The 277,092-nt window shown below is 43.2% G+C and overlaps 7 protein-coding genes, 1 long non-coding RNA gene and 2 pseudogenes across 17 annotated transcripts; 3 read left to right on the forward strand and 7 right to left on the reverse strand.

Moving 5' to 3' along the window:
- Positions 1-719: 719 nt before the first annotated feature.
- LOC115110106 (membrane-spanning 4-domains subfamily A member 4A-like) lies at positions 720-12,336 on the reverse strand. Its single transcript, XM_029635472.2, has 7 exons — positions 12,061-12,336; positions 11,848-11,964; positions 11,360-11,416; positions 10,879-11,064; positions 10,442-10,564; positions 6,508-6,597; positions 720-1,202 (listed from the first exon to the last, which is right to left on the reverse strand). The coding sequence occupies exons 1-7, from the start codon at positions 12,334-12,336 to the stop codon at positions 1,107-1,109; spliced, it is 945 nt and encodes a 314-aa protein (XP_029491332.1). The 3' UTR covers positions 720-1,106.
- Positions 12,337-19,347: 7,011 nt separating this feature from the next.
- On the reverse strand, positions 19,348-30,866 carry LOC115110105 (membrane-spanning 4-domains subfamily A member 4A-like). 3 transcript variants are annotated; one of them, XM_029635470.1, is made up of 8 exons: positions 30,588-30,864; positions 30,368-30,484; positions 29,875-29,931; positions 29,400-29,579; positions 28,981-29,103; positions 27,943-27,999; positions 23,997-24,086; positions 19,348-19,830 (listed from the first exon to the last, which is right to left on the reverse strand). In XM_029635470.1, the coding sequence occupies exons 1-8, from the start codon at positions 30,756-30,758 to the stop codon at positions 19,735-19,737; spliced, it is 891 nt and encodes a 296-aa protein (XP_029491330.1). In that variant the 5' UTR covers positions 30,759-30,864; the 3' UTR covers positions 19,348-19,734. The 3 variants fall into 3 exon arrangements, with proteins under 3 accessions (XP_029491330.1, XP_064866094.1, XP_029491331.1); XM_065010022.1 differs by lacking the exon at positions 29,400-29,579 and having other exon boundaries at positions 30,588-30,866; XM_029635471.2 differs by lacking the exon at positions 27,943-27,999 and having other exon boundaries at positions 30,588-30,863.
- A 6,995-nt stretch (positions 30,867-37,861) lies between these two features.
- Positions 37,862-53,472, reverse strand: LOC115110108 (membrane-spanning 4-domains subfamily A member 4A-like; annotated as a pseudogene).
- On the forward strand, positions 53,168-96,265 carry LOC135564642 (uncharacterized). Of its 3 annotated transcripts, none has more exons than XR_010461175.1 (3): positions 53,168-53,474; positions 61,740-61,904; positions 94,827-96,265. It is a non-coding gene; the product is annotated as an uncharacterized LOC135564642 (long non-coding RNA). The 3 variants fall into 3 exon arrangements; XR_010461174.1 differs by lacking the exons at positions 53,168-53,474; positions 61,740-61,904 and adding exons at positions 92,692-93,458; positions 94,163-94,365; XR_010461173.1 differs by lacking the exons at positions 53,168-53,474; positions 61,740-61,904 and adding an exon at positions 92,692-94,365.
- On the reverse strand, positions 74,406-77,509 carry LOC115110109 (dynein axonemal light chain 4-like). Of its 2 annotated transcripts, none has more exons than XM_029635476.2 (4): positions 77,393-77,509; positions 76,749-76,832; positions 76,549-76,632; positions 74,406-75,955 (listed from the first exon to the last, which is right to left on the reverse strand). In XM_029635476.2, the coding sequence occupies exons 2-4, from the start codon at positions 76,818-76,820 to the stop codon at positions 75,791-75,793; spliced, it is 321 nt and encodes a 106-aa protein (XP_029491336.1). In that variant the 5' UTR covers positions 76,821-76,832; positions 77,393-77,509; the 3' UTR covers positions 74,406-75,790. The 2 variants fall into 2 exon arrangements, with proteins under 2 accessions (XP_029491336.1, XP_029491335.1); XM_029635475.2 differs by having other exon boundaries at positions 76,749-76,848.
- Positions 92,692-99,359, reverse strand: LOC115110107 (neuronal pentraxin-2-like; annotated as a pseudogene).
- An 11,473-nt stretch (positions 99,360-110,832) lies between these two features.
- LOC115110110 (brain-specific angiogenesis inhibitor 1-associated protein 2-like protein 2) lies at positions 110,833-129,399 on the forward strand. Of its 3 annotated transcripts, XM_029635477.2 has the most exons (14): positions 110,834-111,028; positions 111,340-111,415; positions 112,577-112,663; positions 119,361-119,422; positions 119,731-119,802; positions 120,494-120,574; positions 120,804-120,929; positions 121,400-121,589; positions 121,831-122,050; positions 122,329-122,394; positions 122,546-122,714; positions 123,260-123,303; positions 125,730-125,829; positions 128,322-129,399. In XM_029635477.2, the coding sequence occupies exons 1-13, from the start codon at positions 110,975-110,977 to the stop codon at positions 125,806-125,808; spliced, it is 1,326 nt and encodes a 441-aa protein (XP_029491337.1). In that variant the 5' UTR covers positions 110,834-110,974; the 3' UTR covers positions 125,809-125,829; positions 128,322-129,399. The 3 variants fall into 3 exon arrangements, with proteins under 3 accessions (XP_029491338.1, XP_029491337.1, XP_064866095.1); XM_029635478.2 differs by having other exon boundaries at positions 110,833-111,028; positions 122,549-122,714; positions 125,730-129,399; XM_065010023.1 differs by having other exon boundaries at positions 125,730-129,399.
- Positions 127,137-173,910, reverse strand: LOC115110856 (parvalbumin-7-like). 2 transcript variants are annotated; one of them, XM_065010025.1, is made up of 5 exons: positions 173,696-173,910; positions 134,191-134,259; positions 130,975-131,107; positions 130,630-130,739; positions 127,137-130,506 (listed from the first exon to the last, which is right to left on the reverse strand). In XM_065010025.1, the coding sequence occupies exons 2-5, from the start codon at positions 134,249-134,251 to the stop codon at positions 130,481-130,483; spliced, it is 330 nt and encodes a 109-aa protein (XP_064866097.1). In that variant the 5' UTR covers positions 134,252-134,259; positions 173,696-173,910; the 3' UTR covers positions 127,137-130,480. The 2 variants fall into 2 exon arrangements, with proteins under 2 accessions (XP_064866097.1, XP_064866096.1); XM_065010024.1 differs by lacking the exon at positions 173,696-173,910 and adding an exon at positions 140,862-140,969.
- Positions 173,911-193,139: 19,229 nt separating this feature from the next.
- On the forward strand, positions 193,140-203,144 carry LOC115110111 (cytokine receptor common subunit beta-like). Of its 2 annotated transcripts, XM_029635482.1 has the most exons (14): positions 193,140-193,241; positions 194,014-194,147; positions 194,428-194,557; positions 194,679-194,839; positions 195,038-195,192; positions 197,057-197,201; positions 197,538-197,673; positions 197,836-197,990; positions 198,386-198,519; positions 198,712-198,895; positions 199,706-199,802; positions 200,439-200,508; positions 201,180-201,289; positions 201,405-203,144. In XM_029635482.1, the coding sequence occupies exons 2-14, from the start codon at positions 194,045-194,047 to the stop codon at positions 202,198-202,200; spliced, it is 2,376 nt and encodes a 791-aa protein (XP_029491342.1). In that variant the 5' UTR covers positions 193,140-193,241; positions 194,014-194,044; the 3' UTR covers positions 202,201-203,144. The 2 variants fall into 2 exon arrangements, with proteins under 2 accessions (XP_029491342.1, XP_029491340.1); XM_029635480.2 differs by lacking the exon at positions 193,140-193,241 and having other exon boundaries at positions 193,868-194,147.
- Positions 203,145-233,141: 29,997 nt separating this feature from the next.
- LOC115110112 (trichohyalin-like) lies at positions 233,142-244,919 on the reverse strand. The gene is made up of 7 exons (XM_029635483.2): positions 243,879-244,919; positions 239,102-239,198; positions 238,229-238,306; positions 237,501-237,694; positions 236,270-237,317; positions 235,954-236,119; positions 233,142-235,661 (listed from the first exon to the last, which is right to left on the reverse strand). Exons 1-6 carry the CDS (start codon positions 243,951-243,953, stop codon positions 235,974-235,976), a joined length of 1,638 nt encoding a protein of 545 aa, XP_029491343.2. The 5' UTR covers positions 243,954-244,919; the 3' UTR covers positions 233,142-235,661; positions 235,954-235,973.
- Between the last annotated feature and the right edge of the window lie 32,173 nt (positions 244,920-277,092).

The raw sequence follows: 277,092 nt of genomic DNA on the forward strand, positions 1-277,092 counted from the left end.
AGTACCCTACCCTTCAAAAGTTTACCTACAAAAGCATCCCAGAGTCGCCTCGTCACTGTTGACATTGAGGCTGGTGTTTTGCGGCAACTATTTAATGAAGCTGCCAGTTGAGGACTTGTGAGACGTCCGTTTCTCAAACTAGACACGCTAATGTACTTGTCCTCTTGCTCAGTTGTGCACCCAGGCCTCCCACTCCTCTTTCTATTCTGGTTAGAACCAGTTTGCACTGTTCTGTGAAGGGAGTAGTACACAGCGTTGTCTATATTTTTTGGTATATATTTTTGGGGGTAAACTCAGATTCTCTTTATCTAATAGTTGACTTTGGTTGAAGATCTGATAACATTCGGTATAACAATATGCAAAAATAGTGAATATCAGAAAGGCAGCAAATGCTTTTTCACTGCACTGTTGAAGCAACAGTCATTTTTCATACTTTGGTTTCTTAAAAGATCATAACATTTCATGAAACACATGGTTTTGACTGTTCATGAACTTTAATGTTGCACACACTCAAGATAGAAAGAATATAGGCTAATGCCCAATGTAAACATCCACACACCACTCCCTCCTTATCAGGATGTTTTCAGACCCTTCAACCACTTCTCCAAAAATATACACATTTATTTAGGTGTAGCATAGTTTAAAGATCAATATTTACCCAAAATATGAATGTCATTAATTACATTGTATAGAAGATAAAAGTGACTTCAAACAAAAAACAAAATTCTGTCAGTTTTATTGTTTCAAGACATTAAGTTAAATATGCATTTGTGTGTTATTAAAAATGATGCAACATATTTTGTCATATAGCAGTGGTTGATTTTAGTTGATAAATCTATTATACTTTTACAAAATAAATTATGATTAAATTATATCAATTAAAAAAAGATAGAAATGACAAAAACATGAAGTTATAAAATCAACCATATAGTAACCTAAACATTATACTGAAACATTGCATTACTATACACTATCAATATTTAACTGTCAAATTATTCAGATCAGTAATGTGGTGCTAACCGTTGCCTGGCTTGAATCAGAAAAATAGGCCTAGAGAACACAATTTCAACAAAAAAAAGAACAATGTATTCACGGAGGCCCAAATCTCAAGGGATGACAGCAGTGTATTGAGGAGGCAGGGGATTCTGTTGAAACCCTGTACCCATACCGTCTCCCACAGGACCATTTGGGTAGTTCCCAGTCTGTAATGAAAACAACACAGGACATATATGACCTTAACTATAGTTAGGTCCCAAATGTCACCCTATTCCCAATATATAGTGCTTTATTTTTGATCAAAGCCTGCACCATATACCCTATATAGTATACTGGGCAAAAGCAGTGCACCATACAGGGATTAGGAAGCCATTTGGGTTGCATGCTATGATAGAAATTCTACAATAGAGAGATGTTAACAAAAAAGCTACAGTACACATGCTCAGTATCTATAACTTAAACTGATTACTTACTGGGTTGAGCCTGTAGAGTGTCAATATTGCATGATCATCACATCCTTGCAATGATATTATATCGCTAATGTTTATTTTGAATTTAGTTTCAGTTCATTTTCAGACCTTTATTGTTAGTTTTTATTTCGTTTAAGTTGTGTAAAAATATTTACATTTCATTTTCATAATATTATGGACAGAATCAAATCTAATTTGATTTGATACATGCTTCGTAAACAACAGATGTAGACTAACAGTGAAATGCTTATTTACGGGGTCTTCCCAACAATGCAGAGAGAAAAATAAATATTATTATTTTAAATAATAAAACGAGGAATGAGTAATGATGACATGGCTATATACACGGGGTACCAGTACCCTGCACAGTCGATGTTCAGCGGTGTGAGGTAATTGAGGTACATATGTGCATATAGGTAGGGGTAAAGTAACTAGGCAACACAATAGATAATAAGCAGTAGCAGAAGCGTATGTGATGAGTCAAAAGAGTTTGTGAAAAAGGGGGTCAATGCCGATAGTTCGGGTAGCTATTTGGTTAACTATTTAGCAGTCTTATGGCTTGGGGGTTGAAGCCGTTCAGGGTCCTGTTGGCTCCAGACATGGTGCATCTGTACGGCTTGCCATGTGGTAACAGAGAGAACAGTTTATGACCTGGGTGGCTGCAGTCTGAATATGTTTAAGGCCTTCTTCTACCACCGCCTGGTACAGAGGTCCTGCCAGGTCACTGCTATTCTCCTTATAGGCCGTTTCATCGTTGTCAGTTATCAGGCCTACCACCGTTGTGTCATCAGCAAACGTGATAATGGTGTTGGAGTTGTGTGTGGCCACTCAGTTGTGGGTGAACAGGGAGTACAGGAGTGGACTAAGCACACACCCCTGAGGGGCCCCCGTGTTTAGAGTAAGCATGGTGGATGTGTTGTTCACTACCCTCACCACCTGGGGCGGCCCGTCTGGAAGTCCAGGATCCAGTTGCAGAGGGAGGTGTTCAGTCCCAGGGACCGGAGATTGGAGTTCACTATGGTGTTGAATAGAGATTGCGGCATCTGTTGGGACGGTATACAAATTGGAGTCGGTCCAGGGTGTCTGGGATGATGGTGTTGATTTGAGACATGGCCCGCTTTTCAAAGCCTTTCACGGCTACAGATATGAGTGCTAAGGGGCAATAGTCATTTAGACAGGTTAGCTTGGCATTCTTGGGCACATGGACTATGGTGGTCTGCATCAAGGTATGTAGGTATTACTGACTGAGTCAGGGAGAGGTTGAAAATGTATTTGAAGACATTTGCCAGCTGGTCAGCACATGCTCTGAGTATGCACCCTGGTAATTCGTCTGTGAATCCGTCTTTGAATGTTAACCTGTTTAAAAAGGCCTTACACAGTAGTCCGGAATAGCCGGTGCTCTCATGCATGGCTCAGTGTTTCTTGCCTTGAAGCGAGCATAGAAAGCATTTAGCTAATCTGGTAGGCTTGCGTCACTGGGCAGCTTGCGGCTGGGTTTCCCTTTGTAGCCCATGATAGTTTGCAAGCCCTGCAGAGCGTAGTAAGATTCAATCTCTGTCCTGTATTGATGGTTTGCCTGTTTGATGACTTGAGGAGGTGGTAGCGGGATTTCTTAAAAGCGCCCGGATTAGTTTCCCGCTCCTTGAAAGTGGTAGCTCTAGCCTTTAGCTCAGTATGGATGTTGCCTGTAATCCATGGCTTCTGGTTGGTATATGTACGTACAGTCACTGTGGGGACAACCTTGTCAATGCACTTATTAATGAAGACTGATGTGATAAACTTATCAATGTTATCGATGAATTCCGGAACATATTCCAGTCTGTGCTAGCAAAATCGTCTTGTAGCTTAGCATCCGCTTCATCAAACCACTTTCATATCAAGCTTGTCACTGGTACTTCCTGTTTGAGTTTTAGCTTGTAAGCAGGAATCAGAAGGATAGAGTTATGGTCAGTCCCGGGGCCTGGTCTGGAGTAAGCAGAATGTCCAGAGCTGCCGACTTGTTGAAGAAGAAATTGCCATCCAATTCGAGGTTAGTGATCTCTGTACTGATGTCCAGAAGCTGTTTTCGGTCATAGGAAATGATGACGGAGACATTATGTACAGCAAAAGTTACCTTCAATGTAAAAAAATAAAACACACAAAATTGATCAGTAGCCCGTAAAATGCCTGCTATCCACTGCAGTGCCATCTGCTAGCCAGTTAGCATGACGTGGGAGGATAGGAGCCATTTGGGTTGTAAAATTTTTGGGTGCTTTTTGGGATGTCACTTCTTGCAAACGGGGGGAAGTAGGGGCACTGTGTCGCAGTGTTAGACTACAGACACCTTGCATCGAATCCAGCTGTATCACAACTGGCCGTGATTGGTAGTCCCATAGGGCGGCGCACAATTGGCCCAGCATCGTCTGGGTTTGGCCGGTGTAGACCATCATTGTAAATAAGAATTTGATCTTAACTGACTTGCCTAGTTAAATAAAGGTAAATGAATAAAATAATTATGTACATTGGAGTCATTCCATGTCCCTTTTGAATAGCTGAGGTGATTTTCTCAAGTGTAAAATGCTCTATCTACAAACAATTGATTCTCGTTTGCGATGCGGTTTTGGATACCGTGAACACTCAGCTTAATTATCATCCAAAAACAATGTAGAAATACAAAAGATACACTTAATTTTTTCTGTTTTACCGCAGATTTCCACTGAGGTTTTTTTGTGTAACACAAACTGTAAACCCCAATGTGCTCTCATTACAATTTTTTTTTAAAGAAACCTGTTGCACTTAATATGCTAGAGTACAGTTACTTGTTGATTTTGTTGTCTGTAGTGGATCCAGATTTGAGTTATATCAACTTGAAAATTCTGAGTAGCCCCACCACTAAGCCTTACCAGTGTGCCCTTTCAATTGAATTGTGGAGTGACCACCCATAACTGTATTTGTCAGTGACAAAGACGTGGTTGTTAAATTTAACATTTTCACTCCTGTGGCCTTCACCAAGTGAGTTGCTAGGCAAATGTTATCATTATATTTAAACCATGAAAATACATAAGGCCTTATTTTGAGGCCTAGCTTTACCCTATTTCAAATGCATGGTTTACAGGCCACATCAGGCCACTAAGTAATGTTGCAAATTTCCAGTAACATTCCCAAAATTCCCAGATTCCAACTGAGATTTCTGGAAAACCTGGGAAATTTACCAGATTTTTGCCACCCTACCTCCTAATCAGATTATGATGGCTTGCAATGCGATGTTACAGAGTTACAATATCCAACAGTTTAAAGTTTTAATCACCTGCAACCTGAATGAATAACTGCTGCTAGATTTAGGAGACAACCTAAGCCATTTAAAAAACTGGAACAACCATTTCAGTAATGGGGCAAAAAAACTAAATGATTGGATTAGATTAGAAAATGTATTATGTTATTTATCTTTGTGTAGCACAAGATGAATCAATCAATCAGTCAATGTACATGCAAAAACACAGATATTTAAAAAAAATCCTCCCCCACCATTCTACATGCAGTAGAGCATGCTGGGAAAATAAAACATAACTTTAAAAAATATAGTTGTGTGACTTCTCATTTAGTTTAGAGTCAGTACCACATAAATATTATTATTTTTTTTTTTACATTTATTTATCTGTTATTTTACCAGGTAAATTGACTGAGAACGCGTTCTCATTTGCAGCAATGACCTGGGGAATAGTTACAGGGGAGAGGAGGGGGATTAATGAGCCAATTGTAAACTGGGGATTATTAGGTGACCGTGATGGTTTGAGGGCCAGATTGGTAATTTAGCCAGGACACCAGGGTTAACACCCCTACTCTTACGATAAATGCCATGGGATCTTTAATGACCTCAGAGAGTCAGGACACCCATTTAACGTCCCATCCGAAAAACGGCACCCTACACAGGGCAGTGTCCTGGGGCATTGGGATAATAATGTAAGGACCGACGCTGGTGTCGAGAAGCAGGTACAGGGTGTCAAACATTTAATGAGGATCAGACAAGGAACAAGACAGGAACAGCGCCAGCAAACAGGTAACAAAACGACATACGAATATTAATGTGAAAACAGGAAACAGAGCTGGGGGACAGACAGATATAGGGAAGGAAAAAACACAGGTGAAAGGTTTCTTTGTTTCCTTACGAGTTTCCATTAGCTCAGGAAGTGAAATGCAAAACACCTCCGTGGGAATCTGTGTTAAAACGGCGCAGAGTAAATGTGTCTTTTGAATTTGTAAAATCATTTTGGGGTGATATGAAAGTAGAATTTTCCAAAACCGTATTTGCACGCATTGATTATTAAGAGTTAGACAGAGAATCTGGAAAGTTTAACACGTTGGCCCTGCTGTGGTCAATTGTTCAAATGAGATCCCTATGGCTCTATGGGCTTGGGTTCTCAAGAGCTAAAGTTAAGTTAGGTTAAAATTATAAAGTCACAAATGGCAAAAATCACCAGGGGCTAATCGCTCAGTTGAAAATTGTTGTGTTTTAGTAACTTTGATGGAAAGTGTTCTATCTAATGATGAATATAAACCCTGGATTGTAATTAGCCATTGAGAGCTTTGAAGTTTAGCACACACAATATAATGTGAAAGTATGCATTAAGGTGTCTGTAATAGAATAAACATGTCAAAAACGAATGTAGACATTAATAAATGCATTTCGATAGCTTACACAATTTGATTTACATTGGAGGAGTGCCAAGATACACAGCCATGGCTTGGCCGTGTCTTCAATAAAGCAACCCCTGTCAGTCATACATGGTTTATACACATTAGTTCTATCACGTGCAACTACCTCAACGATTTTAATTGGACGATACTTAAACTTCAACTGAAACGTTTTCTAATGTTCGCAAGTACGGACCCACAGAATTTCATACAGTGACCAATGTTTTGTTGATTACACAATTTGAAATGAAAGTTTTCCAGAAACCTAGTTACTAGGACACTGGTGAGATCTTTTTAATTCAAATTTTAGATAACGATCAGCCTATTTGATATGGTGACCCTGCAGTTCAACCTCCAAAAGATGTCATACCTCGTAGTTGATCTGAGGAGGGTAAGGTGCGTTGCTTGGAGTCACGCTGCCATGAGGTACCGGTATTTGATTCCCAATGATGAACACTTGCTAAAAGACAGACATGTCAATTTTAAGTCCATTTCTAGTAATTAATTATTGAATATACAGGTGTCATGACTGCTCAGTGCTCTTACAGTTGCCAGAACATACACTATATATGCAAAAGTATGTGGACACCCCTTCAAATGAGTGGATTCGGCTATTTCAGCCATACCCGTTGCTGTCAGGTGTATAAAATCGAGCACCCAGCCATTCAATCTCCATAGACAAACATTGGCAGTAAAATGGCCTCACTGAAGAGCTCAGTGACTTTCAACGTGGCACCCTCATAGGATGCCATCTTTTCAACAAGTCTGTTCATCAAATTTCTGCCGATCAACTGTAGGTGCTGCTATTGTGAAGAAGAAACGTCTATGAGCAACAACGGCTCAGCCACGAAGTGGTAGGCCATACCAGCCAAGTGCTGTCTTCGGTTGCAACACTAACCACGAGTTCCAAACTGGCTCTGGAAGAAATGTCAGTACAAGAACTGTTCGTCGCGAGCTTCATGAAATGGTTTCTATGGCTGAGCAGCCTCACACAAGCCTAAGATCACCATGCACAATGCTAAGGGTCGGTACCTTCCCGAATGCATTGTGCCCACTGTAAAGTTTGGTGGATGAGGAATAATGGTCTCGGGCTGTTTTTCATGGTTTGGGGCAGGCTAGGCCCCTTACTTCCAGTGAAGGGAAATCTTAACACTACAGCATACAATGACGTTCTAGACGATTCTTTGCTTCCGACTTTGTGGGAACAGTTTGGGCAAGGCCTTTTCTGTTTCAGCAAGACAAGCCCCCGTGCACAAAGCGAAGTCTATACAGAAATGGTTTGTCGAGATCGGTGTGGAAGAACTTGACTGGCCTGTACAGAGCCCTGACCTCAACCCCATCAAACACCTTTGGGATGAATTATGAATACTGAGCTATAATGTATGCTCAAAACAATGGAGAAATTATATTATTTTATACTAATACAATTGCAAAGTGAAAGAGATGATTTTTCTTTCAAAAAGATAGTGGTAAAAATGATTGACACCACTGTTTCCAATACCTGTCAATATCTCACCTTGTGAGGATAATGACACTGAGCCTTTTTCTAAAATGTCCTGGTACTGGTGTCATGACAATTTGCTTCGGAAAATCTAACATTTGTAAGGAGCCAATGTCACCAGGTGAGTGTTTGGTAGCAAATAGACATAGCTCTTTACGCGCCTCACACTTAGCAATAGTGGTTTCCTTGAATAAATGAATTTTGACTGTAGTAATCCTTTGTATCTTGTTTGGCATTCATTGCATTTTCTTGTATTAGTTTGTGTGGATTTTATTGCGGGAGAAACTGTAAGCTCTCTCACCATCCACACACATCATTAGTTCAAACACCTGTGTCTCCAAAGATCACCTGATGTGTGTTTACCACCAACATTTGTCTGCCCCTAGTGGTCGGGAGTGTAATTGCCCGAATAACACCATAAGCTACACCCAAATTGGCTCCAACACACCGGCCCCTAATGGTGAACAGCAATAACCCAATAAAGTGAAATGTGAGTGAATCCTCTTTCACTTCTTCTGTGGTTCAGAGTTCTTCCCAGGTTCCTCTGTACCCGCTTGGAGTAGCCAGAAGATCTTGGTAACAGGTCTGTCCAGTTCTCCTGTTCTGTTTTATGTCTCATAGACCAGACCTGACCCTTCTTGTCACGTTAGGTTTCCAACAACTTTCCCATCAGCCACGACCCTCTCGGTGACCAGCTTAATATACGACCCCTTATGCTTTCTATATCCGTTTACTCCAAAACTGTTGCTACAACAGCTGGGAAAACGACATACCCCAATCTCTTTCACAGCAATGGCAAGGATGGATGGCTTTGACTATTTTCTACATTGTAGAACAATCAAAACTATGAAATAACACAAATGGAATCATGTAGTAACCAAAAAAGTGTGAAACAAATCTATATTTGTTTTAGATTTTAGATTCTTCAAAGTAGCCACCATTTGCTTTGATGACAGCATTGCACACTCTTGGCATACTCTCAACCAGCTTCACCAGGAATGCTTTTCCAACAATCTTGAAGAGGTTCCCACATATGCTGAGCACTTGTTGGCTGCTTTTCCTTCATTCTGCAGATTAACTCCTCCCAAACCATCTCAATTGGGGTGAGGTCGGGTGACTGTGGAGGCCTGTCCTTTAGTAGTTGTTTCTTTGCAGCAATATGACCATGAAGACCTGATTCACGCAGTCTCCACTGAGCAGTTGATGTTGAGATGTGTCTGTTACCTGAACTCTGTGAAGCATTTATTTGGGCTGCAATTTCTGAGGCTGGTAACTTTCCTGTAGCGGTCCTCATAACAGCCAGTTTCATTATAGCGCTTGATTGTGACTGCACTTGAAGAAACTTTCAAAGTTCTTGACATTTTCCGCATTGACTGGCCTTCATGTCTTAAAGTAACAATGGACAGTCGTTTCTCTTTTCTTTTTTGAGCTGTTTTTGAACTGTTCTTGCCATAATATGGACTTGGTCTTTTATCTACCTTGTCACAACACAAATGATTGGCTCAAACGCATTAAGAAGGAAAGAAATTCCACAAATTAACTTTAAACAAGGCACACCTGTTAATTAAAATGCATTCCAGGTGACTACCTCATGAAGCTGGATGAGAGAATGCCACGGGCGTGCAAAGATGTCATCAAGGCAAAGGGTGGCTACTTTGAAGAATCTTAAATATAAAATATATTTAGATTTGTTTAACACTTTTTGGTTATTACATGATTCCATATGTGTTATTTAATACATTGTAGAAAATAGTAAAAATAGAGAAAAACCATGAAATGAGTCGGTGTTTCCAAACTTTTGACTGGCCCTGTGCATCTTCCGTTCATGCTGGGAAACGAGAGAGTTGCTCCCATGAATCAGAAAGCCTTCCTAGGCTTGAGCTCATGGCCGCTGTGGTGGCAAGAAATTATCTTAACAACAGCAAGAACCGTGAGCTCTCCCACCATCCACACACACGCCATATGTTCAAACACCTGTGTCTTTATAAATCACCTGGTGTGATTACCACCACCATTTGTCTTCCCCTAGTGGTCGGTAGTGTAATTGCTCAAATAATACCATTATATAAGATACACCCAAATTGGCTCTTACACTGGGTTCATGATGCATTTGACCTTAACAAGGAGCCCAGGACCAGTGGAAGAAAATTAGCCCCATAACATCAAAGATCCACCATCATATTTTACAGTATGTATGGTGTTATTTTCTGCTGTTGCATTCTCATTTCGATGCCAAACTCACCACTGGTGTGTGTGTTCAATGAGCTATTTAAATTTACTAAACAGCATTGGCACTTGGATTGAACACTGTGATTTGGTCAGATGACATGAACATAGAGCTCTTTCGCCACACACACCAGTGGTGGGTCTGGTGTTGAAATAAGAATACATTAAGCAGGAAACAACCACATGAAATAAGTGTAGACGAAGGATATCAATGATCTGGAAGGATTCTGTACGGATGAATGGTCTAAGATCCCTGCCAATGGGGTCTCCAAATCATAAAACATTTTAGAAAAAGTGTCAGTGCTGTTATCCTTGCACAGTGAGGTATTGAAAACAGCTGTGTCATTAATTTTGACCCATTCCTGTTTGAAAAATAAATATTACTAGTTAAGCAAAAACTTTCTCTGAGCAATTGTTTTAGTACACATTTTTGTGCGCATACGATGTATTTTAAACAGTCATTTTTGCTCATTTTTATCAAGGGTGTCAATCATTTCGGACCACATTGTATACGGAACTAGATTTCTGTCTATATGTTGTACAACATTTTGACAGAAATCTATGTCCAAAGACTCACCTCAGGGGTGGAACGGCAACACAGGCAGACAGCTCTGCAGGCGAATGACGAGACACAGATGGACACTATGAACTCCAGCAAGGAGAAAACAGCCAAAACACCTGATATTCCCTGGGACCTGACCTATAGACAGAGAGGAACAGGAAACAGCAGTTAACTAGGCTACACCGCCATTTTGGATGAATTATGTACAATTAAACTCTGACTCCCATTTCAGTGTGGGCTAACAAGAAGTATAATTTAACTCAATAGCATCTAATTCACTATTTCTTGCATGTTTGAGATGTCACATATATGTTAAATGGGGTATAATTTAAACTAATAAAAAACATTAAACAGTACGTACAATAGTCTAGTAATATGATTATAGATGATAAATTCCCCTTTACCAATTTACAAATATCTCCTGACCAAAGGAATAAGCATTTGGTATATACCCAATACTGTTGACAGACATAGGATCGAGGGTAGTTGATATAGGATGGAGTGTTGTATGAAGGATAGCCTGGATAGTCACAGTAGTAGCGGTTCAAGATGATCCCAGCACTGTCTAAAGAATGCAGAATGGTGCCAGTAACAGCAGTAACCGTGGCGACAACATTCATTCCAAGGGAGCCTTTTACCTAAGGGACAGAGCAGAAAGAGGACATAGGAATGAATGATTGGTTGTGAAGAATGAAATGCAATATAAAATACAGTGTGTTGACAATCATGATTGCAAGTCTTTATTAAAGGGGCAATTTGCAGTTGCTGAATCGCCAGTGCCCACCCCACTGCTTGTGTTGTGGGAGGAAAAATAACAGGTTGAATGAAAACATGAGGGCCGATATGTGAAGTAGATTCTATGTTTTGAAAAAGAGTGGAACTTTATAAATCAAAAGCCTAAACTTTATTGAGGCAAAAATAGTTGATACTGACCAGACATTTGTTCAGTTTGTTGTCAGCAGCAACAGTTAGAGAGCCTGCAACTACATACTGAGATGGAACAAGGAAGATATTATACAAGCCCACGTACCAAATGGCACCTTATTCTCTACATAGTACACTACAAAATTACTGTACTATATAGGGAGTAGGGTGGGACAAACATATCACTACAGTGTGACCAAAATTCAAATTCAAGTTTAATTCCTCCCACATAGAAGTCAACAGAAACTGAAATACATGAGCGTATAAACGGCACAGGCCTACTAGCCATGTACATATACATTGATAAAAGTCATTTGTTAAGTCATTCATTATACATTAAAGATTTAATAAAAAAATAAAAAAATGCACATACTATAATGTTTTTAATGCATTTCTTTTCAAAATATGACATGATTCAATTATTAGGATGTTTTGTTTGCATCACGACAGACAGGAAATGTAAAAAAAAATATTATTAGACAGAGCAGCTCACTCACAATGATAGATCCCCAGACAAATATTCCACTAAGTCCTCCAATATTGTCTTCTCGTGTTCCTGCAGTCATCACGATTCCTGTCAACAGCATTATCAAACCAATCATGATCTGTATGGTCTGTGAGAGAAAATCAAAGCAGGATTTTTTTTTCTTCCAATACATTCAACCAAAATGAAAAATAATTTTCAAATGATATAAAACATCAATTCTTACTCCCAGCGCTTTTGGATGCCCTGCCCGGAAACTTCCCAGCACTGAGGAGACCGTCTGTCCCAAACAGTGAGGAGCAGATGCGACCACTGCAACCCCCATCCCGTTCTCATAGGGGTAGACATGGTTGATGACCACAGCCCCATTAGTGGTGGTTGTTTGAGAGCTGGACATCTTCACAGAGGACAGGAGGATGTTTGTAGTACAGTAAGAGGTGATATGGCTGGTCAGCTGTGTATTGTTGAGCCTCATGCAAAGTATGTACTCTACCGGGGACATGCAAAATAGGTGCATCAGCCAATTATTAGACTTCAAACTAACCCCATTAAATATGGGTAGGTGATAGGCTCTGTGTGTCTGTGGTTGCTGTATCATCTGTCCATTTGAATAACTTCCTCATTGCTGAGCGACCCTTAGTTCCTTCTTGTCTTATCTTCCCATCTTGGGCTTGAAGTTTTTGTCTATCGAACACAGGCTATAAAAGAAACTCGTACATTTATTTTGTTATGTGATGTAGAGGCAACCATTTTCAAGGTGTCGTATAATAAAGTAATTAATTTAACCAAATACTTTGCCCCTCTGTGGGGAGACATCCTGAATTAAAGCAGAAGTAGGTGAAATAACCGGAAAAACTGTATATTAGTGAATGTTAAATTATTGGTTGAAAAGGCATTAGATACGCATGACAAACAGAACAAAGCTTTGTAAAGTGGAGTCTATATAAATGCTCCGATATCATGTGAACATAAGCTCTTCGTGTCTATTCCTGCACCCCTCTCTTCCTCTCATCTCCCCTCTCACTCTCATCTCCCTCTCCTCATCTCACTTCCTGTTCTCCCCTCTCATCCTCTTCTCCCCTCTCCTCCTGTCTCTTCCTCTCCTCTTTCTTCCAAGGTTTTTAGAGTTTTGTGTTTTAAAAGTTTTAGAAACATCTCAAGGATGATCAATGGAAACAGGATGCACCCGAGCTCAATTTCGAGCCTCATAGAAAAGGGTCTGAGTACTTAAGCATATATCTGTTTAATACTAAATTAGCAAAAGTTTTTTTTTAAACAGCTTTCACTACTGTTATTATGGGGTGAGCAAAACAAATATTTCGTCAATTTTAGAATAATGATGTAAAGTAACAAAATGTGTAAAAAGTGAAGTGAATACTTTCCAAATGCATTGTATCTGGTTTAAAAAGGAAGGAATATACAATCATGAGAATCCACGTTTGTAGACAATATACTGACGCACAGACAGTGCATTGCGCAAACAAAACATCCCACACAATATCAACTGGAATTACTTGGGGCTATTACAGAACTTTGTGTTGAAAACAAATATTTGATTGGGAAGAGACTGTCACTGGCAAACATTATATAGTATCTTCTCCTCATCAAGAAAAGCACATCATCAGCTCATTATAGTACACAAAGTAAGCAAAACAATGAAATGATTCCAACATTGCCTAAAACGATGAATAAGATATCAATGAGATAGACCTGTATAAGCAACATAACAATTGAGATATACAAACTATTGCATAAGGGAATGATGAGCGGATAAGAGGCAAGCTATAATTTCGTTTAAGACATTAATGAGTGAGTCGTCGATATACTGTAACTATTTGTTCAGCACTTTTTAAATGTACAACAGAATTCAGAACATGGGCTGTTCTTTCATTATTCTCCCTGTACACCAGGTCAGAAATGTAGGACAAATAACGGGGGCATATAAGCAGACAATGAAAGCTCTTACAATATTCAATAGGTGACATATCAACAACAAAAAAGCTATAGGTTAGATATGCACCACCTAGTCAGAACAGTAAGCTAAGTTCTAGCTAGATAACCAGTTATCTAACGTTAGTTTATTTTTTGGTTTATGGATACCTTTTTATCTGTTTGACAACTGCTAACCAAAATATACTTTTAACAGACTATAATAAGCTAGTATCCCTGTTTGTCAAGAAACATGTGCTTCATTTGTTTTAAGTGGTTGCTATGTTAGCTAGCTAATGTTAGCTGACCAGGCAGCCGGTTTCATCAAATTCTTTGGGTGAGACACATGGCCTACTAACAGCTTACTACACAACATACACTTTCTACTACTTTCTTAGCTACAGTATACAGTTGAAGTCATAAGTTTACATACACCTTAGCCAAATACATTTAAACTCAAAATTCCCTGTCTTAGGTCAGATAGGATCACCACTTTATTTTAAGAATGTGAAATGTCAGAATAACAGCAGAGAGAATGATTTATTTCAGCTTTTACTTCTTTCATCAGATTCCCAGTGGGTCAGAAGTTTACATACACTAAATTAGTATTTGGTAGCATTGCCTTTAAATTGTTTTACTTGGGTTAAATGTTTCGGGTAGCCTTCCACAAGCTTCCAAAAAATAAGTTGGGTGAATTTTGGCCCATTCCTCCTTACAGAGCTGGTGTAACTGAGTCAGGTTTGTAGGCCTCCTTGCTCACACACGCCTGTTCAGTTCTGCCCAAACATTTTCTATGGGATTGAGGTCAGGGCTTTGTGATGGTCACTCCAATACGTTGACTTTGTTGTCCTTAAGCCATTTTTCCACAACTTTGGAAGTATGCTTGGGGTCATTGTCCATTTGGAAGACCCATTTGCACCAGTCCCTCCTGCAGTAAAGCACCCCCACAACACGATGCTGCAACCCCCGTGCTTCACGGTTGGGATGGTGTTCTTCGGCTTGCAAGCCTCCCCCTTTTTCCTCCAAATATAACGATGGTCATAATGGCCAAAGAGTTCAATTTTTGTTTCATCAGACCAGAGGACATTTCTCCAAAAAGTATGGTCTTTGTCCCCATGTGCAGTTTATGTCGATATAGGACTCGTTTTACTGTGGATATAGATACTTTTGTACCTGTTTCCTCCAGCATCTTCACAAGGTCCTTTACTGTTGTTCTGGGATTGAGTTGCACTTTTCATACCAAAGTACGTTCATCTCAGAACGCTTCTCCTTCCTGAGTGGTATGACAGCTGCGTGATCCCATGGTGTTTAAACTTGTTGCTCCCAAGGATGAACCAGTCTTGTGGAGGTCTGCAATTGTTTTTCTGAGGTCTTGGGTCATTTCTTTTGATTTTCCTAATGATGTCAAGCAAAGAAGCAATGAGTTTGAAGGTAGGCCTTGAAATACATCCACAGGTACACCTCTAATTGACTCAAATTATGTCAATTAGCCTATCAGAAGCTTCTAAAGCCATGACATAATTTTCAGGAATTTTCCAAGCTGTTTGAAGGCACAGTCAATTTGGTGTATACAAAATTACTTGTGTCATGCACAATGTAGATGTCCTAACCAACTAACCAATTAACAAACTGTAGTTTGTAAACAGTTTGTTAACAAGAAATTTGTGGAGGTTTTGAAAAATGAGTTTTTATGACTCCAACCTAAGTGTATGTAAACCTGCGACTTCAACTGTACATTTCTACCCGGCATATTACAACTTATTACAATACATTTTTGGACTCATCTTGTTGTGCTGTGCTCACTTGAAAAGCAATGTGGCATGGAGGTCCTTCTTGCGGGCAAATTTTGTCATCAAAGTGTCATTCTCTGGATTTATGGTTCTTTCATGACAACTGGGAATTCTGGAAAAAAACAAGGTTGATTCATGATGACGTCAGTGATCTTCAGCTCATAGCTCTAGAAAAAGGCCCGAGTTACGGATTTACAATTCAAATGAAAAATAGAATCAAATCAAATGTATTGGTCACATACACATGGTTAGCAGATGTTATAACGAAATGCTTGTGCTTCTATATCCAACAGTGCAGCAATATCTAACAAGTAATATCTAACAATTCCACAACAAATACCTAAAACACACAAATCTAAGTAAAGTAGTGGGCTGAGAACGCACCCCTGTGGGGCCCTGGTGTTGAGCACGACTGACCACCTGGGGGCGGCCTGTCGGGAAGTCCAGGACCCAATTGCACAGGGCGGGGTTGAGACCCAGGGTCTCAAGCGTAATGATGATCTTGGAGGGTACTATGGTGTTGAATGCTGAGCTATAGTCAATGAACAGCATTCTTACATAGGTACATAGGAGCCCACAGTCCTTGTTTGCTGGACGTGTCGGTGGCGCTGTGTTATCTTCAAAGCGGGCAAAGAACATGTTTAGCTTGTCTGGCAGCAAGATGTCGGTGTCTGCGACATGTTTTTTTTTCCTTTTTGTAGTCCGTGATTGACTCTAAACACTGCCACATACGTCTCATGTCTGAGCCGTTGAATTGAGACTCCACTTTGTCTCGATATTGACGATTTACCTGTTTGGTTGCCTTGTGGAGGGAACAACTACTCTGTTTGTATTCTGCTATATTCCCAGTCACCTTGCCATGGTTAAATGTGGTACTTCGTGCTTTCAGTTTTGCGAGAATGCTGCCATCTATCCATGTTTTCTTGTTAGGGTAAGTTTTAATAGTCATCATGTGTACAACATCTCCTACACACTTCTTGATGAAATCAGTACACATCAATATTATTCTAGGAAGCTACCCGGAACATGTTCTAGTCAGCGTGATCGAAACAATCTTGAAGCTTGGATTCCGATTGGTCAGACCAGTTGAATAGTCCATAGCATGGGTGCTTCCTGTTTGAGTTCATGCCTATAGCAAGGGAGAAGCAAAATGGAGTTGTGGTCAGATTTGCCGAAAGGAGGGCGGGGGCTGGCCCTGTATGCATCCCAGAAGTTAGATTAGCAGTGGTCCAGTGCGAGAGCTACAGTCAATATGCTGTTTTTCCCCCGAGGTCCCAGTTTTCCTGAACCCACTGAAGTCAAGTTTTTGCAGTTCCGAGTTAACTGTTGTTTTGAGCAAGGCACACATCACGCTTCATTGACAGCATGGCCAATGTTGAATGCTTATTATTTTAAACTTGGAAAGAGACCCTTAATCCCAGATTTGGTTCCACACAGCCACTCCACTGAATAGCAGGCTAGAGATTGCTTTGCAATGCTTGCAGTTAGCCACTGACTCCTTCCAAGCTACTCATTGTTCAATTTGCAATTTCCAACTTGTTGTGTAATGTTTATATCCAATGGCCGAAGAGCACCGATAAATTTAAGCTATAATTTCTCTTCATATGACAAGGATTAAAAATATTTGCCAGTAGATTGTCGACTTGATTCATGATGATGACTGCTAGCTAAGATTTTGAAAGTATGATTTTGACATGATCAGACCAATGAAAGCTACTGTAGATATAACATAGTTTGACATCCTTTTATCAATGGCCAATGACCTTGAGCCTTCTTGGATGGGCACTTCTAGTGTAACTCTATGGCAGAACCCAAGGGGCTTGAATTTTCAAACTATACCCTTAGCCTTGGCAGTGACGTTGTGTCCCCATGAGTGACAGAACACTGAGCTAATCACGGCGCAACTGGAGAACATTACCAACACCTGAGCTCTGTATTTTTCCCGCTGGCTGCCTCACCACCACAGAAAGCATTGAGTTTAGGTGGCTGGAGTCTAACAATTTTCCAGGCCTTCCTGATTTGTGGATGGGGTCGTCCTACATGATTGTATTGAAGTGCTTTTGAAGTCTGAACAATTCTTCATTATAATGTCAGTTAGCTTGCTTAACATGTCAAAAACGTATTTGTTGTAATCTTTTGGTTGAAAGTGGGTAAAAGATCAGTGGAGAAACATCTCAACTCGGGGAAAAACAACATTTCATCATTTTATCAGAGTTTGCCACTTGTAATTCCGACTTGGAGGGTCATTCAAGTGGAATTTCTAGGAGCTTCCGATAACTCTGACGCAGCATAAGGCGATGGGTCAGGTCATAGGTTAGGTTTAAACGTAGATTCAGCGAGATGATGTAGATGCACAAAGTAAACAGTTATAGCACAGGAGGTTGGTGGCACCATAATTGGTGAGGAAGGGCTTGTGGTAATGTCTGGAGTGGAATAGGTGGAATGGTCTCTATGTTTTTGATGCCATTCCATTTGCTCCGTTCCGGGAAATTATTATGAGTCATCCTCCCCTCAGCAGCCTCCACTGAGTTGTATTGGGTACATTTCCGCAACAACCAGTAGCGTTGAAGGCGAGACTAAACTTCACCACTCTTTTGATCCAGAAGCTACCACTTTGAAGCAGCGTGAAGGACACCTGTGCACATGCTCGGATACTCTGTGTGACTGTGAGAACAACGTCTTGCGTCTCATCTCAACCTACGGTGCTGCAACATCACGAGTAGTCAAACTTGAAATTAGTGTGATCTGCCAGGTTCAGAAGCTTGAAAACTCCATTTGAAAAAAAAGCTTGAAAACCCCATTCGATTTTTACCCAAAATGTGGAGAGAAAAACCTAGAACTGAAGTCAATGATAATTGTTCCAGTATAGTTTCAGTATTTTAAATGGTTTGAATGATAGGGCAACATTTAGATTTCTGCCTAAATAGACATACCAAAACCTTATTATTTTTTCATGAGATGGCCATAAACAAACTGATAATGTTGCATAATTTTAGAAAGGTCTAGAACTCACCTTCCTGGTCATTTAAAAAAATTAATTGCTGAGGTGTATTCCCTTTTAAGGGTACAAGCTCAAGTACCCTACCCTTCAAAAGTTTACCTACAAAAGCATCCCAGAGTCGCCTCGTCACTGTTGACATTGAGGCTGGTGTTTTGCGGCAACTATTTAATGAAGCTGCCAGTTGAGGACTTGTGAGACGTCCGTTTCTCAAACTAGACACGCTAATGTACTTGTCCTCTTGCTCAGTTGTGCACCCAGGCCTCCCACTCCTCTTTCTATTCTGGTTAGAACCAGTTTGCACTGTTCTGTGAAGGGAGTAGTACACAGCGTTGTCTATATTTTTTGGTATATATTTTTGGGGGTAAACTCAGATTCTCTTTATCTAATAGTTGACTTTGGTTGAAGATCTGATAACATTCGGTATAACAATATGCAAAAATAGTGAATATCAGAAAGGCAGCAAATGCTTTTTCACTGCACTGTTGAAGCAACAGTCATTTTTCATACTTTGGTTTCTTAAAAGATCATAACATTTCATGAAACACATGGTTTTGACTGTTCATGAACTTTAATGTTGCACACACTCAAGATAGAAAGAATATAGGCTAATGCCCAATGTAAACATCCACACACCACTCCCTCCTTATCAGGATGTTTTCAGACCCTTCAACCACTTCTCCAAAAATATACACATTTATTTAGGTGTAGCATAGTTTAAAGATCAATATTTACCCAAAATATGAATGTCATTAATTACATTGTATAGAAGATAAAAGTGACTTCAAACAAAAAACAAAATTCTGTCAGTTTTATTGTTTCAAGACATTAAGTTAAATATGCATTTGTGTGTTATTAAAAATGATGCAACATATTTTGTCATATAGCAGTGGTTGATTTTAGTTGATAAATCTATTATACTTTTACAAAATAAATTATGATTAAATTATATCAATTAAAAAAAGATAGAAATGACAAAAACATGAAGTTATAAAATCAACCATATAGTAACCTAAACATTATACTGAAACATTGCATTACTATACACTATCAATATTTAACTGTCAAATTATTCAGATCAGTAATGTGGTGCTAACCGTTGCCTGGCTTGTATCAGAAAAATAGGCCTAGAGAACACAATTTCGACAAGAAAAATAACAATGTATTCACAGAAGCCCAATTCTCAAGGGATGACAGCAGTGTATTGAGGAGGCAGGTGGTTCTGTTGAAACCCTGTACCCATACCGTCTCCCTCCGGACCCTTTGTGTAGTTCCCAGTCTGTAGAAACAACACAGTACATAATAGGACATATATTACCTTAAAATGTTAAACTGTTGGATATTGTAACTCTGTAACATCACATTGCAAACCAGCATAATCTGATTAGCATCCTCCCACCCTTTCTGGGTACCAGATGGCACTGCAGTGGATAGAATACATTTTACGGGCTACTGACCAATTCTGCTATTTTGTGTGTTTTATTACTTTATGTTGATGGTATCTTTTGCTATACATAATGTCTCCGTCATCATTTCCTATGACCCGAAAACAGCTTCTGGACATCAGAACAGAGATCACTAACCTGGAATTGGATGGCAATTTCTACTTCAACAAGTCGGCAGCTCTGGACATTCTGCTTACTCCAGACTAGGCCCCGGGACTCAAAAGAGGAAGTGACGGCACAAGAGAAGCAAAACGAGCCGGCATCCTGACAAGACTATGTTGGCAAGCAATTAAACCGCCCTTAACCTCTGTTCTATATCTGACCATAACTCTATCCTTCTGATTCCTGCTTACAAGCAAGAACTCAAACAGGAAGTACCAGTGAAGAGCTTTATACAAAAGTGGTCCGATGATGCGGATGCTAAGCTACAAGAAGATTTTGCTAAAACAGACTGGAATATGTTCCGGAATTCATCGATAACATTGAGGAGTATATCACATCAGTTACCGGCTTCATTAATAAGTGCATTGACAACGTTGTCCCCACAGTGACTGTACATACATATACCAACCAGAAGCCATGGATTACAGGCAACATCCATACTGAGCTAAAGGCTAGAGCTACCGCTTTCAAGGAGTGGGACACTAATCTGGACACTTTTAAGAAATTCCGCTACCACCTCCTCAAGTCATCAAACAGGCAAACCATCAATACAGGACTGAGATTGAATCTTTTTACGCTCTGCAGGGTTTGTAAACTATCATGGACAACAAAGGGAAACCCAGCCACAAGCTGCCCAGTGACGCAAGCCTACAAGATTAGCTAAATGTCTTTTATGCTCGCTTCAAGTCAAGAAACACTGAGCCATGTATGAGAACACCAGCTATTCCGGACAACTGTAAGTAACCTGTTTAAAAGGTCTTAACATTCAAAGATGGATTCTCAGACGGATTGAAAGGGTGCATAGTCAGAGCATGTGTTGACCAGCTGGCAAGTGTCTTCAATTACATTTTCAACCTCTCCCTGACTCAGTCTGTAATACCTACATACCTTGAAGCAGACCACCATAGTCCCTGTGCCCAAGAACATCAAGATAACCTGTATAAATGAATATTGCCCCTTAGCACTCATATCTGTAACCATGAAATGCTTTGAAAAGCGGACCATGCCTCAAATTAACACCATCATCCCAGACACCCTGGACCCACTCCAATTTGTATACCATCCCAATAGATGACGCAATCTCTATTCAACACCATAGTGCACTACAATCTCAGGTCGCTGGGACTGAACACCTCCCTCTGCAACTTGATATTGGAATTCCAGACGGGCCGCCCCAGGTGGTGACAGTAGTGAACAACACATCCACCATGCTTACTCTCAACACGGGGCCCCTCAGGGGTGTGTACTTAGTCCCCTCCTGTACTCCCTGTTCACCCACAACTGCGTGGCCACGCACAACTCCGACACAACGGTGGTAGGCCTGATCAATGACAACGATGAAACAGCCAATAAGTAGAAGATCAGTGACCTGTAAGGATCTCTATACCAGGTGGTGGTAGAAGGCCTTAAATATATTCAGACTGCAGCCACCCAGGTCATAAACTGTTCTCTCTGTTACCACATGGCAAGCGGTACGGATGCACCATGTCTGGAACCAACAGGACCCTGAACGGCTTCAACCTCCAAGCCATAAGACTGCTAAATAGTTAACCAAATAGCTACCCGAACTATCTGCATTGACCCCCCTTTTCACAAACTCTTTTGACTTATCACATACGCTGCTGCTACTTCTTATTATCTATTGTGTTGCCTAGTTACTTTACCCCTACCTATATGCACATATGTACCTCAATTACCTCGTACCCCTGAATATCAACTCTTTGCAGGGTACTGGTACCCCGTGTATATAGCCATGTTATCATTACTCATTCTGTATTTATTCCTCATTTTATTATTTTTCTAAACTTTTTCTATTTTTCTCTCTGCATTGCTGGGAAGGACCCGTAAATAAGCATTTCACTGTTAGTCTACACCTGTTGTTTACGAAGCATGTATCAAATTAGATTTGATTCTGTCCCTAACACTAAAAATACAAAATGAATAATATAATATACATTTTTTTTATTCAACGTAAACTAAATTAAAATGAACAATATAGTTCTGAAAACTAACTGACACTAAATTCAAAATAAACATTGAAAACGAATAGACTTAATTTAAAACTTAAAAGCGATATAATATCATTGCAAGGATGTGATGATCATGCAATATTGACACTCTACAGGCTCAACCCAGTAAGTAATCAGTTTATATCATAGATACTGAGCATGTGTTCTGTTGCTTTTGTGTTAACATCTCTTTATTGTAGAATATGTATCAGAGTGCAACCCAAACGTATGCTAATAGCGCACGACCTTGGCCCAGTATACTATATAGGGTATATGTGTTCGGTCATAAGTAGAGCACTATATTTTGGGAATAGGGTGCCATTTGGGACATACCTATACAGTAGCTAACCACCTGCAACATGAATGAATAACTACTGCCTGGTTTAAGAGACAATTTAAGCCATTTAATAAACTAGAACAACCATTTCAGTAATGGGAAGAAAATTATCTAAATGATTGGATTAGATTAGAAAATGTGTTATGATATTCATCTTTGTGTAGCACAGGATGAATCAATCACTCAATGTACATGCAAAAACACAGATATAACCCCCCCCAAAATCCAAATGCAATAGAGCATGCTGAGAAAAAAAATCATAACTTTAAAAAAAATGGTTGTGTGTGAGAAGTGTGACTTCTCATTTAGTTTTGAGTCAGTACCACATAAATATTTTAACAATAATGTAAGGACTGACGCTGGAGTCGAGAAGCAGGTACGGGGTGTGGTGTCAAACATTTAATGAGGAACAGACAAGGAACAAGACAGGAACAGCGTCAGCACACAGGTAACAAAACAACATACAAACAATGTGAAAACAGGAAACAGAGCTGGGGGACAGACAGATATAGGGAAGGAAAAAACACAGGTGAAAGGTTTCTTTGTTTCCTTACGAGTTTCCATTAGCTCAGGAAGTGAAATGCAAAACACTTCCGTGGGAATCTGTGTTAAAACGGCGCAGAGTAAGTGTGTCTTTTGTATTTGTAAAATCATTTTGGGGTAATATGAAAGTAGAATTTCCAAAACCCTATTGCACGCAGTGATTATTAACGATAAGACAGAGAATCGGGAAAGTTTAACACGTTGGCCCTGCTGTGGTAAATTGTTCAAATGAGAACCCTATGGCAGTATGGGCTTGGGTTCTCAAGAGCTAAGGTTAAGTTTGGTTAAAATTATAAAGTCACAAATGGCAAAAATCACTAGGGGCAAATCGCTCAGTTGAAAATGGTTGTGTTTTAGTAACTTTGATTAGCAGATGGATCTGTGACTGTTTTTAAGGTGATGGAAAAGTGCTCTAATGATGTATATAAACCCTGGATTGTATTAGCCATTGAGAGCTTTGAAGTTTAGCACACACAATATAATGTGAAAGTATGCATTAAGGTGTCTGTAATAGAATAAACATGTCAAAAATGTAGACATTAATAAATGCATTTCGAGAGCTTACAAAATCTTATTTACATTGGAGGAGGAGTGCCAAGATGGCTGTGCGGGGGCTTCAATACAGCAACCCCTGTCAGGCATACAGGGTTTAAACACATTGGTTCTATCACGTGCAACTACCTCAATGATTTGAATTGGATGATGCTTAAACTTCAACTCAAACGTTTTCTAATGTTCGCAAGTACGGACCCACAGAATTTCATACAGTGACCAATGTTTTGGCGATTACACAATTTGAAATTAAAGTTTTCGCAGTGGAAATGTAAAAAATTACCCCAGAAACTATGTTACTATGACACTGGTGAGATCTTTTTAATTCAAATTTTAGATCATGAGCAGCCTATTTTAAATGGCGACCCTGCAGTTCAACCTCCAAAAGATGTCATACCTCGTAGTTGATCTGAGGAGGGTAAGGTGCGTTGCTTGGAGTCATGCTGCCATGAGGTCCCGATACTTGATTCCCAATGATGAACACTTGCTAAAAGACAGACATGTCAATTTTAAGTACATTTCTAGTAATTCATTATTGAATATACAGGTGTCATGACTGCTCAGTGCTCTTACAGTTGCCAGAACATACTTTTGTATATAGAGTGTATGTGGACACCCCTTCAAATGAGTGGATTCGGCTATTTCAGTGTATAAAATCGAGCACCCAGCCATGCAATCGCCATAGACAAACATTGGCAGTAAAATGGCCTTACTGAAGAGCTCAGTGACTTTCAACGTGGCACCCTCATAGGATGCCATCTTTTCAACAAGTCTGTTCATCAAATTTCTGCCCTCCAAGAGCTTCCCCGGTTAACTGTAGGTGCTGCTATTGTGAAGAGGAAACGTCTATGATCAACAACGGCTCAGCCACGAAGTGGTAGGCCATACAAGCCAAGTACTGTCATCGGTTGCATCATTAACCACGTGTTCCAAACTGCCTCTGGAAGAAATATCAGCACAAGAACTGTTCGTCGCGAGCTTCATGAAATGGTTTCTATGGCCGAGCAGCCTCACACAAGCCTAAAATCACCACGCGCAATGTTAAGGGTCGGTACCCGCCCGAATGCATTGCGCCAACTGTAAAGTTTGTTGGAGGAGGAATAATGGTCTTGGGCTGTTTACTATGGTTTGGGGCAGGCTAGGCCCCATACTTCCAGTGAAGGGAAATCTTAACGCTAGAGCATACAATGACATTCTAGAAGAGTCTGTGCTTCCGACTTGGTGGGAACAGTTTGGCCAAGGCCCTTTCCTGTTTCAGCAAGACAATGCCCCCATGCACAAAGCAAAATCCATACAGAAATGCCTTGTCGAGATCGGTGTGGAAGAACTTGACTGGCCTACACAGAGCCCTGACCTCATCCCCATCGAACACCTTTGGGATTAAATAGCACTCGGACTGTGAGCCAGGCATATTACCCCAACAGCAGTGCCCGACCTCACTAATGCTCGTGGCTGAATGGAAGCAAGTCCCCGCAGCAATGTTCCAGCATCTAGTGGAAAGCCTTCCAGGAATAGTGGAGGCTGTTATAGCAGCAAAGCAGGGGCCAACTTCTTATTAATGCCCATTATTTTGGAATGGGATGTTCAACTAGAAATTGTCCACATACTTTTTGTCGTGTGCACTTAACTTTGCTTTATTTTTATAATGTTTTCAATATAGTAAGACTTACAATGGGGTCTGAAATTATTGACACACTTGATATAGATGAGTAAAAATGACTGTATAAAAATACTGAGCTATAATGTATGCTCAAAACAATGGAGAAATTCTATTATTTATACTAATACAATTGCAAAGTGAAAGAGAGGATTTTTCTTTCAAAAAGATAGTGGTAAAAATGATTGACACCCCTGTTTCCAATACCTTTCAATATTTCACCTTGCGAGGATAATGACACTGAGCCTTTTTCTCAAATGTCCTGGTACTGGGTGTCATGACATTTTGCTTGGGAAAATCTAAGATTTCTAAGGAGCCAATGTCACCAGGTGAGTGAATGGTAGCAAATAGACTTATTCTTTACGCGCCTCAAACTTAGAAATGGTGGTTACCTTGAATGAATGAATGTTGACTGTAGTAGTCCTGTGTATCTTGTTTGGCATTCATTGCTTTTTCTTGCATTGATTTGATTGCGGTAGAAGCTGTAAGCTCTCTCGCCATCCACACACACCATACTTTCAAACACCTGTTTCTTTATAGATCACCTGATGTGTGTTTACCACCACCATTTGTCTGCCCCTAGTGGTCGGGAGTGTAATTGCCTGAATAACAACATAAGCTACACCCAAATTGGCTCCAACACACCGGCCCCTAATGGAGAACAACAATTACCCAATCAAGTGAAATGTGACTGAATCTTCCTTCACTTCTTCTGTGGATCAAAGTTCTTCACAGGTCCCTCTGTACCCTCTTGGAGTAGCAAGATATTGGTAACAGGTCTGTCCAGTTCTCCTGTTCTGGTTTTATGTCTCACAGACCAGACCTGACCCTTCTTGTCACATTAGGTTTCCAACACCTTTCCCATCAGCCACGACCCTCTCGGTGACCAGCTCAATATACGACCCCTTATGCTTTCTATTACGTTTATTCTATCTCCAAAACTGTTGCTACAACATCTGGGAAAACGACATACCCCAATCTCCCTCACAGCAATGGTAATTATGGATGGAGAATTTGGCAAAAGTGGCATAGCTCAAGGTGAAGAGGTGCATCAAGCCAGAAGACTTTGGAAAGTTAGAGCATGCAGAATTGCATCAGTTGACATTCAGTATGGTTATGGAACTGTATCTTACTAAATGTTTTTTTATAAAGAAACAAGTACAGTACCAGTCAAACGTTTGGACACACCTACTTAATCAAGGGTTTTTCTTTATTTTTACTATTTTCCACATTGTAGAATAATAGTGAAAACATCAAAACTATGAAATAACACATATGGAATCATGTGTTAAACAAATCAAAATATGTTTTAGATTTTAGTTTCTTCAAAGTTTCTTCAAAGTAGCCACCATTTGCTTCGATGACAGTATTGCACACTCTTGGCATACTCTCAACCAGCTTCACCTGGAATGCTTTTCAAACAGTCTTGAAGGAGTTCCCACAAGTGCTGAGCAATTGTAGGTTGCTTTTCCTTCACTCTGCAGTCCAACAACTCCCAAACCATCTCAATTGGGGTGAGGTCGGGTGACTGTGGGGGCCAGGTCATCTGATGCAGCACTCCATCACTCTCCTTCTTGGACTAATAGCCCTTACACAGCCTGGAGGTGTGTTGGATCATTTTCCTGTTGTAATCCAAATGATAGTCCCACTAAGCACAAACCAGATGGGATGCCGTATCGCTGCAGAATGCTGTGGTAGCCATGCTGGTTAAGTGTGCCTTGAATTCTAAGTAAATCACAGACAGTGTCACCAGAATAGCACCCCCACATCACACCACCTCATCTATGCTTCATGGTGGGAAAACACATACAGTGATCATCCATTCACCTACTCTACTCTGCGTCTCACAAAGACACAGCGGTTGCAACCAAAAATCGAATATTTGGACTCATCAGACCAAAGGACACATTTCCACCTGTCTAATGTCCTTTGCTCATGTTTCTTGGCCCAAGCAAGTCTCTTATTATTATTTGTGTCCTTTAGTAGTGGTTTCTTTGCGGCAATTTGACCATGAAGGCCTTATTCTCACAGTCTCCTCTAAGCAGTTTATGTTGAGATGTGTTTGTTACTTGAACTCTGAAGCATTTATTTTGGCTGCAATTTCTGAGGCTGGTAACTCTAATGAACTTATCCTCTGCAGCAGAGAGAACTCTGGGTCTTCCTTTCCTGTAGCGGTCTTCATGAGAGCCAGTTTCATCGTAGTGCTTGATGGTTTTTGTGACTGCACTTGAAGAAACTTTCAAAGTTCTAGAAATTTTCCGCATTGACTGGCCTTCATGTCTTAAAGTAATGATGGACTGTCGTTTCTCTTTGCGTATTTGAGCGGTTCTTGCCATGATATAGACTTGGTCTTTTACCAAATTGGGCTATCTTCTGTATACCAACCCTACCTTGTCACGACACAACAGATTGGCTCAAACACATTAAGAAGGAAAGAAATGCCACAAATGAACTTTTAACAAGGCACACCTGTTAATTGAAATGCATTTCAGGTGACTACCTCATGAAGCTGGCTGAGAGAATGCCAAGTGTGTGCAAAGCTGTCATCAAGGCAAAGGGTGGCTACTTCGAAGAATCTTAAATATAAAATATAATTAGATTTGTTTAACACTTTTTTTGGTTATTACATGATTCCAAATGTGTTATTTCATACAATGTAGAAAATAGTAAAAATAAAAGAAAAAACCTGAAATGGGTCGGTGTGTCCAAACTTTTGACTGGTACTGTGCATCTTCCGTTCATGCTGGCAAAAGAGAGAGATGCTCCTATGAATCAGAAAGCCTTCCTAGGCTTGAGCTCATGGCCGCTGTGTTGGCGGCAAATTGTCATAACAAAAGCAAGAACCGTGAGCTCTCTCACCATCCACACACACGCCATTTGTTCAAACACCTGTGTCTTTATAGATCACCTGGTGTGATTACCACCACCATTTGTCTTCCCCTAGTGGTCGGTAGTGTAATTGCTCAAAAAATACCATAATATAAGATACACCCAAATTGGCTCTTACACTGGGTAAAGTTCATGATGCATTTGACCTTAACAAGGGGCCCAGGACCAGTGGAAGAAAATTTGTCCCATAACATCAAAGATCCACCACCATATTTTACAGTATGTATGGTGTTGTTTTCTGCTCTTGCGTTCTCATTTCGATGCCAAACTCACCACTGTTGTGTGTGTTCAATGAGCTATGTAAACGCCTGGAGTTTACTAAACAGCATTGGCACTTGGATTGAACACTGTGATTTGGTCAGATGACATGAACATAGAGCTCTTTCGCCACACACACCAGTGGTGGGTCTGGTGTTGAAATAAGAATACATTAAGCAGGAAACAACCGCATAAAATAAGTGCAGACGAAGGATATCAATGATCTGGAAGGATTCTGTACGGATGAATGGTCTAAGATCCCTGCCAATGGGGTCTCCAAATCATAAAACATTTTAGAAAATGTGTCAGTGCTGTTATCCTTGCACAGTGAGGTATTGAAAACAGGGGTGTCATTAATATTGACCCATTCCTGTTTGAATTTTTTTATTTTATTGCTTGTTAAGCGTAAACTCTTTCTCTGAGAAATTGTATTAATACACATTTTTGGGCGCATATAATGTATCTCAGTATTGTATTATTTTATTTTAAACAGTCACTTTTGCTCTTTTTATCAAGGGTGTCAATAAGTTCGGACCACACTGTATACGTAACTAGAAATCTATGTCCACAGACTCACCTCAGGGGTGGAACGGCAACACAGGCAGACAGCTCTGCAGGCGAATGACGAGACACAGATGGACACTATGAACTCCAGCAAGGAGAAAACAGCCAAAACACCTGATATTCCCTGGGACCTGACCTATAGACAGAGAGGAACAGGAAACAGCAGTGAACTAGGCTACACCGCCATTTTGGAGCAATTATGTACAATTAATTAGTGTGGCCTAACAAGAAGAAAAATTAACTCAATAGCATCTAATTCACTATTTCTTGCATGTTCGAGATGTCACATATATGCTAAATGGGGTATAATTTAAACTAATAAAACATTAAACAGTACGTATAATAGTCTAGTAATACAATTATAGATGATAAATTCCCCTTTACCGATTTACAAATATCTCCTGACCAAAGGAATAAGCATTTGGTATATACCCAATACTGTTGACAGACATAGGATCGAGGGTAGTTGATATAGGATGTAGTGTTGTATGAAGGATAGCCTGGATAGTCACAGTAGTAGTTGTACATTACAGCACTGTCTAAAGAATGCAGAATGGTGCCAGTAACAGCAGTAACCGTGGCGACAACATTCATTCCAAGAGAGCCTTTTACCTAAGGGACAGAGCAGAAAGAGGACATAGGAATGAATGATTGGTTGTGAAGAATGAAATGCAATATAAAATACAGTGTGTTGACAATCATGATTGCAAGTCTTTATTAAAGGGGCAATTTGCAGTTGCTGAATCGCCAGAGCCCATCCCACTGCTTGTGTTGTGGGAGGAAAAATAACAGGTTGAATGAAAACATGAGGGCCGATATGTGAAGTAGATTCCATGTTTTGAAATAAAGTGGAACTTTATAAATCAAAAGCCTAAACTTTATTGAGGCAAAAATAGTTGATACTGACCAGACATTTGTTCAGTTTGTTGTCAGCAGCAACAGTTAGAGAGCCTGCAACTACATACTGAGGTGGAACAAGGAAGAGATTATACAAGTCTACGTACCAAATGGCACCCTATTCTCTACATAGTACACTACAAAAGTAGTGCACTATATAGGGAGTAGGGTACCATGTGGGACAAAAATATTTCTACAGTATGACCAAAGTTCAAAATCAAGTTTAATTCCTCCCACATAGAAGTCAACAGAAACTGAAATGCATGAGTGTATGAACGGCACAGGCCTACTAGCCATGTACATATACATTGATAAAAGTCATTTGTTAAGTCATTCATTATACATTAAAGATTAAATATATATTTTTTAAATTGCACATACGGTATTGTTTTTAATGCATTTCGTTTCAAAATATGACATGATTAAATTATTATGATGTTTTGTTTGTATCACGACAGACAGGAAATGCAATAAATTATTATTAGACAGAGCAGCTCACTCACAATGATAGATCCCCAGACAAATATTCCACTAAGTACTCCAATATTGTCTACTTGTGGTCCTGCAGTCATCACAATTCCTGTCAACAGCATTATCAAACCAATCATGATCTGTATGGTCTGTGAGAGAAAAACAAGGCAGGAAATACATTTTTCTCTTCTTCCAATACATTCAACCAAAATGAAAAATAATTTTCAAATTATATAAAACATCAATTCTTACTCCCAGCGCTTTTGGATGCCCTGCCCGGAAACTTCCCAGCACTGAGGAGACCGTCTGTCCCAGACAGTGAGGAGCAGATGCGACCCCCGCGACCCCCATCCCGTTCTCATAGGGGTAGACATGGGTGATGACCACCGCCCCATTAGTGGTGGTTGTTTGAGAGCTGGACATCTTCACAGAGGACAGAAGGATGTTTGTAGTACAGTAAGAGGTGATATGGCTGGTCAGCTGTGTATTGTTGAGCCTCCTACAAAGTTTGAACTCTACTTGGGACTTCCAGATAATCATTTACCTGGGAATGTAATGCATAATAGGTGTGTGCATCAGCCACTAATTAGACTTTGAACACTCGCCATTAAAAATGGGTAGGTGGTAGGCTGTGTGTGTCTGTGGTTGCTGCATCATCTGTTTATTTGAATTACTTCCTCATTGCTGAGCGACCTTTAGTTCCTTCTTTATTGTCATAACTTCCCATCTTGGGCTTGAAGCTCCTTGCCTATAGAACACGGGCTTTAAAAGAAACTCATACACTTCCATGAAAGTTGCATACGTTTCTTTTTCATGCGACATAGCATGGAAGTGTACACATTTATTTTGTTCTGTGCTTTATAAGTAACAATCTTCAAGGTGTAGTATAATATATGCCCCTCTGTGGGGAGACATCCTGAATTATAGAAGAACAACAACCGTAACAACTGTTTATTGGTGAATGTTGAATTGTTGGCGAATGGATGATAGATAAGCATGACAAACAAAAACAGAGCTTAGTAAAGTGGAGTGTATATAAATGCTGAGATATCATGTAAACATAAGCTCATGTCTATTCCTGCACCCCTCTCTTCCTCTTCTCCCCCTCTCTCTCATCTTCATCTCTCCCTCTCTTCGTCTTTCTTCCAATTCTCCCCTCTCATCCTCTTCTCCCCTCTCTTCCTCTCCTCCTGTCTCTTCCTCTTCTCTTTCTTCCAAGGTTTTTAGAGTTTTGTGTTTTAAATGTTGAAGAAACATCTCAAGGATGATCAATGGAAACAGGAGCAGAATGTGTCAAAAGTGAAGGAGTCTGAATACTTTCCAAATGCACTGTATCTGGTCTAAAAAGGAAGGAAAATACAGTCACGAGTATCAACTGCTGTAGACAATCTTTTTGGCCTTCTTGTGACATCGGGTGCTGTAGGTGTCCTGGAGGGCTGTTTGTGAGGGTTTTAATTGATAAGCCAAATTTCTTCATCCTCCTGAGTTTCCCTCTGCTGTTATTTTGTTGAGGTTATTTTCCTTACACAACACTCCTATAGACCTCACCTCCTCCCTGCAGGCTGTCTCGTCGTTGTTGGTCTGCAAACTTGACGATGACCACGCAGTTATGGGTGAACAGGGAGTACAGGAGTGGGCTGAGCACGCACCCTTGTGGGGCCCTGGTGTTGGGGACGACTGACAACCTGGGGTCGGCCCGTCGGGAAGTCCAGGACCCAATTGCCCAGGGAGGAGTTGAGACCCAGGGCCTCAAGCGTAATTATGAGCTTGGAGGGAACTATGGTGTTGAATGCTGAGCTATAGTCAATTAACAACATTCTTACATAGGTATTCCTCTTGTCCAGATGGGATAGGGCAGTGTGCAGTGTGATGGCGATTACATTGTCTGTGGACCTATTGAGGCAGTAAGCAAATTTAAGTGGGTCTAGGGTGACAGGTAAGGTGGAGGTGATATGATCCTTGACTAGTCTCTCAAAGAAGTGTGTGCTACGGGGTGAAAGTCAATTAGTTCAGTTACCATTGCATTCTTGGGTACAGGAACAATGGTGGCCATCTTGAAGCATGTGGGGACAGCAGACTGGGATAGGGAGAGATTGAATATGTCTGTAAACACACCAGCCAGCTGGTTTGCGAATGCTCTGAGGATGCAGCTAGGGATGCCACCTGGGCCTAGAGCCTTGAGAGGGTTAATACGTTTAAATGTCTTACGTCAGCCACGGAGAAGGAGAACCCACAGTCCTTGGTTGCTGGTCGCGTCGGTGGCGCTGTGTTATCTTCAAAGCGGGCAAAGAACATGTTTAGCTTGTCTGGCAGCAAGATGTCGGTGTCTGCGACATGTTTTTTTTCCTTTTGTAGTCCGACTGTAAACACTGCCACATATGTCTCATGTCTGAGCCATTTGGTTGCCTTGCGGAGGGAACAACTACTCTGTTTGTATTCTGCCATATTCCCTGTCACCTTGCCATGGTTAAGTGTGTTGCTTCGTGCTTTCAGTTTTGTGCAAATGCTGCCATCTATCAATGTTTTCTGGTTAGGGTAGGTTTTAATAGTCATAGTGGGAACAACATCTCCTATACACTTCTTGATGAAATCAGTAACCGTGTCAGTGAACACGTCAATATTATTCTAGGAATCTACCCGGAGAAAATCCCAGTCCTCGGGATCGAAACAATCTTGAAGTGTCGATTCCGATTGGTCAGATCAGCGTTGAATAGTCCTTAGCACGGGTGCTTCCTGTTTGAGTTCATGCCTATAGGAAGGGCGGAGCAAAATGGAGTAGTGGTCAGATTTTCCAAAAGGAGGGCGGGGGAAGGCCTTGTATGCATCCCGGAAGTTAGATTTATCAGTGGTCCAGGGGTCCAGAGTGCTACAGTCAATATACTGTTAGAATTGGCTTTGCTAAAATCCCCAGCTACAATAAATGCAGCCTCAGGATATATGGTTTCCAGTTTGCATAAAGTTCAGTGAAGTTCCTTGAGGGTCGTCGTGGTTTCGGCTTGAGGGGGGACATACACAACTGTGACAATAACCGAAGATAATTATTTTGGGAGATTATACGGTCGGCATTTGATTGTGAGGAATTCTAGGTCAGGTGAACAAAGGGACTTGAGTTCCTGTATGTTGTTACAATTACACCATGATTCGTTAATCATGAAACATACACCCCCGCCCTTCTTCTTCCCGGAGAGATGTTTATTCCTGTCGGCGCGATGCACTGAGAATCCAGGTGGCTGTACCGACTCCAACAAGATATCCCGATAGAGCCACGTTTCCGTGAAACAGAGTATGTTACAATCCCTGATGTCTCTCTGGAAAGCAACTCTTGCCCTGATCTTGTCAACTTTGTTATCTAAAGGCTGGATATTAGCAAGTAATATACTCGGAAGCGGTGGATGGTGTGTGCACCACCTAAGTCTGACTAGAAGACCGCTCCAGCTCCCTCTCCTCCGGCGGCGTTGTTTTGGGTCGGCCTCTGGAATCAGTTCAAATTCTGAGTTGGATGACCGTTCCAAACATATTTTACCAGCCGGAGCTCGTTTTTTCCCCTGGTTCCCAGTTGTCTTGAACTCACTGAAGTCAAGTTTTCGCAGTTCCGAGTTAACTGTTGTTTTGAGCGCAGCACAAATCATGCTTCATTGACAGCATGGCCAATGTTGAATGTTTATTATTTTAAACTTGGAAAAGAAACCCTTAATCCCAGATTTGGTTCCACAGAGCCACTCCACTGAATAACAGAGATTGCTTTGCAATGCTTGCAGATAGCCACTGATTCCTTCCAAACTACTCATTGTTCAATTTGCGATGACCAACTTGTTGTGTAATGTTTATATCCAATTGCAGATGAGCACCGATACGTTTTAGCTATAATTTCTCTTCATTATTTCTCTTTATATTACAAGGATGAAAAATATTTGCCAGTAGATTGTCGACTTGATTCATGATGATGACTGCTAGCTAAGATTTTGAAAGTATGATTTTGACATGATCAGTCCAATCAATGCTACTGTAGATATAACGTGATTTGACATCCTTTTATCTGTGGCCAATGACCTTGAGCCTTCTTGGATGGGCACTTCTAATGTAACTCCATGGCAGAATCCATGGGGCTTGAATTTTCAATCTCTACCCTTAGACTTGGCAGTGACATTGTGCCCCCATGAGTGACAGAACACTGAGCTAATCACGGCACAACTAGAGAACATTACCAACACCTACGCTCCGTATATTCCTGCTGGCTGCCTCACCACCACAGAAAGCACTGAGCTAGGTTGAAACACCTACATTTTGGGTGGCTGGAGTCTAACAATTTTCTGGGCCTTCCTGATTTGGGATGGGGTCATCCGACATGATTGTGTTCAAGTGCTTTTGAAGTCTGAACAATTCATATTCATATTAAATTTAGCTAACTTGCTTAACATTGACAGTATGGTCAGACTAGCTATATTATTGTCACTCCCTGACCTTAGTTATCTTTGTTTTCTTTATTATTATTTTTTTGTATTGTCTAGGGGGTTTTGTATTTTTTTGTATTTTTTGTATGTCTAGGGTTTTTGTATGTCTAGATGTTTATATGTCTATTGTTGCCTGGATTGGTTCTCAATCAGAGGCGGCTGTTTATCGTTGTCTCTGATTGGAGACCATATTTAGGTAGCCATATTCCTTGGGTAGTTTATGGGTTCTTATTCTATGTTTAGTTGCCTGTCTGCACTGGCAATATTACGTTTTGTATAGTTTGTTCAGTGTTCTTTCTTTCATTAAAGAAGTATGTACCACGCTGCGCCTTGGTCTCCTCCATACAACGACCGTGACCATTATCCATATTCATAAGTTTGGTCAATTTCAAAAACGGATTTGTTGTAATATTTTGGTTGAAAGTGGGTAAAAGGTCAGTGGAGAAACATCTCAACTTGGAAAAACCAACATTTTTATCATTTTATCAGCTTTTCCTTTTTTATTTTTATTTTTTACAGTTGGTTGCACCTTAATTGGTGAGGAAGGGCTTGTGGTAATGGCTGGAGTGGAATAGGTGGAATGGTCTCTATGTTTTTGATGCCATTCCATTTGCTCCGTTCCGGGAAATCATTATGAGTCATCCTCCCCTCAGCAGCCTCCACTGAGTTGTATTGGGTACATTTCCGCAACAACCAGTAGCGTTGAAGGTGAGACTAAACTTCGCCACTCGTGATTCGGTTGCTACCACGTTGTAGCAGCGTGAAGCGCACCTGTGCACATGCTCGGATACTCTGTGTGACTGTGGGAGGAACAACTTCATCTAAGTCTGCGGTGCTGCAAAATCATCACGCTTAGTCGACCTTTAAGTTAGTGTGACCCGCCAGTTTCAGAAGCTTAAACTCCATTAGAAAAAAAAGCTTGAAATCCCCATTTGATTTTTGGCCAAAATGTGGAGAAAAAAACTAAAACTGAACATAAATCATGACCTTTTCAGTATAGTTTCAGTATAGTTTCAGTATTTTAAATGGGTTTGAATGATAGGGCAACATTTCGATTTCCGCCTAAATAGACATACCAAAACCTTATTATTTTTCATGAGATGGCCATAAACAATAACGGGTAATTTTGCATAGTTTTAGAAAGGTCTGAAACTCATCTTTCTGGTCATTTAATTAAATAAATTGCTGTGGTTCCCTTTTACGGGCACAAGCTCAAGTACACTACCGTTCAAAAGTTTCCCAACAAAAGCATCCAGGAGTCGCCTCTTCACTGTTGACGTTGAGACTGGTGTTTTGCGGCAACTATTTAATGTCGCTGCCAGGACTTGCAAAGCAGTTTCTCAAACTAGACACTAACGTACTTGTCCTCTTTCTCAGTTATATATATATATTTCCTCCTAATATTGTACAATCTGTATGTCGCTTCATAGGTTTGGGCTATTGTTTGAATTCAACACCAGATTGAACTCAGATTGTCAGTCAAAAGTAGCCACTAATTTCAGGCATTTGTGTGGGGCGAAGCCTATAAAAAAACATATTTCACTAAGATAGTACTTTTTGGAGAAATATCCTCTGGTCTGATGAAACAAAAATATAACTATTTGGCCATAATGACCATCGTTATGTTTGGAGGAAAAAGGGGGAGGCTTGCAAGCTGAAGAACACCATCCCAACCGTGAAGCACGGGGGTGGCAGCATCATGTTGTGGGGGTGCTTTGCTGCAGGAGGGACTGGTGCACTTCAAAAAATAGATGGCATCACGAGGGAGAAGATTTACGTGGATATATTGAAGCAACATCTCAAGACATCAGTCAGGAAGTTAAAGCTTGGTCGCAAATGGGTCTTCCAAATGGACAATGACCCCAAGCATACTTCCAAAGTTGTTGCAAAATGGCTTAAGGACAACAAAGTCAAAGTATTGGAGTGGCCATCACAAAGCCCTGATCTCAATCCTATAGAAAATTTGTGTGCGAGCAAGGAGGCCTACAAACCGGACTCAGTTACACCAGCTCTGTCAGGAGGAATGGGCCAAATTCACCCAATTTATTGTGGGAGGCTACCTGAAACGTGTGACCCAAGTTAAACAATTTGAAGGCAATGCTACCAAATACTATTTGAGTGTATGTAAACTTCTGACCCACTGGGAATGTGATGAAATAAATAAAAGCTGAAATAAATCCTTCTCTCTACTATTATTCTGATATTTCACTATCTTAAAATAAAGTGGTGATCCTAACTGACCTAAAACAGGGAATGTTTACTGGGATTAAATGTCAGGAATTGTGAAAAACTGAGTTTAAATGTATTTGGCTCAGGTGTATGTAAACTTCCGACTTCAACAATATATATATATATATATATATATTTGTACAGTGTACTTTATTCCCATTTTAGTATACATTTATCAGCCAAAACATGACACCCACCCTGTATTCAAGAGTCTGATGTGCCTCAACTGATGTCGTGCACAACCCCAAAATCTTAGTTGATGTAAAATAGGGTCTAAGCCACAACAAACAGTATGTGAAAAAATTATCTGAGTTTATGCCATTTTAGATAATTGAGGATAACATTTTTCTTTTTTACATAATTGGGATTTTTTTTTTGTTGATAACCCCGTTAACAAGATTTTAAATTATATCAATCTCAAACATTTAACTTTTCCAGTGATGAAGACATGCATTTCTCATGGTATGGTGGGGAATGCAAAATGGATACACTTTGAGCACCTTTATCTCTTGACTGTATTGGCATTCAGGTCCAAAAAGTAACTTTCTGAGCACTTCTTACAATGTATGGAAACTTTCGTTCAAATAAAAAAGTGCTGTCAAAAGGTGATTGAATTTAAATGGATTTATCCAAAAGGCCTATTGCACTAGCTTCAACTCCAGGCTTAATATTGCACAAACTCAATACAGAAAGGATTTAATGCCCAATGCAAACATCCAACACTCCCTCCTTATCAAGATGTTTTCAGACCCTTCAACCACTCTTCTGAAAATATCAATTTATTACTTTGTCATTACTTACATTGTACCCTATAGAAGACAAAAGTGACTCCAAACTCGATTCTTTGTCATTTCTTCCCCATTTATTCAGTGATATGTATTTGTAATACATGTCATCATTATAGGTCCATGTCATTTACAAACATTGACAGATTATACACTGTGGTTGATTTGATTTGGTTGATAAATGAAGGCTACTATTTTTCTATAGACAATTATGAGACACAGAAAAAACATTAAAATATTAACCATATAGTAGGCAAAAGATCATATATAACATTACAATACAATAACAGTATTTAACTGTCAGATCAGTGATGTGGTGCTGCTAACCATTGCCTGGCTTGCATCAGAAACATAAGGTCTACATAAGAACATGATTTCAACAAGAAAAATAACAATGTATTCATGGAGGCCCAATTCTCAAGGGATGACCGCAGTGTATTGAGGCAGGGGATTCTGTTGAAACCCTGTACCCATACCGTCTCCCACAGGACCATTTGGGTAGTTCCCAGTCTGTAATGAAAACAACACAGGGACATCACATGACCTTGAGTATGGTTATGTCCCAAATTGCACCCCCTCCTCTATATAGTGCACTACTTTTGACCAGAGCCTGCACCCTATCCCCTATGCTGCACTGGTCAAAAATATAGTGCAGTATAGGGAATAGGATGCCATTTGAGATGATGGACATACTACACAGCAAATTGCCCAGTGTTGGCCAGTGTTGATTTTTCAGTGTAACATTTGTAGTGTTGACAATCACTCTGTAAGAGTGATATTAACACTCGGTGGTGTAAAATAACCCCCAGTGTTGGAGTTAATAACCAGAGTTATTGTTTTACACTGTGGAGAGTAAAATAGTTCCATCAAAATCACACCCATCATTATCATATTTCCAAGCATGCTCTACTGCAGGATGGGTTTTTTAGGATTCATTTTCATATGTGTTTTTGCATGTGCATTGATTGATTGATTGACTAGTCGTATGCTACACAAAGATAAATAACATCAATTTTTCTGAACTAATCCAATCAGTTAGTTAGATTTATTGGACCATTACTGAAATGGTTGTTCTGGTTTAATTTATTTAGGTAGTGTTTTTAAAAAATCAGGTTTCCTAATTCTGACAGTCATTCTGAATGTAGGTTGAGGGTGAATAAAAACTATAACTGTTGGATATCCTAACTCTGGCTGGATTCCAATAGGAATTACACATAATCAGTATAGTGCGACTTGCAGGCCTGATGTGGCCTTTAAACCAGGAGTTTCCTAACGCCACTGCGTTAGGGTAAATCTAGGCCACTTACTATGCCAATAATTAATAGTGATGGGAAATCAAGGATTTCTGAAGGCTTTGGAGTTTTCACCAAACTGTGCAGAAAAACGGTTCTTTACTCAGAGATTCGTTATCGCATTAGATGTCACATTAGTGACATCTGCTACTCAACAATAAATAGCCGCATTTGATTAACAGATGTTTTCCCCCCCACCATTTTCAGCACAACTCTGTGGCGCAGCAGTAAATGGTTGGCTTTAGTAGCTTACAAATCAGTTGGAAACCAGATTCGCATCATGCTTCCATTTTTTTGCCTACAAGTTGACAATAAAAAAAAAACGGAATCTATGGCATTATTTAGGATGCTTAAGAAAGAAGCTTATACTACTGTATACTAAATAAACACATTTTTTAACAAACATTTGCAAAAAGTGTGTTTTCACATAAAATAAAATAAAAAGTGTGCCTTTACCAGAATTCGACCTCATGCCCTCATGTCCCTGAAAGCTCTATAGTCCCCTACTCTACCTGCTAAGCTACCAGTCAGATGAAACTACCAGTACAACATCTGAACTATATTTGCAAGTACAATGTCCAGCAATGCTCCCTCAAATCGGCAATGACAAATTTCAGGTCTGCTGCATAGAACTTGTGTGCAACTTCTGGCGCATGTTTACTGTGAACACTGAGGCTGTACCTGCTCTAAGTTACAGTTCTAACAGTGGTCAAGTAGGCTAGTGTGGCTACTTGATCATAATGTAGGCCTACCAGAGTGGCCTAACATAAAAAAAACATTGGAGAATATGCCTCCCATAACATTTTACCATGGAAATAGCTGTTCTATCATTCAGCCTATAGTAGCAGCCAATGTGTGGTTTTCAGTGTAGGTCTACATTCCATAAGACCTTTGAAAAAAACATGCAGAGCTTGACATTAACCTGTTTATCCATTTGTCCTTCAGACAAGGAGGTGACTGAACATTTTGTTGTTGTTTGATGCAAGAAACCACTTTACAAAATACAATTATTTTTTTCCCCCATACCATTATTACAGAGAATCAGACAAAATATTATACTCCCTGCCTATTGTCTCCTTAACTTATTCAAGACTGTCTCTAAATACAACACTGCCCATTTAAGACTCACTTTTCAAAGATGGCTTGAAATGCACATGTTTTGATCTCTTCTAAGAAGCATTCACTTCCCCATTGCTGACTACAGTACAATATAACTGGGCTAATAATTCACTAACTAGCAAAGGATATGAACAAATGTGCACACGTGGCTACATGTAGCTCTCGCTTTGATGTCAAAACAGATGCAGCTACAGTCCAGTTCAAAGTGAATGGCACAGATCCATATATGGCAATGGTTTATTTGGTATAGCCCTATTGCAGCTCTGGTTGGTTATGTCACACTGGTGTAGAGTACAGGCCTGAGTTGTGCCTGTCAATAGAGTACCACAGTATGAGTCATAAAACCTAGAGGTCAAACAGGGAAATGGTTCCAATCGTTTTTACACCATTCATTTTTCCCATAGGGGATTTTAGAAACACTTCAAGTAAGGTCTGTTTGTCGTGTGGACTTACCATAGACGTGACATTTTGATAACTGTGTAAATCTCTCAAAGCCAAGGTGACTTTTGTAAATATATTCGGCTCTAATTAGTCCGATTCGGAAATGCTAATTAACCATCAAAGTAGACATCATGCAAAACAATCAACTGAAAGGTGCATACCACCTACTGTACTGGAGTGTGAGTACCACTATATTCTCTTAACTAACCTCAAATTTCTAATAAAATAATTCCCTACAGACCTCATTTACTCCCATCCCCCCACCCCAAAAATAAAACCCATTCCTGTCCAACCTCGCTGACCCTGTCAAACAACCTCTCACTTTCTACATCATCATCATCATTTCACAAAATAATAATCACCATACAGCCATTACACATTCCAGTACCATGTTTGCCTATCAATTTCAAAGAGGATTCAATCCCGAATGCCTGAATCTCATCCTACACCACATAAACTCCTCCCTTCTGTTCCCATTATATGACACTATCTCCCATACAGATTTCCTTGCTATAAAAATGTCTGCCCTTACTACTTTCATCCCACTGTCTCTGCAAGCAATCTAACCCAATGTTTTAATTTCCCTTCTACCCAACTGCACCTGTATATCCACACAATTATTTAACATTGCTTTTTCTGCTATTATATCTACTATATAATTTCTATAAACTCTGGCCACACCTGTATTTGGGGAGTTTCTCCCATTCTTTTCTGCAGATCCTCTCAAGCTCTGTCAGGTTGAATTGGTAGTGTCGCTGCACAGCTATTTTCAGGTCTCTCCAGAGATATTCGATTGGGTTCAAGTACTTCACTCCGTTCATCTTTCCCTTGATCCTGACTATTCTCCTAGTCCCTGAAGTTGAAAAACATCCCTACAGCATGATGCTGCCACCACCATGCTTCACCGTAGGGATGATGCCAGGTTTCTTCCAGATGTGATGCTTGGCATTCAGGCCAAAGAGTTCAATCTTGGTTTCATCAGACCAGAGAATCTTGTTTCTCATGGTCGGAGTCCTTTAGGTGCCTTTTGGCAAACTCCAAGCGGGCTGTCATGTGCCTTTTACTGAGGAGTAGCTTCCGTCTAGCCATAAAGGCCTGGTTGATGGCCTGCTGCAGAGATGGTTGTCCTTCTGGAAAGTTCTCCCATCTCCACAGAGGAACTCTGGAGCTCTGTCAGAGTGACCATCAGGTTTTTGGTCACCTCCCGAACCAAGGCCCTTCTCCCCCGATTACTCAGTTTGGCCAGGCGGTCAGCTCTAGAAAGAGTGATTGGTGATTCCAAACTTCTTCCATTTAAGAATGATGAAGGACACTGTGTTCATGGGGACCTTCAATGCTGCAGGAATTTTTTGGTACCCTTCTCCAGATCTGTGCCTTGACATAATCCTGTCTTGGAGCTCTACTGACAATTCCTTCCACCTCATGGCTTGGTTTCTGCTCTGACAAACACTGTCAACTGTGGGACAGGTGTGTGCCTTTCCAAATCATGTCCAATCAATTGAATTTACCACAAGTGGACTCCAATCAAGTTGTAGAAACCTATCAAGGACTTATCAATGGATACAGGATGCATCTGAATACTTTTTTAAAATAAATTTGAAAACAATTCTAAAAACCTGTTTTTGCTTTGTTATGATGGGGTATTGTGTGTAGATCGATGAGGAAATAAATGTATGCAATCCATTTTATGATAAGGCTTTAACGTAACAATGTGGAAAAAGGGAAGGAGTTGGAATACTTTCCGAATGCAGTGTGTGTGTGTGTGTGTGTGTGTGTTCTTCTATGCTGCAGGAATGTCACTGTCACTAACAAATACATTTTACTCAAAGGAAAGGGCCCCCTGGAAAATATGAAAATTAAGCATAACACCATATAGTGCTAAAACAACACCCCAAAATAATTGACTGTAACATTACAGGTGTTAATTTCTTGATCTGAGAAAGTGTAACAGCTTCAGCAATAAGGAAATTGAGTCCAGTTTACTCTAAATCAAGGGCTCGAGGGGGAATATGCATGGTTCAGTGGGACTCATATGTTGACTGAAATTAGTGTACATTTTACACTTTCAGACTTTCAAAGTTAAATGTATACCATTGATTTTGCTGTGTACAATAAAGCTACATTATACATGCTACAGTATCTACAATTTAAACTGATTACTGGGTTTAGCCTACAGGTTGAGTCAAAATTGTAGTACATAATATTTAATCATTGCAGAATCTCTTTCGTGGCATCCCAAATGATACCCGATTCACTACATAGGCCCTGGTCAAAAGGAGTGCACTATATCAGGAATAGGGTGCCACTTGGGACACACAGTGGATGTTTTAAATGACTCAAGAAACTCAGTTACTAGGACACCGGTGAGATCTTATTTTTATATTTAAAAAAATATATATTCATGTCGACCCACCTATTTCACATGGCAACCCTGAAATTCAACCGGCCAAGATGTCATACCTCGTAGTTGTTCTGAGGAGGGTAAGGTGCGTTGCTTGGAGTCATGCTGCCATGAGGTACCGGTATTTGATACCCAATGGAGGACACTTGCTAAAAGACAGACATGTCCATTTTAAGTCCATTTCAAGTCTTTGCTTAAACAAAAATACAGTGTATTCATGTAAACATGATAGTAACAGTTTCATTCAGCTTGATTGTTCACCTCCTGCTATTTGAGATGCCATGGACGCTCAGTGCTCTTACAGTTGCCAGAACATACTTGACTTAGTTTAATATTCATGTTTTACAGTATAGTAAGACTTACATGTATATGTAGATCTGTTTCAATGACTTATTCTGTGAGATTTTGTTCTGAAAGTCTCAAAACTTTACCCTGTATAAAAGTGATACTCTCCCACTCACTGTCCATGTTCGCTTCCTCATTGAAGAGCTCTACTCGACTGGTTCTTGATTTTCTCCACATGACCAAAGTGTTTCCTTGCACATGGACGAGTGCGCGTTCTTTTGTTTATCTCCGGTAAAGACAATAACGATTCTCCGTCTTAAATTTGATTGTTTATTTGCGTAATAGGATACCTAAGGTTTGATTATAAACGTTGTTTGACTTGTTTGGAATAGTTTATTAGTAACGTTTGGGATTCATTATGAATGCATCTTGACGGAGGGTAACTGGGTGGATTATTGACTGAAGCATGCCAGCTAAACTGAGTTTATATGGATATAAAGACAGACATTATCGAACAAAAGGATAATTTGTGATGTAACTGGGACATTTTGGAGTGCCAATAGAAGAAGATCATCAAAGATAAGGCATTTTTTATAGCGCTATTTCTGAGTTTCGTGTCGCACCTCCCTGGATGAAAATGACTTGTTATGCATTTGTATGATGGGGCGCTGTCCTCAGATATTCGCACGGTTTGCTTTCGCCGTAAAGCCTTTTTGAAATCTGACATGGCGGCTGGATTAACAGCAAGTTAAGCTTTAATTTGATTTATTGCACTTGTGATTCATGAAAGTCTAATATTTATAGTAATTTCATTTGAATTTGGCGCTCTGCCATTTCACCGGATGTTGTCGAGGAGTTCCGCTACCGGAACGTCTAGCCCTAACAGGTGCTGTCAACCCACATGTTCTAGTAAAGGGATTCTAAATCCTAACTCCCCTTTATACAGGATAAGGTTTATAGGGTTGTTGGGGAATAATCAGAATTGGTTGGTAACATAGGTCAGATGTTTTATATTCATCATATGTTTGTAAGTTACTTCTCATCAGAATGTTATTTTTGTATAATACTGTGGCGGGGTTGCAGTATCTGTTCTATGTCAAGACTAAGTTTCTTGGACCGGAGAGAGGGGAGAGGTCAAGCGTGTATCTCTTGGCTCCACAATGTCTGTGTGCCAGTCAGTGTGTCTCTGTGATCTTGTCAAGATAGGATGGATTTGATATATGCCTGTTGATATGGAGGATTGTTTATGGTTCTGAGTTTGAGTAAAGAACATAGTTTAGGAGACAAAGCTGAACGATGAATTATGCCGATGCTGTCTTATCCTGTGTGTCTTTGCTATAAAGGATCTCAGTTGAAATGTGGAAGGGAATCTCAGAGAATTCATTGATAGACACTGAATTGATCTGAGAGTCACAGGGTTGTGATAGAGCTCATATAATTAACCTCTTGCCTCTACTTGGGACGCTTGCGTCCCAACTAGAGCTCTGGAAATGCAAATGTGCTACGCTAAATGCTAATAGTATTAGTTAAAACTCAAAAGTTCATTAAAATACACATGCAGGGTATCAAATTAAAGCTACACTCGTTGTGAATCCAGGCAACAAGTCAGATTTTTAAAATGCTTTTCGGCGACAGCATGAGAAGCTATTATCTGATAGCATACACTACAACAGAAAAGCACAGCAGGGGACGTAAACAAAATAATTAGCATTTCGGCGTTACACAAACCGCACAATAAAATAGAAAACAGTCATTACCTTTCACCATCTTCTTTGTTGGCACTCCTAGATGTCCCATAAACACTATTGGGTCTTTATTTTGATTAAATCGGGCCATATAAAGCCAAGATATCGTTATATGTAGACTGTGTGATAAACGAAAAAAACAGCGATTTCACAACGTAACGTCATTTTTTAAAATTCAAAAAGTAGACGATAAACTTTCACAAAACACTTCGAAATACGTTTGTAATGCTACTTTAGGTATTAGTAAACGTTAATAAGCGATAAAAATCATCCGTAGGCGATGTAAATATCATTAGCTGTCGTCTTGGAAAAAATTTCAGGAGAGAGCTCTTCCGGAATGATCTGGGCGGAGACCGGAGGTAAGTCGTGCCCCTCTTTCGGTTCAACCAAGAATCAATGATGATTCAATTCACAAGACTCTAGACAACATGGGGATGCTGTGGGAGTTGAATGCTCGGTCTTATCTAATTCGGCTCACTGTTAACAATTGCTTGAAGTGGCGCAAGGATATTTATTTCCATTTTCTGTGATCAGGTTTTCCTGCGCTTTCCGATGTAACGCACGTTATGTAATAGCCACAGTCGTGATTTAACCAGTTTTAAAAACGTCCGAGGGTTTCCTATCCACACATTCTAACCATATGAACGTACTATATTCCTGGCATGAGTAGCAGGGCGATGAAATGTTCCGCGATTTTTAACAAAATGTTCAAAAAAGTAGAGGGTCGACTGAAGAGGTTAAAGATGGACTTTGATAACTAACTCTGACTTGTGTGTGGTTTGCTCTCATGATTTGGTAAATAGAGGACATTTCCACGACAGGGTTCACAGCGAATGCCCCTTAGCCCTTTCTGGCTTTGGGCGGCCATCACTCCACATAGTGTAGTTTCCTTAGCTCGTTTCGGAGAACTAGGGAACATCCTCTCGGAGCTTCAGGTATAGCCATTACAGCACACCATACTCTACACAGAGCAGGAACAAGACATACCTGTCTCATAGCTGTCCTATTGGCAGTGGATTAAGAAGTCTGGCTCTCAGTTTCTACATGAGCCTTTCGCAACACTGCCTGACGCTCTACGTCACACTTTCGACGCCGCTCTTATGCACGGTAGCCCCACAGGCTGGAATGGCTAGTGACCCCAAAGTGAGACTTTTGGAATGAAATTCCACTTGTGAAATACGTACTTAACTCATAATATCAGAGAACTTGGGTAATGTAAATAACCTTGAGATTTACAACATTTTGTAAAAAAAAAAAAAATGGACAGAAATCTAAGTCTATAGACTCACCTCAGGGGTGGAACGGCAACACAGGCAGACAGCTCTGCAGGCAAATGACGAGACACAGATGGACACTATGAACTCCAGCAAGGAGAAAACAGCCAAAACACCTGATATTCCCTGGGACCTGATCTATAGACAGAGAAGAACAGGAAACAGCAGTGAACTAGGCTACACCGCCATTTTGGAGCAATTATGAGCACTTTGTGAACTTTCAGTTTCAATGTGGACTAAAATTACCTGTAAACTTTACTGCATTTATCTACCTTACTATTGCTTTCATGTTGCTAATGTCACATGTAGGCATAATTTAAATTGGCCTAATAAAACATATTCAACAGTACAATATAAATTTACAAATATCTCCTGACCAATGAAAGTAAAACAATGAATAAGCATTTGGTATATACCCAGTACTGTTGACATATATGGTTTGTACTGTTACAGTAGTACAACATGATCCCAGCACTGTCTAAAGAATGGAGGATGATGCCAGTCAGAGCAGTAACCGAGGCGACAACATTCATTCCCAGGGAGCCATTCACCTAAGGGACAGAGCAGAAAGAGGACAGAGACATGGCTGGTTGTGGAAGGAAATTTCTGAAGAATTAAACGCAATACCGAATTCAGTATGTTGTTATTCCTTATCATTGTCATTATGATTTCTTTAAGCGGGCAATCCACAGTTAATGCCAGTGGCACTGCTTGCGTTTTGGGAGGAAAACAAACAGATGAATGAAAACATGAGGGTCTATCGTACAGTAGATTCTATGTCTTCAAATGGAGTGGAACGTTATAAATCAAAAGCCTAAACTTTATCGGGGGAAAAAATATTGATACTGACCAGACATTTGTCCAGTTTGTTGTCAGCGGCAACAGTGAGAGAGCCTGCAACTACATACTGAGAAGGAACAAGAAAGAGATTATTCAAGGCGGCATCCTAAATGGCTCCCTATTCCCTACATTGTTGATCCAAGATGGCGTAGCAGTCGGACGTGTGTTTTGTCTTGTCCCGTCCTGTATAGTGTAAATATAGTTTTTTTTTTTTTTTTTTTTTTTTTTCCTCTTTTTTTCCGTATATATTTCGTACATATTTTAATCTCACTTCCCAACCATAGGCTGAATATACTCTCCTGCAACCCGCATCACCCAATGTGGTACGGATCTGCTTTTTCTATGCTTTAGAATCGGAACCCTCATCAGAAGCTAGCCGCTAACTAGCTAGCCACTGCTAGCGGTCTTCAACGCTAACTAGGACACCAGCGCGACATCTACCCAAAGCATATCAGACTGCTTTTTCTCTACCCCATCTCCGGATTCCTACCGCAAGCTCTGAAGCTTTATACCGGATCATCGTAAATAGCGAGGTCCAAAAATACCTAATTTGCCAATTGGCCTGGACCCTCGACTGACCCTCTACTGCCGACACGGAGCCCCGCCGATCCATCACGACTGGTCCGCCGACATAATCGTCCGAGGGGGTTTCAACAGGCTTCTCCGCTGCGACATCGCCAAAGATCCATCTGCTGGCCAAGGCCCGCGAGCTTTCTGAATCGCTGTATCTCCAGCTCACCGCATGAAGAGGAATAAATAAACAGACTCACCCCATCGCGACGTCCCCCAAAGGTTAACTCTCTAGCCCTCGCTATCTCCCTGCTTGCTAATTCGGCCTGCTAACGGCTAGCTTGTCAAGCTCCGGTCCGCTAACTGCTACCTTGTCTAGCTCGGGCCTAAACTGTTAGCTTGTTAGCACAGGCCTGCTAACCGTCTGTACCACCGCGTCCCAATCACTCTCTGACCCCATTTACTTTCTATCTCTTTTTGATTTTTAATTTGTTTATACCTTCCGGAAACCTGCCTCACCCAATGTGATACGGAATCGCTATTACTTTTACTCTTATTTTTATTTTTATGACACTCAAGAACCTCCAGACGCTAACCAGCTAACTAGCTACAAGCTAGTTAGTCATTGTTAGTTAAAAAAAAAAAAAAAAAAAAAAAAAAAAAACCTGAATCACTCGCCAGCCCCCCTGCCCATCCACCGCTGCCCCCTGGACACTGATCTCTTGGCTACATAGCTGACGCACGCTGGACTGTCCATTAATCACGGTACTCCTTTCTGCTTGTTTGTCTTACCTGTCGGCCCCGTTGCCTAGTCAACGCCATTTTACCTGCTGTTTGTTGTGCTAGCGGATTAGCCTCGCCTACTGTTTTTAGCCAGCTTTCCAAATTCAACACCTGTGATTACTGTATGCCTCGCTGTATGTCTCTCTCAGATGTCAATATGCCTTGTATACTGTTGTTCAGGTTAGTTATAATTGTTTTAGTTCACAATGGAGCCCCTAGACCCACTCTGCATACCCCTGTTACCTCCTTTGTCCCACCTCCCACACATGCGGTGACCTCACCCATTACAACCAGCATGTCCAGAGATACAACCTGTCTCATCATCACCCAGTGCCTGGGCTTACCTCCGCTGTACCCGCACCCCACCATACCCCTGTCTGTGCATTATGCCCTGAATATATTCTACCATGCCCAGAAACCTGCTCCTCTTATCCTCTGCCCCCAACGCTCTAGGCGACCAGTTTTGATAGCCTTTAGCCGCACCCTCATACTACTCCTTCTCTGTTCCGCGGGTGATGTGGAGGTAAACCCAGGCCCTGCATGTCCCCAGGTACCCTCATTTGTTGACTTCTGTGATCAAAAAAGCCTTGGTTTTATGCATGTCAACATCAGAAGCCTCCTCCTAAGTTTGTTTTACTCACTGCTTTAGCACACTCTGCTAACCCTGATGTCCTTGCCGTGTCTGAATCCTGGCTCAGGAAGGCCACCAAAAATTCAGAGATTTCCATACCCAACTATAACATCTTCCGTCAAGATAGAACTACCAAAGGGGCGAGTTGCAGTCTACTGCAGAATAGCCTGCAAAGTAATGTCATACTTTCCAGGTCCATACCCAACAGTTCGAACTACTAATTTTGAAAATTACCCTCTCCAGAAATAAGTCTCTCACTGTTGCCGCCTGCTATTCAGCTCCCAGCTGTGCCCTGGACACCATTTGTGAATTGATCGCCCCCATCTAGCTTCAGAGTTTGTTCTGTTAGGTGACCTAAACTGGGATATGCTTAACACCCCGGCAGTCCTACAATGTAAGCTAGATGCCCTCAATCTCACTCAAATCATCAAGGAACCCACCAGGTACAACCCTAACTCTGTAAACAAGGGCACCCTCATAGACGTCATCCTGACCAACTGGCCCTCCAAATACACCTCCGCTGTCTTCAACCAGGATCTCAGCGATCATTGCCTCATTGCCTGTATCCGCCACGGAGCCGCAGTCAAACGACCACCCCTCATCACTGTCAAACGCTCCCTAAAACACTTCTGTGAGCAGGCCTTTCTAATCGACCTGGCCCGGGTATCCTGGAAGGACATTGACCTCATCCCCGTCAGTTGAGGATGCCTGGTCATTCTTTAAAAGTAACTTCCTCACCATTTTAGATAAGCATGCTCCGTTCAAAAAATGCAGAACCAAGAACAGATACAGCCCTTGGTTCACTCAGACCTGACTGCCCTCGACCAGCACAAAAACATCCTGTGGCGGACTGCAATAGCATCGAATAGCCCCGTGATATGCAACTGTTCAGGGAAGTCAGGAACCAATACACGAGTCAGTCAGGAAAGCTAAGGCCAGCTTCTTCAGGCAGAAGTTTGCATCCTGTAGCTCCAACTCCAAAAAGTTCTGGGACACTGTGAAGTCCATGGAGAACAAGAGTACCTCCTCCCAGCTGCCCACTGCACTGAGGCTAGGTAACACGGTCTCCACCGATAAATCCACGATTATCGAAAGCTTCAATAAGCACTTCTCAACGGCTGGCCATGCCTTCCGCCTGGCTACTCCAACCTCGGCCAACAGCTCCGCCCCCCGCAGCTCCTCGCCCAAGCCTCTCCAGGTTCTCCTTTACCCAAATCCAGATAGCAGATGTTCTGAAAGAGCTGCAAAACCTAGACCCGTACAAATCAGCTGGGCTTGACAATCTGGACCCTCTATTTCTGAAACTATCTGCCGCCATTGTGCAACCCCTATTACCAGCCTGTTCAACCTCTCTTTCATATCGTCTGAGATCCCCAAGGATTGGAAAGCTGCAGTCATCCCCCTCTTCAAAGGGAGACACCCTGGACCCAAACTGCTATAGACCTATATCCATCCTGCCCTGCCTATCTAAGGTCTTCGAAAGCCAAGTCAACAAACAGGTCACTGACCATCTCGAATCCCACCGTACCTTCTCCGCTGTGCAATCTGGTTTCCGAGCCGGTCACGGGTGCACCTCAGCCACGCTCAAGGTACTAAACGATATCATAACCGCCATCGATAAAAGACAGTACTGTGCAGCCGTCTTCATCGACCTCGCCAAGGCTTTCGACTCTGTCAATCACCATATTCTTATCGGCAGACTCAATAGCCTCGGTTTCTCGGATGACTGCCTTGCCTGGTTCACCAATTACTTTGCAGACAGAGTTCAGTGTGTCAAATCGGAGGGCATGCTGTCCGGTCCTCTGGCAGTCTCTATGGGGGTGCCACAGGGTTCAATTCTCGGGCCGACTCTTTTCTCTGTATATATCAATGATGTTGCTCTTGCTGCGGGCGATTCCCTGATCCACCTCTACGCAGACGACACCATTCTATATACTTTCGGCCCGTCATTGGACACTGTGCTATCTAACCTCCAAACGAGCTTCAATGCCATACAGCACTCCTTCCGTGGCCTCCAACTGCTCTTAAACGTAAAACCAAATGCATGCTTTTCAACCGATCGCTGCCTGCACCCGCATGCCCGACTAGCATCACCACCCTGGATGGTTCCGACCTTGAATATGTGGACATCTATAAGTACCTAGGTGTCTGGCTAGACTGCAAACTCTCCTTCCAGACTCACATCAAACATCTCCAATCGAAAATCAAATCAAGAGTCGGCTTTCTATTCCGCAACAAAGCCTCCTTCACTCACGCCGCCAAGCTTACCCTAGTAAAACTGACTATCCTACCGATCCTCGATTTCATGATGTCATCTACAAAATGGCTTCCAACACTCTACTCAGCAAACTGGATGCAGTCTATCATAGTGCCATCCGTTTTGTCACCAAAGCACCTTATACCACCCACCACTGCGACTTGTATGCTCTAGTCGGCTGGCCCTCACTACATATTCGTCGCCAGACCCACTGGCTCCAGGTCATCTACAAGTCCATGCTAGGTAAAGCTCCGCCTTATCTCAGTTCACTGGTCACGATGGCAACACCCATCCGTAGCACACGCTCCAGCAGGTGTATCTCACTGATCATCCCTAAAGCCAACACCTCATTTGGCCGCCTCTCGTTCCAGTACTCTGCTGCCTGTGACTGGAATGAACTGCAAAAATCGCTGAAGTTGGAGACTTTTATCTCCCTCACCAACTTCAAACATCAGCTATCCGAGCAGCTAACCGATCGCTGCAGCTGTACATAGTCTATTGGTAAATAGCCCACCCATTTTCACCTACCTCATCCCCATACTGTTTTTATACTGTTTTTTATTTTATTTATTTATTTACCTTTCTGCTCTTTTGCACACCAATATCTCTACCTGTACATGACCATCTGATCATTTATCACCCCAGTGTTAATCTGCAAAATTGTATTATTCGCCTACCTCATGCCTTTTGCACACATTGTATATAGACTGCCCATTTTTTTTTTTTCTACTGTGTTATTGACTTGTTAATTGCTTACTCCATGTGTAACTCTGTGTTGTCTGTTCACACTGCTATGCTTTATCTTGGCCAGGTCGCAGTTGCAAATGAGAACTTGTTCTCAACTAGCCTACCTGGTTAAATAAAGGTGAAATAAAAAATAAATAAAAAATTGTGCACCATATGAATACTGTATCCCTATTTCCTACATAGTGCATTATATAGGGAATAGTGTGCCATTTGGGACACACATACTGTATTTCTACAGTATGACCAAAGTTCAAATTCAAGTTTAATTACTCCCACATAGAAGTCAATACAAAATTAAATGCATGAGGGAATACATGGCATAGGCCTAGCCAAATTCATATATGTTGAGAAAGGTCATTGGTTAAGACAAATTGTTAGTTAATAAGACAAGTCACTATTTATAAAGCATTACTTCAAATTAAATACATTTATTTTTAAAGTGACACGATTTAACTATGAGGACGTTTTGTTTCAGGCAGACAGGAAAATGTAAGGGAGGATTGTTAGAAAGAGCAGCTCAAGCAGCTCACTCACAATGATAGATCCCCAGACAAATATTCCACTAAGTACTCCAATATTGTCTACTTGTGGTCCTGCAGTCATCACAATTCCTGTCAACAGCATCATCAAACCAATCATGATCTGTACGGTCTGTGAGAGAAAAACAAAGCGCAATGCAGGAAATAGATTTTTTTCTGTTCTTCCATTACATTCAACCAAAATTGTCATTTTAATTTGAAAATTCTTACCCCAAGCGCTTTTGGATGCCCTGCCCGGAAACTTCCCAGCACTGAGGAGACCGTCTGTCCCAGACAGTGAGGGGTAGAAGCGACCCCGCGACCCCCATCCCGTTCCCATAGGGGTAGACATGGGTGATGACCACCGCCCCATTAGTGGTGGTTGTTTGAGAGCTGGACATCTTCACAGAGGAGGGAAGGATAATTGTGTAAGATAGAATCTGACTGGTTGTTGTGTGTCATGCTTTATACTTTACCTGGGACTTCCTGATAAGAAATGACATGTGACTGTTATGAATAGCAAGTGTGTAAGCCAGTCATGAAACTTGGAACTCTCTCCATTGAATATAGGCTGTGTGTGTGTGTGTGTGTGTGTGTGTGTGTGTGTACCTGCGTGTGTGTGTGTCATAATGACATGCGGCACTTTGGGGTGAGAGAAGACTAGAAATAGATAAGATGTTGGCGTACACTGTTGGATTACTTCATGGAGCAAAAATGTTTTTATTTTAATAACGGAGCATTTTCTAAATTCAAACACATCCCCTGCAACTGGACAGAGAACTTTTCAGACTCCTGTTTCCACCAATTGAGGACGAAGACGGCATCGCTAAGGTTGGTCGAACGTGCTCTGTGCTATACCAAATAGTACCTATTCTGCAACTCCCAATATTGGATACCGAAATTCTTTGGTTAAATCACATTATCTCTAGTAACAATGCGTAGCTACCAAGTTCTCTGCCTTTTACTACACCCGAGACACATTGAACTGTATGTTACTTTTACCATATACCATTCTTGTTGAATACCCAGTTCTCCTTTTTAGTTAGCATCATATATTGTACACGCCCTTGTATTTTAGATTTTGACAAATAAACATTATTTGGATATATCTGAATGTCTAACGTCTGTTTGATGCTACAGACCCCTGTACAGCTTATATCAATATTGTGGCAGACGGCAGGGAGGGGTGAGGGGAGTGGTAATGTAGGCTAACCCCATTCCATACAAATGTGTGCAACTGTGACATTCAAACGAGGCTGCAAAGAAAACAATGGGACTGTAGTGACTGTGTTGACCCCAAAATCTGGGGTGTGAACTATGTTTCTATTCAAGCGTTGATTGACATGGTAATGGCTCTATAGTATTGGAGAAAAGTTTTTAAACTGACCCCTCTGACGCTGTACGTTACATCGTGACGTGTCAAGGCGTAACGTACTGCACTCAGAAAGCAACTAATTCTTACAGCCTCTCTCCACCAGGTATCCACCACTTATCTCACCGTTTAAAAACAAGAAAGGGACAGTGATGGGGGGTAAGGGGGAGATACCTAGTCATTTTTTGCGTCATCACTGCACGCGATCATGACTCTCAAAAGCCACTGTTTACTTCTGAAGATCACTTTAGCACCTCCCAAAAAAAAACATTCAAATTCGACACAAACCTTCAAATAGGTATGTAATGACACATTATATAAGCTCTTTATAGTGTTTTATTTACATTTGAGAGGCGATAAGGAGATAAGTTGGACAGATCGAGTGACAAAAGCAGTTTCCCCACACGACATCTCTCCTTCTCACTATCACGCAATAGGTTTAGCTTCCCGACCCGCCATTCTTAAAAAAGACCCTACGGAGCTCATTGCCTTCTTGAATTATGCAGAGATGGGCAGCATGAAGGTCTCGTCATTGATTTTGTTGGAAAGGGGAGAAATTGTGCTTTACATTGGTATTGATATTACAGTTGATCTGGAAGTATTACGTTTTTTACGGACCAGCGCGATGTATAAAACTGAGTGAGTTTACGTTAATTTAGGAGAGATCTTGCAGGTAGCTGGCTCCAACCCCATGCGTTATATGGACTTCCTACCCCAACGAGGAAAGGCTGTGGTCGTTAACCACCAACTGTTTGGACCTCTTGTAGAGAATTTGCTGGTACTTCACGTCTCCTGGAAAGCCATGGTTGTGGTGTAACTATTTTACACTTTTTTGTGGAAGGGATGTAGGGCAAGATGCCTTTTTTTGTTAAAGGTGTCAACCGTTTGGGACCTAAGTGTTTAGAGACAGACTAGTGTATTGTTTAGGGAGGATGAGGGACATTGGGAGCTGCTTTTAAGAGGAAAGATCAGTTGACAAAGTGAATGGACTGGAGGGCTAAAGAAGGTATGAAAAGTCTTAGGAAAAATGATTGTGTATGGGAAATTAAGGAGAAATGGTACCTCTCAATCACAACAATACATTTACTGTCTCAAAGCACAACCAAACCCCCTTCCTCATCTCAAAGATCTGTCTGTAAACCTCCCCCAGCCCATTGACTTTGACAGATCGTTCTTGTAAATAGTAGTAGGGGATTTTTGTAGACGTGTCTTTGTATTGTGTTTTGAGAAATCTGCAGAGAGAAGAATGAGGTGGGTGTCCAGAGCGTAGGCGTTGTTGATCTGCTCTGGTGGCGAGTGATTGGCTCAGAGTGATGTCACTCACAACACCGCAGCATCTACTGGGAGTGCTCACTGATGACCAGGCAGCTTCTGCCCCTTGGGTGATGCCATAGAGTTAAATTGGCAGTGCCCGTCTAAGAAGGCTCAAGGTCATTGGCCACAGAGAAGTCAAAGTCTTTTCTCCAGTGATTGGGACTGATGTGCGTTAACTTCATTGTTTACCACATCTTCTAGCCAGCCGAAAAGTTATTATGAATCATGTTGACTATCTCCGAGCAAATCATTTTCAAACTATGAAGAAAATGGAGAGATAAAATGTCTCGGTGTTCATCAGCCACTATAAACATTGAAATAAGACCACCCATTAAAAATAAAGCAAGCTAGAAAAGAAGATTAGACTGTGGTTGGTGGTGGATGGAAGCAGCGGCTAACATCTGTTCTGAGGTAGTTATACGACGCGCTTGTTAAAACTTGTTGACGCTACACATTCCCCAAGGGCACCCCCCCTCCCCCCCACGCTCAACTCAAAAGATGGCCCACAGAATGCAAAAATATTCTTAGAAATATTTAACCTCCACACATTAACAAGTCCAATAGCTCAAATGAAAGATAAACACCTTGTTCATCTACCCAGCGAGTCAGATTTCTAAAATGTTTTACGGTGAAAACATAGCACATATGTATGTCAAACCACCACAAAGACACAGACAATATGTAGCCATTTTGTCGAACAAAAGATGCAATCACAATCGCAGGATTAAAAGAAAAATAATTCACTAACCTTTTGAAAATCTACATCAGATGACAGTAATAGGACATGTTACACAGTACATTTATGTTTTTTCAATAATATGCCATTTATATCCATAAATCTCCGTTTACATTGACGCCATGTTCAGAAAATGCTAAAAGAATGTCAGGAGAAATTATAGATAGCTCCGCCAGATAACGACAGATAACAGCAATACACATCATAAACTTTGACTAAATATACATGTTCTACATATAGTTAGAAAGATACACTGCTTCTTAATGCAGTCGCTTTGTCACATTTCTTTTTAACGTTACAGAAATCGTTCACTATTCAATAATCTGAGACGGCGCTCAGACATAAGCAATATTTCTCCGCTATGTTGGAGTCAACAGAAACACAAAATTACAACATAAATATTCCCTTACCTTTGATGGTCTTCGATCAGAATGTAGTGGAAGGAGTCATACTTACCCAAAACATCGTTTGGTTTCAAGTCGTGTGTCTTTGTATTAGCATATGCTTCAAGTTCCAGCTGAAATGCATCCAAAATTACTTCTGCTCCCGAACAGTTGCGCATCAAAACTTCAAAATTACATATTATATGTCGACTAAACTGGTCAAACTAAGTGCAGAATCAAGCTTTAGGATGTTCTAAACGTACAAAACAATTATCTAATCTATCGCACATTCTTGCTTCCTCTCAGGCATTCTGGAACAAAGGAACGTCTCTCCAAAATGCGTGCTCTTGTGACCTTGTATTTTCTCGCGACACTCAGTCTTTTGCCTCCCAAAGGGTCAAATTTCGCGGGATTTGCACGATTAAACGCTGTACTAAATGAGGACATCTAGTGGAAGACATAGAAAGTGTCTCCAGATCCATAGCTTGTTGGGAAGGGTGAGTGCGATGACGTCAAAGTTGCCCCAAGTTTCAGGCTCCCAAAAATAGTTTGGGAGATTGCCTGCCCTGTGAGTTCTGCTATACTTACAGACATAATTCAAACGGTTTTAGAAGCTTTAGAGTGTTTTCTATCCTATTATTATTATTATATGCATATATTAGCAATTTTGGACAGATTTTCTTTCAGTTTACTATGGGCACGCAATTCATCCAAAGGGGGCAGTATTCTGCCTAGCCTTAACAGTTTGATGCCACTGTTATACCCATGGAACTGTAACTATGCAATAGATGAAGCGAGGGAGTAACTTTATAAACTTTGTTACTTTATTCTTAAACAGAGCGTCTTAGTAAAAGGCAGGCAGATGCACTCAGAATGGTATTTTTGCTGGGCTCCAATACTTGAATAATGTAGCAATATTGTAGACCCAATATTGTAGACCCATGCTGAATTTTGACTATGGGAAGTAAACGGATCATAACCAAATGTTATAATGATTGTGTCCGTGGTGGTTTCGATCCATATGAGCTTTTTTGTTTGCACAATCAATATTTGAATGTTAAAATTGCCACAGAACATACAGTATGTGTCACATTATAAAGTATAGATGGAAGGTATGGTACTCACGTCCTCCCGTTGACTTGGTGCAGCAGGAAAGTGTCATTCCCAAACTTCTCAAAAGTCTCGTAGTGATGTCTGTCCATATTACCTTTAGTAGGAATTAAAGCAATATAATCCTTTATTGCTTTCTGTCTATTCAAAACCTGTTCCACATCGTCAATGGATTTAAACCTTGGCACATTTCTAATATGGTTGTGTGGGGAAATATTTTGTCATTCTTATGGTATGTATTGCTTCAGTGAATGTTTTTTTTATTTTTATTTTTTTAAAGAGAAAAATCAAGATAGTGTGTTGAATTGTTACTGATTCAAGAATACAGGAATTACTGAAGTAGTAATAGTAGTCGAAGCTCAAAATCAAATCCAATCAAATCAAATGTTATGTGGTTAGCAGATGTTAATGCGAGCGTAGCGAAATGCTTGTGCTTCTAGTTCCGACAATGCAGTAATAACCAACGAGTAATCTAACCGAATAATTTCACAACAGCTACCTTATACACACAAGTGTAAAGGGATGAACAATATGTACATAAAGATATATAAATGAGTGATGGTACAGAATGGCATAGGCAAGCTGCAGTAGATGGTATCGAGTACAGTGTATACATATGAGATGAGTAATGTAGGGTATGTAAACATTATTAAGTGGCATTGTTTAAAGTGGCTAGTGATACATTTTTTACATGTATGGCAGCAGCCACTCAATGTCAGTGGTGGCTGTTTAACAGTCTGATGGCCTTGAGATAGAAGCTGTTTTTCAGTCTCTTGGTCCCTGCTTTGATGCACCTGTACTGACCTCGCCTTCTGAATGATAGAGGGGTGAACAGGCAGTGGCTCGGGTGGTTGTTGTCCTTGATGATCTTTATGGCCTTCCTGTGACATCGGGTGGTGTAGCTGTCCTGGAGGGCAGGTAGTTTGCCCCCGGTGATGCGTTGTGCAGACCTCACTACCCTTTGGAGAGCCTTACGGTTGTGGGGGGAGCAGTTGCCATACCAGGCGGTGATTCAGCCCGACAGGATGCTCTCGATTGTGCATCAGTAAAAGTTTGTGAGTGCTTTTGGTGACTAGCCGAATTTCTTCAGCCTTCTGAGGTTGAAGATGCGCTGCTGCGCCTTCTTCACCACGCTGTCTGTGTGGGTGAACCAATTCAGTTTGTCCGTGATGTGTACGCCGAGGAATTTAAACTTTTACCTTCTCCACTACTGTCCCGTCGATGTGGATAGGGGGGTGCTCCCTCTGCTGTTTCCTGAAGTCCACGATCATCTCCTTTGTTTTGTTGATGTTGAGTGTGAGGTTATTTTCCTGACACCACACTCCGAGGGCCCTCACCTCCTCCCTGTAGGCCATCTTGTCGTTGTTGGTAATCAAGCCTACCACTGTAGTGTCGTCTGCAAACTTGATGATTGAGTTGGAGGCGTGCATGGCCACGCAGTCGTGGGTGAACAGGGAGTACAGGAGAGGGCTCAGAATGCACCCTTGTGGGTCCCCAGTGTTGAGGACCAGCGGGGTGGAAATGTTGTTACCTACCATCACCACCTTGGGGCAGCCCGTCAGGAAGTCCAGTACCCAGTTGCACAGCGCGGGGTCGAGACCCAGAGTTTGGAGGGTACTATGGCGTTAAATGCTGATCTGTAGTCGATGAACAGCATTCTCACATAGGTATTCCTCTTGTCCAGATGGGTTAGGGCAGTGTGCAGTGTGATGGCGATTACATTGTCTGTGGACCTATTGGGGCGGTAAGCAAATTGGAGTGGGTCTAGGGCGTCAGGTAGGGTGGAGGTGATATGGTCCTTGACTAGTCTCTCAATTCACTTCATGATGACGGAAGTGAGTGCTACGGGGCTGTGGTCGTTTAGCTCAGTTATCTTAGCTTTCTTGGGAACAGGAACAATGGTGGCCCTCTTGAAGCATGTGGGAACAGCAGACTGGGATAAGGATGGATTGAATATGTCCGTAAACACACCAGCCAGCTGGTCTGCGCATGCCCTGAGGACGCGGCTGAAAGAGACAAGGGGTTGACAAGGAGTCAATAGTACAGTAAACTGAATAAAATGCAAGTAATATGCCTAGAGTGGACAGTTGTTGCCAAACATCTGGGGTCGTAACCCATCTCAAAGCATTTGGAGCTTTTTCTTGTGACCAGTCATAAACCCAGAATGAAACGTAACGTAAACTGTAGCCCACCAGTGCAACCCAACCAACCATTTAGGAAACGTTGGACTAGCACATAGTGCATGCCACTATCCACACACAAGCATAATAAGGAGGGACATTTAGTTGCTATCTGTGCTGATTGGACACACCAGAGAGAGTTAGATTTAATTATGAAAGCTGATTGGACCAACCGCCACACACCAGGCGAGGTGAAGAAGGTTCTGGAGAGTTTGTGGTGATATCTCTGATCTCCATGGTTACGTTGATGAGTCTACCTACCACTGGAGGGATTCGAAAGAAACCCAGAGAGAAGACACACACACAAACACAGAGATAAAGAAAGAGAGAGAGAAATCAGTGGGAAGCCTTTAATAATAGTTATTTCCTTCTCTTTCTTTTGACACACAGGTCTATATTTGATTGTTTTCACCTGTCAAGCTGGAAGGCAGCCATTGTAGCGTCTGCTTCCAACTCACACTCTGAAACACATAGATCCCCTAAACGCAGCTCACTCTCCAGATCCCAATCACCTGAATCCTTATCATCTGTTCACACACCCGTATGTCATTATCACACACTATTTAGTTCAGTTCTTTGCACCCCATCATTGTGAGGTATTGTTTGTTTTGGGACACACTTCTATTCGAAGTGCTGGGTTTCCTGTAATGTAATCCTCCCGTCTATGATCGTTTTTGACTGCCTTACTAACGACGCCTTTTGTCTATTCCCTGCCTGTACTTCAGCCTATCGGATTTCCTGTTATCAAACTATTGCCTGATCTCCCGAATGACATTACTAGCCTTTTCTCTGCCTGTACTGTTGACCTTTTGGACCCCCAGTGCATGACCTTCTGCCTGCCCCTGGACCCAGCTACCAGCCTCCTCCTGTGGTCCTTTCCATTTTAACACCTGCTGTGCCCTGCGCTTGAAACCAGCACTCTGTCTCCCATCGTGTTCATTACAGCAATCTCTGCATTGTGTCTCTCAAAGTGAGAGAAGTAGAACAGGTCGAAGTCTGTCTCTGCATCTCCCTCCTGCCTGCATAGAACAAACACAGGACAATGTGATTTTGTCTCCCCTCCAAAATAAGATTACTGTGACTGACACAATAAACTTGTATTGTTGTATAGTATCATATCGCATTGAAAATCATATCATACCATAGTATATCGTATTGTATATCATATTGTATTGTATATGATAATGTTATTTTATGAACTGCAATGTGCCATTACTATTGTCCAGGTCGCCCTTAAATGCTGATAAGACAGTTGATGGTTTTCACGAAATCTAAGATGAAACTCTTAAAGCCAATTTATGCTTGATCCAAAATGTAGTTGGAGGCACCGTATGGAGGGCATGATGCAATTGCGGAGCCTCCGGAGACATGCAGAGGCCAAATTGAGCTCCTTATGGCATCTCCATGCCCACATTTTCTAACAAAGCGGAGGGCTAAATATAGCTCCGCATTAACATGATTGGTTGATGGTAGGTGGGGGTGGGAGGTCCAGTATAAACACAAACTCACTTCCTTGACAACTGCCTTGACAACAGCTCAACGAAGCGCAAGAAGTACAAATGCCTTCACTTCTGCAGAGGCCGTATCGCAGTAAATGCTGTATGGTCACTGCAGATGTCGGATTGACCATGCGTAGCCTGTTAGACTCTTCCATGTATAGTCACTATACAGGCACAAGCAAATAGAAAGGGTATCAACTTACAAGTACTTGTTTCTTGTGAGATGAGTGTCTCACATTTAAACCCCAACACAGAGGGTCTTGTGAAAAAGCTCAAGCTCAAGTTGGGGTTTCATTTTCAAAATAAGTCATGTTCTGAAGCGAGAAAGAGGCTTGTTTCCGCCACGTTCTTGCCTGTGATCGACTATGGTGATACCGTGTACATGTTTGCCCCTGTGGCGTCATTACGTATGCTGGACACTGCGGAGGTTTGTTGACGAACTTCCTCAAATCCCTCACTCATCCCTGAAATGTTGAACTTTTTTGTTGTTGTCATTTCTCAGACACTCTTGTCCAGAGCGACTTGCAGTAATCAGTGAGTGCATACCTTTTCATACTAGTCTGGCGTGGGAATTGAATCCACAACCCCGGGCGATGCAAGCGCCATCGTCTACCAACAGAGCTACACGGGCTGCACCGTCCTCAGCTCTTCAGGGACTAAGTCATTGGTAAGTTTTTTTTTTTTTTTTACAAGGCCATGCTAAGATAGCACCCATTTAACCTGTGTACCTAAATTGTCCAACAGATGAATGACAATTATCGCCTATGCTCACAGGACAGTATCTCCTTGACGGTGCCTATTGCCTGTTAGAGAGCTACAGTAGGTATAAAAACAGTCCAGGACTCTGCCCCCTCTACTTGGAATGAGCTACAGAACGACGTGAAACTACAGGAGCTCGTCTCCTTAAGCGATTTTAAAGCTAGGGGGGAAAACGATGGCGGAAAATGATTTAGGGGGATGTCAACATTTTGACCCCTAGTTGAAACACTCCTCCTAAAACCAATGTGCCTGTTAAATGTGATGACGTTTTTTAAACTGTAGTGCTTTGTGTTTTATGTTGTAAATGTGGAGACTTTGTGTGCTGCTTTTTACGGCCAGGTCTCTCTTGCAAAATAGATGTTTAATCTCAATGAGACTCACCTGGTCAAATAAATACATCTCATATATTGTATCATATATCATATGGATTTTCGTGGATTTTTACCTCATGGCCTGTCCGTAGGTGGGGAATGACATGATCAGCTTGAGCTGGGGGCCCCCACTCTGCACTGAAACACACATAAGAGACAACGCACCAACATCACCATAATAATCACACACCAGCATGCAGACCCTTAGAACACACAGACATAACACATATTTTAAAACACAGGAAGGTCACAGGGTCTCCACAATGTTCAAAGGAAAATACACCATATTTGTCATTGACTGCACTGATGGTGTTATTTTGGTAATAGTGGAGTATTTCCAGTATATTTTAAATAAATGCAGCTACCCCAGTTCTCCACAGGGGGTCACCATTGTGTAAAGTACAGAATGTGGCTGAACATCAAAAACTGTCTGGTATCAGTGGTGGTGATTCTAGAATCTCGGTGACTTTAGATAGGAGGAGTAAGAGGAAGATGAGGAGGAGTATATGAAACGTGGCTATGGGCCAGCCCACACACAAGCTGATTATTGCGTAAACTTTTATGCTCAACACAATCTCCATATAGTATTCAAAGTGTGTGTGTGTGTGTATGCGTGTGTGTATGCGTGTGTGTGTGTGTGTGTTTGTGTGCGTGTGTGTGTGCGTGTGTGTGTGTGTGCGTGTGTGTGTGTGTGTGTGTGTGTATATGCGTGGGTGTGTGAGTGGGATTTTTTATGATCAGTGCAGGATTATATTGACTGACCTCAGAACAAAAGATCAGAGGAGCTGGAGATTTATTTATGACGTTCGATTATCTGGCTTTCAAGTTTCTACTCAGATTGTTTCTTCCCTCTCATTCATTTTCTGGCATTCTGGTTTGGTATAATCACTTTGTGTATTTTAAAGTTTATGACTTAGAATCTTTTTCAGTGGTTTTAGATTTGATCCTAACAGTCTATGGTTGAATGGTTAGTGTTTAAGAATTGCTTTTGGCTTTTGTTTGTTTCTTCAGATTGTGTGTTTAATTATTATACACCCCGAGAGTAGACACACACACACACACACACACACACGGTGGGTTATTTTGACCCTGTTGGGGTGGGTTGTGTGAATATGGATTATACAAACGTGGGTTTATTTTACCATCAATTGTTTTGTTTTTTTTACCATTAGTTGGAATGACATAGCAGTTCCATAGGTTATTTTCAGGAGTAGTGGCCTACTAGAGACGTGGGTTTCAGACAATTATTTTTGGCCACCTGTAACAGTAAATGTATCTGAAAGCCATGCCCCTGCTAAGCCACGCCTCTAGTCTTCTGAGCTCACCTACTGAGTCATATCTCGATAACTCAACATCAATAACTCATCACCCAGCATCAATACCCCAGCAGTTTTTAAAGAAAACAACCCAACTAAGTGACCCAACGCCTTCAACACAGCACTTAGTTCAACCAAACAACCTAGCATTTTTTAGAGTGCATGCTACTTCCCTGTTTACATGTGAAAGATAAACAAATAGATCCCAACTAAGGCTTCTGAACATTCTCATAACAGACAGGATTTGAGGGCCATCAGAAAATGTTTTACAGCCTCCCAGGGTAATCTCTTCATTCACTGTAATGCCAACTCTTTTGTGTATCTTTGTGTATCTCTGTGTGTGTGTGTGTGTGTGTGTGTGTGTGTGTGTGTGTGTGTGTGTGTGTATGTGTGTGTGTGTGTGTGCGTGAGACGTCTCGCTAGTGCGCCTCATGGAAGTTAGCACTCCTGAAGGAAGTTAGAGGTAGTTTCGCGAGCCAATGCTAACTAGTGTTAGGGTTGAATGGGTCCGCGGACACGAAGCTGGGTTTAGGATTGGTGTTATGGCTAGGCTTAGGGTTGAGCCGGGGTGTGGACATGAAGCTATGGTTAGGGTTATGGTTAGTGGTCTGTATAATTCAGGGACTGCAATGTACATTGAACAAAAATATAAATGCAACATGTGAAGTGTTGGTCCCATGTTTCATGAGCTGAAATAAAAGATCCCAGAAATGTTACATACACAAAAAAAAGCTTATTTAGCTCAAATGTTACGCACAAATTTGTTTACATCCCTGTGTACATCCCTGTGGCAGATGTGGCATATCAAGAAGCTGATTAAACAACATGATCATTACACAGCTGCACCTTGTGCTGGGGACAATATAAGGCCATTCAGTTCGGCGTCGTAACCAACTTAATTGGGCAAATGGTGACCCTCAATGGCCACTGGCACGCTGGACAAGTGTGCTCTTCACAGATTAATCCCGGTTTCAAATGTACCGGACAAGATGGTATTGTATGGCGTTGTGTGGGTGAGCAGTTTGCTGATGTTATCATGGTGAACAGAGTGCCCTACGGTGGTGGTGGGGTTATGGTATGGGCAGGCATACGCTATGGACAACAGAAACAACAGCATTTTATTGATGGCAATTCGAATGCACAGACATACCGTGACGAGATCCTGTGGCCCATTGTCGTGCCATTCATCCGCCACCATCACCTCATGTTTCAGCATGATAATGCACCATGTCAGAAGGATATGTACACAATTCCTGGAAGTTGAAAATGTCACAGTTCTTCCATGGCCTGCATTCTCACCATTGAGCATGTTTGGGGATGCTTTGGATCGACATGTACGACAGCGTGTTCCAGTTCCAGCCCAATATCCAGCAACTTCGCACAGCCATTGAAGAGGAGTGGGGCAACATTCCACAAGCCACAATCAGCAGCCTGATTAACTCTATCCGAAGGAGATGTGTCACGCTGCATGAGGCAAGTGGTGGTCACATCAGATACTGTCTGGTTTTCTGATCCAAGCCCCTACCTTTTTTTAACAGACGCATATCTGTACTCCCAGTCAAGTGAAATCCATAGATTAGGGCCAAATGTATTTATTTAAAGGGACTGATTTCCTTATATGAACTGTAACTCGGTAAAATCTTTGTTTAAAAACAAGCTACAGTGGTGCCACAGGCTACTGTACTGCAGACAGTCATGTTTGAATTACAATATTTGTGACTTAGTTTACGCAAAAAAAGCAGTATAAACAAAAGGGCTACTTCAGGATTTTGGTAATGAGGCCCTTTATGTACTTTCCCAGAGGCAGGTGAACTCCTGGATACCATTTTTAAGTCTCTGTGTCCAAATGAACAAAGTTAGAGGTAATTTTATGAGCTAATACTAACTCGCTTGCTAGTATCCTAGCAGATACCCATAGACTTCCAGTCATTGCGCTAACGCTAGCCTCACCCAGCACAGCCCTAACCCTAGCTTCCTGTCCACACCCCAGCTCAACATTAAGCCCTAGCCATAACCCGAACCCTAACCTTCGCTTCACCATGTCCACACCCTAACTTTAGTCTTAATCCTAATCTTAGCTACATGTTCACGCCCCTGCTCAACCCTTTCACCTGCGCTGAGGATGCGTTGTGTGGCCATCTGTTGAGTCACCTCGGCAACACAAGGGTGATTCCTGTCATACGGCTCCCAGCGAGAGATCCCAAGGTGGTACCTTAGCCAGGCGGGTTGGGTCTACGCACTTCACGTCCAATTAGCTCGGTCATAGCCATCCTCCTCCCTGTCACTCTGTCTATCAGGAAAGAGCAGGGGAAGATGGATGGGAAAACTGGCCAATTAAGCAATGAGTATCACAACTGTATGAGAAAAGTCATATGTCATGACAGGATTATATACTTTGTTGTTATCAGTGGTTTTCCACTCCTCTTTCTCTTCACTACTTTTGTCACTGTCATCCTCCTCATCTTCCTCCTCACTGTCCTCCCCCTTATTCTTTGGCTTCAACTTCAGCAGCCAATCGTCTTCCAGCAGATGTGGGTGTGGCAGGTTGTACAACGGGTGGCTGAAGAGGGCCTCGAGCTTGGGGCGACTGTGGACCTGTTGGCTCACTTTGATGGCCATTTTGGTTCCAATCAGCTTTTTGTCCTTCTTCTTCTCCTTGACCATGTTGAATGAGGCCTCCGCCTTGTGGTCTATGTGGGCGGCCATTTTGGTAAAGAATCTCTGAAGAAGGCAGTTGTTGAGTCAAGAGTCATGACAGATTAACAGGCATAAAGGAAACCAGGGGAAATATAACAGAGACATAGCCTGGCAAGCAGGTGGACAGACGGACAGAAAAGACAGCCAACCAGCCAGCTATCAAGACAGCCAGCCAGTATTCCTGGTGCTTCAGAAAGAGGCAGACAAGGCCTCCTGGGTGGCGCAGTGGTCTAAGGCACTGCATCGCAGTGCTAGCTGTGCCACCAGAGATTCTGGGTTCGGGCCCAGGCTCTGTCGCAGCCGTCCGTGACCAGCAGGCCCATGGGGTGACGCACAATTGGCTCCGCGTCATTAGGGAGGGTTTGGCTGGCAGGGATATCCTTGTCTCATCGCGCACTAGTGACTCCTGTGGCGGGCCGGGCACAATGCTCGCTGACCAGGTCGCCAGGTGTACGGTGTTTCCTCTGACACATTGGTGTGGCTGGCTCCCGAGTCCGTGCGGGAGTTGCAGCGATGAGACAAGACTGTAACTACAACCAATTGGGGAGAAAAAAGGGGTAAAAAAAAAAGAGACAGACAAGTATGCAGCAGACCAGCCAGACAGAAACAGCCAGACAGTATTCTTGGTGCTTCAGAAAGAGACAGACAGCCAGTGACCTGGCACCATCCAGCTATCCAGCCACAATGATTCCTGGTGCTCCAAAAACACCTCTAATAATCTCTTCTCTCCATCAAAGCACCGCTAAAGATAATCAATGTTTTATTCAAGGCCCACCGCTCCAACATTCACAGTATGAAGCAGCAGCTGGCTAATGCATTACTAACTTTGTTTTTTCACAATGTGCCAAGAAGTTGTAAGACTCTCTTCCTCTCTCTCTGGCTCCTCAAAATGACATTTGTAGTATATTTTCATTTTGTCCATTTTTCCCTTTCTCTCCCTGACAGACTGCTGATATTGATCCTGTTATCTGTGTGGTCACGCTAGTTCTGTCACGCCCTGACCTTAGCTATCTTTGTTTTCTTTATTATTTTGGTTAGGTCAGGGTGTGATGTGTGTTTTTGGCTTGTCTAGGGTTTTTTGTATATCTATGGGGTTTTGGTTTGTCTAGGTAAATGTAAGTCTATGGTAGCCTGAATTGGTTCCCAATCAGAGGCAGCTTTTTATCGTTGTCTCAGATTGGGGATCCTATTTAGGTTGTCATTTTCCATTTTGGTTTTGTGGGTTATTGTCTATGTGTAGTTGCATGTCAGCACTCGTGTTTATAGCTTCACGGTCATTTTGTTAGTTTGTTCAGTGTTCTTCATTTAAATAAAGAAGAACGTATTCATCTCACGCTGCGCCTTGGTCTACTCGTTACGACGGACGTGACGAGTTCAAACATAACAAGAGGAAGGAGCCAGGATAGAGTGCCCTGGATGGATGTTACAGTGAGGAAGGGACATTCATACACTTTACCCCTTTTTTTTTAGAACACCAGACACTTGCAATAGAAATACATATTTTAATGTGCAATTGGATTGAATTGTAGATGATTTATTACACATGACACACACACGCGCGCACACACACACACACACTCTCACCCACTGGCTCTCATTCTCTATTGACTGGCTCCCATTCTCTATTTGCAGCCTCATTAGTCTACAGCCCCCAGCCCTCTGTCTACTTAGTGTGCATGCCGAGTGGCACCCTATTCCCTATTTAGTGCACTCCTTTTGACCACCATTGCCCTCCCTCCAGACACAGGCACGCGCACATAGTGTAGTGGTACGTCTCTTCTGACTTTACAAAGCACCCATGAGCACAGACCAGATCAAATATTTGTACTCCCCCTCTCCTCTCAGCTTCATCCATCTCTCCTCAATTTTCACACTCCCCATTTCCTTTTACCCTCCCTCCAGCACTCTTACCTGCTGATAAATGCATTCTTTATCTACATCTATCCCTTTAATTCCTTCCCTCCGTCCCTGATTATTTCCTGGTGGGTCCAATTTATTCCCTAGTATGCTGTATAAAGTCATTGATAGTGAAACACCATAGCTATGAGAGAAATGACATGAATAATGCATATCATGGTACTTATAGGCTGCTCCCTATAGATGTTCATAGATTATTTGTAACCTTGTACGGAAAGTGTTGAAACAAAAAGAGCCAGCATAAATGTGTTGCTTTATTGTTTATTTATTGGTGCACTTGTAAAATGCACTTATAATGATGATATGTTAAAATAACGTTGTCTGTATTCTCTGTGTGTCTCTCTCTCTCTCTCTCTCTGTGTGCTCTCTCTCTCTCTCTCTCTCTCTCTCTCTCTGACACACATGCAAAAACGTGCGCGCATACACACACGCACTCACTCACATGCACGCACACACACACACACACACGCACACACACACACACACACACACAGAGAAAGACAGACACACAGAGAGAAAGACAGACACACAGATCAAAGCTTCAAAGCCCGTCCTGTTTCCCTCAGAGCAGTTAAAGCTTAATGTAGGTTGCTTGGAAACGATCCAGAACTCTCACCATAATTGGAGAGTCTGTTACTTCAAACCAACCAGAAGATTAATCTGTAAGGTGTAGATTTGGACTAGAAAGAAAGGCATGGTACAAGAACAACGTTGACCTGATCTACTAATGTGTTGTACCTCAGAGACTAGGCAGACTTACTTATACAGTGTTGAGACAGAGAGAGGAAGAGAGACAGGAGAGAGAGGAAGAGTGTTTCATGTTACAGATGGTGGGTGAAGTGATGGCGGGGCCAGCAGAGAGATGAGGGTAGAGCTCTTTGATGGCAGTCACTGTGGGTTGCGCTGGTGGTTCAGTCACTCACTGGCTACCAATGAATATTTAATAGAGAGAGAGAGTGAGTGAGTGAGTGAGTGAGTGAGTGAGTGAGTGAGTGAGTGAGTGAGTGAGTGAGTGAGTGAGTGAGTGAGTGAGTGAGTGAGTGAGTGAGTGAGTGAGTGAGAGAATGGTTGGAGGGGAGAAATATGGAATAGATGGAGGGGAAATATCATGCATGGGAAATGAACAGCAAGAGGGGACATGTGGAATACCAAGACATAGTGCTGGAAACGAGTTCATTTGTATTGATATGACGGATTCAGAGATTCCACACACATAGCCACACAGTTAAATAATCCTTGTGTAATCCTGCATAACGGCATTCCAAAAGGACTGTCATCCTTATCCCACCCTCATAATTCCTTTTTTCTTTAACTCCCTGACTCGTTTTCTCTACAAATCCATCCCTCTCTCCCTTTCTGTTCCAAGGCAACAGCTTGTGGGATAGTGCTCATCCCCCCTGTCTCCCACTGGGACAATCTGTCACTGGCTATAGAGAAAGAGAGAGAGTGTGTGTGTCAGTGTGTCAGACTGTGTGTGTGTTGGTGGTGAGAGAGAGAGCATGGAGGAAGTAGAGGGAAAATAGGAGGGGGAGGCCCCAACATGAAAAAAAACTACAGTTTATTATATAATACTACAGTACTTACAGTATAATTATATACAGTTGAAGTCGGAAGTTTACATACACCATAGCCAAATACATTTAAACTCAGTTATTTACAATTCCTGAATTTTAATCCTAGTAAAAATTCCCTGTCAGTTAGGATCACCAATTTATTTTAAGAAAGTGAAATATCATAATAATAGTAGAGAGAATGATTTATTTCAGTTTATATTTATTTCATGACATTCCCAGTGGATCAGAAGTTAACATACAGTCAATTAGTATTTGGTGGTATTGCCTTCAAATTGTTTAACTTGGGTCAAACATTTAAGGTAGCCCCCCCACAAGCTTCCCACAATAAGTTGGGTGAATTTTGGCCCTGACAGAGCTGGTGTAACTGAGTCAGGTTTGTAGACCTCCTTGCTCGCACACACTTTTTCAGTTCTGCCCACAAATTCTCTATAAGATTGAGGTCAGGGCTTTATGATGGCCACTCCAATACCTTGACTTTTTGTCCTTAAGCCATTTTGCCACAACTTTGGAAGTATGCTTGGGGGTTATTGTCCATTTGGAAGACCCATTTGCGACCAAGCTTTAACTTCCTGACTGATGTCTTGAGATATTGCTTCAATACATCTGCATAACTTTTCTCCCTCATGAAGCCATCCATTTTGTGAAGTGCACCAGTCCCTCCTGCAGCAAAGCATCCCCACAACATGATGCTGCCACCCCTGTGCTTCAGGGTTGGGATGGTGTTCTTTGGCTTGCAAGCAACCCCCTTTTTCCTCCAAATATAATGATGGCCATTATGGCCAAACAGTTCTATTTTTGTTTCATCAGACCACAGGACATTTCTCCAAAAAGTACAATCTTTGTCCCCATGTGCAGTTGCAAACCGTAGTCTTTCTTATGGCGGTTTTGGAACAGTGGCATCTTCCTTGCTGAGCGGCCTTTCAGTTTATGTCGATATAGGACTTGTTTTACTGTGGATATAGATACTTTTGTACCGGTTTCCTCCAGCATCTTCACAAGGTCCTTTGCTGTTGTTTTGGGATTGATTTGCACTTTTTGCACCAAAGTATGTTCATCTCTAGGAGACAGAACGCGTCTCCTTCCTGAGCAGTATGACAGCTGCGTAGTCCCATGGTGTTTATACTTGCGTACTGTTGTTTGTACAGATGAACTTGGTACCTTCAGCCGTTTGGAAATTGCTCCCATGGATGAACCAGACTTGTGGAGGTCTACAATTTTTTCTGAGGTCTTGGCTGATTTCATTTGATTTTCCCATGATGTCAAGCAAAGAGGCACTGAGTTTGAAGGTAGGCCTTGAAATACATCCACAGGTACACCCCCAATTGACTCAAATGATGTCAATTAGCCTAACAGAAGTTTCTAAAGCCATGATGTCATTTTCTGAAATTTTCCAAGCTGTTTAAAGGCACAGTCAATTTAGTGTATGAAAACTTCTGTGACCCACTGGAATTGTGAGTCAATAATCTGTGAAATAATCTGTCTGCAAACAATTGTTGTAAAATTACTTGTCATGCACACAGTAGACGTCCTAACCGACTTGACAAAACTATAGTTTGTTAACAATACATTTGTGGAGTGGTTTAAAAACAAGTTTTAATGACTCCAACCTAAGGGTATGTATACTTCCGACTTCAACTGTATACTGAACAAAAATATAAACGCAACATGCAACAACTTCAAATATGTTACTGAGTTACAGTTCATATAAGGAGATAAGTCAATTGAAATAAATCCATTAGGCCCTAATCTATGGATTTCACATGACTGAGCAGTTGTGAAGTCATTGGTGGGCCTGGGAGGGCAATAGGCCCACCCACTTGGTAGCCAGGCCCACCCACTGGGGACCAGGCCCAGCCAATCAAAATGAGTTTTTCCACACAAAAAGGTTTTATTACAGACATAAATACTCCTCAGCACCCCCCACACCCCCCTTCAGACGATCCCGCAGGTCAAGAAGCCGGATGTGGAGGTCCTGGACAGGCGTGGTTACACGTGGTCTTCAGTTGTGAGGCCAGTTGGACGTACTTGCCAAAATCTCTAAAACAACGTTGAAGGCAGCTTATGGTAGAGAAACTAACATTACATTCTCTGGCAACAGCTCTGGTGGACATTCCTGCAGTCAGCATGCCAATTGTAAAACTTAAGACATCTGTGGCATTGCGTTGTGTGACAAAACTGCACATTTTAAAGTTGCCTTTATTGTCCCCAGCACAAGGTGCACCTGTGTAATGATCATGCTGTTTAATCAGCTTCTTGATATACCACACCTGTCAGGTGGATGGAATATCTTGGCAAATGATACATGTTTACTAATAGGGATGTAAACAAATTTGTTCACAAAATTCAAGAGAAATACGTTTTTGTGCATATGGAACATTTCTGGAATCTTTTATTTCAGCTCATGAAACGGGACCAACATTTTATATTTTGCAGTTATATTTTTGTTCAGTGTAGTAAACTGTATACTTTAGAATACTATATACAAAATGTAGTATCCCTCAATCATGTATAGTACTTACTATAGAATTCTGTAGTATACTATAGTTCTGCAGATAATACTATAAATATAACAATATTATCTGCAAAAAAACACTGTAGTAAATACTACAGTAATGTCCACAAAAACACTATAGTGAATACTGTAATATTTATGCCATAGTATACTATGGTATTTTTTTTCATGTGGGGGGATAGAGATGGAGAGAGGCAAGGGAGCAAATTAGAGGAAGCAGAGAGAAGACCTCAACAGAAAAGAGAGAAGGAGAAGGAAAAGCAATATTATTTTGCTCCAGCTGAATAAACGGAGAGAGAAATGAGACTAAGGCAGACAGAGCAACAAATAAAAAGGAATACATAAGGGAAAAGGATGACTCAGGGAGAGGGAGAGACTAGAGGGTTCTGGGAATTTGGGATGATTTAGAAGAGGAAAAGAAAGCTAAGATTTAAAACCACTCTTACTGCTTGCACTCAATAACAGTGTGAGGCGGAATATGGAGCAGTATATCATTCATTCTCTAGTCTTGGAGATAGGACGCTCTTAGGTTCACTCACCCCCAGGGAGATAGGACGCTCTTAGATTCACTCACCCCCTGGGAGATAGGACGCTCTTAGGTTCACTCACCGCCAGAGAGATAGGACGCTCTTAGGTTCACTCACCCCAGGGAGATAGGACGCTCTTAGGTTCACTCACCCCCAGGGAGATAGGACGCTCTTAGGTTCACTCACCCCCAGGGAGATAGGACGCTCTTAGGTTCACTCACCCCCAGGGAGATAGGACGCTCTTAGGTTCAATCACACCCAGGGAGATAGGACGCTCTTAGGTTCACTCACCCCCTGGGAGATAGGACGCTCTTAGGTTCACTCACCCCCAGTGAGATAGGACGCTCTTAGGTTCACTCACACCCAGGGAGATAGGACGCTCTTAGGTTCACTCACACCCAAGGAGATAGGACGCTCTTAGGTTCACTCACCCCCAAGGAGATAGGACGCTCTTAGGTTCACTCACACCCAGGGAGATAGGACGCTCTTAGGTTCACTCACCCCCAAGGAGATAGGACGCTCTTAGGTTCACTCACACCCAGGGAGATAGGACGCTCTTAGGTTCACTCACACCCAAGGAGATAGGACGCTCTTAGGTTCACTCACACCCAGGGAGATAGGACGCTCTTAGGTTCACTCACACCCAAGGAGATAGGACGCTCTTAGGTTCACTCACCCCCAAGGAGATAGGACGCTCTTTTTTTGTGTTTTTTGTTGTTGAATTTGACCCCTTTTTCTCCCCAATTTCGTGGTATCCAATTGTTTTAGTAGCTACTATCTTGTCTCGTCGTTACAACTCCCGTATGGGCTCGGGAGAGACGAAGGTTGAAAGTCATGCGTCCTCCGATACACAACCCAACCAAGCCGCACTGCTTCTTAACACAGCGCGCATCCAACCCGGAAGCCAGGACCCTCTTAGGTTCACTCACCCCCAGGGAGATAGGACGCTCTTAGGTTCACTCACACTAAGGGAGTCATTTAGCAGATGCTTTTATCCAGAGGGACTTACAGGAGCAATTAGGGTTAAGTGCCTTGCTATATAGATGCATTTACTTTAGAGCTTGTCCTATAGATAAAGAAGGACCACCAAGGACCTAGCAGCAAATTGACTTCTCTAATATGAAACTACTACATCAAAGGGCAGATTACTCTGTTGGTTGTTGCATTTTAAAGGGGGGTTGCCCCTTGGTCATAGTGTTAGCATGGTGGCTAATTACAAGGGAGCTCTGCAGGGTTTTTGCCTTTCCTAGACTTCCTGCTGCCTCCCTTTTCCCTAGTCCACAAAGGGGTGTATTCAACAGCGCATAGCATAACCAAACGTTTTGCAACGGAAAAACAAAACAAGTGTTTCATACTGGACAAATTCAGTTAGGTCCCTCCCCATTTCGTCCCATTTGCTTTATAGTGAATAGACACTAGAGACATACTGTATATATAAATCCCCGGTCCACATACTGTCATTCACTTTCAACAAACAACACCCAAAATCGGAAGATTTGAAAAAACTCTATTTTTTTAATCACTTTCAGGAATAATTTCATGTTCAATGAATTTATGCAAACACACAGTGTTGAAGTGAAAACAACAATACAACGCATCAGTGTTATGGTACCTGGTGACATCCACAGTTGGCAACATAAAGGTTTCTATGTGGCAATGAGACTGCATGCCTAGGTTGATATTCATTGAAATGCAATGCCTAGGCCTAGAGAGGCAGAATAGCTCATGTAATATCATCAGTTGTGATACAAATTCAGAACAACGACACCTATCCATGACATTCTTATAACAGTGGTGTGACAGAAAATAACTATTTCAACAATAAGTTCTTTCATAAAAAGCCCATGACGATCCTATACAAAATCAGATTCCATCTTCACATTCAAATTCAAGTATTTACTGTACATTGAGAGGATATAAAAGTCCCTGTGCTATCTTATCAGTTATAGGAGGAGTAGAGACACAGACAAGGGTGGCTTATGGGACTCATGTCTGAAAGGTGAAGACTAAAGCTATATTACTAAAGACGGAGATAAAATATATAATATATCTAGAGAGGATTGGAGAACAGAGATTGTGTGAATTGAGAGCAACGAGAATCTAGAGAGAGGATTGGAGAACAGAGAGTGTGTGAATTGAGAGCAACAAGAATCTAGAGAGAGGATTAGAGAAACAGAGTGTGTGAATTGAGAGCAATAAGAGCGACTGAGAGGGTGTGTGCTTGTGTAAGGATGTTTTTCAGCAGATGGCATGGCAGCCCACCGAGACGACAGTGTGCCAACGTACAGGCGGTGTGGAGGAAAGACATGGAGCTGGATGCATTTTTTTTTTTTTCTCCAAAGGTGAGCATGAGGAGATGATGAGAACACGCATGCTGCCTCGAGTTAAAGAAGTAGAGCAGAAAGTAATAGGGAAAGAGAGTGCAAGTGTTTCAGCCCCACTGAATCCCATCAGTAGGATAGTAGGAGAGACACCAGACTCCTTCATGCAGTGAACTCACTGTTCTGTAGAAACTATCACATCTGTATACAGATAAGACTTGGTCATTTTCATACTGTATGTGCACACACAAGTCAAGAGTGTGACATGCTGATATTGAATACAATATATCAAGAGTGACTTGGCCTAATCAATCAATGACGTAAGGGACATCACACACGCTCGCAAACACGTGTACACACACACACACACACCCTCCATTACCACCACACATACACGATCAGTAAATGACAAAAAAAAGACTGCATAGCTCAGAGATGGGTGAATCATCCAGGATGTGTATATAAATATATACACACACTCGTTAGGTAGAGACAGACTGGATGGGAGGGGTGTGTGTGTGTAGCCTGTGTGTGTTTTGTGTGAGCGCCTGTGTGTGTGCTAAGCGCACTTCCACACACACACGGCCAGGCTGCCTCCAAAGAACATGTAGAGCAGGTTCTTCACCTCGTGTGTCACCTCAAAGCCAAAGCCCTCCCCGATCACCACGTGCCACGAGCTGCCAAACTTTTTATCCATCGACTCCTTGATCATCTTCGCCGCATTCTGAAACGGCGAGAGCGAGAGAGAGGTTAGAGAACATGCAGAAACCAAATCTGAAGCTGTAAATGTACATTTTCATGCAAATCTACAATTTTTCATCAATTCACGATGTTAGCGAAAATTCAGAGTTAAACGCACAGATGTTTAAAGTTATGGGATCCAGCCAATAATAACTGGACCGTCTGGTCCGATTCCAAACCAAATCCCTGGCTCCTATCCCTAAGCCCTTGTCAACACCCCCTTGTGAATTTGAGAGTAAATGAAAGGAGTTAGCAATATGGCTGAAACTCCATCCAGCCCACTGGGGGTAGAACACTTATCCATAACAAGCACCTGAGGACAGGGACGAGGGATCCGTTTGGAATCGGGCCTTTGAGGGAGGAGAGGAAGTGATGGAGGGGGTCAAATACAGAGGGGAGGAGGAGAGAGAGACAACCAGTGTCCAGATGGACACACAGGGTTGCTGGCATGAGTGGTGAGGCAGGCTGACACAATGCCTGACTGGCTGAGTGGGTGGATTAAAGCAATAGTGAGTGTGCTGTAATAATCTTGTTGAACAGTGTGTGTACAGACAGACAGACAGACCGAGTCCTGACCTCATTGTTGGTGGCAAACTTCTCACAGGCTGTGACACACAGTTCCATCGTTTCCACTCTCATCTCCTCTGGCATGTCTGTGTGCTGTGAAGAAATCAGAACAATACATTACAACACTCACCATTTACTCCACGAAACCCAGTCACAAAGCCTGTACTTGTGAACCACATATGTGTCACAGCAGCAAGACTCGGCCTCACCCTGATGAGTGGGAAGCTGTGGAGCCTCTTGTAATCAGCCTCCTCCTTCTTGCTCTCTGTTGTCTCTGCCATTCCCCTCTCCTTCTACAGAGAAAACACACTCACATTTGAATGGAAGCATTAGTCTTCGGGCCACAATGTTTGTCAAGTACTAGCTATGAGAAAAGGCTGAACTTAAGAGACACTCCTAGTCCTCCTCACTTCGTCTTCTTCTATCCATGACAACACACGCAGGGAATGTAGTGACTGCAGGGTAGGTCACTATGGCCAGGAAAGTGACGTGCATGACATTGTCAAGCATATTTAGGCATTTGTCAAAAATGGGTGAAAGGTGTCCACAGGGTTGACTAGCTAACGTTAGCTAGCTAGCTAGTAACGGTAGTCTTTATACGTGTAACGTTAGCTATGACAGCCAACTTTAACAGGTAGCTACCTAACTAGACATCTTACTAAAGTATCTGCCTAACTAGCAAACTGTAACGTTAGCTAGTTATCTTGTGTGGGTTGTTGTCTTGCCCTCTCACTAACGTTCTCTTAGTTGCAACCATTGCACGCCGTTATGAGCCATTCTTCTTTGAAATGTACTTGATTATGCCTAGCAAGTTAACTAAATAGCTAGCTAGATAACCTAGCTAGCTACTTACCTCTGGCTAGTTTAACAGGAGAAGCTTGGTCCATTTATTGTTGACATGGAAACATGTCGGCCATAGCAACCGCTTCTTTCGTCCCGCTCTCCTTCTTCTCCTTGTGCGTTTCCGGCAGACTAGACTCTGTCTTGCGTATTGCTACCATTCTCAGGTCGGAGTGCGAATTACATATTCAAATATGTAATAGCCTCACACCCGTAGCAGGCCGGTGGAATGGAGAAACGACAGAAGCTTCCTTGCTATTTCGCTCTACCTCTCATTTGAGCCCAAAATCGTTACAAGCGAAAATGTGTTTATAACTCAGCCAACTAACAGAGAAAAAGTGATCCTATCCTCAGCATACCTCCTGCAACAGGACATGCTTCACTGTCTCTACCTCCCTAGAACTCACACTTCCAATCTGGGGGTTTACCCACTAACAATGACCCAAACTTAGCCTTGTCAACAGAACCCCATCCCTCCTTTCACTCCCCAGGTATACCTATGACCCTCCTCACAGAATTCTGGATAGAGAAAAAATACCTTCCCTGCTGCTCTCTCAACTCATGTTGCCACTCCTGGGTCAACCCCTCCACTATGATGCTCCTACATTCCACCCCCCCCCCCCTAACAGGACCACCACATCTACCTCCTCCTTCTTCAGAGCTGCCTTCGTTACCTTATTTGCAACAAGGCTCAGTGTAACATGGCAGTGTTGTCATTGGTTACAAACGTTTTTCTTTGTAATGTCGAAATAGACATGTCTTCAACACCCATATCACTCACAAACTGTAAATATATGTGCTTATGTTGTACTAGCAATTGGTGAGAGAGAGCCTCAAATATCACATTCAAATTGTACATATTCACTGTATACATGAATCGCAGCAAAGTTGGTTCCTGTTTCAATCACATCTTTGGTCATGTTCTCGTGGGTCAAACAAAAACACCCTAATGATTGGTTGACAATAGAGCTTCGCCCAATGCATGCGATGGCTGCAGGATGAAGTTGGTGAAGAGCAACTGAAGACATTTGCAGTCGACTGCAGTCATAACTTCATGACCTTTGGTCACATGCTTTTGTAAAGTTCATGCAGTTGTTGCGTAAGTCTCACAATTTCTATCCCCATAATGCAAGGTTTGACAAAAGTGATCTGCTCGAATGCACTCACTCTTTTCAAAACACTTTGATACAGCGACGACTAAAAGTGATTTTCATAGCAGTTTAGGAGAACATTTTCGCTGAACCCTAACTCTTTTCCTAACCTTAACCTAATTATCCTACTCTGTTGAAGAAATTCTCCGGACCTGCTCCATAAGTTCTCCTAACCTGCTATGAAAAAGTAACTTCCGGTCGTAGCTGTATCGAAATGGCATGGAAAGAGTGGCCGTGTTTGAGCAGACCACATTTGTCAAGTCGGTTACCATCATTGCATTATGGGGTTATAATAGTTGTCGACTGCATGAACATGACAAAAATCACTTGATTAACAGCAACTTCATCCTGCAGCCATCACCTGCATTGTGGGAGGCTCTATTGTCAACCAATCATTAGGGTGTTTTTGTTTGACACACACGAACGTGACCGAAGATGTGACTGAAACCGAAACCAACTTTGCCACAAATCATGTATACAGTCGATTATGTACAAATTAATGTGATATGAGTCTCTATCTGTCACCAATTGATTGTACAATGTACGTACACACATACAGTTGAAGTCGGAAGTTTACATACACCTTAGCCAAATACATTTAAACTCGGTTTTTCACAATTCCTGACTACTAATCGTAGTAAAAATTCCCTGTCTAAGGTCAGTTAGGATCACCACTTTATTTAAGAATGTGAAATGTCAGAATAATAGTAGAGAGAATGATTTATTTCAGCTTAAATTTCTTTCATCACATTCCCAGTGGATCAGAAGTTTACATACACTCAATTAGTATTTGGTAGCATTGCCTTTAAATTGTTTACCTTGGGTCAAATGTTTTGGGTAGCCTTCCACAAGCTTCCCACAATAAGTTGGGTGAATTTTGGCCCATTCCTCCTGACAGAGCTGGTGTAACTGAGTCAGGTTTGTAGACCTCCTTGCTCGCACACGCTTTTTCAGTTCTGCCCACAAATTGTCTATAGGATTGAGGTCAGGGCTTTGTGATGGCCACTCCAATACTTTGACTTTGTTGTCCTTAAGCCATTTTGCCACAACTTTGGAAGTATGCTTGGGGTCATTGTTCATTTGGAAGACCCATTTGCGACCAAGCTTTAACTTCCTGAGATGTTGCTTCAATATATCCACATAATTTTCCTACCTCAAGATGCCATCTATTTTGTGAAGTGCACCAGTCCCTCCTGCAGCAAAGAACACCCACAACATGATGCTGCAACCCCTGTGCTTCACGGTTGGGATGGTGTTCTTCGGCTTGCAAGCCTCCCCCTTTTTCCTCCAAACATAACGATGGCCAAACAGTTCTATTTTTGTTTCACCAGACCAGAGGACATTTCTCCAAAAAGTACGATCTTTGTCCCCATGTGCAGTTGCAAACTGTAGTCTGGCTTTTTTTATGGCGGTTTTGGAGCAGTGGCCTCATCCTTGCTGAGCGGCCTTTCAGGTTATGTCGATATAGGACTCGTTTTTACTGTGGATATAGATACTTTTGTACCTGTTCTGCCTCCTTTGCTGTTGTTTCGGGATTGATTTGCACTTTTTGCACCAAAGTACGTTTAGCTCTAGGAGGCAGAACACATCTCCTTCCTGAGCAGTATGACGGCTGCGTGGTCCCATGGTGTTTATACTTGTGTACTATTGTTTGTACAGATGAATGTGGTACCTTCCGGCATTTGGAAATTGCTCCCAAGGATGAACCAGACTTGTGGAGGTCTACAATTTTTTTCTGAGGTCTTGGCTGATTTCATTTGATTTTCCCATGATGTCAAGCAAAGAGGCACTGAGTTTGAAGGTAGGCCTTGAAATACATCCACAGGTACACCCCCAATTGACTCAAATTATGTCATCAATGATGTCAACTTCAGAACTTTCTAAAGCCATGACATCATTTTCTGGAATTTTCCAAGCTGTTTAAAGGCACAGTCAACTTAGTGTATGTAAACAATTGTTGACAAATTACTTGTGTCATGCACAAAGTAGATGTCCTAACCGACTTGTCAAAACAATAGTTTGTTAACAAGAAATTAGTGGAGTGGTTGAAAAACAAGTTTTAATGACTCCAACCTAAGTGTATGTAAACTTCCGACTTCAACTGTCTCTATTTTCAAGTTTGTGATATGGGGGTTGGAGAAATGTTTATTATAATAAACAATGGCAACATTGACTTGTTGCACTGAGCTTTGCTGTTGGAAAACCACATCAGTACCCGACTGTCGGCTGCCGCAGATTAACCTCCCCCTACTTCACTCGACTTACAGTTGGTTGCTTGCACCTTACCGATCAAACTAGACCAGTGTTTCTCTTTCATTCCATAGAGGAACGAGCAAGTGAGGGTATAACTTCCGGAAATAACTTCCATGAAATCCACAACTAAATGTATTCACTGTAGTCTCTAGTCAACAATGAAAACAGTTGTTAATGTCCAAAAAATTAACAACCATTGAATTTATATGTTTTGACCAAGACAGTTTATAATCTAAGGTAACACCAAGTCATTTGGTCTGCTCAATTTGTTCAACAGCCACACCATTTATTACCAGATTCAGCTGTGGTCTAGAACTTAGGGAATGATTTGCACCAAATACAATGCTCTTAGTTTTAGAGATGTTCAGGAACAGTTTATTACTAAAACAGACTGCAACTCTTTGTTAAAGGTTTAAGAGATTACATTAGCTGTGGTTGCTGATTTGTATATGGTTGAATCATCAGCATACATGGACACACATGATTTGTTTAATGCCAGTGGCAGGCCATTGGTAAAAATAGAAAAGAGTAGAAGGCCTAGAGAGCTGCCCTACGGTACACCACACTTTTGAATTATGTTTGAATTAGAAAAGCTTCCTTAAAAAAAAATCTCTGAGTTCTATTAGATAGATAGCTACAGTGGGGCAAAAAAGTATTTAGTCAGCCACCAATTGTGCAAGTTCTCCCACTTAAAAATATGAGAGAGGCCTGTAATTTCCATCATAGGTACAGTTCAACTATGACAGACAAAATTAGAAAAAAAAATCCAGAAAATCACATTGTAGGATTTTTTATGAATTTATTTGCCAATTATGGTGTAAAATAAGTATTTGGTCACCTACAAACAAGCAAGATTTCTGGCTCTCACAGACCTGTAACTTCTTCTTTAAGAGGCTCCTCTGTCCTCCACTCGTTACCTGTATTAATGGCACCTGTTTGAACTTGTTATCAGTATAAAAGACACCTGTCCACAACCTCAAACAATCACACTCCAAACTCCACTACGGCCAAGACCAAAGAGCTGTCAAAGGACACCAGAAACAAAATTGTAGACCTGCACCAGGCTGGGAAGACTGGATCTGCAATAGGTAAGCAGCTTGGTTTGAAGAAATCAACTGTGGGAGCAGTTATTAGGAAATGGAAGACATACAAGACCACTGATAATCTCCCTCGATCTGGGGCTCCACGCAAGATCTCACCCCGTGGGGTCAAAATGATCACAAGAACGGTGAGCAAAAATCCCAGAACCACAAGGGGGGACCTAATGAATGACCTGTAGAGAGCTGGGACCAAAGTAACAAAGCCTACCATCAGTAACACACTACGCCGCCAGGGACTCAAATCCTGCAGTGCCAGACGTGTCCCCCTGCTTAAGCCAGTTCATGTCCAGGCCCGTCTGAAGTTTGCTAGAGAGCATTTTGATGATCCAGAAGACGATTGGGAGAATGTCATATGGTTAGATGAAACCAAAATATAACTTTTTGGTAAAAACTCAACTCGTCGTGTTTGGAGGACAAAGAATGCTGAGTTGCATCCAAAGAACACCATGCCTACTGTGAAGCATGGGGGTGGAAACATCATGCTTTGGGGCTGTTTTTCTGCAAAGGGACCAGGACAACTGATCCGTGTAAAGGAAAGAATGAATGGGGCCATGTATCGTGAGATTTTGAGTGAAAACCTCCTTCCATCAGCAAGGGCATTGAAGATGAAACGTGGCTGGGTCTTTCAGCATGACAATGATCCCAAACACACCGCCCGGGCAACGAAGGAGTGGCTTCGTAAGAAGCATTTCAAGGTCCTGGAGTGGCCTAGCCAGTCTCCAGATCTCAACCCCATAGAAAATCTTTGGAGTTGAAAGTCCGTGTTGCATAGCAACAGCCCCAAAACATCACTGCTCTAGAGGAGATCTGCATGGAGGAATGGGCCAAAATACCAGCAACAGTGTGTGAAAACCTTGTGAAGAGTTACAGAAAATGTTTGACCTCTGTCATTGCCAACAAAGGGTATATAACAAAGTATTGAGATAAACTTTTGATATTGACCAAATACTTATTTTCCACCATAATTTGCAAATAAATTCTTTAAAAATCCTACAATGTGATTTTCTGGACTTGTTTTTCTCATTTTGTCTGTCATAGTTGAAGTGTACCTATGATGAAAATTACAGGCCTCTCTCATCTTTTTAAGTGGGAGAACTTGCACAATTGGTGGCTGACTAAATACTTTTTTGCCCCACTGTATGAATCCACAATATGGCTGAGGTTGAAAAGCCATAACACATTAAAAATATATATATCAAAGGCTGCACTGAAGTCTAACTAGACAGCTCCCACAATCTTCTTATTATCAATTTCTTTCAACCAATCCTCAGTCATTTGTGTCAGTGCAGTACATGTTGAGTGCCCTTCTCATTAAGCATGCTGAAAGTCTGTTGTTGTTTTTCTTTACAGAGAAATACCATTGTATTTGGTCAAGACAATTTCTTTTGGGGGGGGGGGGGTATCGTCGGACGAGGCCACAGTGTCCCCCGAACCAACCCCTGTCTGTCTCCAGTATCTATGCTGCAATAGTCTATGTGCTGGGGGGCTAGGGTCAGTCTGTTATATCTAACGTAATTATCTTGTCTTATCTGGTGTCCTGTGTGATTTTTAGTATAGTATGCTCCAGTTTCAACTGTTCTGCCTGTGGCTAGGGAACCCTGACCTGTTCACCGGATGTGCTTACCTTATCCCGGACCTGCTGTTTTCAAATCTCTCTCTGCCACACCTGCTGTCTCGACCTCTGAATGCTCAGCTATGAAAAGCCAACTGCAATTTACTCCTGAGATACAGACCTGTTGCACCCTCTAAAACCACAGACTATTATTTGATCCTGCTGGTCATCTATGAATGTTTGAACATCTTGAAGAACAATCTGGCCTTAAATGGCCATGTACTCCTAAAGTCTCCATCCGACACAGCCAGAAGAGGACTGGCAACCCCTCGGGGCCTGGTTCCTCTCTAGGCTTCTTCCTAGGTTCCTGCCTTTTTAGGGAGTTTTTCCTAGCCCCCGTGCTTCTACATCTGCCTTGCTTGCTGTTTGGGGTTTTAGGCTGGGTTTCTGTATAGCACTTTGTGTCATCTGCTGATGTTAAAAGGTCTTTATAAATACATTTGATTGATTGATAGTGTATGTAAGCAATGTCCCCATGTGCTCTGGCAGCTTTCATGGCTGGGATCAGTTCATCCCTCTTCTGGCACACAGCTTCAGGATAGTCATTGTTGATAAAGACGTACTGTATGTTCCTCTCAAGTTCTTGGCTGTTTCCATAGCAGCTACCTTGTCGTTGAACCTCAGGAACTTGGCCACTATCGGCCTGGGCCTGTCACCTGGGCCGGTGGTGGGTTTTCCAGTCCTGTGGGGGCACTCCACCTCAATCATCCTGTGGTCCATATTCAGTTTTTCCGAGATAATTTCCCTCACTTTGTCCTCAGACTCCATCCAGGTCTCATGTGGAGATTCTGCAATTCCGTGTTGTTCCGCCTTGATTGTCCCTCAAGATAATCAGATTTCTCTGTCATTGTTATCATGGATTCACATACAGAATTGATGTCCTCTCTCAATGACTTTGCTGTCATATTGCCGTTCTCCTGTTTAAACTCATCGAGCTGACCCTGGGAGAACTGCAAACTGTTCTTCAGGTCCTGGAACTCTCTGTCAGGTCATCCATTATTTTATTAGTTGACTCCCAGTATTTGGGCATAGCTATTTTCTCTTTTTGTTCATTTAAAATATCCTTCATTTAGGTTACGTTGTTACTCCTCGCAGTTCCAGACAGGGCAGGTCACAGGGAAGATTGGAAATAACAACAACAAATAGCAGAGATCTAGACAGCCACAAGCCCGGGTCAATCCGTAGTCCCAGCCACAATGGCTAACCGCATTGCGGGCTGCGTTTTAGCCCTCAAGAAAACCCAGCTAGCTTGATGGGCAACTAGCTAGCAGCTAGGCTAGCTGCTACACCAAGCAGCTCCCCAGACCCTGCCTTGGTCAGCAGGATAACTGGACAGATAGTAGCTGTCCCAGCAACTGATGCCAACAGCGTGACAGGAAGCTAGCTAGTAACCAAACTTTAAAACATTTCCATTATGCTTAATTCTATGGAAAAAAACATGTTTATTTTTCTGCATATTTAAGCATATCTTTGGAGGTGTCTGTATCCTCCTGACTGGTGGTTATTTATTTCAAGAAACTAAATATGCTTAGCTGCATCTCTGCCAAAATCTTGGTAAAATACTGAAGGCATGTAAATCTTATTCAGTAGATTTAGTAATTTCTTACTTTTCTAAAGTCAACTAACCTTTCCAGCAGGCATGCCAGCTAAAATAGTTAGTCAAGCTAGCTACTCTAATTTGATTGATAGCCTAAAAATGGCTTCTTGGTAGCTAGTTATGAGGTTGGGAGATTGAGAACCTATCTGGGCTAGCTAAAGCCAACTTCATAAAATTGCTAGGTGGCTAGTAGTATTACAAGTCTTCATGCTCTCTTGAGAACCTTGATGATCTAGTAATGGAGTCAGTTGGCAGTGGTGAGCGCTCTGAAGTTGAGCCAGTTCAGGATGTAGTGGGTCTACCTGCAGCAACAGGTGTGTTAAAGACTTCCAGCGTTTGCCCTGAGAGTCTTACCAAAGTTGATTTTGGATTCCTACTTTTTGTCCGACTCGTATGTTGTGTCAAGTTGGGTAAAAGACAAACTGGAAACGGTTACATCTGTGAAAGTTTTAGAAGTGGAATTGTTGAGATTTTTGTGTATCTGCCTCCCAGTGGAAGTGGGTGCTTCGAGTCACACAGCTCGAGGCTCAAACTGTGGCCTGCTTTGCTCTCCGGAGCAGCTCCAGAGCAGGGTGCCGCTAAACAGGGTGCTCAGTGGGGCAATGTGGAGTGTAGAGGTGGATCAAGTGAAAAGGAATATTCCTAGTGTTTGTGACACCCACCTTTAAATGTGATGTAGACCCGGTGGTAATGATGAGACTAAGAATACCCTGTCTTCCTTGTTGAGCTATGACACAGAGTTTCTACCTGATAAGTTCAGGTTAGGTTATATTTGCTATTCTGTGAGGAGCTATGTTCCGAACCCGTTACTGTGCTTTAGGTGCCAAGGATTCGGACATGTTGCAGTAGCGTGCAGATCTGTGAGATCTCACGCTGTGAGAAATGTGCATGAGAGCATAGTCAGAGGGAGTGTACATTTGGTGGTAGAGACTGCACTGCGTGTCAACTGTGGGGGTCCGAATTGCCCTGTGAGAGAGAGACAGGTTGAGATTGTTAGAATTTGAGTGGGGAAGAAAGTTTTCTATGCTGAAGCAGTGAGGGTGAGTGAGTCGACTGGTAGCCCCCAAGTGAGTGGGACTGAAGAGAGAACGCCAGAGAAGATTAATTATAGTGAGGTTGGATTTTTTGAATTTATAGCCATGATGATCAACTGCACTGATGGAGCGGAAATCACAGAAGATAGATGTGGTAGTTGCAGCAGCAGAGAAATATTATGGCTGACAATCTGGTGTAGGATCGTTTAGGGCCAAAGTAGTGGGATGGGGTGCTGGGGTTTTGGTATTCTGTATAGGTGCAGGGTTACATGGTAGTGGGATGGGGTGGTAGGTTAGTGGTATGGTGTATAGGTGCAGGGTTACATGGTAGTGGGTTGGGGTGGTAGGGTGTTGGTATGGTGTATATGTGCAGGGTTACATGGTTGTGGGATGGGGTGGTAGTTTAGTGGTCTAGTGTATAGGTACAGGGTTACATGGTAGTGGGATGGGGTGGTAGTTTAGTGGTATGGTGTATACTGTAGGTGCAGGGTTACATGGTAGTGGGATGGGGTGGTAGGTTAGTGGTATGATGTATACTGTAGGTGCAGGGTTACATGGTAGTGGGATGGGGTGGTAGGTTAGTGGTATGATGTATACTGTAGGTGCAGGGTTACATGGTAGTGGGATGGGGTGGTAGTTTAGTGGTATGGTGTATACTGTAGGTGCAGGGTTACATGGTAGTGGGATGGGGTGGTAGTTTAGTGGTATGGTGTATACTGTAGGTGCAGGGTTACATGGTAGTGGGATGGGGTGGTAGGTTAGTGGTATGGTGTATACTGTAGGTGCAGGGTTACATGGTAGTGGGATGGGGTAGTAGGTTAGTGGTATGGTGTATAGGTACAAGGTTACATGGTAGTGGAATGGGGTGGTAGGTTAGTGTTATGGTGTATACTGTAGGTGCAGGGTTAGATGTTCGTGGGATGGGGTGGTAGGTTAGTGGTATGTTGTATGGATGCAGGTTTACATGGTAGTGGGATTTAAGTTGTCCCATTCCCCTTTTCCTTTTTTTGTCGTGTGGCTGTGTGGAGTTGGAGACAGGTATGCTATTTATTGTTTACACAGTTGTGCATTGCTCCTTGCCTGATATGTATTGCACTTACCAAACTACAGCCATATTCATAAACGTATACATTGATTCTTTGTAGTAAAATCTATATATATTTTTTTCATCCTGTATTGTGTTTTTCCATATCCTGTACCCATCTCAAGTTTCCATTGACCCTGCCTTATTCAAGCACCCGTGGCTTGAAGAAAGGTCTTCAATGATGCTGTGTGTGTGTGTGTGTGTGTGTGTGTGTGTGTGTGTGTGTGTGTGTGTGTGTGTGTGTGTGTGTGTTTACAATTCAGTGTGTTTAGAGCAGTGATGTGACTGGCAGCAGTGTGAGGGTTTGTGTGTCAGTGAGTAACAGGATGGTCACTAAGTAGCCTAACACACACATAGTAGCTAATCTGCACACAAAGTCCAAATACATGCAAACACATGTAGAACATGCACAGTGAAAATCATTTCATATCATTTCCTATTCATGTGTTATAGCCACCATCTAAGGCTGACATTATGATCAATAATTTTGAAACTGGGGGAGATGTAGAAGGTTATTATTTGACACAGAGATGAAAAGAAAGGAAATACACAGTACTCACATTCGAAATAGACTTTACTTTTGGCCAGTTGAGCTTTTCGGCCTGTGCATTTCAAAACCAGTGAAGACAAGGACATAATCACACATAGAGTATACCAACTTTGACAGGAAAAGAGAGGAAAAAGACAAAGTTTGCCTAAACATCGACCTACACATGAAGTAAAAACCTGTTAAAAAATACAGGTAATTCAAAGAGTAATTTTCCAAACACCGGCTATAAGACAGTGTTTGGTTAATCAAGATCTGTCTTATTAATTTTCTAAGCTGTACAGTTTGCCACAACATCACATAGACCATAGAAGTGCAGACATAAGCCGAACAAACCAGAGGCAGGCAAAACACTGATCAGACTGCAAAATGATGTTGGAATCAAAACTTCAGCAGAGAAATGAATAGACATTATTTTAATATGGGTAAAGATACCTGGACAGGCACTTGGCACTAAGTCATAACCAGGGACAGCGACAGTGACGTGCGGTCAGGGTAGGCAGGGTAGGCAGTGTGAAGATGAATTTAAAAAATAACTAATGAAAAATAAATACATATAAATGTTATCAATAATTTAAACAATTCTGCATGATCAAATAGATGTCAGTACTAGTACTGCTACTTCCCAAATTTGCAGTGGTCTGGTACAAAATGTACAAGGAGGCCAGGGGAAAGGCAACCTCGCCGTGTACCTTTCTCCAACACTTCAAACACCAAACTCAATGAAAGGCATTGGCATGATTTGCACATTCGTGTTTCTACCTTATACTGCCAGCTAACGGATGCCGAAAGGCAGGTAGAGAGCTTTGCAAGAGGATGGTCAGAGCTCGCCCCTGCCTACGGATGTCACACACATTATCTGCTGCCTTTTGGTGGTTATATTAATTTGACTTCTAGCTAAAGTCAGCTGATTAGGATGGCTAACGCATTGCATCTGAAATAGTTTTCGAGCGAAACGGTGTGAAGACCAACACCTGAGTTTAGGGACCGACATCTAAAGAAGGGACAGAAAGTAACACGCTCATTTCAATCTGAGTGGTATCAACAGAAAGACTGGCTCTGTGGCTGCAATGCTAGCAGCCAGCTCTACTGCTTCCCCTGCCTGCTACTCTCCACCAGCGACAGTTTGTGGACAAGAGTCGGTTACTGCGACTTGCACAATTTGTCTACGAGAAACCTGTCTCACCTCCAAAGCCAGATAGCTCTTAAGACATTTGGCAGCTGGCGGATAGATCTGGCATTGAATGAACAACGGAGATTGAACATCAGCATGCACAATGCAAAGGTCAAAGAGAACCGTGAGATTTTGAAAGCCCTAGCTAATTGATGTTACAGCATGCTACCTAAGGTAAACAGAAGTTGGCATTTTGCGGCAACGATGACAGTGCCAGCACATCAAACAGGCCTAGGTGCCACTATGTGGAACTATTCCATTCCTTTATTGAATGTTTTTTTTTACAGTATGGTGGAAATGACAAGATTATGTTATAATGCTGTTTTTGCATCAAATGGTTGTTTTATGCAACATAATAAGGGGTTGTTAGAATGCTCATCTGTGTGTTCTACTGAGGATGGGCCTCTGGAAGATTTGCAATGTCTTTGGGGATACCGCATTCCAGAGCATGAGTTAATGTTTCTGTTCTATAAGGAACCAGGGAGACATGGCTCCAGTATGGAGCCATTGTGTAGAGACACTGGTCTCTACACAATGAGTTCTCATGATTTTACGGCAGATACTGTCTGCTGTGGATTATAAGTGTCTTTCATACAAATCTTAACCTTGTGACACATTCCATACACCTGTTGTGTGTCATGCAGACTGAAGGAGAATGGATTTTGCTATAAAATGCCGTGGCTCAAACCAGCTTGTTGAGTTCTCAGTGATCACCTCCAGGGGTGATTACCGACCAGCTCCATTACTGCACTAATTAAATAATAAAGTTTGATTGTTTTGAAGAAATCTTAAAAGTCTCTCCTTTTGATTACAATAATTCCAGCACAACAGTTAGCAACCCATCTAGAGACCGCCACCGTGTTTCCTTTTTGCTCATGACCTATGATGGAATTCTCAAGGATACGGATGCGCTCTCCTGTATTCCGCAGAACAAATTGATGGATATGGGTCTCTGCCATACCCAGATCAGTGACACAATGAATGCACTGGGACGGCAGTGACACGACTTTGATCGTTTCAATGAGCGATTCGAGCAGAAATGCAATTATCTGGGCCTGGCGCGAAACTCGTAGTAAAACAGCCGATCAGAGTAGAGAGGGGAAAAATCTACAACAACATACTGGACAATGTCAATGTTCAGATGAGAGCCAGGTTTGACCACTTTGGTGAACTTCATTTCCTTGGCTTAGTGGACTGCAAAAAGTGTGAAACAATGTCACAAAAAAATGGACACCAGCAAACAAGAGCCTGTCTAAATATGCCAAGTGCTTTTGTTAGACTTAAGGCTGATCTTGTCAGATTGTACAGCTCACAAATGGTACCAGACAAATCACCTGGACAGCTCCTCAGCTTTTTTGTTCCAGCGTGACCTGACACAGACTGTCACAAGGCAACAAAGTCACTGCAGCTGGTCCTCACCACACCAGCCACAGCAGCATCCATTGAGAAGTCATTTTCTGCACTGATACAGATAAAGACATACAGTCGAAAGCCAGAGCGATCAAGGACGACTCTCACCCCTTGCCATCATCTCCATCACATTGAGACCAAGAGACTTTGAAAACTGAGGGCCTACAGGGAGGAGCTTTACAGTTCAGTCACTGACGTCTTTACCCAGAAGGATAGACAAATGTACTTTGTTTACAGGTAAACAGTAGCGCTGTCTACTGTTATGACATTATATGTCTAATGACATTACATGACATTACATGTCTATCACATAGCCCAGAGAAGTGAAAGTATACATCTCAGTCAGTAGTGCTGACTACTAGGCATTTTGTGTGTGTCGCGCTGTCTACAAGTAGACCTACTTGCTAGCATTTGGGTCGCTGTCTGTGGTGCTGAAAGTTGCCTGTTCGCGCAGGGCTGTTGCGTGGGGCACAAGCGATGACAGCCTGTGAAAGCGTGTCTAATGATTGCGCCGCCTATCTGCTGCTGTTTGACGGTTGGTCGTGGTTGTTTGGTGGTTATCTTTGTGATCGTGTCATACCGATAAACACAGCTTTTATTTAAATGTGCCTACCCGGCCTCAGACCTCACCGCACGTCACCAGGTGTCGAAGATCAAGGGGGATTCCATACATTGAATTATATATGGGTGTGCAATGATACATAACGACGCATTTAAACCCATTGTTATTTCTATGACTTTTTACATTGAATATAAAGGCATTATATAAATAACACAGTTTATACATTTCGGTACAACTTGGTACCAATACCTATTCTGGTGGTCTAGAAAGTATCAAACCTTGTGCTATACCATATTGTGCAACAAAGTTAGCCAATAAGCTTGAGTAATACCACTGACAAAGTCTAAGACATATTTTCTGGATCAATTCAAGCCACACATTCACATTACTGGGTACAGTTATTGAATTTAAATTAGGTCATATCTATATATCTGTAGTTCTTATTAGTCGTAGGGAATGATTAGCCGTGCCGTACTACTAAGATACAGACGATTTATACAAATGTTAACGAGAAGGAATATGAAAAGAGAGACCGTAAGAATGCTGTTTTGAAGCGAGTTGATACCAAAAAATGTTTTTAACAAACCAATGCAATACAGACACGGTTGTGTATTCTTAATGTCTGCATATAAAATGCTGTATAAAATCATAATGTACACTTGAGTTATCCCCTTCCGTTAGACACAAGTCAGAGGATAGAGAAAGCTATAGATACCCAATTTGTTTAGCTCCTATTGAGAAGACAAAATGGGCTCCTAGGGCCTAGTGCCTGGCCACAGACCAAGTCCAAAGCAGCAGTTCAAATGTAGACGTAGGTATGGCTAGCCTACCCACTCTCTGTCCTGTAGCTCTGAATAAACTTCACCAACAATAGATGTAAAACATAGATAAATAAAACATGCAAAGCAAAACAACATTTCCCCTTGAGGGATAAATAGTCTTTATGAGTAGTTACGAAACCAGTGTTACTCCCACTTCTAACAATGTGCTTCATTCCCCTATTCCCTGACTCCCTTTCACCCGAGCTCCACCCGCCAATTTACTTCACAAATTCACAAATGCACAATATACTGAACGTTGCAGATAGAAATGTGATGAATAGAGCTCACATGATTCCTTAATCGACACGTCAGTTAGGCATTCCTGCTGTTCTACATAACAAGTCGTTCAGATAGAAATATGTTACCTCCGCAGTGTTTTCGCCCTACTGAACACAGCTCAGGGCTCTCAGTCTCAAAGCAGAAATGCTGATGAAAGATCAGCTTTGCCTATTAGATCATAATAAATAAGATTACATGTATAATATGACATGTACAGTTCTACTTATGGCTGGGAATTGCCAGGGATCTCACGACTGTTATCACGATACTTAGGTGACAATACGATATGTATTGTGATTCTCACAATTCTACATGTATTTTGATTCGATACTGAGATTTTATTGCAATTTGATGGTCCAAAGATATTGCTCTCAAAATGTCTGCTGCAGAGAGACAAGAGAGCATGAGAAATTAGTTTTGACCAGTCATGGAAATAAAAGCATTGAAAACATGTTGCCTCACTATTTAAAAAGAAGATGGAGAGCAACAAAAAAAACTGATTTTTGGCGCAGGCATAGCTGACTAGCTCTAGGTAAAGCTACCTAGCAACAATAACACAAAGTATTGCTATAATATCGTCCAAAGTAGTATTGCGATATGTAACTGTATGTAACTGTAAAATCCCTATTGATTTTTCCTCTATCACTAATCCTACTCTGAGACGCTTTGTGAATAAGGTCCCTGGCTCCCTTCCCCTCACAGTGAGGTGTTGATGCGTTTAGCAGCGCAGGGCTCCCTGGGCACCTTGATGGCTCCTCCGAACACCTCTACTTCCCGGTTGGTCCAGGGGGCCACATTGCCCTTTGCCTGGGGGCCGTGCTGGCTGCAGTGGGCCAGGCTGGACACCTCGCTGGGGGTCAGGACCCGCTCCCATAAGTTCCACTGGGATAGCTCCCCCACCAGGGCCTGGGACGAGTCGAAACGTCCGCCCAGAGTGTCCTACAGGCAGGAGGAGGTGGAGGAGTGAAAGGGGTGAAAAGAAGAAGGGATGTTTCAGAGTTTGGTCTGGTGGTATCTCCGGACTTGGCATTGCCCTCAGAGACTGGGGTTTGATCTTCAAGTCCCCCACTTCAACTCTGCATGTTCCTCTCATCTGCCCCCTTTCATTTCAACCCTGGGTCTATATCTCAATGAACAATAAAATATGTTCTCCTTTAAAAACAACAACCCCCGATAGGTCTATGCTGTTACTGTCTCTTCCACCAATCACTGCTGACCTCACCAAAATACCAACTCCTCCAAGTCTTACCTGTTCCTGCCCCAGGATGAGGACTCCCCCAGGCCTGATGTGGTGCCAGGCTGCCAGGCCCTGCCCCTCTCCTCTCAGCTTGCCCCCCTGGTAGGCCTGCCACGCCCCGCCTCTCTGGCTCCAGCTTACACAGATGTGGTGCCAGCTGCCCCGGGACAGGTTCAGAGGTAACTCTGCCGCCTAGGGGTGGGAGGACAACAGTGCGGGTTAGTATGAGTGTTAGTGCTATACTGCAGGTAATGCAGTGATACCGCATACTATATCAGCGTGCAAATGAAGTATTTCAAATAGCAACAACAGCAAATCAATGGACAATCAATCATACGATGAAGTGGTTCTTAGTACTGACCCTTAGCCATGTGTTGTACAGAGTATCCTAGACTAAAACTCAATATTATGTTAGATAAAATAGAGTGCTTTTAAAGTGCTGATATCTTGATGCTTAACACACTGTGTGGAGACATTAAACAAATGTCCTCCTGGAATACATTAAGGCAGTCATTTTATTACAGTAACATTTGGGGACTGCAGCATTACTTTCTCAAAGGCACGGACTGCACTTCCTCAAGGGCACAGCCAGCTAGGTAGCTCTCTATGCCTTCCAGGCATTGTATTACCATAGTGACATCATGCTAATCTACACTATACTCCCAGCTCTAGCCTAAACGGTGCTTTGTCTCTGTCCCAAATGGCATCCTATTCCCTATGTAGTGCACTACTTTTGACCATGCCTCCGGTCAAAAGTAGTGCACTGCATAGGGAATAGAGTGCCATTTTGGTCGTAGACATCATTCCACAGTAGGCTCCCAGGTACTGTTATAGCTACAGCTTAAATTGTGCTGTGTCTAACTCAGCGTGCCCTAAAATACTGCTACTCTGTTTCCTCCATTACCTTGTCGTTAATGAGCAGCTCCACAGGGGTGTGCATGCCCTGCAGCAGAACTAGCTCATTGGGCTGCTCCGCCACAGCGTAGGAGAAAGGGGTGCCGATGCCCCCTCGGCGGGTCTCAGCCAGAGGCACACGGTGAAGGCACGCAGCTCAGGGATGGGGTGCTGTACCACCGCGTACATATAGTTGGTACGTGTTGGGAAGGACAGCTTGTAGCCCTCGGGGTAGGTGTACTCTGAGAGTCCTGGGGTAAGGAGGTATGGGTGGAGAAATAGAGAGGGAGGGAAAGAGTATTTGAGTAATGAGGTAATTCGGTAGGGGGAATGTTGAATAGACTTCTCTTATTAGGACTTTGTACTGTCTTTTGGGGGTTTATGCAATGGCTACATCACACATTTGACTTCCTTCCTGCCCCCAGGATATCTCATCTCTGTTCTATGATACTTCCACTTTGATTTTTTTTTATGGTCATGTTCTTTTTTCTTATTCTGTGTCATAATGTGTTGAAGTCATCTTCATAGATTGATAATAAGTTACCTTTCTGGTAGATCATTTATGGTTCATTGTCCCCGACTCGTAACCTCCCCCACCATATCAGTTAATATCATTCAGGTATGAGTATCACTCATAACCATTGATCTTCTCTTACATCTAACCCTCTGCCCCCTCTCTCACCCTCCTCCAGGCCAGCAATGCGGTGGTGTAGGGAGTTGATCCCCTGGTCAATCTCCTGCCTGTGTCTCTGGGATTCCTTTCGCAAGGCCTTCCTCTCCTTCTCCAGGAGTTCCAGCTTCCTCTCAAGCTCTCCCTCAAGATCCTCCATCCGTGGCCACTGCTCTGGTCCATCCCCTGTCCGGGCCTGCCCTACTAGCCCTGCCTCACCCCAACGATCAGGGGCCTCAGAGAGCCCACCACCACCTGCCCTTCTTGAAGTCACCGCAGTTGCTGCATCCGTGTGGTTGTGAGAGAGCGCCAGCGGTCCGATATCTGACTTCATGGGAGGGAGTGTGGGAGAGAGGGAGTGTGGGAGAGAGGGAGTGTGGGAGGGAAGGAGTGTGGGAGGGAGGGATACCAGTGCAGTGGAGGTATACAATTGATCAATTATGTCATACAATGGTAAAATCATGCAAAATGTAGCCTACACAATTGCAAAGCAGGTGAAATATATTTACATGCGCGCCGCACACACAGTCTTGTTTCAGAGGAATATCATCTGCAGGCAGCAGGAGTGTGCAGCTGTCAACTGGTTTTATCATGGAGCAGCTCACAGAAGAATGACATCGGTAGCCGGTAGGGTAGGACAGACGTTTCAACATATCTACTAGTAAATGCTAACTAAGGCAACAATGGGTAGGCAAACCAGGTATTGAAAAAGTTTGGCACGAAGTCTTGGTTTTGTAGATTATTTGTGATGTGCAATGCAGTCATCATGAGCTGTTTGCATCGGGGGCATAGGCATGAGTGGGCCTGGGTGGACACAGGCCCATCCCACCCAATCAGATTGAGCAAAAACAGAAAAATAATACATTATTACACAGTTCCACTCACCAGATGATGATCATTTGAAAGAACCCTTTCCTGCAGTCAATGACCAAAAGCACCCTCTTTGGCCTCATGGGTGGAATGCTATTAATATTTGTCCTAATTTCATAATCAATGATTTTTTTTTTTTACTACAATCCGGTGTTTCTATGTCAAACAGCTTTGTTATATTTCAGTCTTCTGTGGTGTACATACAGTAAAGTGTAATATCAGGATGCAAACTAAACATTTTATACATTTCAACTCTATTTCTGACATGGTACAGGTTTTTTATTTCATTTGTATGTTTTGACAATGTGTATAGGTGTATACTTTTGTTTCAAAGTAGATTTGTTTGACTACCAAGAATCCCTCTGTGTGACCCTGATTAAGCCCACTGCAGTAATAGGCTAACTTCTTGTTGAAAGTTATTCTTGAAAAGGGAGAATCTCCTGTGTGGCGCATCGGTCAAAGGTACTGCATCTCAGTGCTAGAGGTGTCACTACAGACCTTAGTTCGATTCCAGGCTCTATCACAACTGGACATGATTCTTATTATGGTGGCAATTTGATGAAATAAATTAAATCATGGTCTTGAATTGGACTCAAATTCTTCTGGTCTCGGTCTTGACTCAGTGTCCGCCAGTTTTCTCCAGTCTTTCTCCGGTCTCGAACGCGACACTCACTAGAAGCCAGTTCGGTTTTCAGAGCTGCACTAACACTGTTTAATGTGCTGTGATTAATGTGGGCCTTCGTGTTAGATAAGCACTCTAATCTCTGGAGTTTGTTTTATTTTTTATTATGCATAATCAACTATGTGCAGCGAAAAACAGAAAAAAAAAGTGCTGGGAAAACAAGTAATTCAAAGTCCGCTCAGTCATTAGTCAGCCGAGAAAAAACACTACAACTGCAGCAAAACGAAGTGCAGTCAAATAGACACACAGACAATGCCACGTCTTATTTAGAGTGAGGCACATGCTGTAAGTTACACACAGAGCAGTGGTTCTCAACATGAGGTACTAGTACCCGTGGAGGTACCTCACCTTTCCACATGTAGTAAATGTGTTATTCTTTGTTAAGATCAGTTCCAACGTGACTGGAGGTTGAGTGACCAAAGATGGTTGGGAACCACTGATACAGAGGTACACCACTGATACAGTATAACAGTAGTGTGCTAGGCAGAAGCTGCAAAAAATAATATGATGGTCTCTGCTCTTGACAAATATAGGTAACTGGTCGGATGAATATTTTATGATATTTTCTCCAGAAGAAATGGTGTTGTACATCACATGTTGCTTGGCAGGCAGCTATAAAGCAGCTTCGTATTACTCTATCCTCCCCTCCCTCCTCCACCCCTCCTCTTCTCCTCCCCTGGGTTAGTCATAGTGGGAAGCAGAGGTGGCTGGAACAACACATTCTTCTGTGTCTGTAGATTAGGGCTAATAAATTATCCTACAACGTTCTTGTTTTGGGGTTTCCATTAATCAAACTGGCTAAATTTAACTTGAGTTGTGAAGCAGGTTGAGAAGACATTGTAATGGTGCAATAGCAACAAATGATACCAAAATATGTTAATAGATTTTGGTGAAGTAACTGATTGGTTCCTCAACATTGTTTTGAACTCTAATAAGCTATTGCTAAGATGGATATAATGCATCTAATCAATTTTCAGGGACAATAAATTAAAGACATTGATATACAGGTAACTGCCAAAATAAAGGAAACACTTGAGAAAATGAGGGATATAAAGAATATTGAATGCAGGTGATTCCACACAGGTGTGGATCCTGAGTTAATTAAGCAATTAACATCCCATGCTTAGGGTCATGCATAAAAATGCCCAGTTGCCCATTATTTGAAGTCCTTGCTATCTGGGATCCTTGGGACTTTGACATTAACCCCTTGAAGTTGACATTTAAAATGGTTTAGGTCAGGGTTAAATTCAGGGTTAGGTAAGGGTTATGGTAAAGTTAGGGCTATGTTAAGATTAGGGATTAAGGTTAGGGTTTAGGATAGGGATGTCCCAAGGATCCCGGATAGTACTAACCATTATTTTAACCATGTCTACAAAAATAGATCTCAGTGACTTTGAAAGATGGAGGCTCAAAGGAGCATACAAAGTTTAAAGTGTGTGTGTGTGTGTGTGTGTGTGTGTGTGTGTGTGTGTGTGTGTGTGTGTGTGTGTGTGTGTGTCATCAGATGTCAACCCTTTGGAACACTTATGGGAGATTCTGGAGCAATGCCTATGACAGCGTTATCAACAAAACACAAAATGAATTTATTGTGGAAGAATGGTGTCGCATCCGTCCAACAGAGTTCTAGGCACTTGTATAATCTATGCCAAGACTCATTGGCGCTGTTCTGGCAGCTTGCGGTGGTCCAACGCTTTATGGTGGTGTTTCCTTTATTTTGGCAGTTACCTGTAGGTGGTCATCTAACCTGATCTAATCCTGTTCCTGATTTCTATTAACTGGAAATGGTCTCAATTAAACAGTAAAACCACGTAGCCACACCCACACGGACATACTGCCATCAGAGACGTGAGTAGAAATTCAGAGTGAGTGCAATCGAGGTCTGCCAAGCAGGTCAACTGACTCACGAGACGTCAAAATTAGCCTATTCACTGCTTTATTTACAGATACAATAACAGTTCGTTTAAAATAAAGATATGTGATAGTGGAATTCAACACCAACATACATGACACATGTTTCTCCCATTCCCCCTTACCTCCAGTTTCTCTATGCGGTCTTTCATCTGAACGATAGCCTGTTCCAGCTCGCCTACAGCCTGGGCGGTGAGCAGCTGTGCCACAGACGACGACGGAGCACTGTCCCGGACCATGAGCCGGCCCTCATCTACCCTCTTACCTCCCCAGAGCCCCGCGCTACTCTCCGGTACTCTACGCCCCTCTATTCCGCTCTCACACTCCGAAAGCTTGCCTGACAGATCCCTAATGGTCCGCTGGTCGGTGATAATCTGGTCCTTCTGCTGGAGAACTGTCTGTTTGAGTTCCTCTGCCGTGGTGCGGAGGTATCCCCAGTCCTCACCCGCGAACAGCGACGGGTCGTCGGCTTGTTGCTGAAAGTTTTTGGGGTTGCATTCTCCGGCGGGGACTGGGGTGCAGATAAGTCTGCTAACCTGCCTAGTTCCACCAATGCCGTCTGAGCCGCTGGGGACGTGGAAGAAAGTGGGCGCTTCTCCGTCCTGCGTTTCAGAACCATGGAGAGCGCCCAGTGGACCCGCTCGCGCCACGGAGCCCCCGGGGAAAGTCTGCTGCACTCCAGCGTCCGGAGACTGCGACTGGTTGTCTGCCACAGGCTGCTGCTGAGATTCGGCAGCGGAGCCGGTATGGACCGCGGCGATGATGCAGATGACTGCTCCAACGAAGGCCACCATCCCGGCGGCCAAGATGATAACGATGAACTTCAGGTTGGCGGCGTCAGAAATCAATAGTTATGAGGAAAAAAACATAGGATTTGTCTATCTAGTTCAACAACACTGAAAAAGCGCAGAGTTTAAAAAAAAAATTGGCAGATCAAAAGATCCGTGAAGATATCACGAAAGACGCATCTTATGGCGTTGCTAGGCTATTAGTCAATACATAGGCAATGTTCCACTTCATTTAATAATTCGGCTATAATGAGTACAGCTACTTGCTCCAACCGTTTCTATCTCATCCCTCTGTTCTTTGGCTTCAGTGTTGTTCGGCTTCTTTATCTCGTTATCACAAGGACAACCAGAGAGAAAGGGAGAGAGTGTGAGAGGGAGAGAGAGAGAAAGAGAGAGAGAGACAACCAGAAAGAGAGAGCGAGAGAGAAAGAGCGCAACAGCATGCAAGTCTATATCAAGAGACGGGAACGGGAGATGGTAAGAATGATATGAGACGGTGTCTCGTGTCAAACAAAATGTAGATCGAGATTACAATAATTCAGCAGTTTGTGGTTTAATAACAATATAGTGATGAACATTCGATGTGTTTGTTCTTTTCATATGCTGTGATCGCTTGATGGTATGTATTTATGGCGAGGAATGCATAACCTAAATAACTAAACAGGACAACCCGTGGTACTGTAGTATCCTAGGGAATCACGCTCGTACAGCGGGTTCTCATCGTTCTCGTCAGGGACGATAGCACACAATCTAGCGTGCGCCCCTATTAGTCAAATACAAGGTTCACGGGAGAAAGGAAGACTGATGTTGTTTGTGTTGTAAGCGTTGGTGCAGGATAACGAGAAAGCGTGATAAACCCTATCAACCCGATCATAACCATGAGATCATTCCTAGCACGACCGGGTCATTTTTAGAAAAGGCAATCTCAGCTAAACACAGCACATAGGTGCAGAGTGGGTGTGTGTGTGTGTGTGTGAGCTCGCTCTCTCACATAAGTGACTGCAAAGGGAGATTGTGGTGAGAGAAGAGTAATAAGCCTAGGTATGTTTATGGAAAGCTTTTCCTCTGCGAGGGAATAGGTTCTGTGCTCTAAAATATGTTTCAGAGAGAAGAAAATGGCCTAGACTCGAAGTGCGCCAACACTAGGCTCTGGGTTCGCATAATAGAAGAATAGTCAAATAGGCTGACGTTGGCTCTTTCTCAGAGATCGAGGTTGAAGGTGAATTCAGATTAAAAAGAGTCAGAAAGGGAGATAAATTCAATGGATGACAGCCCAACAGTAACGGGGCATGAATCCGTTTTACATTTGATCATTTCCATTAATAGATCTCAAATATGAAGTATTTTAGGCTACAGATTATCCATAAACAAATACATATTTTGCCTGAATCCAGTCCAGGTGCTTAGCAGGACAGGAAAATCCAAATATTTTTGGGAGAAATGTCCTCTGGTCTGATGAAAAAAGAAAGAAAAAGTTTGGCCATAATGATCATCGTTATGTTTGGAGGAAAAAGGGGGAGGTTTGCAACCTTCTGGGCAGTCTTCGACCACCCGCCCGAGGGTAGAGCAGCAGCCATCGCGAGGATATCCGTTGGGAGTTGGCCTGCAGGGATACCATTCTTACCTTCGACCAGCTGGTGGACATGTCCATTCGGCTGGATAACCTGCTGGTCACCCGCGGACGTCCAGAGAGGGCTCTGTCGATTCCCTCTCCCAGCACCACCATTCCGGTGCCTATGGAGCTGGGAGGTGCTGCGCACAGGAAGACCGGAGGTGGCGCTTTCACGTGTACTATCTGTGGCCACAGAGGTCACACTGCTGGTCGGTGCCGTGTTGGCTCCTCTAGGGTTCGAGGCAGCAGGCAGGGCACTCTGGCGTTACCCTAGGTGAGAAGGCACCATTCTCACGCAGAGCCCTCTTTTGCACACATATTTTTGTTTGTTACTTTTCCTGAGTTTTCCCCGCATTCCCAGCAAAAGGCGCTCGTCAATTCAGTTTAGGGATTCCCATCGTTCCCGTGGATGTGCCCTTCCCCGTTCACGCCTTAGATAGTCGACTATTAGGGTCAGGGTTGATTAGGGAGGTCACCGCTCCTTTGCGCATGGTGACGCATGGAGGTCATACGGAGAGAATTAGTCTCTTTATTGTTGACTCTCCTGCAATTCCCATGATGCTGGGCCTACCCTGGTTAACTTGTCATAACCCCACTGTTTCTTAGTCACAGAGGGCTCTCACAGGGTCGTCGCGAGAATGCTCAGGTAAGTGTTTAGGGGTTTCCATTTGTGCCACTACGGTGGAGAGTCCATACCAGGTCTCCACTGTGTGCATTCCCCCTGAATATGCTGATTTGGCTCTCGCCTTCTCTAAAAAGAAAGCGACTCAATTACCACATCATCGACGGGGTGATTGTTCGATAGATCTCCTGGTAGGCGCTGCACTTCCCAGGAGTCACGTGTATCCCCTCTCACAGGCGGAGGTGGAGGCTATGGAAACATATGTCTCCGAATCCCTGCGTCAGGGGTACATTCGGTCCTCCACTTCACCCACCTCCTTGAGTTTCTTTTTTGTGAAGAAGAAGAAGGGGAGTCTGCACCCGTGCATTGACTAATGGGGTCTGAATCAGGTCACTGTGAGGTATAGTTACCTGCTACTGCTCATAGCCACAGTGATAGAGTCAATGCATGGGGCGCGCTTCTTCACCAAACTAGATCTCAGGAGCGCTTATAATCTGGTGCATGAGTGGGAGATGAGTGGAAGATTGCTTTCAGCAACACCTCTGGGCACTATGAGTACCTCGTCATGCCGTACGGGTTGATGAATGTTCCATCAGTCTTCCAAGCCTTTGTAGACAAGATTTTCAGGGACCTGCACGGGCAAATTGTAGTGGTGTATATTGATGACATTCTGACATTCTGACATAGGGTATCGCATTTCCACCTCAAGGGTGGAGATGGAGAGTGACCGCATTGCAGCCATGCGTTTATCCGAGGTTTTGGTCAGGTAGCGGCTCCCATTACCTCACTGCTTTAGAGGGCCCGGTGCGCTTGCAGTGGACAGCTGAGGCGGACAGGGCTTTAGGTCACCTGAGGGCTCTGTTTGCCTCAGGCTCCCGTGCTGGCTCATCCGGATCCCTCCTTGGCATTCATAGTGGAGGTGGACTCGTCTGAGGCTAGGATAGGAGCTGTGCTCTCTCAGCGCTCGGGCAGACCACCGAAGCTCTGTCCCTGTGCTTTCTTCACGAGGAAGCTCAGCCCCGCGGAGCGAAACTATGACGTGGGGGACCGGGAGTTGTTGGCTGTTGTCAAGGCTTTGAAGGTGTGGAGACATTGGCTTGAGGGGGCTAATCAACCTTTTCTCATCTGGACTGACCACCGCAATCTGGAGTACATCTGGGCGGTGAGGAGACTGAACCCTCGCCAGGCAAGGTGGACCATGTTTTTCACCCATTTTGTTTTCACCCTTTCTTACAGACTAGGTTCCCAGAACGTGAAAGCAGGCGCACTGTCCCGGCTGTATGACACAGAGGAGCGGCCAATGGATCCCACTCCCATACTCCCGGCCTCCTGCCTGGTGGCGCCGGTAGTGTGGGAGCTGGACGCGGACATTGAGTGGGCGTTGCGTACAGAGCCCACTCCCTTCCAGTGTCCTGCTGGGCGTCTGTACGTTCCTGGGCGTCTGCTGTCCGTGACCGGCTGATCTATTGGGCCATCACGTCACCCTCCTCTGGTCATCCAGGCATCGGTCGGACGGTGCGCTGTCTGAGCGGGAAGTACTGGTGGCCCACTTTGGCTAAGGACGTGAGGGTTTATGTTTCTTCCTGTTCAGTGTTCGCCCAGTGTAAGGCCCCTAGGCACCTGCCCAGAGGTAAGTTACACCCCTTACCCGTTCCACAGCGGCCATGGTCACATATGTCGATCAATTTCCTGACCGATCTTCCCCCATCACAGGGAAACACCACGATCCTGGTCGTTGTGGATCGTTTCTCTAAGTCCCGCCGTCTCCTCCCTCTGCCCGGTCTCCCTACGACCCTACAGACTGCGGAGGCCTTGTTTACGCACATCTTCCAGCACTATGGGGTGCCTGAGGATATAGTGCCTGATCGAGGCCCCCAGTTCACTTCAAGGGTCTGGAAGGCGTTCATGGAACGTCTGGGGGTCTCGGTCAGCCTTGCCTCAGGTTTTCACCCCGAGAGTAATGGGCAGGTGGAGAGAGTAAACCAGGATGTGGGTAGGTGTCTGAGGTCCTATTGCCAGGACCGGCCGGGGGAGTGGGTAGCGTTCGTGCCCTGGGCAGAGATGGCCCAGACCTCGCTCCGCCACTCCTCCACTAACCTCTCCCCCTTTCAGTGTGTATTGGGGTATCAGCCGGTTCTGGCTCCTTGGCATCAGAGTCAGACCGAAGCTCCTGCGGCGGACAACTGGTTCCGGCGTGCAGAGGAGACATGGGACGCCGCCCATGTTCATCTTCAGCGCGCCGTGCTGTGCCAGAAAGTTGGCGCAGACCGTCACTGTAGTGAGATCCTGGTGTTTGCACCGGGGGACCGGGTCTGGCTCTCAACCCAAAACCTGCCCCTCCGCCTGCCCTGCCAGAAGTTGGATCCGCGGTTTGTGGGGGCATTTAAAGTCCTGAGGAGAGTGAACGAGGTTTGTTACAGATTACAGGTTCCCCCCGATTACCGCATTAACCCCTCGTTCCATGTGTCTCTCCTTAGGCCGGTGGTGGTTGGCCCGCTCCAGGAGTCTGAGGTGTGGGAGGTTACTCCGCCCCCTCTGGACATCGAGGGGGCCCCGGCGTACTCCGTTCATTCCATACTGGATTCGAGATGTCGAGCGAGGGGCCTTCAGTACCTCGTGGACTGGGAGGGGTATGGTCCGGGGGAGAGATGCTTGGTTCTGGTAGAGGACGTGTTGGATCCTTCCCTGCTGCGAGAGTTCCACCGTCTCCATCCGGATCGCCCTGCGCATTGTCCCCCGGGTCGTCCCCGAGGCTGGTGTCGAACGCACAGCTGGAGCCGCACATCGGGGGGGGGGGGGTGCCTCTCATCACTGTTGATGCCTCTCCTTGTTCGGGCGGTGCTCGGCGGTCTTCTAGCCATCGTTGATACATTTTCTATTTTCCATTTGTCTTGTCTTGTTTTCCCACACACCTGGTTCTCATTTCCCTCATTATGTGTTGTGTATTTAACCCTCTGTTACCCCCATGTCTGTGTGTGGTATTGTTTATTCTGTTTCATGTTATGCGCACGTTAGTTTTTTGCGCTGTTGTCATTTCGTGTTCACTTTGCCGTGTGCTTTTGGTTCGCCTAAATAAAAGGCTCCGTTGGCAACCCAATATCGGCTCTCCTGCACCTGACTCCTTACAGCCGTTTACGCATACCTGACAGTGGGAAGCTTGTGGAAGGCTACCCGAAACGTTTGACCTGAGTTAAAAAATGTAAAGGCAATGCTACCAAATACTGAGTGTATGTAAACTTCTGACCCACTGGGAATGTGAAGAATAAAAATATATCTGAAATAAATCATTATCTCTACTATTATTCTGACATTTCATATTCTTAAAATAAAGTGGTGATCCTAAATGACCTAAGACAGGGAATATATACTTGAATTAAATGTCAGGAATTGTGAAAAACTGAGTTTAAAGATGTATGTAAATGTCCAACTTCAAGTGTATATCCTACCAACTGGACATGACAAACTGTAATATCTTATGTTTCACTGAGTCGTGGCTGAACGACAACATGAATAACATACAGCTGATGGGTTATACACTGCGTCAGCAGGATAGAACAGCAGCCTCTGGTAAGACAAGCGGTGGCAGTCTATGTATATTTGTAGACAACAGCTGTTGTACGATATCTATGGAAGTCTCGAGGGTTTGCTCGCCTGAGGTAGAGTATCTCATGATAAGCTGTAGACCACACTATCTACCAAGAGAGTTTTCATCTGTATTTTTTGTAGCTGTCTACATACCACCACAGACAGATGCTGGCACCAAGACTGCACTCAATGAGCTGTATACCGCCATAAGGAAACAAGAAAATGCTCATCCAGAGGTGGCGCTCCTAGTGGCCGGGGACTTTAATGCAGGGAAACTTAAATCCGTTTGACCTAATTTCTATCAACATGTAAATGTGCAACCAGAGGGAAAAAACTATATACCACCTTTACTCCACAAACAAAGACACGTGCAAAGCTCTCCCTTGCCCTCAAGTTGGCAAATCTGACCATAATTCTACCCTCCTGATTCCTGCTTACAGGCAACAATTAAAGCAGGAAGCACCAGTGACTCAGTCAATAAAAAAGTGGTCAGATTAAGCAGATGCTAAGCTACAGGACTGTTTTGCTAGGACAGACTGGAATATGCTCTGGGATTCTTCCAATGGCATTGAGGAGTACACCACATCAGTCACTGAATTCATCAATAAGTGCATCGATGATGTCGTCTCCACAGTGACTGTACGTACATACTCCAATCAGAAGTCATGGATTACAGGCAGCATCTGGACTGAGCTAAAGGGTACTTGCATTGCCTCCCCCTCTTTTATACGCTGCTGCTACTCTCTGTTATTATCTATGTATAAGTCACTTTAATAACTCTACCCACATGTATATATTACCTCAATTACCTCGACTAACTGGTGCCCCCACACATTGACTCTGTACTGGTACCTCCTATATATAGCCTGGCTATTGTTATTTTACTGCTGCTCTTTAATTATTTGTTAGTTTATTTCTTGTTTTTTTTTAGGTATTTTTCTTAAAACTGAACTGTTGGTTAAGGGCTTGTAAATAAGCATTTCACTGTAAGGTTGTATTCGGCGCATATGACAAATAAAATTTGCTTTGATTTGATGAATCTACACATGTTACAACATAGAGGGAATTCTATTAACATGAGCCACAGTGCACCCAGCTATGGCCGTGGTGTGAACAGGCAAAATCGTTGAGTGAGGAGTTCCCATCTCAAATGTAACAGTAATCTTCTCCGCTCTGTCATCTTGTCAACAAGGTAATGTTGTGCATGGTCCAGAAACATAAAACATCTATTTTCCATAAAAAATATGTTTGAATTCTCAAACTAGTTTTCATTTCTAAGGCAGATAAAGCATTTTTGTCCAAAATAATCCCTTTTGCATGTAAAAACACATAATTATACTTATTATTCCACATGCTTAATCTACATAACTTTTGCTTTGAGCCATCTTCGCCATGGGCTTTGAACGGGGCACCTGGGTCACACCCAGGAGTCAGCCTGGTTCTAAAACTTATGCAATCACTTGGTACAAACTCCTCCCACTGGGGCAATCCGTGCCAGATAATCGAATCCCCTCAATATCTCATGTGAAGGGGTCCAAAAACACATGTTTGCACATCATTCCACATTTGAAATTTCACTTGCACATGATTTGCCTAGCGGTTCATTTCTTTTTTTGCTGAGTTTAGTTATATGTATTGCTGTATTCCTATATCTGTAGGCAGCCTTTAGGGTTCCATTGAAACTGTGAAGGGTTTTAGTGTAGGGCAGGGGTAGGGAAACCTTTTGGCTCGAGGAACACGTCGGGATTTTGAAATTCAACGGAGGGCCACATTTTTGGGGGGACTAATTGTTTGTTAAACTCAATTTGTGGGATCCTCCCGAGTGGCGCAGCAGTCTAAGGCACTGCTATATGTATTGCTGCTGCAAATATCTATATCTGTAGGCAGCCTTTAGGGTTCCATTCAAACTGTGAAGGGTTTTAGTGTAGGGCAGGGGTGGGGAAACCTTTTGGCTCGAGGGCCACATTTTTGGGGGGACTAATTGTTTGTTAAAATCATTATTATTATTTTTTTAATGTCTCGCAAGCCGTATTGAAGTGCCCGGCAGGCCATACTTTTCCCCACCCTTGTTGTAGGGTATGCTAAAGCGCCGCTGCGAGAGAGTCAATGATGTTTAAAATTCCAGTCATGTCTCCGGTGGTTTTATGGTGCCACCTAGTGTACAAATAGCCATCAGACAGACAGACCATGATTACTGTGCCACTAGTTTTATGAGAGCTCAAGGGCCTTCTCTCTTGCTCTCTCACTCTCTCACTTTCTCTCTCTCCCCCACTTTCAGCTTTCTCTCTCTGTCAGACCTCTTTCTCTCTCAGTTCTCTCTCTTCTCTTTCCCTTCTGTTGTTTCTTTAACTCTCTCCATCTCTTCTTCTCTCATTATATCTCTCTCTGCCCCTCAACTATATCTCTCTCTGCCCCTCTCAACTTCTCCCCCCCTTTCCCACCAACATCTTTCTTTCTTTCGTTTCCTCTGATTTTTTAAAATCATGTTACTTAGATTTTAAGACAATCAAACAACCTCCTGGAAAATACACACATAATCAACATGTACACATGAACTATTTACATGAAACTGTGCCTTGTAGGTTACTGAAGAAAGGACTAGTACTACACTACCTGTAAACAAAAGTGAGTTATAACTAAATATCAAATTTACAACAAAATGTATAGTCAACTTTGTAAATACAATTCAGGGATGGCCACAACTGCTCTTGTGAAGCTACAGGTTTATGCAGGATTTTTTGTTCAAGCCCAGTTCTACCACACCTGATTCTACTATTATTGTGTGTGTAGCACTGCTTGATCAGAAAAGCCTGCATAACGCTGTGGATCATCAAGAACAATGTTGATAACTCCTGTCATCATCAGCATTTTTAACCATAACATTTTTTACATTTTTTTTTGTATACAATCTACATTAAGAATCTTCCCACTGGTCCAAAATGTGTGGAACCGCAGGTTCAATGGAGAGCCAACGTGTGGCACACACCTTGGTTATCTGTAAAGGTTTCTCTCCCCAGTTGATGGTCTCATATAAGGCCTTGTAGGCCTCCCTGCGCTTTGGAGACACATAAAACCAGTTATAAGTCTCTCGTACCAAGTACTCCACACTACGGGGGATGGTGTCATTGGAAGCATGACTTACAGCAAGCTGTAGAGAGTGGCACACACAGCGAATAAGAACCAGATATTTGAGGCCATACGCCTCCTTCAGCACTTTATGGACCCCATTGTTAATCCCCGTCATAACAGAGGCATTGTCAGTCCCTATCCCCAGGGGTTTCTCTTTTTTAAGACAACACTTCTCGAGGAAAGCCACAACAGCACGGGCGATAGATTTGGCATCTCCTCCCTCCAACTCAACAAGCCCCAGAAATGTTGATACAATTGTCTGCTTGGTGTCACTAAAGTACCTTATCACAACCCCCAGGTACTTAGAAACACTTACACCCGTGGACTCATCGGGGAGGAGGCTGAAACGCTGGTCACCCACATCTGTGACCAACTTTTCAGAATGTATGGTGCTAGAACACCATTAATCATGTTGGTGCACTTTGTCCTATGCATTTTGAAGTGGGTAGTAGCAGTGGAGTCTGAGAAAGCAGCTGATCACATGCCAGCATGGAACAGTGTCCAGCGATAGCTAATGCCATGGTGGCCTCAACCTTTTTTGCAGAGTCAATTGTTTTGACCATAAATGGCAGCTTGTTTTGGGTTGAACTGTTATAAGGCTTTGCCTTTTGAGTATGTTTCTGAGATGTCATGTGTTTGTTTACATCACTAAGTTTGGCGTAGAAATCAGCCTTACAATACAGGCAGTATGTCCGTGTATCATCTCCAATACACGGCTTCAACCAACCTTTGAATTCAGGTTTTAATTCCCACTCCTTTCTGTATTTTTGAGTGTACAGTTTAGACTGAGACATGATGAGCTAGCCAGCTAGATGTTTAGCTTATGTTACAGAGATACACACACACAATGGACAAGGTGAGTAAAGTGCAGGGATTTATTTTAGACAAAGAACATTTTACATCTACATCCCGCGCTGAATGTAAGCCAGGGCGGGATCAGCCAGCGGCGGCTTCTCGCATGCGCGATTCATTTGCAGTCTGGACGCGTAGGGGTGAACATCTCCTGCTCTGGCTGCAGCTGGGAGTGACTGCTTTGTGAGGACTGGGCCACCTGTGAGTGCTTTGGGATGGGTGGTGGGGCCCACGGCAGCACCTGCTGCTCGTTGAGAAGAGTAAGAACGATACATGCTTTCACGTCAGGATCTACAAAAGTCTCCAATAACACCAGAAAAAGTCGCTAGATTTTCGCTAGTTGATTTTTTAAAAATGTGTCGATCATGACGAGAGGCGGAGAGTGAGTTGTGTATCTCCAATCAAGTTGATTTGAAATCTGTGTCATATTGGCTTAGATATATGATGGTAGGGAGATTTGAATTTAACAGTGAGCTTCAACCAATACCTAAATAGATGAGACTATCCTCATGTTTATAATACATTTTGGCAGTTACCTGTATATAAATAGGAAATACAATGAATCTTCTAACATATTGTCATATTAAATATTATAATTATTCGTAGTTGGAAATTAGGAACTATAGTTCTAGCTACTATCACGAGCCTCTGTAATAATCTGTATTATATGTGAACAGAAAGATTGGTAACAGTAGTCCGTGGGGAGATGAATTATTTATTATTGACTAGTTCACTGCCTCAGCTCACATACCTGAGAGTTGTATGTGTTTGAGGTCACAGGAGAATCTGATAAGTTATTCCTATTGGTCTATTTCTTTGATTGGGTCAGGGCCCTATAGTTCCCCCGGTGATACATCTGAACCCTCATGCTGGGATAGCTCACACACACGCACACCCGAGCACACACACACACTATCCTGGGTGTGAACATGAGCTCATGCTCATCAGATTGTGAATGTTATAAAATTCACTCATTGAATCATTCCAGTTAACTTTGACGTCTGATTAGTGTTGATGACGGATTAAATGTTTTATTAAAGGGCAATTCCGCCACTTTTCAACCTTGTATTCATTATCTCCAGCGTCATACCAGTGTCTACATAATGTCTTTCTTTGATCTGTGGTTAAAAACGTAAACAATTATTCTCTGTGACATCACAGGGTAGGATTAAAAGTAAGTAAAACTGATTTTGTGAGGACAGACGCTTGGAGACGAGAAGCAAGTACAGGAGTGAACATTTAATTAATAAACAGACATGAAACAAGACATGTCAGCGTCTGGACATGAAAAACATAACGACATCAATGCTGACCCGGGGATCAAACTGAGGAACAGACAGATATAGAGGGAGCAATCAACAAAGTGAAGGAGGTCAGATGAGTCCAATGATGCGCTAATGCGTGTAATGATGATGACAGGTGTGTGTAATGATGGGCATAGAGGGGGAGTGGAAACAGGTGTTACAGTAGCCCCCCCTCTAGGGGCGCAACCCGGCATCCCACCTGGGCGAGCCTGACGGGCCGGCTGAGGCGTGGAAGCCTGACGAGCCGGCTGAGGCATGACGCGGGATGGGAGCCTGCCAATCCCGCTGAGGAGTGGGAGCCTGACAAGCCGGCAGCCTGCTCTAAACCGGCAACTAGTTTCTAGCCAGAGGGATCGGTATTTTCTTGCTTCCCACGTCATCCGAAACCCATAGTGTTTGAAAATCACTATCTTTAAAATGCTTTAACTTATGATGATGTCATCAGGTAGAACTTGTAGAAATTCACTTTTTTCACATATGTAGACACTGGTATTGTAATGGAGATAATGAAAATGGCAATTTAAGGCCCCTACTTACACAAATAACCTATCTTTGTAAAGCTTAGGTCACTAGTCGCTGCGTGTTTTGTGTTGTTTATAGCTTTGACTTGATTAATAATTGACAACAGTCCTCTCTGAGCTCCAGTGTCAGTTACTCACACGTTCTGTTCTGCTCCCCGCCCAGTTTCCTGTGAATTAGAACATCCGCGTTGATACGGATAGGGGACTTTCGGGACTGTCACCCTTAATTTTCACAACATATAAATCAATAGATTGAATGTTTCATAGGCAGCCAGTGGGAACACTTTGAGCGTCAGAATGTCTGGACAAAACAGCGACCAGTTGCATCGCTCTACTTTGGGCATATATGCGGTGAGTGAGATTGGTTTGAAATCTTGACAATTGTAGCGTAGCCCTAGATATAAGCTTAAACTGTAGGCCTAATCTGCAATGCACATTTGTTGTTTGTATATTCTGTTCAATTTGGCGCACTGTAGTTGTGAGCAGTACTGTATTCTATGGATAAATACAATATCACTTATGAACAGGGTATATGTATACAGCTTACTGTTCAAGATAAACACCACACTTTTCAATGTCTCACCGTGTGTGTGTCTCTCTGTGTGTGTGTGTGTGTCTGTCTCTGTGTGTGTCTCTCCGTCTCTGTGTGTGTGTGTCAACAGAGCCTGATGGATCAGTTCAACCCAAGTCTACAGAAGTTAGTGTCTTTGGGAAACAGCTACATGCAGGCTTTCCAAGGTGAGAAAGAAAGGAAGTGAAACCGATGACCTTTGTGGCATGCATTTGAATACGATGAAGCATTCAAATAAAATAGAGTACATTGTGACAAAAGAGTCATTCTCAGCAGAGTCATACATACAGTAAGTATATGACTGATTTATACTAGAGATCCTTCTCAGAACTATATCATCTCATCAATGAGAGATCAAATCAAATCAAATCAAATGTATTTATATAGCCCTTCGTAAATCAGCTGATATCTCAAAGTGCTGTACAGAAACCCAGCCTAAAACCCCAAACAGCAAGCAATGCAGGTGTAAAAGCACGGTGGCTAGGAAAAACTCCCTAGAAAGGCCAAAACCTAGGAAGAAACCTAGAGAGGAACCAGGCTATGTGGGGTGGCCAGTCCTCTTCTGGCTGTGCCGGGTAGAGATTATAACAGAACATGGCCAAGATGTTCAAATGTTCATAAATGACCAGCATGGTCGAATAATAATAAGGCAGAACAGTTGAAACTGGAGCAGCAGCACAGTCAGGTGGACTGGGGACAGCAAGGAGTCATCATGTCAGGTAGTCCTGGGGCACGGTCCTAGGGCTCAGGTCCTCCGAGAGAGAGAAAGAAAGAGAGAATTAGAGAGAGCATATGTGGGGTGGCCAGTCCTCTTCTGGCTGTGCCGGGTGGAGATTATAACAAAGAGATCATTTTTCGTGCCCTTCCTTGTCGCCTCTCCTCACTTCTACACAACAAACCTGGAAATAAATGCAAATTACTTTTCATTTTGTCAACAGAGTTCAAAAGGTTTCCAGTACTGCCATATCACTTGGGAATGTTTATTACGATGAACCTATAGGACATAATATGACCTACACGTTTCTGTGGGTTGAACTGCTGAATGTAAATGTGTCTGTCCAGGTTATGTTCTGTCTGCAGCAGTCCTTTTCCACTCCAAAGGAATGAGATATGGAAATATGGAACATGTATATGCGATGGGCCCAGCTATTTGAATCAATTATAGATTAATCTGTCGATGCATATTAAACAAACTTTCTGCAATTTGCTGCTTTCAGATTCATGTGTTTGTTGTGCATGAGTCTAACTCTGGCATGTCAGCAAAATGAATCATATCAACTGGGATATGCAATTCAATTGCTTGTTTGTTTCTGTGTGTGTGTGTTTAGCCCTTGCTGTGACCAGTGAGGCTTACTTCAGCACCCTTGCTAAGATAGGGGAGCAGGCCTTTCACACCATGTCGTCTCGCTCTATTGGTAAGAACCTCTCCATTCACTGTGTGTGTGTGCACATGTGTGTGTGTGTGTGTGTGTGTGTGCGTGTGTACATTACATATGTGCATGTCTCTGCCGTATGGTGTGTGTGTGTCAGGTTAGTTAAAGAGTATGAGAAAGGTTAGAGATGCAGGAACAAAGCTAGAGAAACCCGAAGGACTGATGTACTGTATGGGTCCTTTGTGCCGTTTATGGTTGTGGTAATTACCCCAATCAATGCAGTGTCCTTCACCGAACCACACAGAGCAAAGTTTACCTGACAGGCAGCACATTGGTACACTTCCTTTTACCGTCACAATACCTCTGGAGCTTTCTTAGATGAGGGCGTGTGTGTGTATGTATGTGACAGAGGGTGGACACTGGGTTGGATTGAATAGCAGTTGTGCTGTATGCGTGTATTTTTTTGTGCCATACACAGTATGTCTGTTCCTGTTTGTATAGAGCAGAGTTATAGAGCGCACAGGTGTGTATTTCTATGTTGTTTTTTTACCCCATAGTGGAATATGCATTAAAATTAATTTTGCCCACATCAGTGTGACTGTAATGTTGATGCATTTTGAGGTAACAAGACATGTACGTGAGTCTAACCATAACAACTGGTCCAGAGTCAGTCTTCCCATTTCCCTAATAAGAGGTATAATGTAACCGGAGCCCTTGTTAGGGGGTGTTATCTGTACTATAGCAGTGGAATCAGGTGACAGACTAGTCTTCAGAGCCGTATGCATAATAGAGTGTAACAGGCTGTGGGTCCTGTTTAGTTCATTTAACCCATCCTGAACCTAGCCACTCAGACACTCTGAGGCTAAAAGGAGTTACAGATGTAGGATCTTAATTTGATCACCCTGTTGAAGGAGAACTTTCCTGCAATGTAGGAAATGTAAAACATGTACTGTATTTGAGGTTTAAAAAGGCATGGGACAGGTAGCACGTCCGGTGAACAGGTCAGGGTTCCATAGCCGCAGGCAGAACAGTTGAAACTGGAGCAGCAGCATGGCCAGGTGGACTGGGGACAGCAAGGAGTCCTCATGCCAGATAGTCCTGATGCATGGTCCTAGGGCTGAGGTCCTCCGAGAGAAAGAAAGAGAGAATTAGAGAGAGCATACTTAAATTCACACAGGACACCAGATAAGACAGGAGAAGTACTCCAGATATAACAAACTGACCCTAGCCCCCCGACACATAAACTACTGCAACATAAGTACATGAATGTTATACAAATGGATAATCTATGTAATTGTACTTAATAGGGCCTAAAATAGAACCCCCATCCATGCAAAAAGTGTCAAATAAAAATTATACTGTTACCACTTCAACAATGTCTTTTTTAGGCCTTGATATTCACATTATTATTACATTCTAAAATATGTGAGAATAACGTGGACATTGCCTGACTAAAATATTATCTGTCTTCCCAGTCATGTGAAATCAATGGATTAAGTCCTAATTCATTCATTTCATTTAATTGATTTCCTTATATGAACTGTAACTCAGTAAAATCTTTGAAATTATTGCATGTTGCGTTTGCATTTTTTGTACAGTTTGGATTTATACATGGCGATTTTTCTGTAGCCATGTTGCCGACGTTGGCACACATAATAAAGCCATGAATAGGGACAACATCCCTAGCCATGTCCTCAAAGCATGCGCAGACCAGCTGGCTGGTGTGTTTACGGACATATTCAATCGCTCCCTATCCCAGTATGTTATCCACATATGCTTCAAGATGGCTACCGTTGTTCCTGTACCCAATAAGGCAAAAATAACTGAACTAAATGACTACCGCCCCGTAGCACTCACTTCTGTCATCATGAAATGCTTTGAGAGACTCGTCAAGGATCATATCACCTCCACCTTACCGGCCACCCTAGACCCACTTCAGTTTGGATACCGCCCCAACAGGTCCACAGACAACGCAATCACCATCACACTGCACACCGCCCTATCCCATCTGGACAAAAGGAATACCTATGTAAGAATGATATTCATTGACTACAGCTCAGCATTCAACACCATACTACCCTCCAAGCTCATCAAGCTGGAGGCCCTGGGTCTCAAACCCACCCTGTGCAATTGGGTCCTGGACTTTCTGAGGGGCCACTTCGGCCCCACAAGGGTACGTGCTCAGCCCCCTCCTGTTGTCCCTGTTCACGCACGACTGCGTGGCCATGCACACCTCCAACTCAATCATCAAGTTTGAAGACGACACAACAGCAGTGGGCTTGATTACCAACAACGTCGAGACAGCCTATAGGGAGGAGGTGAGGGCACTCTGAGTGTGGTGTCAGGAAAACAACCTCTCACTCAACGTCAACAAAACAAAGGAGATGATTGTGGACTTTAGGAAACCGCAGAGGCAGCACCCCCCTATCCACATTGAAGGGATAGCAGTGGAGAAGTTGGAAAGTTTTAAGTTCCTCTGCGTACACATCACAGACAAACTGAAATTATTCACTCACAGACAGTGTGGTGAAGAAGGCGCAACAGCGCCTTGTCACCCAAAACCTTGACAAACCTTTACAGATGCACAATCGAGAGCATCCTGTTGGGCTGTATCACAGCCTGGTATGGCAACTGCACTGCCCTCAACTGCAAGGCTCTCCAGAGGGTGGTGCGGTCTGCACAACGCATCAGGGGGCAAACTACCTGTTCACACCCTACTATCCAGATGGCGAGGTCACTACAGGTGCATCAAAGCTGGGACTGAGAGACAAAAACAGCTTCTATCTCAAGGCCATCAGACTGCTAAACAGCCATCACTAACTCGGAAAGACCCAATCACTGGCCACTTTAATAAATGGATGACTCGTCACTTTATACAACGCACTCTAAATAATGCCACTTTAATTACGTTTACCTATCTTGCATTACTCATATCACATGTATACTTCAACTGTATGTAGACGTCTTAATGCACTGAAATATCTCACAGCTGCTAACTGGGACAGTCAGCGCGGCCTGTATGATTGCTTTCAGCGATGGAAATATATCACAGGGTCTAACATTTTATACACACAGGACACGTCAGAAGCGGCAGCTTTCTCTTTACGAGAGGTCATGTTTAGCAAGAACTACTTCCTCTGGCTGGAGAGCAATATGACATGTTTGTCTTGTGTTGGTCTCCCCTCTCTCTCTATGTTTTCCTGTGTTCTCTCTCTGTCCTGTGTTCTCTTCTCTCTCCTCCCCTCTTCCTTGCTGTCCGAATATCTGCTTTCCTGGATCTCCTCTATTATTACAGAGACGGCATAATATCAGTGCCGTGACAATATGGTGTATTCTGAACCAACGAACACACACACACGCAATATGAAAAACACTCTTTTTACGCTGCTGCTACTCTCTGTTTATCATTTATGCATAGCCACTTTAACTATATCTACATGTACGTACTACCTCAATCAGCCTGACTAACCGGTGTCTGTATGTAGCCTCGCTACTTTTATAGCCTGTCTTTTTACTGTTGTTTTATTTCTTTACTTACCTACCGTTCACCTAACACATTTTTTTGCACTATTTGTTAGAGCCTGTAAGTAAGCATTTCACTGTAAGGTCTACTACACCTGTTGTATTCGGCGCACGTGTCAAATAAACTTTGATTTGAAATAATGTTTACCTGAATTGAGCTAAAGGTAAAAACCTGGGAAATTTCTGTTCCGTATTGATATTAGCAGTTCACTCAATCGTAAACCTGATTAACATTCAACTATCTTACCCTTCACTAACAATACCTGTGTTCATTCTCTCTCTGTCGCTTTAGCAACAAAATCGACATGTATTCAACCATGGGGCCAAACAGATAAGGTTGGCTTATATAGTTGACATGTAAGTTATATTTTGTCTCCAATGTTTATTGCAAACGAATACATTTGCACAATGACCACCTTTTGTCTCAAATACATTGTTACAGTTGTTGGTTAGGTGGCTAGCAAATATTTGCATTGACATGAAATCAGTCAAAACACTTCAAAACAAGACATGGTATCAATAACATGACGAAAAATGCTGATATGATCCACTTACGATTCCTCACATGGCAGTTTGTCATTCTTGCCAGCAATCTGGCAATCCAGAATCACAACAGGCTGACTTCTGCCCCATGGAAGCACACACATCGTTTTCGTGACATTATCAGCCAACCTATCTATGTAGCTAGATGCTAAATAATTGTATTGTGTACACACACACACACACACACAAAAACAAAATCTAGTCACTTAACTCCTGCAAATACAGCAACCGTCTCACTCTGTGTTTGGTGAGCTGCATCTCTAGCCCTCTTTCTCAAGAATGTCCATAAATTGAAAAAAATGTTAATTCAGCTATCGAGCTTTGTTTTTCAACAGATACTGTAGCTAACTAATTGAGCTGACGCTACTGAAAGTAGCTAACGTTAGCCTTAAGTTAGCTAGCTAGCTGAGCAATATTTTGCATATTTGAACAGTAGCGTTACTTGATTAGACAGTAATTGGTTAGTTAGTGATACTTGTGGGGTGTTGAACAGCATTTTCAGTGTCTAGATAGCTAATCAATTACTGTCAAAACCAGTGGTGTAAAGTACTTAAGTAAAAATACTTGAAAGTACTACTTAAGTAGTTTTTTGGGGATCCGTACTTTACTTTACTATTTATATTCTTGGTCACCTCCCTGACCAAGGCCCTTCTCCCTCGATTGCTCAGTTTGGCCGGGCGGCCAGCTCTAGGAAGAGTCTTGGTGGTTCCAAACGTCTTCCATTTAAGAATGATGGAGGCCAATGTGTTCTTGGGAACCTTCAATGCTGCTGACATTTTTTGGTATCCTTCCCCAGATCTGTGCCTCGACCCAATCCTGTCTTGGAACTTTACGGACAATTCCTTCGACCTCGTGGCTTGGTTTTTGCTTTGTCATTGTGGGGGTGTTGCATGTAGATTGATGAGGGGAAAAAACTATTTAATCCATTTTAGAATAAGGCTGTAACATAACAAAATGTGAAAAAAGTCAAGGGTTCACGCCTTGTATGATAATGGGCCAGCGATTCTTGTCCCTCCCACAATATTTTACCACAGCAATATTTATTTACAGCAAAATATCAATACAGTACTTTATTGTTGAATTGTACTGAAAAGCTATTCAGCAATTGCTAATAGTGAAAATGTAATTCTATATTACAGCATACCAACTGATATTTGGTGTTTTATATCACTTGTACTTTGGGCCTTAACAAAGGCTTCGAAACTGACAGTGACTACAGGGCAAAAGAGACACGGTTGTGTAATTTGTTCATTTTCAGTCATTTGGTCTTCACCAAGTGAGTTAATAGGTTAATATTATCCAGGAATCTTCCAATTGGGATTTCTGGGAAACCTGGAAATCTGTATTGCATGATGTTTGGGGTTTAAGGCTGGGTTTCTGTATAGCACTTTGTGACATCTGCTGATTTCAAAAGGGCTTTATAAATACAGTTGATTGATTGATTGATTACAATATGTCAGTTAAATCCGTACAGCATTCTCACTAATGGGTGCAACAAATAGAGCCTCTTACAAGTCACACCTAAAAAATATGTTAATGAGTCAGAAACAACAACACCATGCACCCACGGGTGTTAAAAAAGTTTTTGCGCTCCAAAAATGCAGTATGATACAGTATTTTGCATAACAGTGAATTACTGGCAGAAATTGACCAGTAAGTTACTGTACATTTTTGGGACAAGGTTTGTATATTACTGTATTCTCTGGGGCCAGAACATTCTCACTCAACTAGAGCTTCTTACAAGGCATGCCTTAAAATATGTTAATGAGATTCTTTCCCCGCCCACAGCATTTTCCCACACTGCACCATCATGTATTCTGTAAAACATATTTAAGGTATGTTTCGGTGCATTCTATAGTGTTTTATTGGCTTGTGCCATCAAACCCCTGCAACTTTTACAGAACGCTGCAGTCCGCCTAGTATTTAACCTTCCCAAGTTCTCCCATGTCACCCCGCTCCTCCGCACACTCCACTGGCTTACAGTCGAAGCTCGCATCCACTACAAGACCATGGTACTTGCCTACGGAGCAGGAAGAGGAACTGCCCCTTCCTATCTTCAGGCTACACTCAAACCCTACACCCCAACCTGAGCAATCCCTTCTGCCACCTCTGGTCCTTTGTCCTTCCCAACCCTACGGGTGGGCAGCTCCCACTCAGCCCAGTTCAAGCTCTTCTCTGTTCTGGCACCCCAATGGTGGAACCAGCGTCCCCCTGAATCTAGCACAGCAGAGTCCTTGGCCATCTTTCTACCTCTGACTTTTCTGATGTATTTGCTATGCCTGTGATATGTGGTTGACCCACCTAGCTGTTTTAGGATGAATGCACTAACTGTAAGTCGCTCTGGATAAGAGCATCTGCTAAACGACAAAAATGTCAAATGTGAATGTAAAATGACAGGAAACTCTTACAATGTGCTTTAAAACTCGTTTACGATATTTTACTGTGAATTCTACCGTGTTTTTACTGTTGAAATTACAGAAGTGTCTTACAGTGTAGTCAGAGAGATGCGCCTTGGGATGTTGTTAAAGATGATAAAAGCAGCCTCTCATTCCGTGTGCGTGTATGGGGGAGGCCGGGTAGGACTGTATGTGTGCTTTGACACTGTCTCTTTTTCTGGGATGTGTGTGTGTGTCAATGTCTGCCTATGATAATAATTTCTCATTGTGTCTCACAGGAGATGTTCTGATTCAGATTTCAGAGAACCAGAAGAGTCTCACCACTGAACTGGAAGGAATAGTAGGTTACTTTTACACTCCTCATCAAACAGTAGAACAGTGGCACTGCACTAGTTCTTTTACTGTATTAGAATTCAAAAGGAAGAATTACGAGTGTATTGCAATTGTACCTGGGGTTGTAGTTATACACCTGTCAAAACAACTCACAACTAAGCAACCCACTTATTAATATATTGTACTGTATATTTTACCAGATGGTGTAACATCACAGTTGACTCTATAATCTGACAATTTGAGATGTGATTGTTTGGCTTACCAGTGGTGTTTCAACTACTGCGATCATAATAACCATTCTCTGTGTTGTTCTAGTTCCGCTGGTTCCACACTGAGGTGCTACAGGAGATGAACAACAATGTCAGACTGGATAAGGACTACATAGCAGTGAGTAGCCACTCTCCTTCACCTACCCCTTTCACATACTGTACCCCCTTGTGTTGATAGTACAGAAGTAGTGTAGTAAAGATCATGGACTGGCACACAGACAGAATCCGAATGTACAAAAGTAGTACAGAAGTAGTGGGCAGTGCCCGGACCATTCCTGTTTGATCCTTACTGATACTTTTACATAAAGACTATGGTGGTGTTATTATGTATACACTGAGTGTACACAACATTAGGAACACCTTCCTAATATTGAATTGTACCCCCTTTAGCCCTCAGAACAGACTCAATTTGTTGGGGGCATGGAAAGCATTCCACAGGGATGCTGGCCCATGTTGACTCCAATGCTTCCCACAGATGTCCTTTGGGTGGTGGACCATTCTTGATGCGGGAAACTGTTGAGCGTGAAAAACCCAGCAGCGTTCCAGTTATTGACACACTCAAACTGGTGCGTCTGGCAAGGGCACTTAAATGGCACAGATACATAATCCAGCTGTCAACTGATTTAAGGCTTAAAAATCCTTCTTTAACCTGTCTGATTGAAGTGTATTTAACAGGTGAGATCAATAAGGGATCATAGCTTTCACCTGAATTCACCTGATCAGTCTGTGTCATGTAAAGAGCTGGTGTTCCTAATGTTTTGTACACTCAGTGTAAAATGTATCTGGCATTGATGTAATGTGTCCTCCAGGGCAGCAGGAGGCGATATGAGATGGAGGTACAGAGCCAGGCCATATCTTTGGAGAGGCAGCTGAGGAGAGGGGCTCACCAGGTCAATCCTGTGTGTGTGTGTGTGTGTGTGTGTGTGTGTGTGTGTGTGTGTGTGTGTGTGTGTGTGTGTGTGTGTGTGTGTGTGTGTGTGTGTGTGTGTGTGTGTGTGTGTGTGTGTGTGTGTGTGTGTCAGATAAAGAGTATGAGTCAAATCAAATAAAAAGTATTTACACAGTGTGTGTCTGTGTCAGAGGAAGTTCTATATTTACACATTGCATGTGTGCTCACAGGATGAGTACATTCACTTCCTGAGGGAGAGTCACCGCGAGGCTCTGATGGAGGAAGAAAGGCGATACCGTTTCCTGGCTGAGAAACACTGTGGTCTCACTCAGTCCATCATCTACCTCATGAACAAGGTAGTGTAGCTTAGTTCATTGTACTACAGTCTAATTTAATCATACACACTCAATAATATACACCATTTAGCAGACACTTTTATCCAAACCGACTTACAGTCAGGGATGCATTTTACATATGGATGGTCCCTGGAAGCAAACCCACTATCGTGGCATTGCAAGTGCCATGCTCTACCAACTGAGCTACAGAGGACGACCCATAAACCACATTCATCATAGAAAGAACCGTGGCTGGTTTGCAATATGACCACCTGCTCCTGGCCTTTTCCTTTTCCAAGTCTCCAATTTGTGGATTTGAAGGGAATGAATAAGTAGAGGCTCCACCTAGTGTGTTGCTTTCTGTTTAATTTTTTTTTGAGAGAGAGTGGTAAGTAAAGAGAGAAGAGAGTAAGTTTCCTGACCTAGATGAAAGCCAATGAATAAACAAGGTGAATGAAAGTAATGCAATGTGTGTGTTTTCGATGAGCCAGACAGGGGCAGGGGGAAGCCTACAGCAGATAGCTGATGGATGGAGAGACCAGGTCAACGCCACCAGACGACCTGGATCCCGGAACCCCTCTCACCTGGACCAGGACAACACATCCAGAACGAGGGAGGAGGACAGGGGGAGCCAATGGTCAGGCAAAGAGGAGCAGCCTCTAGGAAGAGTGCCCTCCAGAGGTGGGGGCATGATATACTGTATATCTACACTACAGTATACCAAACCTATAGTGTTAGATAGAGTACTCATCTTCGTGCCCAGTTGACTACTTTGGTGGAAGCCATCAATGGCAATGTCCATGCTAAAACAAAGTCTGGATAACTATTATGTAGATGCTATACCCATGGTGTTCAGGTGTTTTTCCTCTCCTATGACTTGCCTTCCTGGCCCTCTGATGTTCACACATCCATGTGTGAACAGGCCCATCACCCCAGAACATCCGTTCCCGCTCCAGCTCATTTGGCGAGTCCCTAGGTCTGGGTGGAGGTGGAGGAGGGAGACCTATGAGAGCTCTGGTATCCCACCCTGCTAACTCCAGCAACCCCACCCTGCTGCCCTTCTCCCGGGGGGAGGTGGTGAGCGTGCTGGTGCAGGAGCCCCGTAATGGCTGGCTCTACGGCCGGGCAGAGAGCAGCTCACGGTGAGGGAGAGGGAGGTAGAGAGAGATGCTCCTGCCTTTGAGGCAGAGCTGCCCTCACAGAACAACATTGTATAAGGAAAACTTAAATCTGTTCAAGAGATACTCCACTTGATACTGTAGTCTTTGGGTTATGAACCAGAAAATTTAAAATATAATTTTAATATATATATTTTTTAGCCTACTTGCTTATGACATGTGCTGAATGCTAGCATGCCATAGCTCTCTGTCCTTCATAGAAACTTCATAGAAATGTATCTCTTCTCTGCTTCCCCCCACAGCCAGGGCTGGTTCCCAGCTGCCTATGTGGGGACACTGGAGGAGGCCCCTAGATCAACTGGCTCCAGGTGATCCACTAGCTCTTAAAGGGACAGTTCAAGCAAATAAGCAAATAATAATTTCTCTTGAGGGTACATTTGGGTAAATTATCCCTTTAAGAGATAGTTGCTAATGAGTTGCTAATGCTGTTTTGACTTTTGGTGATCTTTGACCCTTCAGTAGCTCCACCCTTAGGAGTGCCCACAGTATGGACAACCTGCTGGACCAATCAGGAGGCAGCAGCCACGGTAGACCCCCGCCCCCGCCGCCTCCACCAAATAGACAGACAGAGATGCGTCCAATCACACCCAGCATGGATAGAAGGGCGGAGTCTCACTCTGACAATAAGGTAATGCTGCCTGGGTGAATGATCACTGAGGATCGATTTTGGCCATGAAGTTCTTAAAATCTAGTCACTGTTTACGCTATGGTGAGCCTGCTGTACGACACTAACGTGGTGTTTCTAACAAATCAATGTTGGTTTGTTATTGTTAACATTATAGTCTGAGGAAAGTCTCTGAGTGAAAGTCATTCAAAGCTAGTTAGAATGGAGTTAAAGCGGAAAAGGTTTAATGAAAATTAGTATTTAAAATCGGCGGCATGTTTGTCCTCCGGCCAGCAGGGGCACTGTGGCAATGTGCTGTTCTCTATGACGCCACAGCCCTCCTTCTGGTGGATGCAGGGGGGAAGCTCCAGCTGCTGACAGTGTAGGGGGGTGAGGAGTGTGTGTGTCTGTTTGTGTGTGTGTTTGCATGGTGTTGGATCTTTGCATGGTGTGGACTGCACACCCGTAGATGCTCTGCCCCCCTCGCTGGGTTACAGCTCTATATGTAAACATGTTTGCATGGGTTGGAAAATACACCTTTCTAAAGTTGTTCTTTCCTCCCCCTGCAGAGAGGAGAGCGTCATGGTGGACCTGGGCCAAACCTCTTTCCAAAGTAAGGAACAGCCATTGCAGTTCTCATCAGTCCTATTTGTGTTTATTCATTACTAAGAAGTGATATTTAGAGAGATCGTTCAAGATTGACGTCGAAATTGGTTGTTTATCCATGTCCCGAGGGAAATGCCATCGAAACCGGCAACTAGGGGCAACAGTGAATGCTATTACCATCAAGTAGGCTTAGGTTTTGCTAGGGCGTGGTGCCTGGATGTAATCCCATGATTCTGGGTCAGAAGGTTGTGTGTTCGATCCCAGTTGTGGACACTGTTTTTTGATACAGAGTACCTTCGGAAAGTATTCAGACCCCTTAACTTTTTACACATTTTGTTAGGTTATAGCCTTATTCTAAAATTGATTAAATTGTTGTTTTTCCCTCATCAATCTACACACAATACCCTATAATGAAAAAGCAAAAACATTTTTGCTAATTAAAAAAAAAACTGAAAAATTAAACTTACATAAGTATTCAGACCCTTTACTCAGTACTTTGTTGAAGCACCTTTGGCAGCAATTACAGCCTTGAGTCTTCTTGGGTTTGATGCTACAAGCTTGTCACACCTGTATTTGAGGAGCTTCTCCTATTCTTCTCTGCAGATCCTCTTAAGCTCTGTCAGGTTGAATGGGGATTGTTGCTGCACAGCTATTTTCAGGTCTCTCCAGAGATGTTCGATCTGGGTTAAGTCCGGGCTCTGGCTGGGCCACTCAAGGACATTTAGAGACTTGTCCCAAAACCACTCCTGCGTTGACTTGGCTGTCTGATCTCCGGAGCGGATTTTCATCAAGGATCTCTCTGTACTTTGCTCCATTCATCTTTGCCTCGACCCTGACTACTCTCCCACTCCCTGCTGCTGAGGAGTGGCTTCCGTCTGGCCACTCTACCATAAATGCCTGATTGATTTAATGCTGCAGAGATGGTTGTCCTTCTGTAAGGTTCTCCCATCTCCACAGAAGAACTCTAGAGCTCTGTCAGAGTGACCATCGGTTCACCTCCCTGACCAAGGCCCTTCTCACCCGATTGCTCAGTTAGGCCGTACGGCCAGCTCTAGGAAGAGTCTTGGTGGTTCCAAACTTCTTCGACTTAAGAATGATGGAGGCCACTGTGTTCTTGGGGACCTTCAATGCTGCATAAATGTTTTGGTTCCCTTCCCCAGATCTGTGCCTCGACACAATCCTGTCTCGGCTCTCTAAGGACAATTATTTTGACCTCATGGCTTGGTTTTTGCTCTGACATGCACTGTCAACTGTGGGACCTTATTTAAACAGGTGTGTGCCTTTCCAAGTCATGTCCAATCAATTGAATTTTTTAAAACCAGTTTTTGCTTTGTCATTATGGGGTTATTATGTGTAGATTGCTGAGTATGTTTTTATTTATTTAATCCATTCTAGAGTATGGATTAACGTAATGTAACAAAATGTGGAAAAAGTCAAGGGGTCGGTATACTTTCCGAAGGCACTGTATATAACCTATCCAAAACCTTAACCCTTACCTTAAAGCAGCAATCAGCAGTAGAAACAATAACAAAGCTGACTCCCTGCCACTGGTTCAGTAAAAAGCTGAGGGATGGGGCTGGAGAAATGCAATCACTCTCAAATTCATAGGCGGACTATGGATACAAAGACTGACCATCCATGATATCAAAATGAGAGTTTTTAACCATGTTCACATTTTCTTTGTTTACAAACGTTGAGCAAAACAAGCTGATATTTTAAGTTATATTGGGGTACGACAGTGGAACTAAGCTTCTGAGGCATTTCTAAGTTCTATTCTTCAAGAATCAATGGGTACATGTCATAAATGTATAAGTCCAAAAATGGATGTAGCAATTGCTTCTTTTTTTTTCTCTCCCCGCTTTAACCATTCAGAATGAGTTCCTAAACGTAATGTTTTAACCCTATCCCAAACCCTAACCCTTACCTTAACCTTTGGAACGAGTGGCTAAACGCATCCCTTAACTTTGAAATGTGACGTTTTGAGAAATGGAACGATACAGAGCAGCAGGAGTCAACCCAGGGTGTCAAAAACATTTGGAGCAACTTCAAAATTGGACATTTGGAGAACGTGGAACAATATCTAGTTCTGCAAGTGAGACTGTGGGAGCTTGTTGGGGATATTGTCATCTGCGCGCACGTTCAAATGGCTCTCAGCATATCACACAATGTTATGCAAATGAGTTACTGTATGTGATGAGGCTGGGCCATGCTTGGTCAGTTAGTTTTGGAGAGGTGCCGTGTGCGTTGGGTTAGTGCTGCTGTACACTGTTCATCCAAATAAATGACAACTTGATTATTTCATGGGAAATCATCATTCTGGACTGTTTATGCTGGTTAACAGACTATGTGTGAGTTTCGGTTTTCTTTCAGGCTCGTTAAAACATCATGCGTGAGCTACCATATCTCTGTTCTCTCACTGTCTTTGTTGTATAGGGGCACCAACCCTTTCGCCACTGTCAAGCTGAAGCCCACGTCCACCGATGACAGATCTGCTCCACGGCTCCGTCGGTGAAGAGGTCACGCCCTTGGAAAGGTATTGGGCGCGTTCCAGTTCGACTACATTTCAGTCATTGCATTGCATCAACAAATGGTTTCATTCCGCATTATCAACTGTGCAGTCGACTGCTATATCATATGATTCACTGATATGTTAAATTCATACCTATCCAGGCGTTGTGAGATCTGGCAGGTGTCTGAAATGTAGTCATGCAAATGCAGCAGGGGTTTTAGGGTTGATGCCCTAAAACTGCCCCAAATCCTCCCAAACTGTTGAAAACTGTCTTAAAACTGCCCCACACTTTCTCAAAGCAGCCCCTAATACCAACCTTGTACAGTTGGTTATTTAAAAATATGATGGAGTTTATCAGATGACTACAGTGATAAAGGAAGTTCGGCGGGCAATGTAAGATGCCAGAAACCCTAACAGATGCTTGGTGCACTGATTGACCTCGCAAGTGCATTAATACTTTTGATTTAATTAGCGAGACAAATCTTTGAGGGCGCTCCTTTATGCACTTTCCTTCAGAATCAGGAATATTTTCTGACTTCATATACAGTTGAAGTCGGAAGTTTACATACACTTATGTTGGAGTCAAAAACCACTCCACAGATTTCTTGTTAACAAACTATAGTTTTGGCAAGTTGGTTAGGACATCTACTTTGTGCATGACACAAGTACTTATTCCAACAATTGTTTACAGACAGATTATTTAACTTATAATTCATTATCACAATTCCAGTGGGTCAGAAGATTACATACACTAAGTTGACTGTGCCTTTAAACAGCTTGGAACATTACAGAAAATAATGTCATGGCTTTAGAAGCTTCTGATAGGCTAATTGACATCATTTGAGTCAATTGGAGGTGTGGATGTATTTCAAGGCCTACCTTCAAACTCAGTGCCTCTTTGCTTGACATCATGGGGAATTTTTTTAATTTTTTAATTATAGACCTCCACATGTCTGTTTCATCTTTGGGAGCAATTTCCAAATGCCTGAAGGTACCACGTTCATCTGTACAAACAATAGTAAGCAAGTATAAACACTATGCGACCACGCAGCTGTCATACTGCTCAGGAAGAAGACGCGTTATGTCTCCTAGAGATGGACGTAATTTGGTGGGAAAAGTGTAAATCAATCCCAGAACACCAGCAAAGGACCTTGTGAAGATGCTGGAGGAAACAGGTACAAAAGTATCTATATCCACAGCAAAATGAGTCCTATATAACCTGAAAGGCTGCTCAGCAAGGAAGAAGCCACTGCTCCAAAACTGCCATAAAAAAGCCAGACTACGGTTTGCATCTGCACATGGGGACAAAGATCGTACTTTTTGGAGAAATGTCCGCTGGTCCGATGAAAGAAAAATAGAGCTGTTTGGCCATAATGACCATTGTTATGTTTGGAGGAAATAGGGGGAGGCTTACAAGACGAAAAACACCATCCCAACCGTGAAGCACGGGGGTGGCAGCATTATGTTGTGGGGGTGCTTTGCTGCAGGAGGGACTGGTGCACTTCACAAAATAGATGGCATCATGAGGTAGGAAAATTATGTGGATATATTGAAGCAACATCTCAAGACATCAGTCAGGAAGTTAAAGCTTGGTCGCAAATGGGTCTTCCAAATGGGCAATGACCTCAAGCATACTTCCAAATTTGTGGAAGAATGGCTTAAAGCTCATCTATAAGCTAAGGACCCTGGGACTAAACACCTCCCTCTGCAACTGGGTCCTGGTCTTCCTGATGGGCCGCCTCCCAAGTGGTAAGAGTAGTTAAGGGCAAAAAGTCAAGGTATTGGAGTGGCCATCACAAAGGCCTGACCTCAATCCTATCGAAAATTTGTGGGCAGAACTGAAAAAGCATGTGTGACCAGGAGGCCAATAAACCTGATTCCGTTACACCAGTTCTGTCAGGAGGAATGGACCAAAATTCACCCAAGCTTGTGGAAAGCTGCCCGAAACGTTTTACCCAAGTTAACAATTTAAAGGCAGCAATGTAGCATCTACCAAGTACTAATTGAGTGTATGTAAACTTCTGACCGACTGGGAATGTGATGAAAGAAATGAAAGCTGAAATCCTTCTCTCTACTATTATTTTGACATTTCACATTCTCGTAATAAAGTGGTGATCCTAACTGACAGGGAATTTTTACTAGATTAAATTGTGAAAAACTGAGTTTAAGTGTATTTGGCTAAGGTGTATGTAAACTTCCGACTTCAACTGTACATGTCAGGTACAGGAAATATCGTGGTAGAAGTAGTTGTTTTTATCAAAGCCTTTTGCATTGTTTTCTTCAAGTAGCACTTTTGTTTAGTTTTGCTTGTACAGTAACAATATGCCAATTTAAACCAATACTTCACTTTGATGCTAAACTACAGTGAACCACAGTGAGCTGATCTTTCTCTTAGGAATGCCATGCAGGTAGATTGTTATGACAAGTGAGTTTTAGTGCTTAATTTAACAGTGCTGTTTGGTCCAGTGCCTTTAGTAAATGTACAATGAGATTTGTGTGTTTCTTTGCTCATGCAGGCAGTAGGGTGGCCTACTACTCTAGTGAAGGACCTGGGTTTGTCAATTCTAATCCACCAATGGGGATACTTAATCTAAATTACCCTTAGTGTGTACTCAGCTATGTGAATGGCTGACATGTGAGAGTGTTGAGCTAATGTAATAGCTCCAACAAAACAATGACTTTTGACTTTACTGCTAAAATAAAAATGGTAGCTGCTTTTCACATTGTTTCCAATTCCTTTAATCAGACAAAAATACATCCTCTGATTCTGTTTTTTTAGTTGCTGTTGATATTTGACACATTTCTTTTCTAGTTATCGAGGGCCAATCGGTAGTGCTGAGCGATTAACTGAAATGTGTTGAACAACCAATTAACCGACGTCGATTCATTTATTTGAATTCCATTTAGTTCTTTTTTTGTGAGCCCAACGCGCCGTTTCTGTAGAGAGAAATCCAATAATTCACGAGCAAAATCAAGTCAAGAACTACGTGGGGACGCTTGGCTGTAGTATTAAGCCAATAATTAAACTTAATTCAGCACAGAAATTTGGTGATGAACTACAATGACCATAATCCATTGCGCCTGTACTTCCCGGCTTGGATGTTAGATAAGACACACACAGACCAAATAGACCGCATGATAGGAATGTACAGAACACAACGATGAGAGGGACGGAGACAATTTGTGAAAGTATGCCTTACCTTGTTTGAAGAGCTAGTAAAAATGTTTTTTTAACCGACTGCTCTGCAACATCATTAGACAGGCTAGCCTAGCTAAATAGGATGACTAAAGACAGTACGGTATATGAAGCACAGAAATACTGTAACGTTAGATGGTCGGGCTGGCTGGCTGCTACTACTTGAGCAGAGATGAGATGATGACTTTAAGGAATGAAAAATGATAAAGACATCAGATAAAAATGAAGTAATGTACACAACTGAAATATGTTATCATTATGATAGTCATTTTCTATTTTTCAATGGATGTCTACCCAATGTGAACCTTGACAGAGACAATGGAATATTTGAAATGTTTTGACAGTATAAATGTTCACTATTTTTGGTTTTTAATTTCCATTAAAAAGCTTTAAAATCATTTAAATTGTTTTATTTCGTAATGCATTTAATGTGTACCCCATCCCTGCAGTCAAAGGGCAACATTTCCCGTCTAGTGGCCTCGTTGGTGGAATGTTATTAATAGTTTTTATAATTTCACAATTAATTAACATCCTTTTTAAGAAGCTGCCGAAAATCTATGTCAAACGGTTTTGCTATATTTCTATCGTCTGTGATGTAATATTGGGAAGCAAACTCAAAATTGAACACATTTCAACTCTATATCTGACATGGTACAGGTGTCTTATTTTCTGAAGCCCATAAACATGTGAATGAGGGGTATACTTTTGTTTCAAAGTGGATTTGTTTAACCAACACTCTGTGTGACTCTGATTTAGCCCACTGCAGTAAAAGGCTAAATATATTATTGAAATCGAAAACCTTGATTACTTTTTTGTAATCAAACCAAAACTGAACCGACCTCCAAAAAGCACTAATCACTCAGCAATACCAATCTGAGAAGAGAAGGAGACAAACAGAGGAAGCATTCAGAGTGAGTCAGTTGTTCTTGAGGCATTTTTTAAATTTATTTTAGTTTGTTCGTTCACAGCTTCATCTTTTGGTGTGTTTTTACAACAGCTCATTACCAAAGGAGAGAGGGGAGGAAAGGAAAGGAAAGGAGCAGTGCCAGAAAGTTGAAATAGAGATGGACAGATAAAGATAAAGAGTGGGGGTAGTGGGACAGAGTAAAAAGGGGGTGAAGTAAAATGACTTTCTCTCATTTTGAAATATCTACATTATTATTTTAACTTGAGGTTATTGGCCTTCCAGGCGGTCTGATAACTATACATAAACAGAAACACATACGTTTTGTATAAAAAGGAAAAAAATAAATAGGTTGTGGGTGGGAGTGGTGGAGAGGGGTAAGTTAGCGGGGTGGGGGGTGGGAGCCACGACCCCATTCCTCCAGTGCAGTAGTAGTAGTGCGCTTGAGTGGGAGAGAGCTGGGTGTCAGTGAGGGCAGGTGGAGGGATGAGGTGGTGGGGGGGGGCTGCAGACTGGGAGAGAGGGAATATCGGGGGCCGGGTGGTGGAGCGCTAGTCGGTTTAGGGATGTGTCTATTACTCGTGCACCAGGGCAACGAACTCTGAAAGAGAACAGGGAGAGACAAGAGGTTAGAGCACTCTGTGGAGTCTGTGGAAAATCGGATGACACTATGATGACACAGGTGAGTATATGTGTCCGTCGGTCAGAGAAATAGTTTACTTACCGTCGATGCCGATCATGCCGTCTCCGTCCTTGTCGGCTTCGTTTAAGAACGCTTTGGTTTCTTTGTCGGTCAGGTCCCTGCCGTCTGAGGCAAATCCCTTCAGTACGAACCTATGGACAACAGGAGGATGGCAGAGAGACTTGAGAACAGACAGTACAACTACTAGGAATGCTCTGGTGCCTAAACAGTTGAACGTGAGTGTTTGTATGTGGATGCATGTCCGCGTGGTCACTGGATAGTCACCACGCACTGTATATTATTTAATAAATGAAGGTGTAGTTAGTCAAAGTGTCGGTGTGTGTGTGTCTCTCTGTCTGTGTCTTTCTGGTTGTGTGTGTCTCTTACTTGAGCTCCTCCTCCTCTATGAATCCGCTGGCATCAGCGTCCAGCACCAGGAAGGCTTTCTTCACATCCTCAGCTGACTTGGCTTTCAGACCCACCATCTCAAAGAACTTCTTATGGTCAAACGAGTCAGCCGCTGCACGGCATAATACACACACAGTTTAGTGAACACACACGCATGTGCGCACACACACACAGAGTACAGACACAAATGGAGGCAGGCACGCACATACATATGCACACACGCGACAGGCACGCATGCACGCAGACAGACCGCATGGCAAGTGGTACCGGAGTGCCAAGTCTAGGACAAAAAGGATTCTCAACAGTTTTTACCCCCAAGCCATAAGACTCCTGAACAGGTAATCAAATGGCTACCCGACTATTTGCATTGTGTGCCTCCCCCCAAACCCTCTTTTTACGCTGCGGCTAATCTCTGTTTATCATATATGCATAAGTCACTTTAACTATACATTCATGTACAGTGCCTTGCGAAAGTTTTCGGCCCCCTTGAACTTTGCGACCTTTTGCCACATTTCAGGCTTCAAACATAAAGATATAAAACTGTATTTTTTTGTGAAGAATCAACAACAAGTGGGACACAATCATGAAGTGGAATGACATTTATTGGATATTTCAAACTTTTTTAACAAATCAAAAACTGAAAAATTGGTCTCTCTGCAAAATTATTCAGCCCCTTTACTTTCAGTGCAGCAAACTCTCTCCAGAAGTTCAGTGAGAATCTCTGAATGATCCAATGTTGACCTAAATGACTAATGATGATAAATACAATCCACCTGTGTGTAATCAAGTCTCCGTATAAATGCACCTGCACTGTGATAGTCTCAGAGGTCCGTTAAAAGCGCAGAGAGCATCATGAAGAACAAGGAACACACCAGGCAGGTCCGAGATATTGTTGTGAAGAAGTTTAAAGCCGGATTTGGATACAAAAAGATTTCCCAAGCTTTAAACATCCCAAGGAGCACTGTGCAAGGGATAATATTGAAATGGAAGGAGTATCAGACCACTGCAAATCTACCAAGACCTGGCCGTCCCTCTAACCTTTCAGCTCATACAAGGAGAAGACTGATCAGAGATGCAGCCAAGCGGCCCATGATCACTCTGGATGAACTGCAGAGATCTACAGCTGAGGTGGGAGACTCTGTCCATAGGACAACAATCAGTCGTATATTGCACAAATCTGGCCTTTATGGAAGAGTGACAAGAAGAAAGCCATTTCTTAAAGATATCCATAAAAAGTGTTGTTTAAAGTTTGCCACAAGCCACCTGGGAGACACACCAAACATGTGGAAGAAGGTGCTCTGGTCAGATGAAACCAAAATTGAACTTTTTGGCAACAATGCAAAACGTTATGTTTGGCGTAAAAGCAACAAAGCTCATCACCCTGAACACACCATCCCCACTGTCAAACATGGTGGTGGCACCATCATGGTTTGGGCCTGCTTTTCTTCAGCAGGGACAGGGAAGATGGTTAAAATTGATGGGAAGATGGATGGAGCCAAATACAGGACCATTCTGGAAGAATTCTGGAAGATGGATGGAGCCAAATACACGACCATTCTGGAAGAATGCAAAAGACCTGAGACTGGGACGGAGATTTGTCTTCCAACAAGACAATGATCCAAAACATAAAGCAAAATCTACAATGGAATGGTTAAAAAATAAACATATCCAGGTGTTAGAATGGCCAAGTCAAAGTCCAGACCTGAATCCAATCGAGAATCTGTGGAAAGAACTGAAAACTGCTGTTCACAAATGCTCTCCATCCAACCTCACTGAGCTCGAGCTGTTTTGCAAGGAGGAATGGGAAAAAATTTCAGTCTCTCGATGTGCAAAACTGATAGAGACATACCCCAAGCGACTTACAGCTGTAATCGCAGCAAAAGGTGGCGCTACAAAGTATTAACTTAAGGGGGCTGAATAATTTTGCACGCCCAATTTTTCAGTTTTTGATATGTTAAAAAAGTTTGAAATATCCAATAAATGTCGTTCCACTTCATGATTGTGTCCCACTTGTTGTTGATTCTTCACAAAAAAATACAGTTTTATATCTTTATGTTTGAAGCCTGAAATGTGGCAAAAGGTCGCAAAGTTCAAGGGGGCCGAATAATTTCGCAAGGCACCGTACATACTACCTCAATCAGCCTGACTAACCGGTGTCTGTATGTAGCCTCACTATTTTATAGCCTCGCTACTGTATATAGCCTATCTATTTACTGTTGTTTTATTTCTTTACTTACCTACTGTTCACCTAACACCTTTTTGCACAATTTGTTAGAGCCTGTAAGTAAGAATTTCACTGTAAGGTCTACTACACCTGTTGTATTCGGCGCACGTGACAAATAAACTTTGATTTGATTTGAGACAGGCACGCACGCACAGATGCTTGCACACGCACACACTCACACAAAACACAAAAAAAACAAAAAACAAAAACAGCATGGGATTGAAAATAAATATTGGAGGACCTGACCAGTCGCACATCGAACAAAAAAAACAATACATGAGCTGCCTGGACACAGCACTCCAGAGGCTAAACGTTAATGCTAAACAATCATTAAGAAATTACTATTGTTACACGATGACACAACGTTTGTCTGAGTGTATGTGCGTGTGTGGATTCTGTTGTGCCAGTGGTCATATCAATTCTATAGGTTAGAGGACTGTGCCAACACCAGGACTAGCTGCTATCTTCTGGCAGATGTGTTACACAATACCAGTTATTACACTATCATAATTATGTCAGATATGATGTGCTATTACAGTGTCATAATTATGTAAAAATGTGTTGATCCCAAATGGGACCCTACTTCCTATATAGGAGGGCACTATAGGGAATAAGGTGCCATTTGGGACACGTACAATGTGTATGTTTGACCAAGGAGCTCCTCCTATTAACACTTTAGTATAGAGAACACATATTAGCCACTAACGTGCAATACAATTAATGAATTTGACCTTTACTAAGTATAATTAGGCATTTATTTAGCCTCTATTCAGTATTTTCTTGTTTACACATTGTGGGATGGTTTCCCATACACAGATTAAGCCTAGTCCTGGACAACAACAGGAAACCTTTCAATGGAGAATCTTCATTGAGAATGCTTCTTAGTCCTGGACTAGGTTTAATGGATGTCTGGGAATCTGTTCCTAAATGTGATGTAAGAAAATAAAATGGAGTAAAAGGTGTTTGGTCACCTGCGAATGCGTCTAGGGCTTTCTTGATATCGGCAGCGTTGAGAATGCTGTTCATCGCCATCTCTGCAACTGGAACGTCAAGGGGAGGGGAGGGGGGGGAAGAAAAGGGGGGAACCAAGTTAAACACAAGGGTACATGAGAGCAAAGGGAACAGAGAGAGACATTCTCATATTACACTGCTGAGACTTGTGAACTAGAGCAAGAAATCAGGGCGAGAGCGAGATATTGAGAGAACAAATTAGAAAGGAGGGAGGAGGAGAAACTGGAGGGGGGTGGAGGTGCTCAGTTCTCCATTTAGTGTGTGTGTGTGTGTGTGTGTGTGTGTTTTTTGGGAGGGGGCTGGGGTTATTATAAGAGAAAAATGGCTGGTCTCCAGGCGTCTACTCAGCAAGGTTAGTGCCTTAGGATCTGTGCCTTGTGCTGTGTCGGACATACCATAGAACAAGAACAAGAGCTGTGGAGCTAGGAGGCCGTTGGACATACCGCAGAGTTGGAGCTGTGTAGAGCTATAGTGTGGGCCGGGGGCTCCTTCTGTCTCACACTTTGAAAGGCGAGCAGTGTGTCCAACTCTGTGTGCCACTGAAGTCAATTGCTTCTTACTTATAAACGTATCACCTTACCCTTCCTACCCCAGTGCCCATCTGTCTCCGAGGAGAGGAGAGCTGGGGAGTGAGTGGTGTTGACTAAGGGGTTATTGAGGAATGGATTAGTGGGTTGAGGTATGGTTGCTGCGTGGTGCCATGCTATGATATCGTGCGAGGGCAATTTATAGTCTATTTTTGGATTAGTTTACGTCTGCAATGGCCCCCGAGGGGTGGCCCTACTCCAGGACGTCAGGACCGCAGGGCCAAGTAGGGTGCTCTATGATATTTCCCTAAGACACAGCTGAAGCAAAGGCTCATGGGAGTGAGCAAAAAGGCCCAGCTAGACATATATAGTACAATAGAGCTCGCCAGCTTGTAGTCCTAAAAAACTGAAATGCGTTGCCTCTGGCTCGTTCAGCCATTCCTATGGGGGAAATGAATTGGGAAAGAATGGGGTTTTGGGATAAACGCCGAAAATAAGGTCTGAGGTTAACGCAGGCTTAGGAGATCTTATAAGTTTTGTTCTATAAGATAATATCAGTTAGTTAAAATGACCTTTATGAATTATGAAGCCTTTCCCTTTCAGAAAAAACACAACATTTCACATGTGAAATCATGTGAAACTGTGTTTTTGGAACACTTCATATTTTTTTCATGTGATTTTCCACATGTGAAATCATGTGGTTTTTCCATAAGGGGGATGCCAGCAATCTGAATTTCCGGCTACACAACCAGGTATGTGGCCACAGATTTATAGGCAAGAATAAAAGGTCAAAAGTACACATAAGGTACCTTCGGAGATACACAGGAATTCACATGGTACTGGGAGGGCCGGCTAAATGCAGGGGCTTACCCCAAAAATACATAGTATATATTATATATATAATATTCTGCAACTGCCAACCACAGGAGGATTCAGGAGCCCACTCTCAATGAGTGTAGATAGCCTGCTGCTGCCTGGTGCCACCCTGCTAATCGTTAGATCAAGGGAGAAGATACATGTGACTGGTCAATTGTGTGAGTCAGGGGCAGGGGCCAAAGCCCATAAGGGACCCAGTTATTATATATACATGGTTTTTTTTTCAACCACAGGAGCCCGTCCTCAAAATACACCAGAGAGCATAATTTAGCCACAGAGGAACAATAGTTTCAAAAATATTACTGTGGATAAAATGTTATCACAAGCACATACAGGTAACTGCCAAAATAAAGGAAACACCAACATAGTGTCTATGAAGGGTTTGGCTACGAGCTGTCGGAATAGCTTCAATACGCCTTGGCAGAAAGACTACAAGTGGACCTAAAACAAACCATGCCAGTAAAATGCACACCAGACCATAACATATCATTTGAATCCCTCGTTTACTCAAGTGTTTCTTTTATTTTGACAGTTACTTGTTGCCTACAGTCAGAAAGGCCAACTTTTTTGTCAACCAAGCACACCAAATATACAGTTTGTGGCACCAGGGCCAATGATTTCTTAATATGGCCCTGGGTACTGGTCAATATCTTGTGTGGATAATCTAGTATAATGGTAATTCTTTCTAGGTGCAATCGCTACTGCACTCCAAAAAATGCTGGGTTAAAAGCAACCCATAGCTGGCTAAATAGTGGACAGAACACGTGTTGGGTTATTGAGCTATGATCCAGCATGTGAGATCAGAATACAGAATACAGAATACTGGAGGCATGGCTTTCAGTTATTTTTGGCCACCTGTGAAAGTAAATGCTGTTCCGGTTAATCTGTTCTGTTGTATTGTCAACACATGTTAATGTTGAGCACTGACACTTTGTTTTGTAACCAAGGGAACAACACTGTACACTAACCATAGCCTTATTTTATTGTATGTCTTAACACGTTCCAAGCAATAAGTATGAACCCGGTGGCACTGCAGAAACTTTGATGCACTCAACCAAGCGGTTGAACGTTTAAATCCCCCAAATATTTATGTATACTCTATGTCTAGCACTGCTAGCTTTAGGTTAATGCAACATTGGTGGTGATAATTGGGCAATTATTGACTTGATTCTGGGCAGGTTTTAGTAAAGTGCAGGAATGTATTATTGCCAATAAGTCTGTAGCCCTATCTCTTTTATGCTCACAGACCTGGTGGTGTAGCTGGACATTTCAGATGGCTATCAATGAAGAGGTTATACTGTGGTCACACTAATTGAAAACCGAATACAGCAGCATACTGTCATTGTATAGAAATAACACCTTGAAGTTGTTGTATGTATACTTTTGCAAACATGTATTCTTGGCAATATACAGTATGTATGACCAATCTCTTTTATGTCCACAGGCCCGGTGGCGCTGGAGGAACATCAGGTACCTACCAACAAAGAAGTTGTGAGTTAAAATCACAACTGAGGTTTTAGTCCCAAGTAATCCAGAGGACCATGACACAAGGTTCTTAAAAGGTTGTCGGTGATGTCCTGTGAACTAGACTAAACTTGGAGGGGGCCATGACTGTTTAAACTGAATGCATGTCAATTATGCCGTTTAAAGTCAAATATTTTCAATGACATCCGACACCTGTGTTTTCACGTGCTCAAGTGTTGTCACGTGTAGTTTCATGGTATCACATGTTGAAATATGCCATCCCCACGTTGTCACATTTATTTCCCATGAGATCATAATTTCGCATGTGTTACCATGGTCACAGGTTTTCCCATAAGGCTTATGTGGTTTATGTTTGTTTTGATTACATAAATGCTTCAAAATTCACAAAAAGTGATATTAGCTGATGAAGATTATCTCATGGAACAAAAAGTACAAATTCTCCTCAGACTTTAAATTAGCAGTTTATCCAAAACCCCTCCAAACACCCCATTAATTTCCCCATAGGCTTTGGCCAATGAGCCATGGGGGAGTTAGTGCCTACAAAAAGATGCCATTACTATTGCTCTCTATAGGATCCTACAAGACCCTATTTAGTAGTTAGCCTCTTTCCACAGTTTGTCCTATGCGAATGCCTCAACAGTCATCCTCATCTTAGTGAGATATAGTGCTTTCTTCCACCCAACCCCTTTCTAACACTCCTCCATTTGGCTAACCCTTTGGCTCCAATGAAAAGTAGAAATATGAAACCCTCCTTTTTTCCTGCGTGAGAGCCGGCTGTGCCCTTCTTCTCACCCAGAGGTGAGGGAAATCCAACCGCGCCTCAGGAGAATGGACCGACTCCTAGCCTTCAGTACAACAGCTGCATGGTGTGTGTGTGTGTGTCCGTTTGGAAGAAGGGTTCTGGGGATCAAGGGAGAATGCACTTGCGTCTCAAGAAACCCGAGCCCCTTAAGTTAAGCCCCCTCGATCTCAGTTTACTATAACGTGTGTAAGTTTGTACTCGGTCGTTTGTAGTGTCAGTGTGTGAGTGAGAGTGTCTATGAATGTGTGGCTTTGCTAATATGTCTGTGACGTGTGTGAACTTAGATTTGATCTTTGTGCTTGTTATAGGTTAGGTGTGCACATGGGGTGTGTGTGTGTGTGTGTGTGTGTGTGTGTGTGTGTGTGTGTGTGTGTGTGTGTGTGTGTGTGTGTGTGTGTGTGTGTGTGTGTGTGTGTGTGTGTGTGTGTGTGTGTGCGTGCTGCCCATGAGGTGGGGATGGGTTTGTGTGTGTTATTGTACATGCATATATGTACGTCTGTGTGCTGTTGGTGAGATAATATTTTGCAATATTGTGTGTCGGGACACATATACAGTTGAAATCAGAAGTTTACATACACCTTAGCCAACTACATTGAAACACAGTTTTTCACAAATCCTGACTTTTAATCCTAGTAAAAAGTCTAAAGTCAGTTAGGATCATCACTTTATTTTAAGAATGTGAAATGTCAAAATAATAGTAGAGAGAATGATTTATTTCCGCTTTTATTTCTTTCATCACATTCCCAGTGGGTCAGAAGTTTACATGCACTCAATTAGTATTTGGTAGCATTGCCTTTAAATTGTTTAACTTGGGTCAAACATTTCGGCTACCCTTCCACACGCTTCGCAAAATACGTTGGGTGAATTTTGGCCCATTCCTCCTGACAGGACTGTTGTAACTGAGTCAGGTTTGTAGGCCTCCTTGACGCACACGCGTTTTCAGTTATGCCCACAAATGTTCTATTGGCTTGAGGTCAGGGCTTTGTGATGGCCACTCCAGTACCTTGACTTTGTTTTCCTTAAGCCATTTTGCCAGAACTTTGGAAGTATGCTTGAGGTCATTGTCCATTTGGAAGACCCATTTGCGACCAAGTTTAAACTTCCTGACTGATGTCTTGAGATGTTGCTTCAATATATCCACATAATTTTCTTACCTCATGATGCCATCTATATTGTGAAGTGCACCTGCAGCAAAGCACCCCCACAACATGATGCTGCCACCCCCGTGCTTCACGGTTGGGATGGTGTTCTTCGGCTTGCAAGCCTCCCCCTTTTTCCTCCAAACATAATGATGGTTGTTATGGCCAAACAGTTTTGTTTCATTAGACCAGAGGCTTCTTCCCTGCTGAGCGGCCTTTCAGGTTATGTCAATATACGACTCGTTTTACTGTGGATATAGATACTTTTGTACCTGTTTCCTCCAGCATCTTCACAAGGTCCTTTGCTGTTGTTTTGGGAGTGCACTTTTTGCACCAAATTACGTTAATCTTTAGGAAACAGAACGCGTCTCCTTCCTGAGTTGTATGACGGCTCCGTGGTCCCATGGTGTTTGTACTTGCGTACTATTGTTTGTACAGATGAACGTGGTACCTACAGTCGTTTGGAAATTGATCCCAAGGATGAACCAGACTTGTGGAGGTCTGCCATTTTTTTTCTGAGGTCTTGGCTGATTTATTTAGATTTTACCATGATGTAAAGCACTGAGTTTGAAGGTAGGCCTTGAAAACATTCACAGGTACACCTCCAATTGACTCAAATAATGTCAATTAGCTTATCAGAAACCTCTAAAGCCATGACATAATTTTCTGGAATTTTCCAAGCTGTTTAAAGGCACAGTCAACTTAGTGTTTGTAAACTTCTGACCCACTGGAATTGTGATATAGTGAATTATAAGTGAAATAATCTGTCTGTAAACAATTGTTGGGAAAATGTCTGTGTCATGCACAAAGTAGATGTCCTAACCGACTTGCCAAAACTATAGTTTGCTAACAAGAAATTTGTGGAGTTGTTGAAAAACGAGCTTTAATGACTCCAACCTAAGTGTATGTAAACCTCGGACTTCAACTGTACCTCATAGTATAAATAGAAATGTGTAAAATAGAATAGAAATGTGTAAGTCGCTTAAGCTACCCATTAGCATTTAAATCAACATCTGAAGTCTTGAAGTCGTACATATTTCATTATGACACACAACCAACACATTAAATATGTCCCTAATGGCACCCTATTCCCTATATAGTGCACTACTTTTGACCAGAGCCCTATTGAGTTGTTATTTTGTCTTTGTTTAATTAACAAGGGCTATAGCCACTAAAACAGTTCACCGACTCCATGAATATGCATTAACATAGAGATATGAGTATCATGCAAATGCACTAATCAAACTCAACGACTCAACGTAATCACATACAGAATGATAATGAGGGAAGGTTATGGTCCCGAGAGGCGACTTAGTTAAAAAAATTAATTCATAAATACAATTTCCCAGTGTCAGCAATTTGCACCATACTTAGTTAATGTCCTCTTCATCATTATTGAAAGGTTTGGTCGTTTGGTTCATATTCTTTAAACAGTAGCCATTCCCATTATACAACTAATACCACAAATTGCACCTACTCATGCTATTTACCAACACGTAACTACCTACATACTTAAACAAGAGCTTACCCTCACAACTTTGCGTAGAATTTGTCATTTTCCCCCAAAGTAGTTGTTAGTAAGTGTACTGCAAAACTGCCTAAAATTGAATTATAGATATTCTCTACTGTGGTGACCAATTTATGAAACCTCTTCTATGTTATTACTAGGGTTGGGGTCAATTCCATTTCAATTCAGTCAATACAGGAAGTAAACTGAAATCCCAATGTTTACTTCCTGATTTGGCTGAATTAAAATGGAATTGACCCCAATCCTGGTTGTTGACCAAAGCACGCAGCCTTACCTGAGTTAAGGTGAGGAGTAGTACGGAGGAGATGGAGAAATGGGCCAGAGAGGTAGGGTGGAGGTCTGATAAAGAGACGAGGGTCCACTCCTTTCTTTTTTATACTCCTCCCCTCCTCCTATTTTAGGAGGGAAAGATGGAAACCCTATCGCTTCCTTTAAGCCACACTTAACTAATCAAACCCCTGCTATTAATAATCACCTGCTCAGTCTCCAGCACCCATTCCACCTGACACCTCTTTCTTTGCTCTAGCTCTTTCTTGCCTTCCCTCCACCCATCTGATTTTCTTACCTTATTTTCTCCAGCTCAGGGGGCTCTGTCCTTAAATCCTCCTTTGATGTCATTCTTTCTCACAAACTCTCTCTCTTTCTGTGTTATATCTCTGTCTCTTTCCTCTTCTCTCTCTCTCTGTCACTCTCTTCATCTCCTAAGCCCTCCGTCCGCCAACGTCCCCTGTCTCTCACACTTAACCATTCTCAAAGCAGAGATAGGTAGTAGTTCTGTTACATGTATTTGAAATACGTATTTGAACTACTTCTGAGTATTTTGTACGTTGTATTACACTGGGCCGAACTACAGTCCAATGTACTTTGTAACAATATATTTTCAAAAGCTGTAATTTTCAAATGACAAAATACTTTTCTATACCATTTCTTTATAGAAGTTAAAATATTTTGTGGCCCTCTTTCACCCTACATTGTTATCAAAAGTCTGATGGCACTATGGAGTGATAAGACTATCTGCTAAATTAACTTAATGTAAATGTACAGTATATGTAAAAATGAACAATTGCAAGGCACGCTGAGTATTATTCTAATGAGCACCACTCCGAAACAAGGCCAATTACAATAACCAGGGTGCTTTGCAGTTGTTAATTTTCATACATACATTTTTGGTAATTTAGCAGACACTCTTATCCAGAGTGACAGTGCATTTAAGTAAGGTAGATAAACAACAACATATTACAGTCATAGCAAGTAAGAAGTTTCTGTAACCATTACTGAGAATGTTGTTTCTGTTTGTCCGGTTAGTTGAAAATGTATATCTGTATTTTTTTAATACAAAAGACATGTATTTCAATAAAATACAATACTTTACAAAGGTATCTTATATTTTATTTTGATACATTGGTCTTTAGGGTATTTTGCAGTTTTGTTTTCTAATTGTAATTTCTAATTTACGCCCATCACTATCTCAAAGTCTCTCTCATCTACCATTCTTTCTCATGGGGGATTAAAACCATTAGCCAACTTCCTTAATGCGTCCCTTTATATCCACCTTCGTTATCTTATTCCTTTCTTTGTCTGTCCCTAATGAATCTATATTTAGCAGACACAAGGCAAAGCCAAACTGAAGGTAAATCCTGAACAATCATGACTTATTTTTACGTCCATGATCATAACTGTAACTGAAATCTGATATCCGTGGGCTACCTTATGCGCAATGCTCATATGAGTTTGTCCAAGAAATGGCACCCTATTTCCTGTATACTGCTGGTAAAAATGAGACTACATGAAAAGTGCAATACTGTTGACATAACGTGTTTAAATGTGAATTCTCAGCAACAAAAGAGTGATCAAATTAAGATCTTATATGTGTACAGTGTAGGTGTGGTCAAAAGTAGTGCACTATATAGGGAACAGAGTGTCATTTGGGACACAGCCTATATTCATTTGTGGGGAGAGAATCCAAACGGGGTCTCGGCATCAATTAACCACAAAACATAGAAGCTTGGGTCACTCTGCCGCAAGCAGCACCCCGTCAGGAATCTCCAAAGCCTGTCGTATATAGATATGTATTACTGATTATGGCTGTACCAGTGGACTGCACACATCAGCTGTTTCCATGTCTGTGATATTATTGAAGTGTGTGTGTTTGGGTGGGGGGGATGGGGGAGATTGTGTGTGTGTACAGTGTGTGCGTGTGCGCAAGCATGCATGTGTGTTTAGTCGTTGACCTTTGGAAAGGTGGGTTTTGAAGGCTAGAGATAGGGACTGTGATGTGGGCTGCGGTGCAACTGTACTGTACATAAAGAGAGCAATAAACAGGTTTACTACTGGATAGGGTGGGGGGGGGGGTAATGGTGGTGGTGGTGTGGGCCACTGAGCTCCCATGTATAAATGTACTGGGACATGGTGTGATGAGGAGGGATTCTCTGCTCTGTAGGGGACCTCAGTGACTGTTGCTATTACATTTACATTTACATTTAAGTCATTTAGCAGACGCTCTTATCCAGAGCGACTTACAAATTGGTGCGTTCACCTTAAGACATCCAGTGGAACAGCCACTTTACAATAGTGCAATATTAAAACTTCTTACCTTTACCTCATTGGGACCGTTTATGGAGCAGAAGCTGTACTTTTTAAAAAAATAAAGAAAACGGATAAAGTTTTGTTTCTGGAATGACATGCATTTCTCAAACCAGGTTAATCACGCAGTTTGATTAGATGTCGAGTCATCGTGACATATTTCCAATCAATGACTTTGATGTGGAACACCTCCCCATCTGTACTTCTCTACAATTTACCACTATCATTTTACCACTCTATAATTTCTCCCTCTGTCCCTTATTCCCTCTGGTACCACTCATGGGAATGTTATTCCCCCGTCCAATTCTAATGCGCTCAAGCACTTTAATCTTTTTTAACTCTTTCTCTCCTCTCTTTCCCTTCAAGATAGCATCCCTTCCGCCTTCCGTTCACTGCACGAAGAGGTATATACAGTACCCTCCTTTTAAGGAGCCCCTTTCGTCATTTCTTCCACTAAACTTGTGTGCTCTCCAACCTTCCTTAGACTAAATGTATCATCCTCCTCTCTCTGCCTTTCAGGGCCATGCAGCCAAGAGCCACCAAGAGGATTGACTTAACCCCACAGTGTGCTTGTTTGTTGTCTGGGTCTCTCTCGGGGAGGGATGACAGTGGTGCTCAGTGGTGAAGCTCGGGAAAATAACAGATAGGCTGGTCCATCTTTAGCTCAGTGGGTCGGTGATACATTTTGGGAGGGGGCTAATATTGAAGGGTCTGGAAAGACAAAATGGGTTGGTGTGGGGACCTCAAGGAAATGACCGGACGGTTTCTGGTCACTGACTTTCCCTGGGTGGAGGGGTGGTGCTAGGGGGAAGCGGGAAGCAGAAAGGCGGGCCGAAGGGTGGTGAGATACATAAACAGGTTGTATGGAAATCAGTGTTGACCGGGGGGGTTTCACCCCAAGGTGTCAGGGCCTGGAGGGTGGAGGGTGAAATGACTGTTCTCTTCCAAATCTCAACCTCTACCCCAATGCCCTAGCTGTCATAAACAGGAATGGCACCAGACACCATCAAAAACCTTTTGAGCAAAATAATATAACACATTTTGACACTTCGTGGTTTTGTAAGGGATTTTATGGAAGGTGATGGAATTATCTGCTTCTTTGATTCAAAATGACTTTTTATTTACATTTCTGTTCATTTGAAAGGTTTTTGTTGAGGTTGACTTGAAAATGGATGTTTCAATAAAATGTGTTCTGACTAGCAATGTCAATGAGGAAATCAAAAGTTCCTTGTTGGTTCGTTTAAAGGAGTGCGTGTTTTTGTTTGTTTATCCCCAACAAAGCACACAATGCACATCGACGGGCTGTCGTGGAACAGGTCAAGAGCTGGTATTTCAGGTTTTTATGTTTAACAAATGTGCACATATTTTTTTTTTAAATCTGTTTTTAGCTTTTTCATTATGGGGTATTTCGTGTAGATTGATTGAGGGGGAAACATGATTTAGTACATTTTAGAATATGGCTCGTGTTTTTATTTTATATTTTATATTTCTCTTTTTTTCCCTCTGTATTGTTGGGAAGGGCCCATAAAGTAAGCAGTTCACTGTTAGTCTACACCTGTTGTTTACCAAGCATGTGACAAATAAAATGTGATTTGATTTCAAACTGTAATGAGTTCAGTTGTAAGTCATTTCCAGTAAAGGTCTTTGAGTGTTTGATTGCAGTCTGTCTCGGCCAGTTTGTTGAACACACTGACATGTTCACACTTGGCCTACTCTTAAACAAAGTTGTAATATGAAACACACTTTTTCCAAACCACATATTTAGTTTTTACATTTCTGGTGGGTGACTATCGTTCCAAGGCCTTCTCTTTAAGACACACTTACAGAATAAAACTGAATACGTTATAGAGGAAGCCGAATTCCAGGGAGAGAAAGAGAGGGGACGGGGACGGAGGGAAGATTTGAAAAAAGTCCTAAAAAAAAAAGCTCAGCTAAAACCGACAAAATCTCATTCCCTTTGAAACTGACAGCTTTTGAAGAAGCAGAAGTCAGGGCTGTGCGGCTGGTCCAGGGTGAGATGAGAGGTAATGGGATCTCCAAATGTCATCTTTGCAGAACAGTGTGGGTCTGGATGAAAAGTTGGACGATTATGAAGGCTTAAAACAACCACAGTTTAAATAAACACGTTTTCTTTTATGTACATTTTGGAGTACTAGCTCTTTCTTGCCACCTGGTTTATTTACTGTATCATCAGTATCCAGTGAAATACTGGTGAAGTCTGTTTCAGCAAACCACTGAAAACAATGCATTGTTTACTTGTTTAGCTGTGCTGTGCTGAGCCTTGCCACCTGGCATTAGGTGTGGGTATGTAGGGGCATGACTGTTACCGGCTGTCTGGCCTGCTGTGGGACATCACATGACAGACCTATTACAGAGAATCATCGTCCTCCCTTCAACTATTAGATATCTCTGTTTCAGCATTTTCTCCAAGGGAGACGCAGAGCGAAAAATGACACTGACAGGGATGAAGGGAACAAGGGAACAATGGATAAAGGGAACATGAAAGGCGTAAAGAGCGAGAGAAAGACCAAGGGTAGGAAATGGAGAGGCAATGGAATGAGATATACTGTCCAGAGAGAGAGAGAGAGAGAGAGAGAGAGAGAGAGAGAGAGAGAGAGAGAGAGAGAGAGAGAACAAGATGGACAAGGACATCCATGGGTCCTGACAGAGGGAATGAGAGGAGAATGAGAGCTGGACGCCCATGGGACAGAAATTAATTAGTTATTTAATAAAGGAGCTACTGGGTCGTCCATCTGCAGGGATCCTCCCTTAGCCTTATCAAATAGGAGTCTGCATTTGAAACATTAAGACGGCTGGGATTCTTCTCTCACTCCGCATGATCAGCCGTTCCGTTGCAATGATGTAACGCTATTTCGCGCCGCGAGCATCTTCTGATGCAAGAAAAGACAGAATGCTGCAGGGCTGAGGAATACCAAGAGACACACAGAGAGAGTAAGAATGATGGGCCAGTCAGGAGGCTAGCAGAGAAGTAGTGTGCAGAAGATACAGAGGAAAGAGACAGGAAGAATGATGGGCCAGTCAGGAGGCTAGGAGATAAGTAGTGTGCAGAAGATACAGAGGAAAGAGACAGGAAGAATGATGGGCCAGTCAGGAGGCTAGGAGAGAAGTAATGTGCAGAAGATACAGAGGAAAGAGACAGGAAGAATGATGGGCCAGTCAGGAGGCTAGGAGAGAAGTAGTGTGCAGAAGATACAGAGGAAAGAGACAGGAAGAATGATGGGCCAGTCAGGAGGCTAGGAGAGAAGTAATGTGCAGAAGATACAGAGGAAAGAGACAGGAATAATGATGGGCCAGTCAGGAGGCTAGGAGAGAAGTAGTGTGCAGAAGATACAGAGGAAAGAGACAGGAAGAATGATGGGCCAGTCAGGAGGCTAGGAGAGAAGTAGTGTGCAGAAGATACAGAGGAAAGAGACAGGAAGAATGATGGGCCAGTCAGGAGGCTAGGAGAGAAGTAGTGTGCAGAAGATACAGAGGAAAGAGACAGGAAGAATGATGGGCCAGTCAGGAGGCTAGGAGAGAAGTAGTGTGCAGAAGATACAGAGGAAAGAGACAGGAAGAATGATGGGCCAGTCAGGAGGCTAGGAGAGAAGTAGTGTGCAGAAGATACAGAGGAAAGAGACAGGAAGAATGATGGGCCAGTCAGGAGGCTAGGAGAGAAGTAGTGTGCAGAAGATACAGAGGAAAGAGACAGGAAGAATGATGGGCCAGTCAGGAGCCCAACCTTTTGATTAGTAGCCCAACCTTTTCTTAGACCTGAAGACTTGTGTCAGCTCCTCAAGTTAGGCTTTAGCTTAGTAGGCTAACAGACCCCGTTCGTCACACCAGTATGGACAACCAATGTGAATCGTGCCAACAAATCTGAACTAAATCATTTCAATAAGTCTTGAAAGCCCTTTGAGATGACGGTGGCCGCAATAGAAAAGCTGAACCTCAACATAGACGATGGGGTGGGTTATTCACACGGAGTATACGTCCCAAATGCTACCCTAGTCCTATATGCAATATACTCCTTTTGACCAGGGTCCTAAGGGCTCTGGCCAAAAGTAGTGCACTACGGAGGGAATAAGGTGCCATTTGGGACGCTGAGAGTATCAGAGCTGGTCTGTACTGGACTTGGCACAGGGAGGTGTGTAATCCCTTCAGCAGGTGCCTTGGGACCAGAGAGACAGGCTTTGGGAGAATATGAGGTTGTGAAGGGGAGATATGAGGAAAGAGGGAGAACACGGGGAAAGCGATATGAGGAGAGGGAAGAGAGGGAGAGTAGAAGGGTGTGGGGATTTGAAGAGGTAGGTATAAGCGAAAGGAAGGTGAGGAAATGTGAGTTTGTGGAGGGAGGGAGAGCGAGTGAGCGAGAGGGAGGGAGGGAGGTGGGGGAGATGGAGTAGAGGGGTGAGGAGATTCCTCAGGAGCATCTGTCGACTTACAACTCAAGAGATAGGTGTTGAGTTGCACCCGGCGATGCTACAAATGTTTTATGGGAGACAGACACTGTATCCCTGGCGATGTCGTCATAACTAATGTTGGATGCTGGCCAGTTTGCATTTTTGTCATACATTTTGTAGCTCTCCTTGGGTTCTAATATCAGTGTGTTCCTGTTTGTTTTAGGAAGGATGTCAACGAGTCAGTGATACCTTCTCTTCCTCTGTAGGCCAACTGACAACATGACATTTATAACCGTGTCACTTGAGAATCACACCACCACGCAAGCACAAAAATGCAAGCATGCATGTTGATACACACACACACACACACACACACACACACACACACACACACACACACACACACACACACACACACACACACACAACAAACACGCGCACACCAAGATCGGTTTGACCTTGAAGTCCAAGGCTACATGTGTCAGATGTGTGGGTGCAGTATGTAGTGTGAATGAACTGTGATAAGACTGTAAATAGTAGCTCTAATATATACAGAGAGCACAACACCAGCTCAAGGCCTGAGGCAGCAAGAGCACTAAATTTCACTTGACATTAGATGCAGTCAGGCTTAAACTGCACCCCCAAATGGCCACCCCAGCATGATAATAACTACTACAATGATCATTATTCCCCTAAATGTATCCTGAACAAAATTGTAAACGCAACATGCAACAATTTAAACAAATTTACTGTTACTGTTCATATAAGGAAATCAGTTCATTAGGTCCTAATCTATGGATTTCACTTCACTGGGCAGGTTCACAGCTATGGGTGGGAGGGCATAGGCCGACGCACTGGGGAGCCAGGACTTTCAATTAGAATAAGTTTTTCCCCACAAAAGGGCTTTATTACAGACAGAATTCTCAGTTTCATCAGCTGTCCGGGTGGCTGGTCTCAGACGATCCCGCAGGTGAAGAAGCCGGATGTGGAGATCTGGCGTGGTTACACATAGTCTGCGATTATGAGGCCAGTTGGATGTACTGACAAATTCTCTAAAATGACATTGGAGGTGGCTTATGGTAGAGAAATTAACATTCAATTATCTGGCAAAAGCTCTGGTTGTCACGGATCCTTCTGGAACTTTCATCACGCACACCTGTCCCCTATTCCCACTGATTAGTATTTGTATATATGTGCCCTTTGGTTTCCATGGTTTTGACGATTATTGTTATAATGCCCGTTGGTGTGTGTGAGTACCTGTGCTGTGTGTTTTGTGCTTTCGTGCCCTTGTGGATTGCGCAGATGATTACAGGTCTCGTCCCGTGGGTTAATCATTGTGCTCATGTGTTATTTATTCGAGGTACTCCTCGCTCTTTTTTTTCTACCCTGTGTTTTGTTCCGTGTTTGTTTGGTCTTTGTCCCCGTGCCTTTACACGGCACGCCGTAATAAAAAAAATTATTACGCATTCCTGCATCTGCCTCCCGACCCTTCATGCCAACGTGACCCTGGTAGACATTCCTGCAGTCAGATTTGAAAGGCTGGCGCTGGTTCTGACTCGTGTCCATTTAGGGGGATATGCTATCTCTGTCTGTGTTGCCAAATGTACCACATTATAAAAACATTAAAGAGACGGCAGCGCTCACAAAGAAACATCAACACCGACCGACTGGCCCGCACATTCACTCAGTCAGGGGTACGTCCATTTAGAACGCAGACAAGATGTTGGATTGGAGTGTCTTCACATGTGAACAAATACAATAGGCTTCTTGAAGGGCCCTTTAACAAACCACTGCCGTTAACGCTACTCTCCCTGTTCTTCCCTGGGACCCAGCCGCATTGCAGGTGAAGGATGCCTTGAGTCGCTTGGTTGGGAAGGTCTGTATTATTACTTCACACAATCAATTAGCTGTTACATGGGCTATGAGGGTGGTGTGTGTGTCTCTCTCTGTGTGTGTGTGTGTGTGTGTCTCTCTCTCTCTCTCTCTCTCTCTCTCTCTCTCTCTCTCTCTCTCTCTCTCTCTCTCTCTCTCTCTCTCTCTCTCTCTCTCTCTCTCTCTCTCTCTCTCTGTGTGTTTGTGTGTGTATACGTATGGGCAGCGTGTGTGTGTGTGTGTGTGTGTGTACTTATGTGTGTGTGTGGGCAGTGTATGGGAGCCAAGGAGTGGCCACCATAGAGCAATTAAGCCAAGTTAATGCACCCCCGTGCACATCGATCCACTATATTCTAATATCCCTCAGCAGTGCCAGTCATTAGAGTGTGTCCATAATGGCACTATATAGGGAATTGGGTGTCATTTGGGATGTACCCATTATATTTATCATGGTCGATGCAATAGCACCATAGTGTAATTACCTAAAGAAGCATTAATTTCTTTGGGCTATTTATTTAGTAAAATATACTGTATGTAAAGTATAAGCGGTGTTAGGTTTGAAAGTGTGTCGCAGATTTTGAAGTGGTTTTTCAGATGTGCTCAATATAGCGAATGAGCTTTACCCCAGTAACTGTTGTTATCTCGCTCAGAAGAAATTACATTCACAAAATATCACATTTCAGTTTCGGAGAAACTAACCAAAATGTTGGTTCATTTTCATTCACACTTATTTGGGGAATTCCAGTCGACACAATCCCAATTTAATGGGCCACACACACACACATGTACACATACACAAACGCGCACACACACACGCATGCACTCACACACACCACATGCACGCATGCACACACAAGCCATTGTCTTCTAATTGGGGTATCGGGTGATATTTCTCAGGGTCTTTGAACAACTCTCTTTCTGAATCATTCATGATTTGTATGAACAAACGGAAACAATGAATCTTTTATCAAAAATATAGAATATCCAACTGATGCTGTTACATCTGAGACAAGTCATAGAGGGATCACTGGTTAAAAAAGATAAAAGAACATTTTTGAAACAGAATAAAAGTAAATATTCCCAGCTTCAGTTTAATCTTTTAATAGTAGCTGACTGCACGCCAGGGACCTCATTTCTCAGTCATGCACAGGCCCAAATCTGTATGCGTAAACCATGGGTGAGATCATTTCCACTCAAAGTGTGAGATTTATCCATGTAAATGTTTGCTTGAGAAGGTGCGTACATTTACACACAGCCATGACCATGTGTACACACAGTGCCAAGTGGTGGATAAGGGAACTGCTTGTCAAGCGTAGTCTAGTGACTGGGGGGAGAATACAGTGCTTAGAAGACAAATCTACGTTTGGGCTACCCACTAATACGCTTTGGACTACGTTTGGGCTACCCACTAATACGGTTTGGACTACGTTTGAGCTACCCACTAATACGGTTTGGACTACGTTTGGGCTACCCACTAATATGGTTTGGACTACGTTTGGGCTACCCACTAATACGGTTTGGACTACGTTTGGGCTACCCACTAATACCGTTTGGACTACGTTTGGGCTACCCACTAATACCGTTTGGACTACGTTTGGGCTACCCACTAATACCGTTTGGACTACGTTTGGGCTACCCACTAATACCGTTTGGACTACGTTTGGGCTACCCACTAATACAGTTTGGACTACGTTTGGGCTACCCACTAATACAGTTTGGACTACGTTTGGGCTACCCAATACAGTTTGGACTACGTTTGGGCTACCCACTAATACGGTTTGGACTACGTTTGGGCTACCCACTAATACGGTTTGGACTACGTTTGGGCTACCCACTAATACGGTTTGGACTACGTTTGGGCTACCCACTAATACGGTTTGGACTACGTTTGGGCTACCCACTAATACCATTTGGACTACGTTTGGGCTACCCACTAATACCATTTGGACTACGTTTGGGCTACCCACTAATACCGATTGGACTACGTTTGGACTACCCACTAATACCGTTTGGACTACATTTGGGCTACCCACTAATACCGTTTGGACTACGTTTGGGCTACCCACTAATACCGTTTGGACTACGTTTGGGCTACCCACTAATACGGTTTGGACTACGTTTGGGCTACCCACTAATACGGTTTGGACTACGTTTGGGCTACCCACTAATACCGTTTGGACTACGTTTGGGCTACCCACTAATACGGTTTGGACTACGTTTGGGCTACCCACTAATACGGTTTGGACTACGTTTGGGCTACCCACTAATACCGTTTGGACTACGTTTGGGCTACCCACTAATACGGTTTGGACTACGTTTGGGCTACCCACTAATACCGTTTGGACTACGTTTGGGCTACCCACTAATACAGTTTGGACTACGTTTGGGCTACCCACTAATACGGTTTGGACTACGTTTGGGCAACCCACTAATACCTTTTGGACTACGTTTGGGCTACCCACTAATACGGTTTGGACTACGTTTGGGCAACCCACTAATACCGTTTGGACTACGTTTGGGCTACCCACTAATACCGTTTGGACTACGTTTGGGCTACCCACTAATACCGTTTGGACTACCTCCTCTGTGCAATGGGGAGACTCTCACGAACACCCACAGGCCTCACAAAACTTGTCTGAAGGTCCCGCTACCAGTTGAAAACATGTCTGGAAGTATAGCATATATGGAGACTGTTTAATGGCAAAAATATGGAGTTAAATACAAATAAATGTTTCCTGATCTTTCTTATATCTCTCAGATATAGGAGAGACACTTCAGAGCAAACTTCCTTTTGATATTTTTTGGGGGACTATCTGTGGTTCCATGTAGTGAATATGTTATCCAATAAGTTTGTATGGGCTAATAGCAGGCCAAAAATACGTTTTTCATCCATTTTAATGAGCAATTTTGACAAAAACAGTGCCTTCAGAAAGTATTCACACCCTTCAACCTTTCCACATTTTGTTGTGTTACAAACTGGGATTAAAATGGATTGAACCTTTTCACATGCACCAACAAATTGGTGTGTTCATTCTACAGTGGTCCCTGGAGCGTACGCTCAAACCGGTGTGATTAGAACGCTTATTTAGAGCATCTAGTTTTGATGGACACGACGGCCAGCATTTGAGCTAGCCACACTGTTTTTTCACAGAAAGATTTTGCACAAACACAGTCCTTACAAAGGTAATTTTGGATGCAATGTTCAGACATTCACAGAAGTAGCGAATTAGTCCTGAGGAAAGATTGACATAACACAAGCGGTCATATTTATAGAATTCTCGGCTGACAGAAACTACAATATGAATTAGCTAATAGCAATTACTATTAAAAGTAATCGCATCACTGGTGAGATCAACATTGATCAAAATGATTGAGTAAAACACTTTCTAGAAATCAAAAGGATTCCAATGATGGGTAGTTTGTGCATGCCACCATGTTTATTTTTTCACGTCAACCAAAGATAGTACAAGGAGACCAGATAAGTTTGGTCTGTTTGCATTATGCATGTTGAAGGGGGTGTGTCGTGTACGATCCTTCCCTTCCCTTCATTCAATAGCGTAAGTTTATTAGAAAGATGAGTGAACCATTCCTTCAACATCTTTGGTCTGATAGACGTTTACGTGACACCCAGAATGCATTGTATAATGTCAACAAACATGGTGCCACACATAGCTGGCAAATTGACTCATATTAGCTCATTATAATCAATACAACCTTCAAAGAAGTATTTTACACACATAATAGGTGTCCATTACAATCTATGCAATAATCGGAAAGCATGATTTGTCACCAGAACTTGAAAACATGTGAATAAAACTGTAAATACATTATGCTCTATACATACATACTGTACATACCGTATGCTCAGTAGAAACAACATAGTAAGCAATTCCAGTGTATATTTGGTGTTTTAGGTTATTGTCCAGCTGAATGGTGAATTAATCTCCCAGTGTCTGGTGGAAAGCAGACAGAACCAGATATCCCCGTTGGATTATGCCTATGTTTAGCTACATTCCATTAATTTTTTTATCCTGAAAAACTCCACAGTCCTTAACGATTAAATGCATACCCCTAACATGATGCAGCTAGCAAAATGCTTGAAATATGGAGAGTTGTACTCAGTCAAATGCTGTATTGAATTTCCCCCAAACATAACACTTTGTATTCAGTACTAAAAGTGAATTGCTTTGCCACGTTTTTTGCAGCCTTACTTTAGTGCCTTGTTGCAAACAGGATGCATGTCTTGTAATATTTGTATTCTCTACAGGCTTTCTTCTTTTCACTCTGTCAATAAGGTTAGTATTGTGGAGTAACTACAATGTTGTTGATCCATCTTCAGTTTTCTTCTATCACAGCTATTAAACTTTGTAACTGTTTTAAAATCCCGATTGGCCTCATGGTGAAATCCCAGAGCGGTTTCCTTCCTCTCCTATAACTGAGTTAGGAAGGACACCTGCATCTTTGTAGTGACTGGGTGTATTGATACACCATCCAAAGTGTAAGTAATAACTTCACCATGCTCAAAGGGATATTCAACATCTTCTTTTTTATATTTTTACTCATCTACCAATAGGTGCCCTTCTTTGCGAAGAATTGGAAAAATGTCCTGTTTTTGGTGGTTGAATCTGTGTTTGAAATATACGGCTCGACTGAGGGACCTTAGAGATAATTGTATGTGTGGGGTACAGAGATGAGATAGTCAAGAATTATGTTAAATACTATTACGGCACACATAGTAAGTCAATGCAACTTATATGTGACTTGTTAATCAAATGTTTACTCCTGAACTTATTTAGGCTTGTCATAACAAAGGGGTTGAATACTTATTGACTCAAAACATTTCAGCTTTTCGTTTCTAATTCATTAGTAAACATTTCGAAAAACATAATTCCACTTTGACAATATGGGCTATTGTCCTTCAAAAAAAAAAACGATATTTAATACATTTTTAAATCACGCTGTAACACAACAAAATTTGGGAAAAGTCAAGGGGTGTTAATACTTTCTGAAGGCACTGTATGTTGCCCTAAAAGTTGGTAGAATCTTAATGGAAATTATTCACAGCTGTAATGGCTGCCAGAGGTGCTTCCACCAAGCTTCACCTCGCAGGGTGGAGACTTATCCAATAATGATACTGGTATTTTTGTGGAACACTTTTTTTCACTTTGAAAATGTGTTGTGTTGATTTGTAGGACAAAATCAAATGTAACCCCTTTTTAGATTGAATTAAGGCAGCAAAATGAGAAAACATTCAAGGGAGTGTAGAAATTGTGTGAATTTGTGAGTAATAATTCAATCATTTTTCTATTTTATTGTATTTCCATTGTGAATTCATGCAACATTTCTTGACATCTATATCATATAATTCGACCACATCAGTTAAGATAATAATTCAAATAAAGTACAGTAATCTGTTAAATTAGAGGCATGTGTGAAAGTGAAACCATTGTTGAAATACTATAAACCCACTGGCATAATGGTAAATCGAATGAGAGAAGACTGATCTTGCTCTTTTCAAGGCTTTGTCACACAACGCATTTCACAGAGAGCTTGTTTTTAGAGAAAGGTGAGACTTTTTTTTGGCCAGCAGATGTTTCCCAAAACCAATCTTGTAGGATTTGAGCAAGGATTTAGACCTACTTTAAAAAGGCGAACACATTCCATTCCGGTGCACATCCAAGTGCCATCCAGCGGCGGGTTTTGGCAATGGGCACTTTTCGCTGATCTGCATCTCACAGACCTCCATGTGCCAATGTTTTGTATGCATAATCAGCAAAACAAACCGTTATGTACACTTTCCATACACCATCGCACAGCAGGTTGATGTAAGAGGGGTTTCTTTGCTGTCAATGGGTTCCCAAATACGAAAGGAGCAATAGATGTCACCCACATTGCCATTAAAGCACTATCCCAAAATGGGTTCAACTATGGTTAATGTGATGTGATGCGCAAAAGACGCCGCTGAATGTGGTGGAAAGGTGACCAGGTGGAGCGCATGACTCATTCATTCTGCAGAACAGCAATGGCACGACTCATTCGTTCTGCAGAACAGCAATAGCACGACTCATTCGTTCTGCAGAACAGCAATAGCACGACTCATTCGTTCTGCAGAACAGCAATAGCACGACTCCTTCATTCTGCAGAACGGCAATAGCACGACTCATTCATTCTGCAGAACAGCAATAGCACGACTCGTTCATTCTGCAGAACAGCAATAGCACGACTCATTCATTCTGCAGAACAGAGATGTTGTCCTACACGCCTACAGGAGGGAGCTTTGAGGATGGATGGCCTATTGGTGAGTGTTGCCTACTCATTTGAAGTATATTTGCCATAGCTAAAGCAACTTCAATAATCTTAATGGTCCTCTCGTAGTACTTTTATTTTTTACTGGTCAAGCCACAACTGAGCGAGCCAAATAAAACCTTTTGGTTGTACCTAACCTCTGAAACTAGCACCTCTATTTCAGTTTGTTTTTCATAGCGTTTTTTGGTTGTGCCATTGTATTTCATGGTACAGCATTGTACAGGTATGTTCTCTAAACGCGTGTGTTCCTTAAACAGGGTGATTTTGACCATATACAGTGCGTTCTGAAAGTATTCTGACTCTTTGACTTTTTCTACACTTTGTTACGTTACAGCCTTATCCTAAAATTGATTAAATTGTTCTTGTTTTTCTCATCAACACACATAACTGACAAAGAAAAAACTGTTTTTATTATTATTTATATGAATTAAAAAAATATCACAAATATCACAAATATCACCCCCCCCCCCCCCCCCCCCCCCCAAATCAATACTTTGTAGCGCCTCCTTTTGCTGCAATTACAGCTGTAATTCTCTTGGGGTATGTCTCTATAAACTTGGCAAATCTAGCCACTGGGATTATTGCCCATTCTTCAAGGCAAAACTGCTCCAGTTCCTTCAAGTTGGATGGGTTCCGCTGGTGTACAGCAATCTTTAAGTTATACCAAAGATTCTCAATTGGATTGAGGTCTGGGCTTTGACTAGGCCATTTCAAGACATTTAAATGTTTTCCCTTAAACCACTTGAGAGTTGCCTTAGCAGTATGCTTAGGGTCATTGACCTGCTGGAAGTTGAACCTCCGTCTCAGTCTCACACCTCTGGAAGACAGAAACAGGTTCCCCTCAAGAATTTCCCTGTATTTAGCGCCATCCATCATTCCATCAATTCTGACCAGTTTCCCAGTCCCTGCCAATGAAAAACATCCCCACAGCATGATGCTGCCACCACCATGCTTCACTGGGATGTTGTTCTCGGGGTGATGAGAGGTGTTGGGTTTGTGCCAGACATAGTGGTTTCCTTATTAATGTCCAAAAAGCAATATTTTAGTCTCATCTGACCAGAGTACCTTCTTCCATATGTTTGGGGAGTTTCCCACATGCCTTTTGGAAAACACCAAACGTGTTTGCTTATTTTTTGGCTTTTTTCTGGCCACTCTTTCATAAAAGCCCAGCTCTGTGGAGTGGTCCTATGGACAGATACTCCAATCTCTGCTGTGGAGCTTTGCATCTCCCTCAGGGTTATCTTTGGTCTCTTTCTTGCCTCTCTGATTAATACCCTCCTTGCCTGGTCTGTGAGTTTTGGTGGGCGGCCCTCTCTTGGCAGGTTTGTAGTGGTGCCATATTCTTTCCATTTTTAATAATGGATTTAATGGAGCTCTGTGGGATGTTCAAAGTCTCTGATATTTTTTATAACCCAACCCTGATCTGTCCTTCTACACAACCTGTTTGGAGAGCTCCTTGGGCTTCATGGTGCCACTTGCTTGGTGGTGCCCCTTGCTTAGTGGTGTTGCAGACTCTGGGGCCTTTCAGAGATCTGAGATCATGTGATAGATCATGTGACACTTTATTTACTTTATTTAATTAATTATGTGACTTCTGAAGGTAATTGGTTGCACCAGATCTAATTTAGGGGCTTCATAGCAAACGCACCACTTTTCCATTATTTTTTTAAATTTTATGAAACAAGTAATTTTTTAAATTTCACATCACCAATTTTGACTATTTTGTGTATGTCCATTACATAAAATCCAAATAAAAATCAATTTAAATTAGGTTGTAATGCAACAAAATAGTAGAAATGCCAAGGGGATACTTTTGCAAGGCACTGCACTGTAACTATTCAGACCCTTTACACAGTACTTTGTTGAAGCTACTTTGGCAGCGATTACAGCCTCAAGTCTTCTTGAATATGGCGGTACAAGCTGGGCACACCTGTATTTGGGGAGTTTCTCCTGTTCTTCTCTGCAGATCCTCTCAAGCTCTGTCAGGTTGGATGGGGTGCATCGCTGCACAGCAATTTTCAGGACTCTCCAGAGATGTTAGATCAGGTTCAAGTCTGGGCTCTTAGCTGGGCCACTCAAGGCCATTCAGAGACTTGTCCTGAAGCAACTCCTGGGTTGTCTTGGCTCTGTGCTTAGGGTCAATGTCCTGTTGGAAGGTGAACCTTCGCCCCAGTCTGAGGTCCTAAGCGCTCTGGAGCAGGTTTTCATCAAGGATCTCCCTGTACTTTGCTCCGCCACCACTATGCTTCACCGTAGGGATGTTGCCAGGTTTCCTCCAGACGTGACGCTTGGCATTCAGGCCAAAGAGTTCAATCTTGGTTTCATCAGACCAGAGAATCTTGTTTTTTGGTACCCTTCCCCAGATCTGTGCCTCGACACAATCCTGTCTCGGAGCTCTACGGACAATTCCTTCGACCTAATGGCTTGGTTTTTGCTCTGATATGCACTGTCAACTGTGGGACCTGATATAGTCAGGTGTGTGCCTTTCCAAATCATGTCCAATCAATTGAATTTACCACAGGTGGACTCCAATCAAGTTGTAGAAACATCTCAAGGATGATCAGTGGAAACAGGATTGACCTGAGCTCAATTTTGAGTCTCAGAGTAAAGGGTCTGAATACTTATGTAAATAAGATATTTTGGTTTTCACTTTGTCATTTAGGGGTATTGTGTGTAGATTGATGAGGACATTATTTCATTTAATCAATTTTAGAATAAGGCTGTAATGTAAAAAAGTCAAGGGGTCTGAAACACTCTTTTTGGAAGTCAAGAACATTGACATTCGCCTGGCTTGCGCAGCTTTTTGATTCTGGCCATTGAACAAACTGAATAATATGGTTAAAAAATGTGGTTTCTCTTCAACTCTCTCTTCATCTCTCACACATTCTCCCTTTCTATCGCCGTCTCTCTCTCTCTCTCTTCTTCTTTCTCTCTGCCATCTTCTTATGTCCTTTTACTATGCATTCCATTACTCTTTCTTTGTTCTCAGAGATGACAGAGAGCACTATTAAACGTGCACAACACACGTGCACATGCACACACACATGCACACTCTTTTTGGAAGTCAAGGACATTGACATTCGCCTGCGCAACTTTTTGATTCTGGCCGTTGAACAAACGAAGGGACGCAGAGTCCCGGGAGAGTAACGGATACTATTCAGCCATGTCGGCCCAAAGGTCGAGCTATTGATCAAGCTTTAAACCCGCTCACACCCTCTCATGCTTCACAGAGCCTGACGGTCAGAGGAAGGACTAGGGTTTGATATTACGCCCATACTGTCAGCAGCTAGCGAGCAAGGACCCGATAGTGCTCACTCTTAGATTACCGCGCCACTGTAGGCATTTTTTTTATGCCTGCCGTGTATATTTCTCTATCTGCCAGTACATTGTGTTTTCTTCTACCTACACAGAGAGATGGAGTCATAGAGAAGACCCATTTCAGCTCACATTATAGGCCTGCCTATATGATGAGGATGGTTCATGGCCCTGTTGGTGCCCCTCGGGTCAGAAGTCAGTGAGTCGGTGTAGGATGAGGATCACTGTCGTGTTAACATGTAGGATGGGTCCACGTCGCCTAGGGATGAGAGGAGAGGAGAGGAGAGGAGAGGAGAGGAGAGGAGAGGAGAGGAGAGGAGAGGGGGGACAAGTGTAGTGTAGGGTCGGAGGGTTAATTCCAGGGTTGGGGTCAATTTAATTTCAATTCCAGTCAATTCTAAAAAAGTGAACCAAACTCCAATTCAAGTTCAAATGTTTCCTAATTGAAAAGCATTGAAGTTCATTTGAATTTCATTGTACTTCTTGAATTGACTGGAAATTCAATGGAATTAACCCCAACCCTGGATAATACAGACTCATAATAACTAACTGAGTCGTAAACTATACTGTGACTCTTTCCACACAATTACGGGTTGGTGAAAGGATATGAGTTATCTTGGAGGTTATACTCACTGGCCAAAAGGCAAGCCAGTGGAGGAACAACAATGCATTTGAGAAGGAGCCTGCTTTTTAAAGACATCACACTAGAGCAGAGAGCCACGAGAGCTCAGCTCAGTTACTCACATACTAATGTTGCCTGTTTCTCCCGAGGCACTTAGATGCCCACACTTTCACACGAGCTGTCTCTCTCTCATATCCTTCCACCGGCTTGCTCTCCCTCACTTTTTTTTCATGTCTTCCACTATTTCTCTCTCTATATCTTAGTCTCACAGATATCGGCAGAGGGGTTTGAATGTGAACACAAAGACGGGACTAGTTCATTTGTAGCCAGGCTTGGCTAGAAGCTCTTCTACTGGTGAAAGACACACATGATAAAGACTATCAGACTGAGGGCAAAATACAAATATTTTTGGGGGTTGTAAGGACATTTGATGCAGCCAAACTTTTTAACCAGTACTTTTCTCTATGTCTCGTTCCTCTTACAGAGCACAGGCAGTGGGCAAGTCGACAGAACATAGACAAGGATCACCTGGGGCCTCACATATCAATTTATCTCAAATACTATTGACGAACGGAACTCAGAATGTTCATACACGTAGAAAAAGTGTGATTATAAAACAATCCAATGAGTGTCATAAACGCACCGGTAGGAGATCACCATTGATAAATGGCAATCGTTCTCAGCCTTAGTTCTCGCGCATGACCTTGGCTATTTGCATTTCGAAACAGCCCCTAATTAAACAAGGTAATCCCAAGGAACTGACCAGGGTTCAGAACAATGATAATCTATTGACGTTGGCCACTGTTTGTTACCATTCTGATACCAACCTGTTGCCAACTGTTGCCGTGATGATACTGGAATCTGCTCAGAATGCCAGCATTGGTTTTTAACCTGAAGTGGCCCTGCCAATAAGCCACCTGAACTAGAATTGGAGGTGACAAGATGAGTGGGGGGAGAGAGAGAGGGGAGGAAGGGGAGGCTGGGAGACAGACAGGGGGGCATAATTAGGAGAGGCGTGGGAGGCTTGTGAGGTGGCAGCGCCCCGGAGGGAGGAATGGAAGTGAGGGAAGCCTCGGAGGAGAGGAGCTGATAAGCTAAACTGCTTCAGTAACGGCCCAGTGGATGCTGCTCTGAGCAGAGATAGATACGGTGTGATTGAGGTGCCATGCTGCTGGCTTGGCTGAGTTTTCTCCTCATCGCTCTGCTCCTCCAAATGCAACCAGCGCCAAATGAAATGCAAGAGTGCATTTCCTCTCTTTTACTCTCCTCTCCTCCTCTGCCCCCTGTATTTCTGTTAATTGTACAAATGGAGTGGAAATCTATGGAAATCAGTAGTATTCTACCTGCCAGACAGGAGGCACCTCACCTGCCCTCTCCCTGTCAAGGGCCTGTTATGCATATGGATTCACCAGTCTCTTCTCGCAGATGCCTCAGCTAGCTACAGTACATGTTTAATCAGCCCATTTGAAGGACTCTGCTTATTCGCTACTCTTTATTAAAGAAATATATATATATATATATATATATTCCGCTCTGCTCCTTCTCCAAATAGTTTTTGGTTTGTTGCATCCAACTCTCCAGTCCTTGGCTGCCTCTCTCCGGTTTCTGACATATTTCCTCTCTCTCTTTAGCTTTCTTTATTGATTGCTTGCTCTTTATCTATTTGTCAAATGCCTTCTCAGGAGATTCTCTTGAGCCTCTTGAAACAGCAGAGATTAAGATATTAAGAAATTATGTGACTGTCTGCCACCCATGTTGACAATCACCTCTCCCTCTCCCTCTCTCTCTCTCTCTCTCTCTCTCTCTCTCTCTCTCTCTCTCTCTCTCTCTCTCTCTCTCTCTCTCTGTATCTCTCTCTCAATCCATTATCATGACTGTATCATTTGGCTCCTGCCCCCTCTGTTCCAGGTGGGTTAGATATAATAATAACAATGAGAATCAGATGTACCTTGGCAGAGAGTCGGTGGCTTTACATTACATAACATCAGGATCATATTCATTATTGCCATTGGTGGTTCTAACTTGTATTGGCTCCCTGGGTGAACCATCATAACATTTAAAACTATATAAATATACAAAATATATACAAAAATAAGACTCATAAATAAAAACTCATAAATAAAATCCACTTAAAATAAGAATAAAAACAAAGTGTAGTATATAAATACAAATAAAGAAGAGAATCAAATTATTAGACTATTACCCTTTGCAAACAAAAAGCACTAATCTTATATCATACAAATAGAATAACACAATTATAAATAAGAGAACCTGATAATTACACTATTGCACTTCAAACAAGAAATACACAAACTAAATTGCACAACTAATTGCATTACTAATTGCAGTACTGTACAAAGATAGTGCGCTATTTAATAGATTCCCCCACTCCCCCTACCTCGGGCATCCAGTGGGGAGATCTCAGGTCAACCAACCCCCGCCCCCCTCCCCATCTCGTACTTCTGAGTGGGAGACCTTCCCAGCTCACAAACTAGAATCAGGGTGCCCACTCCGACAAGGTTAATTGACCCACAGTCCCATATGGTGACATGATATCATTGACGTGACATGCAAATGAGCAATAGAAAAATGATTGCGTAAATGTCACCATTACGATTTTTTAAATGTTATTATTATTATTCTTTATTTTTTTGTGAGTGCGCCCGGTGCCGCCCACGGCAGGATGCCGCCCTGGGCGGCTGCCAATGTCGCTAATGCCTAAATCCGCCACTGATTATTGCACTTTGTTTTGCTGCGGGAAAAAAAAGCGTTCCTTATAAGTTCAGGCAGCCCCTTCCCATTGCCATCTGTTTTCTTCAGTTTGTTATCTAGTGAATATGACCCTGGTTTTTATGTTACGTAATTTCTGCTTTGTTTTTCTTTCCTTGCTTAGTCATCCCCCCGCCCCCGCCCCCTCTTCTCTTGGTGGAAGCCAGGCAGTTGGGTGACAAATGTGAATTCCTCACGAACACTCCCGGGTTTCCTTCCAAGTCATTACTAGATACACTATTTCTGAATGCTCCCTCCCTCCGGTCTCTCTTCTCTTTCTTTCCAAATGGATCAATGCATCTTCTCTTTTAATAACCCTTGTTTTAAGATGGTCATACCATGGCTCATTTAGCTATTTGATTTGGATTTGTAGGACCCCTGTCGGTATATATAGTACCAGTCAAAAGTTTGGACACACCTACTCATTTAAGGGTTTTTCTTTGTTTTTACTATTTTCTGCATTGTACAATAATAGTGAATACATCAACACTATGAAATAACACATATGGAATCATGTAGTAACCAAAAAAGTGTTAAACAAATCAAAATATAGTTTTGATTTTAGATTATTCAAATAGCCACCCTTTGCCTTGATGACCGCTTCTACAATATAGAAACCAGTAAAAATGAAGGAAAACCCTGGACTGAGTAGGTGTGTCCAAACCTTTGACTGGTACTGCGTATAAATTGGCCTTTATTGCTATAGCCTATAGAAATGTATTGAATAAACAATTTATAAATGGCAAAACAGACAGTCCAAAAATAAATCATAAGGTTTTTAAGTGTCTGTCTTATATTTAGGTGATATGAGAAAGCTCAGGAATGATTTATTATTATTTTTTGACACATATATTTAACATATTTGCACAAAACAACTTTTTTTAACCCAGTACCGGGTTACCTTCAGAACAGTCCCGTGAGATCATAGTTGGTCTTTAGGCCAAACTGTTCAGGTGCAACAGACAGAAGTTGGCACATTGGCGGCACCGACTTCAGACGAGTCCCATGAGACGAGTCCCATTTTTGTGAGAGGATCGATTTTCGGGATGTCTCCTGGTCTGACAAACAAAGCTGTAGCTCTGCCCCTTTCCATTATGGTTGTGGAAGGCGGACTTCGGCGGATGTGGTCTGGATTGAGACGCGGCCCATACAAAACAGATTTCTCTAGCTTAAACAGACGGATTTTGGTGGGGGATTTGTTTCATTATGTTAATTACTCAACTCAACTTTTTTTTTAAAGAGCCAGTATTTCCAATAGCACTCAAGACCATTCCATCACTGTCATGCAGTGCTTGACATGGACTGAAACAGGTTCCGGGAATTCATTTTGGGTGCCGGTATTGTTTATATTTTGGTGCTCCTGTGATGTTATTCCGCTGCTACTTCATGTGATTTGATGGGTCTTGATTTGCCTTTATTGGTAACGACATCATGACATGTGATCTCCCATATAAACATACATATTCTGTGATTATGGGTAAAAAGTTTAAGTCTATAGTAATCCCCTGGCAGTGAAGGGTTTATGGACAGCCGGTATGTGACAAGTCTCGTCTCAGCAGGGGGGCAGGAGTACTCTGAACAACTCTGAACTGAGCATCATTTCACCACATGGGAACAACTCCCGATCAAATGGGCTCATCGTAATAGCTGCAATGGAATGGATGGAAAGGTATCAAACACATTTCCATTTTGATACCGTTCCATTTATTCCATTCCAACCATTACAATGAGCCCCTCCTCCTATTTATTCACCCACCAGCCTCCTCTGGTTCAAATTGGCTCCCCCTCCAAATATGCTAAGAAAGTTTGATTGAGTCTCGAGTGACAACTGCCACTAGTCAATGTTAGATTGTCGGGATATTTACAGATAGCTATTCACACCAAAAAAAGTGTCCTATAGGTGCTCGCCTCAAAGGACTATCTGCAAGGACAAAAACCACAGTCCCTTTCAAGCATGAGTGCCTTTACACGGTGTGATGTAAAGGGATTATTTTTTTCTGAACTATAAAACTCTACTGTTCACCCCAATTTTCCTTTGTGTATAGAGAAAGACACTAAATCAAGTGAGACAGATGTTGTCACCCCCAATGATGTTTGTGTGTGTGTGTGTGTGTGTGTGTGTGTGTGTGTGTGTGTGTGTGTGTGTGTGTGTGTGTGTGTGTGTGTGTGTGTGTGTGTGTGTGTGTGTAGAGAGAGAGAGAGAGAGAGAGAGAGAGAAGGAGAGCTGTATCCACATGGGTAGGCCACTGTAGTGAACAAAGGAGGCTAAAAGAGGTCATGGTGGTGTCAGGAGAGCGTGTGTGTGTGTGTCTAAGTGTGCGTGTGTGTGTCTATGTGTATGAAGGGGATTCCTGTTTCCTTTAGTATAGTGTGAGTGGCAGCCAGGCCTGTCCAGGATGAGTCTGATGGGTTTGGATGGCTGCTGAGGCTTGAGTCACACAGCCCTGTGTGCGGAGTAGGGTGACAGAGGATCCTGGGGGGAGGCGTGAGAGAGAAAGAGAGAAAAAGAGACTATGGGGAGGGGCTGGATATCAGGGTCCTGTGTATCACTTAGCCAACTAGCATGGTGCTGAGGCTGAGGATTCATACATCCGCAGAACAGTGCCTGTCCATCCATCACACACTCCTTCATCTTCCTTTACTTTCTTGTCTTTTATCCCTCGCTCCTCTGGCTCCTCGCCTCTGTCTCTGGTTTGCATTTTCCTTTTCTTATCTGTTTCTTTCTTCCTCGCCCTCCAGCACCTCCCTTTCGACGGTTCTTCTCCTTCCTCTTCCCATTTTCTCTTGCTCTTTTATTCTCCGTTTCTCTCATTTCTTCTCCTCTCAGCTTGTTGTCTGCATCAGGCTGGTCTAAGCCTCTCTATTGTGCTGGATCCTTTCTTTCTCTTCCTGGGACAGATTCACTTCTATTCCCCATTCTCCTCATGCCCTAGGCTTATGGTACCAAAAAACTAAAGCGCAACACAATTTGTATTCTGCACTAGTCTTTGATAAGGGGGAGAGGGGGGTTAGAAGAGAGATGAAGGAAGAGGGAGACAAGGTTTAAAGCCACAGTCGTGGGCTGCTTAAAATTGTTGAACATACAATTTGTTTGGGCGTTACATTGTCAGCACATTCTCTGTTCGTCTGGGATTTAACCCAAAGGTCCTGCAGGCTGCGAACACAAGAGCCCAAACCCCTATAATGGTGTTGTTATCGTAATAACTTGTCATTCAGTCTTCGTAATTACGGGATTATCGGCTAATGAGTAGTACATTACATAAGTGGCCCATCCGTCAGAACTTTGACATGACATCACGTCACTTAAATATGTTTTGTTGTGTGTGGTTGTTTGCATCAGACTAAATATAAACCAGATATTGAGTATGTGTTCATGTATTTGCATTAGCTCTTGATGTGTTTCCTCGTGCAGTGTGGGTGACTGGGTGGGTGACCACCATCCACGCAGATCTGCACATTCCTCTGCTCATGTTTTTACTGAGTGTGTGAGTGAGTCAGGGTGTGTGTGCGTGTGTCCGTGTGTGTGTTTCAGTGTAGATTGTCGGAGTGTGTCTGTGTATTCAAACAGAGTAGCTGAAGCCCCTGTCCCATTGACAGTGGCTTGCCTTGTCAGCAGTAGTGCCAGCAGAAACTCTGCCGCCTGACAGCGCCTCTTGTCTTGCAGAAGTGCGTGTGCGTGTGTGTGCGTGTGCGCATGCGTGTGTGCGTGTGTGTGTGTGTGTGTGCACGCTCGGCTATATAAACCCTACATTGACCTTTCACCATAAAAGCCAGTCCAGCACTGGGCTTCCACTCCTCCTCTACAGCTCTCCTCTCTTACTCTGACACAGTCTTCACACTCTGCTGGTGGGAGCCGGGGCCGAGCCTGGGGCAAGCTGAGTTGAGTGTGTCCAGCTAGCGCTCTCACACAGAGAAGAGGGAGGGATGGGGAGAGAGATGGAGAGGAAAGAGGGAGAAGGGGATGCACACATTCATGGTTCTACACAGGAACGATATGCGTTGTCATTCATAAAGATAGAAAATAGAGAGAGATTAACACAATCTAAAAGAGCTAAAGTGGCTGTTGGCAACTGGGCACACACACACACACACACACACATACACAGATGGTATGATTGTGTGTGTGTGTGTGTGTGTGTGTGTGTGTGTGTGTGTGTGTGTGTGTGTGTGTGTGTGTGTGTGCGTGCGTGCGTGCGTGCGTGCGTGCGTGCGTGCGTGCGTGCGTGTGAATCTACAGTACTACAGTATCATGACCAAAGCCCATTCACAGATAAGGCTTCAACCTAACACTCCCAAATAGAGAATGACATTCAAGTGAAATAAGCTCATCAGTGTAATACGTGATAAACAGAGACGTTTAGCGCTGGCTATACTGCAGGCCCCTTGCTCACACTGACATAACGATTGCATCCAAAATGGCACCCTATTTGCTAGATAGTACACTACTTCTGACCAGGGCCCATAGAGCTCTATTAAAAAGCAGTGCACTATGTAGGGACATAGAGGATTTTCGGACACAGACGGGATTGCATGTTTCCTGCATTCAGATGATCTCTATGATGATCGGGGGCCAGTCCGGAACGCTCCCAGCTCCCGTCTAAAATATATTAGCAGGCTGGCAAAGCAATGGGAGAGAGGAGGAGAGAAAAACGTCCATCATCCTCTTTGCGCATTTTCAGATAATATGACAGCTGATGTGGAATATGATGTATATTGGTCACAACGAATGCTATTCCAAGTCCTGCTTATCTGCTTATCTCTTGTATCACACTGATAATGCAATGACATCTGGTCATCGTAGTCATTGCTAGGAATAGAATAGAACACATTGGAACGGAATAGAATAGAGTTTGGTAACTTCTGCATTTTGCCCACTAAGTTGTCCTTTCTTGGCATCTATTCTCTATGCAGGGAGTAGAGAACAGTAGTTCTAAGAAATGAACTGTTCAGCCAGGGACCAGGCAGCAGTCTTCTGTAAGGGGCTGATTGTGTAGCCGGTAAGTGAGAAACCATGAGAAACCTCGGGAGGAGATGGAGCAGAAGTTTGAGACCTCATATAGGGAATGCAGCAGTGTCTCCATCGACTCATTAACTTGTCCGTGAAACAGTGCCCCCTGTCTCACGTAGATGAACTGTGGTGCAGAGGGATGCTGTTTTCAGGTCACAGAGCAGGAGTACACTTTTGCAAATGATGTTGGGTAAGAAGCGTCATTTGTTGTGCTGTGCATGTGTATGTGTCTACATCTATGTCTATATATCATCCACATCCACTGACTCTTACTTACTCCAAAAGAGTAAGGAGTTTAAAGTCACGCTGCATCAAAATAGGTCACAATGTTACATTATCATCCCATTTATTTCACCAAAAACTCCCTCCCTCCGTGACCCATAAAAATAAATATCTCAATCCACTTTCGTCTCCCCGGCCTCTTCCCAGATGACTTCCATCCATCCCATCACACTAATGATCTCATTTAGGAGTTTGTGGAGGTTTTAATTGCTCGGCCTGACTCCTGCAGCGCTGCGCTGGCCTCTGTGTCACTACTAAAGTTAGATTCACTCTAAGCGACCTCTGTTGCTCGGGCGGTTTAAAAATACATTGGCCTTAAAAATAAAATAAAACACATGGCCAAATCTCTAAAATAGATCGACTGAACTTTGGCACAAAGTGAGAAGTGTCCCCTTTTCACACCTTCGTTTGGACCGGCAGAGCGCCGGTGATAGAGAGAAAGTAAGAAAAAACGTGAGTACGTGAGGAAGAGAGAGAGAGAGAGAGAGAGAGAGTGAAAGAAGATACAAGAAAGGGAGGGTATTGCAGGTGTGGTGGCAATTACATCAGCACCTGGATATTCAACAACAGAAGAAAAGAAATCCCTCTTCCATCAAAACAATACAACAGTTTCCCCCCTCCACACATTAGTACACGTACTGCAAGATAACACAGGTAGTTTGTAAAACTAGAATGTCTGAAATCTAGATGCAAAATGTAGGAGGAACAACAGCTGATGTTCCAGCACCATGCATCATTAGCACTAGCTTGGGAGCCAAGGCAAGCCACTCTTGCCAACTCCTTATGGAATGCCAATGGAGCAGCGAAAAGCACAAACAGATCTGGGACCAGGCTACATTAGCACAACAGTCGTAATTCTCTATTAGCAGGTGACTCAAAGTTATGGCTCCCTTCCAGCTTCTGGCTTCCAACTTCCAGCCCTGCAATGCCAATTGGTCCCACATGTGCTTTCATCTGATCAGTAACACACGCACACACTGCATACATACACGCACACATACACACAGTCTTGTATAACTAACCTTGTTGGGACACACAATTCAGTCCCATTCAAAATCCTATTTTTTTTATAACCCCTAACCATAAACATAACCCTAACCCTTACCCTAACCCTAACCCCAAGGCATTATGGGCATTATGAGTTGGAGGATGATGTCTAAGTGAATTTTGTTGGCCAAATCTCAAGAGATGAATGCATTGCATAGGTGACCTGACCGTGAGAGTTCATGTAGAAGGAAGGATGGAAGGATGGAGGGATGGAGGGATGGAGATGGTATTGTGCTGTTCTGCTGAGCAATGGAAAAACTAAACGTCCTCTTCCGGAACGGTGTGTGTGACCTCTCGCTATGTGTGCATCTAGGTGAATGGGTTTATAAGTGTGTGTGTGTGTGTGTGTGTGTGTGTGTGTGTGTGTGTGTGTGTGTGTGTGTGTGTGTGTGTGTGTGTGTGTGTGTGTGTGTGTGTGTGTGTGTGTGTGTGTGTGTGTGTTAATGCAAGAGTGTCTCAACACAGTAATGAATTGTCAAACTACATTGGGATCAATCCTTACGATGCTGACAGGCAGGCAGGCAGGCAGCAGCTTCTGAGTTTCCCACTCCTTACAGCAGTGGAGGCTCCTCAAATGAGGAAGAGGAGAACCATCCTACCCAGTGATTTTTTGTTGTTGTTGTAAAACATTTAAAAGTTATCCTTTTTAAATCAATCTCTACTAAATATATTCAAATGTCACCAAATAATCTATTAAAACACACTTTTTTTGCAATGAAGATCTACAGTAGCCTCAACAACACTCTGTAGGGTAGCTTCATGGTGTAGCCGGAGGACAGCTAGCTTCCGTCCTCCTCTGGGTACATTGACTTCAATACAAAACCTACTGTAGGAGGCTCATGGTTCTCACCCCCTTCCATAGACTTACACAGTAAATATGACAACTTCCAGGGGACACTCTTACAGCATGAACTGACATGTTGCCCACCCAATCAAAGAATCAGATAATGAATCTAGTACTGAAAGCATAAGCTACAGCTAGCTAGCACTGCAGTGCATACAATGTGGTGAGTACTTGACTAAAGGAGAGAGAAAGACAATAGTTGAACAGTTTTGAACAAATTAATTTATTACAAAATGAAGGACAAGCAAAAGAGAGATAGAGAGAGAGATTCCGTAATTTAAAAAATAATCTGTTTCACTTACTTAGCTAGCAAGTGCAGCTAGCTAGTTTAGCCTTCTCAAATACCCTGCTCAAACAGAGGGATGCTATTTTAGCTAGCTGGCTATGGATTGCCAACACAACACTGGAGCTCTTTCAATTCAAGGTGAGCTGCTTACTGACTGTGCACTGTAGCGTTACTGCATGATTGTAGCGGGTTTACTAACACATTAGTTCTATTAGCTATGCTGACTATGACATTACATAATATCGTGACATCGATGCAAGCTGTGTGTAGAGGTTTTGATATGGTTTGGCTTGAAAAGGTTTTTTCACCTGGTCACATACAGCTGATGTGTTGTGCATTGAAGTTCACAAACAAAGAGAAAAGGTGAGAGGAGGAGAGCTCATGGATGCAAGAAGAAATACAACGTGGCTGCTATGAAAGTGAACTGTATTTACGGGTGATCAGGGATGTATTCATTCTGCTGATTCTGTTGAAAAGAATGTTTCTTAAACGGATGCAAAAGTTTGCAACTGTTGGACTAAGGATTACACCCTAGATTAGCTAGATGCAGGCAAGAGCGTGCAAGATGGTATTGAATGTGTCACTGTCTGTCCATGTGTCACTGTCTCTCGTCTCAAAAAAAATTCCTCCGCCAGTGTGCACCTACATTGTAAACTTTCATTCATAGACTAGGTTGTACCATCCTCATGATGGCTATAAGGAACATTGAGTATTATGTATTAGACCGAACCTATTAATGTTATATTGAGCTGAGTGAATGGAATATGAACGACAGTCATCCAATATGCTATAATAGAAATAAGACCATGCTCATAAAAAAAAGACCCTTCCTTATCTTAAACGTCACCGACTGCCACTGCCTTACAATATAACTACAGCCTGCCACTTCAGCAAAGAGAGAGGAAAATACTCTCTTCTTTCTCCTCCCCCCCATTTATTCTCCTCTTTATAATGATGGCGATCTGTTTTTTCATTAACGCTCTGCACCGGAGGTCGATTAACTCTGTGTCAATTCCCTGTTTTTAATGTCAAAATCTATCAGCGCAAATTGAGAATAGCTTTGTTTAAATTCATTCAATTTCATCTATCAGAAATGCACATAATGGGTGTGGCTACTTGCAAGTAGCCTTTTAAGTGGGGGAAGCAACATATTATAGTCACATCCCTGTACACTCTTAGAAAAAGAGAACTGAAAAGGATTCTTTGCCGGTCCCCATAGGAGAACCCTTTGAAGAACCCTTTTGGGTTCCACGAAGAACCCTTTCCTCAGAGGGTTCTACATGGATCCCAAAAGGGTTCTACCTGGAACCAAAAAGTTTTCTCCCATAGGGACGGCCGAAGAACCCTTTCCTCAGAGGGTTCTACATGGATCCCAAAAGGGTTCTACCTGGAACCAAAAACGTTTCCTCCCATAGGGACGGCCGAAGAATCCTTTTGGAATCCTTTATTCTAAGAGTGTAGTTGTGGGTGATGCCTTTCGGACCATAGAACGCAGCTGTGCTTTCGTTTCATACCGTTCAGTTTTGAGGCTGCCCACGTAAAAATTCAAAACATGCACTCTGGATCCATCCGCACACAATTAGCTGGTCCTATCTTAACATCTAACAACCTCTCACCTACACAATCCCACACAACAAATTTCTCTTCTTCCAAGCAATCATGACATTCTCCTATTATTTCACCCACTGGCACCCAGCTAGCTACCCACTCACTCAAACTCACTCAAACGTACGTGCGCTGCACACGCAGAAAGGCACCCACACACGTCTATGTGGAATTGGAGAGAATATATAGATAATAAGTAGATATGTAGTTTGATGTATGTGGGGCTGCTGAACTGGTACTGGTACTAGCAGGCTAGATTGATCATCTCTGTTGGATTGGTACTCTAATCCCATCCATGTTCCATGGTGTCATTAATCTGCCCGTGCCTGAATCAGAGACAGGGATCGGGGATGAGACGTGCTTCATGAACTGCGGTGCCACATTGCGCTGAAGAGGCCTGCTCTGGTCCGGTTTGTTTGCGCACACGCGCACGCACACGCGCACGCACACGCGCACGCACACGCACACGCACACGCACACGCACACGCACACACACACAATGCTTGAATTACTCCACTATTTCAGACAGGGTTTGTGGAGAGACGCCTCAAGAAGAAGGAGGATGAAAGTCACTCCAACACACACCACAGCGGCAAACCATACCAGAGGCAGAACCCTTGAACACATAGCTGCCACCAAGCGGAAGGTGTACCCAACAAGAACTGCAGCTGCACAGCTGATACATCAACATTTTCTCGACATTCTCTCTATCCCTCTCCATCCCTCTCTCTTACAATCCCTATCTCTCCCTGTCTCCCTTTCTGTATGTCTGCCCGCTGCAAGCATCAAACTGTTCTCTCTGTCTCTATCCTCAGACTGTTTCCTCAAGACCCACCATTTCCATCTACACATCTCTTTCTATATCCCTCTCTTCTCACAAGTAACAGTGCACTGCATTACCGCCACACATCTCTTTCTCGTTCCGTCTCTCTCTCTCTCTACACCTTTTATTCTGTCTGCCCAACCCTCCTCATCTCTTTTTCCTGCCATCTCACTATGACCCTCATTCCCTCCATATGTCAGTTAATTTTTTCTCTCTTCTCTCTCTCACACTCTTTCGTCTCTCTCTCCCTCTCCCGGTCTCTCGTCTCTGTCCCATTAGCTCCCTTGTGGTTGCTGAAGTTCTCCCCATCGCTCTATCCCTCTCTCTCCATCCCTCTCTCTCCCTCCCGTATGTATTTCAGGTTGCCCGTACTTTGCCGCACCAACGACAGTTTCCCAGAAATCTAACGTCACTCTTACAGACTGCTGTTTGCATGTCAGGAGTGCAGCTCTGTCTCTACAGATGTTATGAAAGGGGAGCAATCTGGAGTGAGAGAGGAGGCAATCAGGGAGAAGGGGAAAGGAAGGGGAGGGAGGAGTTGAAAAGGGAAAGTGTCCCAAAGTGTGTCGCAAAGTCACACTGATCGTCTCTGTATTCTATAGCCTGCATTATGACAAGCGTACCAACCCGCACCAGCGACATCACTCATTATTTCCATTTGGACCCCCCTCAGCCCACCTCTCTCTCTATCTCTGTTAGTCTGCATGGTGTGTGCTGCTGGAGCAGCCGCTCAAGCACAGCATTAGCACCAGACCCACAGAACAGCTATCTGATAGACTTTCTATTCCCCTCCTCCCTTCCACTTTCCCTCCTTCCCTCTCACCCTTTCTCAATCTCATTCTCAAATACAGTACACACGCACATTGGAGCAAACACACACCGCTCGGGGACCAATCGGAGTCGCCAGAGTTCAGTTCTTATTTGTGAATGGGATTTTACGGAGAGGCAGAGCTGCCCGCTGCTTTCTGCAGCAGCACAGCTGATACATCAACATTTTCATGACATTCTCTCTATCTCTCTCCATCCCTGTCTCCCTTTCTCTAATTCTCCTCGCTGCAAGCATCAAACTGTTCTCTCTTTCTCTGTTCTCAGACAGTTTCCTCAAGACACCTACATTTCAGTCTAAACATCTCTTTCTATATTCCTCTCTTCTCACAAGTAACAGTGCACTGCATTACCGCCCCTCCTCTCCAATCCCCTCTCCCTCTTCTTTTTCCACTTCATCTCTTCTCATTTCTGGTTCTCCCCATTCCCTTTCTCTTTATTTCCCTCATCCTGTCTGCCTCCAGCATCAGTGATAGTTGAGGGAAGCAGAGCCCCTCTCATCTTCCCTTATTTCTTACCTTTGTGAGAGTCTGTGTCCCGGGTTGGTGCTGGAGCTTCACTGGGATCGTCGGACGGTCAGGCAGACGGGCAGAAGGACAGACGGACGGACCAGGAGCCTGGAAACCTTCTGTGAGCCAAAGAGAGAAGGAGAGAGAAAGAAAAGGGAGCGAGAGAGAGAAATAGGTAGAAAGAGAAAGAGAGCGGGCGGTGCTGCTGAAGAGGGAGCGCTGAGTGGCTGGAGGTGAGATGAAGGGGAGAAAGCGAGAGGGAGGGAAAGATAAATGGAGAGGGAGGGAGAGAGGGAGAGAGGGCTGGATTGGGATAGGAGGGTATTTTGTGATGTTTAAGAGGAGGGAGGGATTGCAGCAGTGGAGGGAGATAGTGGAAGAAGGGATGCGGGGAGGGAGGGTCGCTAGGTAGATGGAGAAGAGTGGAGAGAGGAGGGAGGGAAGTAAAGAACTTGAGGCAGAAAAGGAATGAAAAGGTGATGGAAAAGGGAAGAGTGAAGGAGTACAATGTGGAGCGAGGGATGAACCCCATATAGATGAAGTGCTGATGGAGAGATGGAGAGAATGGCAATGAGAGATAAGAGAGCATGTCAGTTTGTTCTGGGGCCTGGGGTGAGTGCACTTAGGAGTGGAAGGTTACGGGGAGGAGGACAGAGGAAGAAAATAATAGGCTATTTTGAGGCTATTTTATACAAGACGCCTCTAGACAGTAGAAGTTCCTGTTCCAACCTGGACTCAGGGGTAGATGTAACATAGTAAAAGTCAATTATATGATATGTTACACATTCAAATTATATGTTAACAATTGCAATTGGTTGTGTCTAATGTTAGCTAGGTGGTTAAGTGGCTAATGCTAACATTAGCTAGGTGGCTAACATTAGCTAGACTAGGGCTTAGGGGTTAAGGTTAGAGTTAAGGTTAGGAGTTAGGTTAAAGAGTTAAGGGTTAGGGTTAAGGGAAAGGTTAGCTAACATACTAAATAGTTGAAAGTAGCTAAAAAGTAGTAAGTAGTTGCTAATTAGCTAAAATGCTAAAGTTGTCTGTGATGAGATTCAAACACGCAACTGCCGGGTTGCTAGACATTCACATTATACGCCTACCCATCCAGCTCAATCGTTTTTGCATTAAGTAACTGTCTGTCTTATGCAACTATACCAAATGTAACATATCATACTAATTTGAGTGTCCCAGATTTACATTTAGTGTGTTATGTCTAGTCTATAAGACTTGACTGGCTGTTCTAGACCTTGGCTCAGTGTTAGTTCTGGAATTCACAAAGTGTCTCAGAGCAGGTGCTGGTCTAGGATCAACTTAGAGTTTTAGATCAAAATTATTGAGGGAGGACCTGATCCTTGATTAGCAACCCTATCATAAGTTGCTTTGTGAATAGGTGAAGATCTCTCAGTTGATTTGCAGTGAGTGAGATGTCGAAAAGTCAGAGTGGATTCTACCTTAGCGATTGGAGAGGCTTTAGGGTGCTGCTCGCTACAACAATATAGGACATAAAGGAACACAGAATTGTCTATGAGAAGCCAGATTATGAAAGCCACATTCAGCCACTGCCCGAGCAATGGAGAGTGTGATTGCATCATCATCCTTCCTCTAGTTCTGTGGAAGGAAACGACATGCGTACATTTATTTTCACACGGTCATGATGGGTTCTACTGTGATGTACAGTGGGGGGAAAAAGTATTTAGTCAGCCACCAGTTGTGCAAGTTCTCCCACTTAAAAAGATTAGAGAGGCCTGTAATTTTCATCATAGGTACACTTCAACTATGACAGACAAAATTAGGGGAAAAAATCCAGAAAATCACATTGTAGGATTTTTCATGAATTTATTTGCAAATTATGGTGTAAAATAAGTATTTGGTCACCTACAAACAAGCAAGATTTCTGGCTCTCACAGACCTGTAACTTCTTCTTTAAGAGGCTCCTCTGTTCTCCACTCGTTACCTGTATTAATGGCACCTGTTTGAACTTGTTATCAGAATAAAAAACACCTGTCCACAACCTCAAACAGTCACACTCCAAACTCCACTATGGCCAAGACCAAAGAGCTGTCAAAGGACACCAGAAACAAAATTGTAGACCTACACCAGGCTGGGAAGACTGGTTTGAAGAAATCAACTGTGGGAGCAATTATTAGGAAATGGAAGACATACAAGACCACTGATAATCTCCAAAATATAACTTTTTGGCAAAAACTCAACTGGTCGTGTTTGGAGGACAAAGAATGCTGAGTTGCATCCAAAGAACACCATACCTACTGTGAAGCATGGGGGTGGAAACATCATGCTTTGGGGCTGTTTTTCTGCAAAGGGACCAGGACGACTGATCCGTGTAAAGGAAAGAATGAATGGGGCCATGTATCGTGAGATTTTGAGTGAAAACCTCCTTCCATCAGCAAGGGCATTGAAGATGAAATGTGGCTGGGTCTTTCAGCATGACAATGATCCCAAACACACCGCCCGGGCAACGAAGGAGTGGCTTCGTAAGAAGCATTTCAAGGTCCTGGAGTGGCCTAGCCAGTCTCCAGATCTCAACCCCATAGAAATTCTTTGGAGGGAGTTGAAAGTCCGTGTTGCCCAGCAACAGCCCCAAAACATCACTGCTCTAGAGGAGATCTGCATGGAGGAATGGGCCAAAATACCAGCAACAGTGTGTGAAAACCTTGTGAAGACTTACAGAAAACGTTTGACCTCTGTCATTGCCAACAAAGGGTATATAACAAAGTATTGAGATAAACTTTTGTAATTGACCAAATACTTATTTTCCTCCATAAATAAATTCATAAAAAATCCTGCAATGTGATTTTCTGGATTTTTTTTCTCATTTTGTCTGTCATAGTTGAAGTGTACCTATGATGAAAATTACAGGCCTCTCTCATCTTTTTAAGTGGGAGAACTTGCACAATTGGTGGCTGACTAAATACTTTTTTTGCCCCACTATATATATCAAAACATGTTCATTCCTTCTTCTTCTATTCTCAGGGGGACCTGAAGGAAATGAGAGGAAGAACACACAGATATCTCACAACTACATGTCATTAACTGTGTGTGTGTGCGCCTGCGCGTGCGCGTGCGTGTGTGTGTGAGTGTGCGTGCGTGCTTGCATGCGTGCACATGTGTGGATATGAGATAGCGAGAGAGAGAGAGGGAGAGAGAGAGAGAGAGAGAGAGACTAAAACTCTTTAACATCATACTTAGCTCTGGCATCTTCCCCAATATTTGGAACCAAGGACTGATCACCCCAATCCACAAAAGTGGAGACAAATTTGACCCCAATAACTACCGTGGAATATGTGTTAACAGTAACCTTGGGAAAATCCTCTGCATTATTATTAACAGCAGACTCGTACATTTCCTCAATGAAAACAATGTACTGAGCAAATGTCAAATTGGCTTTTTACCAAATTACCGTACAACAGACCATGTATTCACACTGCACACCCTAATTGACAACCAAACAAACCAAAACAAAGGCAAAGTCTTCTCATGCTTTGTTGATTTCAAAAAAGCCTTCGACTCAATCTGGCATGAGGGTCTGCTATACAAACTGATGGAAAGTGGTGTTGGGGGTAAAACATACGACATTATAAAATCCATGTACACAAACAACAAGTGTGCGGTTAAAATTGGCAAAAAACACACACATTTCTTCACACAGGGTCGTGGGGTTAGACAGGGATGCAGCTTAAGCCCCACCCTCTACAACATATATATCAACGAATTGGCACGGGCACTAGAAAAGTCTGCAGCACCCGGCCTCCCCCTGCTAGAATCCGAAGTCAAATGTCTGCTGTTTGCTGATGATCTGGTGCTTCTGTCACCAACCAAGGAGGGCCTACAGCAGCACCTAGATCTTATGCACAGATTCTGTCAGACCTGGGCCCTGACAGTAAATCTCAGTAAGACCAAAATAATGGTGTTCCAAAAAAGGTCCAGTCACCAGGACCACAAATACAAATTCCATCTAGACACTGTTGCCCTAGAGCACACAAAAACTATACATACCTTGGCCTAAACATCAGCGCCACAGGTAACTTCCACAAAGCTGTGAACGATCTGAGAGACAAGGCAAGAAGGGCATTCTATGCCGTCAAAAGAAACATAAATTTCAACATACCAATTAGGATTTGGCTAAAAATACTTGAATCAGTCATAGAGCCCATTGCCCTTTATGGTTGTGAGGTCTGGGGTCCGCTCACCAACCAAGACTTCACAAAATGGGACAAACACCAAATTGAGACTCTGCACGCAGAATTCTGCAAAAATATCCTCCGTGTACAACGTAAAACACCAAATAATGCATGCAGAGCAGAATTAGGCCGATACCCACTAATTATCAAAATCCAGAAAAGAGCCGTTAAATTCTACAACCACCTAAAAGTAAGCGATTCACAAACCTTCCATAACAAAGCCATCACCTACAGAGAGATGAACCTGGAGAAGAGTCCCCTAAGCAAGCTGGTCCTGGGGCTCTGTTCACAAACACAAACACACCCTACAGAGCCCCAGGACAACAGCACAATTAGACCCAACCAAATCATGAGAAAACAAAAAGATAATTACTTAACACATTGGAAAGAATTAACAAAAAACAGAGCAAACTAGAATGCTATTTGGCCCTACACAGAGAGTACACAGCGGCAGAATACCTGACCACTGTGACTGACCCAAAATTAAGGAAAGCTTTGACTATGTACAGACTCAGTGAGCATAGCCTTGCTATTGAGAAAGGCTGCCGTAGGCAGACATGGCTCTCAAGAGAAGACAGGCTATGTGCTCACTGCCCACAAAATGAGGTGGAAACTGAGCTGCACTTCCTAACCTCCTGCCCATTGTATGACCATATTAGAGAGACATATTTCCCCCAGATTACACAGATCCACAAAGAATTCGAAAACAAATCCAATTTTGAAAAACTCCCATATCTTTTGGGTGAAATTCCACAGTGTGCTATCACAGCAGCAATATTTGTGACCTGTTGCCACGAGAAAAGGGCAACCAGTGAAGAACAAACACCATTGTAAATACAACCCATATTTATGCTTATTCATTTTATCTTATGTCCTTTAACTATTTGTACATTGTATATTTATATATAATATTACATTTGTAATGTCTTTACTGTTTTGAAACTTCTGTATGTGTAATGTTTACTGTTAATTTTTGTTGTTTTTCACTTTATATATTCACTTTGTATGTTGTCTACCTCACTTGCTTTGGCAATGTTAACACGTTTCCCATGTCAATAAAGCCCTTGAATTGAATTGAATTGAATTGAATTGAGAGAGAGAGAGAGAGAGAGAGAGAGAGAGAGAGAGAGAGAGAGAGAAGAGAAATGGTGCTGCTTTAAGACAAAGTCGACACGATGTGCTGTGGATGCGCATCCGCTCCCCTCTATATATCTAATTCAAAGGCAGTTTTAGAGAGGTATCTCCTCCTCTCTGCCCGTCCGCTGCCATATCTCCCCAAAGCACTTCACTTAGATTAAAACCCCAAGTGCCTTATAATTATAATAATGTATCTATAAAGGGGAGGACGAACTTAACAGCTCTCTCCCATCCATCCCTCTCTATCTATTGGTCTAAATGGTCCTATAAAGTTACATTAGTTCGAGCTTCTACTTTTAAAAATCCACCTTTCCAGAAATAAGTCTCTCACTGTTGCCGCTTGTTATAGACCCCCCTCAGCCCCCAGCTGTAACCTGGACACCATATGTGAATTAATTGCTCCCCATTTATCTTCAGAGGTTGTACTGTTAGGTGACCTAAACTGGGATATGCTTAACACCCCGGCCATCCAACAATCTAAAATAGATGCCCTCAATCTCACACAAATGATCATGGAACCTACCAGGTATAACCCTAAACCCGTAAACACGGGCACCCTCATAGATATCATCCTGACCAACCTGCCCTCTAAATACACATCTGCTGTCTTCAACCAGGATCTCAGTGATCACTGCCTCATAGCCTGCGTCCGTAATGGGTCTGCGGTCAAACGACCACCCCTCATCACAGTCAAATACTCCCTAAAACACTTCAGCGAGCAGGCCTTTCTCACCGACCTGGCCCGGTCATCCTGGAAGGATATTGACCTCATCCCGTCAGTAGAGGATGGCTGGTTATTCTTTAAAAGTGCTTTCCTCACAATCTTAAATAAGCATGCCCCATCCCAAAAATGTAGAACTAAGAACAGATATAGCCCCTTCACTCTAGACCTGACTGCCCTTGACCAGCACAAAAACATCCTGTGGCGTACTGCATTAGCATCGAATAGCCCCACAGGCAGTTATGAAAGTTAGGAAGGCATTTTCAAACAGAAATTTGCATCCTGTAGATCAAACTCAAAAATGTTCTGGGACACTGTAAAGTCCATAGAGAATAAGAGCACCTCCTCCCAGCTGCCCACTGCACTGAGGCTAGGAAACACTGTCACCACCGATAAATCTACTATAATCTAGAATTTCAATAAGCATTTTTCTACGGCTGGCCATGCTTTCCACCTGGCTACCCTTACCCCGGTCAACAGCCCTGCATCCCCCACAGCAACTTGCCCAAGCCTCCCCCATTTCTCCTTCACCCAAATCCAGATAGCCGAGCTGCAAAATCTGGACCCCTACAAATCAGCTGGGCTAGACAATCTGGACCCTCTTTTTCTAAAATTATCTGCCGCAATTGTTGCAACCCCTATCTTTTGTATCGTCTGAGATCCCTAAAGATTGGAAAGCTGTTGCAGTCATCCACCTCTTCAACGGGGGTGACACTATAGACTCAAACTGTTACAGACCTATATCTATCCTACCCTGCCATTCAAAAGTCTTCGAAAGCCAAGCTAACAAACAGATCACTGACCATTTCGAATCCCTCCGTACCTTCTCCGCTATGCAATCTGGTTCCCAAGCTGGTCATGGGTGCACCTCAGCCACGCTCAACGTCCTAAACGTTATCATAACCGCCATCGATAAAAGACAATACTGTGCAGCCGTATTCATCGACCTGGCCAAGGCTTTCGACTCTGTCAATCACCACATTCTTATAGGCAGACTCAACTGCCTTGGTTTCTCAAATGACTGCCTCGCCTAGTTCACCAACTACTTCTCTGCTAGAGTTCAGTGTGTCAAATCGTAGGGCCTGTTGTCCGGACCTCTGGCAGTCTCTATGTGGACAACTACAAATACCTAGGTTTCTGGTTAGACTGTAAACTCTCTTTCCAGACTCACATTAAGCATCTCCAATCCAAAATGAAATCTAGAATTGGCTTCCTATTTCGCAACAAAGCATACTTCACTCATGCTGCCAAACATACCCTTGTAAAACTGACTATCTTACTGATCCTTGACTTCAGCGATGTCGTTTACAAAATAGCCTCCAACACTCTCCTCAGCAAACTGGATGTAGTCTATCACAGTGTCATCCGTTTTGTCACCAAAGCCCCAAATACTACCCACCGCTGCGACCTGTATGCTCTCGTTGGCTGGCGCAACATATTCGTTGCCAAACCCACTGGCTCCAGGTCATCTACAAGTCTCTGCTAGGTAAAGCCCCGCCTTATCTCAGCTCACTAGTCACCATAGCAGCACCCACCCGTAGCACGCGCTCCAGCAGGTATAGTTCACTGGTCACCCCCAAAGCCAACTCCTCCTTTGGCAACCTTTCCTTCCAGTTCTCTGCTGCCAATGACTGGAACGAATTGCAAAAATCCCTGAAGCTGGAGACTTATCTCCTTCACTAACTTTAAGCATCAGCTGTCAGGGCAGCTTACCGATCATTGCACCTGTACATAGCTCTTCTGTAAATAGCCCACCCAACTACCTCATCCCCATATTGTTATTTCTTTTTTTGCTCCTTTGCACCCCAATGTCCCTACTTGCACATTCATCTTCTGCACATCTATCACTCCAGTGTTTAATTGCTAAATTGTAATTATTTTGCCACTATGGCCTATTTATTGCCTTTACGTTCCTAATCTTACTACATTTTCACACACTGTATATAGACTTTTATTTTGTGTTATTGACTGTATCGACTGTTTGTTTATCCCATGTGTAACTGTGTTATTTTTGTTGCACTACTTTGCTCTATCTTGGCCAGGTCGCCGTTGTAAATGAGAACTGGTTCTCAACTGGCCTAACTGGTTAAATAAAGGTGAAATAAATGTTTTTTTAAAATAATTATGATCTCATTGTCCGTATAGGAAGACTGAATAATAACCTGCTATAAAACAGGAAAAGACTAGGGTGAATCGATCAGATGATATGTTGTGTGTTGTAAGGGTTTTCTTCTGGTGAAAGAGAGGCGGACCAAAATGCAGAGTGGTGGTTATTCATGTTTTTAATAAAGACGACTATACATGAACAGACTATACAAAACAAGAAAAGTGAAAACCTAAACAGTCCAATCTGGTGCAAACACAGAGACAGGAACAATCACCCACAAAACCCAACACAAAACAGGCTACCTAAATATGGTTCCCAATCAGAGACAATGACTAACACCTGCCTCTGATTGAGAACCATATCAGGCCAAACATAGAAATAGACAAACCAGACACACAACATAGAATGCCCACCCAGCTCACGTCCTGACCAACACTAAAACAAGGAAAACACATACGAACGATGGACAGAACGTGACATGTGTCATGCTGTGGGATCAGAGGAGGCTGGTGGGAGGAGCTATAGGCGGATGGGCTCATTGTAATCAATCAATCAATCACATTTATTTATAAAACCAATCTTACATCAGCTGATGTCACAAAGTGCTTTACAGAAACCCAGCCTAAAACCCCAATCAGCAAGCAATGTAGGTGTAGAACCACGGTGGCAGGAAAAACTCCCTAGAAAGGCCAGAACCTAGGAAGAAACCTAGAGAGGAACCAGGCTATGAGGGGAGGCCAGTCCTCTTCTGGCTGTGCCGGGTGGAGATTATAACAGAACATGGCCAAGATGTTCAAATGTTCATAGATGACCAGCAGGGTCAAATAATAATAATCACAGTGGTTGTCGAAGGTGCAACAGGTCAGCACCTCAGGAGTAAATGTCAGTTGGCTTTTCATAGCCGATCATTCAGGGTTTCTCTACCATTCCTGCTGTCTCTAGAGAGTTGAAAACAGAAGGTCCGGAACAGGTAGCACGTCCTGTGAACAGGTCAGGTTTCCACATCCGCAGGCAGAGCAGTTGAAACTGGAGGAGCAGCATGACCAGGTGGACCGGGGACAGCAAGGAGTCATCAGGCCAGGTAGTCCTGAGGCATGGTCCTAGGGCTCAGGTCCTCCGAGAGAGAGAGAGAAAGAAAGAGAGAAAGAAAGAAAGAAAGAAAGAAAGAAAGAAAGAAAGAAAAAGAAAAGAGGAAGAATTAGAGAGAGCATACTTAAATTCACACAGGACACCAGATAAGCCAGAAGAAATACTCCAGATATAACAGACTGACCCTATTCCCCCGAACATAAACTATTGCTGCATAAATACTGGAGGCTGAGACAGGAGGGGTCGGGAGACACTGTGGCCCCGTCCAACAATACCCCCGGACAGAGCCAACCAGGCAGGATATAACCCCACCCACTTTGCCAAAGCAGAACCCCTAAACCATTAGAGGGGTATCTCCAACCACCAACTTACCATCCTGAGACAAGGCCGAGTATAGCCCACAAAGATCTCCCCCAAGGCACAACCCAAGGGGGGGGCGCCAACCCGGACAGGAAGATCAGGTCAGTTACTCAACCCACTCAAGTGACGCACCCCTCCTAGGGACAGCACCAGTAAGCCAGTGCCTTAGCCCCTGTAATAGGGTTTGAGGCAGAGAATCCCAGTGTAATGGCTGGAATGGAATACATAGAACGCTATCAAACACATCAAACACATGGAAACCACATGTTTGACTCTGTTCCAGAAATTCCATACCAGCCATTACAAGGACCCCTTCCTCCTATAGCTCCTCCCACCAGGCTCCTCTGTCTGGGATGGCTCTAATACTGCATAGTGATGAAACGTTAGGTAATCACACATTAGTACAAGTCATTATTGTGACATAGTAGCGTGGAAATTATGCTTGAATGTCTGTCAGGAACAAAAAGAAGAAGCCCTGGTGAAAAGCCATTTTTTTACGAGACGTGTAAAAGTATCTCCTGAAAATTAAGGCTTCTTCTGAAAATCTATTTCTGAGAAGAGTGCCTATTAGGAAAACTGTCCATATGATTGTGAACTCACTATGGAATGGTTTTCTAAAAAGAAACATTCAATCAAATAAAATCAAATGTATTTGTCACATACACATGGTTAGCAGATGTTAATGCGAGTGTAGCGAAATGCTTGTGCTTCTAATTCCGACACTGCAGTAATAACCAACGAGTAATCTAACCTAACAATTCCAAAACTACTACCTTATACACACAAGTGGAAAGGGATAAATAATATGTACATAAAGATATATGAATGAGTGATGGTACAGAACGGCATAGGCAAGATGCAGTAGATGAAAATGACATTTCCTTTTCTGACCAACTGGATGAGAGTAAAGTTTTGTGGTCACTAGATGGGAGTGGTGAGGTTAATATAAATTGCGTTTGCCTAGGGGCATTTTCAGAGGTCTATTGGCGTAAGGGCATTAACGAGGGAGCCAGTTTCCTTGATGAGACGTTAACTCCCCAAAATGCAACAAAAGTCAAAGAGGGCATTTGTGAACTTGTGTTGAGAACAGTAAGGACCTCCTCCTTAGTTACTGTATGTATACATTTTTCTCAACACTGTGATAACGTGTGAAATGATGTACAGTGCAACCAATTGCTATATTTGATGATAGAATATCTCCTTCTTTGGAAAGGCACCGAATACCCACAAGACAATTCTAAGAGCACATTTATTTCAGAGAAAGAAAGAGGAACTACTTGCTGCTTAGTTTGGCACTTGCTTCCAGGAAGTTAAAGCAAGTGAGACACAACGACACACTAAGACACTTCAGAGGGCTATACTACAAAGCAGAATCTAGCCAGCTAACTTTGATAAATAACTATTGATTTTCTGGTTAATTAAGAAAGCTAAACTTAGATATGTGTTTTTGGTTGTTGAGCCAATAAGACCATACGCATGTCAAGCTCATCTTTAAAAAATAAAAATAATAAAACCAATATTTAGGCAAGTTATCTGGCTAACTCTTTGATCCTAGTTCTGCCGGTCTCTAGATGACAGATAGTTACAATGTGTCACGTGTACTCCCGCTCCACCGCTCCGTTATGGCAACACATCATTACGCACACCTGGCAACCATTATTACACACACCTGTGCCCCATCATTACGCACACCTGGACATCATCACTACCCTGATTACTCCCCCTTTATTTAGTCCTCAGTTGTTATCAGTCCTTAGGTGTTATTATTTTCTCTCAGGTTCAGTATGCGGTGCATGTTTGTCCCTCACGGCGTGTATGTTACACAATGTTAAAGCATTTAATTGGCAGACAGATGGTGAATGGAAAAGGGAGTTGAACACAAACAAACTGCAATGTACTGTTACATCCCATTCACACTCTTTGACTTTAATCAACCAATCAATCACATTTATTTGACAAAGCCCTTTGGGGTGGCAGCATAGCCTAGTGGTGTGAGTGTTGGACTAGTAACCAAAAGGTTGCAAGATCAAATCCCCAAGCTGACAAGGTACAAAATCTGTCGTTCTGCCCCTGAACAAGGCAGTTAAACCCACTGTTCCTAGGCCATCATTGAAAATAAGAATTTGTTCTTAACTGACTTGCCTAGTAAAATAATGGTCAAACAAAACATCAGCAGTTGTTGAACCCAGCCTAGACACCAAAAAGCAGAAGTGAGAACACAGTGGCCAGAAAAAAACCTCAGTAGAGGAAAGAAACATAGAAAGGAGACCCAGGTCAGATGTGTGGTCCATCCTCTTCTGATTGGACTGAGTAGAGATTAAGAGTATGCTGGATTGTTTAAACCTAAACAACAAGGTCATAGTCCAACATAGTATAATTGATAAGCCACAGAACGTGATGCTTTTGTGAAAAGTCAAATGGTGTTTTCTGAAATGCTAAACAACAACCATGTCTGACTGACTAGAGTGGTGTTTCTGAGTACGTGACCAGGTGGGGTCTGGTGGGAGTGAAGTGAACAGCTTTGGTGAGAGTATCTGATCTGAGCTCAGTGACTCGGGGGTTAATTGTCTGTGTGGCTTTGATACAGACATGCCAGGTTTGTCATTAGAAGGGCACTGTATGACTGCTGCTCATGAGGAATAGGGGTGAGGGGCCATACAGAAATAGAATGTAATCAAATAGAATTGAATTGAAGAGAACAACTGTATTTGAATACAACAGAAGAACAGTAGTTGTTCAAAGAGGTTACAGCCGGGGACAGATGGCACAGGACTATGGCTTATTTGTGGTAGTTATGGAGGTGAAGTAAAAACAACATAATAATGTAGCGACCCGCACAGACAGCTGTGTGTTATGTGCTAGGCTAGGAGGTGGTTGTGTTGTACTGACCAGTACCCGGTGTTCGCGGGGTCCGACATGTCAATCAACCTGCTATCTGCCAATCACGGGAATGCCTGGAATGTTCTGATGCCGGGCATCCTGGTGGTTGGCGGAGTGGCGTGGAGGGGGGTTGGGCATTGGAAGTTAAGACCAGGTTCAGCCTTTGTTCTCTCTCTCTTTACGTCTGGGCTTCACAAGAGAAGGTCACGATTGGCTTGTGGGTTATCTGTCATCTATTTGGCGTGTGCTACGGCCCAAACAGTAGCCTGTGTAAAGTTGGTTCAATAAACCGTCAATTCGCACACTCAAGCCTCTGTCTGGACAATTGTTCATTTATGATCTAGTCAGGTCATTACATTGGTGTCAGAAGTAAAAACGTTGATACAAGTTAGCCAGCTAGCTAGCTGACTTATGTGGCTAGCTACCGTAGGTGAGAACGGGGATTGAAAATGCTTCGAGGGAATCCGAAAGTGAAGGTGGAGGTAGGGGACGATTATGGCCAAGGAGGTGCGTGTGAATGGACGTCGGGGTTCTGTCTGAGGAGATCGCCAGGGCGTCGGAGCGCAGAGGCCGCTTGAGGGAGGACGTTAGAGTGATGGTGGCTGAAGCGGGCATGAGTGCTTCGTCGAGTGTATTTCGCGCGGATTCTGGTGGGCGGACCGAAGTGGCGACGTCGACGCGGCGTGACGAGGAATCTGGGGCTCAGGATGTAAACAAACATGGCGGCGCCCAGTTCCCGGCTGCGTCCGTATCTGTTAAGACCCCGAAGTATTCCGGTAAGGCGGATTGGGAAGCTTTTCATGCTCAGTTTGAACTGTTAGCTCATTTTAGGGGTGGTCGGATGAAGAAAGGGCACTGCAGTTGGCTTTATGCCTCACGGATGAAGCTCTGTCCTGTTTGATATTGATTAGCCCCGAGGACAGGCATGATTATGGTGCTCTAGTGGGAGCACTGAGGAGGCGCTATGGACAGTGTGTACAGCCCGGGCTACTGCGCTCCGAACTGAGGAATAGACGCAGGCAGCCTGGAGAGCCTCTACGGGTGCTAGCTAATGACATTGAGAGCCTCTCTCGGCGGGCATATGCTCACATGCCCCCCTCCGTGCAGAGCGAGCTAGCACGGGACCAGTTCATACAGGCGCTCTCCCCTACGGAGCTGCGCATACAGACCCAGCTGGCTCATCCTGAGTCATTGCAGACAGCCTTGGAGATGGCTTTGGAGAGGGAGCTGGTGTGGGCTGGGGCTTTAGCTGGGGCTTTGGTGGGGGTGCAGGGAGACACACCCTCTGTGCGAGCTGGGGGGCAGAGCAGCCCGGAGCCGGAAAAGCCTGCTTGGGTGACCGAAATGACAGAACTCATTCGGGCTGTGTCCCTACAGGCGGCACGAAACACAAGTCCTGGTCCCAGGGTCTGCTGGGGTTGTGGCCAGCCAGGCCATCTGCGCCGTTATTGCCCCATGTCCCCCAGAGCTCAGGGAAACGGCTCGGGGTCCGCATAGACCGGGTAGTGCGGACCCCTGGCTTTCTATCCCAACCACCATCATCTTCAGGAGGAGCCCACCGGCACAGACGGGGAAGCAAGGCTCCACTTCCCCCAGAAGCAGACGAGGGCAAGCGGAGGGAGCCTGTTGTTGTGGTGGGCCGGACCTGTGTTGGGGACTTTTGTCATGTCCCTGTCACTGTGGAGGGGGTGCCCTGCTCCGCCCTGGTGGACACTGGGTCCACAGTAACCCTGGTGAGGCCAGATATTGTGCCAGGTTGGACTCAGTGTGAGCCTACAACTGTGCAGCTCCGCACAGTCACAGGTGAGCTGTCATCCATGAAAGGGAAGGGAATAATGACTCTGACAGTAGGGGGCAGGACTGTGCGTCATCCTGTGTGGGTGGCGGCTGTGCAGGACCCTTGTATCCTGGGGTTGGACTTTCTTAGGAGCACAGGCTGCCAGTTAGACCTAAATAGGGGCACACTGAGCTTCCAGGGAGGGACGGAAGTCACCATGGCCCCCTAATGTCACATTCACTCAACCCAACAAACCCTTTACTCCAACAGTTAAAGCAGCAGAGACTCATGGCTGCGCCCCTCCCCACAGCTGTGTGTGACTTTTCCCCAGTCCCCCTGTCACCTACGGCGGTGTGTTACATTCCCCCAGCTACCTCCATGACACAGCCCTCTGTGAGCCCGGGCCGCACCCCCAGCCCAGCTACCCCAGATGGGAGAGGAGAGGACACTGTCTGCAGTGAGGGAGATATGGGGGAGGAACTGTGTTGGTCTTGACCCTGAGCAGCAGGAACGGTTGTGGCAGTTGCTGTTTGAATTCAGAGACAGCTTTGCGTTGAGTGAGGAAGAGGTGGGTCAGACTCTTCTGGTGCAGCATGAGATCGACACAGGTGATGCTCGACCCATCAAGATGCGTCCCCGCCGTATCCCGCTGGCACGCCAGGAGGCGGCAGACAAGGCTGTGTTGGAGATGCAGCGGGCAGACTTCATTGAGCCCTCAGACAGCCCCTGGGCGGCGCCAGTCGTCATGGTTCCGAAGAAGGGGGGCAAGCTGAGGTTCTGTGCGGACTACAGGCGGCTGAATGAGGTAACCAGGAAGGACTCATACCCCATACCACGTATCGATGAGTCGCTGGACCTGGTTAGGGGGTCCTCCTGGTTCTCCTCACTAGACCTCCGCAGTGGCTACTGGCAGGTGCCCCTCTCCCCAGAGGCCAGAGCCAAAACTGCGTTCTCCACTAACAGAGGACACTGGCAGTTCAAGGTCCTGTGCTTTGGCCTGTGCAACGCTCCAGCTACTTTTGAGCGTTTGATGGACAGGGTGCTGGATGGCATCCCCCGACAGCAGTGTCTGGTATACCTCGATGACATCCTGGCCCATGGCAGCTCCTTCCAGTCAGCCCTGGGGGCGCTACGGCGTGTGCTGGAGAGGGTGGCTGCCGCAGGTCTGAAGCTCCACCCCGAGAAGTGCCACTTCATGAGGAGAGAGGTGTCCTTCTTGGGCCACCGAGTGGGAAGGAGGGGATCAGCACCATGGAGGACAAGGTAGGGGCTGTCAGAGACTGGCCCACCCCCACCGACCAGCGTCAGCTGAAGAGCTTCCTGGGCCTGGCCTCGTACTACAGGAGGTTTGTACGGGGCTTCTCAAGCGTTGCTGCTCCACTGAACCGCCTGCTGCCGAAGGACAAGGCTTTCACTTGGACAGTGGAGTGTGAGGAGGCGTTCAACACCCTCAAACGTGCACTGATCGAGGCCCCGTGCTCGCCCCCTGACCTCACCTTGCCCTTTATCCTGGACACAGACGCGAGCAATGTGGGCATGGGTGGGGTGCTGGCCCAGGTGGGGCCAGAGGGGAGAGAGTGGTGGCGTACTTCAGCAAAACATTTGACAAACATGAGCGCCGCTACTGTGTCACCCGGCGGGAGCTCTTGGCTGTTGTGGCTTCCGTCAAACACTTCAAGTACTACCTGGGTGGTCTGCCCTTTACTGTAAGGACTGACCACTCTGCTCTCCAGTGGCTCATGTCTTTCAGAGAGCCAGAGGGGCAGGTGGCACGCTGGTTGGAGGAGCTTCAGCCGTATGACTTCACGGTGGTGCACAGGGCAGGGGCACGCCACTCCAACGCCGACGCCATGTCCCGTCGGCCCTGTACTGCAGACGGCTGCCGCCACTGTGAACGGAGAGAGGGACGGGAGAGAGAGCTGCGGGCAGAGGAGGGTGTCTGTGCCACAGTGTGTCGGGCGAGCGGGCCTGTCTGCTGTGAGCTGCAGACTGTCGACGTGGCTGAATGGCGGCAGCAGCAGGGACGGGACACAGACCTACAGCCAGTGCTACAGTGGGTAGAGGCGCAGGTGAGGCCACCATGGGAAGAGGTGACAGCGCTCTCACTCGCGACCAAAGGGTTGTGGTCGAAGTTTGAGAGACTGCGGCTGGCTGATGGCGTGCTACAGCGGGCATGGAAGGAGTCAGCTACGGGAGAGGAGAGGTGGCAGGTGGTGGTCCCAAAAGCATTGCAGGAGGCTGTGCTCCAGAGTACTCATGGGGGTGGGGACTGGACACTTTGGGGTCACAAAAACACTGCGCCGTCTCCGTCAGGGCTTCTACTGGGGGCAGCACAAGAGGGATGTGGAGGACTTTTGTCGCCGCTGTGACAACTGCACAGCGAGAAAGGGCCCCCAGGCCGCTCTCATGCTCAGCTCCAACAGTTCCCAGTGGGGGCTCCCATGGAGAGGGTGGGAGTGGATGTAGTTGGGCCGTTCCCACCACAGACAGTGGAAACCGCTGGGTGCTCACGGTCATGGACTATTTCACAAAATGGCCCGAGGCCTATGCTCTGCCTGACCAGGAGGCAGAGACCATCGTCGACGCCCTGGCAGCGGGATGTTCAGCAGGTTTGGAGCTGCAGAGTCCATCCACAGCGACCAAGGCAGAAACTTTGAGTCCCGTGTGTTCGCCACCATGTGTGAGAGGCTGGGTATGCACAAGACCCGCACTACTCCTCTCCATCCTCAAAGTGATGGCCTTGTGGAGCGCTTCAACAAAACGCTTGGACAGCAGCCGGCCATCGTCTCTTCCAAACACCAGCGTGACTGGGACAAGCACCTGCCTATGGTCCTCATGGCATGCCGCTCCGCTGTCCAAGACTCCACCTCCTGCACGCCTGCCCTCCTCATGCTGGGGAGAGATCCGCACCCTGCGGAGATGGCGTTTGGTCGGCCCCTGGATAGCCCTCATGTTCCTCCGGGGCCGGAGTATGCCCGGAGACTCCAGGACCGCCTGGAGACAGCCCACACCTTCGCCAGAGAGCAGCTGGTGAATGCAGGTGTGAAGCAGAAAAGGAACTATGACGTGCACACCCGGGGAAGGCACTTTGTGGCTGGGGAGCTGGTCTGGGTCTACAGCACCCTAAGGAAAAAAGGCAGATGCCCCAAGTTGGACAGTCACTGGGTGGGACCCTGCAGTGTCCTGGAGAGGGTAGGGGAGGTTGTGTACCGGGTGCAGCTTCCTCCCAGGGGGAGAAAGGTGGCACTGCACCGGGACAGGTTAGCCCCATACAGAGGGGCCTCTTCTCCCCAAACCCCAGGAACCCCCACAATTCCCCTCTCTGGCAATGACATTCTCCAGGCACCCACCCTCAGGTGCCGCAGACAAGGCTCCAGACAGCCCACTCCCCCTGTCTCCCCCCCTGTGTCACCGCGTGGTTCCCCAGAACCACGGACTGTATTACCCGTTCCCGCTTCCTTGTCCCCCATATCCCTGCCTTCATCCCCTGGTTCCCAGAGGGGCACTCTGCGACCATCACGGCCACGCAGGCAAAGGAGACCTCCGGGTCGCTTCAGAGACTTTGTTTGTTCCCTCGGGGACGAGGGACTTTGTGGTGGGGGGGCTGTGTAGCGACCCGCACAGACAGCTGTGTGTTATGTGCTAGGCTAGGAGGTGGTTGTGTTGTACTGACCAGTACCCGGTGTTCGCGGGGTCCGACATGTCAATCAACCTGCTATCTGCCAATCACGGGAATGCCTGGAATGTTCTGATGCCCGGCATCCTGGTGGTTGGCGGAGTGGCGTGGAGGGGGGTTGGGCATCAGAACATTCCAGGCAATCATATTTCTGTCAATAAAATCTGCCAAGTCTATCACAGGGCCTTGTTTCGTCACATGAGGATTGAGGACTAAACTGACCATGTGCACAGTGAGTCACATGATTCTAGCTTGTTCCTGATGAGAGATATTGAGTGTTACAACTATCCTGTGTTACAACCATCCCCGGTGTCTCCTATGCCAAAATATGCCTTAAATAAGACAGCCACACAGTCCATAATCTACAGACAGCACCACAGCCTGTCACACCATCATTAAAATGGCTATGGATGGCGTATCTCTGTTGCTGCATTTATGGCGGTGTTTTCTTTGGAACTTGTGTTGCTTTATCATTCTCCTCAATTGTCACTGTTCTTTCTGTGTTGTGTCGCAGTAATGATGTTCGATTGTAGGTTTTGGCCTTTGAGTCAGCTTAAAAACCTCATCAGTGGTCTATGTGAGTAACATACACTTAACAGAGTCAAATCGTCACACTGCTAGGGACTAGACAGGAGTTCTTCTACAGATATCGAGCCTCTCCCTTCACGCCACAGTGAGCAGGATAAGCTGCTCTAGCAGCCCAGCACAGCTCCAGACTCCCATCCTGAATGGCACCCCATAGGCCTCTGTTCATAAGTAGTGCACTATGTAGGGAATGGGGTGCCATTTGGGACACAGGATCCAGACTCAGGCGTTTCCCTGTCTGTCTGTGTGCTAGCTAAGGACTGGTGTATTATACAATGGATTTGCTCTGCTACTGAAGTGCAGTCCTGGCAAGCCAAAAGGACATAAAGGACATCAATGGTCTGCGTCCCAAATGGCACCCTATTCCCTATTTAATGCACTACTTTTGACCAGGGACCATAGGGTTTTGGTCAAAAGTAGTGTACTATATAGGGAATAGGGTGCCTTTTGTGACGAAGATAATTACTGTACTGACATGACACTGCCTGAACCAACTAAGACACTTCACTGATCAATCTTCACACTGTTCAGTAGCACGTCACTGGAAATCCCCATCACCCATAAAAGGCCTGGGCTAGAAGCTCACTCTTGTGTAACAGCAAGACAATTATAAGATGACAGAAAAGGAATATGTTATTTTAGATCAATTGTTTGAAAGTGATATTCATAATTTATGCATACTATACATACTAAGCTACTTCTACTACCCTCGGGGCAGCATTTCATTCCATACTACAGCCCTATGAGCAAATAATGTTGAAAAGATACCCTTTTGGTTGAAACTATGTATTTGTGGTTGAAAAGTGTCTTTTCAATGTTTTGTGCTCACTGGGAGCGTACTGATCACACTGTTGATTAAGTGTCATTTTTGACCACATGGTAAACAGCCACGTGAAAAGAGGAAGCAGATCAAGTTGAGGCAACAGACCGGACACATTTGGCATGAGACTTGACGTTTCCTCGCACATCATAACTTCTTGGAAATAGAACTACAGAATTCACTGAACACTGAATAGGAGACTAGGTGAGAACAACTTCAGTTGTATAAATTAGCTTATATACAAGTGTTCATTTTTGGGGATTCTTACCATCTCTTTGTATGTTAACCTCTATCCCACAATGTATTCTTAGAATGCTTATTTAGAAACGCACGCACAGACACAGACACACACACAGACAGAGACACAGACAGAGACACAGACACACACACACACAGTATCTGATGGGGATTTCTCAACGCCACTACAGTCACAACTCTCTGCCACTTTGTTTTCATGCTTCTCTTCCAAAATGCCTTGTGCCTGACAGAAGGACATCACAGTGAAGACAGTACCACAACCATAAGAAACAGAGGCTACGTCCAAAATGCCACCATAATATAAAGTTCTATACTATTGACTAGGTCCCATAGGGTAGTGTGCACTATACATAGGGAATAGGGTGCCATTTGGAACACATTAAGCCAGAGAAAGCAAACAAGGGTGAGACGAACGGATGTGTGGTTACAGCGGATGGTGGGAGGAATATCAGAGTCACTTAGTGAAGATATACTGTAAGGGAAGTGAGTGGTAATGATGTCATTTTTTCCGAGAATTGTGATATTTGCGTGTGTGTGCACGTTCATGGAGAGAGAGAGTGAGTGAGTGAGTAAGACTTTTTGTATCTGAGCCATTTTTCTCTGAACTCTGACAGGTATAGCAGTCAGTCCACATAATGCGGGCCCAGGATGGTCTAGATCTAGAAGGTTAATTACTGAGACCCACCTGCTGAACCTTACCCATGTTCTTCTGCTCCAGGGGACCTGTCCTCCTGCGCTCCCCGGGAAACATGCTCCTCTTCTGGATGTCTTGTGGATCACTTCTCCCTCTCCTGGTCCTTTGCAATAACGGACAAGAATGCTGCACCATCCAGGACAACACACAATATCATGGTAGGGTCTAAGTCTAAGACTCTGTTTTTAGCAGATCTCGATGACAACAAAATGTATCATTTAGACATATGGTTAGATGTTTAATTGTGGACATTATAGGAAGTCTCATTAAGATACAGACACTAGCACAACACTGCCACCCACTTGGAAATGTGTTTTTTTCCAGAAGTGATTGTAGATCATATTTTCTACCCATATAGAGAGAACTGTACACCATACAGCACAATGTGTTCTAATTATTATTGTCTATATCCTTCTCCCCACTCCGTCTCTCCCATAGTGTCCCCTGTGCTTGAGTCCCTGCGGTGCTACAATGACTACAGGTCCTACGTCCGCTGTAGCTGGGAGGAGAGTCCACACCCGTCCTCACAGCCATTAGCCCTATACTACTGGGACAGCCCTGAGAACCGGTAAGGATAGAGCTGATGGGGTGATGAGAGGACAGAGAGAGAGAGGGAGGGAGGGAGAGGTGGACCCCGAAAAACAATGTACTCAATGAACTCATGTCTCCCTCTTTCTCCGACCCTCTAGTGAGTCCTTGTGTGAACCCTATGGTCAGCGAGCACGGAATCCCAACAACATCAAGCTCACTGCCCAGTGTCAGTACAACACGAAATACTTTGGCATCAATACCAACCATGTCTTCTTCTTCAATACCTCCTGTCCCCCTGCCCTGCTTCTGTCTAAGAATGGTGAGTTTAACCATTGCAGGACACCTGTCATAAGTCATTGGTTCTCAATTATTTTACATTTACATGTTTCATTTTAGTTACAAGTTAGCTAGCAGATGACCAAATTCAGTCAAATATATATAGGGTCCTATATCTGTATTTGACTATTCATGTATGTGTTGATTTGTTTTTGACAGTGTGTGCATGTGTGTATTACAGTGAGGGTGCGTCCACCAGTCCGCCTATCACAGAAGCTTGTAGAGAGAGGGGGCTGTTTGCTCCGCTGGGAAAGCCCCTACCCCCCATCATCCCTCTTGACCCCCACTCTCAACTACCAGGTCAACTACAGGAGGTCTAACCAGGATGACTGGACAGTATGTACTGGAGTAACAAACAATTAGCTTGAGTGCCATATCTTGTTTGTGGTATATATTGCCAACTCATTGTCAAGGACAGCAGGCCAAAAGTGCAAACAAATCTGGGACCAGGTTACATACAATGTGCTCTTAAAGACTCCTATTCATCTAACACATGTGCTTCTGAATCCAGTATACACTCTTAGAAAAATGGGTTCCAAAAGGGTTCTTCGATTGTCCCCTTAGGAGAACACTTTTTTGTTCCAGGCAGAACCCTATTGGGTTCCACGTAGAACCCTTTCCCCTGGAGGGTTCTACGTGGAACCCAATAGGGTTCTGCCTGGAACAAAAAAAGTGTTATTCAAAGGGTTCTCCTTGGGAACAGCCAAATAACCCATTTAGGTTCTAGATACCACCTTTTTTCTAAGAGTATTAGTAAACATATTGCTTATGTTTTCCGACCCTCTTGTAAAAAAACATGCTAACTCTCAAGATTTTTCATCATGGCATGAGATATCCCCCGGAAAACAAGCACAATTTTAGGGTAGTTTTGCTCGGTGTCAAAATCATGAATCACTTCTTTAAAATCATTCATCACTACCCCTTTGCTTAATACCCAGTGGTATCACCAGAGTTTCATAACATTTGGGGTCTCAGTCCTGAAGACCAGGGGCTGAGGGGTTTGTGGGTGAGAAAAAAAAGGGCCTTTTCTAAAATCACTTCCTGTAATTTCCTGTAAATCATTTTATATGACTGGAGACATTACAGTAATATTTTTTTTATACCCCACAAAGTATCTAAATGTCAAGCTGCTAAAAGAAACAACCCATGTCTTAAATGCAACAAGAAGATAGGCCAATGAAAAGAGTGGATACTCAGATCTTAGGTCTACAAGATGAGGAGGAAATTATAGTCCACCAACCTTCCAGTGTTTACTCACTAATTAATCAGAATTGTTCCGCAAGTGTATTTTTAAATATTGTGAAATACCTTCTAGCTGCTGCCTGCTGTACACTGACAGCCACAACTCAACAATCAGCTGTTTTATATTTGCCCTAATCGCTCACAATGTGACAAAACACAATCTACAGCAATTATTTTAAATAATTACATAAATATTTCATGTATTTTTATAGAGACAGGAGTAATTATATCACTTGTCAAATTTAATTTCAATTTATCTGCAGCACTTCCAAAAATGTGAAATTGTTTCATGTTGCGTTTATATTTTTGTTCAGTATAAGTGGCACATTCAGTTGACTACAAAAAAAATTCACACCATTGCAACAGCGCAACAAATGTGGGGCTGACCCAAAATCCTGGTGACGTCCACGTTCTAGCTCGTCACGATCCTTACCAAAGATTACCACGCCACTATCTAAGACTGAGAGGATATCACACGGCAATAGTATAGAAAACAAATCCACCGGTGGGAGTCACATAAAGATCAGGTCTCTGTCTCAATAGTCTGAAGTGGTTTCCACCCTTTCAAATGCACTGATTCAAGCCACGGGATAGGTGGAAGCAGTTTGAAAGATTCTTTCAGGAAGTCTACATTCTACACCTGTCCAGACCAGGTGCTTCACACTAGTGCAGATGAAGGGAAGGAAACAAAGAAAGGAACCTACTGGGGACTTAAATCAATACAATTCCATGTTATTTCAATGATGTTTATGTTCAATTATGTTGAACCAACGTGGAATAGATGTTGAATTGATGTCTGTGCCCAATGGAGAGCCACTTTAGTAGATTGAGATGCACACATAATGTGCGTGTCAAATGGCATCCTATTGCCTTTGTAGTACACAACTTTAGACCACAGCCTTGTGGGGCACTATGCCATTTGGGACTCCATATTCATTGTCTGTTTCTCTCTGTGCAGGCAGTGGAGGTTCAGGACACCCAGCTGAGTGTGAAGGCTGAGGCTCAGGTGCCCGGCTTCCAGTATGAAGCCAAGGTGAGGGCAAGGATGAAGACGGGACTGTGGAGCGAGTGGAGCCCCCTAGTGACCTGGTTGACTGAGGAGGGTGAGTGGAAACCCTACGTAAACATAAACATACTCCATCCTCCGTCCTCCATAATGTAATGTCGTACAATGAAATGTATTAGTTTCATGGCATTGTAATGTGTTTGTAATGAAATTGTAATGAGCGACTTGCGATGGCATGTGATTTTACAGGGAGGTGCCAGGGAGTTGTGATCGCGTCATGTTAGCATTGCTCAGTCGTGCATCAATGTCTTCTTTCCTTTTGTTCACTCCCATCCTCCCTAATTCCCCCCCTCTCTCTCTCTCCATCTCTTTCTGTCTCTCTTCCTCCTGTCCTCCTGCTCCCTCCCTCACCTCCCTTCCCTCACTCACTCAGACCCTGTGCCAGGCCCCTCCAATGCGCAGTGTGTGTTGGATAATGAGACTGCGGTAACATGCAGTTGGGAGGTGAAGAGAGACCTGGCTCAGTTCCTTACCTTCCACCTGTCCTGCAAACACAACCACACTGCACCGTGAGTTAAGATCTGTGTGTATGCCTTTGTGTTTGTGCGCGCTGCATGCGTTCATGTGCGCGTGCCCATGGATGAGACAGAACAGTTGACTCTTTCACAGCATTGTCCTCCCTCTTCTCCATCCATCCATCCATTTCTCTCTTCCTTTCGCCATCTCTGCAGAGCCCAGAAATGCTGTGATAACACCATGGTCGGCGTTACATCCAGGGGTCCAGTGCTAGAATACAGCTGCTCCTTCCATGTCCAAGACTTAGAGCAGCTAGAGGTGGAGCTTGTACCCACACGCAACAGCAAAAAGTTTAAAACACACAAAAACAGTGAGTCATTTTCACACCGAGACAGGGGTGATATTAAGGGGGAGAATAAAATCTCATAGCTGAGACTCAATTTATGATGATATTTGTTTTGATGCAAAAAAAGAAAGAATATATACTACCTCAGTGATTGTAAATCAGTGCTGCCACCTGGAGTTTATATTGTGGTATTACAGGCACAATTTTCTAGAAGGTATCATTTCAGCCAGTAGTTTAGAAATTAGTGCTCATGAGCCAAAACGGGTACCGGGAAATTGTGCACAACTGTGTACAACGTCATCCATTTCGTACGATATGTTACGTCCTGCAAAAAATAAATACATTCGTAAGTGCTTAAGATCCCGTTCAACTCTTTAAAGATTCTTGATGTCTGATTCTTGATGTCTCTCTCCACACAGTTCGTCCAAACCGTCCACTCAAAGTGCAGATAGAAGAGAGAGATGGGAACTGGATTCTAAAATGGAATCCGCCTAATTTTTATCTGACCGATCATGTGCACTATCAGGTGCAATACTGGAGTAATGAGACTCAGGTAGGATGATCCAAAAGCAATGTCTTGTCATTGTCAGTATTACATTTGATCATCTCTAGTTCATCAGGTAAAGAACGCTCATCAAGCGAGATAGACTGTTGCAATTTTAAGCATCCCATGAATAGATCATTTGACAATGACGGATAATTCTACTGTGTCTCACTTGGTTCTGTCCAACCTTCTCTTTTTCAGGAGGATACTACGTTCCTCAATGTCTCCCAGGGGTCCTGCTCGCTCTCCATCCTGGGGGTGTCCCTGCGCCCCTCTGAGTGCTACCTGGTTAAGGTGAGAGCCCTGGTGGGACCAGGAAAGAGTGATACTTTTGACGGAGCCCCTTCAGAATGGACCGACCCAGTGGAGTGGACCACACAACCAGGTAATGGACCTAGATGGTATCTCCTGGTTGAAGCAGGTTTTTAATAGTATTCTGATCTATTGTTGTATTCTATTCTAGCCTGAGAGTGTCTGTTGTTGCTATTATGCCAACTCCTTGTCACTCATTGTCATGTTAATTGCTGTATATGCTTGACAATGACAGCAATGGACTTGACAAGAGCACAAACTTGGACCAAGCTAATTCTGTTATTTTTTTCAAATAACTCTGAAAACATATTTTATCATCAGAGATAACCAGTCTGCACTGAAACAAGTACAAATGGGGGGGGATGTGAACCATATTTTATGATTTACTATTCATCTAGTCGTGCCAGCCATGCGAGTCAAAATAGCGGAGCTCTAAAAACTATAATATGATTATCTATTCATGAGATGCTGAACGAAAAAACACCAAAGTTCATATCCCTTGAAGAATGTTTTCAAAAACAAATGTAAAGACCTTCATTATGTATTAAAGAGTGTTTTTCTTTGCTTCCATCTGTCAGTCTTATGTTGCAGCCACGATATTTGCTTTCATGTGAAAAATGAGAGAATAAAAAAATGAGAAGATAATATTGAAATGTGTTGAACACGCCGTTTGGAGGAAATAAGAAGAAATTAAGACTAGACTTGATGAAGGCAGCATACAGGAGCTGATAAAATGTGACTTTGTTCTCTTGAAGCAACGACCATCTCAATCAGTTCACATGACAGACAGGAATATCCAGACACTAATCAATTACTCATCAATGATCATCAACTACATTTTCCACTCTTACATATGCATCTTTTGTCCCATGTCTCCTGGTAGCTTCCTGGTCCATCACCACCTTCCTCTACGTCTTCATCAGTATACTGGTGGCCATTGTCTTCATCGCTCTCTATGTTACCATACCAGCCTGTCACAGGTGATTACTCAGACTTCTCCAACTGTTTCTATTGTTTTTCTACCATTTTAATTCACCCTTCAAATCAAACTTTATTTGTCACATGGGCCCAATACAATAAGTGCAGACTTTACCGTGAAATGCTTACTTACAAGCCTTTAACCAACAGTGCAGTTCAAGAAAAATAAAAGATTTACCAAGTAGATGCCCTTGTGTTATTACTAGTGTTAGAGCCAGTGCTTCCATACAGGTGTGGTCCCTGAGTTAATTAAGCAATTAACATCCCATCATGCTTAGGGTCATGTATAGAAATGCTGGGCAGGCCATTATTTTGGCTACCATGGCTATGGGAACACAATACGATGACAATGGCCCTATCCACAGGGCACGAGTGGTCACTGAATGGGTTGATGAGCATGAAAACCATATAAACCACATGCCATGGCCTTCTCAGTCACCAGATCCCAACCCAATTCAACATTTATGGGGGGATTCGATTTCTCATGGAAGAATGGCATTGCATCCCTCCAATAGAATTCCAGAATCTTGTAGAATCTATGCCAAAGTTGTGTTGGTGTTTCCTTTATTTTGGCAGTTACCTGTCATTTCATTCGTTCGTCCATCCCATTGATTAATTCGTTCATTTTCTGTCCGTAGGAGGGTAGTCCTGTGGGAGGTGTCTGTCCCGTCGCCCCTCAAGAGCAAGGTACTGGGAGAGGTCATTAAGGTAAGTCTGAATGCAACTGAATGGCTGAGTATTCAATCAGCATTATTCACAAAGCATCTCGCTGTGGACTACTCAGCTATTGAATATATGACAACTGCACTCAATAATAATGCAAATCATCTAGACTTTGCACAAAGATCATTTTTCATAACCACTATAAATGACATTGTGTGTATCCAGGGCTGTGCACAGACCTTTTAGCCGGCAGATGCTCAAAATGAGGGAAAAAAATGGCAATTCATATCTCGAAATTCATAACATACTAACTGCCTCTGTAGCGAACATTTAAACATGCTTTAGCATTGGCCTATTTATTTCTGCAACAACACACTCACTTACAAGATTGTAAGCAGGCTAGTTACAGTGCCTCCAAAAGAAATGATTGACATCGGGAAAAGAGGGTCGGCTATCAGCTAATCATTCGTGTCGATTGATGAAAACCTGCTAGTTTGTGAACTTGACAATGTCACGTCGACTTGGGGGCAATGGGTTCAGAACAACAACGACAAAAACTGTAATGCAAAAAATATGCCGCCACCCAAAAGGGCGAGTGGGAGGGCAAAGGGGCAGGTGGGAGAGTAAAGGTAGACCCCTATCTGTGCACGTGCCTGCATGTATCCATCTTTCATAGTTCATCACTCACAGATAATGGTATGTCCTCTCTTTCCCAGAAATCTCCTGATAGGTTGTTATTCCATGAGAGTGAGAGAAGTGAGAAGACCTACATCTGCAGGGTACAGACACAGGAGAGCAGGGAGGATAACAGTCTCTGCTCCAGCTGGTAAAACTAGCTCATATCTTTATACTTATTTAACCTACACTATCCAACACTTATAAAAGATCATTCGTACACCTAGCCTCAATCCTAACCCTTACCTCACTATGTTGTGTTGCAGCTCTTCAGATAGTCCATTGTGGTTGAACTCAGATGTAAAAGCAAATGGACTGTTCCATTCCATTACCAAGGAGGGGTGGAAGAAGTATGACCCAAACTCTTCCTCCCTCCATTTGCTGTCTGTGGACAGATCTGGCCCTCCTGCTCTAGACTCATCCGGCTTCAGCTTCAGTGGCCCTTACATCTTCTGTGGCGACAGTTCACCGGCGCCGAGTGAGTTTCTGAGTCTGGAGCCTCCCTGTGAGGAGTCCGACAACACTCTCTCTAACTCTGAACCCACTTCTCCGTCCTCCTCGGAGAGGTCTGCCCCATCCCTCTCGGAGTCGAGTGAGGGCTACGTGGCGATGCCTCAGGTCTGTGCTGGCCTGTCCAGATCAACAGAGGGAGTGTCTGATGGTGTTACGAGCGCTGTAGTAGCGGACGACAGTAAGAACACTGGTAACAACAACGGCAACAACGACATCATGGCATGGCCCAAGTCAGAGCTCCTCCCACCCGGACCTAGCTCTATGCCCACCTGCTCACCACCCAGTGAGAATGAAGACCCTCCTCCAGCGTACACACCCCCAACCACCACAACCACCCCTCCCACCTTGCCCCCAGTGGGCCCTACCCTACACACCTCTGGGTACTGCTTCCTCCCGGCCCTACAGACACTTGGGGGCTGGGGCCATGTGCAGTCTTCTGGACCACCTAAAGGGGGCAGTCAAGAGCAGCAGGCCTGTAGGAGGGAGATGAGTCAGGAGGAGCAGTGCAAGGAGGATCCATATGTCAGACTGTCCCAGCTAGCCACTTAGCTAACTAGCTAACCCCATCTAATGCTGGACTACATGAAGGCCACTATACGTCACTGTTCTCAATAGTTGATCCATTCTAACACTAACACACCTGTCTCAACTAATCACAAGACCTTGACTATTAGTTGGACTAGTTCATTCAGGTGTGTTAGTGTTGGAATGGACCACATGTGTAAAACTACTGATTTGTGGTCACTGAAGACTGGGTTGAGATTGAGAAACACTTCTATTTCTGGGAGGGAAAACTGTTGGAGCCTCATAGAGAGCCTCCCTTGATTACTCACAATGCCCAGCAGATGGCATCACTGTACTTACTGTGTATCTGTTGAACTCACAAGAGGTGGCCTATGGATTCTACTGTAAGGACTAACTACAAACACAGAAGCATACTGCAGTAAGCCTCTGGGTGGTAAGGTGACTGAGGGCCAGATTCCCAGGTTTCCACCACATCACATAGATGGTACATGTGTAACAGGGTGGCACTGTCGAGTTGGTGAACGCAGCCTTATGCCTCTGTCAGTGCCAGGTGTGTGAGATTGTTGATTGTAATTAAGGGTGTGGCCTTCAGTATTTTACCTGGCTGTTCTTGTTGTTCTACAGATATGCATTACCATGAGAATTCCAAATTCTGAAGCATATCCGGGGATCTTGTGTTTATGGCAAGAGTACCCGTATGCCAATTTGACCCGCTCTCTTTCACCCATGGCATGCCCTCCTGAGAGTATTGTGCAACATGTCCTGTGACCACGAGTAATTGATCTGATCTGTGTTATGCCATAGCTCAGGCATATATCGAATGTAATTGTGGATTTGTATGTCAACTAAAGTTGTTTATGTCCTGTGATAAGGAATCAGTATGAGCTAGAGCTTCCAAGGAACATGTATGCCTGGAGATGAAAATATTGTTTTGTTTGCTGTAAAATAAAGTAATGTTGTTCGCTATACCTCTTCCTACTATTCCCATGCTCCACTCCCTGATGTTAGAGAACCTGTATGTTTTAGATTAGTCCCGAGGACCTCCCCTCGCGTATATGAAAAATGTGGCGTACAATCGACCCCAGGAAGAGATACATGTAAATCCCCCTTGTTACACATCAGAAGAGGTTTGATTCCCAAATGAGTCCCAAATGCCTCCCTATTCACTATGTAGGGAAGTTTAAGTCCCAAATGCCTCCCTATTCACTATGTAGGGAAATTTGAGGTTCAAATGCCTCCCTATTCACTATGTAGGGAAGTTTACCTCCCAAATGCCTCCCTATTCACTATGTAGGAAACTTTTGAGTCCCAAAGGCATCCCTATTCACTATGTAGGAAAGTTTGAAACCCAAAGGCGTCCCTATTCACTATGTAGGGAAGTTTTAGTCGCAAATGCCTCCCTATTCACTATGTAGGGAAGTTTAAGTCACAAATGCCTCACTATTCACTATTCAGCCTTAGCTACTGTGTGCCCTCCTCTGAAAAGTTATCATAGCCATGATACTTAGAGGAGACCGTGGATGGTTACAACAAAAGATAGTTTTCTCTCAATATCTCAAGTGAGAATCATGTGACTCACTGTGCACATGGTCAGTTTAGTCCTCAACCCTCGTGTGAAGAAGCAAGACCCTGTGATAAACTTTGCAGATTTTATTGACAAAAATATGATTTTGAGGTAATAAATGAAAGAAATTGACCAAATGTATTTTGCCGATGGCATCACCTGCTTTCTCGTTAGATTCACATATCTTATATCAGGTTTATAACCAGTGTGTGTAGATGTATTTGATGTAAGTTAGCAATGCTAAAGTTTGAACGTAGCTAAAACTGAAAATAACTAATGGCTGCAAGGGTCAGGGTTAGTTGGAACAACCTAAGGGAATACAAATGATGGGCCCTCCAAGCCTGTACCCCAGGACTACTACACCAAGGTTACAACTGTGACTCTGATTCAGTGAGCATGTCCAGCATTCACTTACACACACTGCTCACACGCACACACACACACAGACACACATAAACATGTGTTTCATGTGTTTTTTGAGAACACTTCTCACATGTGACATTTCACATTTGAAGACGTGTTTTTGGAACATTTCACATGACATTTCGCATTTGAATTAATGTATTTTTAGAACACTTCACGTGACATTTCACATGTGAAAATGTGTTTTTGGACAACAAAAAATGTGTCTATGATACACACACATTGCTTTTAACATGCAGTGTTTTCGTCTTACATATTTGACTGATGTTTATTTATACAACAATTATTATTCAATGTGTCGTCATCTGGGATTTGAACTCACAACCTCTTGGTTCACGGCATTATGATATTTCTGCTACACCACCACACCTGTATTGTCACGTCCTGACCATAGAGAGCCCATATTTTTTATGGTGGAGTAGGTCAGGGCGTGACTGGGGGTTTAGTCGAGTTTATTATTTCTATGTGGGGTTCTAGTTTTGTTTTTCTATGTTGGTAATTTTGTATGATTCCCAATTAGAGGCAGCTGGTAATCGTTGTCTCTAATTGGGGATCATATTTAAGTAGCATTTTTCCCACCTGTGTTTTGTGGGATATTGTTTATGTGTAGTTGTATGTCAGCACTCCATTGTCGTCACGGTTCGTTATTCTTTGTTGTTTTGTTGTGTGGTTCACTTACTTTAAATAAATAAAGATGTGGAGCCCAGATCACACTGCACGTTGGTCCGAGTATGTTTCCAACGACCGTGACATGTATTCCTGCAATTTGGACTTCAAAGAAAATCTCAGCTTTGTTAACATGCTGTCACATTCACATGTTGTCACATTTTATCACATTAAAATGACATGTGATCACACAAGATCTTGTGGAACTCATTAGGGACACCACAAAGATTCAGTTGTTTATTCCAGATGGTGTTGTTTAGTTGTCAGATGTTGTTGTAGTTGTTGAGAAGGGCCAGTTAATGGAACATAAAAATTATATTTTATGATTTTTAATATTTTATTATTTCTGCTGCACAAAATGTTAAACATGGCAATGTTGTTCTCATGTTCTCAATAAGGCTTTCAATATTTCGTTGCATGTCATGATATATGCATTTTTTTAAACGGTTTCATTTCACCCCAAGCCTTGTTACAACTGACCTGGGAGGTGACGTAAATTGTAGCATTTTACTCCTTGTATTTGAGACAAAGTCACCACTTGTTTGTTTGCTTTAGAGAGAGAATACCTATACCCATTTGTAGCAGACAGATGGCAGCCGTTCCTACCACAGTTTGAATGTAGCAACTCAAAAATCTCTGAGAAAATGACGAAAATGCTAAAAGTGTTACAACCATCCCCAGTCCTACATTATGAACGCTTTGCCAGCACAGAGTAAATGTTCATCTTTGGCCTGTTGGATCATCTGGTGCCCTTAGCAGAAACATAACTATTTGTCTGTTCTATTTATTTATGAAATATTTAATGTAATTTTCATTTTATATTATGCTTTACATGAGATATGATAAGAAGTTTGATATATGAAAAGGTATACAAACCTTTTCCTTTATTTTATGTATTTTGTTCTGTAGGCCTATTTCTAAGCGATCGTGCAAATAGATTATGTTCCTATAGTCAGAGGTTAATGTATACTTGTATTATTATTTAAGAATAAAATGACTATGGCTTTGGCTATGACCTATATGTCACAAAGTATCCAGACCCCTTGACTTTTTCCACATTTTGTTACGTTACAGTCTTATTCTAAAATTGATTAGATAAGTCAAATCGTGATCAATCTACACACAATGCCCCATAATGACAAAGTGAAAACTGTTTTATAGAAATGTTTGCTAATTCATTAACACTAAAACTAAAATATCTTACTTCCATAAGTATTCAGACTCTTTGCCATGCGACTTCAAATTGAGCTCAGGTGCTTCCTGTTTCCATTGATCAACCTTGAGATTTTCCTACAACTTGATTGGAGTCCACTTGTGGTAAATTCAATTGGTTGGACATGATTTGGAAAAGCACCAACCTGTCTATATACTGCGTTCCCACAGTTGACAGTGCATGTTTGAGCAAAAACCAAGCAATGAGTTTGAAGGAATTGTCCATTGTCTAGGCACAGATCTGGGGAAGGGTACCAAAAAATGTCTGTAGCATTGAATGTCCCCAAGAACATAGTGGCCTTCAACATTCTTAAATGGAAGAAGTTTGGAACCACCAAGATTCTTCCTAGAACTGTCCTCCCAGGCAAACTGAGCAATTGGGGAAGAAGGGCCTTGGTCAGGGAGATGACCAAGAACCCGATGGTTACTCTGACAGAGCTCTAGAGTTCCTCTGTGGAGATTGGAGAACCTTCCAGAAGGACAACCATCTCTGCTGCACTCCACCAATCAGGGCTTTATGGTAGAGTGGCCAGACGGAAGCCACTCCTCAGTAAAAGGAACAACAGTCTGCTTGGAGTTTGCCAAAAGGCACCTAAAGGACTCTCAGTCCATTAGAAACAAGATTCTCTGGTTTGATGAAACCAATATTGAAGTCTTTGGCCTGAATGCCAAACGTCACCTCTGGAGGAAACCTGGCACCATCCCTACGGTGAACCATGGTGGTGGCAGCATCATGCTGTTTGAATGTTTTTCAGGGGCAGGGACTGGGAGACTAGTCAGGATGGAGGTAAAGATGAACGGAGCAAAGTACAGAGAGATCCTTGATGAAAACCCAGCTCCAGAGCGCTCAGGACCTCATACTGGGGCAAAGGTTCACCTTCCAATAGGACAACAATCCTAAGCTTAGAGCCAAGATAATGCAGGGGTGGCTTCGGAACAGGTCTCTGAATGTCCTTGAGTGACCCAGCCAGAGCCCGGACTTGAACCCGATCGAACGTCTGGAGAGACCTGAAAATAGTTGTCAACGATGCTCTCCACCCAACCTAACAGAGCTTTAGAGGATCTGCAGAGAAGAATGGGAGAAACTCCCCAAATACAGGTATGGCATCATACCAAAGAAGACTCAAGGCTGTAATCACTGCCAAAAGTGCTTCAACAAAGTACTGAGTAAATGGTCTGAATACTTATGTAATTATGAAGAAATGTCTAAAAACCTCTTTTGGCTTTGTCATTATGGGGTATTGTCTGTAGATTAATGAGGGGTAAAAAAACAAACAATTTAATCCATTTTAGAATAAGGCTGTAACGTAACAAATTGTGGCGAAAGTCAAGGGGTCTGAATACTTTCTTAATGCACTGTATAGGCCTACATATACGCTACAGACCAGTGGAGGCTGCTGAGGGGAGGATGGATCATAATAATGGCCAGAATGCAGTGAATGGAATGGTATCAAACATATAGTTATCATCCATTCACTCCATTCCAGCCATTATTATGACTGTCCTCTCCTCAGCAGCCTCCACTGCTACAGACACATATTATAGAAAATATACATAAAGTACAGTATATGCTTGGATAATTCAAGCATCTTTCTTGTGCGCATACATGTTGTCTCTGTGCCCCCCCTCTCTGACCGACATCTGGAGTGGGAGAGAAACAGCTGTTCATATACCCCATCTATCACGACTTCCACCGAAGTTGGCTCCCCTGCCTGTTCGGGCGGTGCTCGGCGGTCGTCGTCACCGGCCTACTAGCCGCCACCGATCCCTTTTTCGTTGTCTGCTTGTTTTGTCTTATTAGTTTCACCTGTGTCCTGTTGTATGTGCTTCATGAGCTTCCTTATTTAAAGTACGTGTACCCGCCCTTGTTTTGTGCGGGATTGTATTTGTGTTACGTGTGTGCGTTAGGTAGAGGTGTTCATTTTCTGGACTTGGCACCCTGTGTTTTGGGTGGTCCACATTACTGTCCGCGCCCTGTGTTTTGGGTGGTCCACATTACTGTCCGCGCCCTGTGTTTTGGGTGGTCCACATTACTGTCCGCACCCTGTGTTTTGGGTGGTCCACATTACTGTCCGCGCCCTGTGTTTTGGGTGGTCCACATTACTGTCCGCACCCTGTGTTTTGGGTGGTCCACATTACTGCCTGTGTTTTGGGTGGTCCACATTACTGTCCGCGCCCTGTGTTTTGGGTGGTCCACATTACTGTCCGCACCCTGTGTTTTGGGTGGTCCACATTACTGTCCGTGTTTTGGGTGGTCGCCCTGTGTTTTGGGTGGTCCACATTACTGTCCGCGCCCTGTGTTTTGGGTGGTCCACATTACTGTCCGCGCCCTGTGTTTTGGGTGGTCCACATTATTGTCCGCGCCCTGTGTTTTGGGTGGTCCACATTACTGTCCGCGCCCTGTGTTTTGGGTGGTCCACATTACTGTCCGCGCCATGTGTTTTGGGTGGTCCACATTACTGTCCGCGCCCTGTGTTTTGGGTGGTCCATTACATCCACATTGTCCGCGCCCTGTGTTTTGGGTGGTCCACATTACTGTCCGCGCCCTGTGTTTTGGGTGGTCCACATTACTGTCCGCGCCCTGTGTTTTGGGTGGTCCACATTACTGTCCGCGCCTGTGTTTTGGGTGGTCCACATTACTGTCCGCGTGTTTTGGGTGGTCCCTGTGTTTTTGGGTGGTCCACATTACTGTCCGCGCCCTGTGTTTTGGGTGGTCCACATCCACATTATTGTCCACATTACTGTCGCCCTGTGTTTTGGGTGGTCCACATTACTGTCCGCGCCCTGTGTTTTGGGTGGTCCACATTACTGTCCGCGCCCTGTGTTTTGGGTGGTCCACATTACTGTCCGCGCCCTGTGTTTTGGGTGGTCCACATTACTGTCCGCGCCCTGTGTTTTGGGTGGTCCACATTACTGTCCGCGCCCTGTGTTTTGGGTGGTCCACATTATTGTCCGCGCCCTGTGTTTTGGGTGGTCCACATTATTGTCCGCGCCTGTGTTTTGGGTGGTCCACATTACTGTCCGCGCCCCTGTGTTTTGGGTGGTCCACATTATTGTCCGCGCCCTGTGTTTTGGGTGGTCCACATTACTGTCCGCGCCTGTGTTTTGGGTGGTCCACATTACTGTCCGCGCCATGTGTTTTGGGTGGTCCACATGTGTTTTGGGTGGTCCACATTACTGTCCGCGCCCTGTGTTTTGGGTGGTCCACATTACTGTCCGCGCCCTGTGTTTTGGGTGGTCCACATTACTGTCCGCGCCCTGTGTTTTGGGTGGTCCACATTACTGTCCGCGTCCTGTGTTTTGGGTGGTCCACATTACTGTCCGCGCCCTGTGTTTTGGGTGGTCCACATTACTGTCCGCGCCCTGTGTTTTGGGTGGTCCACATTACTGTCCGCGCCCTGTGTTTTGGGTGGTCCACATTACTGTCCGCGCCCTGTGTTTTGGGTGGTCCACATTACTGTCCGCGCCCTGTGTTTTGGGATTGTTATTTTTTGTGCCGCATTAAAGTGCACCTTTTCCCAGTGGAACTCTCTGCGCCTGATTCCTTCCTCACCCACCTAGTCCCGTGTGACACCATCTGAGATTTATAATCCCTCTAGTCAGGGCACTCAGCACCCGTTGGGACCCCTCAACACCCCACCACCTCTTTCCTCTATTCCCCCCTTTTCAACACTTACTCCTGCTTTATGATGTGCTTGACCCACCTTTACGCTAGAGTAAGAGTATCTCACTTCCGCTCCCGTTCTCATCACCTTGCTTTCTCAGATTTATGCAGTCTCTCCAGAACCTTGCTCTTTGAGAACCACTCATAGCCTGGTTCCTCTCTAGGTTTCTTCCTAGGTTTTGGCCTTTCTAGGGAGTTTTTCCTAGCCACCGTGCTTCTACACCTGCATTTCTTGCTGTTTGGGGTTTCTGTACAGCACTTTGATATATTAGCTGATGTAAGAAAGGCTATATAAATACATTTGATTGATTGATTGATTAAAGTTAACTAGCTAACGTTGCCCATGAAGTTAGGCTAGCGAGATAGCATTTTAACCAGGTAGCCTAGGACATCAAAAAATAAAAGTGTGTACTGTGTGACAGTGATAGACCGTTTCAAATCAAATCAAACTTTATTGGTCACATACACATGGTTAGCAGATGTTAATGCGTCAACATGAAAGAGAGGACTAATGGCATTGGTGTTTCTCTACAAGTAGGGTGAGTCAACATGTTTTTCTACCTGCATGAATATGCATGCACACACATGCACACAGAAATCAGAACCATGGACAGCCACATCATATTTAGTTTATGTTGATTGGACTAAATCGTTTTTGTTATATTTTAGTTGTCACTATATTCGACTATGCAGAGGGGATTTGATCATGTTGAAGTGTTGAAGGTTAAATGGTGCTGGAATGGTGGAGCCAGCTCCTGTTTCCTTTGCGACTTGCGTTAACTCTCTGTGGTTCTAAATCAATAGCTGTTAATAGTTCCTATCCGGTTTTTGCCATCCGTCGGGTAATTCATCCGCATTAAATGGTTGGATGTAAACCTGGTTATAGAGAATTACTTTTACTAAAGTAGTTGAATTGAAATTGTGCAGTGTCACTCGTTCGATTTTCAGAGAAGTTCTGAAAAATATTTGTGTTCATATTTTGATTTTTTTATTGTAAATTTGGTTAACTTAGTTTCTCTCCAGTCCCTGTCTGTTTCTGCTTATAGGTGCTAGGTCTCCAGTTATTTGAACGTTGTAATTTGTCTGGCTGTCTATTGGCAGCTAAAGCCTGGCCCATGGGGAATATTCCTGTGTCTGCAGTACTGAATGACTTATCATCAAATTTATGACCATGTGTATCTGCTCATCCAACTAACCACTTTCTGAGCTGGTGTCAGTATGTGAGAATTACCGTAGCATATATTCATGGTTAATATCTTAGCGACCCTTAGTGTGGATGTCATTCGTCATTTGTGTTGTGTGTGTGTGTACTTGTGCGTGTCTCTGTCTTCACAGAAAACACAATGCAAGAATTTCAGGCATGATGATAAGAACTTCCTGTGTTTTCAACCCATCACAAGGTACTACTTCCTGTTCACAAGGTACAGCATCCTGTCTTCTGAGGTTCAGTTCAGAGACGTGTGCGTGTGTGTGTGTGTGTGTGTGTGTGTGTGTGTGTGTGTGTGTGTGTGTGTGTGTGTGTGTGTGTGTGTGTGTGTCGGTCCAACTGCCCCCAAACATGCTCATTTAGCTTCTTTGTTTTTACTATTGTGATAACGGCCTTGACCGTGGCTTGAAGGTAAAGAGGTGATTAATTTTTTCCAAACATTCCAGACTGGTTCAGATGCTGAAACTGCCGCAAAACACTCACATTCCACTGTCCCACATTCCTCTGTCCCCACCACAGTTCTATTGTTCACAGAGAGAGGGGGGAGAGATAAAGGGAAATAGACAGAGACAGAGAGAGAGAGAGAGAGAGAGAGAGAGAGAGAGAGAGAGAGAGAGAGAGAGGCTTGGGTTGAGGTAGAGTCGGTGATGTCTGGGGTGGGGGCTTGGGGGCTTGTCTGTGTACAGTCTGTCCCCATCCTTTGTCGTAAATAAGAACAAGAAAATAAAAAGTGAAGAAGGTGTAGGGGGTGCATGGCGCCACACAGATGCTTACGCAACGGCTTGTTCAAAGTCTTTTGTTCTATTTTCGACCGGATCAATTCATCTAGGTCAACCTCACCCCTGACAGGCGGGAGCCACCAGGTAGTGCCACAGAGGATGCCATTATATCACCCCCCCCCCCCCCCCCCGAAGACTGTATGCAATTTTAAAAAGGAGGAGCTTTAGGCTTGAACATTCCAAACAACACTTTCAAGTTCCAAAACCAACCGAAAACATAAAACGAGCACAGTATGCTACCTCTGTCTTTAGACCAGTTCTGAAGGGTAGGCCTACACATACCTACACTGCAGTGGTGGTCAGTGCTGTTTAAGATTAGGGAGGATTATTTTAAAAATGTATGAGCATGGCCTTACTTCTATTACAGCATATTGGATGATTGTCATTTATATTCCATTCACCCAGCTCAATGGAACATCGATAGGTTTAGACTACTACATGATACTCAAATGTTCCCTATACCCATTATGAGATTGCTACCACCTAGCCTACGAATGACCATTTACAACATCGGTAGAGAGAAAAGTAATCAAGGGGACGGACAGTGACACATTCAATACTGCCTTGCATGCTGTTGCCTGCATCTAGCTGATGTAGGGTGTAATCATTAGTCGTTCAGTTCAGGACAAATTCAGGTATGTTTATCCCCGTTTCGTTCCATTTGCTTCCGTTTAAGAAACATTTTTCAACAGAATCAGCGGAATGAATACACCACTGATCATCACCAAATACAGATCACTTTCATAGCAGCCACATACAAACAGCATTATCGCTTTGCTCATTGTATAATTCCTTCTCGCATCTACACACTATTCTGTGACCAGGCGAAAAAACCTTTCCAAGACAAAATGTTATACCATAACCGCTAACTGCTACACACAGCCTACATCATTAAGACCATATTAGATAACGTCATAGTCAACATCCACTACATGACCAAAAGTATGTGGACACCTGCTCATCGAGCATCTCATTCCAAAATCATGGGCATTAATATGGAGTTATTCCCCCCTTTGCCGCTATAACAGCCTTAACTCTTCTGGGAAGGCTTTCCACTAGATGTTGGAACATTGCTGTGGGGACTTGCTTCCATTCAGCCACAAGAGCATTAGTCATGCTATCATGCTGAAACAGGAAAGGGCCTTCCCCAAACTGTTGCCACAAAGATGAAGGCACAGAATCATCTAGAATGCAATTGTATTCTGTAGCATTAAGATTTCCCTTCACTGGAACTAAGGGGCCTAGCCCGAACCATGAAATACAGCCCCAGACCTTTATTCCCCTTCCACCAAACTTTACAGTTGGCACTATGCATTTGGGTATGTCGCCCAGATTTGTCCGTTGGACTGCCAGATGGTGAAGCATGATTCATCCCACCAGAGAATGTGTTTCCTCTGCTCCAGAGTCCAATGGCGGTGAGCTTTACACCACTCCAGCTAACGCTTGGCATTGTGATCTTAGGTTTGTGTCTCGCTACTCTGCCATGGAAACCCATTTTATGGAGTTCCTGATGAACAGTTATTGTGCTGACGTTGCTTCCAGAGGCAGTTTGGTACTCGGTAGTGAGTTTTGCAACCGAGGCCAGACGATTTCTACTCGCTACGTGCTTCAACCCTCGGTGGTCCTTTTCTGTGAGCTTCTGTGGACTAACACTGAGCCGTTGTTGCCCCTAGATGTTTCCACTTCACAATAACAGCACTTAAAGTTGACCGGGGCAACTCTAACAGGGCAGAAATTTGACTAACTGACTTGTTAGAAAGGTGGCATCCCATGACGGTGCCATGTTGAAAGTCACTGAGCTCTTCAGTAAGGCCATTCTACAGCCAATGTTTGTACTATGGAGATTGCATGGCTGTGTGCTTGATTTTATACACCTGTCACCTGTAATAGCCGAATCCACTCATTTGAAGGGGTGTACACATACTTTTGTATATATATATATATCAAATCAAATCAAATCAAATCAAATTTTATTTGTCACATACACATGGTTAGCAGATGTTAATGCGAGTGTAGCGAAATGCTTGTGCTTCTAGTTCCGACAATGCAGTGATAACCAACAAGTAATCTAACTAACAATTCTAAAACTACTGTCTTATACACAGTGTTAGGGGATAAAGAATATGTACATAAGGATATATGAGTGAGTGATGGTACAGAGCAGCATACAGTAGATGGTATCGAGTACAGTATATACATATGAGATGAGTATGTAGACAAAGTAAACAAAGTGGCATAGTTAAAGTGGCTAGTGATACATGTATTACATAATACATATTGTAGCTACTACAACTAACGCGTTAGTAAACTCGCTATGATCATGCAGTAAATTGTACAGCAAGCAGTTTAACAGTTACACTGGTGGACCCCGGTGGCATTTAATTAATTAAACCTTACCTTGACTTGGAAGAGCCATAGCCAGAAAGCTAACACAGCATCCCTCTCTGTTTGAGCTGGGTGTTTGAGTAGGCTAAACTAGCTAGCTGCATTCGCTTCGCATGTAATTCGCATGTAACTTTCACATAGAAATGTGTGTTATAGATCTGTCATTATCATTGAAAGCAAGTGTAAGAAGTGGTAGATCTGTTCTATGTGCGCTATGTTTATGCTTCACGTTATAATGCTTTGTTTTTGAGTCATTTACTTTTGATATGTACACCAGCTTCAAACAGCTGAAAATACAATATTTTTGGTTATGGAAATGATATTTCACAGCAGTTTAGAAGGTACAATGATTCTCTACACAATACTTTAAGCGAACTATTCGAATTTTAGCAACCAGGAAATGGCGGAGCGATTTCTGCATGGTGTATTTTTAAGTGAAAGTGAAAAAAATATGAAATATAGCTAGCTCTCTCTAGCTGCAGTCCAAACAAGTCATTTTTTGCCCTCAGCCCTCACGCTAGCCACTTTCCCTTGGGGGAATCCCTGTCGAAACCGGACGTAGTTTAATTACCATTTTAAGTGGAGGTCCAATTTACTAACGTTGCCCCCTTGGCCCTCGATTTAGCTCGAGGGAGCGAGTGAAGAACTTTGATCACTTGCAGAGTTGATATGACCCACAATTCAATGCAAACTGTAGTCACGTGTCATACTCCGGGGGCTGCGAAGTGTCAAATTTAATCAACACGGAATGTCAGATTATTGGCATGTCAGATTATGAAGCTAGCTTGCTAAAAAATATATATATATATTGATTTTAGTGTTGGAAAATTGGCTTAATCTAGTAGTAAGGACCATGTAAAACGTAAACAGCTTCATAAACCATATTTTGGGTAATTCTGAAAAGTATTGGCATAAATTACCAAACTATAAAACTATCTAGCCGGCTGTAGCTGGCTAGCTACCTGACAGGAGTGCTAGCTAGCTATGTTTTTTTATTTAACCTTTGTTTAACTAGGCAAGTCAGTTAAGAACAAATTCTTATTTTCAATTATGGCCTAGGAACAGTGGGTTAGCTGCCTTGCCCAGAACACTTTTGCCACTGTTCCTAGGCCATCATTGAGCTACAGATTTTTACCTTGTCAGCTCGGAGATTCGATCTTGCAACCATTCGGTTACTAGTCCAACGCTCCAAACACTAGGCTACCTGCCGCCAACGTTAGCTTGCTAGGTACATTAATAGATTTAGGTAGATTTCTTTTAAGCTCAATTTCAATATTTCACCAAGGACGTTGCCTCTCTGATCATCACTCTCCCTCGCTTGGGCAAGGGACATTTAAGGCACACTCGGATGTGACAATGTAAAAAGTCATTCAAGGGTTGAGGATTTAGGCCTAAGGGATATCTACTATGAATTTGGAATGCAGCAACTCTCTCTCTCTCTTGCTTCTCCTTCATTTTTGAATAAATGTATTTGTTCAAACCGGTTTAACGATTGTCCTTCTCTCTCTTTGAGTCAACTACTCACCACATTTTGTGCACTGCAGTGCTAGCTGGCTGTAGCTTATGCTTTCAGTATGAGATTCATTCTCTTATCCTTTGATTGGGTGTACAGCATGTCAGTTCCTGCTGTAAGAGCTCTGATAGGTGGGAGGGCGTCCTCCAGAAGTTGTCATAATTACTGTGGAAGTCTATGGAAGGTGGTGAGAACCATGAGCCTCTTAGGTTTGTAAATGTACCCAGAGGAGGATGAAAAACTAGCTGTTCTCCGGCTACAACATGGTGTTACCCCAGAGAGTATTGTTGAGGCTACAATAGACCTTTATTTCAAAACAGTGTGTTTTACTTAGCATCGAATAACCCCTGCGATATGCAACTTTTCAGGGAAGTTAAGAACCAATATACACAGGCAATTAGGAAAGCAACGGCTAGCTTTTTCAAACAGAAATTTGCATCCTGTAGCACAAACTCCAAAAGGTTCTGGGATACTGTAAAGTCCATGGAGAATAAGAACACCTCCTCCCAGCTGCCCACTGCACTGAGGCTAGGAAACACTGTCACCACCGATAAATCCGCGATAATTGAGAATTTCCATAAGCATTTTTCTATGGCTGGCCATGCTTTTCACCTGGCTACCCCTAGCCCAGTCAACAGGCCTGCGCCCCTACAGCAACTTGCCCAAGCCCCCCATTTCTCCTTCACCCAAATCCAGATAGATTATGTTCTGAAAGAACTGCAAAATCTGGACCCCTACAAATCAGCCGGGCTAGGTAATCTGTACCCTCTCTTTCTCAAATGATCTGCTGAAAATGTTGCAACCCCAATTACAAGCCTGTTCAACTTCTCTTTCGTATCGTCTGAGATCCCCAAAGATTGGGAAGCTGCCGTGGTCATCCCCCTCTTCAAAGGGGGTGACACTCTAGACCCAAACTGTTATAGACCTAAATCCATCCTGCCCTGCCTTTCTAAAGTCTTCAAAAACAGATCACTGACCATTTTGAATCCCACCGTACCTTCTCCACTGTGAAATCCAGTTTCCGAGCTGGTCATGGGTGCACCTCAGCCACGCTCAAGGTACTAAACGATATCATAACTGCCAACGATAAAAGACAGTACTGTGCAGCCGTCTTCATCGACCTGGCCAAGGCTTTAGACTCTGTCAATCACCGTATTCTTATCAGCAGACTCAATAGCCTTGTGTTCTCAAATGACTGCCTCGCCTGGTTCACCAACTACTTCTCAGACAGAGTTCAGTGTGTCAAATCAGAGGGCCTGTTGTCTGGACCTCTGGCAGTCTCTATGGGTGTACCACAGGGTTAAATTCTCGGGCCGACTCTTTTCTCTGTATATATCAACGATGTCACTCTTGCTGCAGGTGATTCTCTGATCCACCTCTACACAGATGACACCATTCTGTATACTTCTGGCCCTTCTTTGGACACTGTGTTAACTAACCTCCAAACGAGCTTCAATGCCATACAACACTCCTTCCGTGTCTTCCAACTGCTCTTAAACGCTGGTAAAACCAAATTCATGCTTTCAACCGTTCGCTGCCCGCACCCACCCACTCGACTAGCATCACTACTCTGGACGGTTCTTACCTAGAATACGTGGACAACTACAAATACCTAGGTGTCTGGCTAGATTGTAAACTCTCCTTCCAGACTCATATCAAACATTTTCAATCTAAAATCAAATCTAGAAATCGGCTTCCTATTTCGCAACAAAGACTCCTTCACTCACACCACCAAACTTACCCTAGTAAAACTCACTATCCTACTGATCCTCGACTTCGGCGATGTCATCTACAAAATAGCTTCCAATCCTCTACTCAGCAAACTGGATGCAGTCTATCACAGTGCTATCCGTTTTGTTACCAAAGCCTCTTGTACCACCCACCACTGCAACCTTTATGCTCTAGTCGGCTGGCCCTCGCTACATATTTGTCGCCAGACCCACTGGCTGCAGGTCATCTATAAGTCTTTGCTAAGTAAAGCTCCACCTTATCTCAGCTCACTGGTCACGATAACAACACCCACCCGTAGCGCGCGCTCCAGCAGGTATATCTCTCTGGTCATCCCAAAAGCCAACACCTGCTTTGGCCGCTTTTCCTTCCAGTTCTCTGCTCTCAGTGACTGGAATGAATTGCAAAAATCGCTGAAGCTGGAGACTTACATTTCCCTCACTAACTTTAAACATCAGCTATCTGAGCAGCTAACTGATCACTGCTAAATTGTAATTACTTTGCTACTATGGCCTATTTACTGCCTTACCTCCTCACGTGTTATTGACTGTACGCTTGTTTATTCCATGTGTAACTCTGTGTTGTTGTTTGTGTCGCACTGCTTTGCTTTATCTTGGCCAGGTCGCAGTTGTAAATGAGAACTTGTTCTCAACTAGCTGACCTGGTTAAATAAAGGTGAAATTTAAAAAATTAAAAATAACAAAAGGTAGTGAAGGAGACATTGGGGACTCTCCCAATTAAGTAAGCAACAGTAGGCTACAGGTCATCTGTAGTCTTCCTTTAGTACTGGGACACACAACTCACACAGGGGCACCCCCCCCCAACACACACACACATACACAATGGATATGTTCTTTATATTTCCCTGCAGCACAAGGGCTCTTCCTGTTATCTTATTCAGGCTTGATTTCTTCCTCCGTGTGTGTGTGTGTGTGTGTGTGTGTGTGTGTGTGTGTGTGTGTGTGCATGGGCACAACTTTCACTGTGATACAAAAAGGGGCATTGGTGTGCTTTAGGACCATATGGATGCCTCAGAGCGGTCAGGTAGGCTGTTTGGCATATCAACCGGCTGGAAACCGGCTGGATTTAGGACAGTACAGACACCACAAAGCGTGTGAACAGAAACAGCTGTTTGAGTGTGCTTTTTCTATGAGTTGTAAAAGCAAGCACAAATATTTATATGATTGGTGTAGCTGGCAAGGTAACTGCTATTTGACTTAACAGAAAAAAATATATTCACAGTGCTGAGTTCATAGTGTAACTGACATGAAACATTAACTAATGCTTTATCTACATGTTTCATCCCCTCTCGACTGAAGTTCTCTCTGAAGTGAATGAACTAGCTAGCTAGCTAATACTGTATACTGTAGCTACCACAACCAGTTCAGCTCTAGTCTCTAGTTGTCTGTCAGGAAGCAGTATAAAACAGCTGTTGTGGGTATGGCAATGTTTTTGTAGCATTTGTTTTGTCTTGTTTCAACAGAAGTAAATTTACTTGGCTAGTTTTTTCCAGTTGATATACCATTAGAGCAAGCCAAAAGTTGGCTAACGTTAGCTAGGTAGCTAGCTCACGAACTGTAGCTATTCTTTTTGCCTCAATCACACTAGTCTAGACCTGAATCAAATGATGAAACCAGCGTCCAAATGACTGTTTTTGACAGCGCAATGTGAGATTTTTGGGGGGGTCAGTATAGCAATGTAATGTTATTGATATGTCAGTTTCCCTAGTTAATTCCCTACTTTTCACAGTGACATGGTATAAACAGCTCTACAGGCTTCATTGTCATGATGCAGAGTCGGTACACAACACTATGCTCATCATGTCTTAGCAGGATCAGATGGTGACAGGTGTCCCAGCAGTGCTAAACAGCCAGGGAAGACCAGTCTTTGGAGCTCAGGTGAATTTTGCAGTATATTATAACAACCAGTGAATGGATACAAAGTTCGATCTTGAGTTGATGGATGGGCTACTGTCTCAAGTCTGGGATCTGGGAATAATGGTCATTTCCATTATTGAAGCATTGATTCTATTCTTGGATAAAATAATGTGTAAATGTACACCAAGGTAATTATTTGTCATGCCTCATCTGAGCAGGTTCATATGGTGACTGGGGTCTCAGCAGGATCAGGCAACCAGGGAAGACCAGTCTGTGATGGAGCTAAGGGGAACTTTTGCAGATGCAACACTTTATTCCCTTTGTGCAGCAAACACTGGACAAGCAAAACGCGTCAAAGATTGAAACTATATCAAGGCAGTCTGACAAACCTCTAAAGTTGATTTCCAAAATGTATCAATTGTTGATAGAGGCTTTTCCCGATGGCACCAAACATGTCAAACAAAAATGTGAGGAAGACCTGGGAGACACTACTGATGATGATGAATGGATACAGATGTGGTTGAATGCCCAGTCTTGTTCATATCATCTCAGACATCAATTACTGCAGTTTAAGACCATCCATAGAACGTACTATATGCCAGTGAAATGGAATATCATGCACTCTGAAATGTAATTCCTCCGCTGGTGGTGTAAAAAAATTAAAGGGGACACATTTGCATATGTTATGCTCTTGTGAAGGTTGGCTGTATTCAGGAAAAGAGAATGTTATTTTATGTCAGCATGTTTACAGATTCTCCCTTCTGACTGTTTCTGTTTCCTTGGAAATGTTGATACTGGAGACTGTTATCTGAAGAAACTGTGTACCCTAGCATTTATTGCGGCTAAGAGATGCATTGCTATTAAATAAAATCAAAATCCAATCAAATTTGATTGGCCACATACACATGGTTAGCAGATGCTATTGCGAGTGTATCGAAATGCTTGTGCTTCTAGTTCCGACAGTGCAGCAGTATCTAACAAGTAATCTAACAATTCCACAACAACTACCTAATACACAAATATCTAAGTAAAGGGATGGAATAAGAATATGTACATATAAATATATGGATGAGCAATGACCGAGCGGCATAGGCAAGATGCAATAGATGGTATAAAATACAGTAAATACATATGGTATGAGTAATGCAAGATATGTAAACATCATTGTTAAAGTGGCATTAATAACGTGACCAGTGATCCATTTGTTAGGGTGGCCAGTGTTTTCAAGTCTGTATGTAGGCAGCAGCCTCTCTGTGTTAGTGATGGCTGTTTTTCAGTCTCTCGGTCCCAGCTTTGATGCACCTGTACTGACCTTGCCTTCTGGATGGTAGCGGGGTGAACAGGCAGTGGCTCGAGTCGTTGTTGTTCTTGATGATCTATTTGGCCTTCCTGTTACATCGGGTGCTGTACTGTAGGTGTCCTGGAGGGCAGGTAGTTTGTCCCCGGTGATGTGTTGTGCAGACCGCACCACCCTCTGGAGAGCCCGGCAGTTGTGAGCGGTGCAGTTGTCGCACCAGGAGGTTTGTGAGGGTTTGTGAGGGTTTTAGGTGACAGGCCACATTTCTTCTGAGAAATGTCTTCTTCTGAGAGGTGCTGTTGCGCCTTCTTCACCACACTGTCTGTGTGGGTGGATAATTTCAGTTTGTCCGTTATGTGTACGCCGAGGAACTCAACTTTCCACCTTCTCCACTGCTGTCCTGTCGATGTGGATAGGGGGGTGCTCCCTTCCAGAAGTCCACGATCATCTCCTTTGTTTTGTTGACATTGAGTAAGAGGTTGTTTTTCTGACACCACACTCCGAGTGCCCTCATCTCCTCCCTATGGGCTGTCTCATTGTTGTTGGTGGTCAAGCCTACTACTGTTGTGTCGTCTGCAAACTTGATGATCGAGTTGGAGGTGTGCATGGCCACGTAATCATTGGTTAACAATGAGTACAGGAGGGGGCTAAGCACGCACCCTTGTGGGGCCCCAGTGTTAGGATCAGCGAAGTGGGGATATTGTTTCCTACCTTCACCACCTGGGGGCAGCCCGTCAGGAAGTCCAGGACCCAATTGCATAGGGCGGGGTTGAGACCCAGGGCCTTAAGCTTAATGATGAGCTTGGAGGGTACTATGGTGTTGAATGCTGAGCTATAGTCAATGAACAGCATACTTACATAGGTATTCCTCTTGTCCAGATGGGATAGGGCGGTGTGCAGTGTGATGGCGATTGCATAGTCTGTGGACCTATTGTCACGGTATGCAAATTGCAGTGGGTCTAGGGTGACAGGTAAGGCGGAGGGGATATGATCCTTGACAAGTCTCTCAAAGCACTTCATGATGACAGAAGTTAGAGGCAACGTTGCAATAGTCATTTAGTTCAGTTACCTTTGCCTCCCTGCGTACAGGAACAATGGTGGCCATCTTGAAGCATGTGGGGACAGCAGACTGGGATAGGGAAAAATTGAATATGTCCGTGAACACACCTGCCAGCTGGTGTTTAATGGGAAGGTTGGTTAGCCTCCCACTATGTCACAATGGATGTCAGAAATGTCAAGTTATGTATCACTAGATTTGATTTATTACAAGATTAAAGGTATACTGGATAAATTTCATAAGGTCTGGATGCCTTATATGGAATATTGTACGACAATTGAAGTCTGTAATGCAAACATGCCCACGTCAGGGGAGATCCCTAGCTTCTGGGCTGCTCAGTCCCGGCCTGTGGTTGTTGGTTGTCACTCTAGGTTTGACTTAACACAGCTGAAACCAATAATGTTTCACAAAGATCCTAAAGTTGAGCAGGGTGTGTTGGGTTGGGGGGCTGCAGGGTGGTGGACCTCTAGGGGCAGGACGGGGAAATCCAGCTATATTGTGTGCCAGTAAAATGAGCTCTACAGCACTGTTAGGGCTATGATATGAATTACAGTGCCCTCCGTAATTAATGGAACAGTGAAGCATTTTTTTCTTATTTTGGCTCTATACTCCAAAAGTGTGTATTTAAAATCAAACAATAACTACGAAGTTAAAGTGAAGACTGTCAGCTTTAATTTGAGGGTATTTTCATCCATATCGGGTGAACCGTTTAGACTTTAGATCACTTTTTGTACATTGTCTCCCCCATTTCAAGGGAGCAAAAGTACTGGGACAAATTCACTTGTATGTGTATTAAAGAAGTAGAAAGTATTTTGTCCCACATTCATAGCACACAACGAATACACCATGCTACACGTTTGTTGGTTGCATTTGCTGTTTGTTTAGGTTGTGTTTTAGATTATTTTGTGCCCAAATGAAATAAATGGTAAATAATGTATTGTCATTTTGGAGTCACTTTTATTGTAAATAAGAATATAATGTTTCTAACGCTTCTACATTCATGTGGATGCTACCATGAATGAATCGTGAATAATGATGACTGAGAAAGTTACAGACGCACAAATATCATACCCCCAAGACATGCTAACCTCTCACCATTACAATAACAGGAGAAGCTAGCATTTTTGGGGGGGGTATGATATTTGTGCGTCTACAACTTTCTCACTCATCATTATTCATGATTCATTCACGGTACAGTAGCATCCAGATTAATGTAGAAGTGTTTAGAAACATTCTGTTCTTATTTACAATAAAGTGACTCCAAAATGATCAATCCAGAATCATGGTAGCATCCACATTCATGTAGAAGTGTTTAGAAACGTATTCTACTCATATTTACAATAAAAGTGACCCCACAATGACACCCAAAAGGTTTTGTCCCTCACACTTCTAAAACCAATGTTGCACCCCTGAGTGTATGTTTTTGCTTGCAGAGTGCTGTAGATATAATGCCTAAACATAGAAAAGAAGAAAACTGTTATAACGTTTCAGGAGATTTCGAAGGGTGCTATCACCACCATAACCATGGGATCTCTTACCCTGTCTACGCCACAATCACTTGCTCCACTCAAGTCATCATTGAATACCAGTGGAGAAAAGGCAGAAGAGAAACAGAGTTAGAAGGTTGAACAGTCACTACAAACCGAGAAAGAGGATGAGATATCTCACATGGCAGAGGGGAAGTGAATGTCCAGAGTTGGGGATGGTGTTGTTCTGATCCAGTGACCCGGATCAGTGTAGGGGTGGCCCAGTCATCTGCGAACCTTGTCTCCTTAGTCATGGTCCCTGGTCCCACACAGACACCCACTGCCATGGTGGATGAACCCAATCAACTGGGGGGCTATTGGGGCAGTCAACAGGCCCACCTCTGTGCTCTCCCCATTGTTGTTTTATGTTTGTGGGGGTTAAACAACTTCACCATCCCTTCCTTGAATACATCCTCCCACCTCTGTGCTGAATGTTGAGATGGTGTGCTGTTTAAAAGTAGTATGGGGATGTGAGGTTGACGGTAGGGCCATGGGCCTTGGGTATGGGATTCTGGGACCTGCTGTATGATGTCTTGAGAGGAACATAAAACCACACTATATACAAGAGTGGGACAGCTGCTGTGTTCAAAGGCCATAATCAGTCACAAAGAAGTGGAAGATATTGAGATAATATGAAAATGTGCTGCATGTAGCAGGGGCTGAGATGCAGTTTTACAGCTGAGTTTGTGGGTTTCAGAAGTCGAGTAGAGGGTAAGTGTGCAAAGTAAACCACAGAATGACGAGGTGTGCCAGAGTTCATGTGTGTCCCCACCGCAGTCGCTTTGGAATGAGCACCTGCTGCATTTTCGCCTCAGCACTGCATCAGCTAGAGACTCACGCGCCAAAACACTGTCAGAGAATCAAAGTGCGGTTTACATAGCAGTTTTTTTCCCCAGCTGGTTCCCACTTCATACTCATCTGTTGTTGATGCTTCTCTGTGCAAAAGCACGAGTTGCTTTTCGAGTCTGTAAGTCTGTTTTTCTCGAACTTCTCTCAGATATTCTGATCGCTCTGCCTCACCTTGTTCGTCCTTATCGTTGGCTCACAGACAAAAATGTATTGTTTAGTTTAAGGGAACTCTCTCTCGCCATTTCTCAAAAACTGAAGTAAAATAAAGTAAATGGACCTGATAGGTTTAGAATGTGACAGTGGTAAATTCGAGTCACTTCCACTGGTTCTGGCCTACAGGCATATTCTATTTTGGGAACAGATGGATATGACTTCACAAGATTATTTAAAGTATCCTAATGGGCAAAAACTGTTTGAATCAACTTTGTTTCCAAGTCATTTCAACGCAAAAGATCTATGTGATGGTGAGCATGCATGCCCCCATCGACATCAACAGGGCTGCAGTGGAATGGGTCGAGAGCTTCAAGTTCCTGCATGTCCAAATCACTAAGGACTTAAAATGGCCCACGCGCACAGTCACGAAGAAGGCACCACAGCGCCTCTTCCCCCTCAGGAAGCTAAAAAGTTTTTTTTGTTGACTGGATGCATCACTGTTTGGTATGACAACAGCACCACCTTCAATCGCATGGCACTACAGAGGGTGGTGCGGACAGCCCAGCACATCACTGGGGCCGCGGTCCCTGCCATCCAGGACCTCTATATCAGGCAGTGTGAAAGGAAGGCCCGGAAGGCCACCCAAGCCATAGACTGTTATCTCTGCTTCTGCACGGCAAGCGGTACCGGTGCATCAAGTCTGACGCCAAATGGCTCCTGAACAGCTTCTATCACCAACAGTAGCGATACGTGGGTAAAAACAGTGGGAAGTGAATAAGCCAGAAAAGAAAAAAAAATATTACAACCTATGTGTTGTGATAATTACATTGTTTGCTCTATAACTTAATAAGAAGACACAGTGGCAGAATAAATTCAACAAAACCTTTGTTTCTTCACAATACCGGAGAACAACCTCTGTCCAGTAAAGTCCACAAAGCATATTGCATGTATCAAATAGTTACATGTCCTACAGCATGGTCAAGAAAGTTCATGTTTCCAACATTCCAACTATTGATTTAGAACCACAGAGAGTTACTGCAAGTTGCAAAGAACTCAGGAACTGCCTCCACTATTCCAGCACCATTTCAACTTCAACATATAAACATATGAATGCGATGACCAACTGGCAAAGGGTCTTCACTGACATTTTCAACCTCTCCGTGACCGAGTCTGTAATACCTACATGTTTCAAGCAGTCCACCATAGTCCCTGTGCCCAAGGAAGTGAAGGTAACCTGCCTAAATGATTACCGCCCCGTAGCACTTACATCGGTAGCCACGAAGTGCTTTGAAAGGATGGTCATGGTTCACATCAACAGCTTTCTCCCGGATACCCTAGACCCACTCCATTTGCATACCGCCCCAACAGCTCCACAGATGATGCAATCTCAATTGTACTCCACACTGCCCTTTCCCACCTGGACAAAAGGAACACCTATGTGAGAATGATATTCATTCAGCGTTCAACACCATTGTGCCCACAAAGCTCATCATTAAGCTAAGAACCCTGGGACTAAACACATCCCTCTGCAACTGGATCCTGGACTTCCTGACGGACCGCCCCCAGGTGGTAAGGGTAGGCAACAACACGTCTGCTACGCTGATCCTCAACACTGGGGCCCGTCAGGGGTGTGTGCTTAGTCCCCTCCTGTACTCCCTGTTCACCCACGACTGCGTGGCCAAACACGACTCCCACAACATCATTAAGTTTGCTGACAACACCTCAGTGGTAGGTCTGATCACCGACAACGATGATACGCCTATAGGGAGGAGGTCAGAAACAACAATCTCTCCCTCAATGTGAGCAAGACAAAGGAGCTGATCGTGGACTACAGGAAAAGGCGGGCCTAACAGGCCCCCATTAACATTGACGGGGCTGTAGTGGAGCGGGTCGAGAGTTTCAAGTTCCTTTGTGTCCACATCACCAACAAACTATCATGGTCCAAACACACCAAGACAGTAGTGAAGAGGGCATGACAACACCTTTTCCCCCTCAGGATACTGAAAAGATTTGGCATGGGTCCCCAGATCCTCAAAAAGTTCTACAGCTGCACCATCGAGATCATCCTGCTCGGTATCTGGCTGTAAGGCGCTACAGAGGGTAGTGCGTACAGCCCAGTACATCACTGGGGCCAAGCTTCCTGACATCCAATACCTAAACACTAGACGGTGTCAGAGGAAAGCCCAAAACATTGTCAGAGTCTGCAATCACCCAAGTCATAGACTTTGTTTTCTCTGCTACTGCACGGCAAGCGGTACCGGAGCACTAAGTCTAGGACCAAAAGGCTCTTTAACAACTTCTACCCCCAAGCCATAAGACTGCTGAACAATTAATCAAATGGCCACCGGATTATTTATATTGACCCCCCCTCCTACTCGCTGTTTATTATCTATGCTTAGTCACTTCACCCCTACCTACATGTACAAATTACCTCGACTAACCTGTACCCCCACACATTGACTTGGTACTGGTACCCCATGTATATAGCCTCGTTATTGTTATTTTATTGTGTTGCTTTTCATTATTTTTTACTTTAGTTTATTTGGTAAATATTTTCTAAACTCTTTCTTGAAATGCAATGTTGGTTAAGGGCTTGTAAGTTAGCATTTAACGGTAAGGTCTACACATGTATTCGGTGCAAGTGATAATTAGAGTTTGATTTGATAATCTAATCACCTATGCTTAGTCTAATACAGTGTCAACTAAAAGATACCAAAAACAATTAAGGCCAATCAATGTAAGCTAAATGTGATGTGGCTGTCCATGGTTCTGTGTGTGAGTGTTTATGCATTCGTGCAAGTAGAAAAAAACATGTTGACTCAACCTACTTGTAGAGAAACGGCAATGCCATCCTCCTCTCATTCACATTGCCGAAACGATCAGTCTGTCATACAGTACACACTTTTATTTTTAGTTGTCCTAGTCTACCTGGCTAAAATGCTTTTTATTTTTTTACCTTTATTTAACCAGGCAAGTCAGTTAAGAAGAAATTCTTATTTTCAATGACGGCCTAGGAACAGTGGGTTAACTGCCTGTTCAGGGGCAGAACGACAGATTTGTACCTTGTAAGCTCAGGGGTTTGAACTTGCAACCTTCCGGTTACTAGTCCAACACTCTAACCACTAGGCTAGCCTAACTTCTCTTCGTGTGCAACGTTAGCTAGTTAGTGTTAGCCTTCTACATCCAGCTACATAATGACCATCCAACCTCAGTCCGGGTGCACAATGTATTTTATGGTTGGATCAGAATCGTCGTTATAATCATTGGCCAGTACAGAGAATTAAGAAAAAAAAATTGGAAAAGTCCAAATCCCTATCTCCATCCATGGCTAATTTAGAAAAGGGGCCAATTATAGCTAGCTAGCTAGCCAATGGAGGACAACAACACAACGAGATGCATCAATTCAAGTTGTTTCCTATCAATGACAAATTTCTCTGTGATAGGCTTGAAGCCAAATTGGCTTCACTTGACACCTTTTTTGGGTGCACCAGGACCGTTCACAGTTTAGCTCAATGCTGTATGGCTTTTATTTTATACTTTTTTTCATCAAGGGAGGCCAAATGCTCGCTGGCTTCCCTTGATTTCAAGGCTATGAGCCGTAAGACTGCTAAATAGCTAACAGAATGAATGCCCAGACTGTGTTGACCCTTGTATTTTATTTACATTCATGCACTCTTTATTTAGATTGTGTCTTTGCACACTCACAGGACTCTACTCACTCATGCACACTCCGACACACACATAACATGCACACACACTCACATACAATCATACTTTACGCTGCTGCTACAATGTTTATCATATATCCTGATGCCTAGTCACCTTACCCCTACACATGTTTACCTCTATCACTCCAGTATCTCTGCAAATTGTAAATATGGTATTGGAACTGACTCTGTATATAGCTTCTTACTTTTTTGTGTTCTTATCTTATTTCTTATTTTTATTTCTTCTGTTTTTGTTCTACATTATGTTATTTGTAGTCCTACACATTTCCATCCACAGTTTCTATATGAGTAAAGCATTGGAGGCTGGTGGGAGGAGCAATAGGAGGACGAGCTCATTGTAAAGTCTGGAATGGAATATGGTTCCCATATGTTTGATGTGTTTGATATGCTTTCCATTTATTCCAGTCCAACCATACAATAAGCCCATCCTCCTATAGCTCCTCCCACGAGCCTCCTCTGGAGTAAAGTCATGCCATATAAAAAAATATATAATGACAGCTGTGATGGGAACAGGTACAGTGGGGGGGGTTATAATTTGATTTACATAACACGCTTACCACTTTGAGGATGCAAAATATATATTTTTTGTGAAACAAACAAAAAATTGTTATCCACGTTATCCACTAAATTGTTATCCACGTCGGCACCAATGATGTTAGGATGAAACAGTCAGAGGTCACCAAGCGCAACATACTGTAGCTTCAGCGTGTAAATCAGCTAGAACGGTGTCGGCATCGAGTAATTGTCTCTGGCCCCCTCCCAGTTAGGGGGAGTGATGAGCTCTACAGCAGAGTCTCACAACTCAATCGCTGGTTGAAAACTGTTTTCTGCCCCTCCCAAAAGATAGAATTTGTAGATAATTGGCCCTTTTTCTGGGACTCTCCCACAAACAGGACCAAGCCTGGCCTGTAGAGGAGTGACAGACTCCATCCTAGCTGGAGGGGTGCTCTCATCTTATCTACGAACGTAGACAGGTCTCTAACTCCCCTAGCTCCACAATGAAATAGGGTGCAGGCCAGGCAGCAGGCTTAGCGGAGTCTGCCACTAGCACAGTCAGTGTAGTCAGCTCAGCTATCCCCATGGAATAAATGTTGTGGATCTTAATGTTCGGACCACCATTTTATTACGTTTGCAATCGCAACAAATAGTCTGCTCAGACCCCAACCAAGTAGCATCAAAAGTCGTGCAATAAATTCTCAGACAACCCAAAGATTCCTTGATGCCCTTCCAGACTCCCTCTGCCTACCCAAGGACGTCAGAGGACAAAAATCAGTCAACAACCTAACTGCGGAACTCAATTTAACCTTGCGCAATAGCCTAGATGCAGTTGCACCCCTAAAAATAAAAAACATTTGTCATAAGAAACTAGCTCCCTGGTATACAGGAAAAAGCCGAGCTCTGAAGCAAGCTTCCAGAAAATTGGAACGGAAATGGTGCCACACCAAACTGGAAGTCTTCCGACTAGCTTGGAAAGACAGTACTGTGCAGTATCGAAGAGCCCTCACTGCTGCTCGATCATCCTATTTTTCCAACTTAATTGAGGAAAATAAGAACAACCCGAAATGTATTTTTGATACTGTCACAAAGCTAACTAAAAAGCAGCATTCCCCAAGAGAGGATTGCTTTTACTTCAGCAGTAATAAATTAATGAACTTCTTTGAGGAAAAGATCATGATCATTAGAAAGCAAATTACGGACTCCTCTTTAAATCTGTGCATTCCTCCAAAGCTCAGTTGTCTGAAGTCTGCACAACTTTGCCAGGACCTAGGATCAAGAGAGACACTCAAGTGTTTTAGTACTATATCTCTTGACACAATGATGAAAATAATCATGGCCTCCAAACCTTCAAGCTACATACTGGACCCTATTCCAACTAAACTACTGAAAGAGCTGCTTCCTGTGCTTGGTCCTCCTATGTTGAACATAATAAATGGCTCTCTATCCACTGGATGTGTCCCAAACTCACTAAAAGTGGCAGTAATAAAGCCTCTCTTGAAAAAGCCAAACCTTGACCCAGAAAATAGAAAAAACTGTCGGCCTATATCGAATCTCCCATTCCTCTCAAAAATGTTAGAAAAAGCTGCCTTCTTAAAGACAAACAATGTATACGAAATGCTTCAGTCTGGTTTTAGACCCATCATAGCACCCATCATAGCACTGAGACTGTACTTGTTAAGGTAGTAAATTACCTTTTAATGGCGTCAGACCGAGGCTCTGCATCTGTCCTCGTGGTCCTAGACCATAGTGCTGCTCTTGATACCATCGATCACCACATTCTTTTGGAGAGATGGGAAACCCAAATTGGTCTACACGGACAAGTTCTGGCCTGGTATAGATCTTATCTGTCGGAAAGATATCAGTTTGTCTCTGTGAATGGTTTGTCCTCTGACAAATCAACTGTAAATGTTGGTGTTCCTCAAGGTTCCGTATTAGGACCACTATTGTTTTCACTATATATTTTACCTCTTGGGGATGTCATTCGAAAACATAATGTTAACTTTCACTGCTATGCAGATGACACACAGCTGTACATTTCAATGAAACATGGTGAAGCCCCAAAATTGCCCTCGCTGGAAGCCTGTGTTTCAGACATAAGGAAGTGGATGGCTGCAAACGTTCTACTTTTAAACTCTGACAAAACAGAGATGCTTGTTCTAGGTCCCAAGAAACAAAGAGATCTTCTGTTGGATCTGACAATTAATCTTGATGGTTGTACAGTCGTCTCAAATAAAACTGTGAAGGACCTCGGCGTTACTCTGGACCCTTGATCTCTCTTTTGATGAACATATCAAGACTGTTTCTAGCACAGCTTTTTTCCAATTACGTAACATTGCAAAAATCAGGCATTTTCTGTCCAAAAATGATGCAGAAAAATGTTTCCATTATTTTGTTACTTCTAGGTTAGACTACTGCAATGCTCTACTTTCCAGCTACCTGGATAAAGAACTAAATAAACCTCAGTTAGTGCTAAATACAGCTGCCAGAATCCTGACTAGAATCAAAATATTTGATAATTTTACTCCAGTACTAGCCTCCCTACACTGGCTTCCTGTTAATGCAAGGGCTGATTTCAATGTTTTACTGCTAACCTACAAAGCATTACACGGGCTTGCGCCTCCTATCTTTCTGATTTGGTCCTGCCGTTCATACCTACACATACGCTACAGTCACAAGACGCAGGCCTCCTAATCTCCGTCCCAGTCTCAAATCTCTAGAAGACTGATGTTTGGGGAGTCTCCCACATACCTTTTGGTGAACACCAAACGTGTTTGTTTATTTTTTTCTTTAAGCAATGGCTTTTTTCTGGCCACTCTTCTGTAAAGCCCAGCTCTGTGGAGTGTACAGCTTAAAGTGGTCCTATGGACAGATACTCCAATCTCCGCTGTGGAGCTTTACAGCTCCTTCAGGGTTATCTTTGGTGTCTTTCTTGCCTCTATGATTAATGCCCTCCTTGCCTGGTCTGTGAGTTTTGGTGGGCAGCCCTCTCTTGGCAGGTTTGTTGTGGTGCCATATTCTATCCATTTTTTAATAACAGATTTAAATTGTGCTCCGTGGGATGTTAAAAGTTTGGGATATTTTTTTATAACCCAACCCTGATCTGTACTTCTCCACAACTGTGTCTTTGACCTGTTTGGAGAGCTCCTTGGGTCTTCATGGTGCCGCTTGCTTGGTGATGCCCCTTGCTTAGTGGTGTTGCAGACTCTGAGACCTTTCAGAACAGGTGTAAATATACTGAGATCATGTGACACTTACACGGAACCCAAACCGGCTGCGCGCATACGCCATCGTGCACTACCGTGCATAAATGTATTTCGCCCCCCTACACCAAACGCGATCATGACACGCAGGTTAAAATAACAAAACAAACTCTGAACCAATGACATTAATTTGGGGACAGGTCGAACAGCATTAAACATGTATGGCAATTTAGCTAGTTAGCTTGCACTTGCTAGCTAATTTGTCCTATTTAGCTAGCTTGCTGTTGCTAGCTAATTTGTCCTTGGATATAAACGTTGAGTTGGTACAATTTTATAAATGCCGACAGATCGTTGCCATGTTGGGATCTTTTGGTGTCGGTAAAATTAGTTAATGCGAGAAATGGTGGTAGAAACATCTTAATGCCCTAATAGCCATCATATCGAAGTGAATTTGGAGTCACGCGATGATATTGTGTGTGGTCCTCCCACTATGACTCGAGAAACCATGCAGTTTATTAGTCTACAGATTAAATAAATGATGATGAACTTCACAGGGTGGTGAAAGTGCACACTGATTTTGATGCTCCTTTCCATAAAATATCGAAGGTCTTATTCTGGTGACATGATGGATGATGCTTGACTGCAAAAATATTGTCTGGCTCTTATCCATAATAATCTCATCATGTAGACATGCCTAACCTCACACAGTGTTGCCAATTTAGCGACTTTGTCGCTATATTTAGCGAGTATTCAGACCCCTCTAGCGACACATTTTCAAAAAAGCGACAAGCAACAAATCTATCAACTTTTTATGGTGTTATTGGAGACTTTTGGAGACTGACGTGAAAGCACGCATCGTTCTTACTCTTCTCAACGAGCAGTCGGTGCTGCCGTGGGCCCCACTCCCGTCCCAAAGCACTCACAGGCAGCCCAGTACTCTCGCAACAGTCCCTCCCAGCTGCAGTCAGAGCAAGATATGTTCACCCCTCCGCGTCCAGACTGCAAATGAATCGTGCATGCGGTAAGCCGCCGCTGGCTGATCCCACCCTGGATTACATTTTTAAAAAACAATTAACCTGAAATAGGGCCAGACTAGTTACCATAATTTTCTCACATTGCCATGGTCACTTATTTCTATTGTCTCTTTTTGGTCCATTTAGATTGTTAATGTAGATGTAAAAATGTAAAAAAATGTTATGGTTAAAAATGTTAATGTTTTATTTTGCCAGTGTCTCTTTTGGGTCACTTTTGCCGGTCCCAAGCAACACTGACCTCACAGACTTCCCGCACTGTATCTACGAGCTGTTGGCTAACTATCAGGAGAGTTGAAATGTGATGGAAACACATTGAACTTTAGATTTTTATTCAGTACATTAAAACTGAATGTAAATCTGTCGCCAATTGGATGGAAACCTAGCTATGGAGATAGATTACTGCATTGTTGGGTTTGGAGCTAGCAAGAAAGGCATTTCACTGTACTTGTGCACGTGACATTACAACTTGAAACTTGAATTCACCTTAGTTGACAACTCAACCAAATGTAAATCAAAACTAGACGTTGAACTGACGTCGGTGCCCAGTGGGTAGCTTCTCTTACTTCACAACACAAAAAGCAGGACAACAGCTCACAGCACAAGTATACTTTCTCACATATGTTTTTTTATAATCATATCAAAATAGAATTAAGTGGCCATTATCACAACATTCATTTTTTGATAACTCATAACAAAACAGACAATAACTAATTACAGTTGAAAGAAGGCATTATGACACATGCCACATTTTCAATATTTAAAATAAGTTTGTCTGGTAGTTAGGCTATTTGAAGTGAGAACACTTTACCTGACAGTGGACCAGCAGTGGCCCACACACAAGCACTGAGCTTCTTTGCTTGACACATCTGGCCCATGCTGCTTTTAACTTCTGACATTTTTATCGGGGCACTTCTTCTCTTCAAATTGTAGTGTTAGATTATTCACCAAATAAATGAAATAAAGCAACGCAGCCTCAGGATACAGAAGGTCTGATGCTCTACTGTTCCCTATGCAGACAAGGACTGGTTAGCAGTGAGCATTAAGAATAAGGGACTATCTGATTTATGGACTCATGAGTGTTAGCGATCAAATACATAAATATGATTCTGTTCACATACTTACATATACTCTCACACGGGCATACCCACACGCATATTGCACACACGCGCGGGCACAGACAGGCACATACACACGCACAACCACACTGACACACAGAGCTATACGACAACACAAAATCATTACCATAACCTGTCTATCATACAGACAGTGAATGGCAGGCAACACCTTTTCCCCTTTTTCAAAGCTTTTCTTTGTAGTTACATTGGGCTCAATTCGATCAGATCCGTGTCCGCTTTAGCCAACATTCCCATGGCGGTTGTTTTGGCAGTGTCAGAGGTGGAACTGAGTCCCCGGCGTTAATACCTAAAGCGGACATTGCCATTGGCTGAGTCTCACGAACAGAAATCCTATGCAGCCTTGTTAGCAAGTTGGAACACTGGAATGTGAGATGTAATCTACACCTCCATTAGGATGATGAAAATCCCATCATTTGATTAATCAGTTTTCAACCTGAGCGTAATTATTTATATATAGCCGCCACTTTCTTGTTCTGAACTTCGGGCCAATTTGACAGCTCCAATGCAGTTCCTCCTCTGACACAGCCAAAACATAACGCTTGATCTGATTGAATCTGGGCTATGGTCTGTGCGCACAAAGGCTGACAGCTCAAATTATATTGAGACCGGAACAGGGATCGATATTCAACCCCCAAAATGCTTCATATGCAGTAATCCTATTGAAAATGAAGACATGAGACCTATGTGATATAAGGAATACATCATGTTAAAGACAGACATAAAGGTGTAATGCAACCCTGTTTTTAGCACCTTGTATCTTGTTTTAATCCCATTCTCCGAAAGAAGTGTGGAAGCCTCGGCTGAACATGAGAATGCAAACCTGTGCATTGTTGTTGATGGAATTCCAGTGTTTTAGATCAAATTAAATACAATTAAATATGTGTATAGAAAAACGAGATTCTACATTGTGTAACTATTGAGACATGCAATATCTTTGCTGCGTAGTTCTATTGACCTTCCTTAGTGCAGGAATAGACTAGAACATATAGAGCAGCTTAAGCACAATTGTAGGGATACTGCACACATCAGTCAAGACTACCAGTCATTCCAACAGTCCTAGCTCATATAAATGTCATAATTTCATTCCCATTGTCCCTGTAATATCTGCTTGCCATGGTATTTTCCCGGTCCTCTATCATTGTACCTTTCTAGTCCGAAAAATAAAATGTCTTCTTCCATGTCAGAACCCAGGAAGCAACATTTTTGAAATATGTATTTTTTTTAAAAGTATTTTCAAAGGAAAAAACAACGTCTTGTGCTCATAGGGAACTGACATAAAAATGCTCTCTCTCTTTGGTCTTCTTGACAAGCATGATCTGTCCACTTCTTGGGATAATAAACCATGCCTTGGATGAGAATGTGAAGAGTTTTTAACCGACTTGATCTCTACTGACTGGAGTGGTTTACTATGCTGTTCAAAAGTCACGAGGGAGGTCCAATAGCACTGAGTCCAACGACAGTCCAACATCCTTGTGAACGTTCCAACGTTCATCCAGTGTTCCGATGATATCTCCCAAAGTTCTAATGTTGTTCCAATGATCTGTTCCAAAGTTCTAATGTGGTTTGAATGTTCTGTTCCGACGTTCCACGGTTCTTGATCCGACTGGGGGAACATCTTGTTGTTAATAGGAGATCATCTTTTGATGGATCAGACATATGTTGATGGATCAGACATATGTTGATGGATCAGACATATGTTGATGGATCAGACATATGTTGATGGATCAGACATATGTTGATGGATCAGACATATGTTGATGGATCACCTCAACCTCGTATGTATTTACATCCCATTCTTCTTGTCCCATATTTCTTTCCGCCCAAGGGTTTGTTTTGGGTTCACCAGACAATCATTAGTACTATTAGGGAATACCTCACGGTCACAGGACGAGCAGGTTACTGACACTCGAATATTAACTCATAAGAAAGGAATGAACTGCTCGGTGTCGCCACTGGATTGTCCACAACAAACACAGAGAGCATCACTCCCTGGATGAGAAGGAGAAACAGAAAAATGGTTAAAATGGTTATATTCTAGACCAGGCTCGTGTAGAATATAGTTTTTGTATATGAATATACACTTTTCTGTGGAAAGTATGTAAAAGGGTTAGGAAAGTATTTGAAAACTGTTTGCAAATACCTTGCCCAAAAAAGTATTTGAAAGTGTTATTTGAAAGTACTTGGAAAGTATTTGTGGTATTTGAAAGTACTTGGAAAGTATTTGAATGGGTTTGGAAAGTATTTGTGTTAGGAAACCGTTTCTATCCGTTCTATCTCTTACCTTCAGAGAGATTGTAGGTTCTACATTAGCATTGCTCTCATTGCAGCCTTGCTGATACGCTTGCGGTTGTTCTTCCTCATTCTCTTCCTAGTTGGGCCGGGCCGAGCAGGTGGCCGGGGACCAGCCAGGACTGAGGGCGCTCGCGTCGATGTGGGCGAAACTGTGTCTGGGAGAATAGGAGAATATTAGATTCAGATGATTTAACAGTTTGGAATACACATGAAACTGAGAAACATAAATCCAAAACACATATACACACACACACAGACACAGCCACACACCACACACTTGCTAGCTCACAATGTTCTCTATCTACCTGTTCTTTTTGTGGTGGTTTGAGTTTGATGTTTATGATTAGGCCGATGGTACTGCTGCTCCTCTTCTTCTTGCTGTTCTTTCTGTTGCTCGCGTCTCAGGAGCTCCTTCTCATCGTCCAGCCTCCTGTGGAGTAACAACAGCTCCTTCCTCTCCTCCTCTAGCTTCTCCTGTTCCAGTTGGAGAGCGTGCTGGAGGCTCCTCTCTGAATCAGGGGTCTCATTGTCTTTACGTCTTTGATCAGCTTCCTCAAGGGGAGGGAATCTGCTCTCGGGCCTCTGATTGGTTTCCTCCGTAGGATGGAATTGCTGTTCTGTTCTTTGATTGGCTCCCTCTCTGCTTTTGGTTTCCTCTGAGGAGGAGTTGGTCCCATGTCGCTGTTGCTTTGATGTGTTGGTGCGTAGCGAGGGACTCTGTGTTTGTGTGGCTTGTCTCTGTGTCTCTTGGTCTCCCTCCTCTTCGCTGAGGCTCAGACTACCCTGCTGCCTATCTCCCCTACTGACATTTCCCTCAGTAATGTTAAATAGCGAGTCCCCACGCGTCTCGACCCTGTCTCTTTTCTCGTGGTCAAGCTGTGCCATGTCGATGTCCATTGCGGTTGTAGTGCCGTTGACACTACTACTGTCTCTCCCCTCCTCCATGTCATCGTGATGTCGAGGTTCGGTCCACTCGTTATCCCCCAGCTGTCTGGTAGCGTTAAGCACCCACTGAGGATCCATCTTGTCATGGTCCAGCCCATAGCCCCCTTTCCTCTCCCCTGCGTCTGAGGAGGTGTCCTTGGGGTTCCAGTGCTGGTCCAGCAGGTCTTCCAGCTGGATCCTCTGGTTGTGCTTCAGCTCATCTCTGCGGTGCAGCTCCTCCTTGGATCTGGCCGTGGCTGGATGGCCCTCTCCTTTGTTGTCTTTCTGCTGTCTGCGGGGCGTGGACTTCTTCTTGGGGGCGGCCGGGGGACGAGGGGCAGGCTGGCAGCGACACTCCACGTGGTCGTGGACCGAGACGACTGCCTTGGAGTAGTTGGGCCGCTTGTCCACGTACTGGATCTTCATCACCTAGTGAGGAGGAGGAGGCGGGAGATTCAAAACGACTAAATCGCTTTTTATTTTTTATGACTAATCCTTTATTTGACCAGGTAGGCCTAAGTCAGCTGAGAACATTCTCTTTTACAGAAACAACCTGGGGAAAAGTTTCAGGGTAGAGGACAGGTGTTGAGATGGGGGGTGGTGTATATGTACCTGTAGGTGCCTGGTGTGGGTCAGCACGGGGACACACTGCAGGCTCTTGGTGTTGCAGCAGCCAGAGCATCGCTGTACCTCCACACAGGGAGGCCACAACATGAAGTTGGCGTTGCTGCGGTCCAACATGGCACGGGTCACCTCCATCACCTCTGTCCTCACCTTACATAGTGCCTGCTGAGCCGGCTGGGCGTCTGAGACAACAAAGACAGACAGACAGACGGACCATTTAAAACCTCCCATATTACAGACAGGTTTCATAAGATGGGACAGTGTACATTAATCAGCAAATCAGACACATAATTGTAAATGTGCTGGAGCCTCAGGCTTAATGTTAAAAGCCTACCATCTACACTGCTCAGTGCATACAAAACAGCCAGCACATAGGCCTCAAAATGTATAAAACATTTAGTTTACACTAATTCTACTGAAGGTATATTACTTATGCTGTTTAAAGAAATCACATGCTATTGAAACAGTGTATGCATGAATCTTCATACGTGCTGGAGTGTAACTTGGAGTTGCAGGTCATAAGGCGTTTGTTCAGCAAATAACTAATGAATGGCAATATGGTGACATACTTTATATGTTTCTTTACCACAACATGCATTACACAACTCATTTTGGATTAGATATAGCTGTCCAAAACCACCCAAGTCAACATGAGTGACGGAAATATGTGGAATTATAGCCTAGCGTCAGAGACTATGAGGAAGTTGAAAACTCACCCAGACTCCTTGGCAATCGGTTGCTAGTGTTGTTGGAGTGTTGTCCACTCGGCAAAAAATCGTCCGAGAAATCCTCATCTGACAAAAAACAATCCAATCCAATATTAGTTTACAGATCTAATCAGCTCGTTGCTTCAATTGTTTATTTAAAAAAAAAAATGTTTTAGGGGGTTATGACTTTTACTCTCTCTGTGTGTATGTGTGTGTGCGGGCGCACGTGCATGCATCTGTGTACGGTGCATGCGTGTGTTTATGAGAGAGTTTTGAGGCATTGTTTACAAGTTGAGCTTCCCCTTAATAGATGTCTGTTTGTGTGGCAATTTCTTTCTGTCATGACCTCATGTTTGTATGTTTTTGTATCTTGAGACACTGAATAGTTCCCTCTTTGTTTCTCTTATCTCGTTGAGTTTGTATATAGTGTTGACTGTATGTGATGTACGCTATTCAATGATGGGAATATGTGTATCTATTTAAGAAGTCTTTCTGCCCTCTGTGTCACTGACGGTTTGTCTGTTAGTCAGTCTGTGAGATTCTGTTTATAGTATTTACTGTGTGTGACGTTGGCCTGTCCCTGTTGGGAATGAAATCTGGGCATCACGTGACAACAGTTTTCACTTTCTTTCCCTCAGTCTCTGTTGGTCGGGTTAGTCCATCTCATGGCGTGACCAGTGTGTCTGGCTGGCTTGTGGTCCTGTACAGCTCAGTTGTTAGAGCATTAGGCTTCGGGAGCCAGGATGTGGGTTTGAATCCCAGGGCCACCCATACGTAAACATATATGCACCTATGACAGTAGGTTTCTTTGTAAACCGATTCTGCTAAAATGCATATGCATGTTGATGAGTATCAGCATAGTACAACGTTCGAGATATTTACCTACGGAGTCACTGAGCAGCAGCAGCTGCAGGTCCTCTATGGAAGAGATAGGGTTGCTCCTAACCAGCTCCACCAAACCTGGAGGGAGAGGATCCCCCTAAGAGAAAGAGATGAGACAGGAATAAAACTAGATTCTCCCAAATCAAATATTTTCTCAGCTTCCCCATTTATTCTGTGTAGATATGTAAGCAAAGAGACAACAGCAGTGGTACATGTAGGCAGTGGTGTAAAGTACTTAAGTACAAATATTTTAGAGTACTACTTAAGTAGTTTTGGAGGGTATCTGTACTTTACTTGACTATTTCTGAAATGTTTTATTTTTTACTTCACTACATTCCTAAAGAAAATATTGTGCTTTTTTTACTCCATACATTTTCCTTGACATCCAAAAGTACTGGTTACATTTGAAACGCTAAGCAGGACAGGAAAACAGTCCAATTCACACACTTATCAACAGAACATCCCTGGTCATCCATACTGCTTCTGATCTGGCAGACTCACTAAACACAAAAGCTTTGTTTGTAAATGATGTGTTATTATTATGAGTGTTGAAGTGTGCTCCTGGCTATCCATACATTTTAAAAACAAGAAGATTGTGCCGTCTGATTTATACTTTTACTTTTGATACTTAAGTACATTTAAAACCAAATACTTTTAGACTTTTACTGGTGACCTTCACTTTTACTTGAGTTATTTTCTATTAAGGTATCTTTACTTTTACTCAAGTATGACAATTTTTCCACCACTGCATGTAGGTAGGTGTGGGTTAGGGTTAGGGGGTTATCCGACTTACCCCCCTAATCATTAATGAAACAAGAGGATGAAGGAAATGGCTGCTTTGATTCACAATGGCCACTAAGAGGGGGTGAATGACTATTGGCCTTGTGTCACCTCATCTGCTAATACTTAGGGGTCACAGGAGTCAGGAAGGGTTCAGGAAGTAGTGGGGGATGGAGTGATTGAGAGGAGGAGGAGGAGAGGTGGATCAGAACAGAGAGATAATGGAGGGATGGATGAATAAAGGAGAAGAAGTTGCATCTATGGAGATATTAACTCTTGCTAGCTGGGTCTACCACTGTTTGACCTATTGGGTCCGAATCCCAGGTCTCATGCACACCACAATACTGAGTTAGCTCTCTGAGCTAATGCCTAGGCATTCATTCAGGGAGCTAACACAAGTCGAACCACCTCTGTCCGTTACATTCATCCATTCAGTTTCTTGTGAGAATAAAACTAAGCCCTTTGGGGAGTGCTTTGAGGAGGAAGAAGCCATGCGTGAACGGCATTCGCACACTATTAATGTACATAATGTACTTTTCCCCATTGTTGTTGGGCACTGAAGAAAGTCCAGCCATACAAAAGGAAAATGCCATGAGTTAAATTAACATCTCTATTTGTGTAGCGATGCCCCCGAGGAGCCATCCCAGTTATTTCCTCTCCTTGGCCCCAGTCTAAGGCCTGAGGCTCCAATGGCACCCTATTCCCTATTTAGTGCACTACTAGCAATGTCATTTGGGACGCACTCTAACTGTGCTGGCTGCGCATTATGGTCTGGGCCTTTGTTCATAGAGTGGCCGTTGCCATGGCGATTTGTGTCTGGGCGGGAAAAATTAAATAAACACTTCACCCCCTGCAACTGATGTAAACAGAAAATCATAACCTTCACCCTATAATACTGTAGGAATCCAGGAGTTACTCTGGTCCTAATTGGTGAACTCTAAATCAGAACTCTAAATCACACACACAAGTCAGCATCTGACTGGGTCACATCTGGAAGTTCTGGAACAGTCAGTGTCTTCTAAAATTTACTGTCATTCTTCTGATCACACAGACTGAGACAGGCACTTATTTTAGAGCCATCATGCAGTAGATCTCCATCTCTCTGAATAGAGATGGAAACAGAGACAGTCCCAGTCCCCGTATTTCATACATAGGGCACTTAACAGGGAATACATTGCCCCAGTGATGTTTAATGGGAAGTGGGTTGAGCTGAGGAATGCCAGGTACAGGCTATAGGAGTAGAGAGGTGAGGAATAAGGATACATGATTATGGGTCTAGTTTTGCTGCCTACCGGCATGCGAGTACACACACACACACAAATGCACATACGGCTGAACATGTGCACATTCTCACATCTCCCTAAAACCATGCCTATGAGCACATGGTTTATGCATACGTTTATAGGAACACACACAAACACATTCAGACATTACATTATACAGCTAGAATCCATTCTGTGGGATTTAGTTGACTGAGGGAATTCCCTGATGGTATACCTCAAAGACACTTCATGTGATCACTAGCTACAGGCATGTACACCAATACATCACTGGATGGGAGGATGTATAGATAGATGACAGAGGACTAGTTCGACTATACATTAACAACACTTTCTAATCAACCCTTACTGCCACCTCCAACAACCTGTCCTCAGGGCAATTTGTATGATTTGGGACATTTATTTGCGTCCCTCCAAGGCTGCCTCCAAAAGCCCAGTCTTTGACATGACAAATGTGGTGGACAACACACACCACTGGCAGCTCTGGGAAGAAGACACACTAGAGGACTGACTTGCCTAGTTAAATAAAGGTTGAATAAATAAATAAATACATAAAAAGGAAGTCATCGATCTGATAGCATGAAAGCAACTGAACGGCATTCTGGGAAACCCAGCAAAGAAGGGGTGGCGCCGCATTTCGCCCTGTTTAAACATCCATTTCCCATAACTGAAGACTGTGTGTGTATGTTGTTGTGACCCACATAGTCAGAGCTTTGTTTCACTATAGTCTCTTCCCACAGCCGCTACTGCCCAATCCTGTGAACTTCCCAAAGACGGCCCGATGTACCTCAGTCGGGTGAGTATAGTGATTGCAATGCCAGGATAGTCGGTTAAATTCTTGGGACCACTAGCATGTAAAATGCATGACTGTAAGTTGTCTTGGATAAAAGTGTCTGCTAAATGGTATATATACACTTAGTGTACAAAACATTAAGAACACCTTCCTAACATTGAGTTGCACCCCCCCCCCCCTCCCTTTTGACCCCAGAACAGCCTCAATTCATCGGGGCATGGACTCTACAAGGTGCCGAAAGCGTTCCACAGGGATGCTGGCCCATGTTGACACCAATGCTTCCCACAGTTGTGTCAAGTTGGCTGGATGTCCTTGGGTGGTGGACCATTCTTGATACACAAACTTGTGAAAAACCCAGCAGCATTGCTGTTCTTGAAACAAACCAGTGCCTACTAACATACCCCGTTCAAAGGCCCTTAAATATTCTGTCTTGCCCGTCCACCCTCTGAATGGCACATATACACAATCCAGGTCTCAATTGTCTCAAGGCTTAAAAATGATTCTTTAACCTGTTTCCTCCCCTTCATCTACACTGATTGAAATCGATGTAACAAGTGACATCAATAAGAGATTATAGCTTTCACCTGGATTCACCTGGTCAGTCTAGGTAATGGAAAGAGCAAGTGTCCCTACTGTTTTGTACATTCTGTCTATATTAGTATTATATTCAAGTTAGGGCCACTTTGGCCTCTTCTCAAGTCTCAAAATGAGACCCTCAAACTTGAATTATATCTCCTCTCTTAAAGACATAAGCCATAATGGGGACGGGACTCACCATGGTTTAATTCACCATGCACTTAACATGTGTGTCATATGCAGGACGTATCCTGAGGAAGGAAATTTTAGGACACTCGCTGTGTATGCTACGATACAAAGTACATCGAATCGACTCCAGCAGTCAAGACGAGACCCCTCTCCCCTTGAGTTAAACACATTTCTTCCTATTCTTTTTAACTGTCGCCGTGTGTATTAAGGCCCTCGACACCATGATTCAAGACAATGGTCAGCCGTAGCATAATCAGAATGATTTATAGTTGTGTTGCTGTGACAAGCGCTCATCCTATTGCTAGCCTGTCAAATATCCTGTGGACACACACACACACACACACATTTGGCCTTGCTTAGCTCCCAGGCATGTTTCATGATGGGTCTGGTGAGATTTTAGATGGCCTTGGCCTTCCACTCATATGATGTTTATCAACAGGTTTATGCGTTTAGGCAATCTGGAGAGGGGCCCATGTTGAGCATGAGCATGTGGACAAGCATTGGAGGAAAGATTGTTATTTTCACTTAGGGATTCTGGACTATAAGAAGTTTAGGTTCTGTAGACGGGTCTGCCATGTGCTGTAACTGTTCTATGGTTACCTTGCCAAGCAGGGCCCAATCGGATGTCCTCACCATGAGGCCCTCACAGCCCGAAGTGAAACTTAGGACTGTTTCAAATCAATTGTATATAGAGCATTAAAGCATTAAAGCCATGAGGTGAGCTGTCATGAGGTGTGGTTCAGATGATGAGCAGTTTAACTTACAAGACGCAGCTTAATTAATCAACAATAACAAGTGCACATGTGGTTGTATGCCACAAACATACACTAAGTGGAGGGGTGAGGGGCCTGGTTCACATTTATTTTGTACAAAACATTACTGAATGTAACAAGTTGGTGCCTTTTGTTTGGAGAGCACACAAGGCCTAGTGCACACATTGTTAAAATACAATGACCCTGAAATTCAACAATGGTCTATAATTGGGGCCTGGTGTCAAATATACTCAACAATGGTCCCTAATTTGATCATTCACAGTGAAATTAAACAAAGAAAATAAACGTAGCCTTTCAAATGAGCTAAACAGGAAAACATACATTTGGCAACGGACTTTGGGCAATTAGGCTTACATTTGAATGAATGAATTGACTCTGTCACATACCTCTGCGCTGCCCCACCGCAGACATGCCGCAAGCAACGCGAGCAGCTGAACCCGAACCCAAACCCACGAGCTCATCTTGCTGCCCAGGCTGGATTCTCCGCGATAGACCAAGCATTTATGGAAACAGCACGAGCCTCTCCCTCAGCACTAGGCGTGGGGACAGCGGCTCGCTCTGTGGAATTGGAACTCCTTGCCTTGCAAGTGGACGGACACCTACACTTGTCGTCTCAGCAAAGTATCCAGTGAATTAGCAATTGTAGCCTGCTCAACGATACGCTTCCCACACAGAACGTCCACCCAGTTCGAAATTCCACTAGAGGAGTAAGGCGACTTTTTTGAAGATGATTTGGTCCATTTTCAATTGATGTCTTTAAATCCCCAAGGAAGTGTTTGTGGTGTGTTCCAAACACAATAATCTCCTGCAGGCGTGATGATAGTCTCAGACTGTTTGGTATCACACAATTTAAAAATGTTTTTAAGGCACCAGTCGATACATTAAAAGTCCAGGTGCGAAATTAAAACGCCCAATGTTATAGCCTATGGCTTTAAAATAAACATCTTACATTATCCTACAAAATAATCAATATAATGAGAAAAAAAATCTTCAAACATTTTAAATTACTTGTATATATCAGACAAAGTTGACAAACAAACAATATTCTAGACTAGATTAGTAAAATGTTATTTATACTACACATTAATACAGGCTAATGCTAGGTTATCCCTCGAGACATCAAAACTCTTCAAGTTGATTAAAATCCCTTTTTTATTTTCCTTTTTCCACGCGTTGTAGCCTACACGAGGTTATTCTCTCCTTTATAACGCACGGCGCGCCTCTATATGAAGCGCCACACAAGTGTGGTACGTAGCCTACAATGGGAGTTTGCTGTCCGCTGCCTCGTCACAGGCTTATCAATATCCAAAGCTCTCTGTGGCACAGTGCGCTTCAGCCCTGTTCCCTCCTGATTACGCCTCTACCGCACTTGACCGGAGAGCAGATTTCCAAGAGTTTGTACAGTATCTCTCCCGCCCCCTGAAGGCAGGGCCATCATCTACACAAAAAAAGGACTGACTGGGCTCTTGAGGGAAAGGTCTTAAAGGAGAAGTCTCGTGTGAGTTATTGCAAGGGTTTATGTCTGCAACCATGTATTATAAGCTGCAAATTCACACCGAAATGTGTGTCATAGATCTGTCATTCTCATTGAAAGCAAGTCTAAGAAGCTATACATCGGTTCTATGTGCTCTATTTCTAAGCTTTTCTTCTTAAATTTTGTTTTTGCATCTTTTACTTTCGTTTTTGTACACCAGCTACAAACTGCTGAAAATAAAATTATTCTGGTTATGGTAAATATATTTCACAGCGGTTTAGATGGTACAAAGATTCTCTACACTTCCTTACACTTGCTTTTTTTGTCACATAAACTGAAATTAGGTGAACTATTAGAATTTTAGCAACCAGAAAATGGCAGAGCGATTTCTACATATTTTTAATAGCCCATTAGCACAGATGTTTGAAAGTACAGTACACTGTAAAACAAATCATGTGATTGTCACAGTGAATTACTGTATAATCAGCAGTAACATACTTATAAACTGAATACAGTAGATTACAGTAAATTGCAATGCATTGTGGGAAAAATGTATATGTCAGGGAAATTTTTGTTGTATTTTGGAATATCACTGTCAAATTCTGCATAAAACACAGTAGAAGTTCACTTACTGTATTTGTGAATATTCCAATAAAAATGCCACACTCAAAACATACAGGCAACAAAATCAAAGCAAATCCTCTGAAGCAAGACAGAAAACGTTTTTTCTAATTGTTATTATAAATGGAATATTTATTCTTAGTTAATTAGTACAAGTCCGGCAGACTAAATATCCCGAAGCTTCTGCACATGTGCAGATCATGTTCTGCGCAAGTGCATATTTTCGACTTTATGCGGAGAGAACAGGCTACTGAGGAGATTAATGCTTTTTTAATAAAGTCAGATCAAAGCTGAATCAATGTCTGCAAGGTCACATAATGATAGTATTCTACATAACAGAACCAAATATTAATAGTGTAGTATAAGATTACTGTAAGACAACCATGAGACATCCCTGCAGAATCTGCAAACCAATTATTTTATCTCAGTCAGTTTCATGGGGATATACGCTACCGTTCAAAAGTTTGGGGTCACTTCGAAATGCCTTTGTTTTTGAAAGAAAAGCACATCTTTGGTCTATTAAAATAACATAAAATTGATAAGCAATACAGTGTTAATCTTGTAAATGACATTTTTTTTAATGGAATATCTACAGAAGTGTAGAGGCCCATTATCAGCAACCATCACTCCTGTGTTCCAATGGCACGTTGTGTTAGCTAATCCAGGTTTATCATTTTAAAAGGCTTAATTGATCATTAGAAAACCCTTTTGCAATGATGCTTAAAAACGTTGTTCTGATTAAAGAAGCAATAAAACTGTCCGGCTTTAGACTAATTGAGCAAATGGAGCATCAGCATTTGTGGGTTCGATTACAGGCTCAAAACGGCCAGAAACAAACACCTTTCTTCTGAAACTCGTCAGTCTATTCTTGTTCTGAGAAATGAAGGCTATTCCTTGTGAGATATTGCCAAGAAGCTCAAAATCCCGTACACCGCTGTGTACTACTCCCTTCACAGAACAGTGCAAACTGGCACTAACCAGAATAGAAAGAGGAATGGGAGGCCCCGGTGCACAACTGAGCAAGAGGACAAGCACATTAGAGTGTCTAGTTTGAGAAACAGACACCTCACAATTCCTCAACTGGCAGCTTCCTTAAATAGTACCCGCAAAACACTCCTGAACTTATTTAAGCTTGCTATAACAAAGGGGCTTGAATACTTATTGACTGAAGACATTTCAGCTTTTGATTTTGAATGAATTTGTCAAATGAAAAACAAATCTCCACTTTGACATTACGGGCTCAATTATGTGGTGTGTAGGCCAGTGACACAAAATCTACATTTAATCCATTGTAAATTCAGGCTGTAACACAACAAAATGTGGAAAAAATCAAAGGGGTTTTGTAACTTTCTGAAGCCACTGCATGTAATGTGTTGTCATAAAGAGTTTAATTTGAATGGTAACACTCGCCTAGGAACTCACTTGGTGAAAGCCACAGGACAGAAAATGAAGGAATTAAACAAATCTGTCAACATTTCCCAGTAGCACCGGGCATAAGGAAAATAATCCAATACAACGTTGGGGTTTGTAAAGACAAAATGCCTTAAATCTCAATGAATTCATGAATGCATTCATCCATTCATTCATTACATATTCACGAAATAGATGCTGCATTTACAATGACCATGTCATGAATAACCCACGCTGACTTCAGAACAGAGATGAATAGGCTACTGCATAACGCAGTGCCCTTCCTTCCTCCATCTCACATGATGAGAGGTCGTGATCGTGGTCCCTGTGTCCTTTACCCACATCGCCCCTAGCGAGAAAGTAGGCCTAAGAGGTGTATCTAAACACCACCAGAGCTATTCTCAGATATTATGACCTTTCCTATCTGCTCCATGTTTATGGGACATTTCTGGACAATACTGCCTGTGACTCATCCTAACTTAAACTCACTTAGACTTGAACCCCAAAATAGTGAGCCAACATTATGGACTGGATGTAACGCGTACAGGTTGATTCGATTTGTTGATATGTCTCTATTTCTGCAAATTAAAACATGTGTCACTTTTTTTTTATAGTTGTTGTTTTTGTCTGTAGAAAAGGGGAAAGAAAAAAGAGGGGAGAAAAAGAAAAAGGAGAAAAGAGAGAGAAGAAAAAGTAACAGCCAAAATAACTAGGTCCCCGAGTGAGCTTCAGCAACGGTGTTGAGAAACACCACATCACTTGTTAGCAGATAAGTATGTCATCAATGTAATCGGAAAATAATGTAGTGCTTTGCTGTAAATTGCCAGGGACAAAACCGCATACCGGTCAGGGAGGAAATGCTCATTGCTCACAGACAGAGAAGTGACTGTGTTTGGCATTTTACGCCGAGGCTCATAGAAGCTGTGTGGGTGTCAGAAGAATCGGTCAGTGAAACCGTTCAGTGAAACATTGTGGTTTTAAAAGAGAGGACCAGAGGTCAAGTTTGGATGAGCCACTAAAATGTGGCAAGGCTGAACTCTATTCCCCTGTCCAGCCTCGTTCAGGCTCTCTGCCTTTATGGACACGTGCCCTCTTATCTCATCATGATCATTGACCTTAAACATGTGCTCAGGACACATTTATATGAGCTTTATGCTATAATTATGCTATATTTAAATTCCGTTTCATACAGTAAGTAGGGAGTCGCTTTACACTTCCTGAGAAATAAAGCATGCCAAACTCCAGACAGCACCACACTCCATAATTACAATGGAAACACACTCCATAATATGTGTTGCCTGCAGTTATGGCAACAAAAAAAATCTCAATTTCCTTCGGAGGTTGCGTTAAAAGAATAAAGACTAGTTCCATAGTCCCTGTTGACCACACATGACCACTAGTAGGGCTGCAGCCAGAACGGGCCTAATTAGAGCCTGATGAATAATAGGATGCCATTGTTTCTGTTCGTACTGCAGTCAACGGAGGAAACTGAGCTGTTGAGCTATATATATATATATATAGTCCTATGTATGTAACGTTCACACATTTATCCAGGGCCCATTATGAGTCAAGTCACTGGTGGAAGTATTAGTCATGATAATGACGGAATGAGAGAGAGAGCGAGAGAGAGAGAGAGAGAGAGAGAGAGAGAGAGAGGGTCAGAGTAGCGGTTTAAGAGGGGCTTGGGGGGACTGACTGTGGAGTAAGGGTCGAGGCCTATGTTAGGGCTGGAGGTAAGCGCAACACCAAAGGTTAATGGACCAGAATTAGGCAGCAGGACTGACTTTAACTCAACTCTGAACTGGCCCGAGGCTCCACTGCCAACACCAATCTACACCAACCTCCCCACTCTGACGGAAAAAAGTAAACAAACCCAAAACAGGATAGCTTGTAATGCTTAGAAACATAATATATATACAAACAGCTTCATATTTGTGTGTTTATATTAAGGACATTTATATGGAAGCATTTTAATACAGTGCGCTAGCTATTTAACCGCCCAAGGCCATGATGGGAAAAACGGAATAAAAGTAAATACCAAGAGCAATGGAAAATTAGATCTGGAACCCTTGACCCCCTTTGGATCTGTGAAAAAGCCCTCAAATATTTTAGTGAGTGCTGTCATTTCTCAATGGCCAATAAAGCTCTCTCTGTTTGGAGGAAACGGGGGTTAGACAAGGCCAGTGTGTGTGAGTGTGCGAATGTGCGAGGGTGTACATCATTGTGCATTTAATGTAGCTGAATGCTGTTCAATGATCTGCCTGTGTATAAAACTATCCATCTTATAAAACTATCCATCGTTGTGTGTATGCGTGCATGAAACGTTCACCTTTCTGTTTTATATCTTATATGTGGCAAGAGGTATAAGATTGTTCCGTACATGTATGTTGGTATGAACGTGTGTGTGTGTGTGTGTGTTTTTGTAGCAATATGTGTGTCCATGCTCCACCCAGTATGAATGTGATGTGGTTATTAAGTTGTCACTTCTGTAGAGGGTGATTTATGCCTCTCTCTCCACTTCATGGTTTTGATGTGAGTCGTTATGGTCGCAGGTGTCTCTGGGACGCAGGCAGATGTAGGATCCTCTGTTTGATCTGAGTGCTGGTCTTGTCTGTGGGGAAATCCCTCTCTCATCAGATGCACACTGTACCTGCTCCTCCCTTTCCATTTCTATCTCTCCCTGGAAACCAAATACAGGTACACACTCCACTCAAGCTGCAAGACGAGAGGCTATAGTTTTTTTTTTTAAATGGTTACTTTATATAGCAAGTGAAGGAAGATTGACACAAGTCATTATTAACATGTTTTGTGTGTGTGCAGTTTTGAGCTGGCTCATCAGGATTGTACAGTATGATTGTTCTCTATATTGCCAGCATTGGAGTCATCGACTAAGTATTCTACTAAACCCTGGTCTACAGTTTCTATACTCCCCCTCATCTACAATCTTCACCTCTTGAGATATTAAAGCTACACCTGCACACACAGCAAATGGTCCAGTGTTAAATCAAAACTGAGTGTTACATTTAACACTGGTCCAGTGTCTATATGGGTCCACACTTTTTATTGTTAAATTAACACACTTCTTAGTGTAAAGCTAAGCATAGTGCCTGGATTTTCGAGTGAGTGGTACATTTAAAACTCAAGACATGTTGGTTGCATTCATCCATTTTTAGTCCTGTGTCCTTCACCAAGTGATATCCTAAGTGATGTAATTCCTGTTGGAATCCAGCCAGAGTGGGGATCTCCAACATTTGCAATTTGTATTCACCCGAAACCTGCATTCAGAATGACTGAATATATGTTATCATTGAAATTGCATTATTTAACACAATAAAACACATGTTTAATTAGGCCTTAATTTAAGGGCCTAGTTTATCCTAATATAGTTACCTGAAACTCATGGTTTATAGGCAATATCAGACCTGCAAGTCATATTATGCTGGCTTGCAAAGTGACGTGTAATTCCTGTTGGAATCCAGCCAGAGTGGGGATATCCAACATTTGCAATTTGTATTCACCCGCAACCTGCATTCAGAATGACTGAATATATGAGACTACCTAAAGCATTTAAAATAAGTCCAAGTAACAGATTGGAGTGGTTTGGAAAAATGTATGTTATTTATATTTGAGTAGCATACAATTGATTAATCAATCAATGTACATGCAAAATGATAGCTATTGAAACAAACAATTGTAAAAATCAACCTGCAATAGACCATGCTGGGAAATGTGATAATGATTTATATTGGTTTAACACTTGTTATTACCTCCAACACTGGAGTTATCAGCAGCACCTGACCCCTTAAATATATTCATAAATGTGGACCTATATTCATAAATGTGTTACCTATATCCACATGGAAAACTTTATATCTTGTCTATTCCATGCCTATTACAGGCCATATAATTTCATTCTAGGTGATATCTGGCCTATTCCATGCTTATGCTGTTCCATCTTGCCCTTGATCCACGACCAGTCCAGCTCCAACTGACAGAATGTCTCAGTAGGGAGCCTTGTGGAACGCCATAGACTGATCTTCCATTAGTGCCGAGCCTGCTGATAACAGAGTATCAAATACACCAAATGGACGGCAGGGAATCATTAGCTCCACCTTTATGCTAGCACCACCATTACCATTCACATGGCTCAGGTTCCCTTGCTGGATGGAGGAATGTGGCTATAAATCTTGATAAAAAAATAAAAAATAAAAAAATTATTCGGCTAGAGACTAAACCAATTCTTATGTGGAGACGATGCAAAGCAAACCAAGGACCCATCTTGGTTCATTGGCTCACACTGAATTTTGATAGTGTAAGTTTCCACAGAATAAAAGACCACAATGCATGATTATTTATCAAGATAAACCAATAGCAAGATGTTATTTGAAAAAATGTTTACCTGGCAAGCATGTTTTCTGTATAAGGTGAGAGAAGATGGACAGGTTGTCAATTGAACCCAAGCCAAAGCCTTATTTGCATCCAAGCAGAAATATTCAAGGACAGTCTAAAGCTCTTTAGGATAGTGCACAGATTACTTTGGCAGGCAACAGTCCGCATCTCGCCCCAGGTGACCATAAGTTAACTAATGCTACAGATGAATGTGGTCTACATGCATGATTCTTATGAAATAGATAAAATGCTCATCTGATTACGTATTTCTGCACGGCAGCAGTAAGCAGACGCAGTAAGCATCCTGTTTCGATTGATCATCCTTGAGATGTTTCTACAACTTGATTGTAGTCCACCTGTGGTAAATTCAATTGATTGGACATGATTTGGAAAGGCACACACAGAAAAAAACAAGCTATGAGTATGAAGGAATTGTCCGAAGAACTCCGAGACAGGATTGTGTCAAGGCACAGATCTGGGGAAGGGTACCAAAAAAAAGCAGCATTGAAGGTCCCCAGGAACACAGTGGCCTCCATCATTCTTAAATGGAAGAAGTTTGGAACCACCAAGACTTTTCCTAGAGCTAGCTGCCCGGTCAAACTGAGCAATCGGGGGAGAAGGGCCTTGGTCAGGGAGGTGACGAAGAACCCGATGGTCACTCTGACAGATCTCTAGAATTCCTCTGTGGAGATGGGAGAACCTTCCAGAAGGACAACCATCTCTGCAGAACTCCATCAATCAGGCCTTTATGGTAGAGTGGCCAGACAGAACCCACTCCTCAGTAAAAGGCACATGACAGCCAGCTTGGAGTTTGCCAAAAGGCACCTAAAAACTCTCAGACTATGAGAAACAAGATTCTCTGGTGTGATGAAACCAAGATTGAACTCTTTGACCTGAATGCCAAGCATCACGTCTGGAGGAAACCTGGCACCATCCCTACTGTGAAGCATGGTGGTGGCAGCATCATGCTGTGGGGATGTTTTTCAGTGGCAGGGACTGGAAGACTAGTCAGGATCGAGCCAAAGATGAATGGAGCAAAGTACAGAGAGTTCCTTGATCAAAACCTGCTACAGAGCACTCAGGACCTCATACTGGGGCGACGGTTCAGCTTCGAACAGGACAATGACCCTCAGCACACAGCCAAGACAACGCAGGTGTAACTTCGAGACAAGTCTCTGAATGTCGTTGAGCGGTCCAGACAGAGCCCGGATTTGAACCCGATCGAACATCTCTGAAGATACCTGAAAATAGCTGTGCCGCAATGTTCCCCATCCAACCTGACAGAACTTGAGATGATCAGCAGAGAAGAATGGGAGAAACTCCCCAAATACAGGTGTGCCACGTTTGTAGCGTCATACCCAATAAGTCTTGAGGCTGTAATTGCTGTCAAAGGTGCTTCAACAAAGTACTGAGTAAAGGGATACTTTTTATAAATTAGCAGAAAATTGTAAACCTGTTTTTGTGTGGTATTGTGTATAGACTGATGAGGGAATTTAAATGATGAGAGAATTTTTGAAAAACGAACATTATTTTGAATAAGGCTGTAACATAACAAAATGTGGAAAAATGTTGTCAATACATGTTAGTATCACCTTTGGCAGCGATTACAGCTGTAAGTCATTCTGGGTGAGTCTCTAAGAGCTTTGCACACCTGGATTGTACAATATTAGCACATTATTCTTAAAATAATTATTCAAGCTCTGTCAAGTTGGTTGTTGATCATTGCTAGACAGCCATTTTCAAGTCTTGACATACAGTTGAAATCTGAATTTTACATACACATAGGTTTGAGTCATTTTTCAACCACTCCAGAAATTTCTTGTTAACAAACTATAGCTTTGGCAAGTTGGTTAGGACATCTACTTTGTGCATGACACAAGTAATTTTTCCAACAATTGTTTACAGACAGATTATTTCACTTATAATTCACTGCATCACAATTCCAGTGGGTCAGAAGTTCACATACTCTAAGTTGACTGTGCCTTTAAACAGCTTGGAAAATTCCAGAAAATTATGTCATGGCTTTAGAATCTTCTGATAGGCCAATTGACATCATTTGAGTCAATTGGAGGTGCACCTGTGGATGTATTTCAAGGCCTACATTCAAACTCAGTGCCTCTTTGCTTGACATCATGGGAAAATCAAAGGAAATCAGCCAAGACCTCAGAAAAACAAATTGTAGATCTCCACAAGTCTGGTTCATCCTTGGTAGCAATTTCCAAACACTTGAAGGTACCACGTTCATCTGTACAAACAATAGTACGCAAGTATAAACACCATGGGTCCACGCAGCTCTCATACCGCTCAGGAGGGAGACACGTTCTGTCTCCTAGAGATGAACATAGTTTGGTGCGAAAAGTGCAAAATCAATCCCAGAACAACAGCAAAGGACCTTGTGAAGATGCTGGAGGTACAAAAGTATATATGTCCACAGTAAAAACGAGTCCTACATTGACATAACCTGAAAGGCCGCTCAGCAAGGAAGATGCCACTGCTCCAAAACCGCCATAAAAAAAAGCCAGACTAAGGTTTGCAACTGCACATGGGGACAAAGATTGTACTTTTTGGAGAAATGTTCTCTGGTCTGTTGAAACAAAAATAGAAATGTTTGACCATAATGACCATCGTTATGTTTGGAGGAAAAAGGGGGAGGCTTGCAAGCCAAAGAACACCATCTCAACCGTGAAGCACGGGGGTAGCAGCATCATGTTGTGGGGGTGCTTTGCTGCAGGAGGGACTGGTGCACTTCACAAAATAGATGGCATCATGAGAAGGGAAAATTGTGTGGATATATTGAAGCAACATCTCCAGACATCAGTCAGGAAGTTAAAGCTTGGTTGCAAATGTGTCTTCCAAATGGACAATGACCCCAAGCATACTTCCAAAGTTGTGGCAAAATGGCTTAAGGACAACAAGGTCAAGGTCAAGGTATTGGAGTGGCCATCACAAAGCCCTGACCTCAATCCCATAGAACATTTGTGGGCAGAAATGAACATGCTTGTGCGAGCAAGCAGTTACACCAGCTCTGACAGGAGGAATGGGCCAAAATTCACCCAACTTATTGTGGAAAGCTTGTGGAAGGCTACCCAAAACATTTAACCCAAGTTAAACAATTTAAAGGCAATGCTACAAATTGAGTGTATGTAAACTTCTGATCCACTGGGAATGTGATGAAAGAAATTAAAGCTGAAATAAATATTTCTCTCTTACTATTATTCTGACATTTCATATTCTTAAAATAAAGTGGTGATCCTAACTGACCTAAGACAGTGAATTTTTACTGATTAAATGTCAGGAATTGTGAAAAACGGAGTTTTTGGCTGTATTTGGCTAAGGTGTATGTAAACTTCCAACTTCAATATTTTAAGACGCTTTTAGGTCAAAACTGTAAATAAAGCCACTCAAGAACATTCCATGTCGTCTTGATAAGCAACTCCAGTGTATGGCCTTGTATTTTAGGTTATTGTCCTGCTGAAAGGTGAATTTGTCTCCCAGTGTCTGTTGGAAAGCCTCTAAGCCTCTGAGGATCTAGGATTTCACTTGCTCTCTTCCGTTCCTTTTTATCTTAAACAACTCCCTAGTCCTTGCCGATGACAAGCATTCCCATAACATGATTAAGCCACCAAAATGCTTGAAAATGTGAAGAGTGGTACTCAGTGATGTGTTGCGTTGAATTTGCCCCAAACATAATGCTTTGTCTTCAGGACATGAAGGTAATTTGTTTGCCACATTTTTTGCAGCTTTAATTTAGTGCCTTATTGCAAACAGGATTCATTTTGTATAAGCTTCCTTCTTTTCTTTCACTTTGTTATTTAGGTTAGTATTGTGGAGTAACTACAATGTTGTTGATCCGTCCTCAGTTTTCTCCTATCAGACACATTCAACTCTGTAACTGTTTTAAAGTCACCTTTGGTCTCATGATGAAATCCCTGAGCGGTTTCCTTCCTATCCGGCAACTGAGTAAGGAAGGACGCCTGCATCTTTTGTAGTGACTATGTTTGTTGATGCACCACCCAAAGTGTAATTAATAACTTCACCATGCTCAAAGGGATATTCAGTGACTGCTTTTTAAATGTTTATCCATCTACTTATAGGTGCCCTTCTTTGCGAGGCGTTGGAAAACCTTCCTGATCTTTGTGGTTGAATCTGTGTTTGAAATTCACTGTTCGACTGAGGAACCTTACAGATAATTGGGGTACAGAGATGAATTAGTCACTCAAAAATCATGCTAAACACTATTTTTACATACAGTGTGTTACTATTATGTGACTTGTTAAGTACATTTTTACTTCTGAACTTACTTAGGCTTGCCATAACAAAGGGGCTCTATTAATTTGTCAAAATGTCTCAAGGCATTATGGGGTATTGTATGTATGCCAGTGACACAACATCTGAATGTTATCCATTTTAAATTCAGGCTGTAACACAACAAAATGTGGAAAAGTCAAGGGGTGTGAATACTTTCTGAAGGTGCTGCAAATGTTTTCCATCTCCACAGAGGCCTTGGCAAACTGAACTTGACATTATGGTGACTTCAATTGTCCATGATTTGTCCATTTACATTCAACATGGGATGCACCTAAAAGTACTGGAGTTCAGAAACGTTTTGCGCTACTACAGTAAATAGCAAAACACTCAGATATTATTTGTCTTTTCAAAGAGCACCGGTAAATGATTTAACGGTGTCTGCCAGTCATTCTTTTGACTCTGTAGTTTCTCCTGGTCGGCGATAGAGAGGTGAAGTTGCTGTGTGTGCTGATGTGAAGAGTGTGACGGAGCAGGTAGACTACAGAGTTAATGTGGCACACATTACATTCTTGACGGTCCAGGTAGTCATGTTTCAGCAGAACACTGTAAAGTAGTGCCAAGAGAACGACCGAGTCTAGGAGAGGGAGAAAGAGAGAGTGAGAAAGAAAGAGAGCAAGAGAGAGTGAAAGAGAGCGAGAGCGAGAGAGAGAGAGAGAGAGAGAGAGAGAGCAAGAGAGAGCAAGAGAGGGAGCGAGTGAATGAGTGACATAGAGGCATTACTAGAATGTACTGTCTGTAGTAATACATAGAGAAGGAGTGAAGGATTGATGAGGAGAAGGAGTGAAGGACAAACAGAACATGCTAAAAGAGAGGGATAATAAGAACGAAAAAATGACGGAGAGACAGCAAAGGATCTATTTGGAGAAATGAGACACAAACTCACACAGATGTTCACAGACCTGAAGGTATGCATGCTGTTTCAACACATAGTTGAAGTCTCCCCTTTCCAAAGGCGTTATTCTGGCTACGAGCCAAGAATCAAGCTCCTCTAAAATTTGCAGGCTTAGTTGCCCAAAGTAATTTACAACTTTATCATCTCCTGACTGTTTTTCTATCTTCATGCCTCCCTGTACGCTGGCTAATGTAAATTACATTTTTCCAAGCTACGTGTATGTCTGCACTATGGTCCTGTAGTTTTGCACGTGCCAACACTACCCACCTACCCACCATCCATTAAACTGATTATTGGACCCTTAGGTAATTTATGAGGAAATGATGCCAATACTTGTTATCCACTTTGCCAAAAACATGCCCTGACTGTGTTTTGGCACACATTTGCCTGCTCAACATATTAAGCCTAAAATTATCTGCAGGGTAAATGCCAGGCATGCCTGTCTCGGGATGTCAACATGCTCTGTCAACACTGGTTTGAGATTAGATCATGCCTTACTAAGGACTGTCATTGAATCTGTGCCATAGGGACAGGTATTGGGTCTCTAAATACAGAATTATACAGAAATAGAGAACCACAACAATCAAAATATGTTATGTTGTACACATATCAGCCCTCCTTTGACTGTCTGTCCTCAGTACGTGCACTTGTATACGGTATATTCTCAGACTGCCTATTCTCCCTATCCTGGTTGAGAGAGGGGCTTAATATAGGATATATTAATATCCTATGCAGGTCTCTGCCTGAGACTTTTCCTTTGACAGGAAACCCATTACCTCACTACACAACCCCCCTCCCATTTCTCAAACAAAATCCCTCCAACATTATTTCAACCCACCATCAACCTCCTTTCAATATTCCCTAAATCTCCACTCAACTTCCCATCAACCTCCTCCCAACCTTCGCCCAAATTACGATCAACCTTCACACAACCTCCCAGGTCTGAGCAACATACAGGCGCTGTCAGAGACAAGCACAAACCTCAGTAAATGTAAATGTACATCAAAACTAGCCAAACAGAACAAGGGAGAGAGTGTGGAGAGGAGAGCAGGAGACAGCCGGAGAGGAGACCAGGAGACAGCCAGACTTGGAGGGACCGCCACATCCACCACAGAAATAGAAACGGGGAGGGTCACAGGTGTGTACTCTATTGGTCAGACTGAAGGCTCTTCCCTTCCCCCCACCCCACTCCACCCTTCCCACCACTGTCCTTCCTGTTTAGAGTGCAGCTTCCTGATGACGCTGTCAGTGTCATATTCCCTCATCTGGTATTGCTCTCAGATGAGAGATCACTGTAAGACAGGAGGTCTAGGGACAGAAATATGATTATTAGAACGGACATTCTCACTTGAGTCAATGTTCTGTGCTGTAGCGGTAATACTATTTCTATTGGTCTAGATTCCTGGAGGCTGGGTCTGTGATTACAATTAAACCAATATCAAACTGAGAGCTTACCAAGTTTCAACAAATTGTTCATTTTCATTTAGCATTATAATCATATGCATCCTCACAGGACAAGATGAATGTTGTGTTTTTATTTCTCGCTGAAAAGTGGGTTTTTATTGTTCAAGTTCAAAGCACTTTATTGGTTGTTACACGGTTGTATGCATTTACAACTAAAGCCTCCCAGTTGGCGCAGTGGCCTAAGGCACGGCATCTCAGTGCAAGAGGCGTCACTACAGTCCCTGGTTCGAATCCAGTCTGTATCACAACTAGGCACACAACTGGCCCAGCGTCGTCCGGGGTAGGCCGTCATTGTAAATAACAATTTGTTCTTAACTGACTTGCGTAGTTAAATAAAGGTTCCATTTATTGTAGTGCATGGTCAAGTTCAGGTGAGAAACAAGTAACATGGACAAATTAAGAGAGTAAGGAACACAAGACGTAGAAGGTTGAAAAACAGAGATAATTCATTTGTCCCAATGCCTATCCCAAAACCTTTATAGTGTTGCCATGCAGCTGCACAACCAAAGTGAAAATCCTTATAGGATCTCTTAAATTAAAGACGTCAGATCAACTGGGATTCTTGGAAGACATTTATACACAGCAAATCACATCTGCACTTACGTCAACACACGCACACGTACTGTGTATACACACACCATGCAAACACACAGTGGAGGAGGAGGTGCTGACTGGTTCACCTCAGGATCCAACAATCAAAGCTAATAATCAGACAGGCCCAGACAGCATTGAGCCACTGCGGAATAATCACGAAAGACAAAAAGCAGTAACCGCATCCAAATATATACCACATTTATATGCCTGTGTCTATATACCTCCTCAGTATACAGTTGAAGTCGGAAGTTTACATACACCGTAGCCAAATACATTTAAACTCAGTTTTTCACAATTCCTGACATTTAATCGCAGTAAACATTCCCTGTCTTAGGTCAGTTAGGATCACCACTTTATTTTAAGATTGTGAAATGTCAGAATAATAGTAGAGAGAAATATTTATTTCAGCTTTAATTCTTTCATCACATTCCCAGTGGGTCAGAAGTTTACATACACTCAATTCATATTTGGTAGCATTGGCTTTGTAATGGCCACTCCAATACCTTGACTTTGTTGTCCTTAAGCCATATTGCCACGACTTTGGAAGTATGCTTGGGGTCAATGTTAATTTGGAAGAGCCATTTGCTTTAACTTCCTGACTGATGTCTTTAGATGTTGCTTCAATATATCCACATACTTTTCCCCCCTCATGATGCCATCTATTTTGTGAAGTGCACCAGTCCCTCCGGCAGCAAAGCACCCCCACATGATGATGTTGCTACCCCTGTGCTACACGGTTGGGATGATGTTCTTGGGCTTGCAAGCCTCCCCTTTTCCCCCAAACATAACGATGGTCATTGGCCAAACAGTTCTATTTCTGTTTCATCAGACCAGAGGACATTTCTCCAGAAAGTACAATCTTTGTCCCCATGTGCTGTTGCAAACCGTAGTCTGGCTTTTTTATGGTGGTTTTGGAGCAGTGGCATCTTCCTTGCTGAGCGGTGTTACGCACGCCTCTATGAAGAGGGAACGCAACACCCTGCTACAACTCAACTCCCCGTGAAGTGAAAGAGGTATGGGACTGTAGGTGTGAGTAAGGATGACAAAGGCAGAGAGAGTGGTACCGTTTAAAAGGAATTTATTCCGTCACACGGTAGTATGGGGAAAAGGGGCTGGACGCAACCAAAGCAAAGAAAGTAAATCTCAAAGCCCCCTCTCCTACCTTACCTGCCTACCCACGACTTACCTAATTTAGCACCACCTGGTGCCCTAACCAAAATACAGGGGGGTGGTCCGCCCAGGTCTTACCTAGTGTCCCTAGACAGTGAATATACTATATGTATGCCCGCAGGCCTCTTGCCTAAGCACTCCCTAGGTGCCTTCCCCTTCTCCCCTGGGAACAAATAATAAAACAGAATATTAAACCATTTCACAAACAAACTGAGAAACACAGGACATCAAATATGCTCTATCTGACTGAGCAACAAACTCACACAGAACATACTAAAGCTGCTCCCATCTACAACTAACATATGCTATAGCCATCAGCCTCCTCTCTCAGCCATCAGCCTCCTCTCTCAGCCATCAGCCTCCTCTCTCAGCCATCAGCCTCCTCTCTCAGCCATCAGCCTCCTCTCTCAGCCATCATCTTTCTTCAATGACCTCCCAGCAATGATCTCTCTCCTGAACAACAGAATACTGGCTTTTATAACTGGAGAAGGAGTCTAATGGGATACAGCTGTAACTTGACGAGGGGGCGAGGTCAGCTCCAATTAGCTGTGGAGTCGACCAATCAGCTTCTTGGGAGATTTCAGGAAGCTATCATGAAACACACATTACAAACCACAACCCAGAAACTGGGGAAGGTAACAAGTGGTCTTTCAGGTTATGTTGATATATTACTAGTTTTACTGTGGATATAGATAGTTTTGTGCCTGTTTCCTCCAGCATCTTCACAAGGTCCTTTGTTGTTCTGGGATTTATTTGCACTTTTCGCACAAATAGTACATCTGTAGGAGACAGAACACGTCTCCTTCCTGAGTGGTATGACAGCTGCGTGGTCCCAAATTGTTTATACTTGCGTCCTATTGTTTGTATAGATGAACGTGGTACCTTCAAGCATTTGGAAATTGTTCCCAAGGATTAAACAGACTTGTGGAGATTTACAAATGTTTTTCTGAGGTCTTGGCTTATTTCTTTTGATTTTCCCATGATGTCAAGCAAAGAGGCACTGAGTTTCAAGGTAGGCCTTGAAATACATCCACAGGTACACCTCCAATTGACCCAAATTATGTCAATTGGCCTATCAGAAGATTCTAAAGCCATGACATAATTTTCTGGAATTTTCCAAGCTGTTTAAAGGCAGTCATCTTAGTATATGCAAACTTTTGACCCACTGGAATTGTGATACAGTGAGTTATAAGTGAAATAATCTGTCTGTAAACAATTCTTGGAAACATTACTTGTGTCATGCACAAAGTAGATGTCCTAACTGACTTGCCAAAACTATAGTTTGTTAACAAGAAATTTGGGGAGTGGTTCAAAAAACGAGTTTTAATGACTCCAACCAAAGTGTATGTAAACGTCCGACTTCAACTGTATATAAATGAAATGATCATTTATTAAGTAGTTTTGAGGAGACAGCTGCCAGTAAAGAATGCTGATGATCGTTGAGTGAGGTCCATGGGCAAGCGCCAGACCTGGGTTGAAATAGTATTCAAAATCGTTCGAATACTTTGTATTTTGGTTGAGCCTGTCTGGAGTGCAGATGCGTCCCTGTGTTTGGACTTGTGGAGCTATTCCATTGGTCCCATTGCACTAAGATCAATCAAGGGCATCCGAAGTAGTTGAAAGCAAACACTTACACACAACACAGGTGTCTACACTGTGAAACGGTGACCTCCCTGCCTCGAGCAGAGGAGTGGTGGTAAAAGAAGCAAGAGGAGGAAGAACCCCATCAAATAAAACCCATAATGGTTTACCAGCGAGGGTAGGAAATGAGAGGGTAGGAGTGAGCGTTAGCAGGTTAAAGAGGGAGAGTGAAAGAGGGGAAAATCCACATTTCACCTCTCCAAGGATGAGAGGGAGAGGGTGTGTGCCGCCTGTTAGGTGTCAAGCCAAAAGGCTTGACTACATTCCTAGTCTGCTGCTCTCCTCTCCTGCAGGGCTTTTCGTTGGGTTGTCTCCCTCCTGGTACTCCAAATACAATGAAATTTGTGTCGGAAAACAATGCGAGCTCTCGGCGCAGTGGAAAGAAAGGTTTGGAGTGGCCTACTTTGACAGGGTAGCAGAGAACTGTGTCAAGGATGTGATGCCTGACTGCATGCACAACAGAGCAGGGGACTGACAAAATGTTATAACGTGTGGCCTTACTATTTAACCTCGGATCTGAACGTTTCTTCATTCACACTGGTAGCACCTCACCATGAAGTTAGCTGTCAATGCAACACCATGGCAAATTCACCGTGTGCACTTTGCTAGCCCGTACAAACAGAAACATTTGTGAAGTCTACATTTTCAGGTTGGTGTTATGGATTCATGAATCAACACAGGCATGATGGGCTTGATTCCAAATTGACCTTTGATCCCTGGATGACAGTCAAATCAACACGTTTGAACTAAAGGTGATGAGACAAGAACTCTTTCCATCGTTGGTCTGCTTTCATACAGTACAGAGCAGCCATATCCTGCCCCGCCCTTCCTCGCTACTCAGAGCACCACATGGCTTTCACATCAGCTCTCCTCTCGCCTCTTCCTCTCCTCTCGCCTCTCCTCCTTCAGCTTCCTCTCCTGTGTTTGTTTGTCCTCCGTTCAGGTCCCAGGTGTTTTCCTCCCCTGGCTCAGGATCTGCGTTCTGTAGCGGAAAGAGTTGGTCATCCGCTCTGACTCAGGTACCAGTGGTTTCCCTCCCTCTCCCTCTCCCTCTCCCTCGCTCCTCTTCTCCTCCTTTACCACTGTGGTCCTACACCTCCCGACCCGGGATCCTGCTCCCGGCTCCCTCCCTCTTTCTCCGGCATCCAACCATAACACAACAAACTCCATTTCCTGTCTGAACGGGAACAATAGTAGGATAGCTTTGATGGCGTGTGGTAGGTTGTTGTACTGTAGGTGCTGGCTTTTCAACATTGAAATCACAACCGGAGTCATAGATCTGGAGTCAAACTGAATCGTGGTTGTTCTTAAAAGTTCTTAATATCGTTTTTTTTTCATATGGTGTGGTCCGTTTCCTGTAGCAGACACTTGCAGTATATTCAGTCAACGTGTATATTCCGTATATAAGGGATGAAACCCACGACTGCTCCAACCAACTGTGCCCTAACAACAGCTGTACAGATTAGTTGTGTATGTGTTATGGTACAAACCCCAGCGAAGTGGAAAGAGGTGTATGTGTTATGACACAGACAGCAGCTGGACAGGTGCTGCAGAGGGCACGGGTAGTCATTGTTAAATGCATCAGCAGACTACTGTGTAAACACTGAATACATCATCAGCTCTGTCCCTCTGCCATATGGTGCCTTCAGTCCCCAGCCTCCAGCCTTCAGTCCCACTAGCACAAAGAGCCTGGACATGACCTCTCCTGGACTTGACCTAATAACACAGCTATGTATGTCTGAAATGACACCCTATTCCCTATATGGTGCACCACTTTTGTACAGAGCCCTATGGGTCGTGATTTAAAAAAAGTAGTGCACTAAATAGGGAACAGGGTGCCATTTCGGACGCATTTCGGCCAGCGGACTGAGTTCACTCACAGAGACTCTCTGATGTGTTAGTCATAAACATCTTTCTCTCTCTCTCTCTCTCTCTCTCTCTCTCTCTCTCTCTCTCTCTCTCTTCCTCTGTCTCATTCTCTCCATCTATCAATGCCTCCATTTATTCGATTAGGCCCGAGTCCTCCCGGGGTCATCCTTGTATTAGGATTCCGAGTTGCTCATGGCAACAATTTGATCATCACGCCTCCACACCAAGTCCCTGTCCCTTTTGTCCACACATACAGCGGACGGACGGAGGGAGTGGTGGTTTCGAGGGGTGTGTGGGAAGGTTATTGAGGAAGGCGATGACTCATGCCACATACCACCCTGCGGGGCACAACAGCACCCCCTGTTGATGGGCCGGGGAAACCCCGTGGCGTGGGTGTATTGTCTCTAGAGAGTGGAGTGCAGACATGACATCACATAACAGGATCTCTCCCACTCACCTCTTTGGTTTATGTGGAGGAGGGGGGGTGTCGGTGCACAGGTGGATACTAGAGTGTTGTTCTTTCTTTCTTTCTACTGTGCCCATGGCGATAAGCTACTGTTACTCGATCAATGCCCTCCATTGTTTCATTTCATGAGTATTTAGCAGGATTAACAGTGCACAGCACTGATGGATAAATACTGTATAATACTCTGACAGACGCTACACATTGAGGAGTGCGAGGCCACTACTGTAACAATCGCCTTTGAAATCCGACTCGTTAAAACAACCTGCTGTTCTGTGATCTGGCTGCATGTCTTGACAACGTCGTAATCATAATTGAATGACTGTTATCCTTTTCATGTGTTGTTGCTATTTGTTCCTATGCGCCTACTTGTTGTTTTGTTATGTTTGCCGTGCGTAACACGTCTGTTGGGCAATGACGTCATCCCTCAGCATCACGGTCTGGGTCCTCGTACAGGAAGCAGTGTTTACTGAGTTGTGAGAGCGACGGATCGTCTTGTCAAAAGGTAGACCTCTGGAACATGTGTTAAGTGAGTGTGAGTGCCCTCTCTGCCTTCACACTAGCCCTGTCCTGTGTTCCCTTAAACACACACACATCCACACGCATGTGCACACACACACGAACGCATGCCGGCACGCACGCGCATACACATACACATACACACACACACACACACACACACACACACACACACACACACACACACACACGCACACACCAAGACACACACACTCGCGACGCGGCAGGGAGAGGAAACTGCAACACAATGATAAGGTCTCAGAACACAATGGGTCCAGCAGAGTTCACACAGAGCCAGGACCAGTTTAGCTCTGAAAGGTCAACAAGCCTCTCCAGGCTTTCATTCGGTTCCCGCCGTTCTTATGGTTAACGTTCTAATGATTACTCTGATGGTCTTTATTTTGCAAATGTGGAACCATCCGGAAATACCGATGAAATATTGAAAATGCAGGCCAGGAAAAAAAAGAAAAAAAGAGAGAAGGCGAATGTGTTTGACGTCAAGCTTCCCATGGCCTGGGAGTTTTTCAGCTCTGTGGCTGCTGTTGCTGGGATCGCTGGTGAGCTGCCAGGTTAACAGCCCTTAGTCGTTTTGTCTTTGTCTGGGCAGCTAATGGAACAATGGCCATCACTGGACAATGCATGGGGCAGTTTTGGAGGTTTGGGTTGTGTTTTATGAGTTTTCCAGTATTCAAGACTGAATACAGCACAGTAGAATGTCTCGTGTGGTGATGCTGAATGTCAGGAGAAGGTAATGAATTGTGTCCATATTTTCCCCTCGGATGTTTTAGAGTAGCTACAGTTTATTACAAAATCCAACTATTTTTTCCTCCGAGGCTTATTTAAAGATACTACACTGCTCAAAAAAATTAAGTGAACATCTAAACAACACAATGTAACTCCAAGTCAATCACACTTCTGTGAAATCAAACTGTCCACTTAGGAAACAACACTGATTGATAATAAATTTCACATGCTGTTGTGCAAATGGAATAGACGACAGGTGGAAATTATAGGCAATTAGCAAGACAAGGAGCAAGGAGTGGTTCTGCAGGTGGTGACCACAGACCACTTCTCAGTTCCTATGCTTCCCGGCTGATGTTTTGGTCACTTTTGAATGCTGGAGGCGCTTTCACTCTAGTGGTAGCATGAGACGGAGTCTACAACCCACACAAGTGGCTCAGGTAGTGCAGCTCATCCAGGATGGGACATCAATGCGAGCTGTGGCAAGAAGGTTTGCTGTGTCAGTCAGCGTAGTGTCCAGAGCATGGAGGCGCTACCAGGAGACAGGCCAGTACATCAGGAGACGTGGAGGAGGCCGTAGGAGGGCAACAACCCAGCAGCAGGACCGCTACCTCCGCCTTTGTGCAAGGAGGAGCAGGAGGAGCACTGCCAGAGCCCTGCAAAATGACCTCCAGCAGGCCACAAATGTGCATGTGTCTGCTCAAACGGTCAGAAACAGACTCCATGAGGGTGGTATGAGGGTCCGACGTCCACAGGTGGGGGTTGTGCTTACAGCCCAACACCGTGCAGGACGTTTGGCATTTGCCAGAGAACACCAAGATTGGCAAATTCGCCACTGGCGCCCTGTGCTCTTCACAGATGAAAGCAGGTTCACACTGAGCACATGTGACAGACGTGACAGTCTGGAGACGCCGTGGAGAACGTTCTGCTGCCTGCAACATCCTCCAGCATGACCGGTTTGGCGGTGGGTCAGTCATGGTGTGGGGTGGCATTTCTTTGGGGGGCCGCACAGCCCTCCATGTGCTCACCAGAGGTAGCCTGACTGCCATTAGGTACCTAGATGAGATCCTCAGAGCCCTTGTGAGACCATATGCTGGTGCGGTTGGCCCTGGGTTCCTCCTAATGCAAGACAATGCTAGACCTCATGTGGCTGGAGTGTGTCAGCAGTTCCTGCAAGAGGAAGGCATTGATGCTATGGACTGGGCTGCCCATTCCCCAGACCTGAATCCAATTGAGCACATCTGGGACATCATGTCTCGCTCCATCCACCAACGCCACATTGCACCACAGACTGTCCAGGAGTTGGCGGATGCTTTAGTCCAGGTCTGGGAGGAGATCCCTCAGGAGACCATCCGCCACCCCATCAGGAGCATGCCCAGGCGTTGTAGGGAGGTCATACAGGCACGTGGAGGCCACACACACTACTGAGCCTCATTTTGACTTATTTTAAGGACATTGCATCAAAGTTGGATCAGCCTGTAGTGTGGTTTTCCACTTTAATTTTGAGTGTGACTCAAAATCCAGACCTTCATGGGTTGATAAATTTGATTTCCATTGATCATTTTTGTGTGATTTTGTTGTCAGCACATTCAACTATGTAAAGAATTTTTTTTTTTAATAAGAATATTTCATTCATTCAGATCTAGGATGTGTTATTTTAGTGTTCCCTTTATTCTTTTGAGCAGTGTATATGGAGCGTTTGCCTCTGGTGGGGATCTTGAGCCGAAAAGGGTCGCCGAAACCTTCCCTTTAGCTTAGTCATGAATCACCCTATAGACAGAACACAGAGACAGGACCCGTCTTAACTTCAGTAAGACCGGATCAAGAAAGACAGCAATTCTTCCCAACAACAGTGGCTATGTAGCAGCATCTGTCTGATCTATCCTCAAAGGAGAGGGGAGCAGGAGCAGGTCAGCCCACCCAAATGTCATCCCCGGCTGTTACATAAGCCAGCACTGTATTCTATTCTCCATTATGACACCTATGCCACGAACATTCTCCATCCGGAACACTCCCGACGTGGCGGAAAGGTCACGGGAAGAAAATGAAGGAAAAAAAGGTATTGTCGCTGACCGATGGCATCATGCAAAGGTTAGCATGGAGAGATGATGACTTTGGGTGCATTTTTAGAGGCTGTTTACCCCCCTGATGTATTGTCTGTGATTCATGAATTATGTTCTGTCTGCAGTGAATGGATTGCACTCATTTATCAATACCATTATACGGGTTCAACTTTAACCTGAACCGTGTGGACATAAGGCCATTGTTGACCCTTACATCTCAATCATCAGTATTCTGTAATTAAAGGACAAATGCAATAGCATTTTGTAAAACTACCCTCCGTGTTAGTTTGAAACGTTCCAGCTCCATGAAGACAGCGTTCTTTAGAATGGCTGCAATCTCCTATTGCACACAAGGACAGTGTTTGTTACCATTGTGTACATTCAACCTAAAGCTAATAGAACAAAGGCATCAGAGATGATTTATCATCTGTCACAGAAACTGGAATCCATCTCCCCCGACGCACCCACATTTATTTTAGGGGATTTTAACAACTGCAAAGTTGTTAAAGTCTTGCGCACATACCATCAGTATGTGAAATGTCACACTAGGAAAAATAGGACTCTTGATTTGTGCTATGGAGACAATACCAAAGGTGTTCTCTGCCACCTCCAGACCTCCCCTGGGGACATCAGACCACAATGTGGTCTACCTCAGGCCAACCTACTGTCACCTCCTGGAGAGGGAGAAACCCACAGTTAAAACTGTCCAGATCTGGAATGACAACAGTATCACTTGTCTGCAGGGGGGTTTTGACTCTACAATGTGGGAGGTATTTGAGGACAACAGCTCTGATCTGGATGAACTCACAGAGGTTATTTCAGACTATGTAAACTTCTGTGTTGAGTCAGTTGTGCCTACTAAGACCTGTCAAATCTTGTAACACATACAAAAAGCCCAGGCCCAGACAAAATAAGTGGACATGTGTTAAAGCACTGTGCTGAACAACTGGCTGGTGTTTTTTACAGACATTTTCCAATCCTCACTCAACCAGCAACACGTTCCAGTATTGTGGAAAAATCTATAATTATACCAATTCCTAAAGCATCTTATCCCTCTGTGCTGAATGACTGTTGCTTTGACATCCTTAGTTATGAAATGCCTTGAGAAAATTGTGAAAAGTCATATTCTCAGTGTCACCCAGAAGCTCCTCGACCCATTTCAGTTTGCCTATCAGCCCAGCAGAGGAGTTGATGATGCCATTCTTACCCTCCTTAATGATGATGTCTATAGACATCTAGAGGGGGTATTAACATGGTCTATAGACATCTAGAAGGTGCCAAATCTCATGTCAGGGTTCTGTTTGTTGACTTTTCTTCTGCCTTCAACACAATCCAGCCTTACATTCTGGCACAGAGACTCATTCGAGACTTCTTCTTAGACAGGAGGCTGGTTTTGTGGCTGTTGGACTTCCTGAGCCAACGCTCACAGTGAGTCAAAATAGGTCCCCATGTGTCGGATATACGCAATACCAACACAGGCTCTCCTCAGGGATGTGTTTTGTCCCCACTTCTGTACATCTTGTACACTAATAGTTGTACTAGTTTCCATACTGACAGACACCTCGTTAAGTTCGCCGATGACACTGCCTTGATCAGCCTGTTGCATGATGACGAGGAACATCATGGCCCGGGGTCCTAGATGACTTTGTAGAGTGGTGTGAGGAATCACACTTGGTCCTCAATACCAACAAGACCAAAGAGATGTGCATAGACTTCAGGAAGCGTACAACACCTACCTCTGAAACATCTATCAGAGGTCAGAATATAGAAATTGTGGAGGAATATAAATATCTGGGTGTTCTTTTGGACAATAAGCTTCAGTGGAGTAAATCTACAGACCTGATCTACAAATAGAGCCAACAGAGACTGTACTTTCTAAAAAAAGTTTAATATAGACTGTACTATACTGACTCTGTTTTACAAATCCTCTATTGAGAGTATTTTCACTTTTTGTATTGTTTGTTGGTTTGGCAATGCCACTGTCAGCCAGAGAAACATGCTGAGAAGGATTATTACCACAGCAAGCAAGGTACTTGGAGTCAAACATACAGGCCTGGATGAGATCTTTAAGGTCAGGGCCCTCCGTAAGGCTCACAAAAGCATTTTAGACCCAAGCCACCCCCTCAAATCAAATGTATTCATATAGCCCTTCATACATCAGCTGATATCTCAAAGTGCTGTACAGAAACCCAGCCTAAAACCCCAAACAGCAAGCAATGCAGGTGTAGAAGCATGGGGATTTAGGGGATTTGGCACCCCCTGTACCTGGACTTTGAATTACTCCCCTCTGGGCGCAGGTATAGGGCACCTCCCAGCAGGAAAAACAGAACGAGACAATAATTTGTGCCAGGTGTGATATCCCTCCTAAATAGCTCGGGCGAATGTTCCCATTCGCAGGCTAGTTTTTTCTTCTTCTTTTTAATTTATTTTTATTTTTAAATGTTTTATTCCTTATTTCTTACTATTATTATTTGTATTGGTGTGTTACTGTTATGATAGTTGCGTTGTCAATCTTGTTTTGTATTTAAACACCACTTTAAATGTGTACATGACACTGCAACAAAATTTTGCCAGGGGGACAATAAAGTCGGTAAGTAAGTAAGTAAGCATGCGGTGCATCACAACTAAGACTTCAGAGGAACAAATATAACCCCAACTATAACTGTTGGTTATGAGTTCATCATCGTTTCGTTTTTTCCTTTTACAGTAACCTTTGGATGAGCTTCAGAAAACGACTGATCCTAGACTCTTACTCCTGCTGCTACTGGGAGGCTGGCACTCAGAAATCCCACCGTAAGGCAGAGACGCTCTTTCTTGGAGCCTCTTTAGTTGTAATTACGTGGTGATAAGACAACAACAATGACACATTGCCAGAGAAATGAAGGAAGAACCACGGAGGAGATAAAGTGTTAGCTCCACTCTTTCTCATCCCTACTCTTTCTTTCTCCCTCTCGCTGTCTTTCTCTCTCTCCCATACACTCACACGCACTCACACACTCTCAAAGGTCTGTCTCGTCAAGCTTCTCATTAGATCAAACGACTCTCTTTGTGTGAACTACTGTAAGGTGTGGAATTCAGCCTCTGTTTGACTGTCAGCTGGTCACAACAGAGCTAAATGCAAGACCGAGACGGAGAGGGTTGATTTGACGAAATGAGAAGACAAGGAGAATATATGCTCGAAAGAAACTGATGCAGCGTTTAGCTGACCAGAGCAAAGACGATACCCACTGGGCACGTCGATTCAATGTCTATGGCACTGTGGTTCAATGTAATCTCATTGAAATGACCTGGAAACAACGTTGATTCAACCAGTGTTTGAGATTGCACAGAATATAGGATTATTATTGCTAATTGATAGGTTAAATTGTCGGTGTTTCTTAATCCTGGTCCTTTATTTTTCCCCGGCACTTACACACCTGATTCCACTAATCAAAGGTTGGATGATGAGTTGATTAGTGGAATCAGGTGTGTAGGTACTAAGGCAACAACTAAACTGTGCACCCATTTGAGTCCCCACGACCAGGACTAACAAACTAGGTTAAAAACTTCCCCAGGTATTGGAAAGATTTGTCGATCTATTTACGCCTGCAAAGTATCTGTGCCTTTCAAACCCGCACATTGGCAGTGGGATGACAAGGAGAGGGGACAGAGGGCAGAGAGACGGATGGGAGAGGTACATTGTCCAAAATAGCAAGGTTGGCAAGAAGACAAGGCAGTGAGGGATTGAATGACACCGAACGTGAACTTCAATACAGGACTCAGGGATGAACACATGAATAGCAGTGTCAGAGAAGAGAGTCGGGCCAATATAAAGGAACAAGCATGTTCATTGTCTCTCCATTACTCTCGCCTTCCACTCTCCTCCTAATGCGTCAGTGTGTGTGTTTGTGTGTGTGTGTGTGTATGTGTTAAAACACACTACAAGAAGGGGGAAGTTCTGCATTGTCTAAGTTCTCCATTCAGTCAGCTCTCCACCACCATCATCAGCCTACCCCCTTTCCCCTCACTCCCTGTCTAGTGCATATTAACAATAGTCTATTCTGTGGCATCCCGTGCAAGAAGGGACACACCCAACCCAAGGCCGGGCTGCAGGGAGAGAAATTTGGGAGGTGGCCAGTCATCAGGGACAGTGGCTCGATTCTCATCTGGGAGCGTGGACAGGGGGGAGGTGGTCTGTCTTAACTGTCCCATGCTAATTGTCATGGTGAGTGAGTGAGTGAGTGAGTGAGTGAGTGAGTGAGTGAGTGAGTGAGTGAGTGAGTGAGTGAGTGAGTGAGTGAGTGAGTGAGTGAGTGAGTGACAGACAGAGACGATGTGTGTGTGTTTATGCGTGTGTGTCATTGTTATGTTTCAGTCTGTTCATATCAGCCCAGCACATCTTATAGCATGGGGCATTTTTGTCTACTCTGGGTTATTGTCTCACTGCAAAGTGACTTCTCTCTCTCTCTCTCTCTCTCTCTCTCAATCCTTCCCTTTCTCTGTTTTTGTACATTTCATGGGCCCCCGTGTCCAGCAGCTAGTGCCGATTGGGCCGCTGACCCAAAAAAAGTCCCCACCCGCGTTACATAGAATCACAATGCACCCCATTACAGTGGAGGACAGACCAGACAGAAGGTCACTCCTTCGCCCTCATGCTCCGACACGACAATCTCCCTCCCTAACTGCACAGCCCACTGTCTTTTGAGCCAGACTTCCTCCATTGTCACATACACAAATATACAGTTTCTGAGTGGCTGGGTCTGCACACTAGTGCAATTATATAATTATGTGATTGTCGCGCGGGGGGGGGAAGAAAGAGACGAGGGCTTTTGTGTGCCGATGGATGGAATGTGGTGCGCTTGGCATTTTTCTGCAAAAGGGCAGCTTTCTGGAACCTTGTGCCAAGGAGAGGAGGGTGAGATCACAGCTGGTGGTGCCCACTCTGTATCTCTCTCTCTTTCTCTCTCTCCCTCTCTCGCTCTCTTACTCTTTCCCCCCATTCCGTTTTCTCTCTCATTCTCTCTTTATCTATACAATATATCCCTCTATCTGTCCTGGAGAATTCCAGGTTCGTGCCGCTGCTCTTGGACAGACGTGGCCTTTCACTGGGTCTTGAACAGGATTTTGGGCATCAGAAGATAAGGGTTAGGGCACACTTTGAGACCATGGTCCGAGGGCCTGGGGCGAGTGCTCTGTTCGGCGATAGTGGAGCAGAGCGATTGTTGCTGGTCAAGAGCTGTTAGTGGGATAAGAGCAATTTGAGCCGAGGCAGGTGTTTATTGAGATTACAGTAGGCTGCAGCACGGCGTCCTTTTGAATCAAAGTCAAGACTAACAAAGCAGGCGTTTCGTCAACCGTTTCCTTTTACTGGAAGAGAAATGTCCCACTCTCAACAGTTAAAAGATTTTCATCGATGACCTCTCTGTGTTTGACTCTCATTTTTAAAAATGAGGTTTATTTGCTTTATCAGGGGCCTCCTTTGCCATTTAATGAAAACACCTGGACTAGTTGAGGAATTCCTCCTCGTTAGATGCACCGTACGCAGTTTCAATCCCATCCCGTGAAGATATCTAGTAATCTATGATACTTAATCCAAGTTATGTTCCCACTCTACTTAAATTGTTTCACAGTATTAGGCCTGCATTGCTCCATGTCTTACTTAGAACCTTATAAACAAAGAACTAAGTTTGAAACGAAACCAAAAAAAACGGGTACTTGGGGGAAAATTCCCATAGAATTCCAGCATGTCTGATCCCCTCGCCTCTCGTCAAAGGCCCCCTCTAGAGATCACACAGTGCGGAGTATGTGAAAGAATGCTAAGGGGACGGGGGAAAGGAGCTAGGGGGCTTGAGGTTCCCATCTAAAACCCATTACTCCGTCCTAAAACGGGCGCCACAGATATTTTATGGCGGCAGTAAAAGTTATGAAATACAAAAGAAGTAAGAATCAAAAGTAATTTAACATCAACATCTCCGACATCTCCACTTTTATCCAATACAGACTGGATTAAAAGTGGAGATGAGCCAAGAACCCCTCCCATCACTACGGCTGGCCCTATAAGCAGCCAAGTTGCTCAGTTCATCTTAAAATACCCCTAACAAATTGTTGTGAATGCAAAATGTCTGGCCCGATCAGGGGTATCTTCCAAAATGTTTTGGCATGTCACCAGAACGACATTTTCCCATCAGTATGATAATGCGATGTAGCTCCATGTTGCTCCATAGTGTCTCTGGTGGCCATGTCTGTTCCTACATGGCCATGTATGTTCCTAAATGGCCATGTCTGTTCCTACATGGCCATGTATGTTCCTAAATGGCCATGTATGTTCCTACATGGCCATGTCTTTTCCTAAATGGCCATGTCTGTTCCTACATGGCCATGTCTGTTCCTAAATGGCCATGTCTGTTCCTACATGGCCATGTCTGTTCCTACATGGCCATGTCTGTTCCTACATGGCCATGTCTTTTCCTAAATGGCCATGTCTGTTCTTAAATGGCCATGTCTGTTCCTAAATGGCCATGTCTGTTCCTAAATGGCCATGTCTGTTCCTACATGGCCATGTCTGTTCTTAAATGGCCATGTCTGTTCCTAACAGGCCATGTCTGTTCCTAAATGGCCATGTCTGTTCCTACATGGCCATGTCTGTTCCTACACAGAGAACATCTATGGAGTGGAGTAGAAGGCGCTCAACTAACATTAGACAAGCCTAAAATCATGAGAGCATTTGAAGGGGATAGGCGCAAATCTTTCCCACAATTAAAAACGTCGTGTTTTCTTAGCTGTTTGAAATAGCTCACAGGATATATTGTACCCACAGAAGTAAGCTGTGTGGCATAGTCGAGCTATGAAGGACATGGGAGATAAGACCACAAAGTGTTGTATTAACCTTTGAACGTTTTCAATACCTGATATAAACGCAACATTCAGTATTTCTACATTATGACAAAATTGCTGGTAAAGAATATATAATAATAGTATAATAGTGACATTCACATGATATCATTGTGAACTTTTCCCTGCCTGCCTGCCTGCCCGCCCGCCCGCCCGCCCGCCCGCCCTCTCTCCCTCTCTCTGTGTCTGTCTGTCTGTCTGTCTGTCTGTCTGTCTGTCTGTCTGTCTGTCTGTCTCTGTGTGTGTTAGCCAGCTGACAGGTGGAGAGACAAAGGCCAGACTTTTCCTGATATGGTGACAAAATGCTACTGCCAAGTGTTCAATTCACACATAACACACCATTCAATAAACACACTACTACTCCATAAATAAGGTTGCAAAACTACCCAGTCTGTAAGACATACAGTGGGGCAAAAAAAGTATTTAGCCAGCCACCAATTGTGCAAGTTCTCCCACTTAAAAAGATGAGAGAGGCCTGTAATTTTCATCATCGGTACACTTCAACTATGACAGACAAAATCCAGAAAATCACATTGTAGAATTTTTAATGAATTTATTTGCAAATTATGGTGGAAAATAAGTATTTGGTCACCTACAAACAAGCAAGATTTCTGGCTCTCACAGACCTGTAACTTCTTCTTTAAGAGGCTCCTCTGTCCTCCACTCGTTACATTACATTACATTTACATTTAAGTCATTTAGCAGACGCTCTTATCCAGAGCGACTTACAAATTGGTGCTTTCACCTTATGACATCCAGTGGAACAGCCACTTTACAATAGTGCATCTAAGTCTTTTAAGGGGGGTGAGAAGGATTACTTTATCCTATCCTAGGTATTCCTTAAAGAGGTGTATTAATGGCACCTGTTTGAACTTGTTATCACCTGTCCACAGCCTCAAACAGTCACACTCCAAACCCCACTATGGCCAAGACCAAAGAGCCGTCAAAGGACACCAGAAACAAAATTGTAGACCTGCACCAGGCTGGGAAGACTGAATCTGCAATAGGTAAGCAGCTTGGTTTGAAGAAATCAACTGTGGGAGCAATTATTCGGAAATGGAAGACATACAAGACCACTGATAATCTCCCTCGATCTGGGGCTCCACGCAAGATCTCACCCCGTGGGGTCAAATTGATAACAAGAACGGTGAGCAAAAATCCCAGAACCACACGGGGGGACCTAATGAATGACCTGCAGAGACCTGGGACCAAAGTAACAAAGCCCACCATCAGCAAGGGCATTGAAGATGAAACGTGGCTGGGTCTTTCAGCATGACAATGATCACAAACACACCACCCGGGCAACGAAGGAGTGGCTTCGTAAGAAGCATTTCAAGGTCCTGGAGTGGCCTAGCCAGTCTCCAGATCTCAACCCCATAGAAAATCTTTGGAGGGAGTTGAAAGTATGTGTTGCACAGCAACAGCCCCAAAACAGCACTGCTCTAGAGGAGATCTGCATGGAGGAATGGGCCAAAATACAAGCAACAGTGTGTGAAAACCTTGTGAAGACTTACAGAAAATGTTTGACCTCTGTCATTGCCAACAAAGGGTATATAACAAAGTATTGAGATAAACTTTTGTTATTGACCAAATACTTATTTTCCACCATAATTTGCAAATAAATTCATTAAAAATCCTACAATGTGATTTTCTGGATACTTTTTTTTGTCTGTCATAGTTGAAGTGTACCTATGATGAAAATTACAGGCCTCTCTCATCTTTTGAAGTGGGAGAACTTGCACAATTGGTGGCTGACTAAATACTTTTTTGCCCCACTGTATATTGAATATATTTAATTAATTTACTTTTGTTTTTTGATTAAAAGATATGTTGTATATTGTAAAGGCTAAAAAGTATTCAGTATGCTGAAATGAGTATAGGTCAGTAGACGGAAATGGCTTGAATGGGCAACCATGTGGTAGAATTAACTAAATACAGTCCAGCACCTCTAGGTCATCCTCACCCTGCAACATTCTGACAACATAATTAAATAGACCCCAACTTTCAAAGATAATTCGTAAAAATCCAAATAACTTCACAGACTTTCCTTGTAAAGGGTTTGAACACTGTTTCCCATGCTTGTTCAATGAACCATAAACAATTAATGAACATGCACCTGTGGAATGGTCGTTAATAAGACTAACAGCTTACAGGCGGTAGACAATTAAGGTCACAGTTATGAAAACTTAGGACACTAAAGAGGCCTTTCTACTGATGCACAGGGTTCCTGCTCATCTGCGTGATCTTGCCTTAGGCATGCTGCAAGGAGGCATGAGGACTGCAGAGGACAGTGCTAGAGGGAAACAGGACGGACAGCTGATCATCCTCGCAGTGGCAGACCACGTGTAACAACACCTGCACAGGATCGGTACATCCAACCATCACACCTGCGGGACAAGTACAGGATGGCAACAACAACTTCCTGAGTTACACCAGGAAAGCACAATCCCTCAATCCCTCAGTGCTCAGACTGTCCGCAATAGGCTGAGAGAGGCTGCACTGAGGGCTTGTAGGCCTGTTGTAAAGGCAGGTCCTCACCAGACATCACTGGCAATGTTGCCTATGGGCACAAACTCACCGTCGCTGGACCAGACAGGACTGGAAAAAAGTGCTCTTCACTGACGAGTTGCAGTTTTGTCTCACCAGGGGTGATGGTCGGATTTGCATTTATTGTCGAAGGAATGAGCGTTACACCGAGGCCTGTACTCTGGAGCGGGATCGATTTGGAGGTGGAGGGTTCGTCATGGTCTGGGGCGGTGTGTCACAGCATCATCAGACTGAGCTTGTTGTCATTGCAGGCAATCTCAACGCTGTGCGTTACAGGGAAGACATCCTCCTCCCTCATGTGGTACCCTTCCTGCAGGCTCATCCTGACATGACCCTCCAGCATGACAATGCCACCAGCCATACTGCTCGTTCTGTGCGTGATTTCCTGCAAGACAGGAATGTCAGTGTTCTGCCATGGCCAGCGAAGAGCCCGGATCTCAATCCATTTGAGCACGTCTGGGACCGGTTGGATCAGAGGGTGAGGGCTAGGGCCATTCCCCCCAGAAATGTCCGGGAACTTGCAGGTGCCTTGGTGGAAGTGTGGGGTAACATCTCACAGCAAGAA

This window comes from Oncorhynchus nerka, linkage group LG26 (genome assembly GCF_034236695.1).
Source record: "Oncorhynchus nerka isolate Pitt River linkage group LG26, Oner_Uvic_2.0, whole genome shotgun sequence".
Lineage (NCBI taxonomy): Eukaryota > Metazoa > Chordata > Actinopteri > Salmoniformes > Salmonidae > Oncorhynchus > Oncorhynchus nerka.

Bases quoted from the DNA above. Each gene is read 5' to 3' on its own strand.
- LOC115110106 (XM_029635472.2), bottom strand. From the start codon at position 12,336: ATGTCCCCGGTAGAGTACATACTTTGCATGAGGCTCAACAATACACAG. The intron at 11,417-11,847 runs GTGAGTGAGCTG...GTTCCATCTCAG, and splicing joins TTGTCTGGGGATCTATCATT to TATGTAGTTGCAGGCTCTCT. The intron at 10,565-10,878 runs GTATATACCAAA...CTCTGTCTATAG, and splicing joins ATGTCTGTCAACAGTATTGG to GTCAGGTCCCAGGGAATATC.
- LOC115110105 (XM_029635470.1), bottom strand. From the start codon at position 30,758: ATGTCCAGCTCTCAAACAACCACCACTAATGGGGCGGTGGTCATCACC. The intron at 29,932-30,367 runs GTGAGTGAGCTG...GTTCCACCTCAG, and splicing joins TTGTCTGGGGATCTATCATT to TATGTAGTTGCAGGCTCTCT. The intron at 24,087-27,942 runs GTTTTTTCTTTT...TCTGTCTTTTAG, and splicing joins GACACACCGACCCATTTCAG to CAAGTGTTCATCATTGGGAA.
- LOC115110109 (XM_029635476.2), bottom strand. From the start codon at position 76,820: ATGGCAGAGACAACAGAGAGCAAGAAGGAGGAGGCTGATTACAAGAGG. The intron at 76,633-76,748 runs GTGAGGCCGAGT...ATTTCTTCACAG, and splicing joins ACAGCTTCCCACTCATCAGG to CACACAGACATGCCAGAGGA. The intron at 75,956-76,548 runs GTCAGGACTCGG...TCGCCGTTTCAG, and splicing joins AGTTTGCCACCAACAATGAG to AATGCGGCGAAGATGATCAA.
- LOC115110110 (XM_065010023.1), top strand. From the start codon at position 110,975: ATGTCTGGACAAAACAGCGACCAGTTGCATCGCTCTACTTTGGGCATA. The intron at 121,590-121,830 runs GTGGGGGCATGA...ATGTGTGAACAG, and splicing joins AGGAAGAGTGCCCTCCAGAG to GCCCATCACCCCAGAACATC. The intron at 122,051-122,328 runs GTGAGGGAGAGG...TTCCCCCCACAG, and splicing joins CGGGCAGAGAGCAGCTCACG to CCAGGGCTGGTTCCCAGCTG.
- LOC115110856 (XM_065010025.1), bottom strand. From the start codon at position 134,251: ATGGCGATGAACAGCATTCTCAACGCTGCCGATATCAAGAAAGCCCTA. The intron at 130,740-130,974 runs GTAAGAGACACA...TGTTGTCCATAG, and splicing joins ATAGAGGAGGAGGAGCTCAA to GTTCGTACTGAAGGGATTTG. The intron at 130,507-130,629 runs GTAAGTAAACTA...GTTCTCTTTCAG, and splicing joins CGGCATGATCGGCATCGACG to AGTTCGTTGCCCTGGTGCAC.
- LOC115110111 (XM_029635480.2), top strand. From the start codon at position 193,997: ATGTTCTTCTGCTCCAGGGGACCTGTCCTCCTGCGCTCCCCGGGAAAC. The intron at 194,558-194,678 runs GTAAGGATAGAG...CCGACCCTCTAG, and splicing joins TGGGACAGCCCTGAGAACCG to TGAGTCCTTGTGTGAACCCT. The intron at 200,509-201,179 runs GTAAGTCTGAAT...TCTCTTTCCCAG, and splicing joins TACTGGGAGAGGTCATTAAG to AAATCTCCTGATAGGTTGTT.
- LOC115110112 (XM_029635483.2), bottom strand. From the start codon at position 243,953: ATGAGCTCGTGGGTTTGGGTTCGGGTTCAGCTGCTCGCGTTGCTTGCG. The intron at 239,199-243,878 runs GTATGTGACAGA...TCTTTCTCTTAG, and splicing joins TGCGGTGGGGCAGCGCAGAG to GGGGATCCTCTCCCTCCAGG. The intron at 236,120-236,269 runs GTAGATAGAGAA...CTATTCTCCCAG, and splicing joins AACCACCACAAAAAGAACAG to ACACAGTTTCGCCCACATCG.